Here is a 288,358-nt window from a genome sequence, read left to right as displayed (position 1 = left end):
AGCCTCATAAAACACTTACTGAAATGAAAGGTTGAAGTCGGCAGCAAGAAACAGACATTGTTCTGAGATCCCTCAGATGTTTGAGATTTGCTTTTAACATCATGAGTTGAAAATTGTTTGTAGAAAGAAGGAAAAAAGACTTAAAGAGAAGCTAAAATAAATTAGTCAATGTTTTTGTATGAGTCTTCTGAAATTGATTACTTCAGAGTTCAGACACTGGTGTCCACTTTTGATTACAGTGTGTTGTTGAAACTTCTTGGGATTCCGAACAATTTTTGTTTGTTTTGTTTGATTGATGGCAATTGAATTTAGACTGGCCTAGTCCTGTTCTAATGCACAGATAGTTGTCACATCTCTTTTGTCCATGTTGAAAGTGTTTAAATCCATCTGGGAAGGGGAGGATGCTATTATATTCCTCATAAAACTGAGAGATGCCAATCTTGTTCTGTTTGTGTAAAAGAAGAATCATACTGAAATAGGTATCAATTACCCATGTGCTCCACTCAAATCAAGTATAAGTCAGACTACAATTCAAAAGTTTGGTCAAGTCACAATATCTGTGCTTGTATTGATATCCTTTTTGTTATTTTTCTTTTATTTCGTTTTTTTACATATCAGGCATTGCAAACACCTTGACAATAGGCTGTGTTGCCATGGGGAGAGGTCTAATTCTCCATCTGCAAGCCTCATGAAACACTTACTGTAATGAAAGGTTGAAGACGGCTGCAAGAAACAGACATTGTTCTGAGGTCTCTCAGATGTTTGAGATTTGCTTTTAACATGAGTTAAATTTGTTGTAGAAAGAAGGAAAGAAAGACTTAAAGAGTAGCTAAAATACATTATTCAATGTTTTAGAATGAGTCTTCTGAAATTGACTACTTCAGAGTTCAGACACTGTTGTCCATACTGGCCACTTTTGACCACCCTGTGTTGTTGAAATTTCCTGGGATGCCGAACATTTTTTGTTTGTATTCTCTTGTTCGGTTGCTTGCGGGCCCCCCGCCTGTCTGAACAATACCCAGGAATTCCCATCTGGATCATGCAGACGGAGGCATAATGTAGCTTTTCTCCCCTACACTGTTGCCACCACTCTTACTACAACAGAATGAGGCAGAAAATGCACTTGCTTATGTCTGTCTCACAGCAGGGGATGAACTAGATTTGACAAGTATAAATAGAGTGACATTTTAGGGTTTTCACCAGTACAAGTGACAATGTACAATTACCATAATTTTCATAATAGGCACAATATGAAAATTTTCATTGTGACTGGCTTGACGGTGCATATACAGTGTGCGGTGACAACACTTGGGTACCAAAATTAGTCTGTATACTTTATATTGAATATATAACTAGTTATGTTCTCTCTATTCGTATCATACATTTTTTTTTTTATATTAGCTTGTTTGTTGATCAGTGATTCATTACTTCTTTTACCATCCTCCACAGACATACATTGGCAGTGTGGTGATCTCAATGAACCCCTACAAGTCCCTGCCCATCTACACAGCAGAAAAGGTGGAGGAGTATCGCAACAGGAACTTCTATGAGCTCAGTCCACACATGTGAGTTTAGAATCCTTCTCATCCATTGAACACTCTGTGTTGTACGGTTACACAAAATTAGTTTGTAGTCACTTGACTCTGCCCCATCCAGTCAGCGGCATGGAGGCAAACTCAAATACAGATTCAACACACATAAAGAAAGATCCCCTTTGCTTGCATCCTCAAGAAAGTTTGTCAATTCTTGCTAGTTTGAAAATTCGATTTGCTTTCATTCAAGAGCAATAATATATAAAACATAGATCATCACTGCACACAAGCTGTTTTCTGTGACAGCGAGCCTAGTGGTGTCAAGTCTTTGACAACGTGCAAGTCCTGAAGCCTGATCACTTTCACTTGCATCTTCATTAAACTTAGTCAATTGTATGTGTTTTAAGGCTTGCCAGTTTGAACATTCAAGTGATTTTAGACCAGTGGATGTGTATCATTATTTTAACGCACTGATATATTGTGGCACATAAACACTCATAGAGTACTACTCAGACAGTAGCTCACACATTGTGTGAAGATGGCACAGAAACTCATTGTCAACGCTGTCCTGTGATTAATCACTAAAGTAGCTTAGAAATTCAACAATTACAATGCTCCAGAATGGACAAAGCAGTGTCATAAAAATTGCCCATACAACGTGCACTATTTTTCAATTTGTTACAAACTCTTTCTATAGAAAAACTATGGGCAGCGCCATGAAATGTCATAGCTCAGCACAAGGTTTGAGTCCCGGTTCAAGGTGCAGGCTTTCTTAAGCGAACATCAAAGTTAATTTCCTTCAATTATTTAAAAATGACAAAGATAAGAAATGCACTGTTTCGTTTGAAAAGAAAAAATACCCCACCTTTAATAGTTGAGCATATTAGCAATACGAAACTTGTCAGCCAATGAGGGCAAGAAAAAAGCGAAAAGCTAAATAATCGTTTATAAATCATAAACAAGGTAAAATGTTAAATGAATCGTGTCATATTGTCCAGCCCTAAGTTTGAGCTAATATTCTATATTTAGCAGAAAATGTAGTAGCTATTAATATGCTATTGCCTATTTTAACATTTAGGTTGGAAAAGCCATGCAGCTTTTATAAAGCACTTTAATCAATAATAATGTGAAGGTCCCCCAGCGGTGTCATGTTTACAGAAGTGCTTGTGTGGAGTAGTTGTGCATAAACTATTCTGTACTGTACTATATCCACTCGACCCCTTAGACATGATGTCCAGCCCTGCTGCCGGGGGAGGGGGTGCTCAATGTCCTGCTCCAGCTAATGACCATCTGTCTCTCTAGAGGGCTGCCAGCCGCCTGACCGGACTGCCAAATCAAAACAAAGCAGTCCGCTTTGTTTGATCGGCAGATGCATACTTACCCTCCTAAAAACATCAAAAAAAGAGCTATTGAGAATGGAATTGCTGCTCCATTGAGAATGGAATTGCATTTTTTACTCATTCTATTCACTCCCCTGGAAAAGTTAAAATAAACAGCTGTACAGCTGTATTTTCTTTCTCAATGCGTTTTTATTTTTTTATGGTCTATTGATACTTCCGCCTGTTTGCTCTCCTCATGTTTCTAAATTGATCTCTCTTCTGTTTCTGGGCTCATCATGTTCACCGGCTTTAAGTAAATATTTTCTGTGGAATGTAAGTTCTCTTTCAGTCTAAGATGCTTCCATATTGTTTTAGTCTTCGCACTGTTACAGTGATGTCAGGGTCGATGCTCCTCTGATCTGAAGCCAGGCTCTGAGCTCATTCCAGGGCAGCTGCTTTTCCTGTCATGCCTGAGAAGCAGACCTCTTAGATGGGTCTGGGTTTACAGGCCTCCAGGGCTCATGCATTCAGGCCTTCTGGGACAATGGGCTGTAACCGGTTCTGTTAACAGTGCAAACCGTTGCTGTTTTTATGATCATCACCTCATCACCCCTGTAAACAGCAGTCAGGCAGGGGAAGTAGTGCGATGGCCCAGAGCCCCTACGCTCAAACTGCTTTCAAGCTTTTGGGTACGTTTTTGTCAAGTCTGTGCTTGTTTTATCATTTTCTGGAATATTATGAAGAGTTTAGTGTCATATAGCCAGACTTTAACTTGTGGAAAGGTGTATAGGTATATAGTTTTGGGGGCATTCAGACATATGGCTATGTTCATACTGCAAGCCTTGGTGCTCAATTTTGATTTATTGTTCCAATCCAAATGTTTTTTTTTTCTTCTTTTTTTTGTATAGCTGTTCACATTATTGTATAAGTGTGTTTATTTATATTGTGAGTTGCTGTGGAAGCCAGCAAATTTATGCGCAGGCAATAGACGAGGATGCAAAAAAGAGCAATTTTTAAACTATGATACTACCCTTTATGTTTTGTATATATAGCTATCACTCTAATGCTTGTGAGCTCTGACACATCACTGTCCTTCACTGACTACCTTTCGCAACTCTTGATAACATTGGACATTTTAAAATCTTTAAAGTTACTCCCATGAGCACAGCTCAGTTGTGACGAATGTTGCTCTAGACAGTGACGTGACGTTGCATGAATTCCGATATAATAGTTCAAGATTGCGTTCGCATTGCAAAACCTCTAACTTTTATCAGATTTAGTACCACATGTAAAAGTGGAACAAATTGGAATTGAAAAGATTAGATTCCATATGGTTTGTACTGTTCACACTGTCATGAGAAAAAGAAAAAAAAACAGATCTGACTCACATGTGAGCACATGTGAAAAATCGAATTTGGGTCATGTTTGCCTCCAGTCTGAGCGTAGCCTATTTTAGGGGACAGCCATTTGTAGTATTATCTGAAACCATGGTGGATATTATAGAGTACCCTCATTAAATCCAATAATGCATCTAAATATCAAGTGTACAACCGATGTACACTTAACTGCTAACAGCTAGTATACCTAAGCACTAGCATTTTTGCACTACCTGCAAAACACTTCTAGTACACTTTTCTACACTGATTTGCTCATAGGTTTTCATTTGCTCATTCAGTGGACTATATTACTGGTACTTCAAGGCAGGTTTGCTGGGTAAGTTTGGGCTAAACTCTTAAGGACAAAGAAGCCAAACTGGACACCCTTATTTAGTGGACTATATTAGTGAGGTGTAGGGAGTGATTGCAGATCGAACCCAAGAAACTTCCAGGCAAGTTGGGGCTAAACTCTTCAGCACATTGGCCCTCAAGGAGCAGGACTGGACACCCTGGGCATAGTGCATGTTTTAGTCCTTAGAATCATTCTTATCTTGGATGAGAGGTCTGGATTAAGGTCTCTTTTAATTAGGTCTCTCTAAAAAAAACAGAGGTTCTCCAAGTGAGGTCTTTGTAAAAGACTTCATAATTATATCTTAATCTCCAAGTCAGGCCATCTGCTTAGGGTTATTAAGATAGACCTTTTGCAACGTGAGACTGACAAGGGTTGGAAGTTATCTTTCCCTAATCATCTTTACTTATCGACAAAGAGGTCACTTTGTGGATAACTTTTGTCAATTTTAACAGCTATTCTTGACTGTTAGGGTTATTATTGTTATTTTTGAGTGTATTTGCTGTATAGTGATACTGTATGGGATATGATTGCTCTTCCTCCGCTGTGCTATGTAAACCCTAAGATCTTCATCTAATCATGCACAAACAAGTTTATTTAGCTAAAATCTAAAATATATCACTTGCCAACCTAGAGTTCAGGGCACTTTGTCAAAGGTGAATGATCGTTTCCAATGGCAAGTACAAACTTAGCAGCTTGAAAGGGCATTCTGTTAGCTGAAGAATCTAATGAAATGAAAGAAAAACAGGATTAAGACATCTCTAGAATCTAATCCACAATCTACATTAAAGTCCTTAAATGTGGGTTTGTAAAAAAAATAAAAAATTCTGGTCACAAAATTGTCTTGGTACCATGGATATGATACTTAAAAGGTTAGTTAATCTGATGCTCAAAGTGATGACAATCGTGTCACCAAACTTGAACAAGACTTGCAAAAATGAACTCCATTGTCTCCATGGTTCTGCTAATAGCATTAAATGTATACACTTACAAAGAAGTGTATACATGTTAAACTGGGAAATGTATTAGCTAACCTGGTTTTTCAGCTTCCATTCTGTTTCTGGTGATTCAAACCTGCACATGCTTAAAAACCTTTGCATTTGTAAAGTGTTAGCATGACTGCTTTAAGTAGAGCAGTAATTAAAGTAGCTAAAGTCAGCTTATCCTGCTAAGCTCTCATCCACTTTTGTGACTTAAGATTTTTAAGACTCCTCTTTGTTAAGACCACATTATCATTGCTGATTTTGATTTATGTAGAACTACAAAATGTTTTTGGACAGTGTTTTTGACTGTGCAGATGGGGCCATTGAGGGCTCATGCCCACGGTGTCCAGTTGCAAGAAATCTCTAAGTTAACTAATCAATTGTAAAGTTATTATCTCTAGCGGTTTTCTTAACATTAGGGGTTTGCAGGAACTTGTAGCTGAGCTTCAGTGGTGGTCAGATCCATTGAAACCATAAAGTTGCTAAGACCACCATGCTCCCTAATCACCGCAAATGGTAGTGTGCTCAGAGACGCTCAATAGAGGTGACAAACATCTGCTGATTGCCTCTATATACTAACGAGAGCTATGTTCCCTCAAAAGAGGTTTAATTTACAGAGCGATCTGATGGATCAGAGAGGAGAATGGAGCAGGACGTGAACTCCAAATCTGTAATTTCATGATTAGCTATATTTTGAATTGGATCGGTTTATGATTTTGCTGTATTATTGTTAAATTTACATATACAACAAAATTATAAATCTAATTTAAGCAACATTGTGCATATGGCATTGATATTGATTTGCTTTGTATTTTGATTCATGTTTTCAAGTCCTGTTTTAATGAATTGTTAAATGATTTGTCTTATCTCAAAAATGTTCACAGAAGTGTCTTTGTAGCATTTTTAAATATATTTAACGGTTTATAATTTTTAAAATTTCATTTATACAGTGAAGTACAGGGTTATTTTACATTTGATTAGTTTATTCAATTTCTGTACCTGAAAAACCTAAAAAGTAGGGCTGTAAACGATTAATTGCGAATAATTCAAAATAAAGATTTGTGGTTACATAAAATGTGTGTTTACGGTGTATAATTCTGCAATGTGACTCTAAAAAGGTCATACAAATCGAACTATGAGTAATTTAATTTGTATATGTTTTAGTAATAAATAATAATTTAAAAAAATCAGCATTTCTTTTCTGCTCTAATTTGTTTCCTGTAAACGTGGCATTGTTAATTACGAATATTGTTGAATCTGTGACCATTGCTTGAGCTCCTCTATTGTAAGTCACTTTGAATAAAGTCTGCTAAGTGCATGAATGTGTGTAAATTTTTATCATCATCATCATTACAATATCAATGTTTGGTATAAGTTATACCAAACATTGATATTGTAATGATGATGATGATAAAAATTTACACACATTCATGCACTTAGCAGACTATAACTGACAGTTACCCTCATAAAAAACATCTGCTTGAGAAAAAATCCATGCATGTGGAGGTAAATAATGTATATTATCAGAAAGCTGAAATTGTATTTGATAGGATGTTTGGAAATACTCTGCTTTGGATCTTATCCGACCGCTGGAATGTGAGCTTGAACTTTGGTGTTGGGATGGTTTTAGTAATGACCCAGAGTGAGTGTGCAACGCTTCATTCTGGCAACCACACGGTTCAAGAGCCCCGGTGTCACCTCTCCCTCCCAAACTCTTCTCTGCTAACTTTGGCTTAGTGGTCATCTGTGTTTGGAAAGAGCATTTCAGTGGAATCAGACTGTGAATGAGGTTGTCTGTGTTCAGAATGCTCATCTTTTTTGAGGGGGAACTGTCCCTCCAATGGTCTTTATGACATAACTGTCTGAGGTTCATGCAGAATGTTGTCACATGTGTTCAGCACATTTAGCTTTTTAGCTTTACTAAGCAGAATTGTTTTCTAAATCTGGCCTGAAAGTGTTCTCAGGAACATCTCGATTCAGACATCCACACTTTCTTACTCCTAAATAAAAACGATTTGATATCTAAAAAACCTTTGACAATCATGATCACAGCAGAACATTCAGATCAGAACATTGATTTGCTGCTGCTGTTGACCCAGAGAGAGCATTTGTTGTTGTACTGGTTCACAGAAGTTTGTATTTTGAATATATAGTTCGGATATAAACACTGATGTCTACAGCAGAGATCAAAATAGAGTAGGTCACCTTTGAAAGTCAAGTCACCTTTATTTTTATAGCGTTTTTTTTTTTTTTTTGGTGTGTGAGTAAGAACCTTTTCGGGGGTGCCAGGTGTGCGCAAAAATAAAAAAATTTACAAGTTTGAAAATCAAATACCAACCCATTGAACCAACACATTCAAATATTTGAATATTCTGGTACAACCTTAGAACACAGCTTTTTCCATATACTGATAGTTTAAAAGTAGTCTGTATGATTTTGCTGTGTTCTTCTAAGTTAATGGGATCAAACCTGACTAGGGTGTCGGGATGTGATTGAGGAAATTTTCCCACTGTTTAATGGAGGTGTGACAACACCAGTAATACTGGTTTCACTGGTTTAAATAGCAGAATATTGCTGCCAGTTCGAAAGCTGAATGATTGAGACAGACTGGAAAAAGAGGTGCTGCAATAATGTAAAATGTTAAAAAATAATGCATTCTTTGAACAATCAAGCATAACCCTATTCCAGTACATCCCAAAAAACAATTATCTTATCCTTAACCACAGCATCGTCTTAATTAAATAGACAAGCTTTGCCAAATGCTTTAGACAAGCATTGTCTGTCCAGACATCTTTGAAACACTGTCATTGCCCATATGTAATGACTAGGTGGACCTCTCCTTCCCTCTGGGGTCTTCTGTTTCCTGAGTGCCTGCTTGCACCTGCTACCCAATACCACTCTTCCTCAGCATTGAGTTTGCAGCTGTGTTCCAGTCTATTAGGCCTAATTGTATTTGATTAGAGAGGAGCAAAATAAGTAGCATTGCAGTGATATTCATGTGCCCTTTACCAAACTACTGGGCATTAGGCAACAAAGTTTTGAACAGATAAAAAATGCTATTTTACCTAATGTTTGTGTGCATTTCTATGTACCAAGGCATTTAGTTTAACAACAGGCTAACAACAAAGTATATTAAACATAATTAAGTCTTCCATCCTAAATATGTTTTTGCTTGCATTGTTGCCTTTGTAGTGTGTTCAAAATCACTTGATTGAACTATGAATTAGTCTACACTGAATCTCCACATGCGTATTGCCAGTTTTAAGTCAATTTTGCTGAATTCCACATTTTCCCTCAAAATCTGCCCACAACATTGAACATTAAACATTGATGTTAAATACTCTATAAGCCAATCAGTATCCATGAGTGGCTCTTTTTAGTAATCTGCATGACAAAGTTGGTAGCAGGTGTTTATCCTCCTCTCATTTCTGGAAGATGCAGGCTTTGGTCAGTGTGTCATGCTCAGATTTGAGCCCCTGTGTCTCAGGGGGTAGATTGTATTACATTTTATGTAATGATGTAATGGGACCTCTCAGCACTCTGCAAACAATGCCCTAGTGCTGCTCAATAGCAGAGAGAATGTACCATGGGGGGAAGCCAGTGCAATAGACGGGCCTCACATCAAGGGTGTGTTCCTGCAGACACCTGGGATTTTTAAATCGGCAGATTTTCTCAAGCCACTGAGCACTAAGCCATCAATCTAATCATTTTTTTTATATGTCATGTTTTACAGAATATTTAGACAAAGTATAAAAGGACAAAAATCACAATTTAACATATTTTGCATTTGTATTTGAGTATCATATACAATATATTTATAGGTCATATTGTAGGATATAATGAGATAATGAAGCTCATACTTGAAGATAAGGCTGCTCTGATTGATCGGACGGCCAATAATAGCTTTGTTTATAATTTGATCATGTTCTCTAATAAAGCCGATCAGGTGATGTGGAACACGGAGAAGCAAAGAAAACATTTATTTGATTTTCGTATTTGTGAATATACACACATGCCCGGCTTGGTGAGCATTCTTTGAACTCTGTTAGTTGTGTTTTAAATGAACATATTGGGAAATAAGTTGCATGTGTAACAGTATATTGGATCTGTCCTTTCGGTCTTAAAGTGACAGTTCCTGCTGCCGTCTTGTCATTAATTAATGTTAAACCAACAACAAAAGACAATAAGAAAATCACTCGATGCTCTTTGTTAGATTTAGTTGGAATTTTATGTATACAGTAAACATGCTGTATTTGTTAAGCTATCAGCCAATACTGCTTCTTGTGACTGGTAATTGAGCAGCCCCAAAAATCCTGATCAGAGGACCTTTACTTGAAGAAAACACTGCAGTTTTATTCAGAGGCTCTAAATAGTTCTACCTTCTAGTGCTTTTGAAAGACCATTTTAGAATACTTTTCTTGTTTCCCTAAGAATAACTCATATTTGGGTTGTGCCATGTTGCACCTTTTAGTTAGGGCGGTCTGGCAGTTCAGGCTGATATTATACAGTTACTTTACTCCTACTTGTAGGCCAGGGATGGGTGTACATGTAATTTGTGTATTTTTAATTTTGTGTTGATTATCTATGTACTATAACATTAACCTTCTGTAGTGTGGGGTGTGTCTCTTTATATGACTATCTTTACAAGCAGAGAAAGAGATGTAGTGGAGATGTATCAATCAATTACAGTATTGATTTAAAATTAAATAATTATTTCAACCTAGAATCAGGCATCATCATCATCATTAATAGCAGATCATGACCATCCCCACAAAGTGGGGAATGCTGTATGTGCTGGAGACTTTTGTTTGGCTTAGTCTCTCACTGCCACATCTCGCACACATATGGGAAGCAGGAGGCAGGTTTCATCCAGGGTGTGGGCCAGATGTCTGCTTCTCTCATCATGCCTATTCCTAAACTCTAGACTGGCACAAACCCGCTGAAACTGCTGCCTAAAGAGGTTGTATAATGAGCAATCACAAAGAACTAATGAGAGATACAAGTTTAGAAAGTTCACCAAGCCTGGTGCCTTTTCTGTGTGTAGCACCTTCCACTCTGCGGATCCCAGTATCCCAGTGTTAGAATGGTATGACATGGGCAACTGAAATCTTTTTAAAAGATCTCTGATCATTTTAGTCTGGTGTTAACTGCTGTCTGCCTTTTCATCTTTTTCAATTATAGTCAAAGTGCATTAGATTCAAAGCAGCATTGAAAAAAATGCTGATTTTATTTATTATTTTTTTTACTATTTTATACAAAATGGATACTATACAATTATCATAGCAGCAATTTGGCAATACATGTGGAATATCTAGTACCACATTTTGCCGCTTCAGCTGCTTGCATACGGATGTAGACAATAAGGAAATGTTCAGCTACCTCTGCTGTTTACAGAGCTGCTACAGTTGTTTGCTTTCCCAGAATCCCTTTACTGGGTTTCTACCTACACTGTGAAATGTAAATTGCTTGGGTTTGTGTGGTGGTGTGATTTTAGTTTGTGAGGATGTCGTAAGGAATATTAATCGCCCAGTCAATCATGAGTTCTAAGGTATATTTCATACATAAATGATTGCTAACATCACCCAATCTGCCTTTGTATTTAGCCAAGATCTTACCAAGGTCACAGTTTACAATCTGATAAGCAGCCATTGTAAAGGACAGAAAAAGAACATTGACCTAAGGCTCTTTCTTCATTTAATTCAAATAATTTTCTTCACTATCACTTAAGCACAGTTTGCTGCAAGCTGCAAGTGACTCTTGTTCATTGTTGCTCATCCCACACACGCTTACAGGTAATATTGTATAACAAGTGCTGGAAAATAGGTTTTAACATTTACATGGACATTTGAGTGTGTCATCCTGGTTATTGTTATCAGTGGTGGCTTTTCACACAGAGAGAGATGAACTCTGGACTTTGCGTTGGCAGACATGCTCTTGAGTAGAGTGTGAAGCTTCTCATGTGAATGCAGCCACCCACCCTCATCCTTTGGCAGTGAAAAACAAAGCTTACAGCCTCTTTCCCTGCAATATTCACTGCCTACAATCCAAAGCTGAATAAGTGTACCAAAAAAAAAAAAAAAAAAAAGATCTAGAGTATTATGTGGCCATAGGGATAAAGTTGAGGGAAATGCTTCCTTTACAACTGGAAAGTACCTTCTATGGGATTGCATGAGAGTTGCATGAGAGTCTGAATATGTTGGCTCTGCACTGTTTGTTCTGGCTCAGGTTGTGTAATAACTAAATCACCTCTCCTCCGTCATCATCAATAGATATGAATCTGAATGCACACAAGTGTTTAAACTTCTTTGGTCAGCCAGTTAAGTCAGTCAGTTGTAATAGTGTTAATCCACATAGCAGTTTGATCGGCTTTTTTCATTGATATCCACTATATCCATTTTTAATATGTAAATATGTAACTGATAAATTATAAATATTAAAATCATTGACTGCTTAGTAACTTTTAAAACCCTCTCCTGCATTTAAACAAAACACACAGGACTTAATCTGTGCCGACTTCCAAATATTAAAGTATTATATTTTGCCCTGTGTGGACTGGATTTATAATTTGTATTTGTTACATGTCAAGAACTATGGTATGTTGTGAACTTGGCCTCAACCAGTATTTGGTTTTCTCATTGTTTACATTCTTGCTTTGACTTTCCTTGGTTTCTCAGGGTTGCTGCAATGACTTCACATCTTGACTTTACAATTGACCTTCATTTTTTCACGCATGGAGTTAGATGAACTCTTGTGTTTGAAATAATTTCTTTAAAGTACCAGTGAACCGGAAGTTGCAACTGATTTTATTTCAGTGCTGTGACGTATTTACAAGTAAAATGGAATATTGAAAGAGTGCAGGGTTTTACTTCAGTGCACCTCCTCTCCATCTCTCATAGCAGACTAGCGGTTGGAGGGAAGTGGTTAAGGATATTCAAACCCAAGCCGTCAAACTGACATCATTGAAAAAGGAGGCATTCCAAACCGGAAGTTACTTTCCAGATTTTGATTAAAGATTACCACGGTGAACAATTAATTATTTTTATTAACTTGCATGGATGAATTGTTCACCTTAAGACCAGTAATGTTTCCTAATAAAGAAAATAAGGTCCATTTTAATTTAATGAGGACTTCAATGTAAAACTGCAATGTAAAAACCTTGTTTCACATTTCATAGGTTGAACACAATCTACTACATGCTTTCTGTCATTTGATTGATAGTTTGTAAATGTTTTTTTTTTTTTTTTTTTTTTAACACTATTATGAATATCTTATTGATTTTAAACTACTAGCTATCAGAATTTCATTTAACAGTTTGGTCATAAATATCAGCAACTGTACCATATTTTTGTAATACAAAAGGTTCCTCCTTGAGCCATAAAATACTGATGTAAAATCCTCAAATACGATATTCAATAAAAAAGCACATGCACACTTATTTTTAAATGTATTTTCTAATAAATATTTTAGGTAACACTTTATTTGGATTTGACAAACTTGTTGTAACACATTAATTAATTTACTAAAAAACGTAAATTATGCATAATTACAAGTAACTACTAACCCTAAACCTAACTGTAACTCTATATTAAGTATATGTATTCATTATTATTGCTTAGTACTCAAAGGTCAATGTAACTCATCTTAAAATAGTGTAACCATATTTTATTCTAAAAGTCCAATAATTATATCCATAAAAGATTTTTATTAATATAGAGTATTATTTCATATGTCAGGCTTTACAGGGTTAAATCACACTTTTCACAGAAATGTCTTATTCATTCCTGTGAGACGTTCTGTAAACTTTGTAGAAAAGTCAAAGCAGGCTTTGAGGTAGTCAGCCATGCTATACTGTGCTAAGTTATGAGCATTATATAATCACCACATTGCACCATATAATTTTATTTATTTTGGCTCTTAAAATTTGAAGGTGACCCCTCTCCCAGTATGTTCACAATCCCTCTCCCTCATTTCCTGCCACGGGGTTGGATAAACAAGCTTTGGCTCGTGTAGAACAGCCTCCCCTTGGCCACAGCTTGCTTGTACCACAATGGCATCGTTTGTCGTCTAGTTGAAGACTGCTTGCCTCCACAAAAGCACTACATCCAAATCAGGGTCATGCTTAGGTCATGCCCCCCGATAGTTAGATGTTAGACATGTCAAGTGATGTATTTTTGTGACATGTTTAACCTATTCTTCTTTGTACCACCTCTCATGTATGTGTGTGTGAGAGAGAGCGAGAGAGAGAGAGAGAACGTGTGATATGAGATATTGTGTGATGTGCTGTGTGTACATTGGCATATTACATTTCTAGTCTGGGTTGTAGTCAACTTTGAATATTGGAAAGTCATGGATGAGAGAGGATGTTCTCTCTCTGGGGCATCAGGACACCAGAACACACAAAGGTTTGTGCTGGGCCTCTAAAGCACGCAATTATTTTTCATGGAATACATTTTAGTTCATCCGTTTTCCTGTGCATCGCCAAAAGCCGCCTTATAACTGCCTAGACAGCATTTTAAGATTTATTTAAACCGCAACATGCATTTGATTCCAACAGCTTTGGATAAGTTTGAGAATGTTGCTAAGCTTACTCCACGATTCCCTAAAGGTACCATGAGATAAAAATTCACCTATTTTCAAAATGCAGGTTATAGATCCAAGCAATTCATCGGTGCAATTTTTTTTTTTTCTTATGTCATTTCTTATTTCTTAATTGACCTAGTAATGTGTAATCAAAATTTAATTACTGGACCTTCCAGTAAAAAAAAACTTCTCTATGGTGACATATTTAAGACTTATCCAATCATTTAGTGCATTTAAACCCACCCCTGTGAGCTCACGTTCATCTGCCTCTTTTTCTGAGTGAATGTCCATATTAGGATTGGGCGATGTCTACCAAATTGGCATCAGACAATGTCTACAGTAAAACATTTTGATGGACAATGACATCGGGAGGTTGCGTGTGAGCTTAAGCTCCATTAATGTGGCGAGCGTCTGAAGAGAGAGAGAATAAATTGTTCATTGAGCTTTTTTAAAGGGGTCATATAATGCCATTTTTGTTCAAGTTAATTTCAAGTTAGTATGAATCTTTAGTGTCTAAATGAAAACTTTGTAATGTATTTTAATTCAAAAATTCTCATTAGTATTGTAAGAGAACCCACATTTTACCTGGTCAAAAACAGCTCCGTTTTCAGCAAGCCATATCACTGCATACGGCTTTAAATAATAATGAGATTTGCTCACCCCGGCCCTCTGTTCTGTGGAGCGTTTTGACACAATCTAGAGTCGGACCCGGGACAAGATGACAGCTCCAACGAAATTCGACAATTAAGGCTCAAACAGGATGTTTCTGAATGGTTGGTTAACTTAATGTCACTTTGATCTATATTTATGTACTGGCAGGGAAACATTAGCATAGTGAGATACGAAGCTATGTGTATACGTTAGTTCATTGACAGATTGATGTTAAAGTTTTTTTTTTTACTGTAACAGACACCGTTATAAACCATCTACTAAAAGTAAGCTTAGTGTAGTGTTACCACATTGTAATAACACCTTAACCATAAAGCGTTGTTCATTATAAACGTGGGATTATGAATTATATTGAGAACATCATGCATGGAAAGCATGCCGAAATGTAACTTACCCCTTAAACTTTCATCGTGAAGCGTGCAAGCGTTTCAAACTACTCACTTCTTCTGGAGGTGCAGCAGGAACACGAATAGCTGGTACCGATCCTTTTTTTCAGGAGCAGCTTCTTAGCAAAACCTGCTTTATACTGACCCTTGTTTATAAAGCAGTCTAGTGAGAAATGATACGCACAAACATGAAAGCTTTGACGTTGATCGGGGGGAATATTCCCTTTGAAAACAACTCAGCCACTGTGTCTTCAGTGGTTTGGATTTAGGAACATCAAAATGAATGCTGTGTTCATTATTACACCCAAGAACAGAACACCGTATAAGGAAATAATAAAAAAAAAAAAAACTTGGATTTTTATCATTATAGGATGGTTGTGTACAGGCACTGCCAACACACATTTCCATACAATCAACTTGTAAAAGTGCATGTACCATTATATGACCCTTTTAATGTCATTTGTGTTGTGTTATGGGAACAACTTCATTATTTGCCGGGCAGCGGGAGGGAGATCTCATGACACTTGGCTCAACATCATAATGTCTGTCAGCCATTAGCGATGGTCGATGGCACTGTCTATTTGCCCAACCCTAGTCCTCATATTAATATCCAATGTATAGAACTAAGTCCCCATACTACTTTTTCTTTTCCCTACAAATCCCCTACAAGATGGTCTGTCACAACTTCTGTTTCACAGCTACTTTAGTAATCGCACACATGAAGAATAGGTAAAATAGGCCATATGTTAAGCTCTTTAAATGCATTGAAGTGTATTTATAATATTTTTTTTATCTTCCATTGTCTGCAATCTTGGATGGATTATTCTTTAGCTGTGTCCAAAATTGCTTATTATCTGAGTAGGTATTAGATGAAGAACATTCACAACCTTCACAATGGCCCTCATTTATCAAAAGTGCGTACACCAAATTTCCAGCATACACCTTGCGTACATCCAAAACCACGGTGACTTTGAGATTTATCAATATGGACGTTGGCGTACGGTACGCTCAAATCCTACGCCAGCTCAGGAGGTGGTGTACGCACGTTTGAGTTAGTGGGAAAATGCGCAGAAAACAATTCCTAACACCACAAAACGCACTGACAAAGATATGCTATATGACCCACTGTTAAAAACCACAACATCAACATTCAGTGTTTATTTTTGTGCAACATGAACATCAATTTTTAATTTGTGTGACTTTACCACAGCGTTTGATTTGTAGGCATATGTATCCAGTCGCGAGCCTGTGTGCTTTATCTCTACGTTTCAGGCCCGCCTGGCCCGGCAGCTGCGCACGGACTGGGACTAAATAATGACAAAATAATAAAAACGACCTTCTTCTTTTAAATAACAAGCGTCATTAAGAATAAAAATCATAATAATATGAAGAAGAATCTTACAAATTGTCATGTAATTATTAATGTGAATGAATGGTACTCCATGTCACATCATCATCACTATTGTGCTCCCCAATACATGTGCCGTGATACGAAATTAAATGCTAATTGTTACAAAACGTGCTGTAAAATAATGCATTTTGATAGGTAATTTATCATCCTAAAAGCTATTTAAACTGCTGGAGTGCGCTTCTCAACCCCCACACTATTAACAGTACTCGTAATTTGGGTCCATATTTTGTTTTTGTAGGTGCCTTTAATCCCACTCTTTAAACTCCCAAATAAAACTTTTTTTTTTTTCTCCACTTCCCTGTTGGTCTCGATGGGCACACATGAAGAATCATCTCACTAGTTCACTAGTCAGGGCACTGATCAGGAAGTCAGCCCATTGACTTATGTCCTAATCAGTGCCCTGACTAGTGGACTATAGTGAGATGATTGAGCACGCCCGATCTCCACGTCGGAGAAGTTTCGCTTCTTTGCAGTCTTCCGTGTGTCCATGGTGTAAAATGAGGGCGTGGGGGAGGCGGAGACTTGAATATATAGGGGCGTGTTATTCTGACGATAGTTTTCAGCCGCAGCATTTATCAAGGGCAAGTATTGCGTACACCTGCGGAGGTGCGCACAGCTTCATAAATCAGGCGATGAGAGGAGTGTAAGCATAATCTTACGCCAACATATACACCAGTTTCTACGCAAGATTGATAAATGAGGGCCAATGTGTGCAGTATGAATGAAATGTATAACTTCTCCCACATGGCCTCATGATACAAAGTGTCTCATCTGATGCTCTCTTCAAAATCTCGGCAGTGGTATTTTATTTATTTATTTATTTATTTATTTATTTATTTATTTATTTATTTATTTATTTATTTATTTATTTATTTATTTATTTATTTTCAGGATATAGTATTGAAGTTGGCATATCCGGATAGGTTTATTTTCCACTGAGTTCATTTCAATGCATTCTGCAGCCACTTAAAGGATGCATGCATTGCAACCAAAAGAAGGTATACATGTTCCCTTAAAATGCTTTCAACAGACAGCTTTTTTGATTGCCTAAATGTAAGTCTACATAAGTCTTAAAGCACAGATGTAGGACACATGACTGAACATACAGTGCGCAGACGTCAGGAAAGCTGAGTCAGTGCAGATAGAGGGAAGCAGTAAAGTCATCCGGTTTAGGGTGACTAAAAACAGACCAACTTGATACTTCCTGAGGGTGTGAAGGGGCTGAAGGAGGTGGATCCCAAATGTGTAGGTCTCTCACACACTTTATTGTTTAAAGACGACATATACCTTTTGTGCTAAAAACACTCAGCAAATAGAAGATTAGAGTTTGTTTGTTTGTTCAGTTATCAGTTATGTAAAGTCAATTGTACTGTTAGGTTAAAGTCTTCAATGGATAGTCGACCTCTCATCTTAATCCCAATATTTGTCACATCTTTAAATTAAGGCTTTGGCTTGGGAAAAACGCCTCTATTGAACTGTTCAGAGTCAGTTGTCTTATTTCTTATATTGTCTTATTTCATTGCTCTCAATATGGAAAAACATCACATCCTCTGGCTGTTTACTCTCATAGGCTTTGCAATAGCTTCCACATGTGCATGTAGATTCAGACACACTGAAGTCTAAAAAACAAGAGCCATATTTGTGCAGGAAGCAGCTGAGGTGTTTGTGGCCACCTGTTTGAATGCACTTGTTTTTTTCCGGCTTTACTTCTCCGGGGCTTCCGTGGTCCATTGTTTGTTCCAGTGCAGACTATGATCATTCCACCACAAGAAGGAAAACATTACTTCCACTCGCTCATTCAAAAGCAGATATGGATATCCTATTTCAACGAGGGGATCAGCGTGCTGAGTTACAAATCATTATTTTGTTACTATGCATTTTGACATTTGACCTTTGTGTTGAAGTAAATACTATACAGAAAAAAACAAACAAATGTAATTTATACATGAAAATAAATATATAATAAATAACACATTTATAAGTTGACACATTACAAATACTGAAAAATTATCATAATTTTACAGATTATTTATTTATTTATTTATTTATTTATTTATTTATTTATTTATTTATTTATTTATTTATTTAAATGTATTATTATTTTTTTTTTTTTACAGAGAACCAATATTAATAAACTAACTTATTTTCTTGATGCTTTTGAAAGAAGTTTCTTGAATGTCTACCTTCTGTAAATGAATTGTGTTTGTAAGGCAGTTCTTTTGAAGACATTAAAGGGTTAGTTCACCCAAAAATGTAATCTTTTTCATTAATGACTCACCCCAATGTCGTTCCACACCCATAAGACCTCTGTTCATCCTCGGAACACAGTTTAAGATATTTTAGATTTAGTCCGAGGGCTTTCTGTCCTTTGAATGTAAGTGTATGCCCATTTGCTGTCCACGTCCAGAAGGTAATGAAAACATCATCAAAGTAGTCCATATGGGACATCAGTTGGTTAGTTAGACTCTTTTGAAGAGTCGACAATACATTTTGGTCCAAAAATAACCAAAAATACGACTTTATTCAGCATTGTCTTCTCTTCTGTGTTCCTCAAATAAAGAATTAAACGGTCATGAATCATGATTCGGATCACGTGTCAAACTGGCAAACTGCTGAAATCACGTGACATTGACGATATGAATCACGAATCAATCTGCTGATTCACGACCGTTTGAATCCACAAACTTCCACAAACGCGGAAGAGAAGATAATGCTGAATAAAGTCGTATTTGTTAGCTTCAATAGAGTCTTACTAACCAACTGATGTCACATATGGACTACTTTTGATGATATTTTCATTACTTTCTGGATGTGGACAGCAAGTGGGCATACACTTACATTCAAAGGACAGAAAGCCCTCGGACTAAATCTAAAATATCTTAAACTGTGTTCTGAGGATGAACAGAGGTCTTACGGGTGTGGAATGACATTAGGGTGAGTCATTAATGAAAGAAATTCCATTTTTGGGTCAACCCTTTAAGACTCCAAATCATTTAAATAGTTATTGATTTGAATTAATCTAATGACTCACTGACTGAATCGTCTGCTGTCTGCTGGATATTACATTTGACATTTTTTATATATATATCTCAATATCAGAAACTCTGTACATTAACAGCATTGATTCTGGCTGTGTTTTGGGTGTTCCTGCCCTTGTGATCAGTTTTCCCTTTTATGTACAACTATGGGTGGTAGGAACATAGTATTTTCTGCCGTGTGCCTCATGTTGCGGATTTAGGCCTTACCACAGCCTTAAACCAAACTGAAATTATCATTCAATCTCCTGTAGGCCATGTGCTTAAGGCCGTCCCTCCTCCATTCATCATGAAGCTCTCATTCAGCTCCTGGTCAGATGTGGATGCTTCAAAGAAATAGATTTCTAAGTCTTCTATCAGACAAAATGATGTGTGTATACAGTAGAAATGGATCCCTATACTTAGCAAACTGACCCCTCTGTCCTGACCTTGTGATTATTGCACAGAGACGTTTAACTGCAGATGTTCTCACTTTACTCTTAATTTCCTCTCTCTCCGCACATGGTGTGGCTCCAGGCAGGGCGTGAAGACATTTCGAAGAACATCTAATGATTCCCTGGCCTTTGAATGCAAACCAAAACTCAATTTTAGCTCAGGACAAATACCACACACGCGTCTCCTCCCTTTTGTCATTGGAAGAGTTCTTGTCTTTTTTTATTGCTCTTTATAGACTGACTGTGGAAGCCTAAAGGGCCCATTCATATTCAAATTTAAGGTATTCATATTCACATTGACCCGCCACCACTTAAAGAGGTTTTGCAGTGCATGCTGGGACAGCCTAAAGCGTCCCGATGGTCCAGATCTGCCACTTTGGCAAATTTCCTTCAATGGTACCCTGTCCCCTCCCATGTTCCTCTGTCAGGGTTTGGGCAATTGTATTATGCTTCTCTTTTGTTTGGGTCATGTCGAGCGTTTTGGCCACCTTACAAAGCTCAAACATCTGCTCTCTAAGGCTGTGCACGCTTCTGTGTTGATGTAATGCCCCATTCCATTTCTGTCTCCTACTCTTCACTTTTCTTCTCCCAGACCTCCGCCCAGAGCCCAAACCAGCATCAGATGGACTCCATATTTTTGGGTTTAGTTCTGATTGCAGTTTGTGCAGTGTCAGTTTGTTTCATTCAAGATTTAGTTTGGAGTGTTAATAATAATACCTAAGAGATTATTATCTTTTTATTTAAAATGAAGGCTCTATTCCAAAACCTAGAGAGTTGCTTTGCTGTCTGACAGGCATTTGCAGAGATAAAGTTAATCATTTTAAATGAGTTTCATATTTATTTGGATCGACTGGGACTGTTTGGTCTGTTCTGTATGAAGTTGCAAATTAAAAGTAACATTATATAGTGACTACTAGAGCTGTGGAATATAATCTTTTTTCAATGATGATATGAGCAATTCTTCATCAAAGCATAAAAACAAAATAATCTAGGCCTATTTTATGCAGTTAAATAAGCGTGTGGTGCATATTAATGTGTTTTTTTTTTTATTGTAAATAAAGTATGCCTCAGACAGCATGCTTGAATGGTCAGATACACCAGTGAGTATTCCAAATACTAACATAAACATTGTTGGTTTTGAAAGAGGGAATCTGAGCCCGTATTCATGAAACATTTTATTGCAAAAAGTAGTTCCTAGTGACAAAATTCTAAGAAAATTCTTAGAAAGGTTGTTTTCCTCTTAAAATTAAAGAATAAATACTAGACAAGAAAAAAGAAATTCAGAAAGCATCTTAACCCTTAAAAAAGGTCTTAAGGTCTAAGTCAAGTCACCTTCATTTATATGGTGCTTTTCACAGGGGGTGGGGGGGGGGTTAACTAATGATTAGTTAATCATTTACATAACAGATTTGTTTCATGTTAGTAGCATAAAACAAGTCTGTAATTTAAGTAATTAAACTACATAGAGCTGTTAACCCCTAACAAAACTGTTTGGGGTTAACAGAGCCATCAAAGAACACTTTATAATGTTCAGATCTGTCAAATCACACGCATATCTGCAGTGCACACTTGTCCAAACTGCCATCAAGCTGCTCAACAGAAGCTCTTACTGTATTCATGTCGATGTCGTGTTTGTGACGTTGACGACGTGAAGTTGATTGTTTTAGTCACTGGCTTGATTCACTGATGCAGCAAGACGGCCAGTGGTGGAACTGACCGTATTAAACGATTTAGAAAGAAAGTCTGTGTGAACTTGAAAGATTAGCTGCACATCAGAAATCACTGATCCCAGATCAGGCCTTAAGGAACACGGTTGCTCACTGTTTGTGGTGGTACTGTCAAAACCATATAGAGCATACAGGGCCTGAGGCCCCGTCCACTCGAAGCCAGCGCTTTCCCAATCCGATCTTTTTTTCCCCCTCGTTTCAAGAAATATCTGCGTCCACACAAGATTACCGAAACTGACTAAAAACGATGTAGTTTGCATGCCAGGGCAGAGTGTGGCGCTGTAATTCTGCCACAGAAATACACTAAAAACAGAGAAGAGTTGTTGCTAGAAGGGGTATAGCAGTGGTCGGAGGTGAGGCTAAATCTCACAATAAAATAACAACAAATACATTTGCTATTTTATTAATGCCTACACCTACCCCAACCCAATACATACCCTTACAATAATGCAGATACGTTAATTAAATGACACGATATTGATGTGCGCATGCCCAGTGCCCGTAGCTGTATCCCTTAATTCTTTCACCGTGCTGGACGTAGTGTGATGACATCACCGTTTCAGAAAATATACGGATTCGCTGTACACATGAAAACGGAAGATGATCGTTTTCAGATTTATCCACTTTGGGACCCGGTTTCAGAAAATATCGGATTTATGCTTCTAAAACGCCGGATCCATGTGGACAAAATGCTGATACGGTACAAAATTTATACGTATACAGCTAAACCCGTCCGTGTGGACGGGGCCTGTATATATATATCAAAATCAAAAAGCACCAACTTTTTGGGGGGGTTATTACAGATTAGAGAACATATACTTACATGTTTATCACTTTTAGCAGTGTTTTATGTAACTTCAAATGGTTTTCTGTAAAATGACACCAATTGTGAACTTAGACCACTGTATGTGTGTATGGAAAACTTTTCAATTTGGGTTGGCCAAATCCAGGCAAAAATCGCAAAAAAAAGCCCTGGAGTTTAAGAGGATAAGCAAAGGGATCACCCAAACAAAATACAGCAATTTAAGACCCTTGTGTCACTGTTTATTTCCTATCAAATACAGTAAGTACAACATTAACAGCATGGTAAAAAAAAAAAAAGGAAAAAAAAAAGGAATGTATACATTGATAGAATTTTTCGGCATTCACACAATGCATCCCTGCTGTTGACAGAATTTACAGGTGCTGTGCCGAATTATTACCTCTCTAAATCCCCAGTATGGGTAGGTTTAGGATTAAATGTAAGGGTAGAATTAAGATTAGGGGGTGGGGTTAGGTAGCAGTTTCAAGGGGGGGTGGGGTAATAATGGCAAGTTGTTAGAATTCAGCACAACACTCGATGTCAATTTATGATTTCACTGTTATATGGTGGGGGGGGGGGCTATTTTGAGTGCAGAGAGTGCAGAATCTGCAGATCAAAACAGGTAAAAAAGCAGCAGAAACTTGCGATAACATATTGTGATCATCTAACATTTAAACAGCATTTACATCAAAACTGCCTAATGTTACCGAATGAAATGTCAACCCAGAGAGTGGTATAGGGCTGTGTTTTATATATATATATATATATATATATATATATATATATATATATATATATATATATATATATATATATATATATATATATATATATATATATATATATATATATATATATATATATATATATATATATATATATATATATATATATATATATATATATATATATATATATATAAATAACAAGACTATATATATATATATATATATATATATATATATATATATATATATATATATATATATATATATATATATATATATATATATATATATATAGTCTTGTTATTTATATATATATATATATATATATATATATATATATATATATATATATATATATATATATATATATATATATATAAATAACAAGACTATATATATATATATATATATATATATATATATATATATATATATATATATATATATATATATATATATATATATATACATACATACATACATACATACATACATACATACATACATACATACATACATACATACATACATACATACATACATACATACATACATACATACATACATACATACATACATACATACATACATACATACATACATACATACATACATACATACATACATACATACATATATATATAGTCTTGTTCAAAATAATAGCAGTACAATGTGACTGACCAGAATAATCAAGGTTTTTAGTATATTTTTTATTGCTACGTGGCAAACAAGTTACCAGTAGGTTCAGTAGATTCTCAGAAAACAAATGAGACCCAGCATTCATGATATGCACGCTCTTAAGGCTGTGCAATTGGGCAATTAGTTGAAAGGGGTGTGTTCAAAAAAATAGCAGTGTCTACCTTTGACTGTACAAACTCAAAACTATTTTGTACAAACATTTTTTTTCTTCTGGGATTTAGCAATCCTGTGAATCACTAAACTAATATTTAGTTGTATGACCACAGTTTTTTAAAACTGCTTGACATCTGTGTGGCATGGAGTCAACCAACTTGTGGCACCTCTCAGCTGTTATTCCACTCCATGATTCTTTAACAACATTCCACAATTCATTCACATTTCTTGGTTTTGCTTCAGAAACAGCATTTTTGATATCACCCCACAAGTTCTCAATTGGATTAAGGTCTGGAGATTGGGCTGGCCACTCCATAACATTAATTTTGTTGGTTTGGAACCAAGACTTTGCCCATTTACTAGTGTGTTTTGGGTCATTGTCTTGTTGAAACAACCGTTTCAAGGGCATGTCCTCTTCAGCATAGGGCAACATGACCTCTTCAAGTATTTTAACATATGCAAACTGATCCATGATCCCTGGTATGCGATAAATAGGCCCAAAGCCATAGTAGGAGAAACATGCCCATATCATGATGCTTGCACCTCCATGCTTCACTGTCTTCACTGTGTACTGTGGCTTGAATTCAGAGTTTGGGGGTCGTCTCACAAACTGCCTGTGGCCCTTGGACCCAAAAAGAACAATTTTACTCTCATCAGTCCACCAAATGTTCCTCCATTTCTCTTTAGGCCAGTTGATGTGTTCTTTGGCAAATTGTAACCTCTTCTGCACATGCCTTTTTTTTAACAGAGGGACTTTGCGGGGGATTCTTGAAAATAGATTAGCTTCACACAGACGTCTTCTAACTGTCACAGTACTTACAGGTAACTCCAGACTGTCTTTGATCATCCTGGAGGTGATCATTGGCTGAGCCTTTGCCATTCTGGTTATTCTTCTATCCATTTTGATGGTTGTCTTCCGTTTTCTTCCACGTCTCTCTGGTTTTGCTCTCCATTTTAAGGCATTGGAGATCATTTTAGCTGAACAGCTAAACAGCTCATTTTTTGCACCTTTTTATAGGTTTTCCCCTCTCTAATCAACTTTTTAATCAAAGTACGCTGTTCTTCTGAACAATGTCTTGAACGACCCATTTTCCTCAGCTTTCAAATGCATGTTCAACAAGTGTTGGCTTCATCCTTAAATAGGGGCCACCTGATTCACACCTGTTTCTTCACAAAATTGATGACCTGAAGTGATTGAATGCCACACTGCTATTTTTTTGAACACACCCCTTTCAACTAATTCAACTAATTGCCCAATTGCATAGCCTTAAGAGCGTGCATATCATGAATGCTGGGTCTCATTTGTTTTCTGAGAATCTACTGAACCTACTGGTAACTTGTTTGCCACGTAGCAATAAAAAAATATACGAAAAACCTTGATTATTCTGGTTAGTCACATTGTACTGCTATTATTTTGAACAAGACTATATATATATATATATATATATATATATATATATATATATATATATATATATATATATATATATATATATATATATATATATATATATATATATATATATATATATATATATATATATATATATATATATATATATATAATATAATATAAATATAAATTTATATATAATATAAAATATACACACACACTCATTACAGCATTGACAGCATTTATTCTGGCTGTATTTTGGGTGTTCCTGCCCTTGTGATCAGTTTATATACATATATACACTGCATGGGGTGGCAGTGGCTCAATGGATCATGTAGGTTGTCTAGAAACCGGAAGGTTGGTGGTTCGATCCCCGGTTCCACCTGAACAAGTGTCGAGATGTCCATGAGCAAGACACCAAACCCCAGCTGCTTCCGAGGAGCTGGATGGCACCTTACATGGCAGACACCGCAGTCGGTGTGTGAATGGGTGAATGTGAGGCAAGATGTAAAGCGCTTTGGATGGCCATGGGGTTTGTTAAAAGCGTTATATAAATGCAGTCCATTTACCATTTACATATTTACATGTATACATACAATGGAGATCAAAATTAGAGAACAATTTAGAAACATTAGACTTTTTTCAGAAATATTGTTGATATTCATTGCTTGAAGTTTGAAGGACGATTAGCTGTGGGTATACCATTGTTCTGCTAGCATGTTTTACAAAATGCCATGGTACTTCAACAAAAACCTTTTTGTCAAAAACAGTGATCACAATAACCAATGCAGCACAAAACAAACATTACAACTAAAATGTGATGCTTACAGCAGTCATACATTAGTAGGAAGTATACTAAGGAGGTGCTTACTTTGAATGAGCTCAGCACATCTGCAGCCACAGGACAACACTTGATTCTCACAATGCTCCAGTGTGATCTTGGTCCACTCTTCTTCCAGTCTCTTCCACAGTTTGGTAACTGTAGTGGGTTTCTTAGCCATAACTTTTTCGCCAATGATTTTACATAGATTTTCAATGGGGTTTAGGTCAGACTCTGGCCATTTCTTTTTTTCAATGCTCTCACTTTCAAGGAACTGCTTTATATGTTTTGCAGTGTGATTGGGGGCATTGTCTTGCATAAAAATTGTGGGCTGTTTGGGAGATGCTCGCAGTGAAGCAACCACATGTTGCCGAAGGAGGTTCTGATAAACAGGTTCTGAGGTCCTGCCATGTAGCTGTATAATAGGCCCAACTCCTGCTGCAGAAACATCCCCAAAACCGTGCCACTTCCTCCCTCCTTGGTCACTGCAGAGTGAGCTTTCAGTCTGAATTCTCTTAAAAGACAAGACACTGTATGGCAAAATAGATCCTTACTATGTTCAGCGAGTAATTCCAGCTGCAGTGTTGAACCGATTCCACATTGAAAGTCTCTGCATTGTCCTGTCCTCTCATGCATTGGTCTTGCGTACCTTTTTGGGTACTGGAATGAATTAGTATCTTTGTAAAGATTCAATATTCTAGAAATTACAGATTTGGAATGACCAACTTCTTTGCGATAGCTGAAAGGGTCATCCCTTTGGCCTTCATCTGGACAACCTGGTGTCGTAGGTTTTCAGTAAACTTAGAGTGGCTTGCCATCTTGCAAAGTCAAGGAAAATTTGCTTCAAGTTAAATAGGGTTTGCCAGATTATTACGGAAATTAGCCAAAGTGCCAGATTAACACTTGACCAGCGTTATTTTTCAATTGTCTTATTTAAGTTGTATATACTGTATTTCAGAATATATTTAACTTGTGAAAAATGCTTAAAAACTGCCCTTTTGCTCCTGTTAGGATAATTTCAAAAAGGACTAAGCAGTGACCTTGAAAATTAGGAAATTGTATGTTGTTCTCTAATTTTGATCTCCGATGTATGTATGTATGTATGTATGTATGTATGTATGTGTGAGTACTATTCTATAATAATATTATATGTATGTGTGTGATGTGACCATCTAGTTTGGCTTTACTTGTAGGTTTTGACTTTACTAAAGCATCATAGAAGGCAGCATATTCATCCTGCACACTTTTGAAACCGCCTACGTCCCCTGTGAGGCCACTCCCAAAGCCACCCTTACTGGATTACTGTGACTAAGTTGGAGAACAGACACTACAATTAAATACTGAACGTGCCTTTTCAATATAATGAGTGAGTTGCCACGTGAGTGTCACAGCTCAAACGCTGCAGTAGTCAGATTACATTTACCTTCATGAATGAGCTGAATGAGCTCTCGTGATGATTCACAACGCGTGTTCAGTTTGGTACATTTTCAATTCATACCTTTTGGAAGCTTAACTTTCATAGAAATTAATTTGAGAAGTTAAAACACTTCAACAGATGAAAACATTCAAAAGATGATGCAAATATCGTCAATTTGAGTCATCGGAGGAATTTTTCCAGAAATAAAATGCATAAATCTCTTGTCTCAAGCACAATCATTTGAATATACTCCAGGGTTTCTACTGATTCAAAGCCATATGCTAATTGCTAAAGTAACACTTTAATATGGATTGGTATGTGTGTGTTTTTTACTCTCATAGGGGCTCTCATAGAAAAACATTCCATTGACATGCATTATATATGCGCAACAGTTGGAGTTTAAAATCTTCATTTGTGTTCTACTGAAGAAACAAAGACACCTACATCTTGGATGTCTTGACATCCTTTGACTTTTAAGGGCATTCCAGTGAAATTCTCAAGTTTCTGAATGTACAGCATGCCACATCAGATAAGGCAATTTTGTCATGGCCATGAACATATATCATACAAGTATTACATCTATTCCATTCATCTTGGAACACCTTGGAGCTCCTTATCATTGTTATATTTGTACACTGACTGTATGTATACAACTATAGCTGCTCATGAATCTGATGAATCCAGACTTGAAGGAGGGGAACTACATGCAGCATTTCCCTTAAAATCAGACCTATTATTAGTGGTGGTTTTGGAAAATTCCTAAGTAATGATTGTTGAAAAGTACAGACTGTGAGGAAACTGGGAGGTACAATAAAATAGGTTGAAATTAGCACTGTTTTAGGCCAATTTAGTTAGAGCTGATCACTCAGTCTGGAGAGTTTCATTCAGTTATGGACGTGTTCATGCCTAGTGTCTACAGCAGCCAAGAACCTACATACAGCCTATGCCATACAAATGTGAACTGACACTGCTGCTATTGTCTTTTCCTATTCAAACAAATCATTTACAATTACATCACTGTTACAGAGCTCACTGGGTTATAGGATATGACCCACTTTTCTATTGTTTACTGTCCTGGAATGTATGTCGAATTAATCTACTTTAATGAAGAAGATATATCCTGTTTGTTTTCTATCCTGTTTGTTTTCTATCTTCCTCAAAACTGAGGAATTTTCTCAAGTGCTGTCAACTGCTGATGCGTCCATCATTAAAAATAAAATTTGATACAACGCAAAATGATTCAACAGACTGATGGAGGATTGTGACCGAAAAAAGAGAAGTTGTGCACAGCGAGACAAAAAAACACACACACACAGTGTTTTTCAGTGAATTATTGGATGTAGAGATTAATAATTTTGTAGCTATTTATTGTATTATTTTTATGTAATATAAAGAGGAATACATTTCTGAGTTTAATTCTAAGGACATTTTTTGTGTCCTTGCGTTTGAATAGCAATTTTGGTACTGTCTTGGGTCACTGCTGGGTCCCAAAGCAGAACAAAAAATATGGGTTCTAAAGCTGCACCAGTTGAGCTCCCCTTTAATCCATTTAAACATATTGAATCCCTGGTGTCTGGCCAATCCACTGGCAATTTCCACCTCTAAACCAAGCACTGTGTGTCCTCTTAACGCAGCATATCAGAAAGTGTTCTCGATTTCTCGATCAGTATGTTAATAACAGGTGTAGATGGTTTGTCTAGAAGTAAATCGCTGATACAGATTCAGCAGGACACTGAAGACAGGTGCCTAATTTCAAATTAACGTTTTGCTTTGAAGTTAAATTAACTTGAATGTTCTCTCTCTTTTTTCAGTTATGCTCTGGCAGATGAGGCCTACCGGTCCCTGCGGGATCAAGATAAAGACCAATGTATTCTCATTACTGGAGAGAGCGGGGCAGGAAAGACTGGTAAGACTCATGACAATATTTATACTTGTATCAAGCTAGTCAGCAACAAAACAGTAATGATGCTGCTAACTTTACATTTACTGCTTTTGATATAGGATTTTATAACTATGCTCATTCCTGAATTCTCTATAGTTAATCTCTTTTAGCAGTAGCTTTGTCTCATTTCATTTCATTTCGAAGGCTGAGTCCTCTGGAGGACACATCATGTGAAGGATGCAGTATACGGAGTGTCCTCAATCAGAATTAAAACGAGACATCCTTTGTAGGACAAACAGGCAGGAAGCATCACGTTGCTATGCAAACACGTTTAGCCTCATTGCGCTCTCATGGCAATTATATGAATGAAAATGATTTATAACTTGAAAATGACTATGAAATGTGTATTTCCTTGACAGCAATGTAATGTTCTTAACGTTTAAAAAGCTCTAAACACTTCACTGTAAAAAAAAATATTTAAAGTTACCTGGTTGCCTTAATTGAGTTCATTGAAATTAAAACTTTGAGTTAACACAATGAACATTTTTGATAATCGACAACCTTTATTCAAATATTTTGTAAGAATATTGGGTAATTTGTGTTTTGTGCTATTTTCAAGATTTATCAGTTTTTTTTTTTATGTGGTTCGAGACAATAATATTTTAAGTTTCTATTTATTAAACCAATTTCCTTCATTGTATCAACTCAAATTTTTAATTTCAATAAACTCAACATTTTAAGGCAACCAGGTTACTTACTTTTTTAAGTTAAACCAAAAATATTTGTTACAGTGTTGTAATCCTTTCTATCACAACTATCTGTTTGAGGCTTAAAAAACAAAAACAAGTTTGAAACTGTGGGTTATTTGCAGCAGCGAAGGATACACCTCATGCAGCCTTCTGAAATGAGACATGGCTAATGTCGTCAAATAATGATTTACCCACTATGCACTCTGTTGCCAATTTGTTCCTGTTTACAGTAGTTATTGCATTGTCGTTGTGGGATAAGAGTTAAGACTGTCATAGATTCTTAAAAGTCCCATTCTTCACATGTTTTCGAAGCTTTGATTATGTTTACAGTGTGCAATATACATTTATAATGTATAATGTATAATGTACAATATACAATTATAATATTGATTATGTTTACAGTGTGCAAATATGTTTACAGTGTGCAATGTTCCCATTCAGTTCATGTTTTGCGTGTAAAAAAACAGTATTTTTCACACCATTTACTTATCTGTACAGCACTGTTTCCTCTGTCCTAAAAACGACCTGATGATTTCCTTGTTCTATGAAGTCCCTCTTTTAAAACATGTAACGAGTTCTGATTGGGCCAGCGCTTCCCGTGATGTGATTGGACAGCAGCACACTTTACCCGGGAAGTTCCTGCCTCTTACCATAACGGGGAGATGCAAGCGCTCAATATGCGCTCTTCTCCACGTGGGAGAGCAACAAAACTACGGCCCCTTTTTTGCGTGTACTTGTGGGCGGAGGGTTAGTCAACAAACGGTTCTAGTGACGTCATTACATCCCTGCACTTCCTGCTGTAGTCCAAACCGGCCGTTCGCTGTAGGCTTTGAAATGGAACTTCTGTTAAATAAAATATCTCGCTTGGCATTGAACTTTGAGCTTTATAATTTTACAGGTATTATTTATGCTCTAACAGCAACATTACACACTAACTAAAGTTTGAAAGATGGAATCGCAAAGAACAGGACCTTTAATAAATTAACATTTAATATAGTTATATTATTTTGACTAATCTGCAATGTAAAGTAATGACTTGAATTAAATTAGTTCAGAGGACTAACTCTTCTTGTGTCAAACTGTTCATCTGGTGTTGGGAAACAGATCAAGATCTACAAATGGGAAACAGGTGCTGTGTTCCTTGACGCTTTAATTTGTTCCCATTCAGTGTTTACATATGGATGCCTCATATTCTCATATTCTCCTATCACATCATTTTCCATTGTGTTTAGAATCTTTTTAAAAATTGTGTGTAAAAAAATTTGTACCTGCCTATCTGTCTTTTTTTTTTAAAAGTTGATTAAGCATATATATTATATATAGTAAAAAAAAAATGTATTGTAGTTTTTAAATTGTATATTCATCTGACAATCAGCTCTTAAATAGTGCTCTTTTGACTGAATTTATCTTGTTATTTTACAAATGGTAGTATTTAACCACAGCTGTTTAGCAGTGCAGAACTGGACTCCTCTTGTTTTAAAATGACCATCTTAATGTGCCAACCATTCAAATACAGGATGTCCAATAGTTAAAGCAATGAAATAAATGGGGATTGCAGTAATCCACACACTACAGACAAGAGCAAGTGCTGATGAAAAACATTGACTGTTAGTCAAGGTGACTGTTAATTTCAAAATGCTCTTCTGTACTAATGAAAATCTACCACAGCTCAGAAATAAATTAAATTGGACTCTCTTATTCAGTATTCAGTATCCATGCTTAACCTATATGAAATGAGGAGTTATGGCATTATTTTCTATCTGCTTGATTATCACTGTATCTTTATGTATTAGATTTTGATTTAAAATGTTTCGTAGTTTAAGTCCTGTGAATTGAGAGCAAAGTCCAAAAATAGCCATAAATCTCTAAAACATAAGTGGGCGTCCATCCCTTCAGAAAACATTTCATATCAGCACTTCTGTGTAAGTCACTGCTCTCATAGGTCCAGACATGGGAAAGTCATTAAGCGTCAAACAAGATAAATCTGAAATAGCTATTTGTGCCAAGTAGATTTAAAGCATTTCATGTAAAAACTGAAACGGGTTTAAACCGATAGTTTAATAATTTGGGCATGTTCCGGGTGTTTGTTTTTTTTATTTTTTTTATTTTAACAAAACGTGTTTCATTTATACCCATTTCATTATATGCAGTGTATATATGTATACATGTATACAGTCAAGTGTATAGGGGTGTAACGGTTCACAAAATTCACGGTCCGGTTCGATACGATACACTGGTGTCACGGTTCGGTACGTTTTAGATACAGCAAAAATATAAAAAATTGGCAGATAAATTACCTTTTTATTTTTTAAAACTAACAAAGTAGGATTTAAAAAAAAAATGTTTTTACATTGAACAAAGATGGAGCTATACTTTACCCATCTTCTATGTAGTTACAGAAATAGACATTAGCTCATTACAATAGCTCTCTCCACACTTTTTTCACACGCTAATGCTTCTGTCATCCCTTTGGCCAAATCCTCACTTGTGTGACTCTCAAGGGGCGTGTCTGAAGAACGTGGCTGTTCAGCTCCCATTCATCATCGGTAATGTAATGTGCCGTTACAGTCAGGTAGCTTTGTGTAGCCCTTGACGTCCAGCCGTCTGTTGTCAGAGCAACCGCTGTTGCTTTGGCCAATTGGTTCTCTATTTGGGCTTTTGTTTTTTAGTACAAAGCAGGAATTACTGGCTAAAATGCGCTCGTGAAGGAACATTGTAACGGGGCTCAATTACTTTAAGCACGTTCTTAAAACTCCTTCTGCAGTGCGTATGCGGTGCGTTTTGCGCTGCGTATGCGGTGCAGAAGCCGTACGCCCTGTTGTCCTTTCACATATGTTGCGTTTTCAGTCCGCAACCATTAACATGGGTACAGAAAAAATACGCACCGCATAGGCTACGCACTGCAGACGGAGTTTGTGTGAAACGGGCGTAAGGTCTCATATCCGCGGCTATAAATGTATTTTGCCTTTTGAATAAAAAATGTCGGTCTAAATGCTGCGGGGATAGTTTGTGGAATAGTTTGTGGCTGTTTATTCTTTTTATCGTCTTGTTGTCGGCGTAAATGAGTTGATTGACATAATGAATGTAATTAATAATTAAATAATTAAACAATTAATAATTGAATTATTCCCGCTGCTGTACCATCATATAGCAAATGCGACATACCGTTGTTTTTTAATCCATCACTCTTGCCAACACCATCATAGCTTACAGAGAATCCAAAGTTCACCAACACACCAGACCCGTTGGTTATTGGAGGATCTTCTATTTCTGGTCTGTTAAACGCAATAGCCATTTTGCAATGAGCATTCAGCGTGCACCTGAGTAGCCTAAGCGAGCACCTGACTGAGCAGTCTAAAACATATTTGTTTTTTGTTTTTTTTCTCTTAGTCAGGGGCGTTGCCTGTTACGTTGTTTTGGTTATTGGCTTCCTTGTTGAACACATAATATTATATGTTACATACTTTTTTTATTTTCCAAAACAAATTAATTAGACCAAGAACCGTTCGGTACATAATGCGTACCGCGTACCGAACCGAAAGCCTCGTACCGAACGGTTCAATACGAATACGCGTATAGTTACACCCCTAATATATATATATATATATTATATTATATTATATTAATGTTTCATTCTTTTATATTTCCAAACATTTGATGCAAAAGCATTCCTCTATATTTGAGTTGTTCTGTCGTCTCTTCATAATTAAGAGCAACAGCTCAATTCAATGTTGAAGACTCTTTAAACAGTTGATCTCATAGTTGGCTTTAAAGTAATGGAGGAGTTTAAATGGGAAAGGCATTTGCTCCCTGTAGGATGGGCAGAGTTGATATAAAGGTTTTTTTTGGAGGTGAGGTCCTGTCTAGAAGATGATGAACCCTGACCTCATTCTTCTGTGGTCTGTTTTTCAGAGGCCAGCAAGTTTGTGATGTCATATGTGGCGGCAGTGTGTGGGAAGGGCCAGGAGGTGAACAAAGTGAAGGAGCAGCTGCTTCAGTCCAATCCCGTGCTTGAGGGTGAGTTTTCGGTCTATTCTGTTTTTGGACCAATTGTCTTGTTCACATCTTTAGGATATTCAAGTCCCTTGTCTTGTCCATTGTCTTAAAACAACCATTAGATATTCTTGTCCATGTTCTTGTCTTGTCGAGATCTTTCATATTCTTGAAGGCAAGTTTTAAAAGCAGATGATTTGAGACATACAGTATATCATGTATTTTCTAATGTGCCAAAAGCTCCTTAGTCCATGTTGGCAATCAGACAGTTGTGTTTTTATGTGGGGCCATGAACAGGAAATGCCCATAAGCGATGAGATGGAGATGGAGTAGGAATGCCCAGTGCTTCTTGGCAGTAGGGCTCAGAGCAGAGTAAAGTCCCACATCTGTGAGAGTTTAGCTGCTGGAAGTAATGAGCTCCACACTGGGGGTCCCGCACATTTCCTGCTGCAAGTTTTTCTACTGTAGACTTTGTGTATGTCGCTTAATGTATAATATGAGGAGATATAAAAATGTGTTAAATTTAATAGTTTAACAATGAGGGAAATGTTACATTTAAAAAATAAAGTATATTTATTGACATCAATGGTTACATGAAGAACTTGTAACGTCCATGGAGCCCTTCCATTGCACAAAAGGTTCCTTATAGTGGAAAACGGTCATATTTTTGATTTTTTTTTTAAATGTTCTTCACTAATGGCGCTTTTAAACTACATGGTACGGCTCACTTAAATAGTTCCACCTTGGTTGACGTTCCAAGCGAGCCGTACACATGCTACAATGTGACACGTAAACACTGCAGATCACTGATTCGTCAAATAATTGTCACTACAAGCATCATTGGATTTGCGACAAGAGACATTCAACGCACTAAAAACAAACTTCTTTGTCTTGCAGTGAAAAACATCCACATGCCTTGAATTAAGAACACCATTCCATCGATATGCTCCATTTCTTCTGTCACTCATTTGTTTGTCATGTTTACAATAATAACACAGCAGTAGAGGCACCTCAACTATAACGATAATATATAATCTCACCCGCTTTAGTATGATACTAAACTGCAGTGGAAAAGCAAACCGAGCCCAAAAAAAAAAAATGCCTTGGCGTTCTTTTAAGAACTGTTCACTCAAAGATTCTTTGGAGACTCAAAAATGTTTTATTTTGTGGCATTGCTGTGAAAACAGCCTTTTAGAACCTTTATTTTTTTTTACGAGTGCTTAATTTTGTTTCAGTGAAGTCATTATTTAAACACAAAGCAGCAAAACCAAGTGTTTCATTAGAGAACAAAATAGATCTGAAAGAAACATTGTATATGCAGAATTCCCATGGTCATGAAAAACTTAAAATTCCTAGGAATTTTAAAGTTTACCAGGCCTGGAAAAGTCACAGAAAATAAACAAATTCTAAAAAGACTCCGTGCAGTTTCTATAGTGCCCATTTATATTTTTATAAATTGGTACTATAGTATATAGTGTCAATATATAGTATACAGTATTTATAAATTGGCACTATAATCAACCTGGTCTAGTTGATTTCATCAACTAGACCAGGAATCAGCAATTTAGTGTCATTTTGTAATTTTCCAAGTCAGTCACTGTGCCTTTTAAAATTTTTCTCTTAACATCTAGTCATATATAATGTAATTATCAACAACATAATTTAAGACAAAAAAAAAAATTCCCATTGGAAATGGTAGGTAACATTGTGGGATACTGTTCAATGTGCAATGTGCTGTTTTGTTGGTAATCTAAATGTTCTATGCATACAGAACGTTTGCATAATTAAAGAAGAATACATACTATGTACTGCAGTAATATACAGGTGCTGGTCATATAATTAGAATGATAATCATCAAAAAGTTGATTTATTACACTAACTCCAAATAAAAAAGTGAAACTTGTATATTATATTCATTTATTACACACAGACTGGTATATTTCAAATGTTTTTTTCTTTTCATTTTGATGATTATAACTGATGACTAAGGAAAATCCCAAATTTAGTATCTCAGAACATTGTGATATGGTCCAATATTAAAGAAACCACTACGCACAGACATATGCAAGACATTGGTTTCAGCTGTCACACTCCTTGTGTCAAGCCACTCTTGAACAACAGACAGCGTCAGAAGCATCTCGCCTGGGCTAAAGAAAAAAAGAACTGGACTGCTGCTGAGTGGTCCAAAGTTATGTTCTCTGATGAAATTAAATTTCGCATTTCCCTTTGGAAATCAGGGTCTAAGAGTCTGGAGGAAAGGAGGAGAGGAGGAGAGGGACACAATCCACGTTGCTTGAGGTCCAGTGTAAAGTTTCTACAGTTGTTGATGGTTTGGGGTGCCGTGTCGTTTGTTGGTGTTGGTCCACTGTGTTTTCTGAGGTCTAAGGTCAATGCCACCGTATACCAGGAAGTTTAAGAGCCCTTCATGCTTCATGCCAAAGCAACCAGTAACTGGTTTAAGGACCATGGTATCCATGTTCTTAATCAGCAAACTCGCTTGACCTTAACCCCATAGAATATCTATAGGGTATTGTGAAGAGGAAGATGTGATATGCCAGACCCAACAATATGCAGAAGAGCTGAAGGCCACTATCAGAGCAACCTGGGCTCTCATAACACCTGAGCAGTGCCACAGACTAATCGACTCCATGCCACGCCACATTGCTGTAGTAATTTAGGCAAAAGGTGCCCCAAATAAGTATTGAGTGCTGTGCATGCTCATACTTTTCATGTTCATACTTTTCAGTTGGCCAAGATTTCTAAAAAATCCTTTCTTTCAATTTTAATATTTAAATTTTTCGAGATACTTAATTTGGGATTTTCCTTAGTTGTCAGTTATAATCAACATTTGAAATATATCAGTCTGTGTGTAATGAATGAATATACAGTAATTTTCAAGTTTTACTTTTTGAATGGAATTGGTTAAATTTTTTGATTATATTCTAATTATATGACCAGCACCTGTATTAGTATATTTTTTTCTAAAAGTAGCCATTGTTTGTTTAATCTGAATGCACAATAAAACTTTAATTTGTTGTGGTGCCATCTTGAAGCTCAAACAGGCTTGCTTAGGTCATGGGATCCCAGCAAATACACGAACTGATTAAAATGTCAACCGTAAACGCAATAAAAGTCCCTTCAGATTAAAGTGTCTGCTGAATGTAAATTCGATTCCGTGTCCACACCAATTATTTTTTTTATGTTTCATGAGTATGTTGAAAGATAGCTGAGGGGATTCAGGATACTTTTTTTCCACCAGAAGACATTCGTCAAAGTAGAAATGTAGTGCTGAATGAATATGGCATGACTAACTCACAACATGTTTTTCCACTGCAGCTTTTGGAAACGCCAAAACCGTGAGGAATGACAACTCGTCTCGATTTGTGAGTATCTCTTTTTTTTTTTTCTTCCAAGCTGAATATTTTACAACCGTTTTGATGCTGCTCCTCCCTCTAGCGCATGTTTGCTTTAGATTAGATCAACATGGACTTTTGATCAGTGATGTGAGCACATGCAAATGATTCTATTGCTTTCTGTCAGCCCTCCCCAAACTGTTCTCTCTTATGCAATCTGTTTCTTGAGTTTGGATGTGATTTGTGCATACAGTCTCCTTTTGCAGTACCAGTTTGCGTTGTGTTCTGCTTCTTATTGACTGACACATCTGGCCCTTTTCTGACACCGCAACAGTAGAGTGATTGCTCTTCATACTTGTGCATATAGCGGGATTCAGACAGAACCCTGTGTAACCTCTCTGGCAACCACCTTCAGATGCCTTTAACTTTTCCAGAGTCTGTTCAGCTCATTTTCTATGATTCCTTTTTCCTGTTGATAGACTCCCACAATGCTTTTCGGCACAACTCACAAAGATAGCAAGCACAGTTAAATATCTCCATTTATGCAAATATGTTTGATGCTGCTGCTCTTAGACCATTTGGCTTTTTTCAGCTGTCTATTACAGCCTCCTGACCACACTAAATAAACATATATTGAGCTATAGAGTGTGCATTTACAGAGGTCAGACCACACAGCATTGTCCAGCATTTTCTTTCAGAGGTTCAACAGGGGTTTAATTTACATAACAGGGTAAACAGAGCAGTGTTGAGTCAATGTTGTTGTGGTTGGTGTTCATTCTCATTTACCAGATCAAAATTTTAGAAATTCGTGGGTTAAAATGCACAGAAATTAGCTTGAGCACTCTTACTGGCTCTTGCAACACCCACATGAAACCATCAGTGTTGTATAACCATTTATGTATGTGCCTTTGTTTCAAAACCTAGCGAGTTTGAGGTATTATAGGCACACATTGCTTAAAGTATAAATAAGTAAATAAGAAATGCATTATAAAATTAAAAATTTAATTTATTTATGAGTTAATATAAACTAACAATGAACAATACTTCTAAACCATTTGTTTATCGTAATCCATGGTAGTTTCACCATTTACTAAACATTTATAAAATTCAAAGTTATATTTGCACTGTGAACTAATCTGAACAAGCAATAAACAATTAGATTTTTACTAATGTTAACAAAGATTAATAAATATACATTATATTATATTAATTATATGATATAAAGCATTCAATAACATTTTTTAACTTAACATTATTAAAAATCTATGGATTTTTCAACTTTAGATTTTTCTGTATACAAAAATGTTACCGAAATAAAATATATAAAATAAAATAAAAACTGTGTAAACAATGTAATGTTTTCGGACAATTAAATGTGCACTATTCAATCTCGCAAAATTGCTGTTGATATTTGAAATCAACCCAAACAAACCCACCCCTCTCTTTATTGCTCAACCCCAAAATCCACAAACACTTTACTGCCTGCTCCAAGCTGTTCTCAAACCCCTGTAACCGACATGCGAGGCCGGTGTTCTGTCGATGTAGCATACTTTGTCAGAATAGCATACCGGAAGTTTTATAAAATAATGTATTGAAAACGTCTGTTAACATTTCTTGTGATTGTACAAGGCATGCAATTAGGTAATGTATATATAATATGCAATATAATACACCAACACTTACCGCTTGTAATCTTACGTATGGTGAAATGATGGTTTAAATATAACACATGCGCTATTCCACAAATTTCACTGCTGCGCATGCGCATTAACCGAAGGTATCCCATTCTGATGGGTATAGTGTTCCGTCAGAACACCGGCATGCTAAGAAGGACGCTAAACACTGCATTCTCCAGTCGCCAGCACTCTTCTTGAGATCAGGGGATTTACCTGCACAGCTCTTACTAGCTGGCCTCCGTTACACACACAATGCAAGAGTGGATGTCTATTTATCATAGCGGAAGGAAAGCAAAATAACAGTCAATTTAATGTAAAAGTAAACTATATGTGCAGATTCAATACAACTGTATTGAATCTGCACATATAGTAAGCAAGTGCACTTAAAAAAAGTTATATATGCTTAACAACACGCTAACACCAAGCTCTTTTGGAATCACTTGTGAGTAGAGTCAATTTATGTGGCACAAACAGTTGTGGACTATGTAGAAAAGTATAGATTAGTCACACCACCTTGGTTAGGATGCTGCCTTATAGTTGGCAACTTGGCATGTTAACACCTTACCTTAAATATTTCTTAATGTTTTGTATCTCTGTGTTATAACTTCTTAAAGCAATTTCCAGCTGTTACTTCCTATGTTGGCAGAGTATTTTTGAGTTCTAGAAGTTTATTCGGCAGCCTCTAAGGCAGTTTCCTTTTGAAGAGCTGTTGGATATAAATAGAAGGAAAATGTTACTGGCTCCAGAAACACTGGGCTTACTGTTCTTTTCCCAAATAGTGTGCAGGGACAGAAAGACAAAAAAAGTTTATTTTACCATTACAGCAGCAGCACAAAAAAAAAAAACCTTTCTCTCACAGTAGTCCATTACTCCATTGCAAATCTATTTATGATTGGCAGTGTGTGTTATGAATTGGTCTGTGCTGGGAGAGTTGACTGTGCTTTCTTTCTTTTTTTAATCCCATCTGCCTCATGGAAGGCTCAAATTTCAGTCCTGTTTGCAGTGATCACTGGCCTCGTTGTCATGCATCTTTTCCTACCATCCGAAACCACTAAAGAGCCACGTGCTTCTCCACAGCAAGCCTGCCATTAGTACTAAATGCCTTGATGCCGTGTCACCATAGTGGAGGGACACACGTCTTAGACCTTAACTTCTTGGTCATATCTTATTTTGACTGCACCAGAAGGCCATATTAAACAACAATAAAGAACCGTGTCATCAACAAACCGACTATGCTCTTCTTATGGGATGTGCTAACAATTTGATCTCTTTCTACAGGGAAAGTACATGGATATCGAGTTTGATTTCAAAGGAGACCCTCTTGGTGGAGTCATCAGTAATTGTGAGTATAATTATAGTATAAGTTCCTAGAATGAATGAAGAATAGGTTGCCCCAAATCTGTCATTGTTTTTTCACCTTGATGTTGTTCCAAGCCTTTATGCCGGTTTTAATATTTTTTTTAAATTTATTTTTTAACACTGAAATACAAAAATGTCCATGCAGCAACTGTTTGTGACTATAACCACTTTTCCACCATCGGGCCAAACCGTTCTCGTTGCTTCGCCATTCCATTTAACAGCAGCCATATCACCCTCTAGCCCAAGACTCCCACCAAAGCTAAGCAGGGCTGAGCCTGGTCAGTACCTGGATGGGAGACTAACTGGGAAAACTAGGTAGCTGCTGGTAAAGGTGTTAGTGAGACCAGCTGGGGGTGCTCATCCTGTGGTCTGTATGGGTCCTAACACCCCAGTATAGTGATGGGGAAACTGTACTGTCAAAGAGTACCATCCTTTGATTGAGAAGTTAAACCAAGCTCCTGACTGTGCTCATTTAAAATCCCAAATTTGCCCACTAGAATCTTGAGTGGTAAGTAAGTAGTAAGTAGCGATGTTATCCACTTATTGACTGTTTAAACAATTTCTGATTAAATTGAAAGTTTCTTAGAGAGACAGCATTTTCTAGATAACGCAAGATGCTAGTACAGTAACAATAGGAAACACCAAGTACCATACTAAATTAAATAGTGTGTCTAATGACAAAAGGTAATATTATTGTATTACAAAATGCAACCGTAGATACTTTGCTTAGATCGTTCACTCGATCCTTCTAGCAAACGTCACCTTTTCAACCATATAAGTTAAAACGATAGTCATTTGACAAGACTATTCATTTTGGAAAAATATAAGTTATATATTTATATTTTTCAGAACTGAAGTATGGTGTTTCCTATGATGTGTTTGCCTATTTGTATTTCAGATTAGGCTAGACAGTCACTGCGTAACCTTAGCCTACATTGTGACTAACGTTATATAAACATGCAATATCGTTGACAAAAAAAGACAAATCTAAAATATAGGCTAATGACACACTTTACATTTTAATCTCAAATGGAGTTTGATAAAATGCAGCTTACTTGTTTATTGGTGTTTTCAGATCGTCCATGCACGAAGAGAGAGCTCTCGTTCATATTGTTGCCAGATTGGTAATGTTTAGTTAAAACCGGAGTGTATACAGATTTCTTTTCACAGAAAAGCTCTGTTTGGGGGATTTAATTACTGAAATCTGGCAACCGCACGAACGCAAGCTCTTTCTCGCATGTGGATGATCTGAAAACACCAAATAAACAAGCAAGCTGCATTAAGCAAGCTATCAATCTCCATTTGAGATGTTTTGCTCAGTTTCATTTAGTCAGTCTGTGTTGTGTCAGGACGGTCAGGACTCACGAGGAGCTTCATTGAACTGCTATGAGCTGCTGAAATAAGCCAATCAGAGCAGAGCCCAACATTAATATTCATGACTCTTCCTAATAAGGCAAAAACAGAGCATTACATCCTAGGGAATATTTATAGGGTTGTAAATGGACCTGTAAAACTGTATCTGGACAATTTATTCCCTTAAATAATCCACATACCCTCTATGTAGATATCAGAGAGCAATTTAACATATTGTTTCAAATCATTCTAGGGCACTTTTAAATAGTGACAGCATTATGGAGGATGAGCAAATAATAATTTTAATTGTACAACTTGTTTACTTCATTCAAATATCACGCTTTGCCAGCTACAGATAACTGCCAAACATGCTGAGAATCCTGCCGTACTATACTCAAGTGGAAAGACAACTGGAATTGTTCCTTACCTTAACTGTTTGACCTGACAGTGGCAGGTTTTGTTTTTTATTTTTAAGAAATAAATACTATTATTCATCAAGGATGCAGTAAATTGATCTGACAATACTTAAATTGAAAAAAAAAAAAGCAAATTAGGAGTTGAACAGATTTGTTATTTAAGTCAACTTCAACTATTTTTATGGTTGATATGGTTACCATGAATTGCTATTTTATGAAAATGAACTGCATGAACATTCTTACGAATTTCTCTTTTTGTCTTTCCTGGAAGAAAGTAATGTGGGTGTACAGGCATCTGAGGAAGAATAATGGATGACAGCTGTTTAATTTTTAGGCACCTATTTATTTTAGTATTTTATACAATTGGCCCTGCCTTTACTCTTGCTTCTAGCGGTGTGCTCACAGAGAGGGGCACTTCATACACACAAACCATTCAGAGTGCGTCCTTATTTTGTAGCAAATAGCAAGCAAATGGTTCCTGTAATATCCCCTTGAGCCTGTCTCTCTGCAAATTCAAGTCCAGACCAGCAGTTTAGTTGGTTTGGCACAAATACACTTGACTGTTGAAGCCAGTGGGTCATTTAGCTCATTGCTTTCTCATGCAGTTGGTTCATATATAGTCCCCAAATAATGGGTCGTTGAAATGATGAGGAATGGTCACCAGTTGCAGGACCTAAAATATGTACTTTTTCTAATACATTGATATAGATTTCAACATGAAATCATTACACTTTTTTCATATGTCAGCTAACCTAATAAATAAGTTCCGGCATAATACAGTTAATTTCTAAACTGTAGCAACATTTGTCTAGTCAAAAATAAGATTTTTCCACTATGACAAGTGCTTTTAAAGTCTTTAAATGGAAACAAAAGCAGTACCACTTGGCATTGAGAGATCATTTATCAACCTAAATTTGTTATCCCACAGCAACTTCCTGTAACTGTTGACATGCTCCGTTAACACAATTAATCAATTTGCTCATTGATTTGAGGAGAGTGTAACCAACAGTATATAGTACAGCAATTTGAGTAACTAGTCGATCAGTTAGTGTGTCACCATCCACGTGAGAGAATCAATCAATTCTTCTAATGTTGCTGCTGTGATTTTTATATACTTCACTCCATTACATACCCGGGTGTCACTAGATTTTAAACAACCTTCTTTTTTACATTTATTTTGTGCTGATATTTGAAACAACAGTTCTGACAGTTATCCCTTCAGCCCAGAACTATCAATGCCTCTGTTCACATATATGCACACAGTGTATTTCCTTAAGGACAGCGAGACCTTTCCAGTTTGCCTCTTATTTTACCTCCACAAACATTTACATTGACGTGAGAGTGAAATATTGCATAAAACATGAAAAACATGATTTTTTTTTTTTTTTTTATCTCAACATGGACCTATGCATACATGTGTGTTTTTTCCAGTAGAGGCTTCCGAAATTATTAGGGCTTTTCACACTTGAAATGGATAACCCTGTGTCATTCTAAACCCTGAGTAAATGGAATCCTGGATTGTCTTGCTTCATGTTTCACACTGCTCATAATTTTCTCAAGTTAACAATTAATCCTGTGTATTCAGAAACTGATGTGTTATGTTGTACACACCTAAACCCTATAGGTTAACATTCGTATTTGCTGTTATTGTCATATTGGATGTTTTCAGTGTCATTATCCTTAAGGTCTAGCATTGCGCATTCTCATACACTGCTGACTTGAATCAAGTTTTTTGATCCGTAAGATTTTATGTTTTTAGAAGAAATATCTCATGCTCACCAAGGATGCATTTATTTGATTAAAAATGTAACATTGTGGAATATTATTGAAATGTAAAATAGCTCTTTTCTGTGTGAATATATTTGTAAATGTAATTTTTTTTAATTTGATGCAAAGCTGAATTTTCAGCATCACTACTCCAATCAGTCTAGTCATTCTAATAGGATAATTTGCTGCTCAAGAAGCATTATCAATGTTGAAATAGGTTGTGTAAAACATTTTTTTTATTATTATTATTATTTGATGAATCAAAAGTTCTGAAGAACGGCATTTATTTTAAATAGTAAAGACATTAATAATGTTACAAAAGATTTTGTTACTTTTGATTAATTTGATGCATCCTTGCCGAATATATTTATTAATTTATTTATTTTCCAAAAATCAAATCTTACTGACCCAAAACGTTTGTTTCTGGCTATCACCAGATCAAGCTCAATTTAAGATTGAACATTGGTCCGGGGAGTATACTCTGTATTTTCTACTGAACAAGAAGTGTGATAAACGAGCATTATTCAAATGTCTCTGTATGTAATTGGATAGTCCTTCAACCAATCAACGAGCAACAACCCATCGCTTCTGTATCCGTCATAAACATGCCAGGGGCCGTGCATCAAACTTGTTGGTCATGCACATCCCCCAGATGCTCAATACGATCGAGATCTCGGGAATTTGGAGGTTAGGGTAACACCTTGAACTCTCTATCATGTTCCTCAAACCATTCTTGAACAATGTGTGCTGTGTGGCAGGGTGCATTATCCTACTGGAAGAGGCCATTCCCACCAGGAAACACCATGGCACTGAAGGGGTGTACCTGGTCTGAAACAATAATTAAGTAGGTGGCTCGTGTCAAATTTACATCCATCTGAATGGCCGGACCTAGGGTTTCCCAGTTGAACACTGCCCAGAGCATCACATTTGTCGTCTCACAGTGCATCCTGGTACCGTTAGTTCCTCAGGTAAATGGTACACGCATACATGTCCGTCCAGTGATGTGGAAAAATGGGCTCATCTGACCAGGTCACCATCTTCCATGTTATCAAATTGTGGTTTTGGTCTATGGCTAATTATGCCATAATCATGCAACTGTGAGGGGGGTGTTTTATTTTTTTTTATTTTTTTAAAATAACTTATTTGTTTACATTTATATAAAGCCTTAAAGTTATGCATAATTAAAGGCATAGCCATTGTGAGTGACAGGTGGAATTGGTGTTTGTGTGCTGTCTGTTAGTCATCACGTCACCTCAGCTCCAACCATGTTCCGCCTCTTTGTCCATAGTCAGTTATCTGGGAGTGACACACTGCCAAGTTTGCGGTTTCAGAGATACTCTGACCCAGTCGCCTTGCCATAACAATTTGGATTGAGAGATTATGAGAACTAATTTTTGAACAGTTAAAGAAGGTTTTATTGCTACTATAACATTTTACAAAAGTATTATCAATATTATCAGTAATTCATAGCTAATTTTGCTTTATAGTTTTTGTAATTGCGCATATAAACAATGCTCCATGTCTTGTCTTCTCTCATATCAACCTAATAAATGTGATTGATAATAAGGTAATCAAGGCTTTTGGCTGATGCAGCTCTTTTCTACTGAATACGCATCTGGATGGAGCGTGGGTGGTGTGACATGTTCCTCCTCCTTCAGATGAATATTTCCTGTGAGACTTCCTGTCTCAAACTAAATACAATGAACAATGAAAGCTTCACCATGGATACCTTAATATTCATTCAAATGTAAACAGGAAAATACCTTTGTTTTCCATAAAATGACTGAATTATCTGTAGCCAATTGCACAGGTTTCATGTATTAAATGTCTGTATATGGCAATTTTTGCATCCTGATTTAAGACAAAAACAATATTAAGTGAATGACATTTTTATCTCATGCCAAAAGTATAGACTTCTAAGTGGAGAAGTAGAGAGACTCTGTTTCTTTTCTTTTCTACATTTGCAGTACTTTATGCAAGTATTTTTATTTCTTGATAACAAGATTCTCTGATTGGTGGATACAATATAAAAGTAATATATAAAAGCTTGACAGCATTGTTCCTCATCTAAGGCCTGTCTTGTAGGTTTAAACAATTAAGCTAAAACTCTATGGAGATGTCCTTGTTTTTTCCTTTTTTATATACTGTTATCTGTGGGTTCACATGAACGGTTTCGTGCTTTGATATTTCCCTTTAACAGATCTCTTGGAGAAGTCCCGTGTGGTAAAGCAGCCCAGGGGCGAGAGGAATTTCCACGTCTTCTACCAGCTGCTTTCTGGTGCATCAGATGACATGCTCAGTAAGAGACTGCTTAAGTTTTATTTTGATTACATGTGTATTCTGGTTTGCACTACCCATTCAGTGTCTTACAGAACGATTAAGGAAATTATTATTGGATTTCACTAAAGCATACCTGAGAATGTATGATTCATTTGTTGGGGGTTTTGCACCATGTTGGACCATGGCCATTGTCTGACATTTTTAATAAAAGAGAACACAATAAAAGACTTTGATTTCAGGCATCAAAGGGGTGAGCTGGGCAGAAAAACAACATAGATGTAACATAATCTGTTGGCAACTGGGTCTTATGGAATGACTATGACGGAAATATTTGACAAAACCAAAGACGGTGAAAGTGATTGACCACTCAGAGAAAAAAAAAATAGGAGAAATTACAGTGCTTATTTATTGAAGATAGCTGTCAAGTGAACTGAATTGCCTTAAAGGGCACTATAATTACATTTTTCTTTCAGAAAAACTGAAGCTGGACCGGGACTTCAGCAAATACAACTACCTTAGCTTGGATTCGGCTACAGTCAATGGATTGGACGATGCTGCCAGTTTCAGAACAGTCAGAGTAAGTTTGCTTTCAAGCCTACTGTACATACAGTAGATGGTTCTTAAAGGGGGGGTGAAATACTCAGTTTCAGTCAATCTCATGTCAATCTTGAGTACCTATAGAGTAGTATTGCATCCTTCATATCTCCGAAAAGTCTTTAGTTTTATCATATTTATAAAAGAAATATAGGCTGTACCGACTCTTTCCGGAAAAAACCGAGCGCCTGGAGGCGTATCGTGTGGGCGGAGCTAAAGAATGACAAGCGCGCAAAGCGGTGACGTCCTCAAGCGTGGAGAAACCCATCGCTATGTCAGCTAATACAGATAATGATCCAGAATCAAATCTGAGGGAGAAATAAATTGAACAGGAGAAACGGCAACATCAGGACGTCCGTCTCTGTGGTATGTAAGTTACTGTATTTAATGGCCTCTCCACATTTCTGTGTGTTTACTCGCAGTTTATGAGGACATGATTCGGTTTATGGACTATTGTATGCGACTAGACCTTAGCAGTAGCAAGCAAAACGGTTTTGCACGTCAGAATACTGTAACGTTATACAGAACAACAATGGAGTAACCGTTAGAGCATTTGAATGACGAAGCATGCGATCGTGTCGTTTACTGATGTTTACTCATGCGTCCGTAGCCGACAGCACAGACATTTGAAGCAGTTTAAGTTAACTCACTGGCTGCTTCCAAAGCAGGACCTTTATCGCTGGGACCGCTCCGTCAAAAACACACTTCTTTGGTCTGATTTGGTGAAGCTCTGTGACAGCAGTGGCGTGTAAATCCATTTTGAGACGGAACTGAAACGATGTTGTGAAGCTTCCCGTCATTTCTGCGTTCAAATCGGTTCAAATGCAGCGCTGCCTTCCCGGAATGCTGTGCTGAAGCGTTGAAGTCACTCGACGTCACCCATAGGAATAAAGAGAAGCGCGGCGCCACATAAGTGTTCACGGACGACTGGATCTGCATCTGAGAGACTGTTTACAGCGTGCTCTAGTCACGCGCGCGCGCGCACCCTACCGGGAGAAGAGCCCGTACGGCCCATACAAGGACCTTCCGCTCTTTTTAACGTCAAGTAGACCCATACTCGAAAAAAACTCTCCGAAACTTGTGAGAAACCGGAAGGAGTATTTTTGACACAGAAATACTCCATCAAACGCCCAACATTAGTTTTTGAAACTTTGTCTATGTTTAGGATGGGAATCCAAGTCTTTAACAGTGTAAAAAGCTCAGTATGCATGAAACAGCATTTCACCCCCCCTTTAAACACATTATAGCATGAGTCATTGGTTCAGGCTGTCTTAAGATTAGCTCCGATCCATGACACCCCGTATGATGAGAGGTTAGCAAAGTACCTTATCTCCTGGGCTTAACTGGATAAGATCATCCTTTACCCCACTGAGGTGGAGTTTGATCTGAGCATGACACTTTGCCTTGTGGCATTATGTAATTTGAGCTTTATTCAAGCCTCTACTTAAAGACATTCATTTAAGGGGGAATTCCACCTGCTTCTTGTGCATAGAAATCAGCACTTCTGTTTACCTGTCCCTCTTTCATGCATATTTATTATTGTGAAAAGGGTTTTCTGCTGACCTGTTTGAGTTGGTAGTTCAGGTTTTTACTTAATTTGAGCACTTGATTGTCTTTTTCACTGGCCCTGAAATAAAAATAATAATAATTATTATTATTATTATTATTATTATTATTATTATTAAGCATATACTTGATTTCTGATATACACAAAATGTTTAATTAACATAAAATATACTATCCAGAAAAATTTACAACAAATAACATGCATTTTTTAAAAGTTTGCTAATAGCAACAATTTAAGTAGTAGGTTAATTTTAAGGGTGCAGTTATTCTGTAACTGTTGTAAAATAAATTTGGTGATTTTTAGGACCCTGACGCAAAACTGTACAAATACTCTTTGCTGTTTAGAACCATTTAAAATGTTTCAAAGACCAAACTGTTTCAAATCAAATTATAAAATTAATTTTAAAAATCAGCTTACACACATACTGTTTTTATTATATTCAGCAAATGGGTAATTCCTGATGAAAAGTTTGGGGTTGGTAGGATTATTTCATGTTTTTAAAGGAGTTCTCTTATATTCTGAAATGTTATGTATTCTTGTGATGCAAAGCTGAATTTTCAGCAATATTAATCCAGTATTCAGCGTCACATGATCTTTCAGAAATCTTTCTAAAATGCTGATATGGTGCTCAAGAAACTTTTATAAAATCAATGAACAAAAAAGTTGCGATGATAGATTTTTTAAAAACATTTATTTAAAATACATTTTTTGTAAAGTTACATTTGAAATGTCTTTTGATCTATTATATGTAACCCTAATGCATTGTTGCCAGTATGAAAGGCTGTCTGTATTGTGAATAAGTCACTGATGAAGGGTGTTGTTAGGCATGATGCAAAGCACTTGAGTAACTTATTGCTTTTATAAAACAGTTACCACACAATACAAATATTAAAGTCAAAAAAGTTGTAAAATCACTTAAAGCCTTACATTACAAAAACTGTATTTTATGAGTGAGTGAGTCAGTCAGTAGCACGGACTTTTATATTGAAAGGACTGAAACTTGTGAACAGCTGACATGAATGGGGGACCCATTAAAGGGAAATTTGATGGGGGGGACGGGTGGGGACAGTAGATGTGCATAGTACATTTGAGGTAATAAAATATATAAATACTGTTTGGTTTCTTATACAAACGTGCCGCTGTGTTTAGTATGGATTCGTATGTCTATGTGTTTTTTTACTCGCATAGTGGCTCTCCACCCCATTGACATTATACGAGCAACAGTTGGATTTAAAAATCTTAATTTGTGTTTTACTGAAGAAACAAACACACCTACATCTTGGATGCCCTGGGGGTAAGCAGATAAATATCAGATTTTTATTTTTGAGTGAACCTATCACTTTAACTGTTAAAAAAACGATATATCACAGCAGACATTCAAACTGATTTTTTTCTTATAAACATAGGACTGACCTGAAGGAAAATGCTCTATCTAAATTAGGGTTGTCCTCGACTAAGGATTTACACATTCGGATCAGAATTGTCATATCTTTCTATGGTCGACTGATAGTCGAATCGTGTGTGTGTGTGTGTGTGTGTGTGTGTGTGTGTGTGAATGGACTGGGAGGGGCATGACACTAGTCAGCTAGAGGGTCAAACTATTTTATATTTTCCTTTACACACTGCACACAGCAACAACTTTTCATAAATTGATCAAAACTGCATGCCAACTGACAGACAAACTGACAATACCTTTTATTTAAACCTAAACAAGAAAGCCAATGTGGTGAATAAACATTCGTAAAACGTTTTCTCATAACATGTTAAAGCCATGACCGAAATGCAGAACATCACACAAATATATAAAATAACATTTTGATAAATAAACCTTAATAAAATACCTGCCTTGAGAGGAAAAGAACACTTTGAATTTGTTTACATGCACGTTCTTAAGACGACTGTGCCTAAAGGGGGTCGCACACCGAATGCAAAGCTCAGCACCGCATCTCTGGTATCTCACATCAGACGCGCACATTATATACACCCAAATACACAGACACACAGACACACAAAATACTCTAAACATAATACTGTAAGCTTCAATGAACAATATCAATGCAAACACTGGTTGAATCAATTAATCTTCTGGCAAAACCATAAGCACTTTTCATCTGTTTAGACACAACTTGCCAACACATTTTCATTGTAATGCACCCGTGCAGCATAATAGGGAGCACAGGTGAAAAAAATCAAACACAATTAAAGCACAGATGTCACCACTTGGACACAATAATCCAAATTGTATCACACTTGTGGCTAATGATGTGAGGGAACATATACAGTAAGCCAGTTCAGAGAGGTTTGTGAGGCCCTACAATAGATAGGATTCTGAGAGGAAGAATTTGTGTGAGAGGAGGCTGAGGTGGTCCGCAAAGACAAAGAACAGTAATATCTGATGAAATCAGAGCTACTGTGATTGACCATGTTCTCGTCCATGGTATGAGCATGAGGGAGGCTAGACAAAGGGTACAACCAAACATCAGTAGATTCACTGTGTCCACCATAATCCGAAGATTTAGAGAAGAGAACAGGTAATTACCATTTTTTTTTTACATTATAGTACAGTATGTAAATGTTTCAGTACATCACTGTACCAATACAATGTATACTGTAGTACCAATATTTTTACATCGGCTCACTGTACAGAAGTGGAAAACGCATAAGATTATTGTTTCGTCTTTTTGTACAAGTGCTAAATGCATAGTTTTTTTTTTTTTTTTGCAACATGCATTTAGCCTACAGTGAACAATCAACATTTATTTCTCCAGCTTCATGTCCTGAGCACTGTGTTTTCTATTTTTTATGTAGTATTTAGTGACTGTTCAGTAATGTTTTTATTTCGATTGACTCAGGGCACGATTTGACAACACAGTTCAGTTTTAAGCACAGATTGAACTGTTTTGAGATGAAAGTTGGGTTTTGCAAGAAGAGCCTAAGGTTTTCTGAATGTAGCTTGAAAATTTGTTTTTGTGTTCACAGTTTAGAGAAAAGGAGAAAGAATAATAATTTATACCATCCTTATTGTGGAGCCCTGTTTTCTGCTTTTCTTCTGGAAATGAGTGCAGAAAGTCCCAGCAAACAATGCGGCCCACATTAAACTGGACAGAATTCAGCACTGTATCAGACAATACAGTGCAGTTCTGATGAACAATACGTCTTAACCAACACCTTAACTCAGCATGTGCTGGGCCTCCTGCTTTGTCTTTTAACCCCTTGTCTGGTGACTCAAATCCAAATAATTAGAATTGTTTTTTTGTTTTGTTTTTTGCATTGTAGACAGTTGTAGGTTATAAGGTTAAGTATAAAGAAGTTTCTGTGTGTAGGACACAGTAAACACTTCTACAAGGGAGGATGGTTGCTATTTATGCTAGGCTGTAAATAATATACAGAAATTCTTAGAGGCACAACATGCCTGTCTTATTAACATGAAAACACTATCCTTACAGAGAGAAGAAACTCTTCAATAAAGTTTTTACCATATGTTTACAGAGATGAAATAATAATACTTTACTGGTTTGTCATTTTCTTTGAGCTGCCTCATGTTTGAGCCCTTTACAGCTCACTCTCTGTTATCTCTGGCCTTTAGACCATTGACTTTGCCGATAAACTGCTTGCATGTTCATTATCAGCGTTTCCATGGCATTTCAAATGTAATTTATGGCTTCACTAGAACAAATATTAACATAATCATCATCTGCTTTACAATAGCTTATTCTGTTGGTGAAATACTAAATATATAAATACTAAATATACTGTAAAAGTTTTACAATGTTACAATGTTTTCCCAGCACACCCATAAATTAACAATACATTTCGTCATATTTTCCCCCAAAATTAAAATAAACATTGTTCAACACACTCAGAGTGGTGTGGTCATGGACCAGTCAGTCACTTAACAGAAGCCACCACATGTTCTGCCATGTTAAATGTCCATCAGAAGACTACTATTATCTAAAAAAAAAAATCTCTTCTTTTTTTCCCAGAATGCCATGCAAATTGTGGGCTTCATGGAGGATGAGGTTCAGTCAGTATTTGAGCTGGTGGCTGCCGTTCTTAAGCTGGGTAATATCGAGTTCAAACCAGAGTCTCGCGTGAATGGGTTTGATGAGAGTCGAGTCAAGGACAAGAACGGTAAGTTCTCAGCTCTGTCAGAAAGCATTGCCTGTCCAAAAGCTTTTTAGAAGATCTGTTAGTTATTGTACAACTCAAAGCTTACCTTTGTTTTAACCCTCTGATTTGTAAAAGAAAGTATAGATGATCAAACATTACAATCAGTATTTAGATATAATGTTTTAAACATTTTCTTGCATCAACTCAATATTAATTGCGAAACAAGATAAACTGTGTTCTTGTATAAAACAGGCCTTCATATGCTCAACAGGTTGTTCACTACTGCCATCTATTGATATGTTGAGATATTTACAGACCTTGCAGTTGGTAGTATAGTCAATCAACACCAGCCACATGTGTACTTAATAAAATTAACCTTGCATCTTTTAGCATGCATGCATAATGTTTTTGTAAGCCAGATGAATGACTCTTTGACTAATGGGTACATGTTATATTTTAATCATTGGCAGATGTGTCCTGTTACATGCAGGAATTAATCCGAAACCATTTTACAATTCCTAAATAAGTATTGTACATTCAGTTTACCCCTGTTTAATGAACAAATGAAGGCAAAAAAATGCAATTTCAATATAATGCTAAAGCTTTTACAGGCCTAGAATATTCATTTTCCTGGAAACATATACTGTGCAAATAAAATTATCACTAAAATGGTCTTGGTTTCTTAAATTATTTTTAATGAAAACTCTAGCAGCATTTTAAGTCTGACTTTAATACTTAAGTCTAAATAATTTACATGGGCAAACAATGTTTAATCTAAAATTTAAACAATAAAAAAAGAATGTCAACTGATTGTCAGTGTTTATAATTGTCATCTAGTCAAATGCATTCACTGCGCAGTTGTTCATATACGGTGGTTCTAGTTTCCTATGGCCAGGGCAGTGGCCGGCCCAGACTAAACATCACAGTCTTATGTCAACACCTCCATTTACATGCTACAGCGTCTGGTTTGTCTGTTGTGCTTAAACCCATTAGCAGTAATGTGCTTTCCTCTGCTCTTTTGACCTGATAGCAATGGGCTGAAATGAGGCAGACTGAACTGTTGTGGAATGGGGGGTTTGGGGGGTGTATACCTGATGTTCAGATCCCTTAAAAAAAACTATTTAGCTTGAACTTAAAAAATTGTAAAGGCATAAATACACGAAATTGAGTTTTCTTTATTTAACTATAAGAGTTGAAGGATTCATGTTCATCTTTGGCAATTGGCAAATTTGTTTAAATTACATAACACACTATCCAGTCATAAATGTTTTACTCTGACCGGCCTGGGTTTTTTTCTTCTCTTTTTCTTCTCTTTTTGTGCATTTCCTGTCCCAGACCTCAAGGAGATGTGTGAGCTACTAGGCATTGAACAGTCTGTGCTGGAAAGAGCGTTCAGCTTCCGTACAGTGGAGGCCAAGATGGAGAAGGTGTCCACCACGCTCAATGTTGCTCAGGTCAGCACAGGCGCCCTCCTTGTCTATTGGCTGAGCTCCTTTTAAATGGTTAATTCTATATGTATATATATTCTCAGTCTCTAGAAAAAAATAATTATTCAGTAATTTTGAATGACTAAATGTATTGTTGTAAATTAATGTAAATTAACTGATCAAAAGATATTGAAAAACCTAAAAGAGGATGACAAAGTAACATTTTTAAACCAACCTTCTACTCGCATTTGCGACCAAATTTCAAGACAAGGTAAGAGTCTTTAAATAGCCATTGTAAATTTTAATAAGTTTATAAATAAATATGTTTAGCAGTTATAATTTAATTGCCTGCTGAGCTTTATGCACCATCGCTTGGCTGAGAGCGCCCTCTTGTCAATTCTCTCAAACACGCGTACTCACCGTGAGAGAAAGAGAGAGCACATGCAAGGCTCGTTGACAGAACTGTCACTGTTCCGATCAGACCTGTGCTGTGTCTTCATGAAAGTTTATCGTTTGCACACATTTTTAAGCCTTGCCAATTGTAAGAAGAAACGAAAGATAATGATAATTGCAAATCCAAAGCACGCACCCAGAAAGCTGCACATGACAGCATGTGAGTACTGAATTGAGCTTTATTTCATGTCATCTTTGGGTGACAAATAAATAAAGAACAATAATACAAAAGATCAAGTAATTAAAGCATACTACGTCAGAACAGCCTGTGAGTCTGTGGACATAGTTTTGAATGGAAATAGTCTAATGTAAAAAATTATAAATCTATGGAATTTGATTGTAAGCTACAGTAAAACTTAGTCCAATAATTTAGAACAGATAACAGAGCCAAGCAGAGTGGATGCAGATTCAGCGGTCTAGGAGAGGTAAACAATTTAGATTTTTGAATTTAAATATTTGATTTTTTTTTTTAATTATATTGAATAAAAAAATTAATATTTGGATAGAAAACAAATAAAGCTGTTAAAGGTGCACTATGCAACTTTCCGTCCACTGGAGGGCGTCTATTCTAAACAAAGGCATAGTTTGATGACGCTAAGTGTAAGCGCAGTATCTTGGGACATGTGGTCTTCACCTCACAGCCGGTGGAAAATTGAACTCAGGCAGAAATCATGTTCATGAATGCGGTTATTAACGTTACTGTAGTGTAAAGCAGAGCAGGACTGAGTGTTGTGGGGCTGAGCAAGGCTGCTGGAGCGATTGTTATACAAACACACGGCTCGCGAGTACCGGGACTTTTATTATGACGGGACAGGACACAGTCGCCGGGCACGCACACTTCCGCTTTTCCTGGTCGTGATTATAAGGTAAAGCAGCTCTGTTCATATTAAATACATTTAAGTGTGTTTAAAATTATGCTATAACGTTACTCTGTGCGTTCGCGCGGCGCTGCTGTGACACTTATTCACACTGCTAAGAGAAAAGCGCTTTTGCAGAATAAAACCGAGGGTACTGCAGATATGACGCGATTGACAGGCGACTCGCTCAAGCGCTATGCTGAAACGTCCTGGTCCTTAGTTAAAATAGCACTTTTCTTACAATTTACAAATAGTTGGAAATATTTGGGATATATTAAGTACTCAACTGAACAAAATATATAACACTGGCCTAGTGGGTTTGAGATATCTTACTGCAAAAATACTTCATAGTGCACCTTTAATCTAACTTTTGTCTAATAACACTGTTTTTAAGTCAACAACATAATTAGAGGTCGAAACATATTACAGGCCAAACCTCAGTAAAAGACTGCTGGAATGCTGCAAACCCAAAAGCTTGATTACTGCAATAATTAAACCTGAGTAAGCGGTCCTGTTAGCATCTTGTGATGTGTCCTTGGCGTAGCAACATGCACCACTAACTCGAAATGCATTTCTGGTCAGTTGACTTGATAGATGACAAGCCTCAGTGCATTTGGATCTGGGCCACAAGATGAGGCCAGAAATCGTTATTTTTATTTTTAAAGTCTTTTCAACTGTGATAGTTTTGTTGTTACACAGTGCAGCCACAAGACATGTAGCGAGTTGGGACTAAAGTTCAAACAATATATTTCTTAATGTTGATTGTAATTTGAGACTTCTCCCATTACAGGCTTATTATGCCCGTGATGCTCTTGCCAAAAACCTCTACAGCCGACTGTTCAGCTGGCTGGTGAACCGAATAAATGAAAGCATTAAGGTATGTTGTTCTGGATTTTATCTTTTGAATGATATTTGCTGTAAAGGTGCGGTCACATTAAAAGAAAGTCCATTGTCTATTGTCAGTATTGTAGTGAAATATTAAATAACTTGCACAGAAGTCACTTTTAAACAAAGCAGCTTTCTGTTGGTCATTGGCTCAGCAAGCTGTTGCTTGTCATGACAGTAGTCCAATAAGTCACTCAAATGTCCCGTACATTTGAGTGACTTATTGGACTACTGTCATGACTAGCAACAGCTTGCTGAGCAAATTAGTTAAAGTTGGAACTGTTTGATATATGTTTATAGCTAGTTACCTGCCACAGTGACACACATACTGTTTGTACAATGAGGTCCTGCTCCTGCCATGTGCTGCATGGCCAAGTCGTGCTTGCCTTAGTGAGTTACTGATCATAATTCTGTCTTATTTTTTTGTCAGGCTCAAACCAAGAAACGGAAGAAAGTTATGGGAGTCCTGGATATTTACGGTTTTGAAATCTTTGAGGTGAGAGATTTGGTAATGGATTTCACACATTTTTATAAGAGACATACACTGCCATTGAAAGTGTTTGATTGGAAAGATTTTGAATGTTCCTAGCACCGCCACCATCAAATCACTTAAAGGTGCAGTGTGTAGTATTTATGAGGATCTATTGACAGAAATGCAATAGATAATATACACAACAATGTTTTCAGCAGTGTATAAAGACCTTACATAGTGTAGCATTTTTTTTATTACCTGAGAATGAGCTGTTTCTATCTACATGCACAGCGGGTCCCCCTACAGTGAAATTGCCATTTTGCGCTGTCATGTTTCTACAGTAGCCCTAAATGGACAAACTTCTCTACTGAGTGCTACTCTCTGTTGTCTCAGACGACGACATCTTTGTCCTGTGTCGCCATCATAACTTCTCTATGCTTTGAAAGGGAGTGGTGAGCGGTGGGCGATTGCAATTCACAACCTCACTGCTAGATGCCACCACTAAAATGTCCACACTGCACCTTTAATATTTGTGGAAAAGTCTTTCATTTTAAACACAGACTTGTCCAGTCGCATGCTGTTGTCCTAATTCAAATTGTTATGCTAATAATATGGCTTTAATGACTTTATTGTTGTTCATACTAAATCTTACAAGTGTTTAATGTAATGCAGAGAACTACTACTCAGACCCACACTGAATCTGAACATTTTGTATGTCTGTTTAATACTTTTATCAGCATTCATTGTCATGTTTAAATACTTTCTGCTGAATTTTCAACTAAAAAGAGTGCTAAAAAATGTCTGCATATTCAGTCTGGGCCTTCTAATTCACCTTTCAGCCATTGGTTTTCATTTTTCCCATTGCATGTGTTCTGATGTCTAACTGTATCACTCTCTCCTGAATGTTGTTTACGTTGTTGTGGCCATGGCGACAGGATGGAGTAAGTAGACCTGCAGAGGAAATCCTGTGGCGCAGTGTGCATGCTGCAATTTTTAGCACTTAATCCTAGTCTTAATTCAGCTATTTTCCCCTAGCAGCATAAGCCACTGTTAAAGCAGAACCCTGAAGCACAGTGTTTCCTAGTAGTATTGGTTTGCCCTGTACACTTTATATTACAAAATTAGCATAATGTATACTATATTTAGTAGATCTTAATGGAACAGTACAGCCAAATGACAATAGAAATGACAAATCTGTCATTATTTATTATCCTCAAGTTGTTCCACACCCATATTGGTTTTTGTTTCTGTGTTTTTTGGAGCTTGAGGTTGATTTAATAAAGACAGTTAAAATGTTTTGTGAAGTATTACGTTAAACTTCACTGAAACCAGCCAGAGAACTGCAGTGTTTTTGGGCTTCAAAAAAATGCAAGAGTTGTTGAGGTGATTCTTTTAACAGGTTACTACTTTAATTCTCATTGCTCTGAGAACACTGCAGCTCCAGGCTGATGTGCTAGTGCTCCCTTCTCAGGAAAGGCTGCCAAGATAAAACGGGCATTGCCAAGTGAAACAATGAGCTGGTGCTTTTCAGTGTGCCATATGCTGCTTTTTGGAAGTTATTTTATTTATTTTAATTGTTTTGGCTTTTCCCAATGCCAGACCCATTGTGTACTGGTAATTGCAGTGGCTTTAGTTGCAGAGACTAACATGTGCTAGGATTGCTCTGAATATTAAAAAAAATTACTGGAGAAGAGTATTGTTAATTCCTGAGCCCCAGCATCATGAACAAATTGTACAATCCTAACCGTTTATCATAAGCAGATGAGCATAAACATGAGTAGTACTGTTTCTTTAGTTTAAAAGTGGTGTTGGTTCACTGATTGGGGTTTAGCATGAGAAAGGGAAACCATTTTTCTAACCCGGTGTCCATAACACTAAAAGCATATTTATCGCCGATTTACTGTGGGTGAGAAGGTTTCAAGACTTCACCTCTATGAAAAGATGCAGATAAGATTATGCAACCTTGATGTGTATTGTACCATATCATGTAAATTTCTTAATCTCAGCTATAAAGACCTGTTTTGCAAGAGCAAACTTTGTTCAGGGTTTTTTTATGTGGTATACAAATTATTTCCTATGAATTCTTTAAGCTGGCACCCAACAGAACAACTGGGGGAACAGGGGAACGCTGATCCAGAAGGGCCACTCTCTTGCAGAGTTTAGTTCCAACCCTAATCAAACACACCTGGGCCCGTATTTATCAAACATCTTAGAATTACTCACAAGAACACTGCTAAGAATTGACTTAAGAGTAAAACAATTCTTGGCTCAAAGCTGCGCTTAAAAGTTAGTTATCAAGCGTCCCAATCATACTTTCAGTAAAGTGTAGGACTAAATCTTAAGTGCTAGTCTTAGAGTGGATTTACGACACTTTGCTGTGCCACAAATGGAATTTTGGATGATGTCATAGGCATGAACCAATCACTGAATAGATGTCCTTATTTAAGAATATAAAGACAAATTCACATTGAATGGTGAAATTCCTAAGAGGAGTTTACATTCAATACACATTTGACAATAAAGAGTTTTCAAGAGAATACATTATAATATACACATTTTAAATGAAAGATAAACATGTTTTCATCCATGTATTTATTTTTTTAAAACTGGTTTGTTGTTAAATTGCCTATATATAGCCTAGATTTTTTTATATATATAATCAGCCCCCATGGATTCCAAAAGAAAACCGACATGGCAGGAGAGAGAAACGATCGCTACTGCTTGCTGAATTACTCAAACAGTGTTTTTATTTAATTTTTTTATTTTTTATAAAACCCAACATTAACCAGCGCTGAAAAAGATGATGTCTGCTCTGTCTAAACGATACTGTTTGATGAACTATTTGTCGTCAAACATTTCGAACACATTCTCCCTCTATTGAAAGATTTGCGCACGTCTCTGTCTCCTCAGCGCCATCACAAGCCCCTACTGGCAACTCCTAACCACTTGAGAGACCTCTCGAGCTGTCTTAAATAACTGGGAGAGTAAGAGTGATTCTTAGCTTTAAGAAATTTGATAACTTGCTTTTATACTTAAGTTTGAAAGTAGGAGTAAATGTCATGAATTCTCAGCACTTAAGACTAAAATAGCACTTTGAGAAGCTTGATAAATACGGGCCCTGATCTAATCAAGGTCTTCAGGATTACTACTTTTTTTTTTTTCAGTGTTGGAGCTAAACTCTGCAAGAGAGAGTGGCCCTTCTGGATCAATGTACCCCACACATGCATTAAACAATGCATTTGAATTTTCTTCCTGATTCCCTTACACAAATTGCAGTGGGCCATTTTAGTAGCAGACTAGTGTGAAGGGTTTAAAAAAATGTTTAAAAATGTAAAATTAAAATTTCCAGCTTGTATTCTATTCAGCTTATTGAGGTTATTAGCAGAAGGTGTTGCTGTATTAGTGAGCTGGTTTTCAGCGTGTCGTGTTGTAGATTGCAGTGTATTTTAATTATCACAGTTATGATTTGGTGTATTGGTTCTTATTTGTCCTTCTTTTCCTGCAGGACAATAGCTTTGAACAGTTCATCATCAATTACTGCAATGAGAAACTCCAGCAAATCTTTATCGAGCTTACACTCCGTGAGGAGCAGGAGGAGTATGTCCGTGAGGTACGGTACACCCTGTCCATGAAGACTTAGGAAATAGGGCTTGTCGATATGTGTGTTTTTATAGTCATCATTGTCAATCATTACATTTTTGGATTCAATCCTGCATTTATATATCGTAGTCAACTCAGAAAATTGCAGCGTGTAGCTAGCAGCATGAAAAAAATTAAACAAATTAATTGTGAATGGTTTATAAACAGAGAGAAAGCAAAGAGTGCTTCCATTACATTGGCTGAATTGGAAACCTACAGTAGGATTGTGGGATATTGTAGCCAATCAACGGTACATTCATGCTGCTTTTACAGACCAACTGGATAAAAGCAAAGTAAATGCAATGTTACATAAACATTGAGTTTGAATGTCCCTTGATGACCTCCTACTTCGCTATACTGCTTGCAAAGGCAGCTTTCACGATTTTGGATACATGAATACTGTTTATTTAATATATAAATAAATAAATATATATGTATGTTTTTTAAATAGGTGGTATACAAGGTTTATTGCACTGTAATCATTAATGTAGTAAGCTAGTGTCTTATTCCAAACAGACTTCGTCTACTGCTTGCTTCCTTCCAACAATCCCTCTGCTTTCGCACTGTGATTGTGGAGACGGAAACAATCCCTCACTCCAGTCAGGGTAAACACAATTGTCCCTGAAGAGCTTGGAGCTCTGTTTGCTTTCAGAACTCTTGACTATGTGCCCTGACGCTGTGGTGACCCCTGCACTGTGATATTCCACTCTCTGGCTTCACTCCAGTAGAGTGCATGGGAAAATACCACTGCTCTGGAGACTGAGGAAGGGATGCAGGGGTCTAGGGACCAGTCTGCCCCAATCCACATTCCACGTCCCCAATGTGTGAACCCTCCTCCCGCTTGCATCTACCTCCTAGTTTGAAGAGCTTTCACACAGTCCAATTAGGCCGCAGCTATTTTCAAGCTTGTGGCCTTGATTTGCTCTGATTTGATTTATTTTATTTTTAAATCTATTGGGTTCCATAGTTCTCTAATTGGCCATACATTTGCACTACAGACACTAAATATAGTCAAGTCACCTTTATTTATATACAACATTATACAATACATATCGACTCTAAAAAGAAAATAGTAAACAGTCATTATTTAGTTGAAATTATTGAGTCGAGTCATTATTCAATTAGGCATTATTCAGTTCATTGTTCATCATTCAGTTTGGTTTAACTGGGTAAAGTTAATCAATTATGAAATTTGTTCAATTAATCTATAAAGCAGTTCTGAAGAAAACATTGATGTCTTCCAGGTCTGTTCAGGTTTCCTATATTTATATAGTGTTTTTGTACAATACAGATGGTTTTAAAGCAGCTTTACAGTGGTAACAAGGAAATAATGCAACAAAATTTGATTCTGCTGGACAGCCGCTCTGGAGAAAACTAATGTCATCCAGCTTCGTTCGATTCTCATATGGTGTCAATGCAAGCAGATCAATAATATAGTTTAATTTTTGGTGTCCCCAACTAAGCAAGCTGAAAGCCAAAGACGATAGAGGTGATGGTGGCAATGAACCAAAACTCCATTAGGTGGCCTGTTCTCCTCTGTTCAACAAATGAACAGTGTATGATTTATGATTCGAGCAACTTTACAGGTCATCAGAACATTCAGAGTATTTTTCCATATTTGTTCAGTCAGTAATACTGCTGAATATTAAGTGTGCCAAACTAAGCAAGTGAAAAGATGACCGTGGCAAGGAACCCAAAGGGTTAATAACCCAAATATTGAGGGGGGAAAAACCTTGTAAGAAACCAGACTTCTACTCTGGCCAGACTAAGGAACAGTCTAACAACAGATGAACTGGCAGGTGAAGTGAATAACTGATTAGCTCTTCATCACAGCACCTGTTGGTGGGTGAGATATATTAGGCAGCAAGTGAACATTTTGTCCTTTTTGTTGTGATGGTTAGACGACTGTGTGAGAGCATCTTCAAAACTGCAGCTCTTCTGGGGTGTTCCCGGTCTGCAGTGGTCAGTATCTATCAAAAGTTGTCACAGTGAACACAGGAATTGTGGTGAACTGTTGACGATTATTGGCGGATTAAGATACTGTAGCTCAAATTGCTCAAGAAGTTAGTACTGGTTCTGATAGAAAGGTCTCAGAATACAAAGTGCACCACAGGGTGTTGCGTATGGTGCTGCCTAGCCGCAGACCTGTCAGGGTGCCCATGCTGACCCCTCTCCACCGCCGAAAGCATTGGTGCACTATTGGTAGTGGGCACGTAAGCATCAGAACTGGACCACACAGAGCAATGGAAGAAGGTGGCCTGGTCTGATGAATCACGTTTTCTTTTACATCACGTGGATGTCCGGGTGTGTGCATCGCTTACCTGGGCAACACATAGAACCAGGATGCACTATGGCAGGGCTATTCAAATCTTACCCTGGAGGGCCAATGCACTGCAGAGTTTAGCTCCAACCCTGATCAAACACACCAACCTGTGATTTTCTAATGATCCTGGAGACATTTATTAGCATCTTCAGGTGTGCTTGATTAAGGTTGGAGCTAAACTCTGCACTGCATTGGCCCTCCAGGGTAAGATTTGAATAGCCCTGAACTATGGGAAGAAGGCAAGCCGGTGGAGGCAGTGTGAGGCTTTAGACAATATTCTGCTAGAAAAACCTTGGGTCCAGCCATCAATGTGAATGTTACTTTTACACGTACCGCCTACCTAAGTATTGTTGCAGATCAATTGTTAATGTGGCCTCCAAATTCACCAAATCTCAATCCAGTCAAGCATCTGTGGGATGTGCTAAACAAACAAGTCCAATCCATGGAGGCCCCCCCTTGCAACTTACATCTTGGTGCCAGATATCCAGATATCTAATGGAATCCATGCCTTGATGGGTCAGGGCTGTTTTGTCAGCAAAAGGGGGACCAGCACAATGTTAGGAAGGTGGTCATAATGATCACCTAATATATAATATGCATACACGGTGTGTTAATAGGCCAGAGGAGAACTGGCACCCCGACTGAGTCTGGTTTCTCCCTAGGTTTATTTTTCTCCATCATGCCCTGATGGAGTTTTGGTTCCTTGCCACTGTTGCCTTTGGCTTGGCTTGCTCAGTTGGGGACACTAAAATGATGATCAAAGTTATTCAACTAATATACAAATAAAATTTATGAATTAGGTTTTAATTAATTCTATAAACTATAATACAGATCTGCCAACATTGTCGCTATATGATAAATTAAAACAAGCTGATAACATCACTGTTTTCTCCAGAACGACTCTGTACAGCCAAATCTAATTTTGTTGCAATATTATCCAGTTTGACACTGTGAAGCTGCTTTGACACAATCGTGATTGTAAAAGCGCTATATAAATAAAGTTGATTGATCAATGTTGCCTGATCACTGTGTAACTAAAATGCATAATTTTCTTTTCAGGCTTTGTAAACAAATATTCCAAATTAACATAGCATTAATGGTACTTATTTAGTTATGTTTAAATTCAACTGCATCTATTATTATTAATATTCATGTTAATATTAATATTAATCATTATTAATGTCAATATTATTGTTATAATATATAATTCACTTCAAAAACCTATTTATTCAGATTTATATCTTCAATAAGACATTAATTAATTTGACATCAGATAAAATCATTGCATTTATTCTGTTAAGTAGTAATCATGACAGGACTACTGGCCCCACTTTATAATAGGTGGCCTTAAGTACTATGTACTTACATCAAAAAATAAATACAATGTACTTACTGTGTTCAAATTGTATTGCAAAACACCTTTGCTGATATTGAGGTGGAATACGGGTAGAGTTAGGGACAGGTGTGTTGGTGTGGGTCAGTTTAAGGGTAGGGTTAGGTGAAAGGGAAGAGCCAACTGTGTAATTACAAATGTAATTACAGAAATTAATTACAGACGTAATTACATGCAGGTGTTTTTTTAAATGTAAGTACAATGTAAAAACATGTATGTACACAATAAGTGCAATGTATCAAATGATTAATTACAATGTTAGTACATAGTGGTTAAGGCCACCTAATATAAAGTGGGTCCGGACTACTTGTTTGTTATTGGATATTTGTTGTGTACCTGTTCAAGTATAGTAAAGCTTGGCTGTATCTTTTATAAACCAATCAGGTTTGTCTGTTGACTCTACGACTTAAGCTTAAGTAGGAGTTCTAGAAATATTTATCTTTAGAAAGTGAAAACTGATGACTATTTTTGTCTACAGGGTATTGAGTGGACAAACATTGAGTATTTCAACAACGCCATCATATGTGACCTCATCGAGAATGTGAGTCTTTTTTCTGACATTAGTTTTACATATTGCAATCTGAGAAAATTGTGTATTTGTTACTGTATTCCAATGAATCTCTTCATTATAGACCTCATAACAAATACTTGCATAAACTGCATAAACCTTATTTTGCATAAAAGTAAGCTATTTTCTGTGAATATACCCACAATAGATAAATAACTATACAAATAAATTGTGTATTTACAGCTTATAAATGGTTCATTTTGTCAGTTTTAAATAGAAAATTAACATAAATGTGGTCTCAAAGCTTACAGCTTTAAAACTCACAAATTCATAGGGTCCTTAATATAGATGTATTTAATCTGATAACCATCATTTGATTTCAGAACAAGAATGGGATTTTGGCCATGTTAGATGAGGAGTGTTTGAGGCCAGGCACAGTGACAGATGAGACTTTCCTGGACAAGCTGAACACTGTTTGTGCTGAACACCAGCATTTTGAGAGCAGACTGAGCAAAAACTCTAAATTCCTCACGGACCACAGCCTGCCACACAACTGCTTCCGTATTCAGCACTATGCTGGAAAGGTGAGACCATAAACAGCTTCTACAATCTCTCTCAAGCTCTGTCTTTTTCTCTTAGCTTTACATACAAGGCCACGGAAAAATTATCTTGTAATAAAATGTTTAATAATGAAATGTAGAAAAGTTTATTAAAAAACTTGATTGACTCATGTTGTGACCCACATATGATTTATGGAGTGAATAGTTAACTTTGAACCTTTCATAGCTAAATTGTGAAGAAAATCTCTGATTGGACAATAAAAACATTCATCATTGCAGGTTAAATTGTTTTCTTAAAGGGGTACTTCAGTGCTGGGAAGATGAATCTGTATTTAAACTGGGTCATAAATGTAGTAGAAATGTGAAATTATTTTTTAATTTGGTGCTTTCTAGACTGGGAAAAGACCGAAAATGTATTTTTCTCATGGGGATGAAAGACAACAATTCCCAGAATGCTTCGCTGCCCTACAAGGCCACTCCCAAAGCCACCACTACTGGATTACTGTGACTGGATCACTTTCACTTTCCCACCGCGACCGCGTTTATTTTCATAAAAACAGTTCAGTTAGAGAACAGACACTACAATAAAAAAATGAACGTGTCTGTTTAATATGTGATTTAGCCGCTGAAAGGAGTGTAACAGCACAAATTCTGCAGGAGTCAGATTACATACATTCGTGATGAGCTGAATGAGCTCTCATGATGAGACCTGAGGTACACAGGACGCACAATCATTCGAATATACTCCAGGGTTTCTACTGCCATATGCTAATCGCTGAAGTAACCCTTTAAAGTAACAGCTGTTCGGTATTATCCATGTGCATCGGGTCTATGGAGTTGCGTTGATGGTTTTAAATTTGAATATCTATGTTGACAAAAGAAATCATACATCCCATCCATCCCAAAATTGTCCACAGTGTAATGGTCACATGCCCTTTATACATGCAGAATTTATTGAGTGTTCACTGTAGAGATAAAAAGTTACAACTGTTCAAATGAGGAAAACTAGTAATGATGATGGAAGAAGCGAGAGCGTTTACTTGAAAAAATACTTTCTGTGTTTGAAGAAACAATCACATTGTAAAGATCTGAGAAGTGTGTAAAGAAGAGTTATTAAATTTAGTATTTTGTATACACAGGTGCTGTATCGGGTGGAGGGATTTGTGGATAAAAACAATGACCTCCTTTACAGAGATTTATCCCAGGCCATGTACAAAGCCAATCACAGCCTGATAAAGCTTCTCTTTCCTGAGGGAAACCCAGCTAAAGTGAACCTCAAGCGGCCCCCCACAGCTGGATTCCAGTTTAAAGCCTCAGTGGGAACGCTCATGAAGAACCTGCTGACCAAGAACCCCAACTATATCAGGTAGTTTATATCATATGGTTTATTTGAACGTTTAATATATTTTCACTTTCCAAAATGTTGCTTGCCTAGCACACAAATTAAACATATCAGTACCTAATATTGTGAGTCTTACAAAAAGTAATCTACGTCACATTTTATCCCACAATCAAGAATCCATTTTTTAGTAAATAAAGTGAAGTATATTTTAGGATTACTGTTTTGTACTGTTTAATTAAAATTCATTTTAATTAATTATTATAGGTACTACAACAAATATTACCATGATGTCTAAAGTATTTTATGGTTCTGAGAATTAGGTGAATTATGTGCTTATTTATTTTGAAAAGGACACATTGGGGAAAAAATTCTGAATATGCTTATAGTTTGTCATTTTTATTATGTTTATTTTGTATGTCTATGTTTTGTATTTATTTGAAGTCATTCTAGTCAAGATAAACTAAATACAATTAAAAATGTTTTGTAAATAGTGTCTAAGAATCTAGTAACTTTCATTTTGTTTTTTTTGTTTTTGCTGAAATAAAATTAAGGGTGAAAATTGATCTGGACATGTTCTATTGGCAGGTTTCTAAAGGGTCACCCAATAATTTGTGCCTTTTTAGTCAAAGCTCCTGAGGGTTAAGAATAGTAATCCATGTCTGTGTTCTTCAGGTGCATCAAACCCAATGACAAGAAAGCAGCCCACATTTTCACAGACTCACTAGTGTGTCACCAGGCACGCTACTTGGGTCTGATGGAGAATGTACGCGTGAGAAGGGCTGGCTATGCTTTCCGCCAGGCCTATGAGTCCTGCCTGGAGCGCTACAAGATGCTCTGCAAGCAGACCTGGCCCCACTGGCAGGGCCCAGCCAGGTTAGACCACCACTGATCAGGAATCCTGTACAGGTCTTGTGGTATATGTATATGTATATATATGTATATATATATATATATATATATATATATATATATATATATATATATATATACACATGCATACACGCATACATATACACACACACACACACACACACACACACATATATACATATATATATATATATATATATGTATATATGTGTGTGTGTGTGTGTGTGTATATGTATGCGTGTATGCATGTGTATATATATATATATATATATATATATATACACATATACACACATATACACATATACATACATATATATATATATATATGGCCAGGCCACATACAGAGCATTTATATATAATTTTTTTTTTTTTAAAGAACTCTTCTGCAGAATTTAATGTTTTTATCTGAACATGCTGTTCAGCTGATGTCATTATATTGTCATCACATTTGAGATTAAGAAGTTTTTTAAATGCCTGTACCGCCACCTGCATGATACTCATTTGCAGATATTTAAACATGTTGTTTCTTGTCTTAAAACTCCTTTCATGCTTTATAAGTTTAACGATTACGTTAATGTGGCCTGGCTACAGAAAGACCTCTTTCAAATGTACTTGTATCTGATGGCAAACGTGCCAGGGCAGAATTGGCCCTTATAACTGTCACTTCTGGACAATGAGTCATTGCACTGAATTGTCTGATTGGAGAATCTAGTGTTCATGGAGATTTGGACTTGCCCATCTTATCTTGCGTTATCTTTTATTGGAATGTTATCATCGTCTCTATGCCGACAGTGGCTAGACTATGTTTTACTTTTCTTTCAGATCACTCAGACACTGTTTGTTATCTCTAACGTGGTGCATGTTTTATGCTAAATCATACTGTGCACATTAACTTTGTTTTATTGTCTCCTTGCTTCATTATTTGAGTGTTTAGTGATGTGCCCGAGTATGCAGTCGGGTCCCAAGTTCTGAGACTACATTGAAAATAACGTTTTTATTATTATTTATCTGGAAATAAATGTCAATAAAGTATTTTGTTAAAGGTAAACAAAGGTTATGATGTAAATGAGGAAATACAGATTCTGCGCTTTTTGTTATCATGCCTAGTAATGCCAAGGTAGTGGGTTCATTTTGTGAAGAATGAGCATAAATCTAACTCAAAGTTGCTTTGTATAAAAGTATGAAAGATATGAAAACTTTTAGAACCAATGTCAGCTCGAGTGTCACTCTTTACAAAACAAATAGGAGAAATATTAGAAATTCAGGTACATTTTTACTCAAGTTGTTATAATTTAAAAGCTATTTAGTTTCAGACATTTGGACCCACCATACTGTATATGCTTTTTGTGAATTGATTGTTTGACTAACAGCTGGTGACCTATTTATTATCAGGGAGGGTGTTAAGGTTCTCCTGACAGATATGAAAGTTCCTGCAGAGGAGTTTGCCTATGGTCGTTCGAAGATCTTCATCAGGAACCCCAGAACGGTGAGCGAGTTACTACCCTACCCTAAGTTCATTTGAGTGTGATTTTGATGCAGTTACACAGAAGATGATTCTTTCCATGTGAGAAAATGTAACCTTAGCCAGGATAATATAATTTGGCTCAATTCCCCTTCCAGCATGGCGAAATGCTTGGATTTCTACAATTGTTAGAAAAATCAAAAGGCAAGTGTTACTTATGATCTTCAAGGGTTTTATAAAGCTTTTCAAACAGGAAGTCATGTTCCTTCAGGCTTCTCTTGTATAATTAGTTGCAATTGCCCTCATGAAAGAAAGAAACGCAAACAGGCAGTCACACACATGGTTTCACTTATCTCCCCCCCTCCACTGTTTGTCAGTTTGCATGGGAAACGAGACTCCAGCTGAGAAATTCCAGAAGATCCCATGAAACCCCTACACTGAAGCCTGGGTGTCAGTTGTCGTTCTAGCAGTGCAGAGCATTTATCTTCTCGTTGTCCATTCCTGCTGCATAATCTCCCATCTCCAGATGTTCATTCAAAGCCAGTGGAGTTAGAGATTATGTTTGACCTCTACCCAGCCATAGTTTAGTCAAGTCATTATTCCACCAAAATGAACTGGGGCTTGGACAAGTGATCTACACAAATCCAGTCATTTCATTGGGAATTTGCATTATCCGGAGTTCCACATGAGGGTGAAAAGTTCCCCATTGAGATTTCGCTCATGTTCAAGTTGGTCAATGAGTTTACATTGTTGGACAACAGAAAGCTTGTTTTGAAAGTAACTTATGCGTGAGCTGTGCTTTATGTATATATCATATCACATCATATCATACATCATATCATACATCAGGGCTATTCAAATCTTACCCTGGAGGGCCAATGCGGTGCAGAGTTTAGCTCCAACCCTAATCAAACACACCTGAACTTGCTAATCAATGTCTTCAAGATCATTAGAAAATCACAGGTGGGTGTGTTTGATCAGGGTTGGAGCTAAACCCTGCACCGCATTGGCCCTCCAGGGTAAGATTTGAATAGCCCTGTCATACATCATATCATACATCATATCATACATCATATCATACATCATATCATACATCATATCATACATCATATATAAAAAAATATATTTTTTAATTTTTTTATGGGGGGCCAAACAGGAAATAATTCAATGTAAATCCTGAATTCTCTGAGCATGTGTTATAAATCAGAGCATGTGAGCTCTGCTCAATATTCCACTCTATTGCTCATGGTCCAAGCGCTCAAATCCCGCTGGCGTGCTCTGATGGATTTTTCCTTAATGACAGCGGAAGAAACGGCGTAAATTTTTGGCCATACAGATTAGTGTAAGACAACTACAAAGGGTCTACTTTTATTTGTGTATATTCACAATAACACCAAAACCTTGTATAAAAACTTCAAATAAAGAGCTTTCAACTGTCTGTATTCGCAAGAATCTTTCTGAAACTCAAACATGAGCTGAAATTCAAGCCTATTATCACACAAACATGAAATGTATGTCTAAATAAATAAATAAAACAATTCTCATTTAAAACTTTTATCCTGCAATGTAATCTGTATGAAATGAAAGAGATAGGCCTACATTAGGGCCAACATTAATGTCATCACCCACTCACAGAGTGCTATATTCATGGGCATTGTGCTGAGGCATCTATGCAAAATGGTATATACCCCCAACAATGAATTAAAAAGCATCAACAAGCATCAAGGCTGTAGTAACGTTACATTGAAATTTCAGGTTAGAGCAAGATTTGAGAAGTTGGGCCGTGATCGATTGAGTGGAGCGCACTGGCATAGAGCAGAATTGAGCGGAGCGGCATGATTCAGTTATAACTATATATTCAGGATTTACATTTATATATTCAAAGTTACATTTATATAGTCAGAGTATAGTCAGAGAAAAGTGTCATTGTTCAGCTGAAGTAAGTTCATTGTTGAGTCAGTTCCGTTTTGTAGAGATCATCAATTATTAAATTACTTAATTTCTTCTACAAAGCAGCTCTGCAGAAAACAGTGATGTCATTGTGCAGCTCAGTGTGTCTGCCTCCTAAACAACACTAGGAAGACAGTTCCAGAGTTTGGGCGCTAAATAGGAAAAGGATCTATAGCCAGCAGTTGATTTTTATATTCTAGGTATTATCAACTGGCCAGAATTTTGAGACTGCAATAGTCATGAAGAAATCTAATGCTTGTTCAAGCACTGGGGAGCCTAACCATTTAGTGCTTTGTAAGTTATTAGCAAGATTAGTATAGGGAGCCAATGCAGTGTTGACATAACTAGGCTAATATGGACATACATCCTGGTTTTAGCAAGAACTCTAGCTTAAGGGTGTGCAATATCATGATTTTTGATCCTGAACAATATATAAAACATCATAGTTTAGTTCTACAGTGCACCTTCTATCAGCTGCAGCTCTTACTGGGACTTTGCCCAAACATACTGCACAACTCGACGTACATATACTTCTACTTGCCAATGCAATTTCACTAATGCCAACATTTTTTGAGTCTGTTAAATGTACTTGCTTGCATGGAAGGGGGGAAAGGTTTGGCGGACTCTGTCAATAACTATAATAATAATAACAATAATACCAGAGGATGTTGGTCCCACTTTGGCTGGAATTTATTTTGCTGGTCTTGGCGATCATCATGTGGTCTAAAAAATGTTCTCTCCATCAACTCTCACTGTCTTATCCTTGGGAATTTAATTATGTACATCTTAGTTTTGCTCACAAATCCGATCTTGTTCGATTCCAAGACTGACTGTTTGTGCTATCATTTTGCAAGTGATGAAATCTGATCTGTTCATTCAGTTTATCTACATCAGTTGCCATAGTAATGACATAGCCGATGCATTGCCAGCAGCTGAGAGTATGAAAGAGAAGATGATAATCCTTTTTTTTTATGTCCTACCTTGGCACATGTCCATCATGTCATCTCAGGGCAGTGCTGAGATGCAACAGCAATGAAGGAAGTTTTTCACATTCATGCATATGTTGTGTTTGAAACTGCTCATTCATTCATCCCTCTGTCATTCACTGCGGAATACTTAAGATAAGCCTTAAGCCACATGTTAGGGTAAACAAATAGAAAGTTTCAAAAAGAAAACGACTACTGTGCTTGTCTATGATGTCAGCCAAGGTTCACCACTAATGATGAGAGAACTAATTTATTATTTGCCTTTCCAATATATTGATGTGGTTTTTGTCGGGTGTGCAAATCGTTTATTTTTTATTTTTTATTCTTCAGATTAATAACTAAGCATTTTAGTCACATGCCATAAATACCTGATTTTTCCTGTCTGCTTAAAAGGCCTCTAATCTATTCTTTATTTTGTTACTTTTATGATTTCTCTTCAGCTATTTTTCTTGGAAGAAAAGAGAAGGCAGTGCCTAGAGGACTTGGCAGCACTCATTCAGAAGATCTACCGTGGCTGGAAGTGCCGTACTCACTTTCTCCTGATGAAGAAGAGCCAGGTGGTGGTGTCCGCCTGGTATCGAAGATATGCGGTGCGCTCCATTTACTACACCTTCCAGCAAACAGAAAAAACATTGATTGTTTTCAATATGATTCATTGTTTACCTGGGCTCAAAGGCAGATTTTTGCTGATTTTGCTGTTGGTTGTTTTTTTATTGTAGCAACAAAAGAAGTACCAGAACATCAGATGCTCTGCTTTAGTTGTTCAGTCGTTCATCCGTGGATGGAAGGTAGGTTTCTGGTACACTGCATGTCCTTTCGTTTAGTAAGCAAAGGCCACATTCACATAGCAACAGAATACGTTGTCAGTGTAGTATTTGAGCCCTTAATATGGTTATTTTCACAGACTGTTAAGTTTTTTTAGGGGAGTGACAACCGCATTCCAAGCTCACAACCATACATTTTCTGGACTCACAACTGCATTCTTGGAAAACTGGTGCTGTGTGAATGGAACCAGACTGGACAACAGTGAAAAAGAGATGCTCTGCGCCATGTGTTGCAGGTTTTCGTTGGTGTTTCGCTTTCAGTAACTTACAACGATGGAGATATGAGCAGTGTATCATCTGAAAGTTTTAGGTCCAGTCACTGGAGCTGCTTCCGTCAGTTTTGTGTTGTATGCACAACTCATGCACAGCTCTCCACCCAAATATAAAAGCAGCTGTCAGTTAATAAAGACAGTTTTATGGACGTTGCCATCTTTGATATTACTTTGTTCATTTCCGCTATGGTTAGTGGTAAGAGAATATGGTCTTGATTCCTGTTTAAAAAAGCTAACACAGTATTCGAGACGCTACTTTATGATCAGTACATTTTGAGATTCACACATGTAAATAAATGCGGTTGTCAATCCCAAAAACTAGCAGTGTGAATTTAGCCAAAGTGTCTTTCCCCATTATGTAACAGTGACCCTTTTCACAGGCCCGGAAGCTTCTGCGTGAACTGAAACACAAGAAGCGGTGTGAAGAGGCCGTCACCACTATTTCAGCCTACTGGCATGGAACGCAGGTACTGAACACCATTTCTCTATGAATAAGGATGTGAAATGGTAAACTGTGGGGTTAGATTTTCAACACGGAGCTTCATCACTGCTTTTGCCTTCTTTTTTCTCTCTAGTCCTAATTTTACTTCTGCTTTTGATGCGACTTACTCTTTTCAATCACTCTTTTCTTGTCATATTTCTGTTTAACCGTTGCCACCCTGTCTCTGCTTCCCACGTGGCCCTCCTTGGCTAACATCCGCAGGCTCGCTGGGAACTGCGGCGTCTTAAGGAGGAGGCACGGAATAATCACGCTGTGTCTGTCATTTGGGCAGCTTGGCTTGGAACTAAGGTATTTAACAAGCCTGCCAAACAAAGTCTTGTCCCATCCCGCCTCACCTCACTCTTGATGACATACCTTTATTTTGCGTTTGACTAACAGTTTTATCATTTTTTTGGTAGCGTCTAATGGAAAATTATGGGGAAATACTAACATAGTTATTTTGCTGAAACGTATGTACCCAGAATATAAAAAATTAATACTTTTCTATCCTCTTTTCCTTCGTTTTCTTTAAAAAAAAAAAAAAAATTAAATCACTCTGGATAGGCTCGAAGAGAACTGCGGCGCTTAAAGCATGAAGCTTGCAGTAAACAGGCTGTATCTGTCATTTGGGCCTGCTGGCAAGGAACTAAGGTATTCACAACTATGTCTGTGTGGCATCCCATCATCCGCTTAACCCATCTCACACCTCCATATGTATGTGAGGTGGACCGTATCATGACCCATCTTTCCTAAGCTCATCCCATATGTTGTGCATGTGGCTACATTCAGGACCCCACAGCATGAATCATACTTACACTTTATTTTAGCTCATTTTATGAAATTAGATTAATATAATGGCAGCGGATGGGAGCAGAGAGAGTATTGTTGGCAGGTATTGCATTGGGGGCAAAACCGAATGCAATATTTTAAGCTTCTTTTCTCTGACTGCCGATGGATTAAAGCTCATCCAGACAGGCACCCTGCAGAGCAGGCCGATTCCCACGCAGCCGGCTGGCATCACAGCTGGCTGACCTCTGTCCTTATCAAATGCACCATTTTAATAACCGATCCCGAAGAGTGATTCTGGACCCCTTATGTTTGGTCATATCTTGCAATATCCACTGAATTTTGCCGTAGGGTATAAATCCGGGATCCGTGAATTTTGTAGAAAGGTTTTTGCTATAGTTATAATAATTTATGGTTTTCTGCAAATACATGGTCTGTTATTTATCTTTTCTTTTGTGTTTTGTTTTCACCCCATCATTATTTTCAGTTTATTAAGTTTTTACTTTACTTTAATATTTAAGGGCTTTTTTAAAGTTACTCTGCCAACCGGTATTATATAACAAATTCAAAAGCATACCATGCATCAAAAACTAAAACTAATCTTTTATTAATAAAACATTTACACTTTTATTTGGTTTTAAATTATACAGTAACCAAAAAACATAATTAGTCTTACACAAGGCTCATGTTTATGCTAGTGTCACACTAACTTAAGTCAATGAGGAAATGTGCTTATCCTGATGCTTTGATTCCTGACTTTTAAAAAAAGAAATATGGCATGATGAATTACTAAACCTTTGATAAACCAATAATTATCAATTTAATGTAACTTACCTATAATATGAAAGTTTTAAGAACCCGTCTGCACTGCGAACGAATGCTATCACGTGTCAACTGCATTCCTTTATAATTTATGTACTTGCCTGCAGTATCGCCATCTTCATTTATTATAAGCGGAATGTTCTGTTGCCTGAGTAACCTCATGGCAGACTGGATGTAGATTTATCCTATAGATGAGAAAAGCAATCTCATTCCATCCACAAGCCTGTGTGAACTTCTCTTTGCATGTTGGCATCACACCGCACTGCTGTTCTCCCACTCCATCTGAGTGGCCTTTGCCTCCTTGAGGTTGATGTGGCTTGTTTTATTGTATGTATGTTTGTGTGGTGTGCGCGCATTAAGAAAGCTGTTGCTTTCTTTTAATTGCTCTTTTCCCTTGGTCTAACTCATGTTTAGTTAACCCCATGAAAAGAAATGAGCTCTCCACAGGAAAACCTCAACAAGGACCATCTCTCTTAACCAACAGCAAACACAATGTCTTTACCAGCTGGTAATGGGTGACGTGGACCTGGTGTTGTGCTGCTTCTTTGTGCGCTGCTTTTTTCAATTGATTCCCTCCTTTCTGCATTTATGTCCCTCTCCCTCTTTCACAGGCACGTAGAGAGCTGAAGCGCTTGAAGGAGGAAGCAAAGCGTAAACACGCCATCGCTGTCATTTGGGCCTACTGGTTGGGACTAAAGGTATCTTCCAACCATTGGTTGCCAGGCGTTGAAATGAGTTGGATGCGTGCACATTACCCGCTAACTACAAGTGTCACTTAACCAGCTGCTCTGCTATGTCCTAACAGTATAATCTTACCTCTGTAGTTCAGTTCCACAGGCCCATTAGCATCAAAGTCAGTGACACACACAAGTATCGTCATAAGCGAGAATGCTAAACATGTACCACAAGGCTTTAGTTCAGTTCCACAGGTCCATTAGCATCAAAGTCAGTGACACACACAAGTATTGTCATAAGCGAGAATGCTAAACATGTACCACAAGGCTTTAGATACAAGGCATGCGTCTCCTGAAAGTAGAATAAAATCTGTTTTCATAATCCATGGCTTTATAAAAGCTTCCTCTGAATAGATGATTTTCACTTCTTTATAGACCTTTATTTCGAGTGCCCTGCTATAGCAGGTATGAAAGTGTGGCTGTGAGTGATAGGCTTACCATGTTTTCTGGGGCATCTGCTGTAAAAAAATGTATGGAAGCTCATGTTGCCTGGAATTTTATGTCTACTGAAATTTCTTCTTTTTTTTCTACTGAAAAGATTTTTTTGCAGTTTCAACAGTAGAACAATCCAAAAACACATTAAATAACTGTACAGGAGATATATTGCCAAATGTTGGCATGTTCTAGAAAAGGTTTCTAGAAAAGGTGTACAATTGGGTTAAGGTCAGGACTCTGTAAAGGCCTATTTAGTTCCTCCACACTAAATTTGCTCATCCATGTCTTTATAGACATTGCTTTGTGCACTGGTTAGAATATGAAGGGGCCATTCCCAAACTGTTCCCACAAAGTTGGGAGCATGAAATGGTCCAAAATGTATTGGTATGCTGAAGTATTAAGAGTTCTTTTCACTGGAATTAAGGGGCTAAGCCCAACCCCTGAAAAACAACCCTGCACCCCTCCACCAAACTTTACACTTGGCACAATGCAGTCAGGCAAGTACCATGCTCCTGAAAACCACGATTCCCAGACTCGTCCAGATAAGCATGATTCGTCACTCCAGAGCACACATCTCCACAGCTTTAGAGTCCAGTGGTGCATACACCACTGCATCCAACGATTTATATTGCACTTGATGTAAGGCTTTGATGCAGCTGCTCAGCCATTCCATGAAGCTCTCTACACACTGTTCTTGAGTGAATCTGAAGGTCACACAAAATGTGGAGGTCTGTAGCTATTGACACTGCAGAAAGTCAACATGCGCTGACCCCGCTCAGGGGATTTATGGGGCCTACCACTTCATACTGATCTGCCAACATTGTCGCTATATGATAAATTAAAATAAGCTGATAACATCACTGTTTTCTCCAGTACGACTGTACAGCCAAATCTAATTTTGTCGCAATATTATCCTGTTTGACACTGTGAAGCTGCTTTGACACAATCGTGATTGTAAAAGCGCTATATAAATAAAGTTGATTGATTGATTGATTGATTCATGGCTGAGTTGCTGTTGTTCCCAATTGATTCCGCATTGTTATAATACCACTGACAATTGAACGTGGAATATTAGGTAGTGAGGAAATTTCATGAACAGGACTTGAAAAGTTGGCAACCACTGAGCTCCTAAAAGTAACAGATTCTTTCACAAATGTTTGTAGAAGCAGATGTTTGATTTTATACACTTGTGGGCATAGAAGTGATTGGAACACCTGAATTCAGTGATTTGGAGGGGTGTCCCAATTCGTTTGACAATATAGTATATGTCTATCACAGCTTTCATTCCTAATAAATATCAAAGATGGTGCTGCTGTGAACAAGTTCTAATCCTAAAGACTGGCACTGGGCAAAATAGCTTTTACTCCTGCGGAGGCTGCCTGATGATACTGTGGTCTCTGTCAGGAGCTGTTCCAAGGTCAGTGGGTGTTGGGGGTGCACTGCGGATATGCCGGCCTTTGAAATATTGGAATTTACAAAATGGATAGTTCTTGTCTTGGATGCTTTCATAAAAAAATAATACAGTTAACTGTATCTTTAATACAGTTGATGGCCCAACCATTTAATCAACTATAGACACATCAACAGTAGATGTTTTTTTAGGACTTTTTGTTGTTGTTAACAAATAGCTAGTTCTACCCGATAAACATACACAAACTTATTTTGTAACAAGCTCTATAAATAATTGAATCATATATAGGTATGGACAGAAACTCTGACCAAAGCAGACCAAAACACAGTTTCTGCAACACAGGCCATTATAGCCATTATAAATCTGTCGAAATGATCTACAGGTGACACCCTTCTTTATGCCAATAGTCGGGCTTCCAAGATGACATCTGAATTACAGAAACTTTGCCACAGTAGCTGAACCATAGGATAGCCATATTTTCTATCTGTTTCTGTGTGCCTGTTCTGTCTGCTGTCTGCATGCTGCTCCTAAAAAACTGTTGGCTTTTACAGACATTGAAAGCCTTTCTTTTTGCCTCCACTTATTACCAGTTTTGTTTTATGTCTGGGTTTTAGGGGTGACATCAAACTTTTCAAATTCTCTGAAAAGTATGATTGTGGATGTCTCATTTTGATAGCATCAGTTCTCTCACCTTTGCTTTCCAGTGTTTCCCTCTTTAGGTGTTAAGACCATGTTTGTCACAAAACCACTTGTCTGTCCTGATAGTGTCCTGTCCCATTCCTGCTGCCATCACTGTCAATACAAAGAACTGACTATTTAAACCCACCTTTTTACAGGTCCGTCGGGAATACAGGAAGTTCTTCAGAGCTAATGCTGGCAAGAAGATATATGACTTCACCATCCAGAGAATTGTAAGTGACTTTAAGTAGCTGATTTAAATAATACTTTTTGCTAGTCACCTATTTGTCAAGAAAAGTAGTATTACTTGTGTGTTGGTCAATGTTTACCTTATGATTTGCCACAAGCTGTGCAGTATCATGATCTATTTCTGGCAAATCCAATGGTCCTTTGATAGAGAACATTGTCTTTTTTAAAGCTAAAGTGTTCCTAGTTATTTTTCCACTTTCTTTGCATATATATATATATATATATATATATATATATATATATATATATATATATATATATATATATATATATATATATATATATATATATATATATATATATATATATATATATATATATATATATATATATATATATATAATATATCAGGTATATAACTCTAATAGTAGCAAAAAGAGGAAATGTTCACTTGTTGAGTCCATGTATAGAACAAATGCAACATTAAGTCTTGCGCGTATGACTTAATTTCCCCTAGGAAATTATTTCCCTGACATGTTTTCTATTTTATTATTTAAAAAATACTCCCAAAAGGGACTTATGTCAGTTTTTGTCAACAGATGCAAAAGTACTTCCTTGGCTTGAAGAAGACGATGCCTTCCATGTCACCGATTGATAAGAGCTGGCCAGCTCGGCCCTACAGTTTCCTGGACAGGACACATCAAGAGCTCAGAAGGGTGTTCCATCTGTGGAGGGTTTGTGTCATTTGTGTCATATATAATTGGAATAATCAGAATGGAAAAGTGTTTTTTAGATCCATGACTATGCCATCTCACCGTCACCCAGTTGCCCTGCTGCAAGGGCTCTACAGCCGGAACGAACTATGTACAAAGTTCACTAAGCTAGTCGCATCCAAAGCAGTGTCTAAAGCTGTTACATTCCCACTACTCTCAGATAAAGCCTGGATTTGTCTCTAATTCTGAATTCTTCTCCGTCGGCCTAACTATCTCCTTATATTTATAACATATAAAGCCCTGTTCGCCGCCGGAGAAGGATATGCTAAACATGTAGCATGCAGTGCATGTGACAATGACAGGAGAAGACATGGCTTACCATATTTGTTGATTAATCCAACTTACCAAAGTTGTTTAATGGAGTCTATTTACTAATCCAACTCACCACAGTTGTTTAATGAACTCAGAAAACAGGAGACCCGGGTGCAGAGATATCAAGTTAACAGGCTAGCGAAATGCTAACGTGTGATTGCTTGATCGGGTATCTTTTAATCTAAATCACTATGTCAGATTTAATGTGGTAGGCAATATTAGACAATACGGGGATGAGCCAAACTATAGCCTATTTAGCAGTTTAAACAACAGGGAATGATATCAAATAAAGATTCAAAAGCGAGCAGCACACAAGAGCGCAGACAGGAGCAATCGATGACAAAAATGTGATGTGCATTTGACTGCACATCACATTTTTGACATTTATACTGCTTGCATTTGTAATGCATTGGACCAGACTACAAGACATAAATTAAGCTTTTAAATAAAAGCTGAGAACTGCTTGCACTCTCATATACAAAAAAAGATAAAAATGAACACAAAAAACTGCCTACCTTACAAAACACAGATTGTGAACTTGTGCACAATATAACAATCACAATATTTTTAATATTTAATTTTAATGGAACATTTTTTTTAAATAGCCCACTATTTATTACAGATAAATTACTAAATGCTAATGCAAAAAATGTATAAATGTAAATTAACAATTTATTCACGCATTTTTTTTTTTAAGTGTGGCTTTTTGCATCCTGTAAAAACAGGAGTACAGCACCCTGACTTTCCGCTCCCCTGTAATCTAACCATCTATTCTCATACTTCTATTAGTGTAAGAAATACCGCAGCCAGTTCACAGAGGAGAAGAAGGCTACCTATGAAGAGAAGCTTGCAGCTAGTGAACTCTTCAAAGATAAGAAGGCCTTGTATCCTAGCAGGTAGGGAAAAAAAGCAGTTCACTTATGTTCCTTTATGTATTGACACAATATATTGCAAAAACATTTGTCCTTTGCTTTACAGTGTGGGGCAGCCTTTCAAAGGAGACTATGTGGAGATAACCAAAAACCCTAAGTACCAAAAGCTAAACAGCTTGGTAGAGGATAAAGTTCTTCTTGCAGATGTGGTCAGTAAAATCAACCGTGCCAATGGCAAGGTGAGTACATGTAACCCTGTGCCAATAGAAATAACCTTACAACCGATAAATGACTGTTGTAAAAAAAAAAAAAAAAAAAAGCCCAAATTGCCCATCAAAATCGCTGTGTTAATAAGCCTTATCATCACTTATACGGTCAAAATTACTGTACTCTCTGTGGCATACAGACCCCTTTTTTTTGCCTTTTAATATTGTAAAAAGGTGTTATGGTGCATGTAATTCAGATACTAGGAAACCAGAGAGGTTAGTGAATGGCACTTTTTTCAATTCCCAAAACCAACAAGTAATTTAAAAAAATGCATGTGTTGGATCAGACTACAAATTTCAAATGACCACCCAAAAGCAAAACATCTCTAAGTGTGCACAAAGGGGTAGTGTAATACTGTATAGTGGCTATTTTTAAAAAAACATTTTAAATATTGCTTGTTGTTCTCAGACATTGACATTCATTTTTACACTTCCATTGTTTTTCTCCATTAATTATAAAGACTACTTACAAGCAGGCAAAATTAACTTTAAAGGTCCCGTTCTTCGCGTGTTTTCGAAGCTTTGATTATGTTTACAGTGTGCAATATAACATGAGTTCATGTTTCGCGTGTAAAAAAACAGTATTTTTCACACAATTTACTTATCTGCACACCGCTATTTTCTCTGTCCTAAAAACGGCCTGATGATTTCCTTGTTCTATGAAGTCCCTCCTTCAGAAACACGTAACGATTTCTGATTAGGCCAGCGCTTCCCGTGTTGTGATTGGACAGCAGCTTACCGCACTTTGCCCGGAAAGGTCCCGCCTTACCATAACGGGGAGATGCAAGCGCTGAATGCGCGCTCTTCTCCACGTGGGAGAGCATCAAGACCATGCCCCCTATTTTGCGTGTACTTTTGGGCGAAGGGTTAGTCAACAAACAGTTCTAGTGACGTCATTCCTGCAGGAAGTGCAGGGGTGTAGTCCAAACCGGCCGTTCGCTGTAGGCTTTGAAAGGGAACTTCTGTTAAATAAAATATCTCGCTTGGCATTGAACTTTGAGCTTAATAATTTTACATGTATTATTTATGCTCTAACAGCAACATTTCACACTAACTAAAGTTTGAAAGATGGAATCACGAAGAACGGGACCTTTAAGAAAAACTGAGATTTGTTTTTTTTTAATGTAAATGTCTATATTAAAAACATTTTCTTTTATTTTTTTTAATAAATATAAATACCACAACAGTCAGGTAACAGTCACTTAACGTTAATAAACACAGTAAGACATAAATACAATAATAAAATAGAATATTGACAAACTTAAAAGTTAAATAAAAATATGAAAATGTTTAAAAGTAGAAACCGTTTTACAGCTTTCTTATTTTTCAACTATAATATAGTACTTAGTTATGGTTGCACTTCTTATTTTAGAAATAAAAATTAAGGCTAATTTCCCCCAAATTTACAGTTATGGATGCTGAATTTAGCTAGAAGTAGCAGCAGATTAATTAAGTAATATTCCTTATGATAAGAATTGTTATAGGAAAAAAAACAAAAAAAAAAAACATTTTTAAAGCTTTAGCCCCGTTTCCACCAAAATTACACGGAACAATTTGTACCAGGAACTATTTTGCCATCAGTACTGCTGACGATGTCTTAGCTGTATCAGTAGGCTTTATATTTATCTTTAACATTGCACACTAGCGCTGCTGCTCTGTGTAGGCTAAGACATAAAATGCCATGTAGCCAGTGTGTAGCCAGCCTTACTGCACACACCAAAACAGACTTTTAGGTTTAAATACAATGCTGGGTGAGCTCAACCAATCAGCATGTTCAGCGCCTAAGTCCCACCCCCGGATGTTCCCGAACTTTGAAAAAGTCCTACCTCGCGAGCAGGGCCGTTTTGAGGGGGGAATCTTTCCCCGGAACTTTATTTAGACCCCTGTTCTTGCAGTCGAAACACCAAGTACCACCCCAAACTCCCTAGTTCCCGGGGAAAGTTCCAACGGTGGAAACGCGGCTATAGTTGAAAGCTGGGCATGATGTGAGCCTTAATACAAAATACAAAAATCAGACCAAAAACAAACAGAAGGATAACTCTTCAACATGTAAACCACAAAATGTACAAAACATATCAATATCACAATTAAATCTGTTTACAAGATAAAAATTACAGGGGTAATATTTATAAATGAGTTTAAGAGACATTTCTATGATTTTATTCGTAATTAAATATTTATGGGGAAGATTCCAGATTTTGCTCCACAACAGACCATCAACATAACCATTTCAAAATGAAATAATAGCAGGACTGGAGACAATATCCTTTTGAAATAAAGGCCAAATACAACAATTATTATTATTAATAGGAGAAATATTAAAAACGTCTCAACAGTCTGACTTTAATGTTGAAGTAATTTACCCCTTTTTAATTTCACTATGAAGTCATTTATTCCAAAAATCATCAGATACACAACAAACCCTGATGACCTGTAACATAATTTAGTTTGACAGGCATTGAGTAGCTATCCTATTGTGAGGTCAATTTAGGCAATTTTCATACTTTGTTTCTAAACTTGACATTTAACAAACCACTAAGCTGCCAATACTTCGCTTTTTAGGGAGCTCCAAGAATTTTCCTCCTGACCAAGAAGAGTTTGGTTCTGGCTGATCAGAAGACAGGCCAAGTAAAGGCCAGCGTTCCCCTGCTGGACCTTAGCAGTGTTTCTGTGAGCACACAGAACGATGGCTTTTTCGCCCTTAAGCTCAAAGAGGTGCGACATGCAATAATCATCTCTCATAGGGTCACCATGTAAGTCTGGATCGCTACAGACCGTTCTTGCTCTCTCTTTAGGGTGCTATGTCTGCAGCCAAAGGTGACTTCCTGCTGAGCAGTGACAGACTGATAGAGATTATTACCAAACTTCATCGCACTGGTGCAGCTTCAGCTGACAGGAACCAGATCAATATCGATATTTCAGATGAGTAAGTGTCCAGCCTTTTTGTTTATCTTGTTTCCTTGGTATCATTCTTGTAGCATAACTTTCTCTCTCTCTCTCTTTCAGGTTCTTAGTGCAGTTCAAACAGGACAAAGTGTGTGTAAAATTCATTCAGGGTACACCAAAGAACGGCAATGGTGTCACCTGCAAGCGTAAAAACAACCGTCTTCTGGAAGTGTCAGTTCCGTCCCCATAAGTGATCAGCTTGACCCACTGCAGGGGTGTCATCTCTGAGATTCTTCACCCTCTTCCAATCCCATAAAGATCGTGCAATTATGTTGATCCTGTCATTATCATTTCTGATTCTATAGTCAAATCAGCTTTTTTTGCCACTTAAAGATAGTACTGCTGCCCCGTTTTTAATGGTTGGGTTGAAGTCCATTGTTCTCTCTTCCTAATTTTTGGACCTCTTTAAAATAACAATTAAAAACCATTATTGATTTCAACTAGATACTTTCTGGCTGATACTGGTTGAAGATTTTCTTGGTGAATGTCACCTCACGCTTTGCTCAACTAAATGTAGTTGTCATACTCTGGGTGTAAAACTAGGTGTGCAGCAGATGCTGCAAACTAGGAGATGCTGAAAGGTTTTTGCTAAGCTCCTAGAAAGAGGCTGAAAACCTACAAACTGATTGCACTTTTTCACTGGGTTGGTTGATGTGTTCTTATTTCATCTTTTTTCTCTAGTGCAGAACAGTAATTTATTTGAAAAATACTCATCTGACTTTTGCCAAATGGTAAGGCATTTTGTGATCTAAAATCTTGTGCCATTTATCCGTTTCTCCCCAGGAGAAAGACATTATCTTGTAGTGCAGACACTTACTTCTTCATAAGCCAAATAATGATTCAGCTTCATGATAAATACCAAACAATGTGTCCTGCTTTTTAACATGTATTGTGTTTATATGCTTACTTTATTCTTTTCATACATTAAATTAGGGTATTATTATGAAAACCACTTCCCCGCTATTTTAATGTGTCCTGCATTCATGCAGTTGAGCATTTGAATTCACAGGGCCTTAAGACTGTCCACAGCCTGCATTTATAGTGGAAACTCCAATGCTCTAAAAAGTATACACAACAATAATGCATATGTGTAAATATGTAGAAGAATGCTAATAGCCTGAACGCTAAACCCCTGGCTGGTACGATCTTTGCCAAGTCCGCTTCAGTAAGTTCCTTTACTTAAACCTGCATTTACATGAGTAGTAAAACTTGTGTGGACCTTGTATGGAAGGAGGCTAATTGTAGTAGGTATTTGTTGTCTTATAGTTGTATCTTGGTAAAATCTATATGCATTTTTGCCCCTGGAATGTGGGCTGCATCATTAAATTTTTGGCTTGCTCACATCTGCTAATAATAAATGCAGTGTTTTTCTTAAGGTCTGACCCAAAAGGTTTTTTTTTTTTGAGTTAAAGCAGCAATGTATTATTTGGATGCAAGGCAAACAGTGCACTCTGCTTAAGTGTATGCCGTTTACCAACAATTTGGATTACACTGTTTTTCAGTCGTATTTAATGTGATATTTTATCACCGTTTTAGTGGACTTTTTGTACTCCTGAACTTCTGAAGACAAGGCCCGCCAATATAACTAACTGCTTCTGATTCAGTTATACTTTTTTGATGTTTTTGTCATTTTACAGTAAATGCATAATTAGAGTTTAGAGGAGGGTATTATCTTCCTCTTTAGTACAGGACAATATTGTGGAAGCTGAATTAATGTGTTCTAAAATTCTGCATTGTGCCCGTTTTTTTGTGCAGTAAGCTCTGGGTATTCTTCCTCCTCTTCCATGTCAGGAGTTTGAATTTAAAGAGAGGAAAATATTTGTTGTATGCATTTTTGTGTGCCTAAATGTAACTTGTTTTGAATGAAAATATGGAAGTGTTTCATTAACTACTAAGTGTAATAAATGACAAATAATCTTTTTTTTCTGTTTTTTTTTCTGTTTTTTTGTAAATTAAAGCAATAAATAAATGACTTTGTATAATCAACGTGGTTTGTTGGTTTGATAATTGAGTATTGTGAACTTAAAAATGAGTTTACATTTTAATTAAACCTGAATGTATCCCAGCCCCATGCCAGCAGTATTAAAAGTAGTAACCATTTCACGCCGAATGGGTTGGGCAAGAAAGAAAATAAAAATACATAATTAAATGTGGGCGATTATGTCCACTTATTCCCTGATTATACTCTGTTCAGTACTGTCAATATTTACATCTATTAAATGGTTTAATTTTCTCATAAAGCACCACAGTGTTTAGTTTCATTGTTTATGGGATAATTGTATTGAAAAAGAAATTTGAAATGTTAAGTTTTATATACCAATTTCCTTTAATTTCTCTAATACCAATTTTGCATAATCTTTGTACATCATATCACAAATCCAATCAATTCAAACTCCGGTATTCAGTTTATGGTAACAAGGCATTCTCAAAGCAATTCTGAAAGGGCTTTGAACACAATTCGGGAAACTCGTGTGTGTGTGTGTCAAACTTCATTTCTATTTGGGACTGAAGTTCCAACTTGTGATTTTTGTATAGTAATGGTGTACCTTATTACTCCAATATCAGAGGTTAAACCCCCAAGGAAATGTAATTTCTATACACATCTTTTAGTACAAAAGTACATATTGCGATTTTATAACTGAGTAAGAGAAGAGGCTTAACAGTTTGTGTCCCTTTTGCCTGTCTGCAGCTTAGTCCAGATGTTTTCCATCACATCTGCAGAGTTGTCCCGGGTTGAATTCCGTGGCTTGAAGAGACTACTGGTGGCAGGTCTCTGTGGAGCAAGCCTTGACAGATTGTGAATGTAGTGTTTAAAAATAGCACCCAACTGCAGAGCTGCCCTCCCAGGGTTCCCACCATTGTGCAGTCTGGGAACAGTGTAGGCCAAACCCCCTGAAATAGACCATCCCATAGACACACCCAGATGAGTTTGTCATCTCAGCCTCAAAAAAATTATGTGACTCGATTGTGCTTTGTTTATTCAACACGTATTAGAACTGAACTTTGTTTTAGGTAATAATAACCCCAAAAATTGCACACCACAGTAGCCAGGATAGTCACCAGGTGGAGACAACCAGTAAGATCCTCTGTGGTATAAACAACTCTCATTATTCACTAATATATTTTTCTTCCAGTCTCTGTATTTTATTGACTCGCATGCAAAAACTGATGATAGTCATTCTGCTATTTACATGACTAGGCCTAGGTCTGTAGCTTCAACCGGAGAAAAGAAGAAGAAGCATGGGTCTGTTTCATAAATATGAGCTATCAACATGATTTTACGTGGGCCTCTGACACCCTCTTGTGGATAAATTACAGGCTGTTGATTCAGACCAGATTTACCATTTTATTTTTGTACAGTTTGTTTAGACTTTTTGGTGGTGCTGGGACAACCAGTCATGACTTTTTGCTGAACTCTGAATAACATCAGCAATGTTTACTCAGTTGTACAGCGAAACATTTTATGTTGTTATCCAACCACCTATAATATGGCAAGCCATTTTGACTTTTCATGATAACAAAAATTAAATTTTCACTAGTGAAAATTTCTATTTATGATATTAGGAACTTAAAAAATTGTGATTTTCTTTATATATATCAGGAGGTACATTTCCTTGTTAATTCTTAACATTCTTTCAAAATATTACTTTTTGACATCAACAATGGTTTCATCATAGCCTGGTCTTACCAGACTTTTGTACATTTAATTTTTACAGAGAGTCTGGCCACTCGTGTTTACTTTCGCGAAGAACACGGTTGAAGTTTAAAACTATTGGATCTCCCCAGAGCTACTCTGGATCTGCCATAACCAGTTACTAATGTTTGGTAGTGACTTATGTTATGCACCCTTCTCACATGGAAATCCGTCAAAATAAATATGCCACCTTAGTGATAAAACCTAAAACTTGTGCATTCGGATTGTGATTTATTCATGTTGGGGTGAGAGTTTTGTGATCTGGAACGCGCTGATCACGTGGTGATAATGCTGTAAACAAAATATCATATGCTTGGTATGTACAGTATTGTTCAAAATAATAGCAGTACAATGTGACTAACCAGAATAATCAAGGTTTTTCGTATATTTTTTTATTGCTACGTGGCAAACAAGTTACCAGTAGGTTCAGTAGATTCTCAGAAAACAAATGAGACCCAGCATTCATGATATGCATGCTCTTAAGGCTGTGCAATTGGGCAATTAGTTGAATTAGTTGAAAGGGGTGTGTTCAAAAAAATAGCAGTGTGGCATTCAATCACTGAGGTCATCATTTTTGTGAAGAAACAGGTGTGAATCAGGTGGCCCCTATTTAAGGATGAAGCCAACACTTGTTGAACATGCATTTGAAAGCTGAGGAAAATGGGTCGTTCAAGACATTGTTCAGAAGAACAGCGTACTTTGATTAAAAAGTTGATTAGAGAGGGGAAAACCTATAAAGAGGTGCAAAAAATGATAGGCTGTTCAGCTAAAATGATCTCCAATGCCTTAAAATGGAGAGCAAAATCAGAGAGACGTGGAAGAAAACGGAAGACAACCATCAAAATGGATAGAAGAATAACCAGAATGGCAAAGTCTCAGCCAATGATCACCTCCAGGATGATCAAAGACAGTCTGGAGTTACCTGTAAGTACTGTGACAGTTAGAAGACGTCTGTGTGAAGCTAATCTATTTTCAAGAATCCCCCGCAAAGTCCCTCTGTTAAAAAAAAAGGCATGTGCAGAAGAGGTTACAATTTGCCAAAGAACACATCAACTGGCCTAAAGAGAAATGGAGGAACATTTTGTGGACTGATGAGAGTAAAATTGTTCTTTTTGGGTCCAAGGGCCACAGGCAGTTTGTGAGACGACCCCCAAACTCTGAATTCAAGCCACAGTACACAGTGAAGACAGTGAAGCATGGAGGTGCAAGCATCATGATATGGGCATGTTTCTCCTACTATGGTGTTGGGCCTATTTATCGCATACCAGGGATCATAGATCAGTTTGCATATGTTAAAATACTTGAAGAGGTCATGTTGCCCTATGCTGAAGAGGACATGCCCTTGAAATGGTTGTTTTAACAAGACAATGACCCAAAACACACTAGTAAACGGGCAAAGTCTTGGTTCCAAACCAACAGAATTAATGTTATGGAGTGGCCAGCCCAATCTCCAGACCTTTATCCAATTGAGAACTTGTGGGGTGATATCAAAAATGCTGTTTCTGAAGCAAAACCAAGAAATGTGAATGAATTGTGGAATGTTGTTAAAGAATCATGGAGTGGAATAACAGCTGAGAGGTGCCACAAGTTGGTTGACTCCATGCCACACAGATGTAAAGCAGTTTTAAAAAACTGTGGTCATACAACTAAATATTAGTTTAGTGATTCAAAGGATTGCTAAATCCCAGAAGAAAAAAAAATGTTTGTACAAAAAAGTTTTGAGTTTGTACAGTCAAAGGTAGACACTGCTATTTTTTTGAACACACCCCTTTCAACTAATTGCCCAATTGCACAGCCTTAAGAGCGTGCATATCATGAATGCTGGGTCTTGTTTGTTTTCTGACAATCTACTGAACCTACTGGTAACTTGTTTGCCACGTAGCAATAAAAAATATACTAAAAACCTTGATTATTCTGGTTAGTCACATTGTACTGATATTATTTTGAACAATACTGTATATGCCAGCATTTTAAAGAAATACAAGTGCATCCAAATAACAGCAAAGCGCAACCGTACAGTGCTCTGCAGCGGTTTTTACATTTTTAAGTGATATATTCTTGAAAACTCAGACATTTGGATTCTGACAGCAATTAAATCACCACACAACCTTGGGGTTTGCCAAAAGCAGTAGGGAACTCCGGGGATGTTTATGCGGGTGGTGGGAAACAGACGGCAATAAAATAACTGACTTGTCCCTGTAACTTAATGATGGCAATACCTTCCAACCCCATTAGGAACAATTACCGTCCGAATAGAGCTTCACCCAGCCAACTCCTTCACCACTAACGAAGCGAGCTGGAAAATTTAACTTTTCCCTAATTTACTTTGTTGGGGAGAAAGGCCACAACACCATGGCCATGAACAAACCCCAGCAAAGACTGTTCTTGCTCCGGCTTTAACTTCTGGACAGTGTTGTCACAACGCATCTTTCTCTGCCGCCATTACTGAACTACAACTCAAACTAGCGCACAACATCAACATCATTGTTCTCAGGCAATCTCTCTGTTCACTGATTGGACCAAGCATGGCTGTCACCTCTGGGTCCGACTTGGGCAATGCTGGCACACCCGAAGGCGGCAACACAGCCGAGTCATCATCCTCAGAGGACTCTAGCGCACCTTGAGATGTTGACATCTCGTCGTCCTCTGGAGCGATGAATAAAACCCGTGGGGTTGTCGAAGCCGCAGGCTCAATTCTAGTGCTCACGGGTATCAGTGCACTAGAGGGGGGTGTGGGCTGAGGCATGAGCGTCGGAGCTTTGTTCCACACAGTCACCCTCAGGTCACCCTGGCCACCAGCCAAATTGCCGCCTCTCGCGGAGACGTCAGATTGTGGCAGAGGGGACTCTCGCTCCTCATTGAGTCTCGACCGCAGCACTGAGATGGCTATGTTCCCACAGTGAGAACTCCACTCACGACTACTTTCTGCCTGAGCGTGCTGAAAGCCCAAACATGTCAGGCAGTGATTGTGCCCATCAGAAGACGGCTGACGCCGACCGCACCCAGAAGCACACAGGCGAGACATCTTGAAAAGGACGTGCCATGTGTGAGCTCTTTTGTGAGAGGATTAACCTCGCAGTCGATGCACCCAGGGACCACACACCTGCTGGATCGTCTGATCAGCAGGCAGGAAGTATGGGATCGCTGAAACCCCCATTGATACCAACACCGACTGGAAGGTCTGGATGAACTGACAGATAACTGGAGTGAAGAGGTATGGAACCCTTGGCTCCAAAGCAGAAACATAATGCTATCATGCCAGATACTTCCTTATGTACCCACGTGGGTAGGCGGAGTTACGCATGCAAATCCTGCATGCCCATGGCATTGGCACTGCCATTGGGCATTTTCTAGATCTCGAAGATGATCTAAGCGAAACCCCCATTCATCAGTCACTGATGTTACTTGGAGTGACTGAACAAAAGGGAACTCTGTGAATTGTAAAATAGTCAGTTGCATCTGTATCTCAATTACATTTTTTTAAACAACTTTTGTAAGAGTGAGAGGTTTTGGAGAGGATAGAGGAAGGGTAATATTGAGATGGAGAAGAACAGTGGAAGAGGTAAAAAGACATTAGAGGACAGGAAAAGTTGGTATTGGAAGAGGAGATGGAGCAAGAAGAGCTGAGGATGTAGGAGAAGCAAGAAGAGCTGAGGATGTAGGAAGAGGAGTAGAGGGAGGAGAGATGGTCGAGTGGAAGGCAATGGCATTAGAGAATAAAATATAAGAAGTCATGGGCAGAGGGGAAGGGGAGAGCAAAATGTAACAGGAAGGAGGAGAGGTAGATATATTGGGTACATAAAGGTTTCAAATTAAATGAAATCAGAGCCAAATTAACTTGCGAGAAGCTGGACAGAAATTTCAGCCCAATTGTGCCACAGTCAGTGTCCCTGGACAACAGGTGCGGCCATCCCCTGGTGTTGTGGCACACAACGCTGGCTCCTACATTTTTTAAACTCCCTCAATGAAATGATCTTTCTGCAGGGTGATCAGGAGCAAATTGAGCGAAATTGTGTAGTTGTATATGACAATATCCAATTTCACCTTTCAGCAGTGGAGCAAGAGTGGTTTGAGCATCACCCAGATTTCAGGATGATGTTGAAAATGTACCCAGATTTCACCCAGATTTCAGGATGATGTTGAAAATGTTTTTTTCATCTTCTCTTGGAGATGAAAATATCGCAACCCTTACAACCAAGTAAGACTTCTTCAAGTAATGAAAGAGGCCTGTGGAGAAGTTGAAGTGCAAGGATGGATCCAGCATTCCCACAATGCATGACTCATGCAAATATATGCTATGATGTTGGTAAGCTCTATAAAGTTAATTGATTCAATGATTTCAGTAGATTATCTATCTATCTATCTATCTATCTATCTATCTATCTATCTATCTATCTATCTATCTATCTATCTATCTATCTATCTATCTATCCATCCATCCATCCATCCATCCATCCATCCATCCATCCATCCATCCATCCATCCATCCATCCATCCATCCATCCATCCATCCATCCATCCATCCATTCATTTATTCTGTCATTTATTGGGAGAAAACATAGTTATACAATGAAACTTGTCATTAAAGGGGTACTTCAGTGATAGAAAGATGTATCTGTATTTAAACTGGTTCATTAATGTAGTAGAAATGTGAAATTAGTTTTGAATTTGGTGCTTTCTAGACTGAGAAAAGACAGAAAATGTATTTTTGTCTCATGGGGATGAAAGACAACAATTCCCAGAATGCTTCGCTGCCCTGTGAGGCCACTCCCAAAGCCACCGCTACTGGATTACTGTGACTGGATCACATTCTCACGGTGTTCATTTTCACAAAATCAGTTCAGTTAGAGAACAGACACTACGATTAACAACTGAAAGTGCCTGTTCAATATAATGTGATTTAACCCGCTGAGGGAGTGAGCACCATAGACATCATATACGTAGACGCCCCATGATGTGCTGGAGCGTGATCCAGCGTCGCCGCCATATTGGTTGGGTCTCTCCACTCAACGCTAGCATTCAGAGTCAATGGAGAACGAGCAATTATGCCTGTATTTTATGCAGCTTACGGTTGCAGTAACGCAATATTGATACCAGATCGCATAGGATTACATTTCACAAGTAAGATTGAACAATAATTTAGGTTATTTTACAATTTATACATCATTATCATTTCATACTTGTGTCTTCAGTGGTGTCTGTAGGCCTATTTCACAAGGTAAGGCTGCAACACATCGAAAAATTAACAACCCTGGAGTTACAGAGTGCAAGCATACGCAAGAAGCTGTGCAAAATAGTTCTTTTTAAAGGATTTTAGCTCCCCAGTCCCAGTTGCAAGCCTGACAGGGTAATGTAAGATGCTGGAATGACCTGGAATTATAACGTTTACTTTAGGCCTTTAAAAAATAATAATTCTGAGCTGGTAGAGTATATATGGGAGCTTGTATGTGTTACAGAAGGTGTGTGTGTGTGAGAGAGAGAAATAAATCTAAGTGAAAAATCAAACTTGTTTCTTTATTAAAATATAAAATTCACAAATGTATAAATTTATCAATATGAGTGTGTGAGAGAAATAAATTCAAATGAACAATCAAACTGGTTTCTTTATTAAAATTAAAATAAAAATTCATTCATTTATACATTTATCAATATGTCATAGTCTACCATATGTCTCAGTTAAAGCTCGTAATACAAAGTCTTTCTCCTTGAAAGCAGAATTTTTCAATGTGGGATAGCATCCTGTATCATAACTAAGTCTCTGCAGTTTGTAACAAACCAAACCGTATGAAAATCTGGTAAAAACTCGGGGAGTTATGATCATTGTAGTTGAGAATACATCTTCCTCAGTAGAAATAAATGTGGGGAGCGGCGCATTGGGGACCCATCCAAGATGGCGCCACGCTGATACATCCGCTCCAATAGGCAGCGTAAGTCGATGGGGCGTCTACATATATTATGTTTATGGTGAGCACGATCATTCATTGAAGAACACAATTAAAGAGCATGAAAAATGTCTATTTTCATTCATGTATTTGTATATCTACAGCTGATTTTTTTTTTTTTATTAAATCAACATAGAACACACTTTAAGTTTTAATTTTAGTATTTATTTTTGATAAATACATTAACAGAATAAACTCCAGTGATTCAGTGAATACTGAACTGTTTTGTCAACGTAAGAGTGTGTTTAGTTTGCTGTGTTAATAGTTTTCAGAGCAACTACATTCATTTGAAGAAATGTGTCCAATCGATTGAGAAAAACTGTAATGAACACATAACAGTTCATTATTTTTCCATTATGTTTGGTGTCTATTTGTTTAGTGTATTGCCAAGGCCAAGACACTTTAAAGACTTCTAACTGTGTACAGTATGCAAATGAGTTCCACAGGGGAAAGAAGGCTGGACCACAATGTACAATGTGTCCCCTCTGATGCCAGCAGGCAATCGCAACAGTGGAATGGAAAAGCACAAAAGTGTAATCTCCTCATTTGAAAGGGATAAAGGTACCCTTTCAACAGACATTCCTTGCTCTGAGCCTGTCCGGCGACGATGAGACTGTGACAGAGCAATCAAGTTCTGAGTCTCCCCTCGAGAGAGACAAACAGTTCACCATGTTCTGAGTCTGTCCAGTGAGGATTAGACTGTGACAGAGCAACCAAGTTCTGAGCCTCTGGTTTAACCAGAGAGACAACACAAGATCCGAGGATCTGAGTCTACAGCTTGGAAGGCAGCAACAGATGCAACAACATTCTGAGCCTCCAGCCTGTAAGGAAAGAGACATTAACCAACACTACGTTCAGAGTTTTAGTCCAGTGAGACGATTACAGTAAGTCCCAAGTCTTCATGCTAGAGAGACCGTCGGATTGACCAACTTCTGAGTGTCTGGCCCAGAGAGGCAGAAGATAGGCAGAATACACACAGAGACATTTGCAACGTTAAGTGCAGGAGAGCAAACCTTCACTTCAAGGTTCCTTCGTCTGCGTGTTTCAGATTGAGGACCTTCTGCTCCTACTGCAGGGCCTCATCTGCTTGTACCAGATTTGTGTACTAGACCCTTTGGTGACCCGGGAGATAAGCATCCCAACAGATCGTTGTGTTTAAGGTTGTTGAAATGGACCTTTTCCCACTGCATTGTCTCCCAGCAAAGCCAGTGGAAGAAGTCATCACCATCGGACTGCTTACTCAACCTTGTGGAATGTAAATGTCACTACCAAACCTCTTTCTAAAGACCTTGGCATTGTTGTATATTATCAGTATATGATTTTCTAATTTATATTAGAGGTAATACTGATGCTAGTTAAACAAATTGTTGATGCCTTGTCAAATTACCACCGTTTCAACTTAAGTGGTGAAGATAACGTTAGCTAGAAGGATCGAGTGAGCGATCTGTAAGCAACCAAACTAACATAGTTAGCTCCTGAGTTACGTGTTGTTGATGAAAATAGCCTATAGGCTAAGTCATAATTCTAAAATTAAAATTATAATTATAATCTCTGTGCACAATACCAGTGCTTCAAAGAGGCTTCCCCATAATATAGTCCCATGTCAATATCTGCCTAGGAAATCGCATAGTCTTAATCTGCATCGCTATTTGTACTTGTAGTGAATACGCAGTCCACAAGAAGTAATTTTGTTTTTTTGATCACTTTTACTCAGGACATGCTAGCTGGCAACATAGGATTCCATTCATTATGCTAAACTAAGCTACCGGCAACCCTGCCAAACTTAAACAATGCATGCACTGAGACAAAAATGTATTTACCCACATATCTAACTGTAGGAAAGAAGTTGAATAAGCCCCATTTCTAAAAATATGGAGTGTTCCTTTAAGCAGCACCATAACTTTGCTGAGATAGAAGTAAGAACTTCTTGCATTATTGGTCGGGAGCGGGGTTACTGTGACCAACAAGACAAACACAAACTTGTGACTGCCATTGCTTAAATAGCAGCTAATCAAGCTAACAGCTGCTCGATTGTAATCTCTGTCTATACAAATTATGGTCAGCTGCATGAATGCGTTGGATTTGCGGTGTTTTGGTGCGAATGTAGGATCATAAAGCCATAAGCCATTGTAGATGGAACTGTTGTTCGAGATGCATCGGCATGCGCTGTGCAGCCTGATCGCTGTATGACATCAAAGCACAGTGAGAGCAAACGACGCCTTAAGCCTAGTTCACACTGCCCGATTTTTGCCCCGATTCTGAGTCGCCGACAGGTTTTGTGAAATCGCCGACAAATGCCCGAGATCACAGGCAAATCGGTGCTCGTGCACACGAGTGACAATCACTCAGTGTGAATAATCAAAGATGCAATCAAAGAGAGTCGCCGACGCCGGTGAGATATTTGGCATGCTAAATACTGCGTTCTGACTGAAAATTACATCGGCGATGACCGACAGCCAATAAAAGAGTGAGATACAGGGCAGCGGGAGGTTCAGGGAGGAGTTATAGAGCAGAATATAAGTATTTGAATAGATATATTTACAATTCTATCAAACAGATACAAAGGCCAAACATTTGTACATCCAGCCACAGCAGCAGCGCATTACAAAATAGTTTATTTACCTCAAACTCTCATTACAGAACACAATCCTGGCTCCCTCTGTCTCTCCAACAGTTTACTCCACCATAAAAAAAAATATTTTTCTCCAAAAATCAGCCCACATACAATTTGAAGCAAACTTTGTGCAGTTTATCATTTTTAATAACAATTCAAAGTCTTGCGCGAGAACTCCGGTCTGACGCACGTGTGATCTAGCGTTGTTTACTTGTCACATCGCACGTGTAGTTGGGAAACGTAGTTTGCGCACCGGAGGGAGAGAGTTGTCCTAGTTCTTCCTTTTGTTCAGTCATGCAGTGTGAACTCCTCTGTCATCAAACAAATCGTGCAGTGTGAACACACCATTGACTGAATGATACCCCAGATAGTCATGCAGTGTGAATAGAGCAGTGACCCGACGATTTTGAAAATCATGCAGTCTGAACTAGGCTTCATGCTTTTAAATCATTTATGCAGTATTTTGATACGCAGTGCCGATGCATCTCGAACAAGCCTTCATCAAGCCTGTTGTGTTTGTATTTCCCGCTACCGCACAAACATTGCTGAGAAAGATGAGACTATACATGACATAAGACCTGGCTCTGTAGTGGCTCTCTAGACCGTGGAAAGTCAAACTGGTTCTTAAAGGCTCATCAGTAGAAACAACTTAGAACTAGAACTAACACTGGCTCAGAACTAGCACCCGGTTCATTCTGGTGGAAAATGGGTATTAATAAACAAACCGCAGCTGGTCCAAAACGCAGCAGTTCAAGAGTTGTTACTGGAACCAGGAATTATGATCATATTAGCCAGGTTCTGTCAACACTGCACTGGCTCCCTATTATACATCGTATACATTTTATAATCTTGCTTATTACTTACCCTATTATATTACCCTGTAGCCCAAGACTGGTTTCCCACTGAAGATATGCAGGGCTGAGCCTGGTCAGTCCCTGTGGTTTGTGTGGGTCCTGAAACCCCAGTATAGTGATGGGGATACTGTACTGTTAAAGAGCACCATCATTCGGATGAGACGTTAAACCGAGGTCCTGACTCTCTGTGGTCATTAAAAATCCCATGGCACTTCTCGTAAAGAGTAGGGGTGTAACCCCGGTGTCCTTGCCAAATTCCCTCATTTGGCACTTACCAATCATGGCCTCCTAATATTTCCCATCCACTGAATTGGCTCTATCACCCTCTCTCCTCTCACCTATCGCTGGTGTGTGGTGAACGCACTGGCGCCGTTGTACTGTGGCTGCCATTGCATCATCCACGTGGAGGCTGCACACTGGTGGTGGTTGAGGAGAGACCTCTAACATGAGTGTAAAGCGCTTTGGGTGTACAGTAGTACATATGAAAGGACTATATAAATGCCTCATTCATTCATTCATGCTTACAAAGCACTAAATGGTTTAGCTTCCCAGTACTTGAGCAAGCTTTTAACACATTTTACTCCATCACGTCTATTGCGGTCCCCAAACTCTGGCCAGTTGATAATACAGTAGAAAATCAAAATCAACTGCAGGTGGTCGACCCTTTTCCTATTTAGCACCTAAACTCTGGAACAGTCTTTCTAGCTTTGTTCGGGAAACAGACACACTTTGTCATTTTAAATCTAGACTAACAACACATATCTTTACTATGCATATACATAGAACATTATCTACGCTTATGTAAGTCTCTCTATTTATTCCAAGGTTTCCTGCAGTCAGCCGGATCCCGACTGTACCCAGATCAGATGATGGACCTGCTCCTGGACATGACCAACACATCCCTGAAATATCTGCAGGGAGCCTGGTTTCTCCCAAGGTTTTTTTTCTCCAATATGGCCCTGAAGGAGTTTTGGTACCTTGTCACTATTGCCTTTGGCTTTTGGCTTGCTCAGTTGGGGAAACCTAAATTTCAACTATATTACCGATCTGCCCGTATTGACACTATATGATAATTGAAATTAGCTGGATAAGATCACTGTTTTCACCAGAGCGGCTGTATAACCAAATCATCTCGGTTACGTATGTAACCCTCGTTCCCTGAAGGAGGGAATGGAGACGTACGTCAGAACTGAACCGACGAATTGGGATCTGAACTCAGAGACCTATCCACTTTGAGTGTTTAAAAACGAGCCAATCGAAGATTGGCATGTGATCCGCACATTCCACGCTCCGCCCCACAGCGCGGCTATAAATAGGAAGTGGAATGGCAGATCAATGCTTTTTTCAGCTTAGGAGTCGAATATGTGACTGGGCTCCTAGCGGAAGCACAGTACCTGGCGACGGGACGTACATCTCCATTCCCTCCTTCAGGGAACAAGGGTTACATACAGGGTTACGACCTTTCAGTCGGTCACATTCGACATACGTAAGAACTGAACCGACGAATTGGGATCCCTCTGGAACACGCCAGGATGCTGGCCCTTCCAGCGTCCTGCTTGAGCGCACTGGACCGTCTAGTATGGTACGGAAGTCAGGGCTCCAAGCAGGGAGGTCAGTCACTGCTGTTTCTGCAAGACCCACTTAGAGTGAGCATAGACTGCTGGGAAGCTTGCCCCTCTCGGATGAAGGTACGCTGCGGGGCCACGTCCTTCAGGGAAGGAGTGGTGGCGGAATACACATAAGGACTAACCTGGCAGGGTAGTGCAACATATGGCAATCTCTGGGGTGTTTCCAACCTAATTGTAGGGGGGAAAGAACATGCCCAGAGACGACAGAGCGGGCTCTGTCAAGGGAAAGACACGGGGCTAGCTGTCAGGGTAGCTGGTACCGTGGAGGAATACACATACGGGGTTGCCGTGAGGGAACCGCTACATATGGAACCCAGCCTACAACCACATTCCACAAGCATACGGGTGCAGGCCTAGCGTCAGACGGTCCGCAGCGTATGACACCGCATGGGGTGACGGAGGAGCTCGACAGGGTTTGCCGGTTTCCCGGGGAACACAACTGGAGACAATCAACGCATGTATCTGGCCCAGAGGGCGGGAGTGGCATTGCAAGCCAACACTTAGAATGGGCACTTAGCACTTCTGGCCACCAGGGGCGAGGATGCGGGAAGATACTGGCTCGGCGCAAATAGCAAGACCTGCTCCTCGTCCTCCCTGACTTTGCACAGTGTCTGTGCAAGAAGGCTCACTGGGGGGAACCATTACTTGCGTAGGTCCTGGGGCCAGCTGTGCCGAGGGTACCCCCGGTCAGGGAATAGTACCACTGGCAATAGCCTACGTGCACAAGCGCAGTGACGAACTTCCGCTATTGTCAGAAGTCGGCATATCAGTTTCCGGTTTACTTCCTGTCTTCATCCGCTATAAACAAACAAACAAGATGTGTGCTGCTGTTGTTGTACGGAAAAAGAAATATAATGTGCGAGACACATCTAGATTTCAAAGTACCATGAGTGGGTCTAAGGAGCATTGCTGTGTGCCACTTTGCTCGGCTTCAAGTCGGTACAACAGCCATTTGAGCTTCCACCGCTTCCCGAAGGACACCAACCTTCGTGCGCAGTGGTTGCACAAAATAAGGAGGGCGCGATTTTCGGTTACCACTCACACCAAGGTATGCAGTCGACATTTCACCGAGAATGAAATCCGCACTTCTGCTAAGGGTAGACGGGTTTTAGCAGCAGGTTCTGTTCCATCGTTATTCGAGTGGAATAACTATACAAAGGTGTCACGGGCCGGTGTTTGGGAGCGCCGATCTCGACCACCAAGTCCAGAACCTGACCCGCCGAGACCCGAGGAAGACATTGAGCATCCCGCCATGGTTCCGATGGTTGTAGACCACGACTACGCTACCAGTCGTACTGTATGTGTAGACCGAAAGCAGTATGAAGATGCGTTGAGGGAAATCGAGGCACTGAGGGAGCAGCTCCAAACAGTTCACCTTCATCACTCATTTGGACTTAAACGGTTTGCTTCGTCGCCCGAAGACATCAGATTTTACACCAGGTAAGACAGTTGTAATATCAACATCATCTCATAACATTTTACTGATTGACTAACTGACCAAGTAATTGTTTTTCACTGTCATCTTAATCATATTCTTGAGCTTGTATGACGAAAACAACTAATTTTGATTGTAATACTGTATTTTAGATTCCCCTCATACGAGCATCTGATGGCGTTCTGGAACCTGATCGAGACAGCAACAGCAAAAATGGTTAGGGTCACCAGGGCAAAGAAACCCTTTGCCACTAGCACATCAATTGAAAGCCCTATATCCAGACCAACTGTAAGTTTTCTCTCTCTCAATCACACACACACACACACACACACACACACACACACACACACACACACACACACACACACACCCCAATATGAGAGATACATGTAGTACTGACACTAAAAATAAGTTCACTCTGTAAACTTTTTTTTTCTATCACAGTAATTTTCTTTTTGGGTGACAATCTGTATTATACACAATACAGATTGTTACCATCCATGATACATATTGTTACATGTTTGTATTGCATTATCTTGGTACACCCCTACTCATTAAACTCATCTCTTCCCAGAAACTGCTGCCGATAGATGAGCTTTTTCTTTTCCTCACATACCTGTCCACTGGCTGTACCCAGAGAGAGTTGGCTCACAGATTTAACATCCACAGAGCAACAGTCAGCCGAATCATTGTGACCTGGGCCAACTTCCTCTACAGCTTACTGGGCTCAGTCTGTATATGGATGTCTCCTGCAGCTGTGAAGGCCAGTCTTCCTCGGGACTTTGATGGCAGCTACAGCAACACACAAGTAGTGCTTGATTGTACAGAGCTACGGTGTCAAACACCTTCATCCCTGCTCCTTCAGAGCGAAGTTTTTTCAAACTACAAGTCCCATTGCACCTTTAAGGCTATGGTGGGCATGTCCCCTCACGGAGCCCTGACTTTTGTGTCAGCACTCTTTGAGGGTTCCATGAGTGACAGAGAGGTGTTTCGTCAGTCAGGGATTACATCACTCTTAACACCTGACATGGCCATCATGGTGGACAAGGGATTCTTGGTGGATGACCTTGTACCTGGGCCTGTTCATCGTCCTGCCTTCCTCTCCAAGAAGGCCCAAATGTCTGAGGTAGATGTTCTGAAGACGCAGTCCATTGCCCGTTTGAGAGTACACATCGAAAGGTTAATCAGAAGAGTTAAAGAGAATAAACTCTTTGACACTACTATCCCTCTCTCTATTGCAGGGAGCATAAATCAAATCTTTACAGTTGCTTGTCTCCTCTCAAACTACCAAAATGGACCTTTGGTCAAGAAATGGAGATTATGAAGTGAGATACTGTAGCCATTTTCTAAAGAGGTTGATGTTAACTACTTGTGTTCACAAAATAATAACTGTCATTTTGTAAATTGCCTGATATAATTAGTAAATATGTTTATACATTTGTGAGCTACTGTTGCCATATTTTAAAGAGATTTATATTAACTATTTGTTCAACAAATTCATAAGAATAACTAAACTTGCAAAATGATTCTCAGATATAATTTGTAAATATTTTTGTAAACTTTCATATTAACTTGTAGGTGGAACATAATAAACACCTAAAAATCACAGGCATGGTCATGTAATCATTTACTATCATTTGCTGTTAAAGACGGTTGTAGTGCCAGAGACATCTGCCTTTAGTACAATGGTTATAAATGACTAGTCTTTTTCTTGGGGTGCTCAGTGTTAACATACTTTTATTAATCATAAAAACATCTTTAATTTTAAATTTTAATAATAACACAAAGCATAAAACATTTAAAAGGAAACAATAAACAAAAAAAACATTAGTTGAAGTCCTACTCCTGAAGCAGACATTTCTGTATGTAGACATAGAAATAAAACCTGTCTACTTTCCCTCTGATCACATCATTGTCTCTGTAAATTCTTTGGATGAGTATGTCTTCCTCGGCTGAAACAACAAAATCACACCAAATCATCCCTGTTAATAACATCTGCCCCTGTATTTGCCAGTAGTAAGCATGTGTTGGTTTTAGCTCCAATTTGCCTGCCTTCATTTTCAGATATGGGCAGTCGACATAGCTTTTAACATTTGGGCATTTAATCTCAACCAGCCCAAACTGACATTGCTCTGAAGGGTCAAAGATTAACCCGTCTGGTGATGCACCCAGCCAAGGAGCATCTGGGTGAATTACTAATCCACAGGGGTAGTGGTTGACCCTTTTTATTTGGCAATATTCCCAAATTGCATCTGCCTCCAATTCGAGCCCCCTCTTCATAGCTGCCGTCTGCCGGGTCCCTTGCAGTATCCGGTTCGCCAGACCTTCTTCTGTGTTCTCTCGAACCTGGCAGATCTCCCGAAACCGTGAGGCAGTCAGTCTATGCCTCCTTAGCTGATGCCATTCAGTACATGAACTTTGGTCTCTGGTAGCACATTCATATTTGTGTGCCATGTCCCAGGTGACCTCCAGACTCTTACAGTGTAGCTGTTGTGGTTCAGTACAGACATACATGCAACTAGATGGCTGTAGGCGGTAGTTCTGAAGAGGCACAGATGGTTGTGGTGGGGCAGCATGGAAGGAGAGGTTTCGGTTTGCTATTGCAGGTTGTTGGTAGGACAAGGGACTACCAGCTTGAACCTTGCCCAGGGCAGAGTCGACCAGGGGAATTTCACAGCTGACGCCCAAGCTGCAGATCATCGGTGCCTCAGCTATAGAGAAATCTTTATATACCTCTTTCACCTGGGAAATAATAATATAACAATTCGCTAAATATAATAATATAAAATAACCACTATTATCATACCAGTAACTTTTTTTTCTGTAATTTCTATCCGCAGTGTGTTATGCATGGATTTGTAATCAGAAAATCATGAAATATTGGTTTACAGATTTTGGTTATGATAAACTGTACAGTGAAATTTGATTGTTATATCCCTACTCACCTGAAGGACGGATAGATCAGGTAGATCTCCAGTCAGGCCTTTGTAGAGTGTGCTCCTGTGTAGAACATAAAACTTTCATGAGTGGAAAGTGGCATATCCACAAAGGAATTTTAATTTAACATGCAACATGTAATAAATCTCCAATAATCAGCTTTTACCTTACACCCTCAGTTGTTGCTCTACACTTTGGCTTAGCAGACAACACGACCATCTTTTCCACAGGGCCTGGCTTAATACCCTATCAAGTTATTGAGGATACAGTTAAAAGTTAGATGTAGTTAGAAAATATAGCCACAGGTCTATAATTATAGTGCACACTTACTAAAGTTCTGGGCTTGTGCCACTGCTGTTCCCCTTCAGTACAGCTTAGCACAGGAGGGACCACTGACATATTCAGTTCAGAGTAATGTGCTGACTGGAACAGCAAAGCAACACAGTGGTTGCATAATGCAGCTCCAGCAACACATGTGCAGCTGTGTTCAATAAGCTCCACAGGACTGGAGTCTTTCAACACCACCTGCATAAGTAAAATGAAGTATTAAATACTGATTTGTCATTGCTTGATCACTGTTTAATCATTTGTTTAGGACATAATCTTGTTTTTTCATTCTATATCTAATATTCTAGATTATGTAGTATAATATGCCAACAAAATCCTTAAATGTTTATTTGAAACATGTTAGCCTAATACCTTTAAATAATACAAGATTGTATCTTAAACGAATGACTGAGTTGAGGAAAACTTGAACAAGAACACATTTTACCCAGAGGGGACCAGCTAGGGAAACTTACCTGCCTACAATATAGTTACATTAAACATGAATGCCCTTAGCTGAGTCCCCAGGAACACCGGGTTATATAAGTAATAATATTAACGTTATAACATCAACAAGAACGCATGCAGTAACCCGAATGGGGACAAGCAAAGTAAACTCACCTGTCAATTTTAACCACTCTTTTCATTACATAACGTTACTCATTTAAGAGTTATAATAATACTAAACAAGATTACCTTTGCTAAATCCCCAGGAACATCAGGAACACCGGGCTATTAAAGTAACAAGCCTACAACTGCTGGCTTATCAATTCTAGCTTCACCATACTCTCAAACTGTGAGGTTTCTCTGCTTTCCTCATGGACCTGTAGCACAATGCCCTGACAGTGACAGCGCCTGTGCCCTGATCTTTATTAGAAACTGAGAGGAGAGCAAGTTAATGCCATTGAGATTACAATTATCACAAAAGAACCGTCTGCGTTTAAAATTAAGAAAAACAAACTTCTATACTAACTTTACACTACAAACGAATACGTCGCTAACTAGCTTAGCCGCTATCTGCCGGCATAACACGTTAGATTAAACTACTTACCCTCGTAGTTGTGCAGGTAACTTGATATATAAAGTTTAAATCCCTTGTCCCTCTTGCTTGTCGGAGCAGGAGACCAGGCATCGACGATGCGATGAACATCGCTGACGCTTATTTTTGGAAGGTCCTGGAGACATCTAGTAAAGCAAGACATTCTGGCCGATGCGTTAGAAAACCGGAAACAGAAATGCCGACTTCTGGCGACAGCGGAAGTTCGTCACTACGCTTTGTGCACAGAGCCTATGGAGTGGTCTCATATGAAGCAATCCAAGCGGCGTCACCACGGCTTGCAGATGCCATATGCCCCAGGAGCCTCTGAAAAAGTTTCAGTGGGACCGCTGTTCTGCCTTTGAACATATTCAAGCAGTTCAACACCGACCTGACTCGCTCCTCCGTGAGGCGCGCAGTCTGGTTGACCGAATCCAGCTCCATACCGAGGTAAGTGATTCTCTGAGTAGGACAGAGCTTGCTCTTCTCTCGGTTGACCCGAAGGCCCAACAGGCTGAGGTGACTGAGAACCATGTCCCTGTGTTCGCACAACTGCTCCCGAGACTGGGTGAGAATGAGCCAGTCTTCGAGATAGTTGAGAATGCAAGCGCCGCGTTCCCCGAGTTGAACAATGGCTGCCTCCGCGATCTTCGTAAAGATGCGAGGCGACAGGGACAGCCCGAAGGGCAGGACCTTGTATTGGTATGCCCTTCCCTCGAACGCAAAGCGTAGGAATGGTCTGTGTCGAGGGAGAATAGAGACATGAAAGTATGTGTCCTTCAGGTCGATCGCTGCAAACCAATCCTGGGAACGGATGCATTGAAAAATGCATTTCTGCGTTAACATCCGGAACGGGATCTTGTGCAGGGCCCGATTCAGGACGCGCAGGTCCAGGATTGGCCGTAGCCCACCCCCTTTCTTGGGCATGATGAAGTAGGGACTGTAGAACCCTGTCTTCATCTCGGCTGAAAGGAACCGGCTCGATCGCGTCCTTCGCCAGTAGGACCTCGATCTCTGACCGCAAGACTTGAGCGTTGCTGCTTCGCACTGAGGTGAAGAGGACGCCCTTGTACTTAGGTGGCCGGCGAGCCAACTGAATCGCGTAGCCCGAGTCTGAGGGTACGGATGAGCCAACGGGACGGTCGAGGGAGCTGTAGCCACGCTCCCAGGGACCGTACCAGTGGGACCAACGGCACCACAGACATGCCCGGGGTGGGGCAGCGCAACAGAGTGCTCTGGCTCTACTCGGGAGGCCCGGAGGTGGCCCGGAGTGTTGCCCGAGTACTCCTGGTGCGGGCAGGGAGTGGGTGAGAAGGCCCGGAGGCTTCCTTGAAGCCCACTCGGCTGCTCGCTGCCCGGAGGCAGAGAGGTGGGATGCTCAGACCCGACTCGGGAAGCCCGTGGGCAGCCCGGAGTGTTGTCTGAGTGTTCCCGGGTGGGGCAGAGAGTGGGTGAGAAGGCCCGGAGGCGTCCTCGAGGCCCACTCTGCTGCCCCCTGGCGAGGGGAGGGGAGGGAGAGACAAAGCCCGGACGCGTCGTGAACTGTCACCATGACCCTCTTGGGCCCCAGGGGGATAGGAAACTGCTCTTTTTGTGAAAAAGTGGGTACCGCCGAGCTCCGGAGAGCTGGCGGCAGATGTAAACGACCAGTCAGGGCCCCCCGGTCCTCCTCCAGGGGGTGGGGGAGGGATGCGGACATCATCTCCGGAAGAGCAGCTCCTGTCCTCCCTGGGCTGCCTGTCTCAGGGCTGCTTCCCCTTGCGCTTGCCGGCAGGCTTAGCGCCCTGGACAGGTTGGGCACCACCCTTGCGCCCGGCACCCTGCTTGGCCGGTGGAGGCTGCTGCTTTGGCTTGGCAGGGGTGGAGGTGGATGCCGGGGGACGCCCTCGGCGATGAGCTGCGGCTGGCGACTGGGTGGAGGCAGCAGCAGGTCGCCGGGGCAGGATCTGCTGGGCAAAGTCCTCGATGGCGTCGCCGAAGAGGCTGGCCTGACAGATAGGGGCGTTCAGGAATCGCACCTTGTCCGCATCACGCATATCTGCCAGGTTCAGTCACAGGTGGCGTTCCTGGACCACCAGCGTGGCCATCGCCCAACCCAGGGAGCGTGCAGTGACTTTCGTCGCTCGGAGAGCGAGGTCCGTCGCCGCACGCAGTTCCTGCCCTGTTTGGAACTTCCCTCGTGCAATTCCATGAGCTCCTTGGCCTGGTAGACCTGCCGGAGCGCCATGGCATGCAATGCCAATGCGGCTTCTCCACAGGCTGTGTAAGCCTTGCCGGTTAGCCCGGACGAGAACTAACACGCCTGGGAGGGGAGGCGCGGGGCACCACGCCAGTCCGCAGCGGTCTTGGGACAAAGGTGCATCGCCACCGACCGCTCAACTGGAGGGATTCCCACGTAACCCTACACCGCACCGCCATCGAGGGAAGTGAGGACGGAGGAGTCCGTCGATCGCACACAAGCGCTATACGGCGCTGCCCATGACTTCCAGATCTCCTGATGCACTTCCGGGAGGCGCAGAAGGACCGCTAGACCGGGGGATGCGCGAGGATGCTCCACCTGCTTTGAGGTATTGGAGTCTGGACCTTAGCACTGCGATGGTCATGTTCCCGCAATGAGAACATGACTCATTCACGAATGCAGCCTCAGCGTGCTAAACGCCCAAACACGTGAGACAACAAACGTGACCACCAAGCGGGGACAAGAAGCGACAGCACCCAGAAACACACTGTTTGAATGACATCTTTAAAAAGACGCAGGGTCAAACCGTGTTGCTCTTTTAGGATGGAAAACTGCTCTTTTAGATGTGCTGAAGCACTCATGGAGATGACTGTGGTCAGCACGCAGTCCACAGTGCAAGCCTGCGTGTGACACTCAATGTATGTGGAAAACGCCCAGCGAACCAACAAAGCTCTTTTAGACTGAATGCAAACAATTCCAACGTGTGTCGATCACTCGCTGAAGCGCCGTTTCACCCGCACTGGCAGTTCTCCTTCCTCTCTCACAAGACTCTAGTTTACACACTCTTCGTGGAAACAGCAAACACTACTGTTCGCCTCCGAAGTTGAAAGCATTGATCTGCCATTCCACTTCCTATTTATACCAGCGCTGCGGGGTGGAGCGTGGAATGTGCGGATCACATGCCAATCTCCGATTGGCTCATTTTTATACATTTGAAGTGGATAGGTCTCTGAGTTCAGATCCCAATTCGTCAGTTCAGTTCTGACGTACGTCGAACGTGACCGACTGAAAGGGAACAAATTTTGTTGCAGTATCTACCTGGTAATACTGCTTGTAAGGCCGCCCAAATTAACGATAGCGGTGAAGGTCGCTGTGCGTTCGCTCTTTTCAGCTGGGCAAAGGGATTTTCTTCCAATTCCTCTTTATCTGACACCATTTAATCATAATTTCAAATTTAGGTTAGAATTGCAATTGTTTATTTGGTCATTTATATTTAATAATTAACCACACATTTAATTATTCTGTTTAACTAACTATCATAACCTGAATAATACCAGAGCATGTCAGAATCAATCAAAGTGTAACAATTTATTAATTATAAATTCATAAATTACTTCTGAAGATTACATAATGCTGGGTTATCTTAAGACATCCAGCATTACGGGCTGACCTGATTACAGTATTGAGCCCTGATCTCTTTGCAACATTCCCTTAAATACCAGACCAAGACAGGAACATTTAAATGGAAACATATATGTTAGCAATGGAAATTGAAATGCCCATAGACCTGTATTGACAAAAGACCAAAGCCACACCCACCATATTAAGGTATCTGTATCATATACTGTATCATGATAATTGACACTGAATCAAAGAGATTTTGGGTGTATTTTCAGTGATCTCAGTATGAGAGAGAGTAGGAGAGGGGGTCAACAGAGAAAGATGTAAATTAGGTGATACTGAGGTGAGACTTGCGTCACTAATGATGTGTGAGGAACAGTTCTGTTAATTTCCTTTGTTTTCTTAGAGTCCTTGTTTCTCAGTTAAAAATTTCAGCATTTGCTAGTTTTTTTTTTTTCCAGTCTTACATACTGTGAAGCTGCTTTGAAACAATTGGACTTGTAAAAACAGTAACTGCCCTTCAACCCATTGAAAATACTCCATGAAGTCAGTCAATAGCATGTCAGTATGTTGGCTTTCTCAAGCTGTAGCTTTTAAATGTTTTAAATGTTACATCTTTGTGGCTTCTCATGATAAAGCATATGATAAAATATCTTGAGAGTACTGTAAGCAATGTGAAAGTAAATGTTTATGTAAAGTACACTGTGTGCTTTTCAAATTCACAGTGTCATGTTGTTTTGCTTTGACTTAATGTGTAATCTATTGAACAGCTGTTGCATAACCCTGTTCTTTACGCAGATAGAGGTAAATACCCTTACCATGTAGATACCATGGGGATCTGTTTTTTTTTTTTTTTTTTTTTTTTTTTTTTTTTTTTTTTATGAACTTGCTCAATAATGGACTTTTGTTCATTTTGGTCATTCCATAACAAAACTCATGCAGAATGTAGCTTTAAGAGATAAAAAGGTATTTGAATTGATAATGAGTACTGTTTAGTGCCTACACATTTGGGTAACACTTTAGAATACTGTTCCATCCTTAATGAATAACTACACAAGGACAAATGAGTAATGCACTTGACATTCTGCTATAATTAACTAGAAGAATCTCTGATTCACAAATTAGTAAGTAATAGTACTAAGTTGAATGTGGTAGTTTACTATTAGCTAATCAATAACTAGTTGTTGTTTTTTTCTCCTTCCAGAGAACTACTAAGAACTACTAACACGGTTATAATTAATGTGAAAAATGCAAAATGTATAGGCCTAATTACTCTTAAGTATATGTGAGTAATTAGGTGAATAGCCTAATTACTCATAAGTGAATATAAGTGAATAAGTGAGTATAAGTGAGTATAAGTGAATAGCCTATCATGGTAACCCATTAGTTAGCTAATGGATAAAATAGGCTATTACCAAATCCTTCAGGAATTACTAATTATTTGGATCATTTGTCAGATACGTGTAGGTTTTCAGCCCGGAAAGTTCGCAATGCCCGCCAGGTAAAATAAAAAATAAAAATAAAAAATCATTGGTGTGGTCCTCAATGCTTTGTTGCGTCTGCTCCAGGCAGAGCAGTTGACCGGCAAGTCCATAGTAAAGAATCTTCAAAAAGAAACAAATAAAAATATTGCAGTCTGTACAGCCTAGGCTCATTATAAAAACAAACTTGTGGCAACATTTGTGTAAATGCAAAATATGTTGCATCGTGCACATTTTGCAACAGTTTCAAAGTGAAATGACCAGTGAGTGACGCTAAAAGCTTGTTTAGTTTTTTTCCGGAAAAGGTCAACGTGAATATGGCAACACTGTTTTACTGCTTCTAGTGTTCATTTCTTTTGGAAACTGCAGTGATATGTATGTTAGTAGGTATTTTGTGTTTTTAAAAAAATGTTGCCAGAGACAGCCTAAGTTGTTGTTGTTTTTTTTCTTTGTTTTTTTCTTCTTCTTTTTTCTTGTGAGTCTGTGTTGGATCTGTTAGCATTAGCAGTAATGAAATCAACACTCTAAAGACAATCTAACTTTTAACTACTAGGAACACAGAACCCCTACTTACAACTTAGGCAAAGGGTTGAGATACACAGGGAAGGTAATCAGTGGAAAAAAGAACAAGTGTAGAACTATTTAGCAACCAAGGAAACAAAAAGGGATCAAGAACAAAGGCAACTGAGCAGGGAGAACCAATCTAAAACACAAGGAAACTAAACAGAACTTACCATAACTGTTACACGCTCTGCATTTCAACATTGTCTTAAATAAATTGACATTTGAACAATATTAATATCTAGAACTCTAGCTATGCTTTATTTTTATTTACAAAAGTAAAATTTGAAAATGTTCTTTTAATGGATAGATTGGAGCAGATGATGAGTGCTGAAGGTCACTATCAGTTACCAGAATACAAGATTTATCCTTAAGGAGTTAAGATAGTTTAGATAAGCTAATCATACAAACACACACATATGCATGCACATCAAACTGTGCACACACTTAAAAATCTGTCTGTGTTGATGTTGGCACAATGCTGCATCTCTCTGTAGAGCATATGTCTATTTGTTAACATATCAAAGGAGATCAGTAACCTGGTGGAGACAGAGGGAGCAGTTGCTACACCTCCCTTTATAACCAATCAATGAATACCGAGCTCTATAAGAGCCTCTCTTAGAGAGACACATTTTTATTCTACAAAGTTCCTGATTGCACAAAGATCTGCACAGTAAAAGGGTAAAAATAAATAAATAATACAATTTAAAAGGATTAAAGGATTTTCTTGAAAGATTCAACTGGTACCAGGTACAACAATAGAATATTTTCTGCATATTTCTTCTTCCTATCTATCTGTAAAAATACAATGAATTTATATTTACAGCTTTCTTGCAGATTGACTAGGCTCGCAATCATGGCACCTATTTTACTGAACAGCATGAGAAATGAACACAGCAGTTACATTCAGTAAGAAAACTTTAATTTACTCATAAACCATGCGTCTTTAACAGATCAAAGAAGATAAGCTAAGAAGCTGGACAATTTCAGTTTGATGGATGTGTAAAGATGTTTGGGTCGTTGAAGCCACTGGGTTCAGTTCAGTTCTAATGTCAGGATATTGAGAAAATTTGTTGATTTGTAATCATATTTCAATGAGAAAATTTCCTTAGTCTCGACTTCATTCTAAGTATTTTTCATTTTATTTTTTATTAGATACTTTAAGACTTTTTGAGTAAAACACAATACCCATAATTTTACATTTCTTTACACTATCTACTACACATATGGATGTAATATGAGTTATATATTTTTGTTTTGTTTTTCACAGTCTATTCTTTTAGTCCACAGCAATAACAGATATGATGTGTCACAGACAGGTGGAGTATGTGAAAAACCCTCACCTAGACACCATGGAAGAGGACATCCTGTACCACTTCAACCTGGGCACTAAGACCCATGACCTGCCCCAGATGTTTGGCGATGTGAAGGTGTGAACAGCAAGTCAAGTCAACTTTATTCATATAGCGCTTTTACAATGACGGTTGTTTTCAAAGCAGCTTCACAGTGTTAAACAGGAACATTTTGCAACCAAATTTGGTTGTACAGTTGTTCTGGAGAAAACGGTGATGTTATCAGCTCATTTCAATTTATCATATAGTGACAAAAATCAGTAATAAAGTTCATATAGTTAATTTAGTAAAATATTTTATTTGGATATTAAGTCGAAAACTTAGATCAAAATTTTAGTGTCCCCAAATGAGCAAGTCAAGCCAAAGGCGACAGTGGCAAGAAACCAAAACTCCTTCAGGCCATGATGGAGAAAAATAAACCTTGGGAGAAACCAGGGTCAATTGGGGTCCTGACCAGACATTGAACAGACACCTTTTTGACATCTTTTTTATAAGGCTTTTCCAATTGAATTCTATTGTTTTTGTAATTTGCTAATTTGTTACTTTGTTCTTTTATATAGCCTAACAAAAATAAATCCATATTAAAGTTCTCAAATTAGAATACTGTATACTCATATTGCCCACCAGCACATACCATCTGATACACAATGTAGTCTTGATTTGGGTGGTCACTGCATTTGAAAGTTTAAAAGGGTTCTAAATCTTCGAAATCAAGTATTAACTTTGAAAAACCACTTGCCGCAGTGGCTGGTGAGCAAAAAAGTTAATGTCAAGCAATGTCTGTTACTATTAAATATATTACAGAAAGTAAATGTAGCTTTTGAGGAGAAGACAGGATAACTGAAAGGATGACTGACACACTGTAACATAAGGGTATTACTCCAAAAAGGTGCATGACACAAATATGAATTAGAGTGACCTTTTGTCTTCTTCTCCATTGAACCAAGATTTAGGAGTAGCTGAAATAATACATCTTCCTTTTCTGGTTAAGACTTCTTGAGCTAATACCAGTAAAGGGCAAGTCTTGAAACCTACTGTATAAGGAGAAAAAGACAAAAGTACATAGAACAAAACAAAATCAAACATATAGTTTAGAGCAAAATGTTACTTTTGGAAAGTGAATCATTTTGCTGTGTTTTTTTCTGACATCTCTTCTGTAGTTTGTTTGTGTTGGTGGAAGTGCAAATCGGATGAGATCTTTTGCCCAGTTTATCCATGAGCAACTGGAGCTCCCTGGCAACATTACAGACATCAGAGATATCTGTGAGGGAACAGACCGATATTCTATGTATAAAGTGGGACCTGTGCTATCAATTAGTGTGAGTATTAGACATGCGTACAAGGCTTGGGTTTAAATTAGAGTTTATCTATCATACATACCTGTAAATTGATTTGAACAGTTTTTATGAAGATCATGAGATGTAGGTGCATGTATTGAATGAGCATTTCACTGTATCAAGGATAAATATCGTCAAGTTCTTTGTCTCAAAGCCAGTGAATATTACTGAGCCAATAATATTGTAATATAGAATGAGGTGGAAAACAATTATGGTGTTTTACTTATGGACTTATGGATTTGCCAAAAAAAAAACTAAATATTATACTTACTGTAAGTTAATAATACATACACATTTCTTTTTCTTTTTTTTACTTTTTTGTTGTTGTTGTTGACAAATTCACATTTGTTGTATTTATATAGCACAATCTAATGCAAACATAGTTCCCCAATGTGCTATTCAGAAATAATAAAATAAATAACCACAATACAATAGAATGCAAAATAACCACAGAAAAATATGACTCAAAACCCAGAAGATTTAAAAGCCTGAGGTAGATACGTTTTTAACTATCTAATTGGAAAGCGTAAGAAGTTCCACAGTTTTGGAGTGGCGACCAAAAAAATGTGGTCACCCTTAAATTTTAATCTATATGTATTACTTTTCACCAGGGCATCAGGATACATAGGCACCCAAGACATTTAAGTATTTAAAGACACAATAAAAATTAAATACGGAAATGAACTATTACACTGTCACATAAATTGTGTTTCAAATCATTCAACTTGTTGAGAATAGTTGTATTATTACTTTTATAAAAGTTAAAAAAAAATGGACCTTTTTTGGCAGACTCTTTTGACCTGGGCCAGTAAGGTTTTGCTTTTAGACAAGCACCACGCATATTTTCTTCAGTAGAATGGGGGATAGGGAATCTGATTATTACTATAGATTTTTTGTAATGTAATGTAATGTAATGTAAAGTTTTCTGTGATAGGTAGGTTTAGGGTTAGGAGATATAATATACAGTTTGTATGATATAAAAAGCATTATGTCTAAGGAATGTCCACATAAAACATGAGAGTGTTTGTGTGTGTGTGTGTGTGTGTGTGTGTGTGTGTGTGCGTGCGTGCGTGGAGAACTGGTGGTCAGACTTACATTATAGTATATACATGCATAATCCATATATTTGCAACAATTAATGACTTAATGAAATGTGATTTAGCATCATCAATCATATAATCTATAGTGGGCCAGCATTACTTTTTTCACTTTATTCGTAATTGATGTGTTCTCCATTATGTCTGACAGCATGGCATGGGCGTTCCCTCCATCTCCATCATGCTGCATGAGCTCATTAAAATGCTCTATCACGCTCGTTGCCGTGATGTCATCATCTTTCGCATTGGCACATCAGGTGGAGTTGGTGAGTCACTTCCTGTTTTATTGTTTCATCATCAGCACAAATGCATCAGCGATTTTTAACTTTAATGGCAATTGTGGAGACTCAAAAATAAATCAGTCAATCAATCAGTCAATTCTGAAGTATTACATGTGAAATTTAAAACTGCTGGATAGATGGGGGGCCTCATCAGTATATATGGGTTTGCTACTCTGGAAAAAAAGTACATATTTTTTTTTCTTTGAATACACAGGTCTGGCTGCAGGTACTGTTGTGATAACAGATAAAGCTGTGGACTCTTTCTTCAGGCCACAGTTTGAGCAGGTGGTTTTGGGAAAGGTAATCATCAGAAGCTCAGAGCTAGATGAAGATGTAGCCCAAGAGCTGCTGCAGTATTCCTCAGAGCTTCCAGATATCCCCACTGTTATTGGAAACACAATGTGCACGCATGACTTCTACGAAGGTACTGCAATTTTTTGTATTTAGTTTTTATTATTAGTCCATACTGAGTTTGGTCCTATAGCTCATACAGTACATTGCTGGTGATGCCAAGATCATATTTTTGATTACCAGTGAATTCATTAACTCATCAAATGTGTTGAATGCAATGTAAGTTGCTTTGAATAGTCTGCCAAATCCATAAATGTAAAAAATATATTTATAAAACACTTTGTTTTGGTCCTGGATGTTGATTGGTCAATACAGTATTCCAGCCATGCTAAAATATTCAATATAGTTATATAAAATATAGTATAAGATACAGTATTGTTATGATGCCAAACCTGTTCACTAGCTACTGTGTGTGTGTCATAACACAGATACAGCCCTAGTTTAAGAGGGGGTAAATGCTTTCTGGTAACCGTTGTTGATATTTCAAATTATCAACAAAAACACACCCATATTTTGATAGCACCGCTCAAACATACGTACTTTGTACAATGTACCAGGTAACAACAGAGTGTTACAGTAGTCCATGTCGAATGTTCAATGAAAAACTTAAGTCATCCCTTCCATCACAAAAACACAAACCGTTCTCATGAACAACTTGACGGCATGAGCACGATAGACCAACTAATGAACATATACAATTATGACAATATACAGTTAAAGCCAACCCAGGCTCATTGGAAATACGTGACTCTGCCTACATTTTTGCAACACCCGAGATATGTACCTCCAGGTACGTTTACCTGCACTTTTTGGGTGAAACGTCCACCGGAGGCCCTAAATGGTAATATTTTTTCTCCATTCCAGATGCACAACATGACATCATGACTTCGCGTAAACATACACGCGCCAACCTGATCTCACAGAATGAATATTTATAGCCTAATTTTATATTTTGGAGCAACTAACTCCACTCCTACCCTTAACATACCCTAACTCTCAATAAAAAACACGTAACGGGCAAATAAATGTACAGTCACATGTATTTATTGCAAAAAACTGACCAAAAAACTGTATAAAAGTATTAACTCATGTTGCATTCCAAGTCTTCTGAAGTTATACGATATCTTCATGTGAAGTACAGAGTTGATCTTGATGTTTTAGTCGTTGAAATGATGATCGTGCTCCTTTGCGAACAGAACACACACACGCACTCGTTCATTCATATTTCTAATTCAAATCATACACAAGGCAAGTGACGTGATCGGTCTTGAGCATAGACCGTAAAAAAATATGGACGACTCGACATCATCCGTTTCCGCTTGCCATATTTGAAGCTTTCAGGCGGGGGTGCACGGCGCTGACATCTTGGGACCGAGTCTGCGCAGTAGCGATTTCGGGACCGGAGTTGCGCAGTAGAGCGCAGGAAGTAGAGCAGGAAGTACAGCTGCGAAATCAAAAGCCCGCCCACACTCTCGCAGATGCAGAACAATTAATTATGTTGGTGTGAAATAAACAGTTATGGAAATGTAGAAATTAAAGCTAAAGCACCAATCTGCTCCCAAAAATTCAGAAAAAAGTCTGTTAGTGCCTCAGTGACAACTTCACTCAGAGAAGACGTCAGTCTCAGCTGTCAATCATGACGTCACACCCCCTGTTTTTAAAGCGTCAGATAACTAACTAAAACTAAACTTATTTTAAAAACGAACACTTGAAATGAAATCATCGTGATGATAACTGCCTTCAGTGACATAAACTAACTTTGGGGGAAAAATATTTGATGTGTAATTTTATTATTTAGTTTGCCTCGCGTCCATTAGAAAGCACAGAGGGGCGCCTATACTGGGACCGGTCACCGGGGGGCGATCGAGGCGCGAAAGCTTCAGTAAATGAGAGGGAGGAAACTGCAGGCTTGGTCTTGAGACACGACAGCCAGTGGCATTTTACAATCAAAGCTGACGTAATGACACAATTGGTCACGAGACACACGACAGCCAATGCTGTCAAAGCTGACGTGACGTTTCTTCCGGCGGCAATATTTGAAATTTATTATTAATCTTTGGCGGATGGACTCGACGTTCTGATCGCTTTTGGGGATTTTCTTCACCGAAATCAATCGTTCGTTTGGCCTCGGAACACTAGGGATATTTGTACTTTCTGAATAAATTATGCATGCAGTCGTATCTGCCTGTTATATCCCTTTTTTTATAATACACAAATGGGTAGGTTTAGGGAAGGGATTGAGTTACAATGTGTGTGTGTGTGTGTGTGTGTGTGTGTGTGTGTGTGTGTGTGTGTGTGTGTGTGTGTGTGTGTGTGTGTGTGTGTGTGTGTGTGTGTGTGTGTGTGTGTGTGTGTGTGTGTGTGTGTGTGTGTGTGTGTGTGTGTGTGTGTGTGTGTGTGTGTGTGTGTGTCCACAAGGTAAATGGATTTATAAACATGCTAAATTGTTTTTTTTTAAATATAAAAATGCAGAATGTTTCTTGTGATGGGTAGGTTTAGGGGTAGGGGCAGTGTAGGGGGGTAGAATGTAACGGCGTTGATAAACACGCTAAAAGGCGATTATGCGTCTTAAAAGCATGCCAAAATGGCATCCGAATTGGCGTGTCATACATACGCCATTTCATGAGATCAGTCTGGGAATGGAGAAAAAATATTACCACTTAGCGCCACCGGTGGACGTTTCACCCAAAAAGTGCAGGTAAACGTACCTGGAGGTACATATTTCAGGTCCTGCAAAAATGTAGGCAGAGTCACGTATTTCCAATGAGCCTGGGTTGGTTAAAGCATAAGCACGACAGACCAACTAATGAACATATACAATTATGACAATATACATTTAAAGCAATCACAAAAAAGTTCTCATGAACAACTTGATGGCACGAGCACGACAATTACAATTATGACAAAATTAGAGTGTGATATAGATCATGGAAAAAATGAAACAAACATATAGTAAGGAGTATATTATCTTACTGTTCAGACACATTTTGTGAGCTGATGCCTGAAACAGACAGTGAGGAGGTTTAAGGTTTAGACGCTCCAGGCTTATACAGTGTGGAAATGAACTGGTATTTATCATTGCTGAAGTGAACGACGATACGTTTGCAAATTGGCAAACAAGCTAACATGACACACAAGCATATTCAAGAAAAAGCCAGCATATACTAATTCTGTGAAACAAAACAAAACAATGTTACTTGCCTATCGAGAAGAAATAAAACCCACTCTGCCTTCGCTCCTTGAGTTCTCTCCAGCGCTAGAAAGCTGATATTTCTTGCCTGATCGTAAACTTTCTTTTGTTCCACAGACATCTTCCCCTTTTTTCTTTTATCTGCCATCTCTCTCTTTCTGTCATTACTCGGGTAATGCGCTTGTTCTCTCCGTCATTAGTTGACACGCCCCTTACTGCTGATTGGCTACAAGTTTGTTTATGCACTCGTCCCAAGTCCGTTTGGTAAAGCTGATTTGAAATAACACTATTATATATATGAAATAACTATCGCTGATAAAAGCCCAGTGTGTCGTCACCTGTTTCTGGGGAAAAAACAGACGTTGCCTGAAAGCCGAATGTTGGCTTGGTGTGTCCCTGGCTTTACGTATTAGACTTGCCTAACAATTGCTTTAACTGTGACTATATTTATACCTGGGCTACCTGGGTTGTGACTATATTTATAAAATATAGATGGATTACATGGATTACTAAAATAGATGTTCTGTGACCTATGGATCTATAGCTATATCTGCTTTTCCTTTTCCTTTTCCTTTTCCTTTTGTAGGTCAGGGGCGACTAGATGGAGCCCTGTGCTCATTTTCCACTGAAGAAAAATTAGAATATCTGAGGAAAGCCTATGAAGCAGGAGTCAGGAACATTGAGATGGAATCCACTGTCTTTGCTGCTATGTGTCGTGTCTGCAATCTTAAAGGTATCCCAGAAGTTTACATAGTCTGTTATCATCATGACTACTATATTACTGAGTACCAAAGTAAGCAAGTATGCACCTCATTTATAAGGGGCCCCCATAAGCTCCATGATGTTCAAATTGACATATAAGAAAGATCTCATGACTTTTTTTTTAGCATTTAGGCCTACACATGATTTACACAAGTTTGATTTGCTTTTTGCCATATTTTTAAATTATATTTAAATGTTAATTAACATGTACTATCATTTAACTCAATTGGTATTCCAATAATGAATGGCTCTAACTGAAAAGACTCTTCTAGTAGGGAAGCGCGGGCACAACCTAATGCGGGTTTAGTTGTAACACACATGAGCCCCTTTCACACTGCGATTCCGGCAAATACACGGATAATGCGACCCGGCATTTATTTCCGGGTCGCTAGATTTGGTCTATTCACACTGCCAGCGAAATACCGTAATATGTGCACTTTTCACACACTACCCGTAAAGGTCCACGGTCGAGTTGACACGTGACATCCTGATGTGACGTATAATGGTGAGCGATCTCAGCTTCAGCGCGGATAGTAAGGAGCTCTGTGGTCTCAACTTGTGTCCAGTTTGCGCACATTTCTGCTTGTTTAATTTTAGTTTCTTTTGTATACGAACACTATCTGCGTTTAAAACACCAACTAGCTCTTCTGGCACTGCAGGGTTGTATTTTTGAAAAAACAAGCTCTAGGAGTCGCACGATAACTACATACACGTTGCGGCATTAGTTTCGGCTTTTGTTCACACAGCGTCAATCCCGGGACGTGGTTGCTTTCACACAGAAGGCGACCCGGCAATGTTCCGGGAATATTGCGGGTCCGACGTGCAGTGTGAAAGGGGCTTTGGTTTAACACTTTCCACATATGCCAGGATGACGAAACTTTGTGTATTTACTAGTTGCCATATCAAAACTATATAAAAAATTTAATTAAATTAAAACTGCAAAATTAAAACAATCTTTGGAAGACATCACTTAACATTTATTTTACCATAGAAAAAGTACATTTTCTTTTTATTTTTCATCTGTGTTTATTTAAAATAAGACAACTCGGATATTATTTATCTTATATATGTTATTTAACAGTTGAGATTGTTCATTAATGCTTATCTAACAGCAGAAGACACGAGCCACAGTTTAAATCCCAGTCGCACAGGTGGGGGGACCTCGGATACTCCACTTTGCTCACAAAAGAAAGATCCATACTTCTTTTTTCAGTGTCTTCTAACACTGCGTTACAATGAGCCCCTAGAACTATGATATTATATTCTATACTTTTATGAATTCTTTTGAGAAACCATGAGAAAAAGAGTAAATAAGGACTAAGAGTCAATGTTCAGAAATGATTCATTATTATTCTGTTTTTAACTATGCTGTATATCTAGCCTGACAAGCCAGACCCACTCAAGATGTTTGGTCTGGAAACTCACCATTGACAGGGCTCAATCCGAGGGGCGGGATAAACGGTTGTCTTTCAAACTCCCTCTGCACACCGTGCAAGCAATTGGAAAGCGCTACAACCAACCAGAGCTAGTTGAAAGATTAAACTTTCGGCGTATCCGGTCGGTAAAACTCAGAACACATCTTCCCTTCTTAAGAATGACTTCACTTCCGTTCTTTGTTCTTTTCTCAGAGAAAAGCTTAACTCCAAGTCTTCCAGAGTCGCGGTCAAAGCTGATTTGAAAGACCGCCGTTCACCAGTTTCTGTGTTTACTAGAAGCACACAAGTGCTACTCGGCAGTCATTATGTTAAGCCCCGCCCACCAACTCTATACACGATGCGATTGGCCCGACCAGAGTTTGGCGAGTTGCTCTCAAAGTGTATTGAGACTTGCTAGACGACACTCGCAGGCAGATTAGATTTGCTGCCGCTAGGGTGCATCTAGATTTTTAGGCTACTGTATATCGTGGTATATAATATTGTATATTAGTGGTGTTTGTTGTCAAAAAAATTGTGTATTTTTAATGATAGAAAATGCCATTATATTATTTCAAAAAGTTTTTATTGCATTTTATTGACAAAATATTTTAGTTTGTTTTGGATTTTTTAAATTTTATATCAGATATTATTTTAAGCTGTCATTTTCTCATGTTACAATGTGCCCCCTAACATGTTACAATGTACCCCACCTATGGAACATTTGTCACATTTCACTTCCATTCTTTCGGGGTAAATCAAGAAAAAAGCATCAACTTGTTGTTTGACATTTTTGCCATCTTAAGCATGAGAATCCAGCTCTTTAACAGTGTAAATAAGTCAGAATACATCACATAACATTTTAAAACTAAAACTACTTCAAAGTGGCTAATGGCATGATGTTTTTTTGTTTTTTTTTAGCTGCAGTGGTGTGTGTAACACTGCTGAACAGGTTTGAGGGAGATCAAATTTCTACACCTCATGATGTGCTTCTGGAATATCAGCTGAGACCGCAGCGCCTTGTTGCTCATTTCATCAAGAAACATCTCAGACTCATCTCATAAAAATCTATAATCAGTGTCTACAGTGTACATAATACTGTTCATAGTGTGTTTGTGTTATTTAAAGGTGACATTCACATTCTCAGACAATCCTCAGCTGACTTCATAACATAACATTTGAAAACTAATGTACTCACCTCTCTTTTAATATTGTAAGTCATTTGTGTATATTATAACTTGCAAGTCTACTGTATGATTTAAATTATATGTATGTTAAGCGTATAGGCTTATTCGAAATAAGCCAAATAAATTATGTGAAGTTCATGAAATGAGTCTTGGGTAACGCTTGATACTGATATGACAAGTCAGGTCAGGATATTCTTTGTCTGATGTTTCAAATGGTTTAGAGTATTTGCACTGCAGCTCATAAACCTTATGTGGCTCTTTATAAGTGTTGTGGGCCATAGTCTCTTTGTTATGGAGGAGTCAAGAAGAGGGGGATCTTAATGCAGCACTACATTTGAACTTTTAACCAAAACAAAAAAGAACACTGAGCAAAACATGTAGGAGCAAGCAAAAACATCTAAGCTCAAAAACAAAGACAAACAGGACAGACGACAAAGGGCTGAACCAAACTGAGGGTTTAAATACAGAGAACTAAGGAACTAACCTAGACACAGGCGCATGGTCTGTCAGCGACCCAGGAGGAAGAGGCATAGCTAGGCAAATGGGTGGAGTCAGGGAACCAGACCATGTCAAACTAGACTTGCTCCCTCAAGGACAGATATGGCAGCTTGTTATAGCTCCGCTACTGACTTGTCAATTAATATCCAGCAATATTACTGATTTAACTACACTAACACTGTTGGATGAGAACAGAACCGAATTGAGCTGAATAATGTCACTATTGTCTTCTGCTTTATAGCTGAATATTTTTCAAAACAGAAGTTTGCAACATCAACACATTATTGAACTGAGCTGAATCAACATTGAACAAGTCAAATAATTATGCTGTTATCACTAGAGCTTTGTATAGATGAATTGAAGTAGTTTTATAATGAACAAACTTTACACAGTTATTGAACTGAAATTATCACTGAACTTACTGAGCTGAATAATGACACTTTTCTGCTAAATCTGCTTTACAGCAGAATTTGAAGTTCTCAAATCAAGCTCATATTTGATGTTCACATCATAAATTATGTTACTGTCCTCTTTATTATTGTGAAGCTGCTTTTAAACAATTTCTATTTTAAAAGGTGCTATAAAATAAAGTTGACCTGTAAACTTGGCTCTGGCTTCTGGATGTACTTGGCTTATTTAATGTTATGCAGGTGTTCTCTGTTCCCTGTGTTTTATTTTGTGTTTTTGCTCAGTGTTTTTTTATGAAGACGCTGCCTTCATGGCTCACAGTGAACAAAAAAATAGTTCTGGCACAGGCCAGAACAAAATTGTTGAATAAAGTAATTATTATTATTATTATTTTGTACACAAAGTATTCTTGTCACTTCATTAAATTAAGGTTGAACCACTGCATTCACATGCACTATTTTAACAATGTTTTACTACCTTGGGCAGTGGAAGTGTTAAATAGATTGCTGTATATGGGGGGGCCTGAGAGCTCTTGGATTTTATTAAAAAATAACTAAATTTGTGTTTCGAAGACAATCAAAGTTCTTGCGGGTTTGGAATGACATGAGGATGAGTATTTAATGACAGAATTTTGATTTTTGGGTTAACTATCCTTGGGTTAACTTTAAGCTTTTATATATTGGCCACATGCTGTTGTCTTAAGCTCATCCAGGTAACTTCTCATTCAGGAAACTGCTATGAAATTTACGTCAAAGTGGTGTGTGGACTGTCAATGGTGGGACATAATTCTCTGATTTTATTAAAATTATTATTATTTTTTTGTCTAAATATCAATGAAAGTCTTTTTGGGTTTGGAATGAAATGAGGGTATGATAAAGGATGACAGAATTTTAATTTTGGGGTGAATAACCCTTTAATTCTGAACAGCCACATAAACAATTATTTAAAAAATAAAAAATGTTAAAAAATAAAAAACCCAAAAATCCAAATTGTTTTTCAATTTAATCCTAAGGGTCAGAGAGTGTTGAAAAATGTCTCGGTTACGTATGTAACCCTCGTTCCCTGAAGGAGGGAACAGAGACGTACGTCGGACTTAGACCGATGAATTGGAATTGGGGATCATTCTGGGAGCCCCTATCAGCTTCGAGATATAGAAAACGGGCCAATGAACATTGGCGTGCGTGCTTTGCGTATCGCCCCCCGCCCCGCTAGCAGAAGCGATCGCCACTCACTGTTGTTTTTCACCTAGGAGCCGAACCCGTGGTTCGAACTGCAGTGATGGTACAGCCACTGTGGTGACAGGACGTACATCTCTGTTCCCTCCTTCAAGGAACGAGGGTTACATACGTAACCAAAACACGGGCTCGCCGTAGGGAGCCATACCGTGGAGACTACACATATGGGGCCGCCTTGGGGGCCACTACATATGGAACCCAGCCTAACACAAGTTCCACACTGCGTACGAGTGTTAGACCTGGCGTCAGACGCTCCGCCATGTCTGACTGTAGCGGGTTGCGGAGGACTCGACAGGGTTCGCCATGCTGGGAAACTCGACTGGAGCATAAAAGCGCACGTATCCGTTCCATGAGGAAGGGAGTGGCGCAGCAAGCCAACACTAGAACGGGCACTTTGGTGCTACCGACTATGAGAAGTTTGTCACAGGCCGGAGCGGACCGCCACTAGCGCGAGTCCCGCTCCTCCCCCAGTTTCCACCCCGAGGAGGTCCCAGAAACACGCCAATGACCAGACAGACGAGGACAGGGTAAGTTAAAAACAATGTTTATTAATTTAAAAAGAGATTTATAGGAAAGGGGAGAAAGGGATACTAAAAGAGGGGGAACCAGCCCTCTAGGACTGGGGCCTTGGGATACGAGTCGCTTCTGACTCTCAACAGATCTTCCCAGCTCTCTCTCTTCTTCGTACAAGCCTAGGCTTACAGGTGAATATACAGACGGTACCCTGGACTCTTAGTCTTAGGCGTACAGGTGAGTATACAGGCGGTACACTGGGCTCTTAGCTTTAGACGTGCAGGTGAGTATACAGGACAGTACACTGGGCTCTTAGCTTTGGACGTGCAGGGGAGTATACAGACGGTACACTGGGATCTTAGCTTTGGGCATACAGGTGAGTATACAGGCGGTACACTGGGCTCTTAGCTTTAGGCATACAGGTTAGTATACAGGCGGTACACTGGGCTCTTAGCTTTAGACGTGTAGGTGAGTATACAGGACAGTACACTGGGCTCTTAGCTTTGGGACGTACAGGTGAGTATACAGGCGGTACACTGGGCTCTTAGCTTTAGGCATACAGGTGAGTATACAGGCGGTACACTGGGCTCTTAGCTTTAGACGTGTAGGTGAGTATACAGGGCAGTACACTGGGCTCTTAGCTTTAGTGTGTTTACACACAGCGGACTTCCAGCCTTCCTCACTAGGACAGACTTCTAAGGAACACGTTGACGTTGACTTCCCACACATAGTAGAACAGTCCCACGATGACGCAGAGCCCTTGGCTCAGTCCTGAAAGCACTTCACAGACATACGATTATCCAGAGACAGCACATAAGCTCCTTCTACACAGCAGCCAATTCAACTTCCCTTCTTTTTATACTCCACACACTATTCACTGCAAGCTCTTACTTCATACAGCTGCCCCGCCGCCACCAGGTGGGGAAAGAGGTTGACGAGTCACAGTCGGGTGGATATATATATATGCAACAATCGCCCGTCGTCACCAATTCGCTTCCTCTACTGCAGGGCTTTCTCTTCGGCCTGGGGAGGGATCGCTGACAACGTTTGCACAGCACAACACTATAATTCTTCAGGTGGACACACATCAAAAAGACTCACCCACTGTACTCCACACACACTCACGGTGAATTAGGGTCAGGATCACCACGTTGGGCCGGGAAATAGGTCCTGGATCGTGGAAAGGGTCGGTGCAGAGGATGATCATATGGAAACGTCAAGACCACGACCTTTTAGCACATTCCTTCCTCTTCTCAATACGTTCCCAATGACTTCTCAATGTAAACAATCTCTTCAAGGCAGTAATAATACATATCAACACAGTTGCTTCAACAAGGGAACGCTTCAAACACTTAGCTCCATGTTTTCTTCAGCCCAGTACTCTGTTTTCACTTCGCCCAGTCTGTACCATCCACCTCAATCCGTCCCTCCAACCCACCGATCGCTCCATCTCGCCCACGGCATTTGCCGGGATACACTTCACCCACCCTGCAGCGCTGGCCGGAATCAACTTCACCCCTTGCTGTTCTCCGGTTACCTTATTTATATGCCTCCTTTTCTTTGAATTGTCCAACCATCAATCGCCACGTCCATTCGCACACCTGTTCTTAATAATCCTCCCTTTCAGTTGCCCGGAGTTACCAGAACTGGTCGCGTGTTGCATGGACAACGGTCCGGGCGGAACAATCTCCGCTATTTTAGGTCCCGCCATTTTAGGTTCCGTCACATTAAGTCACTCTGTGACAAGTTAGTACACGGGAAGATACCAGTTCTACACGTAGGCTATAAAATCTAGCGAACGTGTTGGGTGTCGCCCAGCCCGCAGCTCTACAAATGTCTGTCAGCGAGGCGCCACGAGCCAGCACCCAGGACGAGGCTACACCCCTAGTGGAGTGGGCTCTAATCCCGAGCAGGCAGGTCTTGGGATTCATACGCCAAGACAATGGCATCCACTATCCAGTGGGCCATCCTCTGCTTGGAGACAGCCTTTCCCTTCTGCTGTCCTCCGTAACAGACAAAGAGCTGCTCTGAGGTCCTAAAGCTTTGCGTTCTGTCCACATAAGTCTGAAGGGCTCGGAGAGGACAGAAAAAAGCCAGGGCTGTGTCTGCCTCCTCCGAAGGCAGCGCTTGCAGGGTCTCAGGATTACTTGAGAGTTGTCCGGCCCGAATTCCAGGGACGATTCGTCGACCGAAAATGCCTGCAGGTCCCCTACCCTCTTGATAGAGGCCAATGCCATCAGGAGCACTGTCTTTAGAGACAGAATTTTTAACTCCACTGACTGCAAAGGCTCAAAGGGAGGTCTCTGAAGTGCACTGAGCACCAGGGACAGGTCCCAAGAGGGTATAGGGGGGGGGGGGGATTTAATCTCCTCACGCCCCTCAGGAACCTGACGATCAGGTCGTGCTTCCCCAAAGACTTACCTTCTACTAGCTCGTGATGGGCAGAAATTGCGGTCACATACACCTTGGGAGTGATCCACAGGTCACCCCGGCCCTCCGTCAAAGTAGGTCTATTCTGCTGGGCAGGAATAGAACTAAATCGAGCTATGGGTAGGGGGACTCCACCCTCCTGAAGGTAGGCGAGTCTCGACCTAAGCACCGAAATAGTCATGTTCCCGCAGTGAGAACATGAGCTATCCACAAACGCTACCTCAGCGTGCCCTAAGCCAAGGCACGTGATACAGCGTTTGTGACCATCAGCGGGTGACAGGGAACGACCGCATCCAGAAGCGCATGGGTGGAAAGACATCCTGAAAAGGACGGCACATCACCCGTGTAGCTCTTTTGTGAGGAAAATTTGCTCTTTTAGTGTTGAAGCACCCAGGGATCGACCGCAGCAGAATAACAGGGTTTGTGTGCAGCCTGTTTCTGTTCTCACCAGAAAAGGAACACGCCCACCGAACCAACTGTGTGTGGTGTGTGTGTGTGTAGTGTAATTTGCTCAGTTCTCAGTTTGCTGTGAAAACAGCAGCTCTCTCAGCAGCGGTCACGCTGTCTTGTGCCGTCTTGCCAACACAAGAGCAATTTCCCCCGGCACACGCTTTCTCTCTTTCTCTCTCTCTCTCTCTCTCTCTCTCTCTCTCTCTCTCTCTCTCTCTCTCTCTCTCTCTCTCTCTCTCTCTAGAAGGCAGTCAGATGCTTCATCAACGCCATTCGGCTCCGAAGTGAATGACAACAGTGCGTGGCGAACGCTTTATACCCGCAAAGTGGGCGGGGTGCGATATGCAAAGCACGCACGGCAGTGTTCATTGGCCCGTTTTCTATATCTCGAAGCTGATAGGGGCTCCCAGAAGTGATCCCCAATTCCAATTCGTCGGTCTAAGTCTGACGTACGTCGAACGTTGACTGACTGGAAGGGAACATTAAATTCAATAAATAAAATAAAAAGTCTTATTATTATTGTAAAATGATATGTCACACATTTTAAGGTAGACCGGGGTATGACTAATATATGTGAAAAGATTAATATATTTATTTAATTATTAATCAGCTTCTGAAGGCAGTGGATTCCATGTCTCGTCTGGGTGGTTTTGGAGGTTGGATCTCAGACAGAGTCTGTCTTCCATAAGGGGTGTTATGGAGACCTGCGTTTCTGAGCGCCTGTTCAATACGCACTCTGGGATCAGAAACAATCTGAAAGACAGACAAATAAGATACAAAAAAATTAAAAATAAGAGTTTCAAAAATTTTAATTATTCATAAAATTATTGATTCATTATAAATTCACTAAAGTCACCATGATCAAGCCTTTAAAGTGAGTTGCTTAAGCAACAGTCAGGGAAGGAATGTAAATAAAAATCTTATTATAGTTAAATGTTTTATAGGTTGTACTTTTGTAACAGGAGTGGCTGTTGACCGGATGATCTGCTTTGACATGTCCAAGGTTAAATTGAGTAACTTATCTCAGTTTTATGTTTATTTACAGGATGTGATGTTAAACATCTATGTTATGAAACAAAAGTCTGAAAAAAGCTGTTTCACAGTTTGGCCTTGGCCAATGACTTTGTAAAGGTCAGAGTCCCAAAATGTCATCAGAAGTTAACCATTATTACTGGCATTGTTATTTGCAAGAGAGAATATAGCCGACTTTGTGTCAAAATTTGATTGATTGATGGGGTCGTAAAAATTCCATAAAAAAGTTTTTTCCAGAAATAGAAAGACAAGTTATAGAGTAGGCTCAAAAGGTATATGTATTAAACATATCAAAGAAAGAAAGTACTAATAATGTTAAGTTATTTCACTTACACTGTTAAATTTTTCTTTAGAAAAAAACAATGTTTTCTTATGAAGCTCGGTGTAAAAAGCGTCCTCTCTCTCCGATGACAGAAGTGGAATGAGCTGTGGGAGCGTGTGTAAAGACACACACACCCCCAGTCTCCGCCCCTAGCACCCCCATCGGTGCTGGAGAATGCACCTGCTCCCCCCACACTCCTTGCGGTGTGTGTTTAAAAGGCCGAGCAATTAAGCAGTCTATCTAAACACAGAACAAAGCTTGTGTTTTTATTTTTATTTTTCAAATAGAAAAACTATTCTGTAACAATGGCTGAAGTCTCTGCACCTAAAACTCCCGAGAGAACCGTTGTCGAGTCTATGGATCATCTATCTTTTGCCCCGAGAAAGTAACATGGGCTTTGTCTATCCAAGTTTCTCCATGAACCGCTGGATGATGTCCAATACGATTTTCATTTGACAGGCACTTGTGTGTGTGGTTACAATTTAAAAAAAACCTGGTTAGGTTAGGCTGATCAATATTGACAACGATGATAGATACACAACGAATACACCGGATGACCCAAATCTGGTTTTCACAGAAAAGGAATGGATTCTATTTTATACGCGAGTGTGGCATGATTTGAAAGACGAAGGAGACGAATCCCTGTTTATAGTCGAGTGGAACGGGTTGACGGGGACGAGATTCAAACTGCTCGGGGATCATGTTAACAAACACCCCGAAGATTATGTGTACATACTCGGAAGCGATTTTGGAAAGGAACTGCCGAAGCGTTCGTGGTCCATATCTGAGGCGGATCATTTGAAATACTATTGCATTAAATTTATGTTTCAGTGGAAAAACGTGCCTGTGCTGGAAGATGTATTTTTTTAAATAGACAGGATGTTTAAGTGGTGTGAAGTGTTTGATCGCTACAACCACATCAAAGTGAAGCTATTTCATCCTGAATGGTGCGTTCCTAGTAGGCTGTAGTTCATGTAACCCCACCCACATTCTACAATCATTAAATATCTGTCCGCAGAAGAAGCCTCTACAGCATTCATGCATCATGTCTCAGGAAAACGAAGCTACGCCTCTCAACACTGAACCACTATCATTGTCTACAGATGGATGTCATCACCAAAAATGCAACACCTGGCTGACTACAGTCTGTACAGAACTGGGCTTTAATAATCTGGCATTCCTCGCAAACTATTCTTCCCCAGGGCCCCTCTGGGATTCCCGGTGATGATGGTGTGGACTGCTGCATTGGTGTAATGGGCCACAGAATCATTAAGGCGGGTCCTTCTGGAACACCTGATCAATTAACGAATGAAAAAGGAATGTGAAGGATGCGAAGTGGATCACCCTTCGCAAACAAGACACTCATGTCTGTTTGAACCAGCTCCCTATTATTTTTACAGATGTTACGATGAGATCAGTCAAAAACTGCTTAAGCCCGAGCAAAAAAACATTTTAGCAAATACGCTGAAGCCGCTCGGTCTAAGGCCTCACCTGCAAAGAATCCAAGGTACTGTTGAATCTGTCTTGTGCGATCTAAGAGATGAGATCTACATTGTGGAAGAACTGGCCTCTATGAGGCAGAAGCTTGTGGATGAAAGCTACGAGGAAGTAATTTACAATGCCGTTGACAATTGGAAGTTAGCCACCGAGGCTGCTACTGTTGTTGATTCTACCTGCTGATCCTGCAATGGGAAACCTTCTCTGCTCTACCTGCCTGGCTAAATATTTCTTTAAACAACGGGTCAGATGTGAAATATCAAATTTGCTGTACAAGATTGTTAATGTAACAGACAATGATTAGTGAAATTAAAGACCCAAATAAATGTTGTGAGGAGATTATCAAACGAATGGCGTGATATGATAAACATGACTATTGGCTGCGATGGCATACCATGTACAACTATAAAAAATATTCTCGAAATGATGCCTGAATGTAAAGAATCCTTTAAAATAGGTAACATATTATGCCTTTGTACTTATGTATGTGTAATACTGATGACAAGAAATGAACCTCACGATGTATGTAAAATTATTGATACAATGGTTGATTACGTGTTAGTGAAAAATTATGCAATGTGTGAGAATTTTCTTTTTTATTTGGATGAGATATAATTTGTCATAGTAAACATTTAATTTTTTATATTCTGGAAATAAAAATTTGTATGTCACCGTTCATCTGATAATTATTTTGTGAAACGCAGAGAGAGATAGACGACATGTCTGAGCTCATGAAAAAAAAAAATATTACAATCCGTCAAGCCCAGGGGCTTTTGGTGGTAAAAAATGATTAAAGCAAACAATATTACAAGAATATGGCATACGTCTGAAAGATAAGGATGTGACCGACTGGCTGGCCAGTCAAGATACATATACTGTACACCGGACAGCCCCTATAAAATATAAGCGAAACAGAGTGGTAGTGTCAGAAAGCCTGTCATATAGGAACCAAAGTTGGTTCCATAGGTTCCCATTTCAGTGTTGCACACAGGAAGACAGGACTGCAACTATTGTTTATGCACCTAATCATTATTGCTCATTGTAATGCGTTTATGAAGCGATGTAAGGACACATATGTATATATTCAGATGGTATATATGTGGTGTATGTCGTACTGATGCCTGTTGTTTACATTGGCGAGTAATTTGCTGCGAGTACATTCGCTAATTAGCATTAGCCACCAGTAGTGATGGCCAAATGAGGCTTCCTGAACCACTGAGGCTTTTCAGCCCATTGGTTCACCAAAAGGTTCATTTACCTGAAGCCTCATGAAACGGTGTGCTCCCTAGTGACACCTGCTGTCCAAAGCAATGCATCGCACACAAATCTATTCATCCTGAGCAACCAAGTTGTCATAGTGTGGGCACACCCCTTTTCTATTGCCTGTGTATTAATAAAGTATTTTACTCTGCTTGTATTAACCTATGTACACACAACTCACACAAACACACAACTTTGTGTTCAACTATTCAGTAGTTCTTTGGGTTAGTGATGACAGTGAATGCCCAGAATGATTGTAAATAAATTATTGTGAGTGCAGTGCTGATTGGGAGTGCAATAGTGCAGTGCTTATGGGACTGGAATTGTGGAACAGCAAACTGCAACAGGGATGGGAAAAGCTTTCCCTAATACAGTCTAGTCTTATAATAATATTAATAATAATAATAATAATAATAATAATAATAATAATAATAATAATAATAATAATAATAATAATAATAATAATAATAGCAATAATATATATATAATAATAACACTACTACTAATAATATATATATATATATATATATTATAATTACGTAGTATAGGTATTACAACTAGATATAAGCTAATATACTCTAATAATCTACTGAACTATGTATAATTTACTCTAATAATCTACTAAACTAAGTATAATGTAATATAATATATAATTCAAGCTATGATATAATGATATTGCTACTACATACAACCGACACCTCAACACCAATGCAAATGCCTACTGCAAACCCCAAGTCTCCCAGACATTTATGCAAACTTTTATGCAAGATTTGAAAAACCTACCTCACCAGTCATTCCCCCCGACCCCATTTTAACACCACCCTTCTGCATCCAGGAGGATGAGGTGAGAACTACATTTAAGAGGCTTAAGAGCAGGAAAGCAGCAGCGCCGGATGGGATCAGTCCTGCTTTGCTTAGCCATTGTGCAGCTCAATTGGCACCTGTTTTTTCCACAATTTTTAACATTTCATTAAGCCAATGTCAGTCCCACAATGCTTTAAATGCTCCATCATTATTCCTGTGCCAAAGTCCTCAAAGATCACCTGCCTCAATGACTTCAGACCAGTTGCCCTAACATCTGTGGTAGAGAATTTTTCCCGCTCAGAATTCACCCTCTGGATTGGGTAAACTAACCCAGAAGGGGTGTGGATTAATTGTCTTAAAAGACAAGTGGAAACATTTCTTTGGAGCTTTTTCTTCTCTACTCGGCCACCAACTTTCCATTTTCATTTATGTACCATATTCTTTCGTTTACTATCTATATTTCTACTCTCTTTATGCATATTTAGTATGTACTTTCTGTGTGAATTGTAGTGTTATTTTTAGTCTGTGTTTATTAAACTTCGAAAAGACATTTAATGAATGGAATCTGTCATTCTTCTACATACACGAAGTCAATGAAACTTACGATCTAACGTTACCTAAACTGCTTATGCTACTATTTTAGTAAAGTAAACTGTACGAACATATGAAACATGATTTGTCCTGATCAGTAAAGTTAATGTTTCTTATGCGCTCGTAAAGCAGTAATCCTTTATTGAGAATTGATTTGAAAGTCTATAACTAATTTGCAGGACAAACTTAGTAAGATAATTTCAAGCAATTCTGTAAAGGGTTACTTGTATTTAATTAAACATTTTTCCTTATTGGAAAATTTTAATACGTAATGAACGACTAGCAAATTATATTCATAAATTCATGAATATTGAATATTAAATCCCTTTTGAGTTAATTATTCCTCGAGACATTAAACTCATAGGCACATTTTTGCTACATAGCTCTCTAATGTATTAATTGCAGGTCATTATTGAATAGTGATTGTGTTACACACACACTGACTCAGGTCCCCTTCTAGATAGTAAATCACGATGCCTGTGTGTTTGCTGTGACATTTCTTGCTGTCACAAACACACTGTAAAGATTTAGAGTTCCCTTTCGGGGAACTCGAGCTGCGTCGAAACGCTGTGAGAACGCCTCTGCGTTAATGCGTCGTGAAGTGCATGTAGAACCATTCCATTGGAAAATCGATCGATCGTCGGTGTGATGACGTCATCGACCGGAAGCTATAAAGCATCCGTGAAAACAAACAGGAACTAGCTTCTGTGCCTTCAGCAAGCGATCTGTGTGAACCTGTCTGTCTATTTGGTGTTTTTGTCTGTCTATTTGCAAGAGTTTTTCCACCCTTTTGTTAAATATTGCTTAACAAAAAAAGAGAAAATAAAATAGATAGAGAAATGGCGAGTGATAGCAGCAATTTCAAGAGGTGTGTTCATCCCTGCCCACGCTACATCACGGGTGGGGATACACACTCTCTCTGTGTTGCCTGCTTGGGAGCGCAGCATGCCCAGGCAGCCCTCGAGGGGGCTGCTTGCGAGCATTGAGAAAAGTTACCACTGAGAACGCTGCGCTCCCACCGGGCACTCTTTGAGGAGGGTGCCTCGGCTCGTGTTCCCCGCGGCTCTGGTCCCGCTGCCGGGTCGTGGGGATCACAATTGGACGTTGCAGAGGGGTTAGAGACGGGCGCTGCCTTATCTCTGCCCTCACCTGCACCGTCCAGCGTATGAAGGTAAATTGATGCCATATAGAATTGCAAGCGTAGGGTAAGATTTGTGAAAGTGTACATAAGATTGCAAGCCTAAATTAAATTTGCATGCACAAGATAAGTTTCGCAAAGGTGTAAATTGCCTTTCAAGTGTAAGAAAAAAATATTTGCAGCATTTTACTGTTTTCATAAGTGTAATTCATGTATTGTGAAACTGCAGCTTCATGTTAACGCAAAATAAATATGATCTGTATTCTTCTGACTTCCATTTTTCTGCGCTTACCCTTTTGACACGTTTATTTCGCCAAAATACGGCCAAAAGCATTGCACGCCTGTGAACATCGATTTGCAAGCGGAAAAAACAGAGTCAGGAACTGTGAAATAGATTGAGCGTGTAAAACCAACCTTTGTGTAAATAAATAAACTGTTGCAACTGTCTAAATGACTTGTTGTGTGCGTAGGGCAAAAAGGCTCCCGAAATAAACCGATTTGCACAGTTCCGTCTTTCTTTTAGCTGTGCTTACAGTTTTGGCACGATTCTGTCACTGACTGAGTTTATCAAGCGCGAGGAGGAAGGCGGGTCCACCTTCTTCTGGAGCCAATCAAATGAGCTGCTCGATTTACTCTTATCTGATTGGTTCAACCAAGTTGGTTCAAACCTCAGACGCCAGAACACATCTTTATCTTCATTTTATTTTTAATGCACAAATACATATAAATAAATAAATAAATAAACAACGATTGCTAAATAAGCTGTGCATTTTAGACGTATGTTTTCATCCTGAATTTCGAGCTGGTGTAGTCATTGGTTTGGAATTGTATATATATATATATATATATATATATATATATATATATATATATATATATATATATATATATATATATAAACACCACTGAGCTGATATTAAACTTCACAATCAAAAAATTTCATTCCCATTCTTTAATGGCCATGTAACAATACCATTCTGAATAACTTTTTCAGACCACATTTCATGGTATTTAAAAATCAATTATATATTTTGAAACATCGTTCTGGTCACTGTCAATATTGATTCTGATTAGTGATTGTGTAGTTGTGTAGACAGATCAAGCTATTATATAGTTAGTATGAAAAAGGAAATGCTTTCTCTTTGTCCAGTTTTGACTGTAGGATAATACAAAACTGATACTTCAAATCAATATAAAACTCAACTTAGACAAAGAGTAGCCTTTTATAATGATTCATATATATATATATATATATATATATATATATATATATATATATATATATATATATATATATATATATATATATATATATATATATATATATATATATATATATACATATATCCAAATCAAATGCAAACTAACTAATTATGTCTGAATCAAAATTCAGCAAACAAGGAATACACAGCCATACAGTAGGGATATACCGCCATCTAGAGGTTAAACGATGGCATTACAGATGATAAATGGTGCATAATTTAGAGGTACCCTTAAAAAACATGTTAAAGGAAAACATATTTTTGTTATTATGAACTAATTTTAGCAAAATACTACTACTACTACTACTAATAATAATAATAATAATAATAATAATAATTTTGGAATCGCCTCTGATCAGTAGTCAGGTGATATTATGAATGCAGTGCAAATACTAGGTCTACTTTTAGCAGCATCAAGATTACAAACTTATATCTGGCAGGATGATGATGATGACGATGATGATGATGATGATACATGCACTGAATTCACATAAATTTTCTTTCTCAACACACCAGCTCAGAATTCAGGATGGAAACATATAAGTCTTAAACCTAATGGTGCACAGATTGTTAAGCAATTGTGCTTTATTTATTATTTATTTATTTGTTTGTTTGTTTGTTTATTTATTTATATGTATTTGTGCATTAAAAGTAAAATGAAGATTGCTGACGCCAGAAGCTGAGGGTGCTTGTCTTCCTGACGGCAGAAGCTGAGGGTGGTTCCCCCCCTGGGGAAACAGTGTTTACCCCTGCCAACGGTACCCGTTTCCCTGCTGCACCCTCTGGGGGCCGCGCTGCCAACCCCGCCGCAATGCCGGGGCGCAGTCTGTCTCCGCGGGCAGTCAAGTCAGTTGTCCCCTGCCGGTTCGCCGCTTCAGGGCGCTGTGCTTGCTGTTCAAAGTACACCAGAGGCCAGCCTCGAGAGGCTGGTTCCCTTAGTAGATTTTCTAGACGAGTGGAAACGTCTATCAAACATATCTCGTTGGGTCCTGCAGATAATCGAAAGGGCAGGATTTTGAATTTTGAATTGCCATTCAATTCAAAAGGCGGCCACCTCCTTTCAGCGGTGTCCTACCTACAGAGGTGGGCCCGGAGCAGGCTCTGGTGATGGCACAGGAAGTAGAGACACTCCTGCAAAAGGGGGCTATAGAAAGGGTTCCTCCTCCCGGCAGGGAGTCTGGGTTTTACAGCCGTTACTTCATCGTGCCAAAGAAGGATGGGGGCTTACGCCCGATATTAGATCTGCGTCTATTAAATCCCTCAGTGGCCAAGCTCAAGTTCAAGATGCTCACACTCAGACAGATTGTATCGCAGATCAAATCGGAGGATTGGTTTGTCACCATAGACCTCAAAGATGCGTATTTTCATGTCTCCATCCTTCCACATCACAGGAAGTTCCTGAGGTTTGCCTTCAGGGGAGAGGCATACCAATATCGAGTACTTCCTTTCGGTCTAGCACTGTCACCCCGCACATTCACCAAGTATGTGGATGCAGCTCTGGCGCCGTGGCGTCTGCAGAGCATCCGCATACTGAATTATATCGACGATTGGCTGATTCTAGCGCATACAGAACAGATGGCGGTTCAGCATCGAGATGCTGTTCTCGCACACATGTCGAAATTGGGGTTGAGGCTGAACGCCAAGAAGAGTGTGCTTTCTCCGGCTCAGAGAACCACTTTTCTAGGTGTGAACTGGGATTCGGTAATCATGCGGGCGCAATTATCACCAACACGCATAGCATCGAACCTGGCAGCAGTCAAAGAGCAGAAGCTAGACCAGGCCGTCACTGTGAAACAGTTCCAGAAACTGTTAGGTCTCATGGCAGCAGCGTCCAACGTAATACCTTTTGGCTTACTGAACATGAGGCCGCTACAGTGGTGGCTCAAAACAAAAGGATTCTCCCCGAGGGGAAATCCGCTCCACACGATCAAAGTCACGCGGCGATGCCTACGTGCTCTGGTCATGTGGAAAATCCTGGGGTTTCTATCTCAGGGTCCTGTGTTGGGGGCTCATGTTCGTCGTGTAACGCTAACGACAGATGCCTCTCTCACGGGCTGGGGTGCGACCATGAGTGGCTGCTCATCCCAGGGTCTATGGCAGGAACATCAGCGGCACTGGCACATAAATCGGCTAGAGATGCTCGCAGTGTTTCTTGCATTGAAACAGTTTCTGCCCGACCTCAGGGGCCACCATGTGTTAGTCAGGACAGACAACACATCGGTGGTCGCCTATATAAATCATCAGGGGGGTCTGAGGTCCCGTCCATTGGACAAATTGGCACGTCGGATCCTCCTGTGGGCCCAAGGGAAATTGCTGTCCATCAGAGCAGTATATATCCCGGGGGTCCTAAATCAGGAAGCAGACAGCCTGTCGAGGCAGGGGCCGAGGCCCGGGGAGTGGAGACTCCACCCCGAGGTGGTGGAGCTCCTATGGAAGGTATATGGGAAGGCAGAGATAGACCTATTTGCTTCGGCGGAGAATTCTCACTGTCCTCAGTGGTTCTCTCTGTCCCATCCAGCCCCGCTGGGGTTGGATGCCATGGTACAGGAGTGGCAGAGGCTGCCCCTGTACGCCTTCCCCCCGATTGTCTTGCTTCCAGGAGTTCTGGAGAGGGTACGCCGGGACGGGGCCCAAGTACTTCTAGTGGCTCCATACTGGCCGACCAGAATCTGGTTTTCGGACCTGATATCTCTCCTGGAAAGCTCTCTGATGGAGATTCCGACCAGGAGGGATCTACTCTCTCAGGCGGGCGGGAGATTCCTGCACCCACGCCCAGAGTTGTGGAAACTGTGGGCCTGGCCTCTGAGGGGGCCAGGCTCATAGAGAAGGGTCTCTCGGCCGAGGTCGTGGAGACCATCCTTCACTCCAGAGCTCCGTCCACGAGGAAGCTGTACGCTTTGAAATGGAAACTTTTCTCAGCATGGTGCAGAGAACGCCAGTGGGACCCAGTTAACTGCCCGGTTGGTACAGTGCTGGAGTTTCTGCAGGCAAGGTTCTCGGCAGGGTTGACCCCCTCCACAATAAAGGTGTACGTGGCGGCCTTGGGTGCCTTCCACGTCCCTTTGGGTGGAGTGTCTTTGGGAAGACACCCTCTTATTACACGTTTCCTCCATGGTACATTAAGGTTGAGGCCGGTTATGCACGCTAGGGTCCCGGCATGGGGCTTGGCCATTGTTCTGCGGGGCTTATCTGAGCCCCCGCTTGAACCCTTAGAGGAGGTTTCAGATAAGTTCCTCACCTTGAAAACTATCTTTCTTTTGGCCATCTCGTCTCTCAAAAGAATAGGAGATATTCAGTCCCTGTCGGTTGGGCCCTCATGCCTAGAGTTTGCGCCTGGTATGGTAAAGGCTTTTCTGCATCCCTGACCAGGTTACGTCCCCAAGGTTCCTACGAGCCCACGGGGCCCCATTACTCTTCAAGCCTTCTGTTCTCCTCCTTTCACGACGTCAGACCAGGAAAGACTAAATCTGCTGTGCCCTGTCAGGGCGTTAGACACGTATGTCCACAGAGCTGCCCTGTGGAGAAAGACCGATCAACTGTTCGTCTGTTTCGGAGCCCCGAAGAAGGGGGCTCCAGTGTCTAAGCAGAGAATGAGCAAGTGGGTGGTCGAGGCCATCTCACTTGCTTATGAGGCGGTCGGGCAGCCGTCTCCACTGGCTGTCCGGGCGCACTCTACCAGGGGTATGGCTGCTTCTAAAGCACTTTTGTCGGGGGCTTCCCTCCAAGATATCTGTAACGCGTCAGGCTGGTCGTCTCTGCTGACTTTTGTCAGATTCTACGAGCTAGATTTGGCATCTACTGTTGGGGCGCAGGTACTCTCGTAATCGTGTGCACTTCGACATCAAAATCATGACTTTGTGTAAACATACATGCGCCAACCTGATCTCACAGAATGAATATTTATAGCCTAATTTTATATTTTGGAGCAACTAACTCCACTCCTACCCTAAACCTACCAACTCTCAACAATCTAAAACACATAACAGGCAAATAAATGTACAGTCACATGCATTTATTGCAAAAACTGACCAAAAACTGTATAAAAGTATTAACTCATCTTGCATTCCAAGTCTTCTGAAGTCATACGATATCTTCATGTGAAGTGCAGAGTTGATCTTAATGTTTTAGTCATTGAAATGATGATCGTGCTCCTTTGCGAACAGAACACACACACACTTGTTCATTCATATTTCTAATTCAAATGATACACACAAGTTGAATGACGCGATCGGTCACGAGACACACGAGAGCCAATTCTATTTTACAATCAAAGCTGACGTAATGACGCAATTGGTCACGAGACACACGACAGCCAATGCTGTCAAAGCTGACGTGACGCTTCTTCCGGCAGCAATATTTGTAATGTATTATTAATCTTTGGCGGATGGACTCGACGTTACTGATCGCTTTTGGGGATTTTTTTCACACAAATCAATCGTTTGGCCTCGGATAGTCCATTGTTGTTCTATATATAACGTTACACTAGTCTGAAGTGCAAAACCGTTTTGCTTGCTACTGCTATTGTTTAGTTGCATGCAATAGTCCATAAACCGAATCATGTCCTCATAAACTGCGAGTAAACACACACAAATGTTGACAGGCCACTAAATACAGTACATACCACAGAGACGGACGTCCTGCTGATGCTGTTTCTCCTGTTCAAATTATTTCAGCCTCCGAATCTGATTTTGGATCATATCTGTATTAGCTGAGAATCGATAGCCATGGGTTTCTCCAAGCTTGAGGACGTCACCGCTTTGTGCGCTCGTCATTCTTTAGCTCCGCCCACACGATACGCCTCCAGGCGCTCGTTTTTTTCCGGAAAGACTCGGTACAGCCTATATTTCTTTTATAAATATAATAAAACTAAAGACTTTTCAGAGATATGAAGGATGCAATACTACTCTATAGGTACTCAAGATTGACATGAGATTGACTGAAACTGAGTGCTTCACCCCCCCTTTAAGGATTCACACTCCACTAGGAGGGGGTTGCCTCCTCTACTGCTTTAGCAAGGGGTGCCCCCTACAACTTGTTTGTCATGCAGCAGGTCGTTCCTCTCCACCCACATTCATAATGTTTTATAGTTTGGATGCTCATGCTACTCTGGGCTCTCATGTCCTTGAGTCAACATCACAGTCTAATGTCCTTTTTCTGTTCTTGTGAGCACATCTACACAACCCGATGACTCCGATCTTCAACCAGTGCTGCGTTCCACTCCACTTTATATTAATATAAAGTATTCTAATATTCACAGCTTGGTAAAGCCCATTGAGTAAATTATTGCAAAGACATAAGTGTTGTCGCCTTGTCATATGAGCTTCCCCTGTGACTAATATTGGATCAATTAGGTCTCAAGTGTGTATAAAAAGAACCCCAGTACACTAGACCTTCACATCAACTGCAACTAGACCTCTGCAAACATGCCTAAGATTCACCCTGTGACTAAAGTTTTGATTATCAAGAGGGTGAAGACCAGATCCACTGCTGATGTGGCAGACACCTTCAATGTGTCTCAGCGTCAAGTACAGAGGATAAAAAAAGATTTGAAGAGACTGAAGACGTTTTTGACAAGCCCAGGTCAGACAGACCCCGCATGACAACTGCTCGAGAGGACCGTTTGTTGGCTCGAAAATCCAAGGCCAGCCCATTTTCCACTGCAGCAGAGCTCCACGAGACCCGGTCATCTGAAGTCCCTGTGTCAACCAGAACAGTTTGTAGGATTCTGCCTCGAAATGGCCTCCATGGTCGAATCAGTGCCCAGAAGCCAGCACTAAACAAAATACAATTGAAAAACAGCGTGGCATTTGCCAAGGCCCACAGCCTGCTAAAAGGATGGACGCTGGAAAAGTGGCAGAAGGTGGATTTTCAGATGAATCTTCAGTTGAATTACACCACAGTCGTCGCAAATATTGCAGGAGACCTACTGAAGCCTGAATGGACCCGAGATTCACCCGGAAAACAGTGAAGTTTGGTGGCGGAAAAATCATGGTCTGGGGTTACATCCAGTATGGGGGTGTGCGAGATCTGCAGGATGGAAGGGAACATCAATAGTCTAAAATACCAAGAAATCTTGGCTACCTCTTATATTCCCAACCATAAAAGAGGCCAAATTCTGCAGCAGGACGGTGCACCATCGCATACTTCCATCTCCACATCAAAGTCCCTCAAGGCAAGAAGATCAAGATGCTCCAGGATTGGCAAGCCCAGTCACCAGACATGAACATCATTGAGCAGAGGTGGGACAAAGTCATTGTTATGCAAGTCACAAGTAAGTCTCAAGTCTTTGCCCTCGAGTCCCGAGTCAAGTCGAGTCAACGATGAGTCAAGTCTCGAGTCGAGTCAGAAGTCAAAGCCAACAAGTCTCAAGTCGAGTCCAAAGTCCTACCATTTTAGTTCCGAGTCACTTCAAGTCATCTTACCACAAAAATAAAAATTATACAAATTATGTATGTCTGTAAGATTTGTATTTATTTAAACCTCTTTTTATACAATGACATTAAGCAAATACAGTAAAAAAACAGAAAATGTAAATTTTCACAGAAAATGCTTGTATTTCAACAGCATATTGCACTAGAACAATGCACAGCAGCTTCAGTCCTGTATTGTGTTGACCTCATATTGCAAAACAGTTAAACTTTCAAATAGATATAGGTCCTTTTAGCCTAAAATTAGGGCCATTATGGGAATATTGTTTAGCTTATTTTTGGTTTAATTTGGTTTACTTTAATAATTTAATTTATTCTGTTATTTTGTTTTGCTATACTTTTTATGCCTGCTTGCCATGGCAAAGCATATGACTTCAGTGTCTGGAGGGAAAGGGCTTTCTTATGACTTTTGAAGCAGTGAAAATATTCTTAACATTGCATACACTGAAACTGAAATATTATTGTATACCGTAGTGTATTATAGACAATGAATATTGACACAACAACATTGATATGAGTAAAGAGTTCAAATGCACCATGTGAGGCTATAGATTTTCTGACATCTGTTTCGTATTCTTCTCAGGTATGAAGAATACCTAGAGGGGTGGGGGGCCCAAAACAAGCCCAATATTATTATATAATTTATTATCATCAGTATAATTTATGATTAATAATGTATCAATAAATGTGCCTGCAACATATTAAATTGAAATCTCGTGGAGTTTAAAAAGATTGGATTTTACAAAATTCTTCAAGTTGCAATAAAGACTGTGAACAGAAGAGGTTTGGAGATGGAAAAAGAGAAAAAGTGACGTGAAGGATTATGGTAACTCCAGTCGGAGTTATTGCACACATATAAGGAGCAGTGGTGAACATGCACACTATAAACCGTAAAAAGGATCAGCCCTGCATCTCAATGTGCAATCTGCCCTAAAGAGTGTTGAAAATTACTAATGTCACATAGCTACTATATAGGATTATTATGCACTTTTTTTACAGTCTATGATTGGGAGTTGGTGCCCAGGAAAACACTGAGAGCGCTGCAATATAGAGACATGTTTATAATAATATACATTCGAACTATACCTACTGTTATTATTAGTAGCCTATATTTTTTTATTATTTATTTTTATAATAGCCAAATAATAATAGTCATAATAAATAGCCTACATTATAAAAAAATATTTTTAAAATTAAATTAGGTGGCTTACCTCCTGTTTCCTCTCCATCTCTGTATATCTCTGCTTGTTGCATTGTTTGTAAAAAAAATAATAATAAAATGTATTCGTCTATTTACGTCTACGAACTATCATTACATTTATAACATCACATCACATGCCTGCACGTTGAACGCAATTTTTCTTCAAAGAGGGGAAGGAGGCGGGATGTATGAGGACGAATGAATACAGCACTTGTGTCGTTGCACTATGGCTATTAGCTGTGAGAAGACAGTGTCAGGCAATGTATTTGGACAAAACAGCGACCATAAATGTAAAGAAACGAAGTTGCTTGTCATATTTTCCTAACAAGCAACCACATTTTTTTAAATAAGCCCAAAAAACCGCGACCCGCAACTCGAGATTTTTTACCGCGACTTGCCAAAAAAAGAAGCCCAAATAAGTCACGTGTTATACGCGGACTTGGTAGCTATGGATACTGTCGAATCAAACCAACGTGGGACTACAGTGATTGGATGTCGTGACTCGTGCTGGCAGCGTGCGTGCTCTCTGCATGCATACAGGTGCAGCTTATTTCACTGAGAGCAGCGCGGCCGTGTGAAAGAAAAATTGCCAAAAAGTAGCAAGTCTTCTCGAGTCATAAGGCTCAAGTCCAAGTGAAGTCACGAGTCATTGATGTTAAAGTCCAAGTCGAGTTGCAAGTCTTTGTACATTTTGTCGAGTCGAGTCCAAAGTCATCAAATTCATGACTCGAGTCTGACTTGAGTCCAAGTCACATGACTCGAGTCCACACCTCTGTCATTGAGCATATGTGGGGTAGGATGAAAGAGGACGAATGGAAGACGAAACCAAAGAATATTGATGAACTCTGGGAGGCATGCAAGACTGCTATCTTAGCTATTCCGGATGACTTCATCAATAAATTGTATGCATCCTTGCCAAACCGCATGGATGCAGTCCTTCAAGCTCATGGAAGTCATACAAGATATTAAATTTGGATCTCACAGCACCACAACTTAATTTGCTGACAGATTTTTGTATTTGCAGTAAATTTGTTACATTTCTGTATAGGCGACAAAACTTTTGTCTTGCCAAAATTTGACCTTTCTGTCTTGATTAAATGATAAATATTTCTTCTGTGAAAATTATTTATTTCGGTGCATTAAACATCATTTGGGAGGGTTTTAGCTTTTCATATGAGCTATTTCTAACACCAATTGATTAATTAAAAGTCAGGTTAATATGAGGTATTTCTACAAAATAGATAAGCGACAAGACTTTTGTCAGGGACTTTTGTCTAGTATTATGTAACTGTTACACTGAAAATACAGTGTGCGCAGAAATATCGTCACCGTTTACTCGTCTTTTACCCTCATGCAATCCGAGATGTATAGCCTACGACTTTATTTCCTCAGATGAACACAGATAAATAAATAATCTCTGCTAATTAAAACTCATTTGGGTTTCTAAGAGTTAAGGCATCAAACAGCACATACAGCAGTAACTACAGTAATCCATACTATCCCAATGGATAAGTGTTTGTAAGAAGAATAACAATATATTGCATCCGACCAGCAGTTATCTGCGTGTGCATGCGAGGGTTGATTTCACGCTTGACGTAACTTGAAGGGTCAAGCGTGACGTGCACGCGCCAAAAAACTCTGGTCATGTGGATGTCTGATGCTGTCGTTTTTTTTATGCTCACAGCAGTATACAAACAATAACATAATATATGATAATAGCAATTAGAAACAAACAAGTATAAAATACAAGCTATGTTCGTTCTCGCGTGTGTTTCAGATGAAACGTGCCTGAGAACGTCATGAAAGCTTGAAGCGTCTCATGCACGCGCTTGGTAACAGGCAAGCTTTCATGACGTTCTCATGCACGTTTCATCTGAAACACGTGAGATCAGACATCTCTTGTATTTTATTCTTGTTTGTTTCTAATTGCTATCATCATATATTATGTTATTGTTTGTATACTGTTGAACTTGTGAGCATAAAAAAAAACGACAGCCCACAGTTTCCGCAACTCCGGGCGAGGGTGCACGAAGACCCCGCCCGCTTGAGAGAGAAGGTCCCTCCTGATCGGAATCTCCAGGGGAGAGCCGTCGAGGAGGGACAAGATGTCCGAGAACCATACTCGGCCCGGCCAAAACGGGGCTAATAGCAGAAGACTGGCCCCGTCCCGGCGCACTCTCTCTAGAACTCCCGGAAGCAGAGCAATCGGGGGAAAGGCGTACAGGGGCAGCCTCGGCCACTCCTATACCATCGCACCTGTCCCAGAGGAGCTGGCGGCGACAGGGAGAACCACAGCGGACAATGAGAATTCTTGTGTGTGGCAAACAGGTCTACGTGAGCCCTGCCAAATTTCTCCCAAAGGAGCTCCACCACCTCGGTGTGGAGTCTCCACTCCCCGGGCCTCGGCCCCTGCCTCGACAGGCTTCCACATTCTGGCTCCCTGGGATGTACATTGCCCTGACCGACAGCAACTTTCTCTGAGCCCAGAGGAGGATAAGGCGCCCCAACTTGTATAAGCGACAAGATCGTAGACCCCCCTGATGATTTATATAGGAGACCACCGATGTGCTGTCTGTGCGAACAAGCACATGCCGGCCCCTGAGATATGGCAGGAAGTGCTTCAGAGCTTGAAACACTGCCATCATTTCCAGGCAATTTATGTGCCATGAATGCTGGTGTTCCTGCCACAGGCCATGGGCGGAACGACCACTCATGGTCGCCCCCCAGCCCATCAGGGAGGCATCTGTGGTCAGAGACGCACGCTGACACGGTGCCCCCAGCGACGGACCTTTGGCCAGAAACCAAGGGTCCTTCCACATGACCAAGGTGCGGAGACACCGCCGCGTTGCCTTGATCACGTGAAAAGGGTTCCCCCTCGGGGAAAAGCCCTTGGTTTTGAGCCACCACTGTAAAGGCCTCATGTACAGCAGACCTGAAGGAATTACGTTGGATGCTGCTGCCATCAGACCTAACAGCCTCTGAAACTCTTTTACAGTAAGTGGCTGGTCTATTTTCACCCCTTTCATGGCTGAGAGGATCGACCCTATTCGAGGCTGAGACAGACGAGCCTGCATAGAGACCGAATCCCAGTTCACTCCTAAATACGTTATTTTCTGTACTGGAGAAAGAACGCTCTTCTTGGAATTGAGCCCCAACTTCCTCATGTGCGCGAGAATAACATCTCGATGTTGAGCTGCGAGACGAGCTGACTGTGCTAGGATCAGCCAGTCGTCGATGTAGTTGAGTACGTGGTTTCCCATGTTTATTCAAAGGGACCAGCGCAGCGTCCACACACTTCGTGAACGTGCGGGGTGAAAGGGCTAGACCGAAGGAAAGCACCCGATATTGGTACGCTTCTCCCCTGAAAGCGAACCTCAGAAACTTCCTGTGCTGTGGAAGGATGGAAATATGAAAGTAAGCATCTTTGAGATCTATCGTGACAAACCAGTCCTCGGACCTGATCTGAGACACAATCTGTTTGAGTGTAAGCATCCTGAACTTGAGCCTTGCCACTGCTCGGTTCAGGACGCAAAGATCTAAGATAGGGCACAGCCCTCCATCCTTCTTTGGCACGATGAAGTACCGGCTGTAAAAGCCTGACTCTCTGTCTGGGGGGGAACCCTCTCTATCGCCCCCTTTTGCAGCAGCGTCTGTACTTCTTGAGACATTACCAGAGCCTGCTCGGGGCCCACCAACGTAGGGAGGACCCCGTTGAAACTGGGAGGAAGACACCTGAACTGAATGGCGTACCCAATTCTTATGCACCGCAGGACCCATCAAGATATATGTGGCAGATTCTCCCACTCTGACACAAAATCTACTAAGGGTACCAGCCTCTCGAGACTGGTCTCTGATGTACTCTGCACCGTGAGCGCAGCGCCTTGAAACGGCAAACCGGCAGGGAACAACTGGCCCAGCAGCACAATTTCCATCCTCGGATGACCTGCGAGGGCCCTCCACGCCCCGGCGCTCGGGCGGGGTTGGCGGAACGACCCTGTAAGGGTACCGCGGACGCACGGGTACCGTATACTGCGGTAAACACCATCCGCCCGTGGAGGGGATCACCCTCACCGCCCTGAGCCCGGAAGCGTCAGGACTTCTTAGACGCAGCCTTCCTCGAAATAATCACTGTCCTCAGATCAGCTTTCTTGGAAGGCTGTGCTTGAGAGCGCCGACCACTGGCCCACCCTTTTTGCGGGGGTGTGCGGGTAGCGACGCTCTGTTTTTGCTGCGCTCTATGTGAGGGGCTCGTACTCTGCGCTTGCTGCTCCCGCCCAGCAGCAGATGAGACCTGGGGCTTACAGGGGAGAAACTGCTTGAGCGCCGCAGATTGCTTCTTTGCCTCCAGGAACCTGTCGGTAACCGTAGTGACAGCGTCACCGAACAGGCCTGCCGGAGACAGCGGCGCATCAAGCAGGAAACTTTGATCTCTCTCTTTGATCTCTGTGAGATTGAGCCATAAATGCCTCTCCGTGGCCACCAGGGATGCCATAGATTGAGTGGTCCGGAGAGCAAGATCAGCGGTAGATCAAAACTCATTTATCATATCTGCCCCTATCTCATGGCTCTCGCCCAGGTCTCTTAGCAGGTCGGCCTGGTATGCCTGCACGATGGACATGGTGTGCAGACATGCAGCGGCCTGGCCTGCTGCCGAGTACACTTTGCCCACTAATGAAGATGTTATTTTCAGGGGTTTTGTGGGCAAAGATGGAGCCTTTATGGCTGATGCCGAATCAGGCGAGAGCGATGGCTCGCGAGCGTCTCTTCTACTCTAGGCATATGACCATAACCGTGCCTATTCAGCCCCGCGATGTTACTATACACATACGTATTGGGGCTGAAAATTCGTGAAGACATGGGCCGCTTCCACGATCTCGACACATCAGTGTGGAGATCCGTGAAAAACGGCAAGCTCCGCCTTGGAGGCTGAGCAGAGGGGGAGGGGAGAAAGCGTTCATCGAGCCTGCTTTTAACTGAGGCTCGCTCATTGTGCTCATGTGGCCAGTCGATATTTAATTTGGCCACTGCTCTGCTCAGAACCTCCATAAGCTCCTCACTAGCAGGGGTCTGAAGTGGCGAGTCTTCAGCCCCTACATCGACGCTGCAGACATCCACCTCCTCAGAGGAATACAACTACAGCGCCGTGGCCATGGCCGCGGCCGCCCCTCGAGCGGGAGAAACCGCAGCGCGGGCTCCCGAACCCAGAGAAGCGACGCCGGATCTGGCGGGTGAAGGCGGAGATAGGGCGGAGCCCGTCTCAAACCCCTCCGTCAGATCCAATTGCGATACCCGCGACATGAGCCGCCACTGAGCCTCGGCAACAGCGGGACCCGTGCCGCGGGGAACGCAAGCCGGGACACCCTCCTCGAGCGCCCGGCGGGATCGCAGCACGCGAAGAGGCAGCGCCTCACAATGCTCACAGCCGGCACCCTCGAGTGCCGACTGCGCGTGCTGCTCTCCCAAACAAACAACGCACATCAAATGTGTATCCCCACTCGTGATGTAACGTGAGCAGGGAGGAACACACTTTCTGTACTGCTGTTCGCTCGCCATAATCTCTCTTATACTTGTGATATCGTGTGAGTGCAAACCAAACAATAAAGTCTGAACTCAGACACAAACACAGAGTTGACGGACAAGATAACACAGAGCGGTTGGTGAAGGCAATAGAAGCTAAAGGCGCGTGTTTGCCTGTGGGCTTTATAGTTTCCGGGTCAGTGACGTCACCCGCCTATGACGTTCCTTCTCTCTATTGGACTGATGACATACGTGCTTCACGACGCAATCACGCAGAGGCGTTCCCAGAGCGGTGATGCAGCGGGAGTTCCCTATGAACGGGAACTATTGATGATGATTTTAAATAATTCCTATGTGTTGGAACAAAGGTTGCAACAAACCAAAGCTTCATTTGGAGGACAGTGCTTGTCTCCAGATTACCGCCGAAAAAGCGATTATCCAGTCCTGTCAATAGGAAAGATTCAGCATAGAAATTTCATCACTGAAATCTGGAAGATTTAAAATCAGAAAATAAAGTGCTCTTCACAAGTTAAACCCCTTTTTAGAAGATGAATTGCTGAGAATCGGTGGGAATGTTATGTAAAGCTGCTATGCCTGAATAAAGGAAACATCCAGTTATTTTATCAAAAGATCAGCATATTTCCAAACTGATTCTAAGGCATATTCATGTACAGAGTGGCCATAGTAAAAGAAACCATCTCAGGTTACGTATGTAACCATGGTTCCCTGAGAGGGAATGAGATGCTGCATCGAAACGCTAGGGGAACGCCTCTGCGTGATGCGTCATGAAGCACTGGTGCAGTCAGTCCAATAGCGGGAAGATACGTCATGGGTGGGTGACGTCATCGACCAGGAGCTATAAAGCACACCTGGACCAAACAGTCATTAGCTTCTGGAAAAGCCAAACAAATCGATCACAGGCATGCCGGGAGTATGGCATAACGACGCAGCATCTCGTTCCCTCTCAGGGTACCATGGTTACATACGTAACCTGAGACGTTCCCTATCTCGATGGAACTTCGAGCTGCGTCGAAATGCTAGGGGAACTCAATACCCACCCCGCCAGAGTCCCAAGTGTCTGTATGTGTGAATTAACCCAGAAACACCCGGGACCCCGGGGTAGAGGCCAAGTCTAGATTGTAGAACCTCACAAATGTATGCGGAGAGGACCACCCAGCCGCATCACATACCTCTGACAATGAAACTCCCGAAATAAGAGCCATAGAGGCAGCCATACTCCTAGTGGAGTGGGCGCGGACCCTCATTGGTGAAGGCTGTCCGGCCGACTCATAAGCGAGCGAAATAGCCTCGACTATCCACTTGCTAAGCGTCTGCTTTGAAGCCAGTTTTCCCTTACTCGGGGACCCAACACACACGAACAACTGTTCTGACTTTCGCCACAGGGCAGCTCTGTGGACATATACATCTAGGGCCCTGACCGGACATAGCAGATTTAGCTTCTCTTGGTCTTGATTAGTGAAAGGAGGCAGACAGAAAGCCTGCAGCATTACTGGTCCCGGAACATTAGTCGGGACCTTGGGAACATATCCTTCCCTCGGGAAGAGTAATGCTTTCACCATTCCTGGTGCAAACTCAAGGCAAGAGGGTGCTACTGACAGAGCCTGTAGGTCTCCTCTTTTCAGTGATGAAATCGCTAGAAGAAACACTGTTTTTAGTGTGAGGAACTTTTCTGACACCTCTAATGGCTCGAAGGGAGCCAACATAAGGCCTTCTAAAACTATGGCCAGGTCCCAAGTAGGCACCCTCGAGCGTGCCGCAGGTCTGAGCCCCCAAGGTACCACAAAAGAAACGCGTGACCCACGGGTGTTTCACTAATGATGCATTATCTAATGGATTATGATAAGCAGATATTGCCGACACATACTTTCAGTGTCGACGGTGATAACCCTGCGGATAATTTTTCTTGTAGGAACTCAAGAACTGAACCGACCGGGCAGTTAACAGGGTCCAAAGCCTGGCCCGTACACCAGGTGACAAAAACTCTCCATTTGAGTGCGAAAAGTCTCCTTGTGGATGGTGCTCTGAGGTGCAACATGGTCTCTATCACCTCAGTAGATAGACCCATGTTCATGAGCTGGGCTCCCTCAGGGGCCAAGCCCACAGTTTCCACAGTTCCGGACGCGGGTGCAGTACTGACCCCCCGGCCTGCAAAAGAAGATCTCTCCGGACTGGGATTTCCCAGGGAGGACCTTCTAGGAGAGACATAATGTTGGTGAGCCATACTCGGCCAGGCCAGAGCGGGGCTACCAATAAAAGATGAACCCCATCCCGGCGGACTCTCTCCAGCACTCCTGGGAGCAACGGCAGAGGGGGAAAGGCGTACAGACGCAGCCTCGGCCACGTCTGTACCATTGCGTCCAGCCCCAGCGGGGCTGGATGCGTGAGGGAGAAATATGCTGGACAGTGTGTCGTCTCTCGAGACACAAACAGATCCACCTGGGCTTGCCCAAAGAAGATCCACAGCTCCTCCACCACCTCGGGGTGGAGTCTCCATTCTCCCGGCATCACTCCCTGCCTCGACAGGGAGTCTGCCGCTACATTCAGGACCCCCGGGATGTACATCGCCCTGAGCGAGAGCATCTTGCCTTGGGCCCATGTTAGCATATGATGCGTCAGCTTCCACAACTGACGCAATCTCAACCCCCCCTGGTGATAGCAGTCTCTCCTCTCTCTACGAGACCATCGAAGTGTTGTCTGAACGAACTAACACATGGCGGCCCCGCAGGTCTAGGAGGAAGTGTTTGAGTGATTGAAACACAGCCATCAGCTCCAGCTGGTTTATGTGCCAGGAGAGCTGACGGCCCCTCCACAGACCTTGGGCCGAGCGGTCACTCATGACCGCTCCCCAGCCAGTTAGGGAGGCATCCGTCGTTAGCGTTACGCAACGACAAGGAGCCCCCAGAACTGGACCTTGGGACAGGAACCAAGGATCTTTCCACTTCACTAAGGCACATAGGCAGCGCCGCGTGACCTTGATCAAGCGAAAAGGGTTTCCCCTCAGGGAGAACCCCTTGGTCCTGAGCCACCACTGTAAGGGTCACATGTACAGCAGGCCAAAAGGTATCACGTTGGACGCTGCTGCCATCAGACCCAACACTCTTTGAAAGTGTTTGACAGTGAGTGACTGGCCTAGCTTTACCTGGTTGACGGTATTCAGGATCGTTTTTATCCTGGGCGGAGATAGCCGAGCCGACATTGTTCTCGTGTCCCAAACTACCCCCAGAAAAGTAATGCTCTGCTGAGGTGCCAACACACTTTTCTTTTCGTTCAACCTTAGCCCCAACACTCTCATGTGGGCAAGAACAGCATCTCGATGCTGAACCGCCAGTTGTTTCGACTGCGCTAACACCAGCCAATCGTCGATGTAATTTAGCACGCGGATGCCCTGGAGTCACAACGGAGCCACAGCTGAAAACTTCGTGAAAGTGCGGGCCGATAAAGCTAGACCGAATGGCAGCACTCGATATTGGTACGCTTTTCCCCCAAAAGCGAACCTGCCCCATCCTCCTTTGGAACTATGAAGTACCGGCTGTAAAACCCCTCTTATATACAGACTCAGCCTCTTTTCCCAACCTCTTTTTGCAGGAGAGTCTGTACCTCTTGTTCCATGACCAGAACCTGCTCGGGGCTTACTACACAGGTAGTGACCCCGCTGAACACGGGCGCGAATAAGCCCCACCCACCAAAGCCGAAGTTGTTCTGACCGGCTTGCTGTGGGCAGCTGTGGGGCTCTCCGTGACGATGCTCACTCGGGGGAGAGATAGCTCGCAAGCGTCTCTTCCCCCCCCAAGACATTGCCGTTTTCCTCTGAATGATAGATGCAGACCCATAATATACATGATGCCTCGGCAAACGCGCGATCTGAGCCACTAGACTCAACCCCGTAATCTACACGCTGCCTCAGCAAACGCGAGATCCGCGATCGAGTCATAGAATCTATATTGCAGACCCGTGATCTACACGCTGCCTCTGCAAACGGGAGATCCGAGCCACCCCATAATCTCAAACATGCTGTCTGCTCACCATTATATTGTTCTTTCTTTCTCTTTCTTATTTTATTTATTTATTTATTTATTTTTTGGCGAACTGCTTGACACTCGGCCAGCCAGTCTAAACTTAACCTGGACACAGCGCGAGTTACACCAATAGCTCCTCTTTTTATGAGCGTGTGTGTGTCGTTTTCTTTTGGCATGGGGAGATCATCATCAGCGCTAACAACATCCAGTTCCTCGGAACTGGAGTGCTGCTGCGTTTGTGCCTCAGCGCGAGCAGAAGAAAACCGCAGAGAGTGCTTCCAAATCGCTAACTGAGGCATGAGATCCAGCGGGTAAGGGCAGAGATAGGGGATCACCCGTCTCTAACCCCGCCACTAGATCCAACTGCGATCCCCAGGACGCGAGCCTTCGCTGCGCCTCGGCAACAGCGGGACCCGAGCCCTGAGGACCGCGAGCCAAAACACTCTGCTCGAAGAGTGCCCGGCGTGATCTTAATATGCGCATTGGGAGTCTCTCCAAATGCTCGCAGCCAACCCCCTCGAGAGCTGACTGGGCATGCTCGAGCCCCAAACACATCACACATAGGTCGTGTGTATCCCCACCTGTGATGTAACGTGGGCAGGGAGGAACACAACGCCTATACTGACTTGCCAGATTTCTTTTTTTTCTTTTTTGAACACACACACAATAAATGGACATACAATTCACACAGAGCGCTTGTGAAGGCACAGAAGCTAATGACTGTTTGGTCCAGGTGTGCTTTATAGCTTCCTGGTCGATGACGTCACCCGCCCATGACGTATCTACCCGCTATTGGACTGATTGCACAGGCGTTCCCCTAGCGTTTCGACGCAGCTCGAAGTTCCCTCGAGATAGGGAACATATGCTGCCTATATTAAGAGAAAAATACTGGATTACTCAAGGCAATCCAACAGCCAGAAAAACTCTATCAAACTGTACGTTCTGCAAACAACACAAAGGTAAGCTAGGTGAGCAAAAAATGTTTGACTTGAATAAAGAATAACTGCAGATCTACCAAAATCTTCTAATCTACCTACATTTCCTAAGGAGTAGACTACTGGAACTAATTTTACTAGCTCAGAAAAGGAATTGAAAAGAGCACGGGCATAGTTTAATCAAAATAAAATCAACGGTTTTAGCACATAAAGGAATTAAATGGAGATTTAATCCACCTGCAGCTTTACATCATGGTGGCGCATGGGAGTGCATCATCCGAATGATAAGAAAGGTGTTGTCCTCCGTTTTTGAATCAACAAACGTTGGATGATAAAGCATCACACACTGTTTTGTGTGAAATCACACACTTCTGTGTGAAGCTGAGGCAATTCTCAATGATTGACCCACCACCAAAGTGTCTGAAGATCCAAGTAATCTTGAAGCATTTACCCCCAATCATCTGCTTACAATGAAGAGAAAACCAATCTATTCTCCTGGTCTTTTTGAGAAATCAGATCAGTATGTAAGAAGGTGGAAACAAGTATAATACCTTTCAGATCTTTTTTTGGAAAAGATGGATAAGAGAGTACTTGCCTTTGTTACAGGAAAGACAAAAATGGACAAAAGAGAGACGCAATCTTATGCCGGGCGATATTGTACTCATTACAGATTCTACAGCCCCATGCAATTCTTGGACTCTTGGAAGAGAACTAGAAACTTCTGGTTCAAATGCATGGCGTACTCAAAAAGAAAAAAAAAAGGGGGTAAGAGTAATTATTATTTTAAAATGTATTCATGTATAATAAACTGTTGACGGCTCCTTATGTAAATATATGATTGTGAATTGTTTTCCTAAGTCCTAAGTCATTAACAATTAGGGGCTGGTGTGTTGGAGCCAATATACTGAATTGTTGTTTGTGACACTAGAGGGCGTATGGATATTTTGAGTATATTTAGGTAAAGTAATTGATTACAGTATTTATTTTCCATTGTTTTTGTTGTTTGCAATGCCAAATGGATATTAAATTGATTGGCATATCTGAATTTATTCCCAAGGTATGGACAATTATGACAATTTTTTCAAGGCAAAAGGATGCATCAGAAACAGATTTATAAAAACCATCTGCATCCCTACAACTACAGATTGCATGTAAATAACCTATCAGCTTGCCTAGAGTTTCAAGACTAAATACAACTTATTTATTTAGTGTATGATTTAACTATAATTTAATTAACATATACAAATGATATGAAATTAATAATATGAAATACAAATTATAGGTGCCATTTAACATTTCCAATGTTTCTGGAAATTGCCCTTTTTAATGTGTATGATTCAGATAAATAATTGATTATAAAAACCCGAAACAACACATTCTGGTTCTGGTTCAACAAAAATGTTGGTTGTATTGTTGGTTTCAGTATTGATGTGTTTGATGTGCTTTGTGTGTGTGTGCTTCGTGTGTGTGTGTGTGTGCTTCGTGTGTGTGTGTGTGTGTGTGTGTGTGTGTGTGTGTGTGTGTGTGTGTGTGTGTGTGTGTGGTAGGTATTTACTGTGTGTGTTTTGTGCAAGTGCTACCTGTTTATCAGTGTACGTATTTAGCTGGTACAGTGGTCTTTGCAATGCAAACACTTCTGGAAGTTGACGTACTCGCCAGGCTACTGTGTCTCCCATCATTCTCTCTGGATTGGCCTCAGCTAATTTAGAGACCTGTAAAGCAAACAAATATGCACAAAGGGCAAGCTGCTTCACAAAATGATGATATAATCTAGACTTGGGCCATGATACAAATCATTATGTGGAATTATAAGATTGTCTGGGCATTTATATACCTGGTTGCATAAAGCTTGCAGTCTCTCCTCTCTCTCTTTATCATCATTCTGTTTTTGTTTTTCCTTAGCTTCACGCACCTTCAGTTTCTGCTGTAACAGTTCTTTCCTGAACTTCACCCTGCACAACATATACAACCAATGATATAGCTGAAAGAATTGTATGATAATATTCTGATTACATTCGTCAGCATTTTTACAATATTCAGCATACTATATTGTATTTGCTGATTAGAAGAATCCTAATCATAATTAAAAATGTAAAGAGTTTAAAAAAAAAAAAAGATATATATATATATATATATATATATATATATATATATATATATATATATATATATATATATATATATATATATATATATATATATATATATATATATATATATATATATATATATATATATATATATATATATATATATATATATATGCATATGTAAAGGCTGGTACTAAAGGTGTTCTGGTTGTTTGGCCTTTTTGCCAATTTATTTCCTCAACCAAAGTACTTTACCTTTCTGTATCTCTCTGCATCTGTTGTCCCATAACTCTCCTAAGTTCTGCAAGCCGCTCCATATCCCTCTTTCTCTGCTCCTCTCTTCTCTTCTGTTTTTCTGCATGGAACTTATTTATCTGAGAGAGAAAGAGATGGATATATAATGCAATGGAAAAAAAGTGTGAATTTGTTTTAAAGTAGATAAACATTTGGTAAAATCATATGCCAAAAACAAAAGTTTACAGACTTAAGTCAGTTATTTGTATTGTTTCAGAAAGTTATTTTGACATTTAGATATTTATGTATTTATTGTGTTAATAATATAGTATGAAGATCAGTATAATCTATTCCTCTCTCATAAACCTCATTAATCAGTGACATAACACAGCTCTGCAGAAAGTGTAGGGAAACAGAAAGAAGACAAGGCCACACACATTTAAAATTCCAAACACAATCACACAGCCTTACATTCACATGACATTTATCAAGCTAATGCGCTGAGGACAGAGCCCTGGGGTTCCCCTCATTACTTTACTAATGCTCACACTGGACTACACTGGGGTTATCAGCAGAGTGTACTAATAAATGATAATGTATTAATAAAAATGTATCAGAAAAATTACATTTAGACATATTGTTTTCATTAATATTAGATCACATTACAGATGTAAATAGTTTGGTTTTCATGTTGACTATAATTAACAATGACATCACATGTACTGTTATTACATTTTTGCCATTACCTGCTGTGACAGTTGAGCTCTTCTAGTTTTTTCTTTCTGCTGCTCTTTCCTCAATCGCTCCTCTTCCTCTTTGTGACAATAGGCAGAAAGAGCAGACTCCAACTCTGCAGCCTCCTCCTGCTGAATGCGCCACTGCTGGAGCTAAACACACACAGAGTGACAGCTTCAGTAGAAATCTCTTAATAGCGTTTAGACTACTGAAGTTTTAAGCTGAAAACGAAGATCCAAGATCGGTATAATCTATTCCTCTCTCATAAACCTCATTAATCAGTGACATAACAGATTGGAGACACATACAGTATGTAGACTTTACCGATCCATTAAAACAACAACAACAACAAAAACATAGAAAATCCCTGTAGGCGCACATAGCATTAAAATATGATTAAGCACTCAAATTAGAGGAAATGGAGACACTGAGTCTTAAACACTCACACTCACACATGACTTATACACGAACATGGATCACATATTTGCATGGATCACTGGTTACCAGTGTTGGGTAAGTTACTCTAAAAAAGTAATTTATTACTAGTTACTAATTACATCTTCAATAGTGTAATTAGATTACTGTACAAATTACTCTCTCCAAAAAGTATTTAATTACTTATTACTAATTACTTTTTAATTACTTTCTACATCAACCCTCGAGTTAAGCAATTCAAGGTTAGACATGAAACGGCTCTTAATTCATTCAAATGCATAATATAAAACTACAAAAAATTACTCTTATTAACTGACCAAAGTATTACAAATGTGAGAAGGATACATAAAAACATGCATTTTAAAGTTAGACTTTAAATGTTGATGTTAAGTCCACTATTGAATTATTTATAATTATATATAGTATTTTGTTCAATTACATCAGAAGTAACTAATTAAATTACAGAAAAAATAAGAGTAATCCCTTACTTTACTTTTTCAAGGGAAAAGTAATTAAATTACAGTAACTAATTATTTAGTAACTACTTACACTCAACACTGCTGGTTACTGCATACTTATCTATATATATATATATATATATATATATATATATATATATATATATATATATATATATATATTGCCAAAAGTTTTGGGACGCCTACCTTTACATTCACATGAACTTTATAATGACATCGCATTCTTAATCTGTAGGGTTTAATTTGGAGTTGGCCCAACCTTTGCAGCTAAAACAGCTTCAAATCTTCTGGGAAGGCTTTCCACGAGGTTTAGGAGTGTGTTTATAGGACTTTCTGGCCATTCTTTTAGAAGTGCATTTGTGAGGTTAGGCCCTGATGGTTGACAAGAAGGCCTAGCTGGCTCACAGTAGCCGCTCTAATTCATCTTAAAGGTGTTTTATTGGGTTACGGTCAGGACTCTGTGCAGGCCAGTCAAGTTCCTCCACACCAAACTTGCTCAACATGTCGTAATGGACCTTGCTTTGTGCACTGGTGTTGGAACAGGAAGGGGTTATTCTCAGACTGTTCTCACAACATTGGGAGAATTAAATTGTCCAAAATGTCTTGGTATGCTGAAGCATTTAGTGTTCCTTTCACTGGAACTAGGGGGCCAAGCCCAACCCCTGAAAAACAACCCACACCAAAACTTTACACATGGCACAATGCAGTCAGGCAAGAACCGTTCTCCTGGCAATTGCCAAACACAGACTCATTCACCCTATTGCCAGTGAACACATTTCTCCAGTGAACACGTCTTCACTGCTCTAGAGTCCAGTGGTGGTGTGCTTTACAACACTGCATTCATCACTTTGCATTGTACTTGGTGATGTAAGGCTTGAATGCAGTTGCTCGGCCATGGAAACCTATTCCATGACATTCCCTTACACACTGTTCTTGAGCTAATATGAAGGCCACATGAAGTTTGGAGGTCTGTAGCTATTGACTCTGCAAAAAGTTGGTGACTTCTGCAGACTGTGCGTTTTGGCATACTATGTTCCCACTCTGTGATTTTATGTGGCCTACCACTTCATGGCTGAGTTGCTGTTGTTCCCAATTGCTTCCACTTTGTTACAATACCAATAACATTTGTTTGTGGAATATTTAGTAGTGAGGAAATTTCAAGAATGGACTTGGTACCATGCTTTAATTGACTGAGCTCCTGAGAGCGACCCATTCTTTCACAAATGTTATTAGGTAGTCTGTATGCCAATGTGCTTGATTTTAGACACATGTGGCCATGGAAGTGATTGGAACACATAGGGGCCTATGATTTTTAGGTTCAGTGCCACATTGTGTAAATATCAAATGCATTTGAGCCCATTTGTGCTGATAAAAACTGAAATAAACTGTGCTATTAACCAATTGAAACCAGGTCTAAAGACCTCAACGCAATATTTTTGTGTTATTTTAAGAGCGCATTAGTAATAGGAGCAAACAAACATTTAAAAAAAAAAGTTGCCAGCCATCGCCAGGGTTTTTGACCATTTTCACCTAAATTTAATAGCCCTTAGAATATTTTGTTTTATGAATATCACAGTATGCAATATATCAAAAGAAAGAGCTGACCCTCTTCTTTTAAAAGTTTCATAAAAAAAGCAAAATTTTGAACAAAAAGTTGAGAAAATCTAGTTTTTGTCAAAAACTGCACTTAAATCAGATTCAGAAAAATTATCAAACACAGATGGAGTAGATCGAGTCCATAAACACCCCTAATGCTTGCACATTCCAGTAGCTCTTCCTGGGTTCACATTTCATTCAGTAACATTAGATAGTTTTGATTCATATGTTTAATGTTGATGATAACGTTATTTTTCATATGCATCTGTTTGCATACGATCGCTTTTTTACTCTGTCTTACACGTGTGTTTTGATCAGGAGATACAGTACTCATTCAGAAGATGCGTAATAGCGCCCCCTAGCAGCTAACAGTGAAAACACGATAACCTGGAAAACTGTCAGTTTTTTGTCAGGTTAGCCTTTTCTTATAAATAACGGAAAATTCTGTGTTTGGCGGGGAACGAGTTAATGGAAATTGGAGATGAGACTAGTTTATTACACATTATGCAAAACACACCCATTACTCGGAGAAAAAAAAATAGGGATAAACGTTTTAGACCATGCGTGGGCACGCCAAACATTTTTTCCATCGTTAAACTAGCAAAAGTGGATTTGGACATGACCTAAGTTTTAGACCGTGAGCTTAGATTGTTAAATTAGGGCCCCTGAAATCAATGATTTGGAGGGGTGGGTATCCCATTACATTTGGCAAAATAGTGCATGTATAAAATAGTCTATGAAACAGTATGCTAAATTCAACAATGAACAGTAGTTACAGTGTTGTCTTATTTATGGCATTAACATAGTATTTAATAGTAATATTGGGTGATATTGTACACTGATCAGGCATAAGATTATGACCACTGAAAGTTGAGGTGATGACACTGATTATCTCTTCATCACGGTACCTTTTAGTGGGTGGGATAGCAAGTGAAAATTGTATACTCAAAGTTGAGTGTTAGAAGCAGGAAAAATCGACAAGCGTAAGGATTTTAGTGAGTTTGACAAGAGCCAAATTGTTATGGCTAGATGACTGGGTAAGAGCATCTCCAAAACTGCAGCTCTTGTGGGGTGTTATCGGCCCAGAAAGTCTGAACCACTCCCCCTCTAGCCACACAGGCTGCCAGTGACATCATCCCCTACGGTCATAGCCCAAGCTATATGCCTAAGAGAGAACCTTATCAAGTTTTATCTGAGGTTTCCTACTCTCGGCTTGCTCGAGGGCCTGGGACCTACTACTTCGAAGGAAGGAGTCCCTTAAGGGAATGTGGCTAGGGGACCCGAGGGCGCCCCAGCCGTCACTTCACCGAATGCTCACCTGGCATCACTTCTGTGGGACACCCCAGCTTGGCCAACCCTGTCTGTCAAAACAGAGCCTCCGGACATCGCTCTTACTCATGAGCATCCAGACTGAGGGACTGCAAACTGGCAATGTCCTCCTCAGACCGGAACTCGGAGACGGGAATCCTGGAGAGCAGTGCTCAGCTTAGTGCTTCTTACCCTTGCCAGCGAGGGGAGTCTCTTCTGCTCGATCCTAGGATCCACTGAACACATTTATTACAGGGGTGCTCAGGAGGCCTGAAAAGGCCTATGGACTGATATACCCGGGAGGCCCGAGGGGGGCCTGCCCGTCTGATCAGACTCAAGCGGCCGTAAGCTCGCAGACGACCCTCAATGAGGGGAGCTCTTAAGCCAGCCTGGTAGGTAAACCATGGTGTAGGCTAGCCAGTCCCTGTCCTGAAGGGACTGCGCAGCAGAAACGGAGTCTCGTCGTGCTAGGGCATGAGCCCGCCCTTGAGTACTACCCACCGGCAGGCAGCCGCTAGCTGTCAGCACAAAGCTAGTTATACGTTCCCGCTCAAGGGAACCGTTTTCCCTCCAGGGAGGCCAGGAGGCGCCTCTACCCGGCACCGTTAGTGCTAGCTGTTAGGAGCCGCAGGACGGTGGCTTTACTGGTTCCTCAGGGGGCCCATGAGGCCATAACCCCAGAAGCCACCCATGCTAATGGCTAGCTTGTCACCGAGACCTGGTCCGGGAATCCCTTCCCAAAGACAGCATAATACACTGGCCTACCGAGCGTCCCGGCTCGGGGGCTCACCCTCAGGCGGCCTGGAGAGGCCTGCTTCCTGCCAGCCAATGTGCAAACAGTCGGGAGTTGCTGTGTTCCCGGGGCTCGCCTCCAGGGAGGCCTGTTTGATGCTTACGTATAGTCCGGTCTTCTAGGACGGCCTGGAGAGGCTTATTGCCGAATGGCAGTTCCCTATTAGATTGTCCCACCGGAAACCCCGCAGGGCCGGGAAACGACCTTAGGGCGGCCTGAAGCAGCCTGCCCCTGATAGCAGACCATGCTAGCCGCCTGGCTAGCACCCACGCACACTGTTGCAAGACCTGGGAACCGGGGCTCACCCTACAGGAGGCCTAAAGCGGCCTAGATCCTGTCAACCAGTGGTCGGAACCCTAGGTCACCCCCTCAGGAGACGCCATCTGAGGCGTGCTGAAACTCAACGAGCCCTCATAAGTCGGGCTGATAGTGGCTTGTCTGCTGGCTGATGAGGACTGGATATCCAGTTACTACCTGGGGACTAATCCCCAAAAAGGCCGTAAGGGGCCTTTTTATGACGAGGTTTCTGCTGCAGCCGACATCGTGGCCCATGTGAGCCGGGGAGGGTTCTCCCCAACTCGACGGGAACTCACCCGCAGGGAGGCCTACTGAGGCCTACCACCTGACCCAGAGTTAACTGCCCAGACTGCCACGGCTGGCGTCTCCCCGCCAGCCGGCCTTCTGTTGATGGTCCGTCCCAGCGGCCCACAGCAGTGCACTCAGCATAAAACGCTTTGGACCCTCTAAAGCGAGAGGAGTACAACTTACGCCACCTGCCTCCAGGGCGGCCATCTGGTCGTCCAGGGGTCCACCGTCCGCGCAAGGGCGTCAGCCGTGACAGTGTTTCGGCTCCAGGGGAGCATCCTACCAACCCATGCTTTCCGATGGTTGCGAAGTACAGCTCGACCCGAGCCCTAAAAGGTGAAGACACAGAGCAAGAGGTGAAATATTGAACACACACAACCGGCCATTTCCTGCACCAAGCCAGGGGGTCGCCCAGAAGTGGCGGCCGCACTAGCTCTGGGGGGAGGGGCTAGCAAAAACCAGTCTAACTGCGCACCGTGAAGAGACGCCTACCCTGTCCCCACGACCACTGGCTGAGTCGCGATCCATTCTGCTACACACCTACTTGCATTAATAACAACCCCCAAATGCAGAAGGGGGGTGGGCATCGGCCGGACGACCCTAACTGCGGGGAGGCCGGATAGTGATACAAAGCTCCTGCGGGACTACCGACAGGAGCCCGGGGCAACTGCCAGGGCGATATGCCACTGCGAGACGCCATCGCCATCCCATCAACAGCCTAGGCAAACTTGATGCACTAGCATCGGTCTGATAATCCCACAAACAAAGGCCCTAAAAAGGGCTGGGACAGACCTTACTGTAATTCATGCGCTAGCCTAACCTCACATATTCATCTAGATCAGTGTTACTCATTGCGCGGCTCACGAGCCTCATGCGGCTCGCCAAGCTTTAATTTGCGGCTCGCATTATATCACATGTGAATGCGTATCAATAGTACGAGTGTGCAATCTCGTGGAATGTATATGAGTTTTGGCGTGCATATGCTACGCAGTTTTTCGCATGCATATGATATGCACTTTATGGCGTGTATATGACATGCTCTTGGATGGGGGTGAGGGGTTTGTGCGTATAATACGCGTATCATATGCACGCGAAAAACTGCGTACCATATGCACGCCAAATACATTCCACGACGCTAAGTTAGGACGATTCTAACAGAGAGACCGCCTCACCAATGAACACCTTGCATGCCTCACAAGGATTGCAACGACAAGCTACAAATACAACATGAAGAAAGTCAAGAAAAGGCATGCATGCTTCTGCTCATCCCAGCATTAATGTAATCCTGCTTTTTTGGATGGCGGGAGTCTTCGGCTTCGTCCCATCTTTTTTAGTCTGCGTGTTCTTCAATCTGCAGCGGCGCGGAGCAGAGCGCACGTCAGAAGCAGAGGTGTGTGTGTGTGTGTGTGTGTGTTTGTGTGTGTGTGTGTGTGTGTCTGTGTGTGTGTGTGTGTGTGTGTGTGTGTGTGTGTGTGTGTGTGTGTGTGTGTGTGTGTGTGTGTGTGTGTGTGTGTGTGTGTGTGTATACATCTGAGCCTCTGTAGCAGATATATGCACCTTTTGTAAAAATGAAAGTTAAGACATCTGTCATTTATTTTTCTCTTGTATTGTATCTTCAATTTTCTTTAAAAGTTTTTTTTCCAAGTTTTATTTTTAAAATATTCAGGCAAATTAATAAACTTTTGTCTACTCTAATTTCACAATTATTAACTGAAAATATGCCTATGTGATTCATAATGTAGGCCTAATTAACGAACAAGAAATATTAACAAAGCCATTTTCATCAGATTAGGCATTTTTAGTGCTATTGTTATGTAATTTTTTGGCCTTCAGAACATCTTAAAATGCACATGTGTAGATCATAGAAATCAAAATTTTCTCGGGGGAGCATGCCCCCCTAACATTTTGGATCTCTGTAATTATAAACATTATTGGATACAAATATTACATGTAAAGTATGAACATGCAGTAAGGGGGTAATATTTGCTTTATAAATAATAAACAGCCAATATCGTATGGGTATGCATGTTTGTAAGCTACTAGTTAATGCCGCAATTTGGACACTACACTATGTTACCATTTTTTCCATAGGCTACCCTCACTGGGGGCTAAGCTCCCCTAAAACGAAAATCCTAGAAACGCTGCTGCTTTGCAATAAAAGTTGCTCTCCTATTGATTTTGTGCTATCAGTGCGGCTCTCATGAAAAAAATAGTGAAGACCACTGATCTAGATATTTCACTAGCAGAGGTGCCAACGCTACCCAGAGGTGGCTACAGCTAAAAAGTTCGCCAGGAGAACATACATCAGTTTATATCGTCGCTACATGCCCGCGGCATGTGCGGTGGCCTCAACTGCTCATATTACACATATCCAGAAGAGAAACAGCCTTATAAACTACTGTTGCTACACTAGCAAACATACAGCCTACACAAACACTCTGTATTTATACAAACATCATTCTAGCCACCTTCACAGGGGAACTACAGGCCCACTTCTCCAACTGTTACATTTCTTCACTCTTTTGCAGAAAAAACATCCCTCATAGAGCATAGAGTCCAAACATACGGCATTGAAAAGAAGAATGTTTGCCCTAAAAGGGGACTCACCCGCTGTCTTCAGTGCCTCATCGCTTCATGTAACATGCATGCTTCGGCGCACTAACCTGAGGGTGGGGCGCTCTCACACACCGGCCTGGCAGGCCGTCAGAGTCTCACATCCGCTCATCATAGGCCCACGCGGCCTGGTGTAAAGCGCGCCCGGGGAGAGAAGAAAACAAAGAAACAAAGGAAGGGACAAATTACATCACGTTCTCCGCGCCCTCGGGGGCGGAGACTCACCACCTCGCTTCCAGCGCTGGAAGCGGTTCTTCTCCCCGATGTCCCTCCTCCTGTTGCGGGTGTCCCACCTCTTCTGCGTCCTACTCCTCCACGGAGGGGGCGCACGAGAGGCCACGCTATTGCGTTGGCCCAGTCGATGATCCTCGGATCTCGATGGGCTAGGGACACCCTCCTGCCTGGGCGCCACCCCGGACCTCAGAGGAATACACATTCTATACGCCGCTGAGCGCGCCCTCGCCTCTCTGAACCTTCCCACCACCACCTCGACGGAGGTGCCGAAAAGCTCAGAGGGCGAGACCGGGGCATCGAGGAAAAAGGCCTTTTCTTTAACCCCGATGTCCGCCAGGTTCAGCCACAGATGCCTCTCCGTGGCGACCATAGCCGCCATCGACCGTCTGATGGTGACGGCTGTGTGTTTGGCCGCCCGGAGAGAGAGATCCGTGGTGCGGCGCAACTCAGCCATCGCATCAGGGGGTAGACCCTCCCCCTGATCGAGGTCCCTCAGCAGGTCAACTTGATAAGCCTGCAAATCAGACATTGTGTGCAAGGCCACCGCCGCCTGACCCGCCGACGTGTATGCCCTGCCATTAAGACGCAAAGTCGTCTTTAATGGTTTTGACGGCAGGGCTGGAGCTCTTAGTGTCGATGGCCGCCCGGACGCGAGATAGTTCGCGAACGTCTCGTCGATGGGCGGCATCGACACATACCCTGCCTCAGCCAATCCCTCGACATCAGCGAAGTTATAATGCTGATGTCGATGGATTTGCGCCGAAGAGGGTTTCTTCCATGCCCCCACGACCTGCTCGTGAAGGTCGGGGAGGAATGGAAGGCGCCAGCGCCCATAACATCTAACAGCTCCCCATACACGGGGCAGGATGGCTGGGAGGATTCAGCCTCAGCCTCATTTTCCTCCTCATCTACTGCCATCCTCTGATCCACCAGAAGAGCACGGGCTGACGAAGAGGAGGAGTCTCCATCCGACTCCTCCTCCATCAGCCTGCCCTCGCGACCTGGCTGATCGTCCGCGAGAACTGTACTCTCCAGACAATGAGCCAGGTCCATCTGGGAGCCCCAGGACAGAGCTCAGCCTCGCTCAGCCTCGGCGTGAGCAGGACCGCTTCCAGATGCTGGCTCTTCTTCCCTCGAGAAGAAGGCCAAGCGAGAACGGAGCGTCCTCAACGGAAAATGCTCACAGTTTGCGCAAGAGGCCCCCTCGAGAACCTCCCGCGCGTGCTCTTTCCCCAGGCAGAGCACACAAAGTGTGTTCTCAGGCGTGAGAAACCTGGGACACGGATCAGCGCACTTCCTGTATGCTCCCCTCAATTTACATGTGCATTTCATTTTAGACAGACTTTCTAGCGAACCAGACAGAACAGTCCCTGAAGACAAAAGGATAGCGTCATGTTGGCATGGTGCCCCTTTTATACTTCCTGGTCGCACGGTGATAACATCACCAGCTGCCGACGGTTAGGAGGATTATGATTTGATAGTGATTTCAGACACCTGCCACGCTGAAGGCGTTCCCCGTAGCGTCAGCTGACGCAGCGCGAGTTCCCTTTCGAAAGGGAACCAATATTTGAGATGTGTGAAACACTATTTGACAGAAATGCTATTAGAAATAATCGATCAAAAAAAGACTAAAATGTTTTAAATAAAACTTGAGTAAGATATATTTAGTTTTCTTTTGACTAAAACTAGACTAAAATGACGAGACTTTTAGTCGCCTAAAACTTGACTACGATACATTGAGTTGTCTTTTGACTAAAACTAGACTAAAATGACAAGACTTTTAGTTGACTAAAACTTGACTAACTAAAAAGATATGTGAATGACTAAATATGACTTAAACTAACAAGGACGTTTAGCACAAGACTAAGACTAAATTAAAAATAGGTGACAAAATGTATAATATCAGCATTTAAATATTATAATCAAAATTTATAATATTTAAACATTTATATCAGTTCTGCATTCCGTTAATCTTTACAAATTGATAAATTTTGTCAGGGCGTGAGAACATTTTTAGAGCTAAGTATCATCAGCAAAACAATGAAAACGTCTCGGTAACGTATGTAACGTCTCGGGTTATAAATATAACCCATGTTCCCTGAGAGGGAACGAGACACTGCGTCATCGTAGATGACACATCGGGGAACGCCCTCGGCGTGACGCTGCTGAGTTCATATCAAAAAAGTCCAATCTTGATTGGTGTTGCGTAATGACGTAACGAGTGACGGCATACCCGGAGGTATAAAGGGACGCCGGCACAAGCAAACGCAGCTTACTGCTATGAAGCGGGCCGCTCTGTAGATAGGCGGGGCTACGAGACGCAGTGTCTCGTTCCCTCTCAGGGAACATGGGTTATATTTATAACCCGAGACGTTCCCTTTATCGAGGGAACTCGCACTGCGTCATCGTAGATGACACATCGGGGAACGAGTACCCACTAGTCCTCGCCTATCTTGCACCCCATGACATGAACCGGAGTGCATAATCAGGGGGCGAGCACCCTAGCGCCTGGCGTCGCAGGGAGGTGCAGACTATAATACCTAACGAAGGTATGCGGTGTGGCCCACCCAGCCGCCTCGCAAATCTCTTGCAAGGAAGCTCCGGAAAGGAGGGCTACCGAGGAGGCCATGCCCCTGGTAGAATGAGCCCTCACGGCTATAGGTGAAGGCAAGTTGCGCACCTGATAGGCCGTGGCTATTGCCTGGACAATCCAGTTACTAATTGTCTGTTTCGCTGCAGGCAGCCCTTTCCTAGGTGGACCAAAGCACACTAACAACTGGTCTGACTTCCTCCACTGGGCAGACCTCTCCAAATAAACCCTCAATGCCCGCACCGGGCAGAGGAGGTGAAGCCTGCCCTCATCTGCCGTCACATGAGGCGGGGGATGAAAAGCCTGGAGAACCACCGACCGTACCGCATTAGACGGTACCTTGGGGACGTATCACGGGGTCGGCCGCAAGATAGCTTTCACGTTGCCTGGGGCAAACTCCAAGCAATTGGGAGTCACTGCCAATGCCTGAAGGTCCCCCACCCTCCTCAGAGAGGTGATGGCTAAGAGAAAAGCTACCTTCAGCGTGAGGTTCTTGGCCTCAGCCAACTCCAGCGGTTCGAAGGGGGCCTCAACCAACCCTTCGAGAACCACTGCCAGATCCCACGCAGGGATCCTAGAACGAGCCACAGGTCTCATCCTCCGCGCTCCTCGGAGGAACCGTACAACCAGATGGTGCCTCCCCAGAGGTCCTTCACCTAATGGTGCGTGGAAAGCTCCTATCGCTGCCACATACACCTTAAGTGTGGACGGGGTAAGCCCGGCGGAAAACCGATCTTGCAGAAACTCCAGTACTGAAGCCACAGCGCAGTTCACTGGGTCTACTTCACGGTCTCTACACCACATGGAGAACACTCTCCACTTCAAGTTGTACAGCTTCCTGGTGGAAGGAGCCCTGGAGCTGAGTATAGTCTCCACGACACCTGCTGACAGCCCTTCTTCTATGAGCTCTGCCCCCTCAGGGGCCAAGCCCATAGGTTCCATAACTCTGGCTGGGGGTGAAATATCGAGCCCCCCGCCTGCGTCAACAGATCCCTCCTCAGAGGAATCTGCCATGGAAGGTCGTCTAGCAGGTCCATAATGTCGGAGAACCATACCCTGGTCGGCCACCGGGGTGCTATCAGAAGCAGGCGAATGCCTTCCCGGCGAACCCGCTCCAGAACTCCCGGGAGCAGAGCAATCGGGGGAAATGCGTACAGACGCAGCCTCGGCCACGCCTGTGACATGGCATCCAGGCCCAACGGAGCCGGATGCCTGAGGGAGAACCAAAGTGGACAGTGGGTCGTCTCTCGAGACGCAAACAGATCCACTTCCATTCGGCCAAACCTCTCGCATATGGTCTCCACCACCTCTGGATGGAGACGCCATTCCCCGGGCCTCAGCCCCTGCCTTGACAGGATGTCTGCTCCCTGGTTCTGGTCCCCCGGGATATAAACTGCCCTGAGAGAAGACAGTTTCCCGTGGGACCACAGAAGGACCTGATGCGCCAGTCTGTACAGAGGGCGCGATCTCAGACCTCCTTGATGATTTAGATACGATACCACGGCAGTGTTGTCGGATCGTATCAGGACATGGTGGCCGCGAAGGTCCTCGAGAAAACTCCTCAGAGCTTTCCAGACAGCCAGCATCTCTAGGCAGTTGATGTGCCATGAAGCATGCTGGGCTGTCCAAGGACCTCTCGCTCCTCGGCCTTCCATGACCGCGCCCCAACCAGTAAGGGATGCATCTGTTGAAAAGGTTTTCCGGCAACACGATGCTCCCAATACTAGCCCCAGGGACAGAAACCAAGGTTTCTTCCATATAACCAGGGAACGAACGCATTTGCGCGTTACTCTGATCATACGGAAGGGATTCCCCTTCGGAGAAAACCCCTTGGTTCTCAGCCACCACTGTAGCGGTCTCATGTGGAGCAGGCCGAGCGGAATCACACTGGACGCTGCTGCCATGAGACCCACCAGTCTCTGGAACTGTTTGACAGTGATGCTGTGGCCCAACCTTATACTTGAGACCTCCGCCCGTATGGTCTCGATACGCGCGGGTGACATGTGTGCCCGCATCGTTACCGAGTCCCACACTATTCCCAGGAACGTAATTCTCTGGGAGGGCGTCAACGCGCTCTTTTTCGCGTTGAGTCTCAACCCCAGACACCTCATGTGTGCTAGAACAGCATCTCGATGCTGAACTGCCATATCGTACGACCTGGCCATGATCAACCAGTCGTCGATATAATTCAGTACCCGGATGCCCTGGAGTCTTAGCGGAGCCAGGGCTGCATCCATGCACTTTGTGAAGGTGCGAGGTGACAAGGCTAGGCCAAAGGGAAGGACCCGATATTGGAACGCTTCGCCCCCGAAAGCGAACCTCAGGAACTTCCTGTGACTGGGAAGGATGGAAATATGGAAGTAAGCGTCCTTTAGATCTATCGTGACGAACCAGTCCTCGAACTGGATCTGACTCACGATAACAGGAATGGTTAGCATCCTGAACCTGTATCTCCTCAGAGACCGATTCAGAAGCCTGAGATCTAATATTGGACGCAACCCCCCATCCTTCTTGGGGACTATGAAGTACCGGCTGTAGAACCCGACCTCCCTTTCTGGCGGGGGGACCCTTTCTATCGCCCCTTTTTCCAGCAGAGAGTGTACTTCCTGCCCCATTACCCCCACCTGCTCGGGACCGACCACTGTCCAGACTATCCCCCCAAATTTCGGGGGGGGAACTCTGAACTGCAGTCTGTATCCCCGTTCTACAGTGCGCAGGGCCCACACAGAGATATTCGGAAGACATGACCATGCGCCGAGATATTCTGATAAGGGGACCAGCCTCTCGCGGCTGGTCTGGGGTATCAACCGAACCTCTGCCTCGACCCCCTGAAGCGGATAACCGGCAGGGACTAATCGAGGCATATTTTCGGTGTGTGAACGCAGTCGCTGCTCTGCCGCAGATTTTATATGTGCTGGCCAGAGCCGCGCGCGAACATGGGGAAACGACGTGGTCCGGAGCCCTTTTGACTGCGAGAGCACAACATCGATTTCCCGAGAGCCTCGGGGGGAGAACGACCTCGGTCGCTCCGCCCCGTGGGGGACAGCTCTCAGCGGTCCTGCCGCAGCTAGGACCGCTTGGAAGCCTTCTTGGCCTGAATAACCTCCCTCAGGTCGGTCTTCGGCTTTGAAGACTTCCCGCGAGAGCGTCGCTTCTTCTGCCAAGCTCCCTCAGGAGGGGCACGAGAAGCGACGCTCTGCTTCTGCACCTCACGGTGCGAGGAGCCCTCTGCTGGCCAAGACTGCCCACTCGAGGCAGCCTTGCTGGAGGAGCCCCAGCGGCGAGGGATGAACTGGCTGAGAGCGGCAGCCTGCTTTTTCACCTCCTGAAACCTCTCGACGACGGTGCTCACAGCGCCGCCGAAAAGGCCAGAAGGCGAAACCGGGGAATCAAGGAGAAAGTGTCTGTCTCTCTCCCTGATCCCCGACAGGTTCAGCCAGAGATGCCTCTCCGCGCACACCAAACCCGCCATGGAGCGGCCGATGTCACGGGCCGCCTGTTTGGTGACACGAAGAGACAAATCCGCTGCCTTCCTCAGCTCAGTCACATCCTCCGGAGAGGGACCCTCGCCCTCATCGAGCTCCTTCAGCAAGTCCGCTTGGTAGGCCTGCAGAACCGCAAGAGTGTGCAGGCACCCACCAGCGCGACCAGCCGCACTATATGCCCTCGCCACCAGCTTCGAAGTCTCTCGGCATGGTTTCGAGGGCAATGCCGGGGTCTTAAATGAAGCTGCTGTCTCGGGAGAGAGGTGGCCCGCGAGCGCCTCTTCTACCCTCGGCAGCGCAACATATCCCTTTTCAGACGCCCCCAGCACGTTAGCGAAGTCAAGTGCAGGGGGCGTAGTCAGGCGTGCTGAGAAGGGCTTCTCCCACGCCCTGCACAGCTCACTGTGCAGGTCGGGGAAAAACGGCAGACCCCGGCGTGGAGGCTGGGCTCGACGCTTGAAGAAGCGCTCGTCCAGCTTGCTTGGCGGCTGAACGTGCACTTCCTCTTGTGGCCAATCTAAGCTCAGCTTGGCCACAGCGCGAGTCAAGACCTCCACAAGCTCCTCCATAGCCTGCGAGTGGGGTGGCGACTGCCCCACTGCGCCTGCTTCGGTGCTCATCGTCAGCGATCCCTCGGAATCGGACAGCATGAGCACCTGATCCTCCGCCTCGCGGGAAGAAGCCGCAGCGCGGGCTTCCACACGTGGCGGAAGATCCTCTGAATCGTCAGAGGAAGAGAGAGATGCCTCAACATTCCCTAATCCCGCTGACAGATCCAGCTGCGAGCCCCACGACCTGCGGTGCCGCTCTGCCTCGGCAACAGCGGGCCCAGAACCGCGAGGCTCGCGAGGCTGACCGGCCTCGTCAAAGACCGCCAGCCGCGAGCGCAGTACTCTCAGCGGCAGCTTATCACATTCGCCGCAAGCCGCTCCCTCGAGAGCGGCCTGGGCGTGCTGCACACCGAGACACTGCACACAGAGCTGGTGTGTGTCCGTGCCCGAAATAAAGCGCGGACAGGGAGGCACACACCGTCTGACCTGCTCGCTCGCCATTTCTAATGATATAATAAGCCCTACGGGACAAACAACACCAAATAGACAGACAGAACACAGAGCGCGACCGCTGAAAGCAGGAAGCTGCGTTTGCTTGTGCCGGCGTCCCTTTATACCTCCGGGTATGCCGTCACTCGTTACGTCATTACGCAACACCAATCAAGATTGGACTTTTTTGATATGAACTCAGCAGCGTCACGCCGAGGGCGTTCCCCGATGTGTCATCTACGATGACGCAGTGCGAGTTCCCTCGATAAAGGGAACCCTAGTTCCCTGAGGGGAACGAGACGCTGCATCGAAACGCTGTGAGAACGCCTCTGCGTGATTGCGTTGTGAAGTGCGTGTAGAACCAGTCCAATCAGGAGATAGAACGTCATAGGCGGGTGACGTCATCGACCGGAAACTATAAAGCATCCGCGAACACAAACAGAAACTAGCTTCTGAAACAGCCTGAAGTAAGTGATCACGGGCATGCCGGGAGTATGGCCGGGCGATGCAGCGTCTCGTTCCCCTCAGGGAAATAGGGTTACATACGTAACCGAGACGTTCCCTATCTGGAAACTCGAGCTGCGTTGAAGCGCTGTGAGAACGCTTATACCCACATCGCCGTAGGACCAAGTGCTCGTATGTGTGAAACCGTAGCGCACATGACTACGACAACACCTGTGTCCCAACTGTAGATGCTACGTCCAGTTCGTAGAATCTCACAAAGGTCAGCGGCGAGGACCACCCTGCCGCATTACATATATCTTGGAGGGAAGCCCCCGACAAAAGTGCTTTAGAAGCAGGCATGGCCCTCATAAGCAAGCGAGATGGCCTCGACCAGCCACTTGCTCATTCTCTGCTTAGATACTGGAGCCCCCCTTTTTGGGGCTCCAAAACAGACAAACAACTGATCAGTGTTTCTCCACAGGGCAGCTCTGTGGACATAAGTATCAAGTGCCCTAACCGGGCAGAGCAGATTTAATCTTTCCTGGTCTGACGTCACGAAAGGAGGAGGACAGAAGGTTTGCAGAGTAATAGGACCCCTAGGGCTCGAAGGAACCTTAGGGATATGACCTGGTCTGGAGTGAAGAAAAGCCTTCACCATGCCAGGCGCAAACTCTAGACATGAGGGCCCTACCGACAGGGACTGAATGTCCCCAATTCTTTTTAGGGACGAAATGGCCAGCAAAAAGAGAGTCTTGAGTGTCAGGACACTTCTTCAATGGGTTCAAACGGGGCCACAGATAGGCCCTGGAGAACAATGGCCAAATCCCAGGTCGGGACCCTCGAGTGTACCACTGGCCTCAACCTCAAAGTGCCACGGAGGAAACGAGTAAAGTTAACGAGTAAGGAGTGTGGAAAGCAGCTAAGGCCGCCACATAAACCTTTATTGTGGAGTGGGTCAACCCTGCCGAGAACCTTGCCTGCAGGAACTCCAGCACTGTACCAACCGGGCAGTTAACTGGGTCCAACTGGCGTTCTCTGCACCATACTGAGAACAATCTCCATTTTAGTGCATACAACTTCCTCGTGGACGGAACTCTGGAGTGAAGGTCTCCACAACCTCAGTCGAGAGACCCACTTCTAAGAGCCTAGCCCCCTCAGAGGCCAGGCCCACAGTTTCCATAACTCTGGGCGGGGATGAAGGAATCTCCCGCCCGCTTGAGAGAGGAGGTCCCTCCTGGTCGGAATCTCCATGGGAGAGCCTTCCAGGAGAGATATCAGGTCCGAAAACCAAACTCTGGTCGGCCAGCACGGAGCCACTAATAGCACACGGACTCCGTCCTGGCGCACCCTCTCCAGAACTCCCGGAAGCAGAGCAATCGGGGGGAATGCGTACAGAGGTAGGCTCGGCCACTCCTATACCATGGCGTCCAGCCCCAACAGATCTATTTCTGCTTTCCCGTATTTCAGCCACAGGAGCTCCACCACCTCGGGGTGGAGTCTCCATTCCCCGGGCCTCGGCCCCTGCCTCGACAGGATGTTAGCTTACTGATTTAGAACCCCAGGGATATAAACTGCCCTGATGGAGCGCAGTTTCCCATGGGCCCACAGGAGGATCTGACGTGCCAGCTTGTACAAGGGGTGAGACCTCAGACTCCCCTGATGGTTTATATAGGCGACCACCGATGTGTTGTCTGATCTGATCAACACATGGTGGCCCCTGAGGTCGGGCAGGAAATGTTTCAACGCAAGAAACACAGCCAGCATCTCTAGCCAATTTATGTGCCATAGCCGCTGATGATCCTGCCATAGACCTTGGGACGAGTGACCACTCATGGTCGCCCCCCATCCCGTGAGAGAAGCATCTGTCGTTAGCGTGACGCAACGAACATGAGCCCCTAACACAGGTCCCTGGGACAGAAACCCAGGATCTTTCCACATGACCAAAGCACGAAGGCATCGCCGCGTGACTTTGATCGTGCGGAGTGGATTCCCCCTCGGGGAAAACCCCTCGGTTATGAGCCACCACTGCAACGGCCTCATATTCAGCAGGCCAAAAGGTATCATGTTGGACGCAGCTGCCATGAGGCCTAACAGTTTCTGGAACTGCTTTACAGTGACAGGCCGGTCTAGCTTCAGTTCTTTCACTGCTACTAGGATCGATGCTATGCGTGTCGGCGATAATTGCGCCCGCATAATTACCGAATCCCATCTCACACCTAGAAAAGTGGTCCTCTGAGCCGGAGAAAGCACACTTTTCTTTGCGTTTAATCTCAACCCCAACCTCGACATGTGCGCGAGAACAGCATCTCGATGCTGAACCGCCATCTGCTCTGACTGAGCCAAGATCAACCAATCGTCGATGTAATTAGTAATTAGATGTATGCCTGAGCGTGCGGGGCTCCCTAACAGGCCACACACAATGAGTGTGTATCCCCACCTGTGATGTAACGAGGGCAGGGATGAACACACTTTGTAAAATGCTCAGTACTATGAGTACTATAATCAGTACTATGATACGGTCGAAATCCTGACTGGAAATCCTCACCAATTCTTTCTAAAAAGGAGCATAATTGTGAGGATATGCCTGGCACCAGACGCTTCATCAAGTCCGGCATTGAGGGTAATGGAGGACTCAAAAGGATTTGCTCTGGAGAATATAAGTGCCACAGTTCAGGGTACAGCAAGGCAACAAGAGCCCGGGCCTCTCGATTCTTCTACTCGTCTGAGGTGAGAACACTGGAGGAAACTGGCTTTACACAAAGGCTATAGAATCTAGCCAACGTATTGTGTCGCCCAGCCCACAGCTTTACAATTATCTGTCAGTAAAGTGCCACGTGCCAGCACCCAGTAGGATTCAACACTCCTGATAAGCCACTCTCCTGCAGTTTGGGTTTAAGCCTGACAAAAACTCACTTGACTATAGACTTAGTAATCCTGACGACATTTATTAGCTTGTTTAGGCATGTTTGATTAAGAGTTGAGCTAAACTCTGCAGGACAGCAACTGTCCGAAGCTAGGACCGAACTTTCTCATACCCCTGGCATTTTCTAACTTTGGAAATAATTACTGTTAATGGGGAGAGGGGGAGAGAGAGGGGGGTCTAGTGAAGTGTAGAAGTGTGAAGGTTTGAAGTGTTGCACACTGGAGTTGTTATAATTTCACATTCTAAATGTATTGTTTGTGTAGCGACTCAGGCGAATCAAACACACAATCGCCAGTTACATTTAACAAATATGTTGAATGCTTTGTGCTTAGTAACAGACCTTCCCCCAACACAACAGAGAAAGATTCTCCGTTACCCTGGAAACCATCTGATAAGAAGTTTTACGGCCCAAAAGAATTTGGCCACATGAGTCTCTCATACACAGAGAGTTAAACCTTGTAAAACACACGCTTTTGCCTCAAATTATAGACAAACCATCTATAAATGAACATGCACCCCAGGACATTATATGTAAACACATAACTGTCTTGTAAAATGTTTATTCTGTATGGTATTTTGCATCTTTTTGTCTTTGTCTTAACAACTTACTAGTTCAGGTAACCTCATATATGTCATTTCTCCTATCAAATTAATGCTCACTTCACGATTTACACTTCCATGTATATGCATGCTCCTTGATTCATGCCTACTCAATCATGGTGTAGAAACAATGTAAGTTCATTTTAAATGCTTGTATTTCTGTGTAAGAATGTATCTCTGCTTTAATATCTCCCAGCCATAAGGTGTTTGATATCTAAATATTCCTATTTCTCTGACTTACTCAACGATGCACAAAATGGGATGATGAAATGTATCATTAATATGTTTAGCAAACTTGGGAGTAAAACCATACAAAATCAACACCCCTTTACGACACCTCATAAACATGCAAAGCAGGTCGTAAACCAAGACAAAGAGAACTTTTCCCGCTCAGAATTCACCCTCTGGATTGGGTAAACTAACCCAGAAGGGGGCGTGGATTAATTGTCTTAAAAGACCAGGGGAGACAACTCCTCACCTCTTCTCCTCTCTCCCTGGCTGAACCAACACGCCACCGTGGCTGGCCATTGAGCCAGGCCACCAATGCAGGCCCTCCAAGCAGGCCCCAACACTCTTCCGAAATCTTCCTCTACACTCCGCTTTTCCACAATCCTCTTCTCCTCGCTTCCCTAATGCCTCATCAACTTACTAGCCCCAAGGGCATTCTTCAGAAGGAGAACACGGAGCATTGCTAGAGCAACCAGAATATTGAACTTGTCCTGATCAGTAAAGTTAATGTTTCTTATGCGCTCGTAAAGCAGTAATCCCTTATTGAGAATTGATTTGAAAAGTCTATAACTAATTTGCAGGACAAACTTAGTAGGATAATTTCAAGCAATTCCGTAAAGGGTTACTTGTATTTAATTAAACAATTTTCCCTATCGGAAAATTTTAATACGTAATGAACGACTAGCAAATTATATTCATAAATTCTTGAATATTGAATATTAAATCCCTTTTGAGTTAATTATTCCCCGAGATATTGAACTCATAGGCATTGTCGTTACATTTGTAATGTATTAGTCAGTGTAACAGGAGATGGCAAACGTAAAAACCTTTTCTCTGAGCTTGAGACAGATGTTCTGCTGGTGTGAACGCTGGTTTTGGAGTTCCTGCTGCTGTATGCGAGAAATCCTGCATTCATCCAACATGCTCAGTGCCCTCAGTAGTAGTTCTGAGTGATCCCGCTGCCAGCCCTGCAGTATTAGACTCTTCTGCGTCATGCTGAAATGATACCAATCACTCCAACGCTCATGTGCATTCTGCAATATAACAAAAAGCCACAGATGCAATGACTGTTGCACAAGCAAATCCAGGAAACACCACAACATAAGTATTCAGACACTAACTTTTTTGAAAAAAAGTTTTGCAGCAATTGCGACTTATAAGGCCTATTATTGATTTTAATGCGAAAAGCTATATACACCTGAACTCTTCCTTTATTCATAAACAAGTCAATATAACTTGATGTTCAGTTCTATAATTGTTTTGTTGTGTTCAGACATTCATGCTCCAAGTGTTTGTTTCTTTGTTGCCTTTTTTATCATGCGCTGCATGCATATATTTCACTACCACATGGACACACTGTCATGGGTATGTGCAGGCAGGAAGACAAATACAGATGAATCAGGTTTCAAACATTCATCATAAATCAAAACTCAAGGAAGGCAGGCAGGCAGCCATACAACAACACAAATTAAAGGACAACTCCGGTGAGAACTGAACCTATGGGTAATTAACAGATGGTTACCAAATAGATCGTTCTGTGGGATGAGTTTTCATGAAAATCAAATGTAAGAGTTTTATCTCTAAAAGCAGATTATCTTTTAACGCTTGTCTATGGGGCACAGGGTAGTAAAATTAAATTGCTAGTTAATACCACTAACAAGGCTAAAAATAGCCTCACACTAACACAATAGCATAATTGGGGCCCCTACATGCAAACCAAAGGATTGAGAACTTTGTAAGTGTACAAACAGTTTAATAAGAAGATACTTTATAGAGACAGAACATTACGCGTTCACAGACAGGAAAACGCATCTCCAGAAAAGGCCGGAAAAAAGTCTCGACGAGTCTAGCCACGAACGCTCCCATAGGAAAAACTATTTGCTCACTGATTGCTTTTTCTAAGCTTAGGAGACATAGTTATGATTCTCCTATGTTTCTTGATTAAGTGCCAGCTGTTTATAAGTTTTTTCTCCCAAAATTCCTTAGGAGAAATAAATATAGACACAAATGAGAGATGTCTATGACAGCCAAAACTGAGATTGTGGTGAGTGAAGCTTGGAAAATCTCTTTATTGTCTAAATTAGGTGTCAGCTTTGGAAGACAAAGAGTGAAATAAGAGTAGACACAACTGAGACATGAGAAATATCTGAGAAAAATCAGTGCAAAATGAGAAACAGGAAACATGGGCGTTCTCTTTATTGTCTTGCTGTTTTGTTTTTTTATGACATTGGGGTTTTTCACTTTTAATGGACAAGACCATACGATAAGCAACTGGAAACAATGGGAGAGGCGAGAAGAGAATAGGAGCAGGAAAGTATACCTTTAGCTGGGACTTGAACCCTTGCTGTCTGAGGTGCTGCTCTGCCTCAATATTGATGTGCTGTCCACAAGGCTATGGCTCTGACAGAGCTTTCCATAAGCTCGGGATACTAAGGGCTTATTATCTCTTATATGTCTCATTTAGGTATCAGTTCTGCCTTCTGGTGTCAGTTGCATAAACATTGTCAAAGAAGTTCCTAAGATCCTATGCAACTATGCTAAGTAGTAGTTCATCAAAGGGCAATCAATTTTACTTTTCCAATTAAAATTAAATTACCTTTTTATGTAACTGACTTAAATAAGTTATTACCAGGCTTGGGGGAAAAAATATTCTTGACTACCTATTAAGATTAGTCTAAGAAGTTTTTCAACACCAGATGTCTTAAATTTTATTTTAGGATAAACTTACATTTTAAATTTTTACTAATATTGTAAATACTGAAACTATCATTCAAAAAGCATTATATGTTTCATAATATCAAGAGTTATTCATTAAAATTGATCTTCAGTGCCCAGAAATAAATATGCAGTGCTTATTCCAAACAATGATCAGACAAGTGTATGGTGTTTAGTCTAGATACATTATTTCTTTATAAAAAATGTAATACTATAGTGCCAGTGCTTCATGGTTGCTGCTTATCCTTTTTGTTCTTCGTTTAAAATTACAAAGTTTATCTTGTACAACCAATTTTGCATGCACGTAAACATAGGTTGTTTTGTTCTTCGCATGTATTGTGCTTGATTGAAATGGCATGGATGAATCACATATAAGCTACCCAAAGGGGGGAAAAAAACCTTTACCAATTCAAATGTTTCTGCAAGACATAAATGAGGATACATTAACATTGAATGGAGACTTTTGCTTAAGTATCCTGTTTCTCACACTTGTCTCCTGAGACAAAAACATTCTCATATTTGTCTCCTTTAAAGATTTAGAAGAGATCTCAACAACATCACACACTGTGCTCAGACTTTTCTCCTTAGCGAGAAACACTGGAGCTCTCACACCTGTCTTCTCCGAAGATTCATAAGAGAGCTCAACATCATCACATACTGTACTTGGATGTTTGTCTCCTCAGTAAGACTCTGAAGCTCCCACATTTGTCTCCTCTAATGTTTAGAAAAGATCTCAACAACACACTGTGCTCAGACTTTTCTCATAAACTAAAGTAGTAAATCAGGTTAATTGTTGATACAATAAGAAAGCTGTACAGTTTGTGTGCATAGTTTGACAAATGTGAGAGTGCCAGAGTCTTTAACTAAGGAGAATATTCTGAGCACAATGTGTGATGTTATTGAGATCTTTTATGAAACTTTAGAGGTGACAAAAGTGAGAGTTCCAGAGTATCTAGCTGAGGAGAAAAGTCTGAGCACAGCGTGTGATACTGTTGAGATCTCTTCTGAAGCTTTAAAGGAGACAAATATGAGCAATCCAGTCTCTCTTGCCAAGGAGACAAATCTGAGCACAGTGTGTGATACTGTTGAGATCTCTTCTGAAGCTTTAAAGGAGACAAATATGAGCAATCCAGTCTCTCTTGCCAAGGAGACAAATCTGAGCACAGTGTGTGATGTTGTTGAGATCTCTTCTGAAACTTTAAAGGAGACAAATATGAGCAATCCAGTCTCTCTAGCCAAGGAGACAAATCCGAGCACAGTATGTGATGTTGTTAAGATCTCTTTTAAAACTTTAGAAGAGAAAAATATGAGCCATCCAGTCTCTCTAGCCAAGGAGAAAAATCTGAGCACAGTGAGTGATGTTACTGAGATCTCTTATGAAGCTTTAGATGAGATAAATGTGAGATTGTGAGTGTCTCTGGTTAAGGAGAATAATCTGAGCTCAGTGAGTGATGTAGCTGAGATATCTTATGAAGCTTTAGAGGAGATCAATGTGAGAGTGTGAGTGTCTCTGGTTAAGGAATGTAATCTGAGCTCAGTGAGTGATGTTACTGAGATCTCTTATGAAGCTTTAGAGGAGATAAATGTGAGAGTGTGAGTGTCTCTGGTTAAGGAGAATAATCTGAGCTCAGTGAGTGATGTAGCTGAGATCTCTTATGGAGCTTTAGAGGAGATCAATGTGAGTGTCTCTGGTTAAGGAGAATAATCTGAGCTCAGTGAGTGATGTTACCGAGATCTCCTATGAAGCTGTAGATGAGATAAATGTGAGAATGTGAGCGTCTCTGGTTAAGGAAAATAATCTGAGCACAGTGAGTGATGTAGCTGAGATCTCTTATGAAGTTTTAGAGGAGATAAACGTGAGAGTGTGAGTGTCTCTGGTTAAGGAGAATAATCTGAGCACAGTGAGTGATGTAGCTGAGATCTCTTATGAAGCTTTAGAGGAGATAAACGTGAGAGTGTGAGTGTCTCTGGTTAAGGAGAATAATCTGAGCTCAGTGAGTGATGTTACTGAGATCTCTTATTAAGCTTTATAGGAGATAAACGAGAGAATGTGGGTATCTCTGGTTAAGGAGAATAATCTGAGCACAGTGAGTGATGTTACTAAGATCTTTTGTAAAGCTTTAGAGGAGATAAACGTGAGAGTGTGAGTGTCTCTGGTTAAGGAGAATAATCTGAGCACAGTGTGAAATGTTACCGAGACCTCTTATGAAACTTTAGCAAATGTAAATGTAAGAGAATGTCATTTTTTGTCTCAGGAGAAACATGTGAGAAGTAGGAGACTTAAGCCCCGTTTCCACCACAGGAACTTTACCCAGGAACTAGGAACTTTGGGTGGTACTTCGTGTGTTTAGACCGCAGGAACCAGGGTAAAATTGAAGTTCCGGGTAAATATTTCCCCCTCCAAACGGCCCTGCTCGCGAGGTAGTACTTTTTCAAAGTTCAGGAACTTTCGAGGGCGGGACTTGGGCGCTGAACATGCTGATTGGTTGAGCTCACGCAGTTCAACCGGCATTTTTAAAAGTCTTTTGCGAGGTTCGTTCTGCGTTCAGTAAATATCAGTCTTTGCTCTCTGTCTGGTGGCGCGCGGTCGTCTCAGCCATCTCACGTTCAATGTCCGTAATAGCTGATAATAATATACATTGTCATTTTAAATCTAGCTTTACAAGCTTTCTGAATATGCTGCAGCTGCATGCTGCTGAATCTGCATATTAGTGCTCTTTTCTGTCGTTGTTAATTACCTCTCTAGTAAACCTATACATAACCAGCAAAAGCAGCAAAGCTTGAATCTCTTCCATACTCGTTATTAATTTTTTTTCACCATGTAAACGACCTGACCGATTACTTTTAAGTGTGTGTCCTTACATGACGTGACGGCGCGCGCCGCGCTCATGTTGACAAGAGAGGAAAGTACATTTTTCTGAGGGGTAAACTTTTTATTTCGTAAGTTATGAAGATAATGTTGGAGTAATGACACAGCGTATATTGCCCCAGGCAGTTTTTACTTTAACTGCGCCTGACAGAAGATTTTTTTTTCTGAGATGATTATTACACTTTACAACAAATAGCTATAAAATACTGTATTAGTCCTGGTGGCCGTTAAGAGTTGCTATGGCTACAGTAAACACACTCCAGCTGCTGGAGAAAACAGCGTTGACATTTTTGGTGCGGCAGACAAACTGCATGTGACAAAATGATTGCGATTGAAAGTCATCACATGTAAACACCAGATCGGTTTTTATAACGTCTCATGTAAACAGTTCACTAAATCTTTCAATCGGTACACACACAAATGATTACTGTCCTTCACTGATTTGGAGGAGCAGTCGCGCGCAGTCCTACATCACCGGACTAATTTGCCTAATCTTCTCGGAACTTTATCGCGGTCGAAACGCAGACAGCTGCAGGTCTGGGGGGGAGAAAAGTTCCTGTAAAAAAGTTCCTGGTACAAATTGTTCCGGGTAATTTTGGTGGAAACGGGGCTTTAGCCTTATGTCTCAATTTGATGTTCACTTGATCTCATTTCTGTCTAGGAGAAAGAAGTGAGTTGGGAGGGAGATCTCATGTTTGATTTTCCTTTCCTCTGGGCTGTGCTAAGTGAGCTGGTCGATAGGAATTAAGTTTGTGAAATCGAACTGAAATTTTTATTTGTATTTATTTTCTCTGTCATGTTCAGTGCTTTCTTCTGGAAACAACGGACCATATGAGATTCCAAGTCATAGTTTATTACTTAGCCCAGTGTTCGTGGCTCGACTCGTCGAGACTGTTTTCCAAGATGGCGCCTGTTACTGATGGTCAGTAACCATCTGTTAATTACCCCTAGGTTCATTTCTCACCAGAGATGTCCTTGAACATAACAGTGACCAGACAAAAAGGGATTGAACAAGAGGAATTTAAATAGCAAACTGAAACAAGATAATAGACAGAGCTGAACAGAACTAACAAGGGTAACCTAGGAAACAGACAAGTGACGGTAAACTAAGACAAAGGAACATGTGAAAGGATGAAAACAACTGAAAGATCAACGGAAATAGGTCCTGACTCTCCGTGGTCATTAAAAATAACCCCGGTGTCCTGGCCAAATTCCATGTATTGTCTCTTACCAATCATGGCCTCCTAATAATCCCCATCCACTGAATTGCCTCTATCACCCTCTCTCCTCTCACCTTCTTAACGTTATATGACAAGATAACATATGTTATGTATGATGCTATTACAAATCACATTTTCAAGTAAAGCAGTCATTTTCTTTCAAACTACGAAAATTGTGCACCTGCAATAATTTAGCATATTTAAAAGCACTTGTTAAAGTTGGCCGTAGTCCTTATATTCACTGGAATTACATGCTTCTTGCAAAGTTTTTAAATGACATCTATTTTGTGTTGGGTAAGCAATTGATTATGAAGTAACATGATAACTTAGCAGGACCCCCCGTCGGACGAGTAGACCCACCAGGCCTCTTCGGTTACAAGAGGTGAATCAACATGAAGAACATCCACAAGAGAATACACAGAGAATAAAGACATTAACCAAGCAAAAACTGAACAAGCACCAGAGAAAACAAGGGAATAATAGGAGCCAGGTGACAATAAACGATGTTAATTAACAAAGATTCGGGAGGAGGGCTTTCAGATAATTGACACAGGTGGATAGCACTCAGCTAATCAACGAGAGGTGCATATATATACACAGCAGTCTTACCTCCATTCTGTTGACAGTTTATCAGCATCCCTCCTCCACCCCTTCTCCACATTTTGCTCTTTTAGTTCTAACCACTTACACGAAGGGGGGGTACTCTGGGTTCGGGCCAAGTTCGAGCTCGAATCCCTCCCCCTGGACAGCACGCCAAATACGCATTTATATTACTCTATATAATTATATGTAAGTGTGAACTCGTGAATCAGTAGTTAATGAAGCTAAAAGGGAGGAATTAAGGTCACAAAGAATGCTAAACCAAAAGGATATATATACCTGATTACAAAAAAGTTGGGACACTGTACAAATTGAATGCAAACAGAATGCAATGATGTGGAAGTTTCAAACTTCAATATTTTATTCAGAATACAACATATCAAATGTTTAAACAGAGAAAATGTATAAGTTTAAGGGCAAAAATAAGTTGATTTTCAATTTCATGGCAACAACACATCTAAAAAAAAAATGGAACAAGACCATGTTTACCATGACCACTGTGTGGCATCCCCTCTTCTTTTTATAACAGTCTGCAAATGTCTGGGGACTAAGGAGACAAGTTTCTCTAGTTTAGGAATAGGAATGTTGTCCCATTCTTGTCTAAAACAGGCTTATAGTTGCTCAACTGTCTTATGATGCGCCAAATGTTTTCTATGGGTGAAAGATCTGGACTGCAGGCTGGCCATCTGCAGTAGTCAGAAGTACCCGGATGCTTCTTCTACGCACCCAGGGTGTTGTAATTGATGCAGTTTGTGGTCTGGCATTGTCATATTGGAAAATGCAAGGTCTTCCCTGAAAGAGATGATGTCTGGGTGGAAGCATATTTTGCTCTAGAACTTATACCTTTCAGCATTACTGGTGCTTTTTCAGATGTGTAAGCTGCCCATGCCACGCACACTCATACAACCCCATACCATCAGAGATGCAGGCTTCTGAACTGAGCACTGATAATAAGTTCTGCCAGAAAGACTGGGGAGAATAAATACTGTGACAATAATCCATTTATTAACAATCCAGCAAGCAATAAAGTACTTTGGCATAGGCCCCGTCCGTAGCTCGCAATCAGAGGGTATGGACTCTGCATATCCTGCCTGAAGACGAAGGCAGAGATTTCCATTACAGTAGCATTCCTGTATGTGATGCAGTGCTGTCTAAGGGCCCGAAGATCACAGGCATCCAGTATGGTTTTCCGGCCTTGCACAGAGATTGTTCCAAATTCTCTGAATCTTTGGATGATATTATGCACTGTAGATGAGGATAACTTCAAACTCTTGCAATTTTCCTCTGAGAAACTCCTTTCTGATATTGCTCTACTATTTTACACCGCAGCATTTGGGAAATAAGTGATCCTTTGTACCAACTTTTTTGGAATGTGAAGCTCTCATGCATTCCTTTTTTATTCACAATTTGAACAGTGTCCCAAACTTTTTACACATGCACAAAAACAATAAAAATATGTTCTCATGTGTACTTCTGTATTATGTGCTGTACTATTTCCTTGTATTGTACTAATGTTGTATTGTAAAGCATCCTTGAGTTTGTAGAAATGCACTATATGAAATAAACATTATGATTATGATTATTATTATTATGAGTACTAACCAGTTCCTGTTGGGTGATATGTGGCAGCAGTCTTTGCAGCATGTCAATGTAAAGTGAGCGCTGGTTCTGCTGACTTGGGGAATACTGACTCATTATGTGCTGGAAACACTCATGATCTGCTGCATTCCAGCCACAATTCCTGAGACACAAAGTCACACAGTAAACAAATGACCCTTCTCAGATTATACTTTCAACAATATATATATATTCAACAATGTGACTTTAACAGTTACTTGATGTCGAGAATAAATATTTTCAAAATTGTCTTGTGTTTGCAACTTAGAATGCAACTTAATATTTTTTTTTTTTTTTTTACTTTTCCTCACAATTACCAATTAAATTTCTTACTCTGGTGTTTTATATCATAATGACTGGTGTGCTATATACCAAGTCTACTAAGAGTTTTGTAAGTATCAGGCATTAATTTAATTAGTTGTCATCTCCCACCACCATAGCTAGTCTAATGCTGTGATTGGTCATTTGATACATGAGAATGGCATTCGGTACATTTGATATCAAACTTGGTGTGACAAGTTCTTAATGTGGCATAATTATACATACACAACCACAAATAGGACTTGAGATATGTGACAGAGAAGATTATCAATGATAAACAATTTAAATGTCAGTCTGTTGACTTGAAATATAATGTACAAAATGTATGTACAACTGTCGACTTTCACTGTATGGAAAAGAGCAGCATGAGCATTCTTCACAATTTATCTTGTTGTGCTCCATGGAAAGGAGTCAAAAGGTTTGGATCCTGGTCTGCTGTATCTGACCTCGCCTACCATGTAACTTTCATATTTCTATGCACAGCTAGTCAGAATGTGGGACTTGATGACATAGAATTGTTTTGTTTTTTGTTACTCTCAATAAAGTTTCTCACCTGGTACAGGCTAAGTGTAACATTTCCTCTAGTTTTGCCTGAAATAATTTAGGCCCTTAGTAATGTTTTACTACATTGAGGTACATGCTCAATGAGTAGAGCATGGCGCTAGCAACGCCAAGGTCATGGGTTCGATTCCCAGGGAAAGCAAGAATTGACAAAAATGTAAAATGTGTACCTTGAATGCAATGTAAGTCGCTTTGGATAAAAGCGTCTGCCAAATGGAAATGTAAATGTAATGTATTGACAATTGGTGTTTCTAAGATTATACTTGTTTAAGGCCTGTTCATGTGCATTGCGACAACCCTATCAGCACTAAAATAAATCTGCAGTGGTCAGGTGGTACAGCAGTAAAGTTGTACAAGTCACAGGTCTCAGAAAATGATGAGTTTACAAGTTATAATTTTGAGTACTACAAGGATGTTAACACTTTTGATCTATTTATTTATATGTCATTACTGTAATAAAGATATCCCGTGAACACACCTCATGGATAGCTCCTAATGGGGTATTGTATAAATAAATAAAAATCATATTGTACATATATTTTAACAAATTATGTCCATACATATATAGCTTGTAACAGATTATAAAAGAGATGATAATTAAGAGTGTTACCTGTCCAGGCCTTGCAGTCTGCCCTCCGCTATTGCTAGTCTGAGTTTATATTTCTCAGTGAGAGAGTGGAAGCTGTGAATAAGATCTGCTCTGAGGTCAGGGTACAGGCAGTCTGCAGTAAAGATCTCCTCAGGAACCTTCTCCAAATATGCTACATGGTTTCCCACTGCTGCAGCGAGTAGGTGTTCCTGTAGGACAAACTGTTTTATCTTCCAACATGGCTATTGTGATATTTAGGACCTGCCTCTGCCGGACATGATGCAGGTCTGACAAGCACCTCATTTTCTCACTACTCTTTAAGTTCATTTAAAACATTATTTAACTAATAAAAAAAAATGCTCTTCTGATTTCTATTTGTTCAAAAGCAAAAGAGAACTCCATGACAAACGTCTTTCTGTGCACATGAGTCGAGTGTGTGTCACATACAGATGAAAACAACTCAATAAGATGTGATGAAGTAGAGATGAAAACATCACAATAAGATGTGATGCGCTGGTGGAAACAACAAGACCATAATAGCTTACGCGACTTTCAAGACATGGCTCGCACAGGGTGAAAGAGTTCATTTCTTCAGCTTAGCTGCTAGAGTTATGACCTTTTGACAGCTGGTTCCTTCATTCGTTTTCTATCTATCTGATTGCGAAATAACCAGAAGTAGGCCTAAATGCCTACCGTATCTTCCGAGACATAGCCTATTTAAATCTGATCACTAAACAAACCAATTCAGAAGGTGGTATCCCAGATAGCATGGTGACATTGATTCAATGTTGAAATTCCATCAGAATCATCATTTTGGTTGAGGTTGAAATTTCAATGCTAAGTAATATTGAATCAATGTTGAAAATTCAATGCTAACACCATACTGGACCAATGTTGAAAATTCACTGCTAAATAATATTGGATCAATGTTGATAATTTCATGCTTTTCAGTGTTGAAAAGACAAACATTGAATCAATGCTGATGTTTGGTCAGCTTAATTCTTACGGTCAATCTATCTGTCATATTATTCAACATGTTAAGGCAAGTCCAAATCAATTGGGTACATTTGTGTGAATGTGAGCACATTTATTATCCTCAAAGGATACGATGAGTACACCAATGAGTGTGTGGATTCACAAAGAATACATAAATGTAAATTTTGTAATTGTAAGCCTTTCTTTACATTTTTCTGGAAGAGTTAAAATTGTATGCGTGTTTGATTTCTGACTCTTCCAATAAGAAAGCTGTAAAAACTATGAATCTTTTTAAAAGGTATACTATTTTTCTGCTTACTGGCATGCAATGTTGTCATTCTGTGTTTCATGTTATTATAAATAAAAAATAAAAAAAGAACTTCTACCATAAATTTAGTCTATCAGTTTTAAATAAATAAAAATGTAGCCTATTATTATTATTATTATTATTATTATTTAAATCATGTAGAATGTACATGTATTTCATTATTTATCTAAAGAATACAGAGTTAATAAAGAATTTAGAGTGTCCTATCGAATGCGCCATAATCCAATCCAGCAGGTGGCGGTAATGCACCTTCAAGACATCCACCAATCAACCAAAGCAATCGCAGCTGAACAGACTTCAATCGCGAAAAAGAGACACAGGACAACGACCATGTTTTTTAGAGGTAAGTGGCCTACAAAAATATAATTATAAAATTCATCTTAATTTTAATTTAGTGTTTTTATCCATCTTTGTTTTACAACTTGTGTGCTTCTCCTGAGCGAGTTAGAGTGAACTGCAATGTTTTGGATGTGGATTTTGAGACCATATAGGATCGACGCACAAGTCAATGAATGCGCGGCACGGATCCACAAACGTATCTTACTCGTTGCACAAACAGATGAATCATTTTGAATCATCCTATATTCGTCCAGTGTATAAACGAGGGGCGATCGGAAGGTTAGATGAATTTCTGGCTTGTCAGTAATTGTGTTCGCCACTGGTGAGAGTATCTCACAGCTGAAGCAGAACTAGAACTGACTGACCTGTTAGCATGGTGAGGGGAAATACAATCAGCTCGTAGCTCTGCCTCAGCTGCGAGATATCATCACGAGAGCAGATCACATTTACATCATTACAGTTTAATCTTTAATGCAGCAAGAAAAAAGAAAAGAGTGAGATCTTTAAGTTCTGTAGGAAGCTATATCAAACTACAGAAATTTTAGTAAACAGTTGTGCCTCCAGTTCGTGTTGTAAATGGAAAAAAAAATCTCTTCCAAACCACCATGTAGCCTATACAGCTCCTCTTTTATTTTCTTAATTTAGCTATTTGGTCATTCATTTACTTGTTTCATTTTCACACTTTATTTATTTACTATTAAATACAATAATATTATTAGATAAAACACTGGATATAGTCAGTTTGCTTTTTCATTCATTGTGTGTCTGCAGGTCCTTTAAAGTCTATACTAAAATGCATTAAATAGTCCTGAATTTAATGTTACCGTTTTAACTGGGATATCAAGATTTTGATAAAATTTCAAGTTTCACTTCATTTTGTAGTAGGCTATATTTGTAATGTATAATTAATCACATTTCCAAATATTTACTAACTTCTTGTTGTTTTAGATACCGTAAATGCTGATAAAAAGGAGGCATCAGAGTTTATCTTTGCTGGGACGGTGCAGAACTGGCTCCATTACAACCTGAAAGGCTTCGGGACATTGCTGATGGTGGAACCCCCTGAGTTTGGAGTATTTCATTCTTTCTTCTACCTTCTTTCTTTCAGTAGTACTGTGTCATTTCTGTATTTATTGGCAAGTTTACATTTGTATTTACTTCCATTTTGCAGATGCACGTTGTCATGTTTTTCCAGGCTCTTCTCATTTGTGTCATAAATTCAGATGTAATTGTTTTCAGTCAATGTGAGATTTCCTGTTGTAACTGTGGGGGCATAAATAAATACATTTGCATGTAAACTGAAGGATGCTGTTAACTTTAAGTGACTTTTTGATGCAAAATCATATCGACTGCAGCCACACATGGTCTCTGATCAATATGAATAAAATAAAGAGACAAATTAACTGGCATAGAATCCTGCTGTACATAAAGCAAGATTGATCTATTTTTCATTGTTGAAATAACATTATTTCAGGGTGCAAACCTGATGAAAAATCAATGTTATATTTCAATATTGATTCAATGATATTTTGATTGATGCATTAACATTGATTCAACATTGATTCACTTAAATAAGTGGTTTAATTTTAGTTGGAAAACTATTGATTTTAAGCCCATCTTGATCTATTTTTCATCGTTGAAATAACATTATTTCAGGGTGCAAACCTGATGAAAAATTGATTCATTGATATTTTAGTTGATGCATTAACATTGATTCAACGCTGATTCACTGTTTGTCTGCTATCTGGGATGAAAGCATTTCAGACGAAACCAGACAAAATGTACATGTATCTGGTTGTTTAAACCACATGTGTCAATTTTACTCCTGGCAAACGTTTAAAAAATAAACGTGTGAGAGCGTGTTGTGGACTATATGTTGTAGTCAGATAGAGATGATGGTGCTACTGCAACACACATTGCTGCAAATAAGTAAGGCAAGCCAACGCAAATGAAACTCAAAATAAGTCTTAGATGCTCAAAAACGTCTCTGTTACATATGGTAACCCTCGTTTCCTGAAGGAGGGAACTGAGACGTATGTCAGAACTAGACCAACGAATGGGGATCACTTCTGGAGACCTTATCAGCTTCGAGATTTAGAAAATGGGCCAATGGACATTAGCGTGCGTGCTTTGCATAGTGCACCCCGCCCCGCTGCGCAGGTATAAAGCGGAGGCGCTCACCACGCACCATTGTTTTTCACTGAGGAGCCGAACCACGGCTCGAGCTGCAGTGATGGTACAGCAATTGTGGCGATGGGACGTATGTCTCCGTTCCCTCTTTCAGGGAATGAGGGTTACCATACGTAACCGAGACGTTCTCTTTCAGTCGGTCACTTTCGACGTACGTCAGAACTAGACCGACGAATGGGGATCCCTATGGAAAACGCTACAGTTACTACCACTTCCAGCGCCCTGCCGGAGTCCCTCGGACCCCGTCTCAGCGGGCGGTGAATTTCCTGCAGGGAGAGCCTACTGCTATCCCACAAGACCCAAACAGAGGACTATTGGATAACGCTGGGAAAGCGTGCCCCTGGGGGCCGCTGCGGAAGCCACACTCCCCCGAAGGAGATAATGTGTGGAAAACACGTATGGACTGGCCGTGGGCAGTACTACATACGGGAGTCCCAGGGGTGGCCCCGGCCCAGATGGGCGGGGGATAGTCACCACACTGAGACGGCAGAGCAGGCTCTGCCAAGGGAAAGACACGGGCTCGCCGTAGGGAGCCGTACCGTGGAGAATACCCATATGGGACCACAGAGAGGGGTCACTACATATGGAACCCAGCCTAACACAAGTTCCACACTGCATATGAGTGTTAGACCTGGCGTCTAACCGAGGGCTGCGGAGGACTCGACAGGGTTCGCCATACTGGGAAACTCGACTGGAGCATATAAGCGCACATATCCGTTCCAAGGGAAGGGAGTGGCACAACAAGCCGACACTAGAACGGGCACTTCGGTGCTACCAACTCAGAGGAGTGAGTACACGAGAAGATACCGGTTCTACACGTAGGCTATAAAATCTAGCGAACGTGTTGGGTGTCGCCCAGCCCGCAGCTCTACAAATATCTGTCAGCGAGGCGCCACGAGCCAGCGCCCAGGAAGAGGCTGCACCCCTGGTGAAGTGGGACCTAATCCCGAGCGGGCAGGGCACGTTTTGGGACTCATACGCCAAGACGATGGCATCCACTAACCAGTGGGCCATCCTCTGCTTGGAGACAGCCTTTCCCTTCTGCTGTCCTCCGTACCAGATGAAGAGCTGCTCTGAGGTCCTAAAGCTTTGCGTTCTGTCCACATATGTCCGAAGAGCTCGGACAGGACAGAGAAAAGCCAGGGCTGGGACTGCCTCCTCCGAAGGTAGCGCTTGCAGGCTCACCACCTGGTGGGAACCTTGGGCACATATCCGGGCCGGGGTCTCAGGACAACGTGAGAGTAGTCCAGCCCGAATTCCAGGCACGATTTATCGACGGAAAATGCCTGCAGGTCCCCTACCCTCTTGATAGAGGCCAATGCAACCAGGAGTACTGTCTTCAGAGACAGAATTTTTAACTCCACTGACTGCAAAGGCTCAAAGGGAGGTCTCTGAAGTGCACTAAGCAACAGAGAAAGGTCCCAAGAGGGTATAGAGGGGGGGCGAGGCGGATTTAATCTCCTCGCGCCCCTCAGGAACCTGACGATCAGGTCGTGCTTCCCCAAAGACTTACCTTCTACTAGTTCGTGATGTGCAGCGATAGCGGCCACATACACCTTGAGGGTGGAGGGAGACAACCTTCTCTCCAACCCATCTTGTAGGAAGGAAACCACGGCCCTGACCGAACATCTTCGGGGGTCTTCTCGACAAGAAGAGCACCAGTCGACGAACAGGTTCCGCTCCACCGGCGGGAGACCCTCATACCCTCTGGCCTGCCCGGCGTCAAGGGTAGTGAGGGGGGAGGAGCCACTAGGTCGCCCACGGGCACTAAACGTTGCTTTCCACGACCTAGTCAGCTCCTCATGCACCCCCGGGGAGAAAGGTACCAGAGAAACCAATCGTTCAACCTAGAAGGCTCGGGACGTGGTGGAGGGTTCCACTCAAGCCCGACCTTTTCGGCGGCCCGGAAAAGCATAGCCATCAACTCCGGGTCCAACTCGACCGTTGCCACTCTCCCAGAGGGAGGCAGTACAGTCAAATCTTCATCCCCAGAGGACTGAAACTCCCCCTCCGATGCAGCGATCAACGTCTGTTCGTCCGCGGGTGCCCCAAAAGACACCGTCGGCCGAGCATGTGGGGGGCCGACGGGGTCTCCCGAAAACCGGTTGCGGCGCTCGTGAGGGATTAGAGTCCCGCAGAGGCTCACTCGACGGGTTTGTCCTAACCGTAATCCTCAGGTCACCCCTGCCATTCATCAAAGTAGGTCTATTCTGCTGGGCAGGAATAGACCTAGATTGAGCTATGGGTAGGGGGACTCCCCCTCCCCGGAGGAAGGCAAGTCTCGACCGCAGCGCCGCGATAGTCATGTTCCCGCAGTGAGAACATGAACTATCCACAAACGCTGCCTCAGTGTGTTGTAAGCCCAGACACGAGATACAGCGCACCATCAGCGGGCGACAGGGAACGACCGCATCCAGAAACGCACAGATGGAAAGACATCCTGAAAAGGACGGCACGTCACCCATGTAGCTCTTTTTGTGAGGAAAAATTGCTCTTTTAGGTGTTGAAGCACCCAGGGATCGACCGCGGCAGAAATGACAGGATTGTGTGCAGCCTGTTTTCTGCTCTCACCAGAAAAGGGAACACGCCCACCGAACCAACTGTGTGTGTGTGGTGTGCGTGTGTGTGTGTGTGCAACTTTGCTCAGTTTGCTGTGAAAACAGCAGCTCTCTCAGCAGCTCTCTCAGCAGCGGTGAGATCGCGATCACGCTGTCTTGTGCCGTCTGGCCAACACAAGAGCGATTTCCCCCGGCACACGCTTTCTCTCTCTCTCTTGCTTGATAGCAGGCAGTCAGATGCTTCATCAATGCCGTTCGGCTCCGAAGTGAATGACAATGGTGCGTGGTGAGCGCCTCCGCTTTATACCCGCGCAGCGGGGCGGGGTGCGCTATGCAAAACACGCACGCCAATGTCCATTGGCCCGTTTTCTAAATATTGAAGCTGATAGGGTCTCCAGAAGTGATCCCATTTCGTTGGTCTAGTTCTGACGTACGTCGAACGTGACCGACTGAAAGGGACCTAAAAATTAATGAGACTAAATTATCTTGAAAGTGCTTAGGTTGCTCTTTCTCATATTCAAATTTCGTTTAATTTGAAATGAGCTACTGAATAAAATGCATCTTGAATCTTTTGCTTTTATTGATGTGAACTTCATTAAATGAGCATATACCACAGGAATTGAATATCGGATTTATATTAATTTTGCGGAGGTTAGGGTATAAGACAACCTGCATGTCCTTTTTTTTATTTTATTTTTTTTAGCTTGTTTCGTTTGTGAGTGCTATTGCGAGCAGAATCAGCCTCAGCTCGTCAAAAATGCCTTTTACTTTGTTGGTAATAGTTAAACTAACATTGTGATGCTTGAAGTGTTTTATATCTATGGATTTTATTATAGGCAAGACAAGTCAAGAGTTGATTTGAGAGGCTAAATTGATTAAATATGCGACTAACTCACTGCCGGCTGCTGGTCGCTTGCTCGTCACTTAAAAAAATAAAACTTTAATTTAACAAAATATATAATATATGTATATATATATATATATATATATATATATATATATATATATATATATAAATATATACATAAATATATACATATATATACATATAAATATATATAAATATATATGTATATATATATGTATATATGAATATATATGTATAAATATATATGTATATGTATATTTATATATATTTATATATATATATATATATATATATATATATATATATATATATATATATATATATATATATAAATATATATTTTGTGATAAGTGTCCCGAGAGCTCATCAGCGTCACCCTGGAAACAAGGCAGTCACACCTTTTCCCGCTCATCACGGGCTGAGCCGTCACACCTGCAGATCATCATCGGGCGGCCTCATAAGCCCCGCCAGCCGACCAGAGAGGTGAGAGATGTCTCCAGAAGACTCGGCTAACTGTTGTCTCCGTTTTCCCCCTCAGAAAGCAGCGTGTGGCGGCCAGCCCTCACTCACAAAGAAGGAGCACGGACCCATTTCACCATGAGCACAAGGAAGGAGAGGAATAGAGAGAGAAGGAAATCCATCCTTCAGGGATTTCACCTGCCATCCTGTGACGTGTGCTTCTTCACCCCGTCACACTGGTGGAGAATGCGGGCAAGAGCGTGAAGAAGAACCGACATCAGGTTTTCATGTGGAGTGTTTTTTTTTTCCCAAATACTTTTTTCCCTGGATTTATTTTCCCCGGCACACAGTTGACAGAAACTCATTGGGTTTTTTTCTGTTTCCCCAGGTGGCGCTCCTCCCTGCAGCGATGGAGGAACTCTTGAAGCACCTCACCGAGGTGAGCATCCGCCAGCAGCAAATCATGGAGCATATGGCCTCTCGGCAAGATACCGCAGAGCGGGAGCTGCTCACACTCCACGCGGCCGCTGCCCAACTCGCTACGCTGCCTGATCCTCGCGTCCAAGCAACCCAACTGTTACCGCGGATGACGGACAACGATGACGTGGCCATGTATCTTGAGATGTTCGAAACCATCGCCACCCGCGAGGCGTGGCCGGAGGATGAGTGGGCCCGCATTGTCGCCCCGCTGCTGACAGAGGAAGCCCAGCGAGCGTACTTTGCGCTTTCCCCTGTGCAAAGCACTTCATATTCGGAGTTGAAGAAAGAGATCCTGGGCCGCGTCGGGCTCTCGCCGATCAGCGCGGTGCAACTCTTCCATGACTGGGCATACGACCCACGGCGCCCACCCCAAGTCCAAGCCGCGGATCTCTCCCGACTCGCTCAACACTGGTTGCTGGCCGAGGGTCCCACCGCCATCCAGGTAGCGGAGCACATCGTCGTTGACCGCCTTCTGCGGGAGGTCCACCGGGAGGGAGGTCGGGGAGCCTGCGCCGCCTTTTCCCCAAAGGGTGGTCCAGGAGCGACGCACACCGGAGGGTACCTCGCGACCAGTAGGCAGGCCGACTGTTCCCGGGCCTCCGGACAAGCCCATGCCCACGGATGTCCCGCGATCCCCTGGATGAGCATGGCTGGCCGGCTGCGCCGTGAACACCAAGAACGCGCCACGGGCGGAGGTGAAAATTAACGGCCGTCCCTTCCTGGCTCTCCTGGACTCTGGCAGTGCCATCAGCCTAGTACAGGCGGCCATCCTGCTGCCGCGAGTGGAATCAAAGACCTCCGTCCCCATCGTATGTGTGCACGGCGATACCCAAGAAGTTCCAGCGCACCGCGTCTCCATCGCGGCCGCCCCAGGCACCTGGCCCATCTAGGTGGGGATTGTCAAGGATCTGCCAGTTCCAGTACTGCTAGGAAGGGATTGGCCGGGGTTCGACCGTCTCCTCGACGCTGCTACCCAGCCTGCCAGCCGGCCCGGGGACCGCCCAAAGCGCCGGACCGCGCAGGAGATCCAGACGGCATCCTGTGCTGCTGGCCTCCGACAGCCCCAGAGATGATTAGTCCACCCCCCAGGCTGCTAACCTTTTCTATGATCTCTTCCAGCAGGTGTCGGGGGCCGGGGCGTTCGCCCGCGAGCAGCATGAGGACGACCGTCTGAAACATTGCTGAGCTCAAGTAAGGGTCAAGGAGGGGAAAGACCTACAGCCCGCGCCGCACCCTAGTCCTCACTTCAAAATTGAGCAAGGCCTGCTCTACTGTGTCGCTCAGCGAAGGAAGGAGGAAAAAAATCTTCTCATCATGCCACGAAGCAAGACGAAGGCCGTGATGGAAATCGCACGCGCACACCCCATGGCAGGCCACCTCGGAGCCCAGAACACCATCCAGAGGATCCGAGACCGCTTCCATTGGCCCGGCCTGGAGGCCGAGGTGAAGCCCTTCTGCCAAGCCTGCCCCACCTGCCAGCGGACGTCGCCACGAGTTCCTCCCCCCAGCCCACTGATTCCACTGCCCATCATCGAGGTGCCCTTCGAGGAGATCGGAATGGACCTGGTGGGGCCGCTGCCGAAGTCCGCCCGGGGATATGAGCAAATCCTAGTCATCGTGGACTATGCCACTCGCTACCCAGAGACCATCCCGCTCCGGAAAGCCACCACCAAGGCCATCGCGCAGGAACTCTTCCTCCTGTGTAGCCGGGTCGGCATCCCCGCCAAGATTCTGACTGACCAGGGCACCCCGTTCATGTCCCGGATGATGGCCGATCTCTGCAGGCTCCTCAAGGTACAACAGCTCCGCACGACGGTGTACCACCCCCAGACCGACGGCCTCGTCGAGCGGTTCAACCAAACGCTCAAGCAGATGCTGCGCCGGGTGGCAGCCGAAGACCCGCAGGACTGGGATAAGATGCTGCCCTACGTCCTCTTTGGCATCCGGGAAGTCCCCCAAGCCTCCACGGGCTTCACCCCGTTTGAACTACTCTTCGGCAGGCAACCGCGCGGACCAGCCCGTGGTCCAGCCCGATTGTGATGGTCCCAAAGCCCGATGGCACCTTCCTCTTCTGCAACGAATTCTGCCGGCTAAACGAAGTCTCGGAGTTCGACGGATACCCCATGCCCCGCGTAGATGAGCTGCTGGACCATCTGGGGAGGGTGCGGTATATTTCCACCCTCAACCTCACAAAAGGGTATTGGCAGGTACCCCTCTCCAACCAGGCCAAGCCGAAGACGGCCTTCTCCACTCCGAGTGGCCACTGGCAGTACCGCGTCCTTCCTTTTGGCCTGCACGGCCACCTTTCAGGTGGCACCCGCCACCTTCCAGCGGCGCATGGACGTCCACGACAAGTGTCCCGAGCTCATCAGCGTCGCCCTGGAAACAAGGCAGTCACACCTGCCCCTGCTCATCACGGGCTGAGTCGTCACACCTGCAGATCATCAGCGGGCGGCCTCATAAGCCCGCCAGCCAACCAGAGAGGTAAGAGATGTCTCCAGAAGACTCAGCTAACTGTTGTCTCCGTTTTCCCCCTCAGAAAGCAGCATGTGACGGCCAGCCCTCACTCACGAAGAAGGAGCATGGACCCACATCACCGCGAGCACAAGGAAGGAGAGGAAGAGAGAGAGAAGGAAACACGCTGAGCACTGAGCACTCTACACGCCGCACTTTCACTTTCATTCACCCCTCTGTCATCATTCATTCACATTCACATCAGCAATGATTGACAGTGTCAAACAGTGTCAAAAAATTAAATGACAAGACACTGTATGGCAAAACAGATCCTTACTATGTTCAGCTCTGAACTGGCGAGTAATTCCAGCTGCAGTGTTGAACCGATTCCACATTGAAAGTCTCTGCATTGTCCTGTCCTCTCATGCATTGGTCTTGCGTACCTTTTTGGGTACTTGAATGAATTAGTGTCTTTGTAAAGATTCAATATTCTAGAAATTACAGATTTGGAATGACCAACTTCTTTTGCAATAACTGAAAGGGTCATCCCTTTGGCCTTCATCTGGACAACCTGGTGTCGTAGGGTTTCAGTAACTTTAGAGTGGTTTGCCATCTTGCAAAGTCAGTGAAAATTGGAAAATTTGCTTCAAGTTAAATAGGGTAATTAAATACGGAAATTACCACCAAGTGCCATATTAACACCCAAAGCTTGAAGGTATCCAAAAGTGTTCTCAAATTTGGACCAGTGTTTTCAATTGTCTTATTTAAGTTGTATATACTGTACTTCATAATATATTTATCTTGTGAAATATGCTTAAAAAAACTGCTCTTCTGCTCCTGTTAGGATAATTTCAAAAAAGACTAAGCAGTGACCTTAAAATTAAGGTAATTTTATGTTGTTCTCTAATTTTGATCTCCTCTGTGTGTGTGTGTGTGTGTGTGTGTGTGTGTGTGTGTGTGTGTGTGTGTGTGTGTGTGTGTGTGTGTGTGTGTGTGTGTGTGTGTGTGTGTGTGTGTGTGTGTGTATGTTCAGTTTAAAGTGTATAGGCCTATAGTATAAGTGGAATCTAAAGTGACCTGGAGTTCATTAACACAGATGTCCTGCTGTAGAGATTCACATTCACATTGCAGTCTGTACATCACCTCCTTTTGTTGCTGTCTGACAGACAGAACCTAAACACATCAAGATGGGGTTAATCGAAGTTAGCAAATAATTTATATTATATATTGTATAAATATATAAAAACATATATACAGTAGCTACTTAGAGCAGCCAGGCGTCTACATGCAGACACTATTCTGTCTCATATACACACACATATGATGGATTTCCAAGTTTTGGGGGGATTTTCTATAGATATGATATTAATACTGTACAAACTGTATAGAATATCCCCTACCCCTAAACCTACCCACCACAGAAAACGTCTCGGGTTACTTTTGTAACCCTTGTTCCCTGAGAGGGAACGAGACACTGCGTCGTCGAGTTGTGCAGAGCGTGGGAAAAGCCCTTTTCAGCGTGTTTGGCTACGCCCCCAGTACTAGACTTTGCTAATGTGCTGGGGACAGCTGAAAAGGGCTATGTAGCGTTGCCACGGGTTGAAGAGGCGCTTGCGGGCCACCTCTCACCGCTGCTTCACTAAAGGCCCCGGCATTGCCCTCGAAACCATGCCGAGAGACAACAAGGCTGGTGGATAGGGCATATTGTGCGGCTGGTCACGCTGGTGGGTGCCTGCACACTCTTGCAGTTCTGCAGGCCTACCAAGTGGAGTTGCTGAAGGAGCTCAACGAAGGCGAGGGACCCTCTCCGGAGGACATTCCTTAGCTCAGGAAGGCAACAGACTTGTCTCTCCGCATCACAAAGGAGACCGTGCTATCGGCCGCTCCATGGCCGGTATGGTGTGTGCGGAGAGGCATCTCTGGCTCAACCTGTTGGGGATCAGGGAGAGAGACAGACACTTTCTCCTTGATTCCCCAGTTTTGTCTTCTGGCCTCTTCGGCGGCGTTGTGAGCACCGTCGTCAAGAGGTTTCAGGAGGTGAAGAAACAGGCGGCTGCTCTCAGCCAGTTTCTCCCTCGCCACTGGGGCTCCTCCAGCAAGGCTGCCTCAAGTGGGCAGTCTCAGCCAGCACTAGGCTCCTCGCACCGAGAGGTGCAAACGCAGCTTCTCGCGCCCCTCCTGAGGGAGCATGGCAAAAAAAGCGACATTCTCGCGGGAAGTCTTCTAGGCCGAAGGCCGACCTGAGGGAGGTTATTCAGGCAAAGAAGGCTTCCAAGCGGTTCTAGTTGCGGCTGGGTCGCTGAGAGCTGTCCCCCACAGGGTGGAACGACCGAGGTCGTTTTCCCCCCGGAGCTCTCGGGGAATCGATGCTTTGCTCCCGCAGTTAAAAAGGGCTCCGGGCCACATCGTTCCCCCGCGTTCGTGCGCTACTTCAGCCACCTCTAATAAGACCTGCGGCAAAGCAGTGAATGCATTCGCACACAGAAAATCTACCTCGACTATTCTCTGCCGGTTATCCGCTTCAGGGGGTCAGAGGGGATATCCAGTTAGTACCCCAGACCAACCTGGGACTCAAACGCAAAGAAAAGTGTGCTGACGCCCTCCCAGAGGACTATGGGACTCGGTGACGATGCGGGCACGAATGTCTCCCGTGTGTATCGAGACTATACTGGCGGAAGTCTCCAGGGTGAAGCTAGGCCACAGCATCACTTTAAAGCAGTTCCAGAGACTGCTGGGTCTCATGGCAGCAGCGTCCAGCGGAATTCCGCTCGGCCTGCTCCACATGAGACCCCTACAGTGGTGGCTGAAGACCAAGGGTTTTTCCCCAAAGGGAAATCGCTTCCGTATGATCAGGGACCTCCGGAAGAAATCTTCGGGACTTCCGGACGTCCCACCATGTCCTGATACGATCCGACAACACTGCCGTGGTATCGTATCTAAATCGCCAGGGGGGTCTGAGATTGCGCCCTCTGTACAGACTGGCACACCAGGTCCTCCTGTGGTCCCAAGGGAAACTGTCGTCACTCAGGGGAGTTTACATCCCTGGGGGCCAAAATCAGGGAGCAGACATCCTGTCAAGGCAGGGGCTGAGGCCCGGGGATTGGTGTCTCCATCCAGAGGTGGTGGAGGCCAAAGGCAAGAGGTTTGGCCATTTGGAAGTGGATCTGTTTGCGTCTCGAGAGACGTCCCACTGCCCCCTGTGGTTTTCCCTCAGGCATCCGGCCCCGTTGGGCCTGGATGCCATGTCACAGACGTGGCTGAGGCTGCGTCTGTACGCATTTCCCACGATCGCTCTGCTCCCGGGAGTTCTGGAGCAGGTCAGCCGGGAAGGCATCCGCCTGCTCTTGGTAGCACCCCGGTGGCCATCCAGAGTATGGTTCTCCGACATCATAGACCTGCTAGACGACCTTCCATGGCGGATTACTCTGAGGAGGGATCTGCTGACTCAGGCAGGGGACACCCCCAGCCGGAGTTATGGGACCTATGGGTCTGGCCCCTGAGGGGGCACAGCTCATAGAGGAGGGTCTGTCAGCAGGCGTCATTGAGACCCTACTCAGCTCTAGGGCTCCTTCCACCAGGAGGCTGTACAACCTAAAGTGGAGTGTGTTTTCCACTTGGTGTAGAGACCATGAGGTAAACCCAGTTAACTTCGCAGTGGCTTCAGTGCTGAAGTTTCTCCAAGATCGGTTCTCTTCCGGCCTTACCCCGTCCACACAGGTGTATGTGGCAGCGATAGGGGCTTTCCACGCACCATTAGGTGAGGGACCTCTGAGGAGGCACCATTTGGTTGTACGGTTCCTCCGAGGAGCGCGGAGGATGAGGCCTGTGGCTCATTCCAGGATCCCAACTTGGGATCTGGCAGTAGTACTTGAAGGGTTGGCTGAGGCCCCCTTTGAGCCGCTGGAACTGGCCGAGGCCAAGAACCTCATGCTTAAGGTGGCCTTTCTCCTTGCCATCACTTCTCTGAGGAGAGTGGGGGACCTCCAGGCATTGGCAGTCACGCCAAATTGCTTGGAGTTTGCCCCAGGCAGAGTTAAGGCCATCTTGCGTCTGACCCCGGGGTACGTACCCAAAGTGCCATCTAACATGGTACGGTTGGTGGTTCTCCAGGCTTTCCATCCCCCACCTCATGTGACGGCAGATGAGGGCAGGCTTCACCTCCTCTGCCCGGTCTGGGCATTGAGGATCTATTTGGAGAGGTCTGACCAGTGGAGGAAGTCAGACCAGTTGTTGGTATGCTTTGGTCCACCCAAGAAAGGGCTGCCTGCGGCGAAACAGACTATCAGTAACTGGATCGTCGAGGCAATAGCCACGGCCTATCAGGTGAGCAACTTGCCTTCACCGATATCCCTTAAGGCTCACTCTACCAGAGGCATGGCCTCTTCGGTAGCCCTCCTTTCAGGAGCCTCTTTGCAGGAAGTCTGCGAAGCGGCCGGGTGGGCCACTCCGCATACCTTCATTAGACATTACAGTCTGCACCTCCCGGCGATGCCAGGCGCCAAGGTGCTCGCCTCCTGAGTGTGCCCTGAATTGGTTCACACCAGGGGGCTTACGATGGGCGAGGACTAGTGGGTATTCGTTCCCTGAAGTGTCATCTACGATGACGCAGTGCGAGTTCCCTCGATAAAGGGAACGTCTTGGGTTATGCATATAACCCATGTTCCCTGAGAGGGAACGGGGCACTGTGTCTCGTAGCCCCGCCTATGTCAGAGTGCTCACTTCATCGCAGAAAGCTATATCTGCTTGTGCCGGCGTCCCTTTATACCTCCGGGTATGCCGTCACTCGCTACGTCATGACGCAACACCAATCAGGATTGGCCTTTTTCAAATGAGCTTCAGTAGCGTCACGCCAAGGGCGTTCCCCGAAGTGTCATCTACGATGACGCAGTGTTTCGCTCCCTCTCAGGGAACATGGGTTATATGCATAACCCGAGACGTTTTCCCACTCTTCAAAGCATTTATTGTGTTCTTTAATTCATCTAAAGTAATGTCTTTATTAAGATGTGTCCGATCTTCTGATGATAGTGCGGGAAGATTACATTTATGTAAAAATGTACTTGTGCCATTACCATTATCCATTACTTGTGGGAGCGAAGAGTATCTGAAGAGTATAACTTTAAATAAAATTCCTTAAAACACTTGTTTATTTCTTTAGTTGCAATACAGTGCTTCCCATCTTTGGTTTTAATTTTGTGAATTGTCCTTTCACTATCTATTTTGCGCAGTTGTCTGGCTAATCATTTATAATAATAATAATAATAATAATAATAATAATAATAATAATAATAATAATAATAATAATAATAATAATACATTTTATTTATAATGCACTTTATATTAAACAAAATCTCAAAGTGCTAAATTTATGGGGCTTCTCTCCTAATTCAAAGTATTTCTGTTTAATTAAATAAAAAGTTCTATTAATTTTATTAGAGACTATATTATTGTATTTGTACCTAAACTGTAAAATGTTCTTATAGCTGTCTAATGCAGGGTATAGTGCATTTTCAATGTCTAGTTGATGAATTTGTTTCTCCAAGTCAGTTTTGTTTTGTATAGTTTATTTCAATACCCTTGACATGATAAAACACAACCTCTTATAAATGCTTTTAACGTTTCCCAGAGCAGTACTGATGATGTCTCGGCTTATCGTTGCTCCCGGAAAAAAAAATCCAGTTGCGAACTCATGAAATCATTGAACTTAGGGTCTTCAATTAAATGAGGGTCCATCCTCCATAGAGGACGATTTAAAGATGTTTGATCAAAAACAATTCAAATGAGACTGGGGTATGATCTGAAATCAGTATATCATGAATTTTAGAGTTTAGGATGTTGGAAATAAGATTGCTGTCCACTAGAAGAAAATCAATACGGTTGTATACATTATGTACATGTGAGTGAAATGTATAATCTCTTTCAGTTGGGTACATAAGTCTCCATATGTCTACCAAATTAGAAATGTTAATAAAAGCATTCAAAAAATTTATTGAATAAGATTGCGGAGGGATTTTGATTGATGATCTGTCAAGATATGTGTCAAGGACACAATTAAAAGGTGAATTCTCATCTAAAGGTGAGAAGTTTGCATCTATGCATTTTTAAAATAATATTTAATATGTGTATTTAGCAATGTGAACTTGGGAAAAGCTGGATAATCTAGGGGAAGTGGCCAGAAACCTTAATACACATAACATTATGAGGACATTTGGTGCAGTGCACATGCGCACACGCACGCACACACACACACACACACGCACACACACACAAACACACACACACACACACACACACAAACACACACACACACACACACACACACACACACACACACACACACACACACACACACACACACACACACACACACACACACACACACACACACACACACACACACACACACACACACACACACACAGTTGTGTAAAATGGATGTGTATGCTTTAATAAAAAAAGTGTATTGCTAATTGTGATTGGGTACCTGTTGTAAGACTTCCTCTAGCTCACTGATGTGATTGGCTGTAGAGCAGTGTGATGTTAGTCTGTACTGCAGATCATCTCTTAGGTGATAAACAGGTTCTACTGTGATTAATCGAAACTTTGCACGTTCCTTTTCCAGCTCCAAGTCTAAACACATACAAAGCACACACTTCAAGTAATGCAAGTTGCATGCTAAATCATATAAAACATCCTGAATAAGGAAAAGAAAATGTCTGCTGGTCTAAGGACTGTTCAGGCTGGTCAAGTTTGATAAAGGGGTTATAGAGGGGTTTTGGAAACCAGTTTGGCTATTTTAAGTAATATTTAGCTAATGTGAACCCAAAGTGTTGTGGCAATAAATATGATAATTTATAATTTTATTCAATTTATTTTGTGATTTCAATATTAATATGTAGCTAACAGTATTTAATGTGTTTCAATAATTCAACAGAAACTAAAGGGAACTTTACCATATTCCTGTAACTGAGAAAGGATATCTATATCTGCTTCTTCTTCAAGTCCAACTCCATGAAGAAAATGTTGAAAGTCTTTTTCAGTCCTGTGCCTGGATACATTCAATAAACAGAGATTACAGTTTATGAGATTTTTAAGCTCCAGAAATAAGTAATATTACAAGTTACAATAGTAGCAGTAAGAGAAATCCACTCAGCGCTGCTCAAAATGGTAGAGCTCACTTGTTGTCTGTTGAAAGTATGTATAAAAAAGTGTGGGGGGGGGGGGAGTGTTCAAATTGCATGTGAAAGATTAAAGCTGCAGTCCATACATTTTGCCTCTTTGTTTCAATTGCAATGATTTGTGGAATTATAATCTTTAAATGGGTTGTTTATTCAGATGTGATGCAATGATGCAATTTTTTTGTAGAAAGCTACTAGTACCACTCAAATTATAACAAATTATTACAAGCTTTCTGTTGTGAATCGGGCTATGGTATGAAATAGTTTTGAACACTGTAACTACATTACAGTGAATAACTTAGTTAAATAACTTAGATCATAATTGTATTGTCCCCATCTGAGCAAGCCAAGCCAAAGGCTACAGTGGCAAGGAACCAAAACTGCATCAGGGCATGATGGAGAAAAATAAACCTTGGGGGAAACCAGGCTCAGTCGGGTTGCCAGTTCTCCTCTGGCCTATTAACAAACAGTGTATGATTATTATTCTGGCCACCTTACAGGTCAGAAATCATATTAGATCAAAATTTTATTATTATTAGATCGGAATATTAAAAATTCCTGGGTATCACGCAAGAGACGGGTTCATTCATTGAGGATGGCACATCGATTACACAAGAGTATGAATATTTGAAAGATTGGAGTCTTCGCACCGGAGATGGGTTTATTGAGGCAATTGGCCACGGTCTCAGTAGACACTTCAGGATACGTTGGTCATGTCCGCTTCCCGAAAATGCTAGGAAGACTGTTCCAGAGTTTAGGTGCTAAATAGGAAAAGGATCGACCGCCTGCAGTTGATTTAGATATGCTAGGTATTATCAACTGGCCAGAGTTGAGACCGCAATAGATGTGATGGAGTATAATGTGTTAAGAGCTCGCTCAAGTACTGGGGAGCTAAACCATTTAGTCCTTTGTAAGTAATAAGTAAGATTTTAAAACATATACTATGTTTAATAGCTCAACATTTTTGTAGGTAATGACTCAAGCAATGAAATGAGGACTATTTGTTTTATATGGAATGACTTTTCAGCATTTACAAGTATAGTTAATTTTGACTGACTTGACATAAGCAAATGATAATGTTATAAAACAGCAGAGAGTTGTATGAAAGCAATTGATTCATGTCTACAAGCATTTGCAATTTGTTGGAAGGAATGAAAACTGCTACTATAATGTGCACAAATGACTAAATGTTGTGGAGGTTGAACTAACTGCTGTGCAAATATAAATAGTGATGTGAGAAATGCACCAAAGCAACTGAGAAAAACTGTAAATAGGTCTAATTGAAGAATTTGTATGAATTCTGACTATGCGGTTTCCCTCTATTGTGACAGAGTATAAAACCTAATATTTCACTTAACCAAAATAAAGTTAAAGAAGGCATAACGTGTGTGTGTGCTAGGGAGGTCTAATGCAGGGGTCCCCAATCTTGGTCCTGGAGGGCCACTGTCCTGCACAGTTTAGCTCCAACCCCAATCAAACACAACTAAAAAAGCTAATCAATGCCTATAAATGCATTGATAAGCTGTTTCAGGTGTGTCTGATTGGGGTTGGAGCTAAACTCTGGCCGTTTCTCAATATGCGTACTTGTCTGTACTTGTGTTCTCATGGACTTGTGAAACGTCATTAGTCGCTGTTCCAATTCAAAGTTCACATCTAGCCAAGCAGGCTATGGTTAAAATCCCTGGATGTGTCCTTGATCCGCACCTTTTATCAAGGCTGCATCGAGAGGAGACATCCCAGAATGCATCTCGCACCGACCAGCAAATGCATCAATAGCGGATGAGAAACCCTGCTTAATTTAAAAATACTACTGTTCAAGTGTCAAAAAATGTAGTTTTGAGACATTTTCAGGTGAGAATGTACTTGTTTAATGATTAAATATGTGGTTTATTTATAAAGAGAGTGCATATTTGACAATTTTATCTGCCGTTTTGTGAGATCGATCCGCGGGTGCTCAGCGCTCGTTAACCCGTCGAGAGCAGCCTTTTCTCAGCTAGACCTTCTGACGTCTGCCGCTAACTCTGGTGTGGTTAAACATCAGATATCAGAAACATGAGAAAAGATGCAGGGTTGTGTTTTATATTTCGTTTTGTTATAAATATACATGCATAATCATAATCAAACAATCATTTTTATGTAGAAAAGAGGCGGTTTATGTGATATTTCGTTTTAATGTAGCCTAAAATATTTAAGGTTTTTCTTTTTAATGGAAAAATGGAAGAGTGGCGGTTTATGACACGTTTTATTGTCGCCTAAAATTATGTTTTTTTTGTTTGTTTGTTTTTATGAAAAGAAAAAAAGAGGCAGCTTGTGTTTTGACATATTTCGTTTTATTGTAGCATAGAATATACGTTTCTCAATACCAAGTACACGAGCTTCTGACTTGCGTCCGTGTAAAGGCTGCAATATACTCCACAAGAACAGAGAAAAAAGTTCTCGCTCCCAGGGCTGCAAGAAAAAATTGATGTCATTTTGTTCTCGCAACACTGGTTTGGGAGTTCTCGCAGCTTGTTCTTGACACATCGCCTGAGCAGAACGTTTTTCTTGCGGGTGTCCGAGAACTATTGTGTGATTGGTCAGACATTTAAAGTGGGCGTGGTTAATGCGGAGAAACGCAGATGATCGGCACCTGCTTTTCTCGTGAAGTATGGAATGTACTGCCAGAACGAACTTTGTTCTTGTTCTTGCCACATCGTGAAAACGAACAAATTTCTTTGTTCTTGCAGAGTATGTTCCAAGCTTAATTCAGACTTGCCAAGTTCGACTGGAGAATGAACTCCCGTGGACGGCAGGACACAAGTCAAGTCAGGCTGATCTGCTAACAGCAGCGTTCTTCATAGTGTCACTGAAAGTGTAGGCCTATTGGCTGTATGTATATTTTAGGCTACAATAAAACAAAATATATGATAAAACACCACTCTGCCTCTTTTCATTTTCATTAAAAAATATATTATAGCCACACAAATGTAGTGCAAATGAGTTTACTTCACTGCATGTATCTAACAAAACAAAATATAAAAAACCCTGTCTCTTTTCGTTTACATTAAATAATAATAATAATAATAATAATAATAATAATAATAAGTGGTTCAGACAAGTGTGCATATGATTTCACTCTAATAAAATGAAATATGACATAAAACACAGCCCAGTCTCTTTTTGTTAAATGTCAGTTTATGCGTGGTCAATGATATAAGAGTATAAATAAAAGGTATATGGTATAAGAAGCTATACAAGAAATAAAGCGAACAATCCAATCAAACAAAGTTAGTGCTATCTACAACGGTTAAGTTAATAGCCTAACATAAAAATTCTCTCTGCCATCAGCCAAAACGATCTGTCAGGGAATAAATTATAGAAAATGAGACCAAAGATCGCTCGTTAGATCTAAACAAGACAAATTATATTTCATGTTTAACCACCAAAGACATCAGAGCCAGTGGCAAACGTCAGAAGGTCTAGCCGAGAAAAGGCTGCTCTCGGCGGGTTAACAAGTGCTTATCACCCGCTGGACCGCTCAACTCTGAAAAACGTCAGATCAAATTGCCAAATAGGCGCTCTCTTTATAAATAAATCATATTTGAGCTTTAAACAACTGCATTCTCGCCTGAAAAAGTCTTAAAACAACATTTTGTGACATATTAACTGTAGTATTTTTTAATTGTGCGGGTTTTCTCGTCCGCTGTTGCGCTTGCTGGTCGGTGCGAGATGCATTCTGGGATACCGGTCTGTCTGAAGTCCACAAGTCACCTCTCGATACATCCTCGATAAAAGGGGAGGATCAAGGACACATCCGGGGATTATAACTGTACTTGGTTAGATGTGAACTTTGAATTGGAAAAGTACTTGACCAGCAACTGATGACGATTCACAATAGAGATTAATGACGATTGCTCCCTCCCTCTGGAGTTCGCTCTCCCGAATTGAACTTGGCAAGTTTGAACTACCAAGGACACAAGTCAAGTTTGCGTACTTAGTTTTGAGAAACGGCCTCTGAAGAACAGTGGCCCTCCAGGACCGAAATTGGGGACCCCTGGTCTAATGAGTAAATTGCATGCACTCAAATTGCAAAAAGATGTAACAAAAAAATGTAACAAAAAAAAATGATTGTGGGCTAAGACTGGAGCGGGCTCTTGGGCTGGAACTATGGGCTCGTGGGCTGGTGCTATGGGCTCACTGGTGTAAATGGTACTGCGGGACAGTGGAGCTCCTCATCCACCGTTCCCAAAGTAAATGAGGATCCACTCAACAGCAGGGCATACTGGACCAGAGTCCACAGCACTGTGCTCTCCGGCATCAGATAACTAAAGCCATGTGATTTTTATCTGATTTTGAGCCGATTTCAGACTTGTGCGACTATGTTTTGGGTCACGCCGATTTTCAGGTTTATCGTGCATTGTTTGTTGTGAGGTGTCTGTGCAGTGTACAGGGGGAAACGAGAGGCAACAAACCTCTCCCGATCGGGAATCGTATGGTCGGATGAATTTCTGGCGTCTCAGAAATTCTGCTCGCTTTAAAAGAGTCAATAAGATCATTAAGGAACATGCCCTTTAAGGCATGCCTCATTAAACTCCACCAAGTGACAGCTAGAGACCACAAAACTCCTGAACAAAGTCCTCAATGGATCGTGGCCTTGGCAAAAACGTAATTAGATTAACCCAAATGCAGTTTATTAACACAATATAAAACAATGAAACAAAGACTTGACTTGCCAAACCAAACAAAAGACTTAACTAAACTCACCAGCAATGGGTTACAACAGTCGACAAAAACAGGCAAACATGAGGGTTTAAATACACAGACTAATGACTGGACAAGGGACACCTGTGAACAATGATCAAACAATCAACCAATGACACAACAGAACACAAGACAAGGGAGCACATGGTAGGATCACATGACAAACCAGGAAGTGCATGACAGAACATGAAAGAGAACATGAAAACCAACGCCCAAACACCCTGTGACACAGGTTAATAGAGTAAAATGCAATTTTAAGAAAGATGTGTATAAATTGTGTTTTCAATAAGATAATACTGAAGTGCTGGTTTGTAGGACCATCTGTATGGAAGTGAATATTCTCAATATGTTATAGTCTGAATGTAACAACTGCATTATGAGGATACAATATTTAATTTTCTTTATTTTCTTTATTTGTATGTTCAGTTTTACAGTGCCTCCTTTAAGTAAACCAAACTCAATCATGATTCAGAAGCATCGTTCTTGATGGAACCTGTAAGCTATCTGCCAAGCTAGTCAGGCTCAAGCACTTAAGCACTCATCCAAGTAGGGGCAGAATAGATGTTACTGTGTAAAGTTTTCATGTAAACATGTAAATGCCCCCCAAGAGTGCACATTTCCCATGCTACCTGATAAAACACACCGGATTTAACTCTTCAGCTCAATATTCTTATAACTCATAAGGATGGTCAGATAAGGGAGACATCCAGAAGGTGAGCCTCTTGGAACAAGGTGTTGTTAATGTGTTTTTATTTATTTACACACACACACAAAAAAAAATAGAAAATCCCTGGTAGTTTTTTTAAAGAAAGATTTGAAAATACATTTATAGTGGTACCTGGCTATGTTGAGTCTGTGATGCTCTTGTAGCCACACTTGTCTATGCAGTCTTAGAACACTCCTCTCCTTGTTCACCTGAGCTGCATCCAACACCTTCTGCACCTGAGAGACACAACTATATTCAATGTTACTTGCAAATAGTAAGTTGATAGTGAGCAGATGATTAATGGGTCAGACATTAATGTGAGTTTGCAGTGAATTGTGGAGAACTTCTATTGTTCTGGGGGTCTGAGTGTGACTGGTACAAATGGTCCCACCCCCACAGAAGTAAACCAAAAAGTAATTAAGGTTTTAAGAGTTTAGAGATATGCCCTAATGCAAATTACCTTCTGTCCTCAAAAGGTGTAAACTACCCATGTCTAAAATGATTAATGCAAATTCTCTTTGTAGATGTTACATCCATTATTACTGCAAAGCTGAGTCATTAGTTTATGCTGCCTTCACGTGCTATCGGAATTATTGTAAATAAGAGTTTTCTAGGTGAAAAATGCACATGAACGCCCTCCCATTTCAAAATTTTAATGGGGTGAGCTCTAAATCCCGACTTCAGAAGTGGGAATTACCAAATTTCTGATAGCATGTGAAGGCGGCATAAGTACATACTAGATCTCAGGTTAGATGGAGTATGGGGCACATCAGGTTCTCACCTGATAGATTTCTGACTAAATGCTGGACTTTAGTTAAGTTGATATGCATTTGCATTCACTAGGGGGGCTAGCTAAAAATACTATAGAGATAATAGCAAGCATTGGTGTGGCATTATTTCCATAAGCCCCAATTGTTGTTTGAGCTTGAACTAAATTGTTATATAGGGGCTAAACAGAACTCCAATATTGGCAAGCATGGATGGCCTCTTAAGTAGCCATAACCTCTGATCAAACTGGTGAGTTTTTGACCGTGGGATCTGCGTTAAACGGCCAGCACGAGACCCTGAGTGACATTAGTAACGGAATGAACGAGTACAATAAAAGTAGAGTTGAATAGAATAATCAACAAACAACCAATAACAAATTGGCATTCCTATTTAAATTCGAGGTAATGATAAAATGGTGTCAGATAAAAGTAAATATTAAACTATAATATATAATATTATAATATATAAACTTTAAGCCATGCTTAAAAGACTGAACACGCAGAAATCTTCACCCACTTATCAGAAACTGTTGTTGGGCCAATTGGGCAAGTCTTATAACCTAAAACTTGTAGGTAATCCCAGCAACAGAGACATACTGTGAAAGAAACCATAGCGGATAACCCCACTGGATTCATGCGAAGAACCCATGGTGTTACTGTACATGCATGCCACCACTCTAGGCAGACAACGAGGATCCCCGGGCATCACCTAGGGAACCCGCACTTCCTTTTGCAAATATCACTTGCATATCTCTGTATTTTTCTCCGCTGTCTGCACACAGCCTGACTATGAGGTTAATTATGCATTTTGATTGTTTTGACAAATCAACACACAAGGCCTTTTACGCTGACCACACATTTATTTTATTGACATAAAAGTTAAACTGCTGTCATGCATGGTCATTTCTACCCAATTTGGATAGATCAGCAGGCGAGTTCTCGCCACAGTTTCTACAGGCATGGTTCATACACATTTCTACACATACATTTCCATGCCTTTTCTATGACTTTTAGGCAAATATTCATGACCTAAGCTTCCATGAATATAAGGCTGCGGTCTAATATAACACCTAGGTCTTTTAAAGTGGATGAAGTAACAGTACATCCTTCTAGATGCAAATTATATTCTAAGAGATTCATTGTACAGGTTTTTGGTCCAATAAGTAATACCTCAGTCTTAACTGAATTTAATAGGAGAAAATTACAGGTTATCCAACATTTTACATTTTTAACACACTTGCTTGGATAATTTAGAGATTTAATTTGGTCATGCTGAAATATATAACTGAGTATCATCAGCATAACAGTGAAAACTAATTCCACATTTTCTTATAATATTACCAAGTGGCAGCATATTGTGACGGGGTGAAGAAGTACACGACACAGGAGGGCAGGTGAATTTCCCCGAAGGGTGGATTTATTAACAATAGTGAAAGTGAAAGTGCGTCAAGTGTGGTGCTCCGTGCCCGGTGTGGTCTCTCTCTCTCTCTCGTCCTCAGTGCTCACGGTGATCTGGATCCGTGCTCAGAGTGATTGCTGGCCGTCACACGCTGCTTTCTGGGGGTGAAATGGAGACCACAGTTAGCCGAGTCTTCTGGAGACATCTCTCCCCTCTTTGGGCGGCGGGCAGGCTTATAAAGCCGCCCGCTGATGAGCTGCAGCTGTGACGGCTCAGCCTGTGATGAGCGGGTGCAGGTGTTCCCGCCTTGTTTCCAGGGCGACGCTGATGAGCGCTCGGGACACTTGTCACCCCCCCCCCCCCCCAAGCGACGTCCTGGTCCTGCGGAGAAGCGGGGAAACTGGGGGGGGGGAGTGGAGCCTGACAGACCTGCGAAAGCTGACCATATCCGGGAAAGACCATCGGCGTTGGCGTTGGCCGTCCCGGCACGATGTTGGACGGTGAAGTTGAAGTCCTGGAGCGCCAGGAACCACCGCGTCACCCTGGCATTCGTCTCCTTGGCCCGGGCCATCCATTGAAGTGGTGCGTGGTCAGTGGTCAGGGTTAAGTGGTGGACCAGGAGGTAATCCCGGAGCTCCAGGACTGCCCACTTGACGGCCAACGCCTCCCGTTCCACGGTTGCATAGCGCTGTTCTGCTGGGGTCAGCTTTCGGCTGATGTAGAGCACTGGGTGTTCCTCGCCGTCGGTGACCTGGGAAAGGACGGCTCCCAACCCGGTGTCGGAGGCGTCCGTCTGCAGCAGGAAGGGGCTATTGAAGTCGGGCGCTCGTAGGACCGGCGCCGAGGTGAGGGCCGACTTGATGCGGTGGAACGCTGCCTCCGCCTCGGTGCTCCACTGGACCTTCTCTGGCTGCCCCTTCCTGGTCAGGTCTGTCAGGGGAGAGGCTAAGGAGGAGAAGTCAGGGATAAAGCACCGATAGTAACCCGCCAACCCCAAAAAGGCTCGTACCTGCGTCTTCGTGGTGGGACGGGGAGCGGAGAGAATCGCCGAGACCTTCTTCTCCTGGGGTCGGATCAGGCCCCGTCCCACCTGGTAGCCGAGGTACTTGGCTTCTGCGAGTCCGAGGTGGCATTTCCGGGGGTTGGCGGTCAGCACAGCCCGACGTAACTCCGACAGCACCTCCCGCAGCCGGTCCAGGTGGTCCTCCCAGGTCTCGGAGTGAATCACCACGTCGTCCAGGTAGGCCGCCGCGTAGGCTTGGTGGGGTCGGAGCAGGATGTCCATGAGCCGCTGGAAGGTGGCGGGTGCTCCGTGCAGGCCGAAAGGGAGGACGCGGTATTGCCAGTGGCCGCTCGGCGTGGAGAAGGCTGTCTTTGGCTTGGCCTGACTGGAGAGGGTTACCTGCCAATACCCTTTTGTGAGGTCGAGGGTGGAGATGTACCACGCCCTCCCCAGGCGGTCCAGCAGCTCATCTACGCGGGGCATGGGATAGCCATCGAACTCCGAGACCTCGTTGAGCCGGCGGAAGTCGTTGCAGAAGCGGAAGGTGCCATCGGGCTTTGGGACCATCACAATCGGGCTGGACCACGGGCTGCGTGATGGTTCGATGACCCCTAACTTCAGCATCTCCTGTACCTCTGCCTCGATGGCGTGTCGCCGAGCCTCCGGAACACGGTAGGGCCGCTGCTGAACGACGACTCCTGGGGCCGTCCGAACGTCATGCTCCAGGACGTGAGTCTGCCCGGGGCGAGGGGAGAACACCGCAGAAAACTGACTGACCAGGTGTTGCAACTCCGACTTTTGAGCCGCCGACAGTTGGGGGTCCATGTCTACCATCACGGGTGGGGACTCCGTGAACGCGGAGAGCTGGGGCCCGGTCCCGACCCAGCGCTTCAGGAGGTTGATAGGGTACAGCTGGTCGGCTCTCCTCTTCCCAGGCTGCCGGACCCGGTAGGTGACGGGCCCGACCTTCTCGGCGACTGTGAAGGGACCCTGCCAGGTGGCCAAGAACTTACAGGCGGCTGTCGGGACCAGGACCAAGACATGGTCCCCGCGCTGGAACTCTCGGGGTTGGGCGGCCCGGTCGAAGTGCCTCCGTTGGGCCTGCTGGGCTTTGGCCAGGTGCTCCCGGACGATGGGCATCACGCGGTCGATCCTGTCGCGTATCTGCCGTACGTGCTCGATCGTAGAACGGTGTACCCCCGGTTGTTGCTCCCAGGCCTCCTTGGCCACGTCGAGCAGTCCGCGGGGTTGCCGGCCGAAGAGGAGCTCAAACGGGGTGAAGCCGGTGGACGCTTGGGGGACTTCCCGGATGCCAAAGAGGACGTAGGGCAGCATCTTGTCCCAGTCCCGCGGGTCTTCGGCGGCCACCCGCCGCAGCATCTGCTTGAGCGTTTGGTTGAACCGCTCGACGAGGCCGTCGGTCTGGGGGTGGTACACCGTTGTGCGGAGCTGTTGGACCTTCAGGAGCCTGCAGAGATCTGCCATCATCCGGGACATGAACGGGGTGCCCTGGTCAGTCAGAATCTGGGCGGGGATGCCGACAGAGAAGGAAGAGCTCCTGGGCGATGGCCTTGGTGGTGGCTGTCCGGAGGGGAATGGCCTCTGGGTAGCGGGTGGCATAGTCCACGATGACGAGGATGTGTTCATACCCCCGGGCGGACTTCGGCAGCGGTCCCACCAGGTCCATCGAAGGGTACCTCTATGATGGGCAGCGGAATCAGCGGGCTGGGGGGAGGAACTCGTGGCGATGTCCGCTGGCAGGTGGGGCAGGCTTGGCAAAACCGCTTCACCTCGGCCTCCAGGCTGGGCCAGTGAAAGCGGTCTCGGATCCGCTGGATGGTGTTCTGAGCCCCGAGGTGGCCTGCCATGGGGTGTGCGTGGGCGATCTCAATCACTGCCTCGGTCTTGCTTCGGGGCACGACGAGCAGGTTTTTTCTGTCGGGCTCTGTAGAACCTGATGTAAGGTGAGTGATCTGTACGAACATAAATACTCTTATCTCACTGAAATCTTGACAGATTTACAAATGGTTTGGTTTCTTACAAACGTTATTAACATGGCTACAAATCTAGATGCTTTAACAAGTTGAAATTGCAGCTTTTCGTTTTGATAAACGACTTAATCGTGCAGCTTGTGTATCACTGCTAACTTACATGCACGTTTTCAAGCCTGAGACCACAATCGAGCTGTTCAATTATATAGGTTTTATTGACACCAATAATGATTTTATGACAACCAATCTTTTGTCTAGTTAAAATAAACTTAGTTTGCATGTTTTTTGTTTAAACTTTTTCATAAATACAAATTACTCTAATAAACCATGGCTATCAATCAGATTCAGCTAATACATATTATATATGGCTAGAGAGGAGCAATTAATTGACTGATAGACAACTACTCTCGCAAGACCAACGAGTGTAAAGACTTCAACTCTTCCCAGCGCAAGACCAACGAGTGTAAAGACTTCAACTCTTCCCAGCGCAACTCCGCCCGAGCAAGGACCCCGGCAAGGCACTTGAGTATCATCTTCCTTTTCATTATTTGTGTTCGGTTCTTCTCTAATTCCTATATCTGGCCTTTTCTCTGATCTGTATTCACCATGTGCTTTCAAATCTCAACTATAACTACTAGCACTCGTAAATCACGCTCTGTACGCACGAGACGCCGTAATCCTAATAATTTGCGCTATATCCTAACATCCTCTGCTACTTTACTCTCTATTCCAATTGGTATCTGGAATTGCCAGTCGGCTGTAAACAAAGAAGACTTTATTTCATCTATTGGGACTCATTCTCAGCTCAGCCTCATGGCCCTAACTGAGACCTGGATCAAACCAGAGGACACTGCCAATCCTGCAGCCCTCTCAACCAATTATACTTTTTCACACACTCCTCGGCCTATTGGGAGGGGTGGGGGTACTGGTTTGCTTATCTCAAATGATTGGAAATTTGATCCATTACCGTCTCTACCGGCCAATTCATTTGAATCGCACTCATTCACTATTACTCACCCTGTTAAAATCCATGTGGTAGTGGTCTATCGTCCTCCAGGTCACCTCGGTAACTTTGTGGAGGAGTTGGATGTGTTACTTTCTAGCTTCCCTGAGGATGGCACTCCAATGATTCTGCTTGGTGACTTCAACATCCATCTTGATAAACACCTAGCTGCAGACTTCAGCACTCTACTGACTTCATTTGACCTTAAGTTAGTATCTACTACGGCTACTCACAGATCAGGTAACCAATTAGACCTTGTCTACACACGCAACTGCTCCACGGACAACACTTTAGTTACTCCATTACACACCTCAGACCACTTTCTCATCACTCTTAACCTCATACTGACTCCTGATACAACACGTACTCCTACACAGATTACCTTTCGGCGTAATCTACGCTCACTCTCTCCCTCTCGCCTATCCACTATGGTTTCATCTTCACTCCCTCCACCTGCTCAGTTCTCAGCACTGGACACTAACATTGCTACTGACACTCTTTGCTCCACTCTAACATCCTCCTTAGACAGTTTTTGCCCCCTTTCATCCAGACCAGCCCGCCCCACCCCATCTGCCCCCTGGCTGTCTGATGTTCTCCGTGAACATCGCTCTGGACTCAGGGCGGCAGAGAGGAAATGGCAGAAATCTAAAAACAATACTGACCTTGCCTTTTATCAGTCTCTTCTCTCTTCTTTCTCTACAAATGTCTCCACTGCTAAAACAACATACTACCACAACAAAATCAACAATTGCTCTGACTCTCACCAACTCTTTAAAACATTCTCCTCTCTCCTTTGTCCTCCTCCTCCCCCTCCTTCATCAACTCTTACAGCTGATGACTTTGCATCATTTTTCACAAACAAAACAGCTCTCATTAGCAAACAGTTCTCCTCATCACAAACTGACACGCACATCTCAACAACTTACACGAACACGCTTCCATCCTTCTCTCCACTCTCCGAGGCAGATATTTCTAAACTCATCCTTTCCAATCACCCTACTACCTGTCCACTTGATCCTATACCCACTCACCTCCTTCAGGCTATTTCTTCTTCAATCACTCCTGCACTCACTCACATTGTCAACACTTCTCTTCACACGGGAACCTTTCCCACAGCATTTAAGCAGGCTCGGGTAACCCCACTGCTTAAGAAACCCTCTCTGAATCCAGCGCTTTTAGAAAACTACCGACCGGTATCCCTTCTGCCTTTCATTGCAAAGACCTTTGAGCGAGTTGTGTTCAATCAACTCTCTATGTTTCTTGAACGGGACAACCTCCTAGACAACAACCAATCCGGCTTCAAAAGCGACCATTCGACCGAGACTGCCTTACTCTCGGTAACTGAGGCACTGAGACTGGCAAAAGCAGCTTCCAAATCCTCAGTGCTCATTCTGCTGGATCTGTCTGCTGCTTTTGACACAGTTAACCACCAGATCCTCCTGTCAACACTTAAGAGGACGGGGATCTCAGGATCTGCTCTCCAGTGGTTCAGGTCTTACCTCTCTGGTAGGTCCTACAGGGTGTCATGGAGAGGTGAAGTGTCTAAGTCACATCATCTAGCTCAGCCTTTCTCAAACTTTTTTCAGTCAGGGCACCTTTCAAAAGTGCATACAATTTCAAGGCACCTCAGTTTAAAATATAATTTAAAAACACTGCATAACCCAAATTTAACCCTTAAAGACATATCCGCCCGCGGCTAAAAATAACTATCGTTCTAAAATGTTTAATAACTTTTTAACCGCTAATCCAATCTGTATGCTGTAAACTGCACAGTAAAGAGGAGAATCTCCGCTTTCCAAAGGTATAATATGTTTCGCGATTGATCATTCAGAGGCTCCATAGTCAGCGTGGATGCGTCATCAAAATATGCAGCATTGATTTGTCCAAGAAACACACGTGGGTTGTTCCCCTGAGCCAAACAGAATCTTTTTTTTGTTAGTCCCACCCCCCTGTGCCCAGATTCGTTGAAACTTTCATCAACTCAACCAATAAACACAGTGTTTGGTCTTTTGAACCACGAATCACGTTTCTCTGAAAAATGAACGTGGGTGTGAATTTGCATGCATCATGAAACCAAACAGTAATAAACGCGTGCAAAGCGCTCTCTCTCAGATCACAGCACACAGTCAGTATATTACAGTATACACATGTAAAAGTAGCCTCAGTATATTTTATTTCACGGTTTCTTGTCACAACTTGATGTATTGTTTGTGTTTGTTTTTCATGCCCAAATTATAATATATTTCTCTGAAGAAAAATGTTTGTTTCAGTGTTGTTATTATATAACAATCTTTCTATTTACTTTATTACTTGAACTTTTTAGGACAGATTATCAGTCAATAAAATACACGTTTTCACTCAAAAACCTAGAAACGCCTAGAATAATGTTATAATAAATGGCTATAACTTGCTGAGGGATTGTTACATGTAGACAAAATTTCATCTGGAAGTGTAAAACAACCAAGTCTAACTTTCTAAAGGAAAAAAATCCAAACTTCATGAAGTTCTGTTCGAGTTCATTGTAAAAACATCACATTTTTGCTGCCATTTTTCTTGAAATGATATTAATTGAATCCATTCTCAGAATAAATAAATGTAAAATTGGGACATCAAATGAGCTAGATGGAAACCTCAGGTTCTCCTGTTTAAAATGATATATAGCACTTGATGCTAACTGCTAGAATGGGGGAGAAAAACAAAGAAAAGTAGAGGCACATCAGGCGCCCCAAAAATGTTCTAGGTCTTTAAGGGTTAAATGCAAATGTCCTGTTTATTTAGATAGGACAGTAATGAACAGAGTATAATCCGCTAATATGTTTAACCCTTTCACATGTAAATTTAAAACATTCTGTTTTTCAAAGCTGTCACTTTATGGTTTCCATGGTGACGCGTCATTGCTTGTCACGTGACACACCAGCACCAACAGAGCTGAATGAATGATGATCTGCTTTTATGTCATTTTTCCTTTTTTATTCAAAATATTCACAAATTTTTTAGATATGGCCTGAAATATCTGATATTCCGATTGTCAAATATATACAAGTGGCAGTGTTTTGTTGTTTAAACAACTTTATAATGATCGCGTTAGTTGAGCTGTATGCACGATGGGCGCCGCCATCGCCGCCGCAGGCGCAGTTCAGAAAATCGGATCTGTTAGATTTAAGTGACAAGACGTGAATTCATCCACTTCTCCCAAAATACATAAAAGTAAGTGGCAGGTGAACTGGCAGAAGAATAGAGTAAACTTTAAAGTTACTTACACAATGTGTATCTGATATGAATAAAACTAATTATAATGAAAATGATTATTAATGCCTCTTCATTTTTCATCATTGTGTATTTTACAAACTCTAATTGTATTGTTTTTTTAGTACGTATACGTTTGAAACCTAAAATAAACATAATGTGGCTTAAAACACTGAAAAGTTGTGATATATGACAGCTCTGAGCGCGCCTGTCTCTGGCTCAGTGCAGCTCTGAGCGCGCCTGTCTCTGGCTCAGTGCAAGCCAATGCGAAAGCACATTTGAATGAATGTGATGCACTGACCATTCTAATCACATGCGTGAATGTGATCATACGTGCGAAAGGGTTAAAAAGAAGAAGAATGTATTTATGTAAATTCAAATATATTCTATATATGAAATTTCAGATTATTATTATTATTTATTTTTAGCCAACGTAATTTTTTGGCGGCACCCCTGACACAGTCACGGGGCACCCCAGTGTGCCGCGGCACCCACTTTGAGAAAGGCTGATCTAGCTACTGGGGTTCCACAGGGCTCATTCCTTGGACCACTTCTCTTCTCCATCTACGTGTCATCATTAGGTTCTGTCATTCAGAAACACGGCTTCTCCTATCGTTGCTATGCTGATGACACTCAACTCTACTTCTCATTTCAACCAGATGATCCTACAGTCAGTGTTCGTATCGCTGCCTGTCTGAGAGACATTTCTGACTGGATGAAAGAGCATCATCTTAAACTCAATCTTGCAAAGACAGAATTACTTGTTTTCTCAACCAACCCAGCACTTTATCAAAATTTCTCCATTCAGCTTGGTTCATCGACCATAACTCCATCAAGGACAGCAAGAAACCTTGGAGTTGTGATTGATGACCAGTTAAACTTCACTGACCACATTACTGCAACAGCCCGGTCCTGCAGATTTGCTTTATACAACATTAGAAAGATCAGACCCTTCCTATCAGAACAGGCTACACAACTCCTGGTTCAAGCTCTTGTTCTCTCCAGACTGGATTATTGTAATGCTCTTCTGGCTGGGCTTCCAGCATGCACTATCAAACCCTTGCAGCTGATCCAGAATGCAGTGGCGAGAGTGTTCTTTAATGAGCCGAAGAGAGCGCATGTTACGCCTCTCTTCATCAAACTGCACAGCCAATGGCTGCTCGCATCAAATTCAAGGCACTAGTTATCGCCTACAAAACAACCACTGGCTCTGCACCAATATACCTAAACTCACTTGTTCAGACTTACACACCCTCCAGAAGCTTGCGTTCTGCGAGTGAGCGGCGGCTCGTGGTTCCATCCCAAAGAGGCATGAAATCGCTCTCACGGACATTGTCCTGGACCTTTCCCACCTGGTGGAATGACCTGCCAATCTCAATTCGTGCTGCCGAGTCTGTAGCCATTTTTAAAAAACATCTTAAGACACATCTTTTCCATTTGCACTTGACCAATACAGAATAGCACTTACTGATCACCACAGCAACGACCAAAAAGCGCACACTCCTGGATCATATCTACGTCTCTCATCCGGATTTGTGCCTTCAGGCGGGTATGTTACATAGTTATCATAACTATCAGAATCCAGTGTTCTGTATTTTGCGTACGTGAGTTTTTGTTGTAGATGGCTATTGCTGCGCGTTTAGCTAGAATGCCATACAAAACCAACCCATTAGGCCACTGAATCTGCATTAACGACAACAGCTGGGGCAACAGCCTTAGTCCTAATGGGTTGTTATCATAGCTATCAAAATCCAGTGTTCGGCATTTTGCGTACGTGAGTTTTTGTTGTAGATGTCTTAAAAAAAATAATAATAATAATTGTTGTGTATTGTGCTAATTAATTAAGATTTCTTACAGCTCTTACAGGTTGTTGGCCTTGTCTGTTTCGTTGCTTCTATTACTCTCCCCTTTTTTGTAAGTCGCTTTGGATAAAAGCGTCTGCTAAATGATTAAATGTAAATGTAAATGTAGACATATATGATCCAGAATCAGATCCAGAGGCTGAAATAAATTGAAAAGGAGAAGCAACAACAGCACCCATTCGGAAATGTAATATATGTACATATATGTCCCTATATCCGAGTAGTGATGTCATATATGTTTCATATAAGGCAATACATTATTAGCGCATATATACATTCTCACGATATATGAAGATATAGGTTTATACCATGTATGAAATACCCATAGAAAAATTATTATATATACATATATTGAAATTATGTATATGATGATTTTTTATATGGTACTGTATGTTAATGCCATATATGTAAACAATATATGTCGAATTTATATATGTAAGTTTATTTAAACATAATATATGCAAACATTCAGTATGCTTGTATAGGATTTTATATGGATTTATTTAGTGGTGTTTGAATCCTGGCATTTCATAATTTGGTTTTGGTTCAGGCTTCGGACATTAAAAGCTCCATGTGTGTTTTCCTCCTCATTGTGAGTGTACAGTTTGAGCATTCGCTTGGTCTCGTGAGCATCTAGTTTTGCTTGGACAGTATACACTCTTTTGTCCATGTGTTTAGGGTTGTTGGTTTAGCATGCGGCTTGTGCTCATCATTAGCCATTGCGTGTACTTTCATGTTTTGTTCTGTGTAGCATGTAACGGTTACTTTGGTACATGGGTGACATTTTTCATCCTGTCCTCTAGAGGGCAACAAATGGAGGAAGTGGTTTTAAGGTTACAAGAAGCATAGAGGAGAGGCAATGGAGTAAGGGTGAAAATGCCTGGAATCACATTGTGTTTGAGAGTTAAGTGAATTGTACATTCTAATGCTTTACAATCTTGTTCAAATGCACATTTTTATGTACCCATAAAAATGTTAATTCATAGTGTTTGGAAGTTTGCAGAGAAGCTCGCAGAGGACTCTGTTATGGGGCTTGAGTGCACTGATACCTTCTTCTTACCTGTGTTGGATTGTGCCAGTGCCTAATCTAGGATTTAGGATTGTATATCTTCATTGCCTGCTGGGACTGGGAATTCTACAACACTCAGATAAGAGACTTGCATTGCAGACTGTTTATCCTTTTCCCTCTACGGCATTTTGAATTGTTTGGTACTGTTTTTTGTTTGTGTATCACTAGTATTTTGGGTTTGGATTGATTTACTGTTTATTTGTTTACTTATAGTGTTGAGCTTTGATATTCACAATGCTGTCTTGGATTTCCATCCATGTGCTAATTGTTACTATGTTATCGCATTCAGTGGTTAAATAGATACAATTTATTTTCACTCCCTCATTGAGAATCTTACAGTTAGTTTGAACACAAACTATTGGCAAAAGTGAATTCCCGTTTTTTTGAGGATTTCTTATTTTATAAAAAACTAAGGCGAGCCAGTTACAAGCATGAAGGGGTTTGATTGTTTTGATTGTTTATTTTTGAAGTCTAATAAAAAGCCCATTAACCTCTGCACCCTTGTCCTTCATCTCTTGCCTCACCTGACAATAAGTAACATTATAAATATTTTATATTTTAAATGTCATTTGTTTTATACATAGTATAGATTTTAAGGCTCTACGACATTTGACAGTGATAATGATTTGTCACATATATAATTTAAACATATATGTGGACTAAAGATATATGTCAATATATGGAATTTCTGATGCTGTGCATATATGTGCATTTATGTTTTTACTCTATATGGGCATATTAGGATATTTCATATATGAGACCTGTATTTCAAAATATGTATTATACATACATTAACATATATAATATATGGGATACATTTATATGTCAATATATGGAATTGTTCCAATTTCTAATATGTTTCATATATGTTTTTACTTTATATATCACATATATCGCATATATTGATATTTCATATATAGACATATATTACTTTTCGGTATGGGCAGGTCCATCTCTGTGGTATGTACTGTACTGTAGTGGCTTCTCAACATTTGTGTGGGTTTACTCGTGGTTTATGATGACATGATTTGGTTTGTGGAATATTGTATGTGACTAAACCTTAGCAGTAGCAAGCAAAACAGTTTTGCACGTCAGACTAGTTAAACGTTATACATAGAACAACAATGGAGTAGCACATTTGAACGACGAAGCACGCTTTGTGAAAACGTAGGTTTGGGTGGTTTTACAATAAACAAGCTGACACCTATATTGGTCAGCTAAACAAATGTACTTAAACACACACCATTGATCGCATGCTCCATTGATAAATTAACTGTAATGTTACACGATCGTGTTGTTTACTGATGTTTACTTACGTAATGATAGCCAACAACATAGACATTTGAAGCAGTTTTAATCACCGCCTGCTTCCAAAGAACGACTGTGAACCTTTATCGTTGGGACCGCTCCGTCAAAAACACACTTCTTTGGTAACATTGTTGATTTTGTGAAGTCCTGACAGTAGTGATGTGGAGATCCACTTTTGCGACATGACTGAAGCGTGATGTGACGCTTCCCATCATTTCTGCGTTCAAACCGGTTCAAATGCAGCGCTGCCTTCCCGGAATGCTATGCGGGCGCGTTAAAGTCGCTTGACGTCACCCATGGGAATAAAGTGGAGCGCGGCTCGGCTGAAGTGTTGCACGGTGAAGTGGATCTGCACCTAGAGAGCAGTGTTTATGGGCGTGCATTTGCTCTCTCGCTCTGAACGACGCGCGCGCACCCTTCCGGGAGAAGAGCCCGTACAGCCCATACAAAGACATTCTGCTCTGTCAACGTCAAGCGGACCCATACTCGAAAAAAACTCTCCAAAACTTGAGAGAAACTGGAAGGAGTATTTTTGACACAGAAATACTCCATCAAACGTCCAACTTAGTTTTTGAAACGTTGTCTATGTTTAGGATGGGAATCCAAGTCTTTAACAGTGTAAAAAGCTCAGTATGCATGAAACAGCATCCCCTGAAAACGCCCTGAAACGGCTCCAGCTATTAGCAGCTCGTCTCCTTTTTGGAAGCAGCCAATAGTGTTTCATTACTATACAATTTGACTAGAGCCTTTCTGTTTGGTAAAGCCAGTTTCCTCTAATTGTTTATTATCATAATCTCCTCCATATCGCTTTGAAATGCAGCATTCTGTGCAGAATTCAAATGGGTCTGATATGTTTTGTTGTCTGCGCCGACTTATATGATCCGCGTTGCGCTCTGGTGTCTGTAGTATAACTTTAGACAGGAGACATTGTTGTGTGCGCACTGCTGCTATGCGTGAAACTAACGTAAAAGCAGACTTCATTCGCCTCAACTGAAAGCATATTTATACTGAAATATTTCCTATCACATATATAGTGTGCTATGTGCCATGTAGAAATTAGTAAATATGTGAACAACTGACCGATTTCAGTTGCAACTTCAGCAGTGTAGGGGTGGGCTTTAGATTCTAGAGAGCATTTTGATTGGACAGAAGATTTAATGAGAAGGTGAAGTCCATGATGATGTCATCAAAATCTGTCATTCGTTTTAACGGACATGAGAGACTGTAAGTTTTGAATGCTTACTTCTCCTAAATGCAAATGTTGTCATTGTTTTGGAACACGCCAGCTTATTCATAACTTTAAGGCTAACATAGTCATACTAAAAGCTAAAAAACTTCATTTTGATTTCAGTGGGACTTTAAGACCTTTAATTTTACTCAGAGCAGCTGTTATGTCCGTTCAGGATAGATTAATCCGTGTTCATTTGGTAATGCCTTGCTGCGTGTTGAGGATGCAGCTGTTTTGGTCTGAAATATGATATTCCGGTTTTGAGAAAGTAAAGTGAGTTGCGTGCATAAACCTCTTGTCCAGCGTCCTTCTTATATACAACATTTGGCAACGAGGATGGCTGAATTTTCTCTTCCTCCTCCACCTCCTTTCCTCACACTTCCCGGTGAGCCTACAATACCATGGAATCGCTGGCATCAGTCTTTTGAAACGTACCTTCAGCTACGGGACTAACTGACGTGAGTGCAGTTCGGAAAACAGCATTGTTGAGGCACTGTTTAGGAGTCGAGGGACAACGTGTACTGGAGACGTTAACCAGCAACGGGACAGATACAGACTATGCAGAGACAGTGAAACTTTTAAAAGACCACTTTGCTGCCCCACAGAGTGCCTTATTGAGACGATTTATGTTTAGGCAACGACATCAACTCCCGGGTGAGTCAGTCCATCAATATGTTTCCAACCTGAAAGGCTTAGTCAGCCAGTGTAAATTCGGCGCATTGACGGACGAGATGATACGTGATCAACTGATTGAGCATACTACACAGTCTAAAATCAGGGAGACATTGCTACTCGAATCAGATGATTTGACACTAGCAAGGGCTGTTGCTATTGCATTCCAAATTGAAAGTGCAGCTGAATGTGCAGCCAAAATAACACAGACAGAATCATCATTAAGCCAAGCAGTACGCATAAGTGCACAGTCACATGAGCAGCAACAGCAGCAGCCATCTAGCAATGGTTTGGATGAACCAGACACAGCCCCAGACTCAATCATGCATCTCACAAGACAACAAGGGCTGCGTCAGCGTCAAAGGCAGCTTTCCTGTGCTAACTGTGGATCAAACACACATGCCACCAGAGCTCGAAACTGCCCAGCTAATGACCAAACATGTTGTAACTGTGGAAGAAAAAATCACTTCGCAAAAATGTGCCGCTCCGCCCCCTCCAGGTCAGATGGACACACTCCCCGTGGTTCACCCACTATAATTCGCCATGTAACATTAGGGCCCATGCAGTTCAAGTCATGTACAGTGAATATAAATACAGTGTGTATTCCACTGCTACTAGACACAGGCGCAAGTGTCTCTCTCCTAAATGCCAGCACATACCATAAATTCTTCCATTCCCGTCCACTGTCCACGCCCACTGCTGTACTACACGGGTATGGTGAATCCAAAATTGACCTGTTGGGATCCATCACAGTGACTGTTAGCTATGGCACTAGGGTCTTGCCCTCATTTGTCTTCAATGTGGCCCGACGAGGGGCAAATTTAATGGGGCTGGATCTGTTCATGGCATTGGGATTTTCACTCATTGACACAGGGGGGGCGGCCATCATGACTGTCGCTGCCGGACCTTATCAGAAGTGGTCATCACTGTTTGAAGGGATGGGCTGTCTGTCTGCCTTCGCCCATCAACCCCTCATTGACTCCTCTGTGACTCCAGTCGTCCAGCCACTTCGCCGTATTCCACTGGCCCTTAGGGATGGAGTGTCAGTTGAGCTGCAGCGGCTGTTGGATGCTGGCATCATTGAGCCTGTTGATGCTTCACCATGGATTTCAAATTTGGTGGTGGTTAGAAAGAAAACAGGGGCACTGCGCGTCTGTGTGGATCTCCGCGCAGTAAACAAAGCAGTAATTCCAGACAGATACCCATTGCCCACGTCTGAGGAGCTCACAGCACAATTTCATGGCTCCACTGTCTTTTCAAAACTGGATCTCAGAGAGGGCTATCTCCAGGTGCCCCTCCACCCAGAAAGCAGAAACCTGACAGCCTTTGTCACACACCTTAGTGTTTTCCGCTACACAGGGATGCCGTTTGGCCTTAGCTCCGCCCCTTTCTGCTTTCAAAAGGTCATGACCTCAGTGCTGGCAGGTATACCAGGTGTGGCTATTTACCTTGACAATGTGGTGGTACATGGGGCTACTTCTGCTATCCACGACAGTCGTCTGCAAAGTGTGTTCAAAGCCCTCACCAAACACAGTCTAACCCTCAATGGAAGCAAATGTGTTTTTGCTGTGCCGGCCATTGAATATGTAGGCTTCCGACTTTCCACTGAGGGCATATCCCCCCTTCAGTCTAATGTGGAGGCCATCCTCTCTGTTCCTGAACCGACCTCGGCTGCCCAGCTGGCTTCATTTCTGGGCATGACAGGCTACTACATGAAGTTCATGCCTCAGTATTCAGCCATAACAGCCCCACTGCGCCAGCTGCTTCGGAGAGATGAGCCGTGGGTCTGGTCTCTAAAATGCACCAAGGCAGTGCAAACTCTTAAAGCTCAGCTTACCTCACCTCCAGTGTTGGCACATTTTGACATATTAAGTCACCCCCTGGTCACCTGTGATGCCTCGGCCATGGCGATAGGGGCTGTATTATCACAAGTACAGGCCTGGAGAGGCCTGTCGCATTCGCCTCCCGAGCGCTGAATCAAACCGAACAAAAATACTCAGTTGGGGAGCGGGAGGCACTCGCTTGCATGTGGGCTTGTGAGAGATGGCACCTCTACCTTTATGGCCGCCAGTTTACACTGAGAACAGATCACCAGGCATTGACAGCTCTGCTCGCCTCTACTGGCACCGGTCACAAGCCGCTGAGACTGCACCGTTGGTATGACCGCCTCCGCCAATACAACTACACACTACAGTTTACCCCGGGCCGGGATAATGTCGTGGCAGACCTCCTCTCTCGGTCAGTTCCTGCCCAGGCCCCGCCCACCAGCGTCAACCACATTGAAAGTGACATTATTCACATGCTACACACCCCGCTCAAGTCCACGGTCACGCTACAGGAACTGAAGGCTGCCTCAGAACAGGATCCAGTCATCTCCCAGCTCTGCATCTACATTCGTCAGGGATGGCCAAGGGAACTACCAGAAGAGCTGTTAGGCTTCTCTCGGGTCAAGCAGGAGCTCTCCTGTTGGAATGAGACATGTGTGGCGCGTGGGATTTGCACTGTGATTCCAGGGGCTCTTCGTGCCAGTGTGCTGGCCATGGCACACGAGGGCCACCTGGGCATAGTGAAGCTTAAACAGAGATGCCGTGACCTGGTGTGGTGGCCAGGCATAGACAAAGACATTGAGGCCCTTGTTAAAGAATGTCCCGCATGCCTTGTGAGTGGAAAAACTGGCCGCCAACCCCCACCGCCCCTGCAGCCTCTGGCCTGGCCCTCAAAACCATGGGAGCACCTGCAATTAGACATATGTGGCGAGATCCACAGTGCCCCCCACTATCAGCGGTTCTTGGTCGTAGTGTATGATTTACACTCCAAATGGCCTGAGCTGACCACTACTGGCTCCGTCACCTCTCAGGTCATTGTGGACTTTCTGGAGTCCCTTTTCTCCCGCTGGGGCCTTCCAGAGACCATTACAACCGACAATGGCCCACAGTTTATATCTGTGGAGTTTACTTCATACCTGGAGAACAGGGGGATTCGACACATCCGCACAGCCCTATATCACCCACAGGCAAATGGCGGGGTAGAACGCTTTCATCAATCCCTAAAAAATGGCATCAGAGCACATCAGGCCCAGGGCTGTTCCTTTAAACAAGCCATACGTCTAACACTGCTACACTACCGTGCTACCCAGCATTCAACCACAGAGGTTTCCCCAGCCTCACTCATGCTTGGTAGGGAGTTAAACCTTCCACTGGACAGGCTCCGCCCCACCGTGGTTCAGAACACACTAACACCAGTTAAAGCCTCAGTCAAAACCGATATTCCGGTTTTGAGAAAGTAAAGTGAGTTGCGTGCATAAACCTCTTGTCCAGCGTCCTTCTTATATACAACAGCGGCTTCATACATATGGCCCCAGGTCTTTTAAACTCTTTGTATTCACTTTAACAGCACTCATAAAGGATGATAAAACATCACAATCCATAAGTTTCAATTATTGATCTATTTGCTATCATAGAAATGAACACAGGTATGCAATCAAAAAAGCAAAACACAGTCATTACCTTCTGTAGAGAGAGCTGAGAGGAGTGGCGTTTGGCCTCTAGCATGGCCTCCATTCGCTCATTTTGGATCAGTTTACATTTTGAGTGTCCCAGACCCAGTATTCTTCGAGATAACTTTTCTAGGAGATTCAAAAACATACAATTAAACAAAGCATTGTAGCCTATATGTAATTAATATATGGCGAATTGTTGTCAATTCATTAATCAGTCCATAGTTTATATCTTAATTTATTTATATTTACAAATATTTATAGCCTGTGCATAAAAAACAAACAAAAAACTCTAAACTGTACAATTTGTGAATGTATGTAGAGAAGTGACATTGCAGGCAGCAGAGGTGAAAGCAGTCCCATGATAGACACACTTATCTGCAGTTCATAGCGGAATGAATGACAGATGGTTCGGTTTACAGATCATTTTCTAAATAAAATGTTTAAGTTGGCATTAAACTGAAGTTGCGATTGTCTTGATAGCATGTGTTCATAAAAGTCACTACCTTGTAATGTGCATATGAAGTACTGCTGACTCCATATTTGCTCTGTCTTATCGACCAGGTAGAACAATTATCCCAACTATGCTCATTTCGGCAACAGAGAAAAACAAAATAAAATCATATAAATAAAAAGCATAAAACAAATAGGTCTACACTAAATATTTTCACTTAAAACACTGTGTGATATATTCCCCCCATCTAGCGGTGAAAAGGTATATGACCATCCAGGGAATATTAGTTTCTGTTCCTCTCAATTCTGATTTCGTTTGAACTCCTACGGTGGCCGATTTAGTCCAAGATTAACATGGCAATCCCCCTCTTCACATTCGACATGGTGCCATCGAGTGTTAAAACATGAAAGGCGAAGCTTGAATTTACGGGTATGTCCCTCTTTGGCTAATGTACTTTCAAGATGGAGGGGCAACATGGCGACTGGCATTCGAACCCCTCACCCGTATGTATTTTCAATGGCATATTATAAACTTACGAGAATACTTTATTACTTGAAAGAAGTAAATATACATTAATGAGCACATATATTTTTGAAAGAACTAAAGTCTTTGAAAGTGTTTTTAGTTAAGAATAAACTAAAAAAGTTACACAATGTAGCTTTAAATAATTATCAAATTAAAATGACAAAACGAAAATACACTGAATCCGTCTGAAGCTTTAAACAACCGGAATAGTTTTTCGTCAAATAAAAATAGCAGGCCTTCCTCAATCCACACCTTGACTGGTTTTTAATTTGTTAAAAGTAACATGTCTACATTATGTGGGTTAGTCTGGAGCACAGCCTAAGCCTATTAACCATTGGACCCATGGCAGAATTCCTTGTTTATACTTTCCTCTGTCTTCACAGTGCGAGCCTCTGCTGACTGCGCATGCACCTCTGATGCAGCACTACGATACGCCTTAAACAAGGCTTCAGATGTGCCTGGTGCTCGGGGAATACAGAAGCCGCGTTTCCGTTACCCTTCAAATTGCGCAAATTGAAATTGCGAATTGAAAATACGCCCAATGGAAACCCGGCAATTTCGCAAAAACTCCCATATATCGCAAAAAACTTTTTACGCTCTCATGAGGTGGTTTTTCAGGCAATTCGAAAAAGGACATTTTTGCAAAACTGCAATGGAAACGTTTTTTTCGCATTTACATGTCACCTGTTGCGGTGACGCATTGCTGCATCATAGGGCCTATATATTATATTTTCCACTCAATTCTGTCGTAATAACAAGATAATGTAGTTAAAATTACATATTTTCTCCTAATAAGGACTACAGGCTATATATACTGTAATTAAGACATATATTTAAGAAATGTATTAAAACAGAAAGAGCTAGTTTCAGCCTTACTCAAAGGCAGAGGAAACAGGCCAGTTATGCACGTCAATCCATTCCAGATGATCTTAGTTTGCTTCTTATCTAACAAACAGGCAATTAATTGATCAAACATTGATCAAAATAAAAATACAATTTTATACAAAACTAAAAAAAAAAATTAAGAAAGATTTTCTAGAAAATAATACTCGAAGTGATCAAAATCATGTGACTCCCCAGGTCTCAAACATATTGCGATTCTTACTCATGCTGCTCACTTTTCATAATCCACATATAAATTAAAATAATAATATTACAGGCTAATGTTTAGGCCTAAACGTTGCCTATTTAGTTTCGTAGTTAGGCTATGTTTTCTTTAACCCACGGCCGATAAAAGCGCCAACGTTTTCTAATTTTTTCCTTCTTCCTTTAAGAGAGATGAAACAATTCACAATACTCTGTCATTTTCTCTGTCATACAGATAAGTTCAAGACATAATTATAAACTATAAACTGTCTATTTTTATTTGTGGACTCGGGGAACTAATTATTTTGCATGCACTCACTCCAAACGCTGTCTTCATTTTTAAAAAAAAATGTGTTTATTAAATGCCAATTTTTTCTTTTCCAAAGCATTTCTAAATTCAGTTCATATGCCCAACAAACGAAATGTCTAGCCAAAATAACGAAAGTGGTAAAAATAAAAAAATAAAAAATAAAATAAAAACATTTGAGTTACCATGCAAATTCAAACATTTCGCTCTTCTCTATATACGTCCACCTGGCGTGCGTAAAAGTCGATCATTCTTTACAGATGATGGTTTCGGTTTGTTTGGAGAGAAGACTCCAGAACTCGAGACGGAGTTCTTTATTAAACTCATAAAAGACAATAGGATTACTGTAATACTGGATTCTAAACACAGAAATGCTACATTATCATGAAGACCTTGAAGCAGATCTGACACACAGACACAAACACACACACACACACACACACACACACACACACACACCTCATATCTGTGCCGCTTAAGTAACCTAAGGGGCTTTCCTTGCCATTAATGTGTAACGCGCGTGGGTTCTCGTCTAACTTTAGTTCTCTTACCCAGTGCTGTCCCGCAGGTTCTTGGCTCGTTCCTCGTTCCTTTTATAGGGTTATCACCACTGAAGGGAGGACACTGACAAGTAGCTTCGGTGATGACAACACTTGAATTAAACAATTCAGAGAATGGCCGCAGCAGATTAAAGGGGGGGGTGAAATGCTGTTTCATGCATACTGAGCTTTTTACACTGTTAAAGACTTGGATTCCCATCCTAAACATAGACAAAGTTTCAAAAACTAATGTTGGACGTTTGATAGAGTATTTCTGTGTCAAAAATACTCCTTCCGGTTTCCCACAAATTTCTCACAAGAAATGCACGCCCATAAACACTCCGCACCGCGCTCCACTTTATTCCTATGGGTGACATCAAGCGACTTCATCACTTCAGCACAGCATTCCGGGAAGGCAGCACTGCATTTGAACCGATTTGAACGCAGAAATGACGGGAAGCTTCACAACATCGCTTCAGTCACGTCGTAAAGTGGATTTCCACGGCCACTGCTGTCACAGGACTTCACCAAATCATACCAAAGAAGTGTGTTTTTGATGGAGCAATCCCAGCAATAAAGGTTCGGTCCTGCTTTGGAAGCAGCCGGTGAGTAAAACTGCTTCAAATGTCTGTGCTGTTGGCTACCGTCGCGTGAGTAAACATCAGTAAACGACACGATCGCGTGCGTCGTCATTCAAATGCACTAACGTTACTCCATTGTTGTTCTATGTATAACTTTACACTAGTCTGACGTGCAAAACCGTTTTGCTTGCTACTGCTAAGGTTTAGTCGCATACAATAGTCCATAAACCGAATCATGTCCTCATAAACTGCGAGTAAACAAGCGCAAATGTTGACAGGCCACTAAATACAGTACATACCACAGAGACGGACATCCTGCTGTTGCTGTTTCTCCTGTTACATTTATTTCAGCCTCAGATTTGATTCTGGATCATATATCTATTAGCTGAGATCGATAGCCATGGGTTTCTCCACGCTTGAGGACGTCATCGCTTTGTTCGCACTCGTCATTCTTTAGCTCCGCCCACACGATACGCCTCCAGGTGCTCGTTTTTTTTAGTGTAAAGAATGAATGGATTTGAAAAATTTGGAAATGCCTAAAATTGGTTGTGACGTCAGTTCCTGCTTCAGTACACTGAAAGCTTAGTTTGCTTCTGCCGACCAAGAGAATGATACTCCTTTGTGTGTGAGATGGTACAATGGTTCAGCTGTGTGTGCAAACTGTCTAATGAATCGACTATAGTATGAGCACTGACCCAGGAAAGCCCTGACCTGCGTGGCTCATGTTGGAATTGGCCATGTCTTGACTTTTTCTATGTTAGCTGGGTCTGGCTCGACACTGGCACTCAAAACACAGTGGCCCAGGAAAGTAACAGAAGAACATGCCAGATGACACTTAAGTTTTTTAAGGATGGCTTCAGTTTGAGTCCAGCTGCACGGAATCGCTGAAACTTCACACAGATGCTGAAAGTGTTGTGGGAAATTAGCACAGTAGACGATAACATCGTCTAAGTAGATTAAACAAATACTCCAGTGCAGACCCCGAAGTACAAGCTCCATTAAGCGCTGGAAACTGGGTGGGGCATTTGAAATTCCCATTGGCATCATACGGAATTGATATAGGCCTGTACCAGTGGAGAAAGTCGTTTTTTCTTTGTCGTCAGGATTAGGTGGTATTTGCCAGTACCCAGCAGTTAAATCAATTGTGCTAAACACTCTGGCCCCAGAAAGTCTATCGAGGGCATCATCCGCCCGAGGAAGAGTGTGTGAGTCTTTGATCGTGACGTCATTGAGACGTCTATAATCTACACAGAACCGGTGTGTGTCATCCTTTTTCCGTACAAGCACAACTGGAGCTGACCACGGACTGTGAGATTCCTCGGTGATGTTGTGGTCCAAAAGCCTCGACACCTCTTGTTGTAATACTGCTTGAGTAGATTGTGACATTCTATAAGGGCGCAGTTTTATTGGAGCAGCGTCACCCGTGTTGATACTATGTGCAATCAGGTTGGTTTTCCCATAGTCCCATAGTTCCCATGAGAATGTGAGCTAAAAATGTTAGCGAACACTGTCAGCAAACTTTTAAGCTGTGCCATCCTATTAGGACAGGATGCGTAGCTGTGCGTACCACATGGAAAACATGAAAATGTTACATCTCCAATATGTATGGGAGCTACCATAGAGCCAATTATGTCTAAAAACTGTCCAGTTACAGATGATGCTAACACTAACACAAATGACTTACTGATAGGCTGGGTAGACAAAACTGGAATCGATCTCTGACAGTCATCAGTAATGAGGGACAGACCTGACCCAGTATCAACCAAAGCATGGAGTTCGGTACCGCCAGTGCAATTTGAATGAATGGTGTAGGTGGAGTAGATTTAAGCTTGACTGTACCAGATTGGACCACTATTTGGGATGAAGCTGGCATTTGGTCCCCAATGACAGCTTCTATTCGTTTCCCCGATGTGGTGAGAAAGGGGTCGTCACCTTGTGAGATTGGGAGAAATATACATGTCGTGTAGGTGATCTAGGCGAACTTTGGGAATGGGGGGGGGGTGGCGATAGAGAGCTGTGTCTGGGTAACTGGAAGTTCTGTACTGTGGCCTTGGTGGGGGTGAACGAGTTCATATTCTAATTAAGGCCGGCGGACTCGTGTAGGCGAGCGGTCAGAGCTAGCGCTACCATAATGATGTTTATGGGGGGTGGTATTGGTCAGATTGTGTAGTTTGAAAAACTTGTGACTCACGACTGCGGGAGGAAGGGGAGTAGCTGCACTGTCTTTGGCAGGAGAAGTCATCCTTTGGAAGTGCTCAATCATTTTCTGAACGGCCATGGTAGCGTCGTGGAGGACAGCAGTCATCTTGAGGGTGTTGTCGACCTCGCTGTGTACTTTGTGAAGAGCAGCAGCAGTCCTGGCGGTGGTGATGATCGTCCCGGCGGTAATGATGATCCTCCCGGCGGTAATGATGATCGTCCCAATCAGGCTGGCGATGGCGTGCGGTGATGTCGTAGTCTACGGCTGCGCAGGTCTGATGTGGAGAGTGTGTGGAAGATGTCACATCATCCTGAAGGCTGGAAATCTGCTGTGAGAGCTGGTCCATGCACTCATCAGTTCGTTGCAGGTGAGACTGACGTAAGGAATGCAGGTCAGTTCAAGTTCAGCAATGGCTGATGCTAGTTCAGTGATGTGAGTTGCAGTCACTGTGTTGGCCGATGGTTGTGAATTTATTGTCACGGGCATAACAGGTGAGGGGTTAGCAACACTAATGGCCAACTGAGCACGTTCACATTGCGTGGCCACTTTCAAGGCACTGTCTAAAGTTACAGCCCCGTGCTCATGAATTTTCAGTTGAAGTGATGGATCTAAGCCGGTCACAAATCTGCGAAAAATTTCACAATTCCGTGCTGCCGTGTCATACTGAGGAAATGCTTCAGTCACTATTTGTGAGCTCAGCAGCATAAACTTCAAAAGGTGCTTGTGGTTTACGGGGACGAGCATTCAAAAAAGTCTGAAATTTGGCCAAAAAGGTTGTACGTCCAAAAAACAGTGCTCAAACTAGCTTTAGTCAAATCATAGTCAGCTTTTACCCCAGGGGAGAGAGACTGCCAGTATGTAAATGCTGAACCAGTAAGCTTTACTGGGAGAAGTTTGGCCTCATCCAGTGGTACAGCTGAGACATTTAGCGCTACTTAAAATCTCTGTATCCATGCTCTAAAAGGCTCTTTACCATCTCCAGAAAAGTGAGCAGGAAGATCAATTTTAAATGGCAGATGTGAACTTGCTGTTTAAAAAAAAATTAAAACAGTCTTTAAACGGCTCTACAGGTTAATGCGGCGATATCCACGTCGTTCAATATGGGGAAAAAACAAGCGTCCCAACAGAAAACAAGCCAACCAGCGCTGCCACCAGTGTAACGCGCGTGGGTTCTCGTCTAACTTTAGTTCTCTTACCCCGCGCTGTCCCGCGGGTTCTTGGCTTCTTAAAAGCAGATTAAAGGGTGCATCTCATCTCTTCCCCTGTACTATCACATTGCCCAGATTGATTTCTCCCGCGATCTAAATCGCAGGGGGCATTCTCGCGATATTATCCCACATTCTATTTAAAGTCATAGAACATTTTAACTCTTAAATTCCACTTCCTACAAATGCTTGGACATTGGACACGTCTCCTTTTAATAAAAAATAATGGCTAGTGTGGTGGATGGGATATACAAACCTACCAAGTGCTATAATTTTGGAAAGACCTATCGCGAGAGGAAAATAATATGTTTTAGTCGCATAACTGCAGCTATGGAAACGCTGTCATTTCGCAATAGTTTTTTATCGACGTTTAAGAAATATCGCAAACGTTTTCCACAAATCCGTAATGGAAACGCAGCTAGAGACTCCTAGCTAGAGTATTCAGCCTCGGGAAGCGCCTTTCATTAGCTTTCCACCAGTCAAGAGCTTGTACTACTGCTCTTAATTCCGTGTAGCATATTTTGCAAGTAACTTTGTTGCCCTGTCTGCGAATTGTCCCACACAGTAGGCTCCTTCTTTCCCATTGCTTTATTTTGCGAAATATGTTTATGTCGGCACATGTGGTTGCAAGTGTCAACGCGCTCTTTGAGTTAACAAATACAGTATATTTTTCCTTAACCATGCAGCAAACAAACAAACAAAAAAAAAAAAAATATATATATATATATATATATATATATATATATATATATATATATATATATATATATATATATATATATATATATATATAACCGTTTAACTGATATAGATTCAGATGATATTAATTGGTCAAAATTCTATTATCAGTTAACGATTAAATGGTCAATATGAGCATCCCTAATCCGTTAGAAAGATTCATAAATAACCTACCTTATCTGTCTCAGTTGCTCAGTGTACCCAATCACACAAATTAACTTGATGAAATGACTAGCATTACGGACACTATCTTCTCTAGTACATTAGAAATAGTTTCAACCCTTGAGATTAAAAAAGGTTGGAGAGAAAAGTACTGCACCATGGTACAACAGTATTAGTCACACTTTTTTTAAGAGAGAAACTCATAACCTAGAGCGTAAATGGATACAAACTCATTTAGAGGTATTTGGAATCATGCCCCACTATAAAAAGGCTCTAAAAGCTGCCCGGGGCAAGCATCTCAACAAAAAATAACCAAAGCAATCCAGTGTCCCCATTCAATCAGTCACTCTCGACTTGTGCTGCAACGATGCGTCGACGTCATCGATTACCTCAACTACAAAAATACGACGACGTGCGTGAAATGCGTCGACGCGTCACACTGTTTGTTTACATCTCGTGTAATGGCATACAGGGAATGGAGAACGTTGCATTCTGTCACCAAAACAGAGACCACTGTTATCAAAAGAATGGGAATACTTTAAACAGAGGACAAATAAAATGGCCCTTTGTTCCCTTTGTAAAACCGATATGGTGTACCATGGCAGCACAACTGCGATGCGCGAGCACCTCAGAGGAAAACATCTCAGCGCTCTACGGTTTTACGGTTTAACTGGATTCCGTGTGATCTGGTGACCAACTTCCTGGTTCAGGTCAGAATGCTTGCTGCATTCTGAAAAGTTGAGATGTTTTTAACTCGATGCGGTGCGGACGCGCCTGGAAAAAACGAGCGCGTCGCTTCCATTATGAGAGCGCTTATCGCCCGCCTACATTGGAAATAATGAACTTGAGCGCGCAAAAGACGCGATATGTGAACGGCCCCTTAAAAGACAGTGCGCCGCGAGACAACAGTCACAAACCACCGAGCTACCCAGAATCAGCTCCAGATCTCTGGAAACCATGCTAAACCATAGCAGAACCCTGACTACATTTTATGGTTTGTGATGCTAAAGAACATTTCATGACATCTCAGACAATTGTAAATTAATGGCTACTGTGGTTTAATTATAAACGCTATCATAAACTCATATTTACCATAGTAAAATTATTTTCTTTGCCTCTTTATTATTTTATACTGTAAAAACTTCAACCACATTGGTTGAAAATTAATAAAGGTTGAAAATTAATAAAGGTTGAAATATTATATTAGAAGTTGTACTTATATATTTTTTTGTAAAGTTATCCAAAGGATTCATGAGCTAATTACAAAAAAGAACATTAGATTAATTATTTATTGTAATAAAAATAATCATTAGATTAGTCGACTAATTGAAAAAATAATCATTAGATTAGTCGACAGAAAAAATAATCGTTAGTTGCAGCTATACTTTTGACATATGTCAGAGATGATCCGACTAAATGAGATCTTGCTTGAGAGCCCAAACGAGCCTATAAACATTGGCACGCCAACTTTACATCACAAAGTTTGCGCCCCCGCAGTGTGGGTATAAATACGGAAGTGCATGCTTACATCTTTGCATTTCGCTTTTGGAGCCGAGTTATCTTATGTTGAGCTCTGCATTCTACAAAGAGTACTCTATAAGAGCACTGCTCTTTTCTGGAGGAAGCCTCTTTAGGACGTGTTGGCGAGATGACACTGCAGCAGTGGGTTACTCCAACCCCAGGCGGTCAAGCTTTTGGAGGCACTTTGGAGATGCACAAATAGTTTGCCTCACCGAAAACGTCACAGCTGTTCTATTCCCTGAACAAGGAAACTCTTGGCACAGATGCACTGGCACACAGCTGGCCAAGATCAAGCCTGTACATGGAGGAGCAGGTCTTGTTAGTAGCACCAAACCGGACCTGGTTCCCAGAACTGATGCTCCTTGCGACAGTCCCTCACTGGCCCATTCCTCTGAGGAAGGACCTGCTTTCTCAGAGATGGGGCACCCTCTGGTACCCGGGCTCAGACCTCTGGAAACTCCATGTCTGATCCCTGGACAGAACATGGAGGTTCTAGGTGACCAACCCCAAGCGGTAGTATACCATCACTTCCGCTAGAGCCCTCTCTACGAGGCGCCTCTATGCATTGAAGTGGAACCTGTTTGTTGACTGGTGTTCTTTTCACTGGGAAGTCCCCTGAAGATGTCCAATCAAAGATATGCTTTCCTTCCTGCAAAATGGGCTGGGGTGAAAGCTTTCCCCTCCACCCTCAAAGTGCATGTTGCAGATATTGCCACACATCACAATTCAAAATGTAATCATGAGACCCCGGTGCTTTACAATTAGAGAACAGGAAGAGCTAAATCAACTCATCATCCCTCAGATTTCATTTAAAAAATGCAGTCTATACAGGTTGGGTCAATTGGCATGCTAAAAGGTAGTGGCATGCCTAAATGTCTTTACAATTAGTTCCAAACACTCTAAAAAATAATTCAGTGGCTTAGTAAATATCACAGTAATAATTAACTTTATTAACTTAATAAAATCTCTCAATATCATTTACTTGATGGTTTTAGTTAAACATACCAAAATAATTGACTAAAAATCCAACAGGTAATTTTGTCTAAAATGTATAGTTATATTTAAGTTTTTTTCACTAAAATAATTTAGTATTCAAATAACCAATTATTTAATTTAAATATACTTAATACATTTGTGAAATTTATTTCAAAATATTTGAGAATGGAGAATTAAACCGATATGTTTTAAGAACCACAAATATTACTTAATTAAAATCAAGATTATTAATATTTAACACACACTGAAGAAATTGAGTAAGTTTCCTCGATTAAAACAATGCACCCCTCCCCCACCCTCTGACCCGACGACAGCTCGACGGTTGAGTGAGTGCGGATATTTGAATTCTCCTCAGTCACCAGAGCAGTTTCTTCTTCTCAGCGTCGCAGAATTGGGACATTTCCTCTGTGAAATTCAGGTTTGTATGTTTTGTTTTATCTATATAATCATTACTGTGCTAAAAGGCATTTTGTTTAATTCAAAACAACATCTAGGGACACAGTGTGAGTCACCTTAAGTTAACGTGTGGCGTTGGTCTTTGAAATGCCTGCTGTGTTGCTCAAAACACACAACTTTATTCGTAAAGATAATGAATATAATGAATTTGGATGATAAAATCTTATTTAAACTGGGCAATGTTTGTTTATTGTCAGGTTATGGAGTCTGGCGCCTCGCAGCATCTTTCAGCTACGATGAAACCGGTCTCAATACAAGTTCAAAGTCCACCCGCAGACCGTTAACTTAGTCCATCTCAGGCTCGAGAAACAGCGCTGATACGGTGGAAATGGGATAACAGACCGGTTGATTACACTTGAATTACTTTTAAATGTTTCATTTTTACTTCTAAAATGCCTGTTACATGAGTTTAAATGTTGTAAAATAACTGTTATTCTTTACATGTCAAAACAGTAATATATGCTGTAACGTTATTGCTGTACTCCACAATAAAGGCCATGTCATGTATAAGTGTGTTTGTGTGGACTGTGGAGTATTTTACAAAGGTTTAGAGGAAATTAAAGTTATACTATACAAGTTAGTAATACTCATAAGTAAAAACAGTTCATATTAGTCATAAATATTGGTTTTTAAATGCTTTTTACCCAATTTTTTCTACTCAATTGAATTTGTTAATGTAACAAATGCAGTTACTCAGATCTACTTAATTTTTTTTACTTACATTTACTCAGTTCATATGGTGTCTATAATTGATTTCACTGCTTTAAAATTTACTCAATTTTTTTAGTGTAAAAATGTTTCACCAAAAAAATTGAGTAAATCATAGTATTAGTTTTTAGAGTGAAGGCTGCCTGTTACACATAAAGGCTAGTATTAAAGCTATTGGCCTACAGATTAAAAGGAAGTGACAAAACCAACATAGGCAATAGGTGTGTAAATTGTAGTCATAATCTTATCAGCCTAATTCTTTCACTGTAAAAATAGCGTTAATGATATTATATTTTAAAGTATCTGTGGCAAGCAGGGCAAGGCTGAGGAACCATGAGAATGGTTAGTTAACAGAGTCCATCAAACAACTGTGGCGATTTGGATTAGTCAACAAACATGGTAAGTCCTGGTATTGTCACTTGCTATGCCATGTTTAGCAGTGTTGTAGTACTCGAGACCAGTCTTGATCTTGAGACCATTTTTTGAAGGTCTTGTCTCAGTCTTGTCTTGCTGTTTTGACACAAAAAACAGTAGGGGGCGGGCTTAACAGTGATCTACTCTGATTGGATAAAGAGCTTTTGATGGACAGGTCCTCTCTGACCTGCGCATATTGGAATGATCTCGTGGTGCTTTGTATTAGTTTGTAAAGATGAGCTCTCAGGAGAGACATGGAGCGGCAGCAGATTCATCTTCATCATTTTCTTCACCCGCTTGTTCTTCAAGGCAGCAATAAGTTTGTGTTATTGAAGTTACCAATAATGTCGATACAAGTTGTATCCATGTACAGTGTGCAACAGTTCTGGCTTTATTTGACACATGAATTATTTAAAAACGTTTCATGTATATCAACAGTTTTATATATAACAACAACTTTGTTGTTGATATATATAACAACTTTGTACTTTGTACTTTTTTCAAGACAACTTTGTACTTTGTATGTGTATGTGTGTGTGGGGGGGGGGTCTTAATATAGATCTTAATCTATATTAAGATGTCCAAAAATCAATTAAATATTTCATTTATTAGCTAATATAAACCTCACGTTTAATTCTTGCTTCTATTGGCAACTAATCATCAGTGGTTGTATATCAAGAGCAGGGACAGTTTTTTTTATGCATTTTATTTCATGATTTCACTGGAACAAATAAAAAGTCTCTGCAATGGCGTTAAGCAATTAAAGCACTCGTCTGTGTGTAGACTGCACATGCACGCGCCACTGATAACAGCGGCAACGAGCGCCAGATCGCCTCTTATACAACAAACGAATGAAATGAGGCTCTTCTAGTTAACCAGAGATGCTTTGTTTGTATCAGTTAGGTTCATCCATGCAACAAGATGTTTCAATGTTTCAAAAAGTGGTGGGGACATGTGGGGACATCCCACCCGCAATTTTGTAATTACGCCTATGTAGCCTATATCAAAAACCCGCAACGAAATGTTGCACACTAGCCTATATGGATACAACTTTTATCGATATTATTGTTTACTTCAATAACACAAACTTATTGCTGCCTTGAAGAACAAGCAGGTGAAGAAGATGATGAAGATGAAGCTGCCGCCGCTCCATGTCTCTCCTGAGAGCTCATCTTTACAAACTAATACAAAGCACTGCGAGATCATTCCAATAAGCAGAGAGGACCTGTCCATCAAAAGCTCTTTATCCAATTAGAAAAGATCACTGTTAAGCCCGCCCACACGAGAGGTTTGTGTCAAAAAAGCAACACACAAAAAAAAAACAGAGAAACTTAAGGAAAATCTTTGGCAATGCATTCACAATCCACGATTTGCGAAAACGAATCTTTGAAAAACATTAACAAAGAATGAAGCATACTGAATATCCTGTTACATTTGTGCCACTGAGTTCATTTTTTTTCATTTTCAATGTGTTTTTCTTCTTTTGTAATGGCATATTTTTGATAGTTTCTGAAAAAGTTGCGTTCAGTTTATAAAGTTTCAGTTTTATTGAGACAAAGGTAGTTCCATAGATACGGATCTTTTAGATGAATTTAAACAATTAATTGTATGAATAGTATTAAACAATTATTTAATAAATAAACTGTAACCAGTTAAAATGGTGTTAAATGAGTTAAAACTTTTTTTTAAATGTTTTATTATAGCAAACTTGAAACCATTTGTGTGTTTTGTTTATAAAAATATCAATAAAACATGTCTAACCAACTAAAATCAATAAATGATTATGGTTTAGATTAACAAATTATTTTTGTCATTAATTTATTAAAATGTTTAAGAATAATAAAGTCCTGTGAAATTTTTATTTTTATAATTTAATACAAATATATGACCAAAAGGGTGGTAATCAAATAAAATATAATGTAATGATTGTGAGACGTTAATGAGTATAGTAGTGAGAAGTTCAGATCATTTTGCTGATTCGGATCTTTGAATCACATTCAGCAAAATTAACAAATCTCTTTTTAAGCGGTCTCTCTTGAAGCCAATATGGAAGTGACTTCAACCGCAATTCCTCAACTGGCCACTAGGTACAGGCTCCAGAAGAGAGCAGAATCTAACAGAGCTCCATGTTAAAATGCCCAACTTAAGGAGACAGGGGTATCTGCAGCTTGGAGTAATGGGCATGACAAGAGGTAGGGGTGTGGTAAGAGGTTTCTCATTGGTCAAAGGAGTTTCCTCCTGGCAACTGCGTTGGCCAATAAGCAGTAACCATAGTTAATATTGTATGAATCAGTGAAGGAGTTTTACTTAGAACACAAGCATTTGGTGACAAATTCAATTGACGCTTCAAAAAAATATTGTAAAAATCACTAGTGAATACATGTTTTTTTGGCTAAAATAGTGTTTGTTTTGCTTAATTGATTAATGTCACTTAAAATAAGTTTATTAAACTGGTTTTATTTCATTTTAAAATGAAATATTTTTTTTATTTCATTAAACTTCGGCAAAATAATTTAATTATATCATTTTGTTATTCAGAAAAATATGGGTTTTGGAAACAATTAAAATGTCATGAGGTTCTAAATTCTTATATTAGGAATTTCTATTTTAGGAATATCTATTTTAAAGTCAGTCCAAAATGAAATAGAAAAAGGGCAATAGAAAAATAAATTTTTAATATCTTCAAGTGATGTGCTACAAAAAGTGAATTTATCACAAACAGTATGAATGTTTTTTAATGATTGATCCTAAAAATGTTGTGGTGGTGATGATGTCACGTAACCAGCTCCATACAGAAGGTTTCGAAGGTAACATACTTTTGAATGTATTCTCAATATCATTATTGCTTTTTTTAAAGTGAAAGAAATGTATTTTGTCTTGTATAATTATTTGTGTAATTATAGTGATTAAGTTTATGGCTCGCTTTTATGCGGATCAGAAAGCGTCCAATTGAAAAGACCTTATGGCACGCCCCATTCCTCATGGCACGCCCCATTCCTTTCCGACCTTAGGCACGTTCATTGCTCCAGCCTGCAGTTACCTCTACTTGAACTTTACAGCAAAAAAAAAAAAAAAAAAAAACATGTTTACAGCCTGGTACAAATTGTGGTTTTGGTCTATACGGCTAATTTAGCCCTTCATGACAACTGTGAGGGGGGTGAATTTTTTCTAAATAATATAAATAAATAAAAAATATATAAATACATTTTATTTTATTATATTATATTATATAAAGCCTTAAAGTTCTGCATAATTAAGGGTGTGGTTACTTTGAGTGGCAATGGACACATACAGTATTGTTCAAAATAATAGCAGTACAATGTGACTAACCAGAATAATCAAGGTTTTTCGTATATTTTTTTATTGCTACGTGGCAAACAAGTTACCAGTAGGTTCAGTAGATTCTCAGAAAACAAATGAGACCCAGCATTCATGATATGCACGCTCTTAAGGCAATTGCAGTCTTAAGGTGCAATTGGGCAATTAGTTGAATTAGTTGAAAGGGGTGTGTTCAAAAAAATAGCAGTGTGGCATTCAATCACTGAGGTCATCAATTTTGTGAAGAAACAGGTGTGAATCAGGTGGCCCCTATTTAAGGATGAAGCCAACACTTGTTGAACATGCATTTGAAAGCTGAGGAAAATGGGTCGTTCAAGACATTGTTCAGAAGAACAGCGTTCTTTGATTAAAAAGTTGATTAGAGAGGGGAAAACCTATAAAGAGGTGCAAAAAATGATAGGCTGTTCAGCTAAAATGATCTCCAATGCCTTAAAATGGAGAGCAAAACCAGAGAGACGTGGAAGAAAACGGAAGACAACCATCAAAATGGATAGAAGAATAACCAGAATGGCAAAGGCTCAGCCAATGATCACCTCCAGGATGATCAAAGACAGTCTGGAGTTACCTGTAAGTACTGTGACAGTTAGAAGACGTCTGTGTGAAGCTAATCTATTTTCAAGAATCCCCCGCAAAGTCCCTCTGTTAAAAAAAAGGCATGTGCAGAAGAGGTTACGATTTGCCAAAGAACACATCAACTGGCCTAAAGAGAAATGGAGGAACATTTTGTGGACTGATGAGAGTAAAATTGTTCTTTTTGGGTCCAAGGGCCACAGGCAGTTTGTGAGACGACCCCCAAACTCTGAATTCAAGCCACAGTACACAGTGAAGACAGTGAAGCATGGGCGTAGATTACGCGGGGGACGTGTCCCCCTCACTTTTAATAAAATGTATTTTCGTCCCCCGCTCTTTTCTCACCGATCCTAGTCGACCCTCTCCGAGCGGGATTCGAACCAGCGTTACCCTGCGCGGGGGCAGGCAAGGTAACAGGGACGCTAAAAACAGCTTTCTCTAATCTCGGTTGATAGCGCGCTTATTGACATAAATGCAGCCTTGGTGAGCAGAAGATACTAAACATTAAAAGCTGCATTATTCAGGCTACTTTATTTTCAATAAATAGCCTACATTGAGATGACTTGAAAAACACACATAAAGCATATATTTTCGCAATCGTCTGATTGTCGTCGTCACGTTTCATCATCATAACGATTGTTTTCCTTCAGCTGCAGCTCCAGCTTGACTGGATATTACCTCTACGAATACACTTTTGGACTTTCTGTGAGAGAGCGCCCTCCTCATATTTAGATTCGAATAAAATTACATGTCATGCATAGATTATTTTTTGTCTCTGTATTTAAATCTTGATGTAGGCTATTCACATTGGTTTCTATGTAAATACACTTGCCCGTGACCTGTAATCAAAAATAGTTAAACAGTAATATTTTGAAATATTATTACAAATTAAAACAGCTTTTTTCCTATGTGAATATATAGTAATTTATTCCTGTGATCAAAGCTGAGTTTATCATCATTACTCCAGTCTTCAGTGTCACATGATCCTTCACTAATCATTCTCATATGAGGATTATGATGATCAACACACATTTAGGATTATTATCTGTGTTGAAAACAATTGTGAAGCTTAAAAATGTTGTGGAAACCATGATAGCCTACATGTTATTTTTCAGGATTCTTTAATGAATAGAAAGTTCAATGGACAGCATTTATTTAATAAATTATTAACTTTTGTAATATTAAAAATATCACTTGTGATTAATTTAATGCATGTCTGATCAACAAAAGTATTAATTTCTCTCTTTTTTAATTTTACCACAAATGTTTAGATGGTTTCCACAAAAAATTAAGCAGCACTATGAGCAGCACAACTGATAATAATCATAAATGTCTGTTGATCATCAGATCCTCATCTGAGAATGATTAGTGAAGGATCATGTGACACTGAAGACTGGAGTAATGATGATAAATTCAGCTTTGATCACAGGAATAAATTACACTTTACTATATCTTCACATAGAGAACAGCATGGTTTACATTAGACTATATATATTTTTTTACATTGCATAACATCTATGGGGTCTTAATGCACAAGTGTTTGTAGTATATAAACCAATCATAAAATTGGCACAAAAAATAGGAGAATAATGTTATATATAGATATTAATTAGTGGTTATTGTTCAGCAGTGTATTTGATATCTTGCCCAATTAAAAGCAAGAGATGCGATAAATTATATTGGTCCAAAACTAAATAAATGGCATTACGACATTTCTGTCCCCCTCACTTCTGAAAAGATGGCTACGCCCCTGCAGTGAAGCATGGAGGTGCAAGCATCATGATATGGGCATGTTTCTCCTACTATGGTGTTGGGCCTATTTATCGCATACCAGGGATCATGGATCAGTTTGCATATGTTAAAATACTTGAAGAGGTCATGTTGCCCTATGCTGAAGAGGACATGCCCTTGAAATGGTTGTTTCAACAAGACAATGACCCAAAACACACTAGTAAACGGGCAAAGTCTTGGTTCCAAACCAACAAAATGAATGTTATGGAGTGGCCAGCCCAATCTCCTCCAATCTCCTAAACCTTAATCCAATTGAGAACTTGTGGGGTGATATCAAAAATGCTGTTTCTGAAGCAAAACCAAGAAATGTGAATGAATTGTGGAATGTTGTTAAAGAATCATGAAGTGGAATAACAGCCGAGAGGTGCCACAAGTTGGTTGACTCCATGCCACACAGATGTCAAGCAGTTTTAAAAAACTGTGGTCATACAACTAAATATTAGTTTAGTGATTCACAGGATTGCTAAATCCCAGAAGAAAAAAAAAATGTTTGTACAAAATAGTTTTGAGTTTGTACAGTCAAAGGTAGACACTGCTATTTTTTTGAACACACCCCTTTTAACTAATTGCCCAATTGCACAGCCTTAAGAGCGTGCATATCATGAATGCTGGGTCTTGTTTGTTTTCTGACAATCTACTGAACCTACTGGTAACTTGTTTGCCACGTAGCAATAAAAAATATACTAAAAACCTTGATTATTCTGGTTAGTCACATTGTACTGCTATTATTTTGAACAATACTGTACGTAGTGACGTCATGGACACTACGTCCATATTTTTTTACAGTCTATGGTCGCACCCATTTCACCTTGTAAACAATCTTTGTTTGAAGTGTAGTCCATCAACACACGTTTTTGCACTTATTCTGCTGACTGAAGGCATGAAAAGCAGTTGATTGCAGTAGGATACGTAGCCTAACAGTTTCTCAGTGTTGATGCACTTTGAGTTGTAGCTTTTGTTCCGATTGTATTACACATCCATTCATGAGAATCGAGCGGGTCGCTCACACCAGTGTGCCTAAATATTTTTTCATAGTCGCACGCAGTAATTTTCAGGCGCAAATGCGCCCGAAATGGGCGCTATGTAGAGCACTACGAGGGCACAAACATTCAAAATAAACAATGAATAAATAAAATTATTTTTGTCAATTTTGATTTCATGGTGACTTTAAAGTCTGATCACAGCTGCCCTACCTGTGTCTTCAGAGCAGTTTTTTGTGATGAAAGTACAACCATCTCTGCTACACATCTGTGAATAATTCAGGAGAAACATGTAAATATGAAGGAAATTAAGGTCTTTGTATAAAAGTAAATGTAAATAATAATAATAAGAAGTAGAAGAAGAAGAAGAAGAAGAAGAAGAAGAAGAAGAAGAAGAAGAAGAAGAAGAAGAAGAAGAAGAAGCAAAATTGTAATTTAACTGAATTGAAACAACACTAAGTGTATATCTGAATAGTGAAAATTCTGTAGTTGCTTATAGATGAATTTAAGTTGTTTCATAATTGATTGACTTTGAAACACTGATACAGTTATTCAACTGAATTGAAACAGCTTCTAAACTGAGATAAAAACAATGACAGATATTGAACTGCAAACATCAAAACAGCTTTAGCTTGTCAGTGCTGGCAAATTATGCCGGCATATAACTGCAATATTCAAAACGAATGTAAAAAAAAAAAAAAAAAAAAAAAAAAAAACGTGTTTAAAAAAAAAGAAAGTCAGTTGTCAATTTTGATGTCATTGTGACTTTAACAAAATGTTTTCCCAGAGTAGCTTTACATGTATTCTTATCGAGGGACTTATTTAACGTTACTGTGTAAAGTCATAGACAATATAGAAATTATGTAACGTTAGTTCTAATTAAACATCTTCAAATCGTGTAGACCTACACAGAGATACTCACAACTAATACAATGAAGACAATACCTTCGAACAGCACATAATAAACGCATATTAAAAACATTAACGTTACCTTAATAATGGTTCTGTCGCAAAAAAAAAAAGAAAAAAGAAGAAGTTACTTGTGTATCCAGTGTAACCACGGAAACTGTTTTCTTTTTTTCTAGTGGTCAAATCAACAACACAGCCAACCAACCAAGTCCGCTCTACCGGGTGTGGGCCAATGGCGTGCGATCAGATTCCAGAGTACGCTGACGTCATATTTATTCCTCTTATCCGGATACTTGGATTTTTGTGCAGCCCAAGAGGGGAGGAGAATATCCTCGAGCTCTCTGGGTATGACAGTAGTTACACGGAACTGGCGAATGAGCTCCAACAGTGTGGGATATTTTGTTTCGATGAGCTCTGATATTTAAACATATCGGCTGGATTAAAGGAGTGCCCCGAAAGGTAATGATAATGAATTTATGTATTATTTATTTGTCGTTGTAAGTTTGAGTTTATGACTGGAGTGTGGCACAAACAAACAAAAAAGTACAACTGCATTTTGCTGACATAAGTTTTTTTTTTTTTTACTGTTGTAGAGGGAGGTAAATGCATGCGGAGGATAATATAAATTAATACTATCTTAATCTTTCTCCTGTGACTATCTACCCACATGTAGCCTACCTTAAAACCATACCACAGACGAAGTAACGTCTACTACATCGAATGAATGATGTAGTAGATGTTACTTCATCTGTTCAGTAGGCAGAGAACTTACTTCTAAATCATGGAACACATAATAAGTTGAGTGGGGGGTATTATTGAGTAGAGCCAGGTGAATACCTCGCAGGAATTCTGGGAATGTGAGGTTGTCAGGGGCGGAGTTAATACACTTAGGGTGTTTTCACACTTGGGTCCTCTTTAAAAGAACCAAACTCAGACTCATTTAAGTGGACCAAGTGAAAAAGGACCCGGTTCTCTTCACGTTCACACTGTCCCAGTCCCTGAAAGAGGACTTGGATCCTTTTTGGTCCCCTTTAGTAGGAATGTGGTCTCAGAACCCTTTGTGTTCATACTGTTGCTTTTTGGATCTAGTCCAGTTCAGTGTTTGATGGCTGACCCTATCCACAACTTTGGATTCAGGAGTAGACTTTTATAACAACGGTTCAGGCAAAATGATCACATGTCCCAGATGGTCGCATGGATCTGACTATCTTACAAGAACTTACTAATATCTGTAGCACTAAGCGATTCACCTGAGTTATGCGTCGCAGACATTTTGCCACTGTGTGTAGGCTTGGCTGTTCCTATGAACCACGCGAGAGCTACCTTCCGTCCATGCGCCTGTAAATCGATTTTATTTTATTATAAATAAAGGTTTATTTGTTTCTAGTTATTTATTTTGTTCACCCACATCCACATTCAACCATCAAATATTATTCCGCGCCGCACTCGGTTGTGCTGGGTCCCGCGGGAGTGCAGGTCTATATTTGGATAGTAACGTTAGGCTGTTAGAGCGGTCTTGCTACACATTAAATCTGTAAATTATTAAAAACAATAAACATACCCCTTGCAAAAAATTATACAGTTTTACTGCAGTATTTTAAATAGGTTAAACTAATATATAAACTCAATAATTACATTTACACAAATTAAATGTTAATTTTTATTACAATGCACTTAAATTCATTGAAGTTGATGCATCTATTTTCATGTTGATTAAAAAAAGTCTACTAACAATGTCTGACATTAACAACATTTCAACCATTACAAATATTAAAATACAAATATTACTTCTACATCACAATTCTTGAGTTTATTTGAAGCTCGTTGGGCATTGAATGGAGTGCGTAGGGTGCTAGCAACATGTCAAACGGGTCCGTTTATGTTGCATGGTTTATGGAAGCAAGGTTTTGGAGGTGTGAGACCCAGGCGCTCAGCGCTCATTAACCCCGGCGAGAGCAGTCTTAACTCGGCTCGTCCTTCTGATGACTGCCGCTGCCTGGCAGAAGCCCCTCCCATGACGCAAATTCGTGTCTGTTGTGTAGTGAATGAAGTGAATGGATTCAAAATGTTTACGCGTCCAAATTTGCGCGAATTGCACTATTTATTCGCGTCACTCGCGTCTGGTGTGAACGCAGCATAACTGTTATGTGTGCTAAACCGGAACTGAGATACCGTCAACCGGAAGTATCGAGTGTCATGGCGACAACCACTAAGACTTGCAGGAAAGTTGTGGATATGGCCTTCAATATTTGATCCCATTCACTTACATTGTTTGTTCCTCAGTAACCAAGATATTTGTTTGTTTAGATTATTATTACTTTATGACAGTACAAATGCTGTTGTATTAAGCAGTTTATCTTTTTTAAAAAATATATATATATATATATATATATATATATATATATATATATATATATATATATATATATATATATATATATATATATTAGACACAATATATATCGGCACATATTATATATTAGACATGTGCCAATTTTCGATAATGCGATTTATCACGATAATGAATATGCACGATATTGTTATCGTGGGCACTTTAAAATATCGTAAATAATAATGTATTAACAATTTATAATTTTTTTATAATGCACTCAAGAATACTTTAACCAACAACAGTATAAATGCTCAACACCGCTGTATTCTGCGTCAAAGGGACACGTGCTCAGGTGTAAATGAGAAGCAATGAACGAGTGAAGGAGACGCGCTGCTGAAGTGCGCTCAGTGACAGCAGAGGGCGCTGATAAACTGCAGAATGCTGCGGTTACCCCGGAAACCCCGCAAACAAAACAAACCGCGTGTAGTTTTTAAAAAAGCCATTCGTTTTTGTAATCTCAATTTTGTTCATCACAGCACCAAATACTTAATACTTAAAGACTTAATAGGCTATTTATTTTCAAACTTAAACATTTTTATGTTTTAATCTGGACATGCCCTAATAATTAGAACTGTTCTAATTATTTGTTATTGTTCAGTAAAACTTTGAGACATATGACTATAACATGTTAATTCATTATTACCAAACTGACAATAAAAAAATACTTATAAATAATTAATCTAAGTAATGTTAATTTCTTAGTTACTGTTTAATAACATTAAAATCTAAATCAAAATAACTTTTTTAATGGACTTAAGATAAAACTAACAATGATCAGTATTTTTTAACTAACATTACCAAAAACATTATACTTTCTGTACCAAATGTAGCTATTGTGCAATCTTAGTTAATGCATTAAATAATGAGACCTTATTGTAATTTGTTAGCCTACCTGTTGTTCTTTATAGCCTAATTCTTTTGCACTTTAATCTTTTTGAAAATTGTACTTTTACAGCTCTGAAAGAAATCAAGAGACCACTTAATATTGATTTCTCATTGATTTCTCAATGGTCTCTTAATTTTTTTTTCCAGAGCTGTATATATTTTTGGTGCATTATTGTATTTAAACATTCAGTTATTTTTGTTATTACAAAAATAGTTCACTTTTTTTGCAACTTATTTCAATATCGTGATAATATCGTATATCATGATAAAACTTCAGCAATTAATCGCAACATGAAAAATTGATATCGGCACATGCCTTATATATATATATATATATATATATATATATATATATATATATATATATATATATATATATATATATATATATATATATATATATATATTTACTTCTTTCTCGCACTTTGCTATACCACACATCCACCTTTGTAACTAACATTTGAATTGGCTTCCTTAATTCATGTTTATTTTATTGCAGAAGGCAATGATAACATCAGCATACAAAAAATAAACAACACAATAAAATAATAAAAGAAAGATGCAAATTAAATAAACTGCTTTAAATTTTAAAAGCAGCATTAAAGTAAGAAATGGAATAATCACTCATGAAATAAAAACTGCATACGGTATTCTTCACTGTATAAAGAACTGCATATTCTGCACTGATTCTTTTATTACGCTAATAATGCAGATGTTTACATCCACTTAAGACAAAACCACCTGTTTATTTGAAACTTGTGTGTTTTGACGCTTTTAAATAAATGCAATAAGACGTTAGAGATTCTGTTTATTTCACGCGCTGTGACAGCTGGCTTCTGTCTGTGCATGCGAATAATTAATGAAGGAGATTTGTAGAGATTTGTCAGAAGAATCAGCCACGATGAACAGCCGATTTGTACGGAGGTATCTGATATGACCAAACTACATTGGAATTTGCGAACAGAAAAAATCAAGTAATCCCAGAGCGGTTTGTGTTCAGACTGCGTGTTTTTAGCGAACCGTACCATAAGATGAGATCAAACCATACCAAGACCACCTCCCGTGGTGGTCTCGGCTCACTTTAAAGGGGTCTGAGATCGCTAGGAGTGTTCACATATGGGCCAAAAATCACGCGAACCGTGCTCAGACCCCTGAAAAGGACCAAGTGTGAAAACACCCTTAAAGAAACACAACATTTTTTTAAAAATAGGTTTATTTTCCAACTCCCCTAGATTTAAACAGTTGATTTTTATTGTTTTCAAATCCATTCTGTCGATCTCTGGATCTCGTGGTAGCACTCTAAGCATAGCTTAGCGTAGATTATTGATCGTTATTTTTTAGGCCAATAGGGCCTAAAATCAAGGAACTTTGCTGCCGTACCATGCATGCAGCAGGTGCAATGATATTACACAGTATAGGGCTGTCAAATAAAAATTTGAATTTCGGCTGTTCATTGAATTTACAACAAAAATATTGTCTGGCAAGGCGCCCAGATCAAGCACAATTTAAAATGGAACATTGGTCTGGGGAGTCTGCTCCGTATTTTCCACTGCAAAAAAAGGCGTGATCAACGAGCATTATTTGAATGCAATCGGATAGTCCTTCAACCAATAAGACCACAAGAGGCGTGATCAATGGGTGAAACGATGCCTCATCGTTTCTCTATCTGTCACATTTATGGTAAATGGTAAATGGACTGCATTTATATAGCGCTTTTATCCAAAGAGCTTTACATTTTTGCCTCACATGCACCCATTCATACACCGATGGCGATGTCAGCCATGTAAGGCGCCATCCAGCTCGTCGGGAGCAGCTGGGGTTAGGTGTCTTGCTCATGGACACTTCGACACTTGGTCAGGTGGAACCGGGGATTGAACCACCAACCTTCTGGTTTGTAGACAACCTACATGACCCACTGAGCCACTGCCGCCCCTATTTACATTTACATTTAGTCATTTAGCAGACGCTTTTATCCAAAGTGACTTACAAAAAAGGGGAGAGCAATAGAAGCAACGAAACAGACAAGGCCAGTAAGAGCTGCAAGAAGTCTCAATTAATTAGCACAGTACACAATTATTATTATTATTTTTTTTAATAGACATCTACAACAAAAACTCACGTACGCAAAATACAGAACACTGGATTTTGATAACTATGATAACAACCCATTAGGACTAAGGCTGTTACCCCAGCTGTTGTCGTTAATGCAGATTCAGTGGCCCAATGGGTTGGTTTTGTATGGCATTCTAGTTAAACACGCAGCAATAGCCATCTCCAACAAAAACTCACGTACGCAAAATACAGAACACTGGATTTTGATAGTTATGATAACTATGTAACATACCCGCCTGAAGGCACAAATCCGGATGAGAGACGTAGATATGATCCAGGAGTGTGCGCTTTTTGGTCGTTGCTGTGGTGATCAGTAAGTGCTATTCTGTATTGGTCAAGTGCAATTGGAAAAGATGTGTCTTACGATGTTTTTTAAAAATGGCTACAGACTCGGCAGCACGAATCCGCAGGTCATTCCACCAGGTGGGAACGGTCCAGGAAAATGTCTGTGAGAGCGATTTCATGCCTCTTTGGGATGGAACCACGAGGCGCCGCTCACTCGCAGAACGCAAGCTTCTGGAGGGTATGTAAGTCTGAACAAGTGAGTTTAGGTATATTGGTGCAGAGCCAGTGGTTGTTTTGTAGGCGATAACTAGTGCCTTGAATTTGATGCGAGCAGCCATTGGCAACCAGTGCAGTTTGATGAAGAGAGGCGTAACATGCGCTCTCTTCGGCTCATTAAAGACCACTCTCGCCGCTGCATTCTGGATCAGCTGCAAGGGTTTGATAGTGCATGCTGGAAGCCCAGCCAGAAGATTATTACAATAGTCCAGTCTGGAGAGAACAAGAGCTTGAACCAGGAGTTGTGCAGCCTGTTCTGATAGGAAGGGTCTAATCTTTCTAATGTTGTAATCTGCAGGACCGGGCTGTTGCAGTAATGTGGTCAGTGAAGTTTAACTGGTCATCAATTACAACTCCAAGGTTCCTGGCTGTCCATGGTGGAGTTGATGAACCAAGCTGAATGGAGAAATTTTGATGAAGTGCTGGGTTGGTTGAGAAAACAAGTAATTCTGTCTTTGCAAGATTCCGATTCCGAGGCCAAACGATTGAATTGTGTGAAGAAAAGACCCAAAAGCAATCACCGTCTCTATCCGCGCCGCGCGCCGCGCGCGCCCCGGCGTCACACTGAAGACGCCACAGGTAGACCCCTCGGCGTCACGCGATGGACGAACTGGGAACCCCTGGGAACCCAATTGCTTTCAGTGGGAAACCTTTGGCGTCAACATTAGACGGCAATTCTATCGGTATGAAATCGCGCTGAAGAAGTCTCATTCAGAACACATCGCGATGTTTGGCATCAGATCACGTGTGCCACATGTTGGTGAGTAGTCATACATATTATGTCCTAATATTTGATATAAAGTATTTTCTGCTTGTCGTTATCGATCATGTTCAGTCACTGCATTGTACCTGTCATCATCTCCACTGAGGCTTTGCATTTCTTTGCTTTCTAAATAAACACACCTTGCTAATAGGGTGATTAAACACTGTCACGTGACGTGCTATAGACCTTTAAACATTTGTTAATATTTAATAATAATTACTAGTGTAGTTCCAACGTGGCATTTGTAGTAGAAGCACAATAAAAAAATAAAATAAAAAAACACTTGCCATGCGTTTACCACAGTATTGGTAGTTTTAATGTGATATTTGTTGCAAATAAACAGTAACCACAACAATTACCATGCTTTAAATGCATTTTAATGTAAAAACCAAATATTGTTATTTAAATAGTATAGTATATCCAGAGCTGTATTTTATGAAGAGTTCAGATGCAAAAGCCTCAAAAAGCCACTTCGGTCACATGACATCAGATATTCAATTATTTTTTATTATTATTAACGTCCCGTTTGCATGTAAATAATGTATGTGATCACAAAATCAAGTGCGTTATCTACATTTTCAAACAAATTCATATGATTTAGCTTGCTATTATATACTTTTAATAATGGGAATGCACACGTATCTGTGAACTTATTACATAAATGTATTTAACATTTAATTATGCATCGTTTTTTACAGAAATAAATCCTACAGTTATGTATAAACTGACAACATCATCATCATGTCCTGTCCTGGGCACATTGGGCAACATGTGTCCTCCAACATATTCGATCTGTGGCCACGTTTTCACATCTTCTCATGGAACACCGGCATTGAGGTCTTCGTGAAACATCTGTCTCATATCTTCCTTGGTTTTCCCTGTCTCGTGCGTCCTCCTGGTGGTGTCCACTTCATAAGTGTTTTTGGGTGTTGTTGTTTGGGCATGCATAGGACATGTCCAGTGAAGTGCACCCTTTGCTCTGTCACAGTGTCTCAAAGTCTTCACATGGAGTCTGTGGAGTCTTATGATCTCTTTGATATATGCAGAACCAATATTCATAAACTGTTCTTGATGTCTGCCTATGCCTTTATCATCAGGAGATTTAGTGAAGGACATATCTATTGCCATCCACTAGTTCTAGTCATGCATTGACTTCATGATGCTATAGTCCAATGTATATTTCTGCATTTGTTGTTTGTTTGAACAAATGAAGATAGTGAGAGTTAATACCTTTTGAAATCAATAATTATTCATTAAAACTTTTATTACAATGGTCACTAAAGTACATGTCCACCATAACTACCTCTACCATTATTTCACTACCTATCATTATATCACTACCTTGTTAATGTAACTGTAACATGAATGTACTTTATAGAAGTATTTTCTTACTGAAAATGGTTAACATTTACAATAATCATCAACTATTTTAATTGGCATTTAATTTAGTTACAATAAAAGTGAACAATAATCGCAAATATATAGTATTAAAGTTTAGAATGTAAAATGTTATTTTTTGCATATATATATATATATATATATATATATATATATATATATATATATATATATATATATATATATATATATATATATATATATATATATATATATATATGGGCACTACATTTGTATTTAAACTGTTTGACATTAAATATTGGAATATGCTTACAAAATTGTGTGCATTCATTGTGCTTTTGTTATATTTGTTTTAATTCCAAGAGGTCAGATTGTAAAGGATGGCTTAAAGAAGTTTATGCTTGTAGACCATTGCATAGAAAAAGGATTCTCTTTCAAATATATTTATTATGCATCAGTTTAACCACACAAAGAAGACTTTCATTTTAAAATGTGAGTTTTATTATTTAATTAGAATAAATAAATATTTAGCCTATATTTAGAATAAATAATATTTAATATTTATTATAATAAATATAATATTTAGCCTAAATATTAATTCTTTAAGGAATCTACCCCTTCAGTTGAACCGGATGAGATGTGATATAATTTACCATAAATGGACAAGTAAGTGTGACGCCTCTGTTCAGCTGGGTTGTCATTGGCTGTGACTTTATCGCAGAACGCGCTGTGATTGGACTATTTGTTTTAACTTATATAAAACGGCGTTTCATGTTACAAAGTATGTTTTGGTGTTATTACGTCAGTAATACGTTAAGCTAACTATAAAGTGTCGCTATGTTCTGAGAAATGACTCCTTTACTGAGAACCCAACCCTAACCCTAAGCATTTCTGCACACTTCTATGAACTACAGCGCCATGTTTCCCATTGCATTGATACAATGACAGATATATGGGTAATGTAGTTTAAAAATTTCATAATGAAACAATAAATGTTAAGTAAATAACATATTTAATGGACAACTGGATATTAAAATATGTTCATTGTGTAAACCTTTATGACATATATGAGGGCCCAGCTGAAATTGTATATTTTACTGTGAGCACTTTTAAAAAAACCTTTATGGCAGCTTTCCATATATGTCTGAAAACTGTGGCCAACATTATTTAGTAAACATTGCATATGCAGTTGTCCTGCCAATTTTCTCTGTGATACGCTAACCAGACTTTGAGTTAAAGCCATTTGAAATATGCTTTTTTTTTGCTCTTCAAGGGGCCACTACTGGGTCCCTGGAGGTGTAAGGGCAGTACAACATACACAGATCTATTCTCCTCATCACGGACAACAAACTTTGAGTCACATTTAAATATCAGAGTATTTTGTCTTTTCTATTCTAACGTCATGCTTGTGTATAGGTTTTGATATTGTAAGACCATCTGATGAAATACAGAAATATTTGAAAGAAATGTTGTAAAATAATAATTATTAAGTTTTCTTTTCTTTTATGGATAAACACTAATAAATATAATGGATGAACCTGCAACAACTTGCCATTATCCACTTTCCAGAGTAAACAAAAACTATTTATATTATTTACACTTCATTATTACTATTAAATATAGGACCATGCACCATTAAGTAAAATAACAAGAGACATTGTCACAATTTCATCTACACCCTCTTCACGTACCTGGCATCGAAAATGTGCATGCTTTAATTTTTATTGCAGTAGTAGATGTACCAGAATGATCAACATGGATCATCTTCAGTTAAGCTTGAAGTGTTTGTAATCCTTCCCTTTATTTCACTGAAAACTGACATACTTGTCACAGCATGCAAGTATATACAACTTTTTGGAGCATTGTACCAAATATAATATAACCAGATAAAAAATGTTTACTTCTCAAGTAAAAATATTCTTGGTAATTAATTAGATAACCTAAATAAACTTGTTGAATGTGTATTTACTGTACCAAACACCATACACAATACTCACCATACTTTATCACTCAACACTTTATTGGAGGATACAGTATACAGTTGATAAAGTAGAATAAAGTCAAATTAGATTCAAGATAAATAAAAATGGGTTTTAAAAAACACATTAACATCATATTAATCCATTCACAGCTGCTGAAGCCACACAAATGAGTGCCACATAATCCCATCCAGTCAACTATGATACAGAAAACAGATTTGATATAGTGTTGGAAAATAATGATTCATTATTACAACTAGACTGGTTTCTGTCTCTTCCCTCTATCATGTTCATGTTCTTCTTCTTCTAAACAGTTCGCCCACTTGTACCCTACAGTATAATCAATGTACAGATGATGTGATCACTGATGTTGTGTAGCCTTTTCTCAACCAGAGGAAGAAGTCGTATAATCCGGCGTTCTCCAGTCCTGGTCTAAAAGTAAAACAACAAACACAATTCATATTAAGTTTAATGTACAGTCAGGTTAACCTATGTTCTTCAGTAAACTCTCCACCTCAAAATGGGCAGAAATGCCAATTCCTGATTTAAATTTACAAAGCAGCAGTCAGTACATAAAATAATATACACATTGAAGCATTATGTATAATATTTCAGCCCATAATATTAGCCAAGTACTGAACAAAAACTAATTTACCCATATCAACAGCAACCTTTTAAACAGTAGATCTTTTAGAAAGAACTAACCAGATATTTCAAAGAACATTTACTATTTGATTCCTAATATGTCCCAACTCATTATCTTCTAAAGCTACCCAGAACCATCCATGGTCTACAAAACAATGGAGAAATACATGGAGTTTATAACAACTAAATGCTTTTTCCCACACTTGTCTACTTTTATCTAAGACAAAAAGACGGTGCAGTTTTTAAGAACTGAAGGCCAAAAGTGTAATAATAATTGTATCAAAAAGGGAAAACAAATATTTACCATTTTAAATAAATCCAAGATACAGAACCTCATTTGCTTATTTTAGGAGTTATTAAAATATTTAGACATGAATAATGGTACGTATTTTATCAGAGTAGAAAGAATGATCACTGTTGAAATGAATAGTCCTTTGAGAGATCAACATCAAATTTTGTACTACATATTACAGCATTGCTTCAATACAAGACATACCAATGGACTTGCGCACTTTTCTGTCTTCTTCGGGCACAAGATGTCCATCTTCCTTCCTCACCCTAAACAAAGGACTTATTTTCTTAGCTTGCTTCGATATAAGGTCTGGTCTTTCTTCTCTTCTGTAAAACAAGAAAGTATCATTTACTCTGTGCAAATACTATTGTTTTTAAAACATATAAATTAAGACAGTTAAAAGTATGTAATAGCAAGCTATATCATAAGAATTTGTTTGAAAATGTAGATAACTCATTTGATTTTGTGATCACATAAATTATTTACATGCAAACGGGACGTTATAAACAGTGCAACTGATCTGATTAAGAAAAAATAATTGAATATCTGATGTCATGTGACCGAAGTGGCTTTTTGAGGCTTTTGCATCTGAACTCTTCATATACAAAAACAGCTCTGGAAAAAAAATTAAGAGACCACTTAACATTTAGAAATCCATGTTAAGTGGTCTCTTCATTTTTTTCAGAGCTATATGTACGAGAATCATACGAATTTGACAACTTGTTAAATCTTGTGAATTATTAAGACTTCGGGAATATGTTCTTAATGATTGAGATATGGGATTTGTAAGAATAAGTAACAACAAATGCTAAATAAAATGTTTGATAAAGGGTTCAAACCAACACATACATACCATTACAAATATTTGCTGTTGCAGCTTTTGGTTTTCTCCGTTACTTCTCCACAAACAAGAATGGGTTGACTGAGTCCGAGAGGCCCTTTTGGTCTTTTCAGGTAAAAAAAAAAAAAAAGAAAGAGAGAAAAAAGTCATAATATATAATATATAGCATTATAAAGTATACTATTTAAATAACAATATTTGGATTTTACATTAAAATGCATTTAAAGCATGGTAATTGTTGTGGCTACTGTTTATTTACAACAAATATCACATTAAAAATAGCAATTGTTGTGGTTACTGTTTATTTACAACAAATATCACATTAAAACTACCAATACTGTGGTAAACGCATGACAAGTGTTTTTTTTTTTATTGTGCTTCTACTACAAATGCCACGTTGGAACTACACTAGTAATTATTATTAAATATTAACAAATGTTTAAAGGTCTATAGCACGTCACGTGACAGTGTTTAATCACCCTATTAGCAAGGTGTGTTTATTTAGAAAGCAAAGAAATGCAAAGCCTCAGTGGAGATGATGACAGATACAATGCAGTGACTGAACATGATCGATAACGACAAGCAGAAAATACTTTATATCAAATATTAGGACATAATATGTATGACTACTCACCAACATGTGGCACACGTGATCTGATGCCAAACATCGCGATGTGTTCTGAATGAGACTTCTTCAGCGCGATTTCATACCGATAGAATTGCCGTCTAATGTTGACGCCAAAGGTTTCCCACTGAAAGCAATTGGGTTCCCAGTTCGTCCATCGCGTGACGCCGAGGGGTCTACCTGTGGCGTCTTCAGTGTGACGCCGGGGCGCGCGGCGCGGATAGAGACGGTGATTGCTTTTGGGTCTTTTCTTCACACAATTCAATCGTTTGGCCTCGGAATAGTTGGACTTTTTCAATAAAGTGTGCCTGTTGTCTGTTACAGTCTGTGTTTTATATCATATAATACGCAAATGGGTAGGTTTAGGGCGGGGTGGGGTTTGACTGCTGTTTCAAACGTGTATCATAGCGTAAATAAATGTAAATACAATTGTGCTGGCTGATTAAATTGAGAATCACACTCCAACATGTCATAATGTAAAAATTATAACCCAATATATTCCATCATAACGATAACATTCACATGCCCAACACGTCTGTTTATGACGTCCTAGGTTTCTCATTGAAATCAGTGGATTACCCAGTACGTCGAAAAATGGCGATTTAGGGGTACCCTGTGCGTCAACAGCTGACGTCAGGGTCCCTTGACCGTTCGGCAACATTTGACGAGTAGGGGTGAGACTGTGTTGATCGAATGCAGCGCTAAGATCGAGTAACACTAATAGAGAGATACAACCACGATCAGATGATAAGAGTAAATCATTTGTAACTCTAATTAGAGCAGTCTCAGTACTATGATACGGTCTAAATCCTGACTGGAAATCCTCACATATGCCATTTCTTTCTAAAAAGGAACATAATTGTGAAGACACAACCTTTTCTAGTATTTTTGATAGAAACGGTAGATTCGAGATTGGCCTGTAATTGACTAATTCTTTAGGATCAAGTTGCGTTTTTTTAATAAGTGGTTTAATTTAGCTCCAGCTCCAGCTCCAGCTCCCAGCTCCCGCTCCCAGCTCCAGCTCCCACCTGAGTTCCGCATTCACCCCAAGTTCCACGTCTCACTTCTAAAAACTCACTACCCCTCGGTTTCTCCCTCCACAGAGCCTGGCGTTGCCGAGGAGACCCCCCTCCCACTCATCGTGGAGGAAGGAACAACCTACGACGTAAAGGAGATCTTGGACTCCCGACGTCATAGTGGCAACCTAGAATACCTGGTGGACTGGGAGGGCTACGGCCCTGAAGAGCGCTCGTGGGTACCTCGAAATGATATCCTTGATCCTTACCTGCTTGAAACTTTCCATGCCTCTCATCCTAACAGACCTGCACCTCGAGGCCGAGGTCGACCACCACGGCGTCAGGGTTCTCGGCCCTCAGGAGCGGGCCATGGAGGGGGTGGGGGGGGGGGTTAATGTCACAGACACACCAGGCCCCCACGTCACAGACACACAACGATCACTCTCACCTGAGTTTTAATCACGCACACCTGATGCACATCACCACGCCCATAACCAGTAGCACAAAAGACAAACACATGCACCCAGTCACTGTCCGGTCTCGTTTGCACAAAGGTACTAACCTGTTATGCTTACCTTAAGGACTCCCTCGAAGATTCTTACCCATCTCCAACGTCTGCTTCCAAGTCTCCAGCGATCTCCTGTGTCCAGTGTGTGTGTGTTCAGTGTTCTCCATCGTTCCCCTCCTGAGTCTCTCCAACATCCACCGAAGTTCACCCTGAGAATAAAACCTGATTATCTTACATCTTGTCTCCATCTGTCTGTACCCAGACTCTGCTGGCCCTGTCAAAATAATTAATATTTAATAAATAATTAATAATATATATATATAAATGTATGTTACGATTTTATTTCCAGAAAGAATGTATTTATTTTTTGTGAGGCTGAGCTGTATTTTCCATATTTCATAATCTAAACCATGATCTAAACATATCACAGCTCAGAGGACCAGCACTAGAAGAATAGCTTGCCTTCCAATGAAGCTGCTATTTTCCATTGGACCATAGCTTTGACAGACGTGGGTCATCAGCCAATCAAATTTTGATGTTTAGTAATAGAACGGCCCAGAGGCCCAGCGATGTGTCGGTGCGCTACCCCCCGCTGATGTCATCAGCTGTTTGAACTTTTCGCGGATTGTGAGGGTTCTATGTGAAATGAGCTATGGACGCCACGGACGATCCTGATGTCAAGCCAGTAATATTAGCTAACAAACTTTTTTTCAGTTTTTTTCTGTTCTTGTTGGTCCGTGGTTTTGTTTGTTTAAGACTATTTGCGCCAGTGAGCTGATTTTGATTAATTTCACCATTTGCCTAAACGGTGACACGTGAGTGCAGTGGTATCATCAATAAATAGTCAAATTGCCTTTTTGTCTCGCGTATACTTTTTGCTTGGCCCCTTCCCAACGAACACGTTGAAAGCGAGGTGTGTGTGTGTGTGTGGTGATGTGGGTTGTTATGGCGACGGCGTGGGGTGTTGATTGTTAGTGAAGGCCCTGACTGAAACCCCATGGTACACTACTGCCTTTAAGGTACTACTATGTACCTTTAAGGTACTAATTCACACTCTTAAAGTACTGATATGTATACTGATATGTATGTACAAAGATGTACCTTTTCACTTGTGTACCTTAGGGTACAAAATACCTAAATATTGAATACCTAAATAATGAATACCTAAATATTTACTGTGTCTTTGACCAGAATGCTATCACCTAACATATCACAATTATGCAGTGGAGGACATTTACAAAAGGCGGTCCTTTTCTGTTGCTGATTCAAATTAAGATGGAGACTTTTTCATTGTCTGCAATCTTAAAATCGGTAAGTAAAAATTCGTAAGTTACTAAACATAATAATAATATGTGAACTAACTTATAATTAACCACACTGAGTCTGTAATGTGTGTGTGTGTGTGTGTGTGTGTGTGTGTGTGTGTGTGTGTGTGTGTTGTGTGTGTGTGTGTGTGTGTTGTGTGTGTGTGTGTGTGTGTGTTTGTGTGTTTGTGTGTGTGTGTGTGTGTGTGTGTGTGTGTGTGTGTGTGTGTGTGTGTGTGTGTGTGTGTGTGTGTGTGTGTGTGTGTGTACCAGATCTGTGCAGGCCTAATGTTGGAGATGGACATTTCTGCAGAAGTTGCCAGACTTGAAGACACTTTTCTGTGGCCTATGAGGTCACTGTGATGTAAATCTGGTTATGGGGCAACGACTTGTCTACCTAGTTTGGCGATATGTGCTCCTATCTGAAAGTTACTTACATAGCATTTTATCTGAGCCAATCAGAATGACGTAGATAAGACCTTGAAAACAGTATAACTGTTGGGAAAATTGTATGTATGGGCGGGGCAACGAAGCGGTGAGAAAGGGAGCGCACCCTACGAACTCCTTGTGAGACTTGAAGCTGCCTTCTGCTTTTGAAAGTGCAAACTATCCTAAGTAAATGTTTCTTTTAATTAATTGCAATCCTGACTCTGTCTTCATTTCTTCACTACTGATCCTGGGTCATAAGCTGTTAACCTCTAACAACACGTCTTATAGCAAATTTTGGGAGGTGTGCATATTGACTATTACAGAACTACTAATTCCTTAAAGAGGAATTGAATGAGAGGAATTATGAAATGCTGTTTCATGCATACTGAGCTTTTTTACACTGTTAAAGACTTAGATTCCCATCCCATGTCATGGACAAAGTTTCAAAGTTGGACGTTTGATGGAGTATTTCTGTGTCAAAAATACTCCTTCCGGTTTCCCACAAGTTTCTGAGAGTTTTTTCGAGTATGGGTCAGCTTGACGTTAACAGAGCGAAATGTCCTTGTATGGGCCGTACGGACTCTTCTCCCGGAAGGGTGCGCGCGCGGGACTACAGTGAGAGAGAAAATGCACGCCCATAAACACTGCTCTCAAGGTACATATCCACTCGTCCGTGCAACACTTTTATCGCGCCGCGCTCCACTCTATTCCTATGGGTGACGTCAAGCGACTTTAATGTGCCTGCAAAGCATTCCCGGAAGACAGCGCTGCATTTGAACCAATTTGATGGCAGAAATGACGGGAAGTGTCACAACATCACGCTTTAGTCGTGTCGCAAAAGTGGATCTCCATGGTCACTGCTGTCACAGGACTTCAGGAAATCAACAATGTTACCAAAGAAGTGTGTTTTTGATGGAGTGTGGTTTTGAACCCAAGTGTGTTTTTGAACCCAACGATAAAGGTTCACGGTCCTGCTTTGGAAACAGGTAGTGAGTAAAACTGCTTCAAATGTTTGTTGTTGGTTATCGTCGCATAAGTAAACATCAGTAAACAACACGATCATGTATAGAAACTTAAAATGAATAAACAGACTTATGACTTTATGGTGTTTCTTCAAAAGTTCAAACAAGACTTGATGAATCTGAATTGATGAACTTGAAATTTCTATGCATACCAATATACTCCTAATGTTTCATCAGTAGTTCAAGGATGAACTTTTGAACTTATTTCTTGCCATGGAGTCTTCAAACTTAAAATTTATAAACAGACTTATGGCTGTAATAGTGTTTCTTCAGAAGTCAAACATTACTTTTTGAACTATTTTTTCCGACCCTGGAAACTATGAACTTGAACTTTCTATGCATACCAATAGACTCCTAATGTTTCATCAGTAGTTAAAGGATGACATTTTTTTGGAAAAAAAAATTCTTCCCCTTGATCCTATGAACTAGAACTTTCTATACATAGGAATAGATTCATCAGTAGTTCAAGAGTGAAATTTTGAACTTTTTTTTTTTTGCCAAAGTGTCTATGAACTTGAACTTCTATACATAGTAATAGATTCATCAGTAGATCAAGGATGAACTTTTGAACTTATTTTTTGCCAAGGAGTCTTCAAACTTAAAATGTATAAACAGACTAATGACTTTAATGGTGTTTCTTAAGAAGTTCAAACATGACTTTTTGAACTATTTTTTCTGACCCTGGAATCTATGAACATGAATTTCTATGCATACCAATAGACTCCTAATGTTTCATCAGTAATTCAAGGATGAACTTTTGAAATTATTTTTTGCCAGAGAGTCTTCAAACTTAAAATGTATAAATAGACTTATGACTTTAATGGTCTTTCTTCAGAAGTTCAAACATGACTTTTTGAACTATTTTTTCTGACCCTGGAATCTATGAACTTGAACTCTCTATGCATACCAATGACTCCTAATGTTTCATCAGTAGTTCAATGATAATAGTAATATATTCAACTTTCTATAAATTCAGTGGTTCAAGGACTACTATTCATCAGTAGTTCAAGTGTGACATTTTGAATACATTTTTGGCCAAGGAGACTTAAAACTTAAAACAAATAAACAGACGTATGACTTTATGGTGTTTCTTCAGAAGTTCAAACATGACTTTTTTTAACTATTTTTTTCTGACCCTGGAATATATGAACTTGAACTTTAGATGCATACCAATCGACTCCTAATGTTTTATCAGTAGTTCAAGAATGACTTTTTTTTTTTAAAATACATTTTCTGACCATGGATCCTATGAACTTGAACGTTCTATACAAATCTGTTAATTCATCGGTAGTTCAAGGATGACTTTTTTTGAAAAATAAAAAGCCTGACCCTGGATCCTATGAACTTGAATTTTTTATATGAAAGTTCATCTTAATAGACTCTTTAATAGATTCATCACTAGTTCAAGTGTGAAAAGTTGAATACATTTTTGGCCAAGGATTCTTCAAACTTAAAATGTATAAACATACTTGTGACTTTATGGTGTTTCTTCAGAAGTTCAAACATTACTTTTTGAACTATTTTTTTCTGACCCTGGAATATATGAACTTGAACACTATATGCATACCAATTGACTTCTAACGTTTCATCAGTAGATCAATACGGAAGTTCCGTAGCCCTGAACCGCATGGTGAAAAAAAAAAAAAAAAAATTGATGGTGGGAGAAAAAAAAATAATTAAACCTTATCTCGTTATTTCAAGATAATAAGTCGTTATTTCAAGATAATAAGTCGTTATTTCAAGATAATAAATCGTTATTTCAACATAATATCTCGTTATTTCAAGATAATAAGTCGTTATTTCAACATAATATCTCGTTATTTCAACATAATAAGTCGTTATTTCAACATAATAATTCGTTATTTCAACATAATAAGTCGTTATTTCAACATAATAAGTCGTTATTTCAACATAATATCTCGTTATTTCAACATAATAAGTCGTTATTTCAACATAATAAGTCGTTATTTCAACATAACATCTCGTTATTTCAACATAATAAGTCGTTATTTCAACATAATAAGTCGTTATTTCAACATAATAAGTCGTTATTTCAACATAATATCTCGTTATTTCAAGATAATAAGTCGTTATTTCAACATAATAAGTCGTTATTTCAACATAATATCTCGTTATTTCAACATAATAAGTCGTTATTTCAACATAATATCTCGTTATTTCAAGATAATAAGTCGTTATTTCAACATAATAAGTCGTTATTTCAACATAATATCTCGTTATTTCAACATAATATCTCGTTATTTCAACATAATAAGTCGTTATTTCAAGATAATTAAGTCGTTATTTCAACATAATAACTCGTTATTTCAAGATAATTAAGTTATTTCGACATAAGTCTGTATTGTTTAGCTGTGTTGTTATTTCGATATTAGCCAGTAGAGGGCAGAATAAGACAGGGAATCAGTTAACGCATTGTAGTTATAGGCTACTGATACTGTTAGGAACTTTTGCAAGTGGTGCTCCGAAATCCCTGAGGTTTAGCCTCTCATGGGAATTTTAACATTAATGCCAGGCATATGCATGCAGGTTAACTCTTATTGAGGTTACATTTATGCTTCCATGCTATTACCAAAAGCCAAGGTGGTCATAGGCATAGGAGTAACGTTAGATACTATCAAACGCGAAAACTGCCTATGAGCACGCTTTCAAATTAAATAAGTTGTTGAATATTTGTAAAAACAATAATATAAAATCTTAAGATAAGGCCGGCGACACTGCAAGCGTGGGGTGATAATCTCGGCTGCGTGGCGTGTCCGTTATCTCGGCTCCCGCCCGCATTTTTATTTCGGCTCCCACCCGCCAAATTACGTTATAATAATAATAATAATAATAATAATAATAATAATAATAATAATAATTATTATTATTATTATTATTATTATTATTATTATTATTATTATTAAATTGTTGAAATAACCTTACAATAGGTTAACCTAGAGACTTTCAAACATGAAAATGTCATATGTAGGCTATTCGTGTCAAAATGACATATAGCCTAAACATCTTTTCCTATTCTATTTTGCCTGGAAACGCTTCCAACACACTTGTCTCGTGAAAAATAGGCGTCTCTTCTATTTCTAGCATGCAGGCATTTTCCGCGCTGGCTCAAGCTTGTCACGCAGGCAGTGTGCAACCTGTTATATATGCTATCACAGCTTTTCAAACTCTTGCTTGCGAGATTTAAAGAGGGCCAGGCTAAGCAACATTTCTTTAAAAAAAAGTATAGTCTATATATAAAAGTATTAAATACGCAAAATATATTTAACTTAATAGATTAATGAACACATTGAAAGAAAAAGAAAAACCGTGACAAATAATTCAAATAAGTTGCAAAAACAATAATTTTACAGAAATTTGCATTAAAGGTTTTAGTGACAAAAAGTTATTTTACAGATTTTTCCTTGTTTAAATTAAGATGTTTTACTTTAATTTTACGGTTTTTGTTTGGCAGCCATAGCTGCCAGTCATTTGATCGTTTTTTATGATTGTAAAAGTGAAAAACTGTTATTTTTACATATTTTTCCTATAATGATCAAACACCTTCAATAAAGTGACAGTAGGCCTAGTCTATACTAAAAATTCTGCAGCATAATTAATTGTAATTTTACATAGTGTTAAACGTAGGCCTAATTCAAAATTACAAAAAAATACTGTAAAAAATGTAGTGTTATTTTCCATAACATTAGGATTATTTTTTACAGTTAGGCTTATTTTTTCCGCTGTTCAGTCGCACCGGGCCTTACGCACACATATAGCATCGCATAACTTTGACGCAGCCTGTTAATTATCAAAAGAAAAAAGAAAATCAGTCAGAATACACACACACACACACACACACACACACACACACACACACACACACACACACACACACACACACACACACACACTCACACACACACACACACACACACACACACACACACACACACACACACACACACACACACACACACTCACACACACACACACACACACACACACACACACACACACACACACACACACACACACACACACATGTTGTGTTTCCATGTTTTATGGGGACTTATAGGCGTAATGGATTTTATACAAACCGTATTTTCTACCCCCCTACACTGCCCCTGCCCCTAAATCTACCCATCCCAGGAAACATTCTGCATTTTTACTTTCTTAAAAAAAAAACTCATTCTGTATGATTTATAAGATGTTTTCCTCATGGGGACCAAAAAAATTTCGCCACAAGGACAAGGGTTTTGGATATTGCCATCTTTGTGGGGACATTTTGTGGACTAAAACTTGTGTAGGCCCTCTGCACTGTTATCAAACGTACATGGGATCAAACGCGATTGAATGTAGAGTTTTGTATCTCGTTATTCTATTAAAAAATCAATAATTGATTTTTCATTCCTATCAGAAATGAAGAACTAATTTTATTGTAAATAGTGGTCAAATATCCAAGATATGTAATATATCTAATACTTCAAATCTCAAGCTTAAAACTGGTTTATGATTTATTTTCAAGATTAAAAAAAGAAAAAATATATATTTTCATGCCTGGATATAAAGTTGAATTGAATTGCTTGCCCTGTTTTAAAAAAATTTTTTAAAAAAATAAAAAACACCATTTAAAACTTCTTTCTTTGTTAATATGCTGTAGCACCGTTCATTTATGTTCACGTGTGTATGCTTCTCGCATTCGTTAACAACATTAAAATGATAAAATAAATTACCACTCATCAGCAATCTTCTTTTGAAAAGACATCTAAACTTCACAATAAATCGTTATTTAAGTCGTGTCTGTGCTTTGTTTGTTATGATGAGAGGATTTGTAGGCTATAGCTGGAAGATCTGGTAAATGTAAACTTCATTCAGCATTTTTAGTCATAAAACTTGCTTTGATCAATACTGAAAGGATTATTTTCATTATATATCCGTGATAAAGATTTAAAAATGTTTTCTTCAAACTACGCAGAACAATAGGCTATTTATTCAACATTTAAACGCGCGATTAACATTGCGATTGCATTTTCTTTTTGATCCGCCCGTAGGCCTATTAGAGAAATTTAGATCAGCCATAGGCGCAAAGGATGCTGCAGCAAACATTAATAGGAAAAAAAGGGTTAACATTATCATTACTCTGAAACAAGTGCAGTTATTGCCTTCATAAGCTACCATATTTTCTGCTTAACTTTTATTAGGCTCCGCAGGTCGAAAGAAAATTGTTTTTTCACAAAAAAACATTCTCTGCAGTCCGAGCGCGATGCACTGAAGCTCACTCTCGCTCATATCTGAAGTAATAACCATCATCACTACTACAGTACATGTGTTTTATTGAACTAAATACATTACAATCGGCTAAAACGAGCAGGTTACTTTTCTGGACAAGAGCGCTCCCGAGTCCATGTTTCTCTCACTGCGGCACAGCTCGGCGCACACACAAAATACCGGCAGGAACAGACATATGGGCAGGAACGCGCATCTCTTAAAGGGGCCACACTATATTCCTACTTGTGCAATATGGTGTGCTCACAGGTCCGCATTACAGCTTTTGAACTGTGCCGTGTTCTGAATTAAACTGCCAGGGTAAAAATTCCCTTTATTTATATTCTTAAAATGAGAGAAATCACTGCTTATTCTGAATTGTTGGCTTAAGAGACATGAACAAGTTCTTTGAAAATCATCTGTGACCTTTGGTACATGTCTAGTCTTCATGCTCTGAGTATGGTTTATAATAAACATACATTTGCATAAAGCATGCATTTTTCTCCATACCCATGTTGATTAGAGTATTAAAAACTTGAAACATGTTCATTTAAGGTAGCTACATTTAGAACTGATAAGAATGTGCGATTAAATATTTAATCGATTGACAGCCCTAAAAAATATAAACATAAGAATTACTGTGCCACACTATGAACGTTGCTGCGCATTGCTTCCTTGCGTTCAGCTGGAAGCTGTGTCCACTGTATTTTTTTGTTGGTTCGCATGAGACCCCCCATTGAAATGACCAGGACACCCCATTGCCCCCCAATCAAAATTGTCTGGAACCCACTGGCTGCGCGTAAAATCACGCACTCTTGTTGTGACCCGAAGAAAATAACCAGATCACTCAATAAAAACATAAATTATATCTTCTACCTCTCCCCAGAATAAAATGCTATAAGCCTATAGTCATGCACATATTGTGTTAATATTTGCCAGAAATTGCTGCAAATATAGTGAAACCTGCTTAATCCTATTCAAATAGATTGACAGAGCTGAATTGTTTGGAACTATTGAGAGATATGAACCACGTGACAACGTGGCGGCGAGATCAAAGCGTGTCGCAACTCTCTTTTTCTATGGCTCTGGGTTGGTCTGGACCACTCTTAGTAGCATAGGTCTATCACAGTTTACAGTCTACTAGTACTACACGAATGTAATAACCTGAGTAAGCTACAAATACACCCAGTGTTCATTTAGGATAATGGTAAATAATAAAAAACAAAGATTAGGCCTGCTAAATTAAAATCTGCTATGGCGCTGCTAAACCAGACACACTCCCGGTCAGCGCTAGCCATATTCCATACACAGATGTCTATAAGAGCTACTGCTGCTGCTTTATAATTTTATAAAATGTTATTTGATAAAATGCAATTTTGCTGTTAATCTTGAAATTATATAATCATTTAAGTGAAACTGTTTTGTATCCGCTTAAGCCATTCAAATGCATTGACACAGATAGAAGTATTGAGCGCTCCATGAGCCACGTGTCCGCGCGCGCGGCCGGGAGCGAGAGCATTTTGCAACTCCGCTTTTCAACGCCTCTGGCTTTAACATAATGCCACATTAGCGCCACAACGCTATTTATTGTTTGAATTTCGCATTAAAACTTAATAAAAAGAAAAAAGCTATAGCTTTGTTTTAATATCAAAAGCAGGTTTGGCAATGTGGCGTGAGATTAAGCTGGGCAGAGTGAGAGTGTGACACGGAGCCTGAAAGCGTGTGTCTCACGCCAAATGCGCGCGTGTGTGTGTGTGTGTGTGTGTGTGTGTGTGTGTGTGTGTGTGTGTGTGTGTGTGTGTGTGTGTGATGGGTAGGTTTAGGGGCAGTGTAGGGGGATAGAAAATACGGTTTGTACGGTATAAAAACCATTACGTCTGTGGAGAGTCCCCACAAAGATAGTGAACCAGTGTGTGTGTGTGTGTGTGTGTGTGTGTGTGTGTGTGTGTGTGTGTGTGTGTGTGTGTGTGTGTGTGTGTGTGTATTCTGCATTACAACATTTGGAGGTGATTTTTTTGTTGTTGAAATATGATCCCCAGAAGATGCACCTCATGCAATATGAGCCGAAATAATAAATGAATGCACCTGATTGATGCGACGGCAGCCATAGGCCTATGGCGTGGAATGAATACAGATGCGTATTCACTAGCCTATATGTATTTGGATGCTAAACTATTAAACTGAGTATTGGATTGAACAGTGTAACTTTAAATGTTTGATTGACTGATTTTCTTTTTTCTTTTGATAATTAACAGGCTGCGTCAAAGTTATGCGATGCTATATGTGTGCGTAAGGCCCGGTGCGACTGAACAGCGGAAAAAATAATCCTAATGTTATGGAAAATAACACTACATTTTTTACAGTATTTTTTTTGTAATTTTGAATTAGGCCTACGTTTAAAACGATGTAAAATTACAAACAATTATGCTGCAGAATTTTTAGTATAGACTACTGTCACTTTATTGATCACTGTCACTTTATTGATCATTATAGGAAAAATCTGTAAAATAACAGTTTTTCACTTTTACAATCATAAAAAACGATCAAATGACTGTCAAACAAAAACCATAAAATTAAAGTAAAACATCTTAATTTAAACAAAGAAAATCTGTAAAATAACTATTTAACACTGTACTATTAAAAAAGCGTAAAAAATGGTAAATGACTGGCAGCTATGGCTGCCAAACAAAAACCGTAAAATTAAAGTAAAACATCTTAATTTAAACATCTGTAAAATAACAGTGTTTGTCACTAAAACCTTTAATGCAAATTTCTGTAAAATTATTGTTTTTGCAACTTATTTACATTTACATTACATTTACATTTAATCATTTAGCAGGCGCTTTTATCCAAAGCGACTTACAAAAAAGGGGAGAGTAATAGAAGCAACGGAACAGACAAGGCCAAAAACCTGTAAGAGCTGTAAGAAATCTCAATTAATTAGCACAATACACAACAATTTTTTTTTTTTTTTTTTTTTTTTTTTTTTTTTTTTAAAGACAGACATCTACAACAAAAACTCACGTCCGCAAAGTGCCGAACACTGGATTTTGATAGCTAAGATAGCTACAACCCATTAGGACTAAGGCTGTTGCCCCAGCTGTTGTCGTTAATGCAGATTCAGTGGCCCAATGGGTTGGTTTTGTATTCTAGCTAAACGCGCAGCAATAGCCATCTACAACAAAACCTCACGTACGCAATATACAGAACACTGGATTCTGATAGTTATGATAACTATGTAACATACCCGCCTGAAGGCACAAATCCGGATGAGAGACGTAGATATGATCCAGGAGTGTGCGCTTTTGGTCGTTGCTGTGGTGATCAGTAAGTGCTATTCGGTATTGGTCAAGTGCAAATGGAAAAGATGTGTCTTAAGATGTTTTTTAAGAATGGCTACAGACTCGGCAGCACGAATTGAGATCGGCAGGTCATTCCACCAGGTGGGGACGGTCCAGGAAAAATGTCCGTGAGAGCGATTTCATGCCTCTTTGGGATGGAACCACGAGGCGCCGCTCGCTCGCAGAACGCAAGCTTCTGGAGGGTGTGTAAGTCTGAGCAAGTGAATTTAGGTATATTGGTGCAGAGCCAGAGGTTGTTTTGTAGGCGATAACTAGTGCCTTGAATTTGAATTATTTGTCACAGTTTTTCTTTTTCTTTCGATGTGTTCATTAATCTATTAAGTTAAATATATTTTGCGTATTTAATACTTTTATATATAGACTATACTTTTTTTTAAAGAAATATTGCTTAGCCTGGCCCTCTTTAAATCTCGCGAGCAAGAGTTTGAAAAGCTGTGATAGCATATATAAAGCACACACTGCAAGCGTGTCCGTTTTTATTTCGGCTCCCATGTTAACAGGTTGCACACTGCCTGCGTGACAAGCTTGAGCCAGCGCGGAAAATGCCTGCATGCTAGAAATAGAAGAGACGCCTATTTTTCACGAGACAAGTGTGTTGGAAGCGTTTCCAGGCAAAATAGAATAGGAAAAGATGTTTAGGCTATATGTCATTTTGACACGAATAGCCTACATATGACATTTTCATGTTTGAAAGTCTCTAGGTTAACCTATTGTAAGGTTATTTCAACAATTTAATAATAATAATAATAATAATAATAATTATTATTATTATTATTATTATTATTATTATTATTATTATTATTATTATTATTATTATTATTATTATAATGACGTAATTCGGCGGGTGGGAGCCGAAATAAAAATGCGGGCGGGAGCCGAGATAAAAACGGACACGCCACGCAGCCGAGATTATCACCCCACGCTTGCAGTGTCGCTGGCCTTATATCTTAAGATTTTATATTGTTGTTTTTACAAATATTCAACAACTTATTTAATTTGAAAGCGTGCTCATAGGCAGTTTTCGCTTTTGATAGTATCTAACGTTACTCCTATAGGGCCTGACCACCTTGGCTTTTGGTAATAGTATGGAAGCATAAATGTAACCTCAATAAGAGTTAACCTGCATGCATATGCCTGGCATTAATGTTAAAATTCCCATGAGAGGCTAAACCTCAGGGATTTTGGAGCACCACTTGCAAAAGTTCATAACAGTATCAGTAGCCTATAACTACAATGCGTTAACTGATTCCCTGTCTTATTCTGCCCTCTACTGGCTAATATCGAAATAACAACACAGCTAAACAATACAGACTTATGTCGAAATAACGACTTAATTATCTTGAAATAACGAGTTATTATGTTGAAATAACGACTTAATTATGAAATAACGAGTTATAATAACGAGCTTCTTGAAATAACGAGTTATTATGTTGAAATAACGACTTAATTATCTTGAAATAACGAGTTATTATGTTGAAATAACGACTTATTATCTTGAAATAACGAGTTATTATGTTGAAATAACGACTTATTATCTTGAAATAACGAGATATTATGTTGAAATAACGACTTAATTATCTTGAAATAACGAGTTATTATGTTGAAATAACGACTTATTATCTTGAAATAACGACTTATTATCTTGAAATAACGACTTATTATCTTGAAATAACGAGTTATTATGTTGAAATAACGAGATAAGGTTTAATTATTTTTTTTCTCCCACCATCATTTTTTTTTTTTTTTTTTTTTTTCACCATGCGGTTCAGGGCTTCCGTACTTCCGTAGTTTTGTATGCAATGCATGAAAAAGTTCTCAATGCACGAGTTTTTTTATGCAATGCAATGCAAAAGCATTAAACTCCTCATTGCACAAGTTTTTTTGTACGCAATGCAAAAGCACTAATCTCATTGCACAAGTTTTTTCATATTCAATGCAATGCAAAAACAATTACTCTAGAGTGCACAGCGACTTAAATGCAATGCAATGCAAAAAAAAATAATTTAAATTTTTTTTCTTCATTGCACAAAAGGTTTTTGTATGCAATGCATGAAAAAGTTCTCAATGCACGAGTTTTTCCATATGCATTCAATGCAATGCAAATGTGCTAATCTCTTAATTGCACAGCGAAATATTATATGCAATGGAAAAGCGCTCATTCTTAAATCCACAACGCTCTCTATGCAATGGCAAAGGCACTGTGTCTTCGGTGCAATGCGAGTTTTTATGCAATGCAATGCAAAAACACTTACTCAAGTGCACAGCGACTTAAATGCAATGCAATGCAAAAACACTCATTTCTTCATTGCACAAAAGGTTTTTGTATGCAATGCATGCGTCTTCAATGCACGAGTTTTTCATATGCAATGCAATGCAAAAGCGCTAATCTCTTCATTGCACAGCTACATTTTATATGCAATGGAAAAGCGCTAATTCTTAAATCCACAACGTTCTCTATGCAATGGAAAGGCACTGTCTCCGGTACAGTGCGAGTTTTTTATGCAATGCAATGCAAAAGCACTAAACTCCCCATTGCACAAGTTTTTTTTTATGCAATGCAATGCAAAAGCGCTAATCTCTTCATTGCACAGCGAACTATTATAGCAATAGAAAAGCGCTCATTCTAAAATCCACAACGTTCTATATGCAATGCAAAGACACTGTCTCTTCGGTGCAATGCGAGATTTTTATGCAATGCAATGCAAAAGCACTAAACTCCTCAATGCACAAGTTTTTTGTATGCAATGTAATGCAAACGCTCTAATCTCATTCCACAAGTTTTTTTCATATTCAATGCAAAAACACTTACTCATGTGCACAGCGACTTAAATGTAATGCAATGCAAAAAACTAATTTATTCATTGCACAAAAGGTTTTTGTATGCAATGCATGCAAAAGTCCTCAATGCACGAGTTTTATGCAATGCAATGCAAAAGCACTAATCTCTTCATTGTAGAGCGAAATTTTATATGCAATGGAAAAGCGCTAATTCTTAAATCCACAACGTTCTCTATGCAATGCAAAGGCACTGTCTCCGGTGCAATGCGAGATTTTTATGCAATGCAATCCAAAAGCACAAAACTCCTCAATGCACAAGTTTTTTGTATGCAAAGTAATGCAAAAGCTCTAATCTCATTGCACAAGTTTTTTCATATTCAATGCATGCAAAAACAATTACTCTAAAGTGCACAGCGACTAAATGCAATGCAATGCAAAAAAAAATTAAAAACATTTCTTTATTGCACAAAAGGTTTTTGTATGCAATGCATGCAAAAGTCTTCATTGCAAGAGTTTTTCATATGCAATGCAATGCAAAAGCGCTAATCTCTACATTGCACAGCGAAATATAATATGTGATGGAAATGCGCTCATTCTTAAATCCACAACGCTCTCTATGCAATGCAAAGGCACGTTTTTTATGCAATGCATTAAAAGCACTAAACTCCCCATTGCACAAGTTTTTTTGTATGCAATGCAATGCAAAAGCGCTAATCTCTTCATTGCACAGCGAACTATTACATGCAATGGAAAAGCGCTCATTCTAAAATCCACAACGTTCTATATGCAATGCAAAGACACTATCTCTTCGGTGCAATGCGAGATTTTTATGCAATGCAATCCAAAAGCACAAAACTCCTCAATGCACACGTTTTTTGTATGCAATGTAATGCAAAAGCTCTAATCTCATTGCACAAGTTTTTTCATATTCAATGCAATGCAAAAACACGTACTCAAGTGCACAGCTACTTAAATGTAATGCAATGCAAAAACACATTTCTTCATTGCACAAAAGGTTTTTGTATGCAATGCATGAAAAAGTTCTCAACGCAAGAGTTTTTCATATGCAATGCAATGCAATGCAAAAGCACTAATCTCTTCATTGCACAGCGAAATATTATATGCCATGGAAATGCTCTCATTCTTAAATCCACAACGCTCTCTATGCAATGCAAAGGCACTGTGTCTTCGTTGCAATGCGAGATTTTTATGCAATGCAATGCAAAAGCACTAAACTCCTCAATGCACAAGTTTTTTGTATGCAATGTAATGCAAAAGCTCTAATCTCGTTGCACAAGTTTTTTCATATTCAATGCAATGCAAAAACACGTACTCAAGTGCACAGCTACTTAAATGTAATGCAATGCAAAAACACATTTCTTCATTGCACAAAAGGTTTTTGTATGCAATGCATGAAAAAGTTCTCAACGCAAGAGTTTTTCATATGCAATGCAATGCAATGCAAAAGCACTAATCTCTTCATTGCACAGCGAAATATTATATGCCATGTAAATGCTCTCATTCTTAAATCCACAACGCTCTCTATGCAATGCAAAGGCACTGTCTTCGTTGCAATGCGAGATTTTTATGCAATGCAATGCAAAAGCACTAAACTCCTCAATGCACAAGTTTTTTGTATGCAATGTAATGCAAAAGCTCTAATCTCATTGCACAAGTTTTTTCATATTCAATGCAATGCAAAAACACGTACTCAAGTGCACAGCTACTTAAATGTAATGCAATGCAAAAAACACATTTCTTCATTACACAAAAGGTTTTTGTATGCAATGCATGCAAAAGTCCTCAATGCACGAGTTTTATGCAATGCAATGCAAAAGCACTAATCTCTTCATTGTAGAGCGAAATTTTATATGCAATGGAAAAGCGCTAATTCTTAAATCCACAACGTTCTCTATGCAATGCAAAGGCACTGTCTCCGGTGCAATGCGAGTTTTTTATGCAATGCACTAAAAGCACTAAACTCCCCCATTGCACAAGTTTTTTTGTATGCAATGCAATGCAAAAGCTCTAATCTCATCGCACAAGTTTTTTCATATTCAATGCAATGCAAAAACACATACTCAAGTGCACAGCTACTTAAATGAAATGCAATGCAATTGCAAAACATTTCTTCATTGCACAAAAGGTTTTTTTATGCAATGCATGAAAAAGTTCTCAATGCATGAGCTTTTTCATATGCAATGCAATGTAAAAGCACTAATCTCTTCATTGCACAGCGAAATATTATATGCCATGGAAAAGCTCTCATTCTTAAATCCACACACTCTCTATGCAAATGCAAAGGCACTGTGTCTTCGTTGCAATGCGAGTTTTTTATGCAATGCAACTATTCTCATTGCACAAGTTTTTTGGTATGCAATGCAATGCAAAAACACTTACTCATGTGCACAGCGACTTAAATGTAATGCAATGCAAAAAACTAATTTCTTCATTGCACAAAAGGTTTTTGTATGCAATCCATGCAAAAGTCCTCAATGCACGAGTTTTTTCATATGCAATGCAATGCAAAAGCACTAATCTCTTCATTGCAGAGCGAAATTTTATATGCAATGGAAAAGCGCTAATTCTTAAATCCACAACGTTCTCTATGCAATGCAAAGACACTGTCTTCGGTGCAATGCGAGTTTTTTATGCAATGCAATGCAAAAGCCCTAAACTCCTCATTGCACAAGTTTTTTTTTGTATGAAATGCAATGCAAATGCACGAATCTCATTGCACAAGTTTTTTCATATTCAATGCATGCAAAAACAATTACTCTAAAGTGCACAGCAACTTAAATGCAATGCAATGCAAAAAAAATTAAAAAAAAAATTCTTTATTGCACAAAAGGTTTTTGTATGCAATGCATGCAAAAGTCTTGAATGCAAGAGTTTTTCATATGCAATGCAATGCAATGCAAAAGCGCTAATCTCTACATTGCACAGCGAAATATTATTAGCAATGGAAAAGCGCCCATTCTTAAATCCACAACGCTCTCTATGCACTGTCTTCGTTGCAATGCGAGTTTTTTATGCAATGCAATGCAAAAGCACTATTCTCATTGCACAAGTTTTTTGGTATGCAATGCAATGCAAAAACACTTACTGCGTTTGTGCACATCGACTTAAATGCAATGCAATGCAAAAGTGCACAGCGACTTAAATGCAATGCAATGCAAAAAACTAATTTTTTCATTGCACAAAAGGTTTTTTTATGCAATGCATGCAAAAGTCTTTAATGCACGAGTTTTTTCATATGCAATGCAATGCAAAAGCACTAATCTCTTCATTGCAGAGCGACATTTTATATGCAATGGAAAAGCGCTAATTCTTAAATCCACAACGTTCTCTATGCAATGCAAAGGCACTGTCTCCGGTACAATGCGAGTTTTTTATGTAATGCAATGTAAAAGTACTAAACTCCCCATTGCACACGTTTTTTTGTATGCAATGCAATGCAACAGCACTAATCTCATTGCACAAGTTTTTTCATATTCAATGCAGTGCAAAAACAATTACTCTAAAGTGCACAGCGACTTAAATGCAATGCAATGCAAAAACACATTTCTTCATTGCACAAAAGGTTTTTGTATGCAATGCAATGCCAAAGCACTAATCTCGTTGCAAACGTTTTTTCATTGTCGATAAGATGCAAAAACACTTACTCAAGTGCACAGGGACTTAAATGCAATGCAATGCAAAAACAGTAATTTCTTCATTGCACAAAAGGTTTTTGTATGCAATATGCATGCAAAGGTCTTCAATGCACCAGTTTTTCCGTATGCAATGCAATACAATGCAAAAGCACATCTCTTCATTGCACAAGTTTTTTTTGTATGCAATGCAATGCAAAAGCGCTAATCTAATTGCACGAGTTTTTTCGAATTCATGCAATACAAGAAAACACTTACTCTCAGTGCAAAGCAACTTTAATGCAACGCAATCCAAAAGCGTCCAAAAGGTTTTTGTATGCAATGCATGCAAAAGTCTTCAAGCAAGAGGTTTTTTCGTATGCAATCCAATGCAAAAGCTCTTTTTTTGCACAGCGAATAATATCACTAATTATTGCATCACCGAAATATTATATATTATGCAATGCAAAGGTACTATCTCGTCGATGCACAGCGAGATTTTTTTTTTGCAACGCAATTCAAAAGTACTTCTCTTCTCTTAAGTACGAGTATATGCATTGCCCTCGAAAGAAATCGACATTTGACCCAGAGGATATTTTTCTGTAATATCTGATTGTTTGAATGTTTAGAATATTAGATTTGAGACTCACAGACTTCTTCAATGTTTCATCGCAGTTCAGGATTGAAATTTTTCATATCACTAAGCCAAAGAGTTTAAAATTGTTAACAGAACTTATATACATTTATATACTTTGGATGTTTCATCATTAAAATTATGACTTTATTATGAAGAGTCCAAATGTGACTTTTTGAAAAAAAAAACCTGACCCTTGATTCTATGAACTTGAACTTTCTGTTCATACAAATAGAGTCCTTTCTGTTGTTTCATAAGAAATTCAAGGATGAACTTTTGAACTTATTTTTTGCCTAAGAGTATTTGAACTTTCTATCTATACCTATGAATATATTCCTTACTTCATCTGTAGTTCAAGGATTACTTTTTTTGAAAAATAAAAAGTCTGACCCTGGATCCTATGAAACTATGATCCTATGAAATTCATCTTAATAGACTCCTTAATAGATTCATCACTAGTTCAAGTGTGAAATGTTGAATACATTTTTGGCCAAGGAGTCTTCAAACTTAAAATGTATAATTAGACTTATGACTTTAATGGTGTTTCTTCAGAAGTTCAAACATGACTTTTTGAACTATTTTTTCTGACCCTGGAATATATAAAACTTAACACTATATGCATACCAATTGTTTCATTAGTAGATCAAGGATGACTTTTTTTGAAAAATACAATTTCTGACCCTGGATCCTATGAACTTGAACTTTCTATACATAGGAATAGATTCATCAGTAGTTCAAGAGTGAAATTTTGAACTTATTTTTTGCCAAGGAGTCTTCAAACTTAAAATGTATACACATACTAATGACTTTAATGGTGTTTCTATTCAGTTGTTCAAACATGACTTTTTGAACTATTTTTTCTGACCCTGGAATCTATGAACATGAATTTCTATGCATACCAATAGACTCCTAATGTTTCATCAGTAGTTCAAGGATAATAATAATATATTCAACTTTCTATACATAGGAATAGATTAATCAGTAGTTCAAGAGTGAAATTTTGAATACATTGTTGGCAAAAGTCTTCAAACTTAAAATGTATAAACAGACTTATAACTTATGCGATTTCTTCAGAAGTTCATACATGACCTTTTTGAACTATTTTTTCTGACCCTGGAATATATGAACTTGAACTTTTAATTTATACTAATTGACTCCTAATGTTTCATCAGTAGTTAAAGGATGACTTTTTTTGGAAAATAAAATGTCTGACCCTGGATCCTATGAACTTGAACTTTCTATACATAGTAATAGATTAATCAGTAGTTCAATTGTGACATTTTGAATACATTTTTTGTTCAAGCAGTATTAAAACTTTAAATGTATAAACAGACTTATAACTTTATGCTATTTCTTCAGAAGTTCAAACATGACTTTTTGAACTATTTTTTCTGACCCTGGAATCTATGAACTTGGACTCTCTATGCATACCAATTGACTCCTAATGTTTCATCAGTAGCTCAAGGTTAATAATAATATATTCAACTTTCTATACATAGGAATAGATTCATCAGTAGTTTAAGAGTGAAATTTTGAATACATTGTTGGCAAAAGTCTTCAAACTTAAAATGTATAAACAGACTTATGACTTTTTGGTGTTTCTTCAGAAGTTCAAACATGACTTTTTAAATTATTTTTTTTCTGACCCTGGAATATATGAACTCGAACTATTAATTTATACTAATTGACTCCTAATGTTTCATCAGTAGTTCAAGAATGAATTTTTTTGGAAAATAAAATTTCTGACCCTGGATCCTATGAACTTGAACGTTCTATATATACAAATCTGTTAATTCATCAGTAGTTCAAGGATGACTTTTTTTGAAAAATAAAAAGCCTGACCCTGGATCCTATGAAGTTGAACTTTTTATATGAAAGTTCATCTGAATAGACTCCTTAATAGATTCATCACTAGTTCAAATGTGAAATGTTGAATACATTTGTGGCCAAGTAGTCTTCAAACTTAAAATGAATAAACAGACTTATGACTTCATGGTGTTTCTTCAGAAGTTCAAACATGACTTTTGGAACTATTTTTTCTGACCCTGGAATCTATGAACTTGGAATTTACGATTTTATGGTGTTTCTTCAGAAGTTCAAACATGACTTTTTGAACTATTTTTTCTGGCCCTGGAATTTATGAACTTCAACTTTAGATGCATACCAATAGACTCCTAATGTTTCATCAGTAGTTCAATGATAATAGTAATATATTCAACTTTCTATAAATTCAGTGGTTCAAGGACTACTATTCATCAGTAGTCCAAGTGTGACATTTTGAATACATTTTTGGCCAAGGAGACTTAAAACTTAAAACAAATAAACAGACGTATGACTTTATGGTGTTTCTTCGGAAGTTCAAACATGACTTTTTTGAACTATTTTTTTCTGACCCTGGAATATATGAACTTGAACTTTTAATTTATACTAATTGACTCCTAATGTTTCATCAGTAGTTCAAGAATGACTTTTTTTGGAAAATAACATTTCTGACCCTGGATCCTATGAACTTGAACGTTCTATATATACGAATCTGTTAATTCATCAGTAGTTCAAGGATGACTTTTTTTGAAAAATAAAAAGCCTGACCCTGGATCCTATGAAGTTGAACTTTTTATATGAAAGTTCATCTTAATAGACTCCTTAATAGATTCATCACTATTTCAAATGTGAAATGTTGAATACATTTTTGGCCAAGTAGTCTTCAAACTTAAAATGAATAAACAGATTCATGACTTCCTGGTTTTTCTTCAGAAGTTCAAACATGACTTTTTGAACTATTTTTTCTGACCCTAGAATTTATAAACTTGAAATTTCTATGCATACCAATATACTCCTAATGTTTTAATAGTAGTTCAAGGATGAACTTTTGAACTTATTTTTTGCCAAGTAGTCTTCAAACTTAAAATGTATAAACAGACTTATGACTTTATGGTGTTTCTTCAGAAGTTCAAACAGGACTTTTGAAACTATTTTTTCTGACCCTGGAATATATGAACTTGAACTTTATATGCATACCAATTGACTCCTAACGTTTCATCAGTAGATCAAGGATGACGTTTTTTGAAAAATACAATTTCTGACCCTGGATCCTATTAAATTGAACTTTCTATAAATAGGGATAGAATCATCAGTAGTTCAAGTGTGAAATTTTGGATACATTTTTTTGGCCAAGGAGTCTTCAAACTTAAAAGGTATAAACAGACTTTTGACATTATGGTGTTTCTTCAGAAGTTCAAAATTACTTTTGAACTATTTTTTCTGACCCTGGAATTAATTAATTTGGTCTTTCTTTGCATACCAATAGACTCCTAATGTTTCATCTGTAGTTCAAGGATAATAATAATATATTCAACTTTCTATACATAGGAATAGTATGTTCAGTAGATAGAATCATCAGTAGTTCAAGAGTGAAATTTTGAATACATTGTTGGCACAAGAGTCTTCAAACTTAAAATGTATAAACAGACTTATGACTTTATGGTGTTTCTTCAGAAGTTCAAACATGACTTTTTGAACTATTTTTTTTCTGACCCTGGAATATATGAACTTGAACTTTTAATTTATACTAATTGACTCCTAATGTTTCATCAGTAGTTAAAGGATGACTTTTTTTGGAAAATAAAATGTCTGACCCTGGATCCTATGAACTTGAACTTTCTATACATAGTAATAGATTAATCAGTAGTTCAATTGTGACATTTTGAATACATTTTTTGTTCAAGCAGTATTCAAACTTTAAATGTATAAACAGACTTATAACTTTATGCTATTTCTTCAGAAGTTCAAACATGACTTTTTGAACTATTTTTTCTGACCCTGGAATCTATGAACTTGGACTCTCTATGCATACCAATTGACTCCTAATGTTTCATCAGTAGCTCAAGGTTAATAATAATATATTCAACTTTCTATACATAGGAATAGATTCATCAGTAGTTTAAGAGTGAAATTTTGAATACATTGTTGGCAAAAGTCTTCAAACTTAAAATGTATAAACAGACTTATGACTTTTTGGTGTTTCTTCAGAAGTTCTGAAGAAGGTCTTCAACCTTTTTGAACTATGTTTTTCTGACCCTGGAATATATGAACTTGAACTTTAGATGCATACCAATCGACTCCTAATGTTTCATCAGTAGTTAAAGGATGACTTTTTTTGGAAAATAAAATGTCTGACCCTGGATCCTATGAACTTGAACTTTCTATACATAGGAATAGATACATCAGTAGTTCAAGAGTGAAATTTTGAATACATTGTTGGCAAAAGTCTTCAAACTTAAAATGTATAAACAGACTCATAACTCTATGCGATTTCTTCAGAAGTTCAAACATGACTTTTTAAATTATTTTTTTTCTGACCCTGGAATATATGAACTCGAACTTTTAATTTATACTAATTGACTCCTAATGTTTCATCAGTAGTTCAAGAATGAATTTTTTTGGAAAATAAAATTTCTGACCCTGGATCCTATGAACTTGAACGTTCTATATATACAAATCTGTTAATTCATCAGTAGTTCAAGGATGACTTTTTTTGAAAAATAAAAAGCCTGACCCTGGATCCTATGAAGTTGAACTTTTTATATGAAAGTTCATCTGAATAGACTCCTTAATAGATTCATCACTAGTTCAAATGTGAAATGTTGAATACATTTGTGGCCAAGTAGTCTTCAAACTTAAAATGAATAAACAGACTTATGACTTCATGGTGTTTCTTCAGAAGTTCAAACATGACTTTTGGAACTATTTTTTCTGACCCTGGAATCTATGAACTTGGAATTTACGATTTTATGGTGTTTCTTCAGAAGTTCAAACATGACTTTTTGAACTATTTTTTCTGGCCCTGGAATTTATGAACTTCAACTTTAGATGCATACCAATAGACTCCTAATGTTTCATCAGTAGTTCAATGATAATAGTAATATATTCAACTTTCTATAAATTCAGTGGTTCAAGGACTACTATTCATCAGTAGTCCAAGTGTGACATTTTGAATACATTTTTGGCCAAGGAGACTTAAAACTTAAAACAAATAAACAGACGTATGACTTTATGGTGTTTCTTCGGAAGTTCAAACATGACTTTTTTGAACTATTTTTTTCTGACCCTGGAATATATGAACTTGAACTTTTAATTTATACTAATTGACTCCTAATGTTTCATCAGTAGTTCAAGAATGACTTTTTTTGGAAAATAACATTTCTGACCCTGGATCCTATGAACTTGAACGTTCTATATATACGAATCTGTTAATTCATCAGTAGTTCAAGGATGACTTTTTTTGAAAAATAAAAAGCCTGACCCTGGATCCTATGAAGTTGAACTTTTTATATGAAAGTTCATCTTAATAGACTCCTTAATAGATTCATCACTATTTCAAATGTGAAATGTTGAATACATTTTTGGCCAAGTAGTCTTCAAACTTAAAATGAATAAACAGATTCATGACTTCCTGGTTTTTCTTCAGAAGTTCAAACATGACTTTTTGAACTATTTTTTCTGACCCTGGAATTTATGAACTTGAAATTTCTATGCATACCAATATACTCCTAATGTTTTAATAGTAGTTCAAGGATGAACTTTTGAACTTATTTTTTGCCAAGTAGTCTTCAAACTTAAAATGTATAAACAGACTTATGACTTTATGGTGTTTCTTCAGAAGTTCAAACAGGACTTTTGAAACTATTTTTTCTGACCCTGGAATATATGAACTTGAACTTTATATGCATACCAATTGACTCCTAACGTTTCATCAGTAGATCAAGGATGACGTTTTTTGAAAAATACAATTTCTGACCCTGGATCCTATTAAATTGAACTTTCTATAAATAGGGATAGAATCATCAGTAGTTCAAGTGTGAAATTTTGGATACATTTTTTTGGCCAAGGAGTCTTCAAACTTAAAAGGTATAAACAGACTTTTGACATTATGGTGTTTCTTCAGAAGTTCAAAATTACTTTTGAACTATTTTTTCTGACCCTGGAATTAATTAATTTGGTCTTTCTTTGCATACCAATAGACTCCTAATGTTTCATCTGTAGTTCAAGGATAATAATAATATATTCAACTTTCTATACATAGGAATAGTATGTTCAGTAGATAGAATCATCAGTAGTTCAAGAGTGAAATTTTGAATACATTGTTGGCACAAGAGTCTTCAAACTTAAAATGTATAAACAGACTTATGACTTTATGGTGTTTCTTCAGAAGTTCAAACATGACTATTTGAACTATTTTTTTCTGACCATGGAATATATGAACTTGAACTTTAGATGCATACCAATCGACTCCTAATGTTTCATCAGTAGTTAAAGGATGACTTTTTTTGGAAAATAAAATGTCTGACCCTGGATCCTATGAACTTGAACTTTCTATACACAGTAATAGATTAATCAGTACATTTTGTAATTGTGACATTTTGAATAAATTTTTTGGCCAAGGAGTATTCAAACTTAAAATGTATAAACAGACTTATAACTTTATGCTATTTCTTCGGAAGTTCAAACATGACTTTTTTAACTATTTTTTCTGACCCTGGAATCTATGAACTTGGACTCTCTATGCATACCAATAGACTCCTAATGTTTCATCAGTATTTCAATGATAATAGTGATATATTCAACTTTCTATAAATTCAGTGCTTCCAGGACTACTATTCATCAGTAGTTCAAGTGTGACATTTTGAATATATTTTTGGCCAAGGAGACTTAAAACTTAAAACAAATAAACAGACGTATGACTTTATGGTGCTTCTTCGGAAGTTCAAACATGACTTTTTGAACTATTTTTTCTGACCCTGGAATCTATGAACTTGGACTCTCTATGCATACCAATAGACTCCTAATGTTTCATCAGTATTTCAATGATAATAGTGATATATTCAACTTTCTATAAATTCAGTGCTTCCAGGACTACTATTCATCAGTAGTTCAAGTGTGACATTTTGAATATATTTTTGGCCAAGGAGACTTAAAACTTAAAACAAATAAACAGACATATGACTTTATGGTGTTTCTTCAGAAGTTCAAACATGACCTTTTTGAACTATTTTTTTCTGACCCTGGAATTTATTAACTTGAATTTTAGATGCATACCAATTGACTCCTAATGTTTCATCAGTTGTTCAAGGATAATAGTAATATATTCAACTTTCTATACATAGGAATATATTCATCAGTAGTTCAAGTGTGACATTTTGAATACATTTTTTGGCCAAGGATTCTTCGAACTTAAAATAAATAGACAGATTAATGACTTTATGGTGTTTCTTCAGAAGTTAAAACATGACTTTTGAACTATTTTGTCTGACCCTGGATCCTATGAACTTGAACGTTCTATATATATACGAATCTGTTAATTCATCAGTAGTTCAAGAATGACTTTTTTGAAAAATAAAAAGCCTGACACTTTATCCTATGAACTTGAACTTTCTATACATAGGAATAGATTCATCAGTAGTTCAAGAGTGAAATTTTGAACTTTTTTTTGCAAAGTGTCTATGAACTTGAACTTCTATGCATAGTAATAGATTCATCAGTAGTTCAAGGATGAACTTTTGAACTTATTTTTTGCCAAGGAGTCTTCAAACTTAAAATGTATAAACAGACTTATGACTTTATGGTGTTTCTTCAGAAGTTCAAACATGACCTTTTTGAACTATTTTTTTCTGACCCTGGAATATATGAACTTGAACTTTAGATGCATACCAATCGACTCCTTATGTTTCATCAGTAGTTAAAGGATGACTTTTTTTGGAAAATAAAATGTCTGACCATGGATCCTATGATCTTGAACTTTCTATACATAGTAATAGATTAATCAGTAGTTCAATTGTGACATTTTGAATACATTTTTTGGCCAAGGAGTATTCAAACTTAAAATGTATAAACAGACTTATAACTTTATGCGATTTCTTCAGAAGTTCAAACATGACTTTTTGAACTATTTTTTTTTCTGACCCTGGAATATATGAACTTGAACTTTTAATTTATACTAATTGACTCCTAATGTTTCATCACTAGTTCAAGAATGACTTTTTTTGGAAAATAAAATTTCTGACCCTGGGTCCTATGAACTTGAACGTTCTATATATACAAATTTGTTAATTTATCAGTAGTTCAAGGATGACTTTTTCTGAAAAATAAAAAGCCTGACCCTGGATCCTATGAAGTTGAACTTTTTATATGAAAGTTCATCTTAATAGACTCCTTAATAGATTCATCACTAGTTCAAATGTGGAATGTTAAATACATTTTTGGCCAAGTAGTCTTCAAACTTAAAATGTATAAACAGACTTATGACTTCATGGTGTTTCTTCAGAAGTTCAAACATGACTTTTGGAACTATTTTTTCTGACCCTGGAATCTATTAACTTGGACTCTCTATGCATACCAATAGACTCCTAATATTTCATCAGTATTTCAATGATAATAGTGATATATTCAACTTTCTATAAATTCAGTGGTTCAAGGACTACTATTCAATAGTAGTTCAAGTGTGACGTTTTGAATACATTTTTGGCCAAGGAGACTTAAAACTTTAAACAAATAAACAGACTAATGACTTTAATGGTGTTTCTTCAGAAGTTCAAACATGACTTTTGAACTATATTTTCTGACCCTGGAATCTATGAACATGAATTTCTATGCATACCAATAGACTCCTAATGTTTCATCAGTAGTTCAAGGATAATAATAATATATTCAACTTTCTATACATAGGAATAGATTCATCAGTAGTTCAAGAGTGACATTTTGAATACATTGTTGGCAAAAGAGTCTTCAAACTTAAAATGTA

General features: G+C 40.3%; 4 protein-coding genes and 2 long non-coding RNA genes across 13 annotated transcripts in view; 3 read left to right on the top strand and 3 right to left on the bottom strand.

The window, feature by feature from the left end:
* myo1b (myosin IB) overlaps positions 1 to 85,829 on the top strand; it is a 103,622-nt gene extending 17,793 nt beyond the window's left edge. Inside the window, exons 3-32 of one of the 5 annotated variants that reach the window (XM_067443286.1) lie at positions 1,450 to 1,565; positions 29,625 to 29,719; positions 34,357 to 34,461; positions 37,774 to 37,820; positions 40,745 to 40,808; positions 46,562 to 46,660; positions 47,115 to 47,218; positions 52,786 to 52,933; positions 54,248 to 54,366; positions 56,440 to 56,526; positions 56,965 to 57,030; positions 60,512 to 60,616; positions 64,840 to 64,902; positions 65,253 to 65,453; positions 66,569 to 66,795; positions 67,444 to 67,644; positions 69,037 to 69,130; positions 72,483 to 72,632; positions 72,762 to 72,830; positions 73,519 to 73,605; positions 73,842 to 73,928; positions 74,184 to 74,270; positions 75,839 to 75,925; positions 78,644 to 78,718; positions 79,274 to 79,408; positions 80,549 to 80,655; positions 80,738 to 80,870; positions 83,460 to 83,612; positions 83,693 to 83,823; positions 83,904 to 85,829. In XM_067443286.1, the coding sequence (XP_067299387.1) occupies positions 1,450 to 1,565; positions 29,625 to 29,719; positions 34,357 to 34,461; positions 37,774 to 37,820; positions 40,745 to 40,808; positions 46,562 to 46,660; positions 47,115 to 47,218; positions 52,786 to 52,933; positions 54,248 to 54,366; positions 56,440 to 56,526; positions 56,965 to 57,030; positions 60,512 to 60,616; positions 64,840 to 64,902; positions 65,253 to 65,453; positions 66,569 to 66,795; positions 67,444 to 67,644; positions 69,037 to 69,130; positions 72,483 to 72,632; positions 72,762 to 72,830; positions 73,519 to 73,605; positions 73,842 to 73,928; positions 74,184 to 74,270; positions 75,839 to 75,925; positions 78,644 to 78,718; positions 79,274 to 79,408; positions 80,549 to 80,655; positions 80,738 to 80,870; positions 83,460 to 83,612; positions 83,693 to 83,823; positions 83,904 to 84,033 (3,372 nt within the window). In that variant the 3' untranslated portion in view covers positions 84,034 to 85,829. The remainder of the gene's footprint in view (positions 1 to 1,449; positions 1,566 to 29,624; positions 29,720 to 34,356; positions 34,462 to 37,773; positions 37,821 to 40,744; positions 40,809 to 46,561; positions 46,661 to 47,114; positions 47,219 to 52,785; positions 52,934 to 54,247; positions 54,367 to 56,439; positions 56,527 to 56,964; positions 57,031 to 60,511; positions 60,617 to 64,839; positions 64,903 to 65,252; positions 65,454 to 66,568; positions 66,796 to 67,443; positions 67,645 to 69,036; positions 69,131 to 72,482; positions 72,633 to 72,761; positions 72,831 to 73,518; positions 73,606 to 73,841; positions 73,929 to 74,183; positions 74,271 to 75,838; positions 75,926 to 78,643; positions 78,719 to 79,273; positions 79,409 to 80,548; positions 80,656 to 80,737; positions 80,871 to 83,459; positions 83,613 to 83,692; positions 83,824 to 83,903) is intronic. The other 4 variants (XM_067443287.1, XM_067443288.1, XM_067443289.1 and 1 more) reach the window with 4 other exon arrangements.
* A 16,020-nt stretch (positions 85,830 to 101,849) lies between these two features.
* LOC137075846 (uncharacterized) lies at positions 101,850 to 103,224 on the bottom strand. Its single transcript, XM_067444799.1, has 3 exons — positions 103,114 to 103,224; positions 102,956 to 103,010; positions 101,850 to 102,752 (listed from the first exon to the last, which is right to left on the bottom strand). The coding sequence occupies exons 1-3, from the start codon at positions 103,164 to 103,166 to the stop codon at positions 101,850 to 101,852; spliced, it is 1,011 nt and encodes a 336-aa protein (XP_067300900.1). The 5' UTR covers positions 103,167 to 103,224.
* Positions 103,225 to 110,528: 7,304 nt separating this feature from the next.
* upp2 (uridine phosphorylase 2) lies at positions 110,529 to 122,003 on the top strand. Of its 4 annotated transcripts, none has more exons than XM_067443282.1 (8): positions 110,529 to 110,679; positions 110,756 to 110,838; positions 111,245 to 111,359; positions 112,442 to 112,600; positions 113,867 to 113,981; positions 114,211 to 114,420; positions 118,124 to 118,270; positions 120,633 to 122,003. In XM_067443282.1, exons 2-8 carry the CDS (start codon positions 110,786 to 110,788, stop codon positions 120,773 to 120,775), a joined length of 942 nt encoding a protein of 313 aa, XP_067299383.1. In that variant the 5' UTR covers positions 110,529 to 110,679; positions 110,756 to 110,785; the 3' UTR covers positions 120,776 to 122,003. The 4 variants fall into 4 exon arrangements, with proteins under 4 accessions (XP_067299383.1, XP_067299384.1, XP_067299385.1 ...); XM_067443283.1 differs by having other exon boundaries at positions 110,532 to 110,679; positions 110,767 to 110,838; XM_067443284.1 differs by having other exon boundaries at positions 110,564 to 110,610.
* A 5,018-nt stretch (positions 122,004 to 127,021) lies between these two features.
* LOC137075091 (coiled-coil domain-containing protein 148-like) lies at positions 127,022 to 247,301 on the bottom strand. The gene is made up of 15 exons (XM_067443291.1): positions 247,240 to 247,301; positions 246,462 to 246,516; positions 227,687 to 227,805; positions 208,765 to 208,868; positions 202,962 to 203,056; positions 202,493 to 202,638; positions 197,089 to 197,184; positions 185,382 to 185,569; positions 183,875 to 184,013; positions 175,696 to 175,902; positions 155,527 to 155,667; positions 154,802 to 154,920; positions 154,291 to 154,408; positions 154,037 to 154,168; positions 127,022 to 127,185 (listed from the first exon to the last, which is right to left on the bottom strand). The coding sequence occupies exons 2-15, from the start codon at positions 246,514 to 246,516 to the stop codon at positions 127,039 to 127,041; spliced, it is 1,806 nt and encodes a 601-aa protein (XP_067299392.1). The 5' UTR covers positions 247,240 to 247,301; the 3' UTR covers positions 127,022 to 127,038.
* A 183-nt stretch (positions 247,302 to 247,484) lies between these two features.
* Positions 247,485 to 263,953, top strand: LOC137075982 (uncharacterized). The gene is made up of 3 exons (XR_010905144.1): positions 247,485 to 247,616; positions 260,715 to 262,446; positions 262,713 to 263,953. It is a non-coding gene; the product is annotated as an uncharacterized lncRNA (long non-coding RNA).
* LOC137075981 (uncharacterized) lies at positions 257,225 to 259,785 on the bottom strand. The gene is made up of 4 exons (XR_010905143.1): positions 259,621 to 259,785; positions 258,999 to 259,091; positions 258,350 to 258,471; positions 257,225 to 257,640 (listed from the first exon to the last, which is right to left on the bottom strand). It is a non-coding gene; the product is annotated as an uncharacterized lncRNA (long non-coding RNA).
* Positions 263,954 to 288,358: the final 24,405 nt, after the last annotated feature.

The sequence above is a fragment of the Pseudorasbora parva genome, chromosome 5 (genome assembly GCF_024679245.1).
Source record: "Pseudorasbora parva isolate DD20220531a chromosome 5, ASM2467924v1, whole genome shotgun sequence".
Taxonomy (NCBI): domain Eukaryota; kingdom Metazoa; phylum Chordata; class Actinopteri; order Cypriniformes; family Gobionidae; genus Pseudorasbora; species Pseudorasbora parva.
Note: the sequence above shows the minus strand (reverse complement) of the source record. Positions and strands in the feature narration are given on the sequence as shown.

What these genes read in the sequence shown, in the direction of transcription:
- LOC137075846 (XM_067444799.1), bottom strand. Translation starts at nt 103,166, where the DNA reads ATGGTCGTGTTGTCTGCTAAGCCAAAGTGTAGAGCAACAACTGAGGGT. An exon ending in GCAACAACTGAGGGTGTAAG is followed by an intron (nt 103,011 to 103,113) that starts GTAAAAGCTGAT and finishes TGTTCTACACAG; the next exon opens with GAGCACACTCTACAAAGGCC. An exon ending in CTGATCTATCCGTCCTTCAG is followed by an intron (nt 102,753 to 102,955) that starts GTGAGTAGGGAT and finishes ATTATTTCCCAG; the next exon opens with GTGAAAGAGGTATATAAAGA.
- upp2 (XM_067443282.1), top strand. Translation starts at nt 110,786, where the DNA reads ATGGCACCTATTTTACTGAACAGCATGAGAAATGAACACAGCAGTTAC. An exon ending in GAACACAGCAGTTACATTCA is followed by an intron (nt 110,839 to 111,244) that starts GTAAGAAAACTT and finishes GATGTGTCACAG; the next exon opens with ACAGGTGGAGTATGTGAAAA. An exon ending in CACGCATGACTTCTACGAAG is followed by an intron (nt 114,421 to 118,123) that starts GTACTGCAATTT and finishes TTCCTTTTGTAG; the next exon opens with GTCAGGGGCGACTAGATGGA.
- LOC137075091 (XM_067443291.1), bottom strand. Translation starts at nt 246,516, where the DNA reads ATGTGTAGCAGAGATGGTTGTACTTTCATCACAAAAAACTGCTCTGAA. An exon ending in CACAGACTCAACATAGCCAG is followed by an intron (nt 203,057 to 208,764) that starts GTACCACTATAA and finishes GAATGTATCCAG; the next exon opens with GCACAGGACTGAAAAAGACT. An exon ending in ATACGTACACTGATAAACAG is followed by an intron (nt 127,186 to 154,036) that starts GTAGCACTTGCA and finishes TCTGTCTTTCAG; the next exon opens with ATTGTTTCTGATCCCAGAGT.